This window comes from Galleria mellonella, unplaced genomic scaffold (genome assembly GCF_026898425.1).
Source record: "Galleria mellonella isolate WM207_F2 unplaced genomic scaffold, CSIRO_AGI_GalMel_v1 utg213, whole genome shotgun sequence".
Classification (NCBI taxonomy): domain Eukaryota; kingdom Metazoa; phylum Arthropoda; class Insecta; order Lepidoptera; family Pyralidae; genus Galleria; species Galleria mellonella.
Window position 1 is genome coordinate 1,849,257 of NW_026442039.1, and position 288,358 is coordinate 2,137,614.

A 288,358-nucleotide genomic window follows, 5' to 3' on the forward strand; every position below is an offset into this window, starting at 1 on the left:
AGCAGCCACCGCTGCCGTTATGATACCAGAAACGTCACTCGCTCTCATGAGTTATAGTGTATGAACTCGTATTATGAATACAATATATATAAAGGTCCTCGTAAAATACGTCAATATTCGTAAAAGATAGATAGATAGATAATTTATTTGCATTACTTACAGCACACAAATTACAACATATATAGATATACATAAAAAGCGAGATAAAATAAATGATTAAAAAAATACATAAAGCTAAATACAATTTTTCTTTTGTGCGTGTGCCATAACAATACAAAATGGTCACAACTCTGTTTATTGCTTTGCCCTCAAAAGAGCAATCCTCATCATCATCGTCTCCACCATTATCTGTCCACTGTTAAGCAAAGGCAACCCCCAAAGGCTGCCATAAATTTATATTTATATTTAATTTTTTAACCAAGTAAAGATAGTGAGTTATTCATAAGAAAAAAGTACCTACTACGAATAAACTACTTATGCTACGATGAATTTAAATATTGTCTATTGCTGAATATAGCCTCCTCTTTATGGGATAAAGAGGTTTTGCCAGTAGTTCCTATGATTATTAAGCGAGTTGGAACACACACACGACACACACGACACCCACAGGAAAGCATAATAATTGCCAATTTTTCGAAGTACTCCAAGTGGGATCAAAAATAATTTGTTCACAATTGTCCTGTTAACAGTTCCAGATATTCATATAAACTCACAACAATCCATATAACTTAATATATAATATTTTTCGTATACCCTACGTTATATAACACGCGTGCTGATCAGTCGTACTTCATACTGTGACAGTATCGTGGGATAATCTTGTTTCTATTGTTTGAAGTCCTTCACCCATCAGAAAAGAAGTCAATGTACCTAATTAAGTTTTTTAAGTAATTTTTTTAAGTATCTAACCAGTATGTATACTGTGGATAGTTGCAATTCGTAATGTTTAAGTGCTTTGTCCTTTCACAAGTAAACATTGACTCAAAGTCATAACAGTACCAACAAGAACAAGCGTAACTAATAGTGATTATTGTAATTAAACAGCATCTATTCTCTTTGGCCCTTAAAGTTTTGTTTATTACACATATACTAGCTGTGTCCTACAGCTTTGCCCGCGTGAATTAGTACATAAAATATCCTATGTACTAAGTTAGGACCTATCCGTATATTAAATATCACTCAATTCCGTTAAATAGTTTTTTGCGTAAATTTGCATCCATGCATCCATCCATCCTTACAAATTTTCGCATTTATGTATGTAGAATATGTATATATATATATATATATATATATATATATATATATATATATATATATATATATATATATATATATATATATATATATAGGTACCTACTATAAAGGACTTATTCGCATTGTGAACATACATATATTCGTTGTCTTATAACGATGTGGATAAATCCTTCACAAAATTAGTACTTTTTCCTTTCACATTGTAAACATTGACTTGAAATCCTGAAAATACAAACAGACACAAGCCAAGCGTAACTAACAGCGATCATTGTAATCAAACAGCATCAGTTCCGTCAAATACTGTACATTGTATGAGAGTGTCTGCATCCTGAGACATAAGAACAATAGTCAGGTCCGCTTACCAAATACTTACTTCCACTGACGATACGGATGATTATTCGGAAATTTAGACAATTAGATACGTAACAAAATTAGGGATATTTGTACGGATAATTTGCGTAAAATTGTAATAATGCGTAATAATACCAGAAGTTTCTAGATCTACCAAAGGTAGTAGACTTTGTACAAAAGTCGTTTGCTTGGGCACCTCTGTCCCATTCGTGTTTCTACCGTGAAGCAATTGTGTTTGCATGGCTGTGTTTCGGTTTGAAGGGTGGGATATGGCAATGAATTTACAGAGGACAGAGAGTGAGAGTACAGACGAATAGCATCTGAGTCTTCAGGAATAGCAACGCATGGGGGTATCATGGGCGAAACAGTATACTCTGTTATGTCCATTGTACTACTTATGTCTATAGGCGACGGTTACCACTTTCCATCAGGTGAGCCGTCAGCTTATTTGCCATTCTAAGTAGCAAAAAGAAATAAAATAAAAAGATTTCGATACACAAAAAATTCGGCGAATTTGATCATGATAAATTTATGACTGATTGTCATTATTCTTATTTTAAAATACTCACTGTTCTTATTTTAAAACAAAATGCACAAATAACATGTCAGGCATATCATATTAAAAAAAAAAGATTTTGCTTTGCATAGAAAAACTGCATGTTTGTGTATTCTACCGAAATTGTCGTAAGATTAACCGTCTTGAGATTTTTTCAGGATCGACACGCGCGCGATTGTGAGACATCTCTAGTATCATAGACTCAATAGACTACAGTGACCGTTTACCATCAAAATACGACTGTATAATGTAAAGAAAATCTAGAAACTTGACAAAAATTAATTACAACATAAGAGTAATCCTATTTATTTCAAAATAACTAATAAAATTAGTTTCAGTATCGTGTTATATGTATACCGCACAAAAAATAAAAGCGAATTGGTTACATCCAACTCTTAAAGTTAAATGTCTAAAAAAATTGTTCTACAAACTGTTGTGTTTAGATGTAATAGTATGTACGAGTATGTATATAATCAAACATTTTAAATTATTTAGTGCAGCAACATTTGATTGATAATAATCATGAAATGAAACAATAAAGTATGTGAACCAATTTTGGACATTTACAGTAAAACTTAATTACATCCTTTACGGTATCAGTGTAGGAAGGAGCATTGTATGCAGATTTAAATCTACAAAAACTTGTTTTGTACAATACATTTCGATTCAAACAAAACGCCGTTTAAGAATACCGCTGATTTAATCTTGAAGTGTCTTAATGACCTTTGAATATAATGTACTATAACGTTTAATTGCACATTGCACATGGAATTAACAATAAAGTACTTTTGCCCTTCCCAACTAGACTTCAATATAAAAATATATTGAAGTCTAGTTGGGAATTAATTAGGCCCTCAAATTTTTATTGATCTAAGTGTATTCTATTCATATTAATATACACGTTATTATTAACTATGACTTTACTTAGTGTACGCAAAATAAAATTGCATTAAATGTCCATCAGTTGTCTAGTCCGCATATCGCAAGTTCTGCTTAGTTTCGGACTAGATGGCGTTATGTAATTTGCAAACAATTTTGTCGTTGTTATTACATTAACAATAATTTTCATTTTCAAGCAAAATCAAAATATAAAATTTCCCATTTTAATTATATTTTTTGTATATAACATATTTCTATATTACGCGATATGTGACATCTTTCTATACTGATTATGATGATTACCTTTTGTATCTATACTAATATCACACGAGTCAAGTTGGTTTATTTTATGAAACAAACCCTTCTTTCTAATAGATACGCCATCTGATGCCACACAAAGAAACCAATAAACCATATGCTTTATTTTAGTAATTTAGCAAGTCTTGTGTTTACTAATAAAATAAATTCATTATAGATGGCGAATTTAAAATTAATATTTTTTTTATATCTTCTTAATAGATTTGAGAATTCAATTTCAAATTACAAGAAAATAAACAATTTGAGTTAAATAGTTACTAATATAATAATAGATTATATATTTAATTTAAAAGTAATTTTTTGTTTAATCTTAATTTATTGCAGTTTTTTTAATAATATAAAACACGAATTTTTTACAAAATATTGGAGACATTCGAATTAAGATAAAATAGGTATGAAATAAAATTACTTTTTATATCAGTCAATTTTATTGACAATGCTTAGATTTAAATAAAAAAACATTAAGTGCAAAATATTACAACAACATTATTGTTAAGTAAATTATCAACAAACAATACAGTTATAATCAGGTACAACTTTTAACATAAATAAATATAAGAATAACAGAAATAATAAACAACGAGAACCGTGAACGATCAACTCTTGTTCAACGGGCTCATAACAACGTTTACTAATCTAATATTAAATAGACTATAACTAGATAACGAAAGAATGGCCAAATTTTTAATTTAAAACCCCATAAAGGATGGTCGATTTAATAGAATCGCCATCTCATAGTACAATTATCATGTTGCGAGCATTAAGTATGTAAATAAAGACAAATCGTCTTTATAACTCTTCTAATACTCAGTCATTGGTGAACTGGTGCTAGGTTCCTGTGTGTTTTAATGGTTTAAGAGGGCGGCCTCGTGGGGCGAAATTGGGGCGGTCTTATGGACGACAGCATTAAAACCATTGTGCTTGTCGGCGGTGTAGTCCACAGTACGAATAGAACCATCAGGCTCCACAACTGTGTACTGACCTGAAATTGCATATAAATATATGAATAAATGCCACTAAATATTTGACAGTAAATATAAAATTATTTAAAGTAATATAAAAATTTATATCAAATCATAGAACATAATTATTAAAATGGAATTGTAAATAAAGTTAATTGAAGTGTCATATTATTTAATGAAAAAGTTTTTTATTTTTCTATTCGACTAAAGTAGATAAACAATTTTGCCTCATCGGTATTCGATCCTTTGACAATCTAGGTCAATTAATACTTGTTATACAACTATAAAACTAAAAATTGCATAATTTAGTGAAAGAGGTCAATTACTCACTGGACGTCTAGATATCAAATAGAGCCGCTATTTGAATCAGAACTTTTATAGAATCTAGATCATATAATTATTTAGTTAATTTTGTAGTATTGAAAGCCAGAAACAATAAATTATTTTAACTGCAACTACTGTCTCATGTTAGCACTCTGTAATTTAAAAAATTACCTTAGTTGCTATATTTTAGCAAGAAATAAAATTTAGTAAAACATAATTAGACACCAAAGAATGTATCAACAAATCAGCCAGCCGATAGATCAAAAAGGTAAGACCAATAAAGATGAGATAAACCTCAAATAATGTAGCCTAAATAAACCAATCGAAATTGGCATCTACAAATTAATATGTACTCGTATTTAGACTGAGATATTAGACAAAGATAGAGATGCTAATTAATAATCAACGGAAGACAAAATTCCTTCTTTTTCAATCGACTTCAAAAAAGAAGTAGGTTCTTAATTCGGTGGTATTTTTTTTTTTTGTTTGTTACCTCACAATTCCGTCATTTATAACCCAATTTGGAAAATTCTTTTCTATTTGAAAGGATAAACTTTCAAATTGATTTTATAGAAGTTTTATACAAATCGGTTTAATAATTTATTAGTTAAGTTTTTAAATCAAAATATTTTAATATGCTACGATTGAAGTAAATTTTTTTAGATACAATATTTAATGATTTCTAAGTTTACTTGTCTACTTTCGTAGACAAGTAAACTTAGAAATCATTAAATTTACTTATGGCCTAATCATGAAGAGATTATTTTACAACCAATATACTATTTTCTGAATTCACATAAAATTATTATTTTATAGCTAGTAATATTATTTTTCCACTATTTAGGTATCTACGTTTATCTATACTATATAACTATTGTGATTACAGCAAGAGAGTAATAAATATTCGACAGTAAATCAAAAATCTAATTCCCCACGTTGTCTAGAGACAAAAGCATGCTTTGTAAACAAAGGTTGTCTTGAATACGAAAGGAGGAAATGCGTAGAGGAAATATAGTGAGACTAATATTGAATTACCTTTTACGACATCACCGTCTCGGCTCTCGTGATGGGTTTTAATGTCTCCCGTGTGGAAGTCGTTCACGCCATACTTGAATACGTACTTGGGATACGCCTAGAACGTAACATTGTTAATGAATATCTTAAAATAAAAAATATGATATATCAATAAAATAAATAATCGCCTGCATAATAACTTACATATTTTTATTTATTATATATTGTATGTAAAAAAAATTATATATTAAATACGTAAGTGGCATGCAGGCGATATCACCCATTTCTGTGAATTGCATTTTTGGAAAATACTAACATATATAACATAGTTACAGTTTTAGTATATAAAAAAATTCTGTGTAAAATTTCGTGCTTTTAGTATTATCATGTATTGTCTACCTGTCAGCAAATATTAATATTTAAAAACTTTAATACTAGCCTACAAATAATAATAATATTAAATTGAAATAATATAAAATAAAATTACCTAAAATACCTATAAAAAGACAATATAATTTTAATTGATTTCTTTAATTTTAAGTCCAAATACCTATTGATAATTGTAGAGACATAATTTATCATGAATAACTAACATGAAATTAACTACACATTAAATCGTTAAGTAATTCCAATAATTGCTACTAAATTAAATACAAGGCAATTCGATTATTGTCAAATTCACATTTTTATAGCATAATATAATAACTTTTTTGTTCCGCTCTATATCGTAATAAAAATTGAGAATGCAACTTAGTTTTTGGTTTTCAATGAATGAACGATAACAATGTGTACGACATAACAACAGGTAATCAAATATTAAAGTTCACATCATAACAATCCAATTTGCTTTGCCAATTTGAAACGTAATGTGTACACATAAAAACTAAAGTTACATCCTCATAATTCCACTGTTGCGTATAGTGAAACTATTTATCTTCACAACATGCACTACGCTTGCGTAATAGTTTTTGTTACGAAAAATACTGTGTATGTTACGAACGAAGAGCGATTTTTTTTTTTAGTTTTACAGGAAGGAAATTTTGCTGCTTTGTTTGCATAGTACCAGTTGCTTCTTGTTCTTTTATATCCAAAAAAGCTTATCTTTTATTACATATAGAAATTAAATGTATTAAATGTATACATTCTAGAACCATAACTTTTTGTTGTACCTTAATAAAAGAGTCAATATAATTACAATAAAATAAAAAATTATAAAACGAACAAAAATAACAAGGTCAGAAATAGTAAAATTCAAAATGTAATTAGTATTTTTTTTTTTAATAAATACAGATAAGATTTCTTTACCGCGGAGTGGTTTTAGTAATAATTCGAGGTTTCTAACCCATACTCTAGCGTTATGCTATGGCACATGGCATCTATATGAGAAGAAACGGTTTAAAAAAAATTCATATTACAGAGAGTAATCATTATTACGATTTGTAATTTTTTTCTAGTGAAATAATTTAATAACTCCAATAATATATTATATTATCATTACTCAAATTTATTGTATTGTAAAGTTTTAATAAATATGCTAATTTATGTGTAAGTCTACATGTTTTGTATTTATTATACGTTACATATAAAAACACAACAATATTACCTAATTGTTGTAAGAATCTGTTTGTTTTTATTCTGTGTATATTTAAATTTCTATAATAATAAATGTATTGCAATATCTAATACAAGATATATCATAATATTTAAGTCATTGCTATGTTTTATGTTTAATCGCTCCCGATTATGTTTTGTGCCATACATAAAAGTATCACAAGCCGCTCATTGAATATGTCAACAAGCGGAATCTTGCACAGGAAGTAGTTTCTGCAAATTGTCACTTCACATCTACAAAATAATTAGAAAATTAACTTTTTAATTGGTACTTTTAAAACAATGTTACATTATAATAGTTTTGTTATATAACCTCTTAAATGTCGTTAATTTGAATAAAGTACGATTAAATGAAATCAGCTAATTTAATTAAATGCTGAGATTTATTTACTCTTATAATGATTTTATTGCAATTGTTATCAAAAGCTTTGAATTAAAATGTAATTTAAATAATACTTAAGTAACTTTGTTCATAGTGAACAAAATCAAACAATAAAATTGTCTTGTCACTTTAGCCAGAGAATCACATGAAATTTATGGTTCTGATATTAATAGTTACTTAACTATATGCTTTAATATAGAGATACTTACGAGTAATATTTAGTCAAGAAGTCAAAAGTTACTGTAAAATTATGAACCTGAAAACTGCAATTAAAAAATAAAAGACCTAAATTTTACAAAACACAAATTTTAAAACTTTTAAATCGAAACATACGTATGTAAGATATGTATATATCTATACTAATATTATGAAGTGTAAAGATTTATTTGTTTGTTTATAATGGATAAAATCAGAAACTACTCAAATAATTTTAAAATTTCTTTCACCTATAGAAAGCTTGCATATTGTGGTTTGCTATAAGTACGGAACCTTTGATTATATTTAATTTTAATGTATTTAACACTTCTAAATGTGAATGAACCACGCTCTAATAATATGGTTTGACGCAATTATGTAAAAACAATATAATATGTAGATACTGTTCTAGGTGAAATAGTCGAGACTGAAGAGGAAAGTGGGAATGAAAGTGCAACGTACAAGTAATAGTTACCAATGCTCTGTGGAATGGAACATAGTACACATAAGTTGAATATCACTTGTATCATTGAAGCGGCATATCATCTATCTGGTAATATAGACTTTATTTAAGTCACAAAATTATGTATAAAAAAATGGCCGTATGGTCCCAGAATAAACCACCTTTCCTATGAGTGTCGTAAGTGGCGACTACGGGAATTTAATGGTAGAGAGATGAACAGCAGTTTCCTTCTTAAACCTTTGCTAAAAGCCTAACTGCGGTTCCTAATCTGCCTGCCAAGCGTAGCAACTACTGGCAAAACTCCCCTTATGGTTTCCCATGGCTTATTTCAGCATTGGATAGTTAACGGCTAAAATGATGATGATGACATAAAAATAAAATTATAATGTTTAATTGTATATTTGATTTCTAAAGGAAATCTAATCGAAAAATCTAATATATAACGTGCAAATATATCTAATTATACTACAAGATTTACAATTAAACATTGAGCCTATATGATGATAAATTGTTACAACCTACTAAACTTACAAAGCCTTATAAGTTTGTTACGATAATGGTGTAATGCAACCTTTAGAAATTAGAACCGATCTGTCTCCTAGAGAAGTAACAAATGAATCTATCAATAAATATAACAAGATAGCAACATCCAGCGACTATTTTTTCTTTTTTTCTCATACATGCACTAACGAAAAATATATATCGCTCGTTCGATCGTCATTTGTCTAAGAGAAGCTGAACATTTTGCATGTAATTAAATATGAATTTGAATACTAACATAATAATCAATATGTTGGTCATCAGGTATGTGGTGGTGTTCATATCCCAGTCTCGGCTGTGAACGCACGATAGCGGCGGCTGGAGCCGGCTGCGAGTCTGCCGTTTTGGCGGGTCTCAGGAACGCATACAGTCTACCGTGCGCACACGCCACCAACATTAACGCAAGTATTACCGTCTGAAAAAAACAACAATTTTTACTATAGACTATTATCACAACGTAAACGCAAGAGTCTTCTAAAGACATTTAAAATCATTGTCTTTCTTCAAATAAAACATCGAGAAAATTATCGACAAATCATCGTTTGTGAGTTTCTTCTCTGCCAATATTGAAATTCACCTATAACAAATTTTATTAACATTTTTTTTTATACAACTTAGAATGGCAACAAGCTGACGGCCCACCTGATGGAAAGTGGTAACCGTCGCCTATAGACATGAGCAGTACCATGGACATAACAGAGTATACTCTTTCGGTTTGTGTGTGTGTGTGTTTGTTATGATATATACATATCTATTGTATTTCTTTTGTCTGTCTTATCTTTTTTTTTTGGTACAATACAATCTAAGTCTAATTTCATTACAAATTAATTGAATAATCTACAATTCCTTATCATTATTTTAAGGCTCCAGGTTTCAACTACCTATATAATATTTATAAAACTGAATATACGCATATTATGTTTAGAATGCATCATTTAATTTCAAACAAGATGTACTTTGTTTGTATATGAGGAACTACCTATATAATAGAAGTTACTGATGCATCTAAATAAATTTGTTGATAAATATATAATTATTAGTCATTACTGTTTAATTTAATTTATTTAGTAATTAATTATGATAAAATGGAAAGTGATATTATCGCACCACTTAACCGTGTCAGTCACGTCATAATTTCATTATTCTGATAATGAATATACCATAATAGATTATCTTTGTAATAACTGTGTTGTAAGAAACTGCTTACTATATTAAATTATTAAAGAAGCTTACTATATTATATTTATTCTACTATGTAGTATTACATTTCCTATTTCGTGTTTTATTAGTGTAAATAGTTTTAAAAAAATCCTATGTCTAAGCTTTATTCTCAAAATTTGACGCTTTATAGGATTTGAATATTTGTTAAAATTATTGGTCCTTTCTTATTCCTTGCTTCGTCCACCATTATAATTCGTAATATATTTACTCGGTTCTGGTGATACTTAAAGGAGAAGCCTCAGATAGAACGATCAGTTTATCGATCTATTTTCAAACGACTCCAAAAAGAAGGAGGTTGTTGGATGTATTTTTATGTTTGTTACCTTATAACTTCGTAAGTTACAAATCGATTTGGAAAACTCTTTTTATCCAAAAAAATATACCTACAAATTAGTCCCGTAGAAATTTTATCAGTAGTTTAGTTTTGTAATCAAAATAACTGATTTTAAAACAATTGAAGTCAGGTTTTTTGTGGAACACGATCTTATAGTAGTTTCTACTTAATTCAATTATTTCAATTAAAGTTTAGAGAATAACTTACATATAATGTTGTTCTTATCAATAATATCAGTCCAAAACATCACATGTGAATGTTCAACTGCAGTTCAAGTGAAAACAAAAGTGAGTTCAAATAATAGTCAACAAAAAAACATTTCACGTAACTATTATAACTAGCTTAATGAAAGTTACTGTGACTATGTAAAAACACCGCTTTGTTCAACCGCTGACGGTTCGATCTCATTGTCTAATTGTAACATTGTTCAAATCAACAATTCCAATGTGTTTTAATTCCATAATAACAATTGTTACTAGTTATGATTCCCAAGTGATTTGTATAGAATTGATGAGTATTTATCTCGTAATTTGAACAAATGAGTATAAAATATTAATTTTTAATCTGATCACGATAGATTTTTTATTGTATACTTTCTCGTTGTTTTACACATATTTTAAATACACTATCGGGACTGAAGGCGATGAAAACTTTTTTGCAAGTAAATAGTAGATACATACCTTTATCTTTATTACCGGCGTTTTCACGTAGATTGTCCTGGTCACGACAGGATTAAGTCCCGTTAGTGTATATAAAATATTTTTTGTCATTATAGAACTCTAAACATATTTGCTTACTTTACATCTTTATATTTTTTAAAATATAAACTGTTCTTTTGATATTTTTGGTAAACAGTTCTAAACATCAAAAAAATGGCATCATAAGTAATAATGTATTAATATTTGTATATGTGATTCGTTAATAATTATTTATTTCACTTATTCAAATGAATCCAAGTCATTTTTACGACATGTCAAATCGTATTTTTCTTTTTTAAGTTCAGAGTAAAAATAAATTGTGTACTTTTCCTTCGCCTTTTGAAGAGACAACATATTCCATTGAAAAATCGTTAAAAACAATACAATATTACAGTAAATGATACAGTTCTATTGCTAATAGTGATACCAAAACCTCTGTGGCCACTATTAGTCAAACGTCCCTTATGATGCCTATGTTCAATAGTGGACAGTCAACAATTGCCGACTGGTATATATTTTATCAACTAAACTTCAAAGCAGAAAAATATATTATGTTCTAAATAAATTTAATTCAGATAGTGGCATAAGCAAAAAAGCCACAGTTTTGCACGATGGAAACTAAAATACGCAGTCCTTTATTCTTGAGGGTCAGGAACACTTTCCACACCTAGTATTAGCAATAGGCGACCGCAGGTAACTGTACCATTAAACGAGCCGTATACTTATCTCTTATCCTTTAATTGCCTTCTTATTACTAGTTAATCGTCAGTTTCACAAATTATTCTTCTAAATTTTTTATTTGCCAGTCGAAATAGTCAACAGAAACAATTCCGCTCCAATCCCATATGTTCTTCACCCATAAGTTTTTACATCCACTGATGTAACTCTTGTTTTTCATACTGTCTGTTATTATAAATTGAAACAGCTAATCTATCATGTCATAATACTATTGTTTTGCAAAAAAAAAAAAAAAAAACTAAAAAGGCGACAAAATTTATAAAAGAAACTTTTTTGTGTGAACGTTAAGCGACATTATGGCCGGTACCGAAACAATTAAAATTATTAATTTTTGTAGTCCATAAGGCTTAGTCCTATGTTGGTTGCGTTAAGTTTTATATAATTGAAAATGCTATTTTATAATAGTAATAAATTTGACTTTTATGTATGTCAATTACTATCATATCAATTTATTATTTTGTATTTGCATCTCTATCTTAATTGAATAATTGTATTTATTTTATTTTTTCTCAGATTGCTTAACTATAACCATAAATTGATTTATAAATGTTTTCTAATTTAAATTACTTTATAAATTAGTCCAATTTATGTCAGAATTATATATCCGTGTTAATTGATTAAGTCATTTTCTTTAAGTTGCTTATACACTTAATAATCTTACCTTGAACGCCATTTCCTTGATTTTTATAAAAACAAACACTGCTTCTATGTAATCACTACACAAACGGTGCTGGGTTGTTCGAGAATACAAATGCAACCGTATCAACAGTATTGCGTCGAATGTGGTAGGTGAAACTTCACGGTGAATTTATACTAAGATGGGTTTAGGGTGGTGGGTGCAGCGCGATGCACTGTTAGGACGACAGCATCCAATACCCTAAAATTAGGTTTGCTATACCCCATATTCACATTTATTTTGTTAAAATATTATGATTAAATACTTAGCAATTTACTAACTTTTCATTATTATAGTATATAAGAACTATTAATTAATATTGCGTGAAAATTTTTAAGGCAGATGAGATATGAATCCGGACCTTCTACCGGACTACGTAATGCCGAAACCAATGCTGTTACCAGTTGAACGACTTCTTCTTAATTAAATAATATATGTAAATATGAAATTAAATGCCTTTTTATGAGCCTTATTTTGCTATTAAGATACTAAATATGGCCATGTCTTAGATCTAATAACTAGATATTATTCTTATTCTGTCATACCAGCTGTCAAAAAACGTAAAAAATCTGTGAGCCAACTATTAAATGACGCGTGTTTTACATACTGTATCAAAGGCTGTAAATGTAACATTATCTTATTAACAAATAATTTAATAAATAAAATTACTGTTTACGTGATAAACGGTACGAACTATAATATAATATCGATAGAATATTACGAAAATCGCCATTTTTTTGATGAATTATTTCCAGAACTAAATTCAGTGCAGATGAAAATAATTTAAGAGTCACATTTAGATTAATACTTTAATTTAAAGTAAGGCATTAATTTCTAATATCAGTGAATATTTACCATATCCTATTTAACTTATATATACTATAAAAAACTTGATTTTCGTTACAAATCTATATTTATGCCTATTTATGTAGATAGAATTGTATTTCCACCAATATTAATGATGTTAAGCAGCCCCCTGCCATTGAACGTCATAGGAAGATGAAGTGATGAAGATGAAGTAAGGTCAATTGGTCCAGCGTGACTAATACGATGTTTGTAACATCCTTATTGCTATTATTACTATTATATTCTCTATTATTAATAATTCCCTTCCGTTCTTCTTCCCACACACCTACGCACACACACACGCGCACAAATATGCATCTATTAGCTTAAGTAGATAATAAATCGGGAAATCAAGTAATCTTGATAAAATTTTGACTAAAAATATCCTAAATTTACAAAAAATATATCACAAATATAAGAAGACATTGCACAAACACACATTACGTACTATGGATAACTCACTTTTTTACATCTTAATTGTAACAAAGTCAGTAACACTCAGGTATTATATTAATAAACTAACAACTTTGTACCTTTTTTATATAAATCTCTACATTAGGATCAGCTGTCATTGATATTAATAAAATCACAGATTATACTTATAATATTATATATTTATTTATTTAAACTTTAATTCACAGTGAAATAAAATCGCTTATATATATAATTATTACTAATATTATTCATGTAAAAGTAACTATGTTATTTTACTTTAAAATTTTGTATATCCATTAGTATGTATATGTGCATACATCTTATATAGTTATAGTATCTATGTAGTATCATAGCATTATAGTAGTTATATAGTATGTGTATATCTTAAAGCTAAGTTTAAGCTTAAGTTTATAATTATACAATACGCTAGATTACAGTCATAAAATGGCGTAAAATATTTATTAAGTGAAATATATAAAGGATTCTTACACTTATATGGATGCAAATTATATCAGTGACTTTATTCTGATAATTGAGATATAATGAATAACCGTTCATCATAAAACACGTATGTCTTTATTCATAGATATTTAGGTAATTTATACGTTAAAATAGCAAAATATAACAAATAACCTGATTATTAGTTATATTAATTGGTTATTTTCTTTCTTAAACAGAACAGTTTTAAAAATATTTTAGTATTCGTCGACCTTTAATTATAATTTATGTAAATATTATTATAAACGTATCTATCACATGTTTTTAAAATAATTTATAAACAAATAGTACGACGAAGTAAATCGGATTCCTAACTGAATAAATACTTTGATATAAAATATGATCATCAGTAATATATTATACTTTTTTAATAAATTTGTATAGTTCTAAAAAATATTGAGTATAGTGATATATTATAGGTATTGTTTTAGTATCGCTGTGTGTGCCCCGGCATAGAATGGGCCACCCCCTCCTTTCCCGTGAGTGTCGTAGAATCGATTAAGGAGGGCGAGGGATTAGCAGCAGCGACCCTCTTACAACATCTCTGAAAGCCTAACTGCGGCTGCCAATCCGTCTGCCAAGCGTGCCAACTACTGACAAAACTCCCCTTATGGGGAGGCTTATGTTCAGTAATAGACAGTTAACGACTGGAAGAATAAATAGGAAAATTGTATAGGTATGTTATTGCTTTTTATAACACATGGTAATTTGCTTTTAAAACTAAATACTAATTAGTGTATGTGACATTTATTAAATTTATTGATTCTGTGATACAATTTTATTAAGCTACTTCCAAAAGGAAAAGTTTAAAGCCGTCTTTATTAGTATCTTAATTTATTTTTTTATTTTTTAAGCGACGATGTTTAAATACTGTTACTTTTGATATATATAACTTAATTTCCAACATGGATATAGCACAAGAGATGAGATAAACTATATAATAGCTTTAGATACAACAAGCTCACTGGTCATATTCATAATTATTGTCGACAGCTATTTTTTTTCTAAGAGACCAATAAGAGTGGATAGACCAATGGGTTTTTAGGCTTATGCATTGACCATATAAAATTGATGACAGATTTGTGTCTGGCTCTTTTTTTTATGCAACTTAGAATAGCAAACAAGCTGACGGCCCACCTGATGGAAAGTAGTAATCGTGGCCTATTGACATGAGTAGTCCCATGAACATAACAAAATATACTGTTTCACCCATGATACCCCCCATGGGTTTCCATTCCTGAGGACTAAGGTGTTGTTTCTCTGTACTATGTAAATTCACTGCCATATCCCACCTTTCAAACTGAAACATAGCCATACAAACACAACTGCGTTACGGTTGAAACACGAATAGGACAAAGGACTTTGTACAAAAGCAAACGACTTTTGTACAAAGTATTCCTCTGGTTCCTTCGTTTTCTGTTATTCTTTATAATGCAAAGAATCTATTTACTACTCCCGTCAGTACAAAAAAGGTATAGTAACTCAAAAGATCTCATTATACGAATAACAATGCTACTGTTATGGTTTAGTTTACAATTGTTACACTTGTCAATCATGATGGCTTATTCAACGATGTTGGGTAACGTTATTTCGGGAGATAATATGTAATATGTCACAATTGTTGATTACCCGATTCTATTGCTGTTAAAGCATAGAATAATTTTACAACAGAAAAAAAAAGTATAAATAAGTACTAAATTAAAAACAGATGTAGAATTAGAGATTAAAAAAACTGGTACTAAAATTAAACCGCACTAAATCTATTCATCGGCCTGCACTGGTTTAGAACCAGCTGCTATTAAATGAACTCAAATATTTTAAAAAATCGTAGAAATATAACAAAGTATTATATACTGGAAATAATAAACTCCTGGTTTCTAGATAGCATATATATTTTATACGAAAATTGAATATATATATATATATATGTTTAAAGTTGAATATATATACTTTTAATTGGGGACTGTATATGTTCAGATTTGTCGTATATCAATGACGTGTAGTTAAACAACATTAGTAATTTGATCTAATTTCTCCATTATTAGCATTATACCCTATCAGGTCGACCTCCACACAGTTTCCCCTGACTACTATCATGGTTAATTCTATTGGAATTCGTTACGATGGGCTAACGGACCTGCTTCCATCGTCACCTATCATTCCTCATTGCTGCCCCGCCAGGGTGTGACATTTTTTTTTAATTTTAATTAAAAAAAAATTTCACAGATCTGGTATGAAGAATGTATAAAAAGAAAACCAAAAAAAAATAATGTCAAAAATAGTTTAATAAAATAATAATTTGAAATCAGCTAAAGAGAAAAGTATGACTATTCGTTTTTTTAACTGAAATCCAACTTTGTATAACCACATAGAACAAATAACGAGGGAATACCTCAAATCTTGTATAACACTACGTAATAGATAAAGCGATGAAAACGAAATGTGTTACAATTCAGTTGTTACTTTATCATTTCCTAAACGCAAGTTCATAACATTAATAAACGTACCCGTTTTATAATTGGTTTAGGTAATCGTTTATGTATAAAGACTGGATTTTTTTAATGAATAAAAATAGGGGGAAGATCTGGATAGAACTGACTGTACTTCATACTTTTTTGTAAGCATCTATTGTGCTATATTTTTTAAAAATTTTCAATTAATTATTACGACTTTTTCAACTGTAACGTCCATTTTACCGAAGTAAACATCGTTATTTTTAATAAAAAATTTTACTAGGCCACTTCTAGGTTTTCGTTTTCAGGTATCTGCTTGGAATAATAATATTTAGTTATATAACTCCTTAAATATACGATTTAACTAAACCATGTGTGTTAAGTGAATAAGCAAATAATTAAAAGTTTAATAATAAGAGCAATTTAAAAAGAAAGAGTAGGATAAAAATATACAACAGTTAGTACCTGAAATATGGAATCATAAGTGTAAATAACAAAAATAATAAAATAAAATATTTTGTAAACAATCTTTCTCTTCAAATAGATTTTGTAAACAATTGCAAAAAATCATTATAATCCTGAATTCTGTGATAGTTTCATACCACCTTTAACTTCTACGTTATATACTATAGACATAGATTAAGGATAATAATTACTAGAGGTAATTCTTAATCTATGTTACGTGCAAATTAAGTTCTTAGTTTAAAGTTGCAATCGTAATACTAAAAATATAGAACTTTATACTAAATCTATGCTAAATATAAAAAGAAGATTTATTTCATTTTTTTCTTTTTTTTTTAATTCCTTTTTAAATTAAATTAAAGAAAAAAAAAACATGGAACTAGTTGAGTTTTATAATAATTTCTTTATTTCATAGATTTAAGGATAGCACTGCGATCTAAATAATCTGCGACACTTCAGTGTATTTAACAATCAAAAATTTTGATATAACAATTTTACCTTTATTTAAAAAATCAATCAATTGACTGATAAAATCAATAAATGATAACATACTTTAACAATTGTCAAAGAATCCCATTTTAGAAACGAATTACTTATATTCTATTATTATGTCTACAAAAGTAACAAATATATCGATTTGTTATTTATAGAAAAAATAATAATTTAAATAAGAAGTATTTAACTTCTAGAAAGTTGCATTAAGTGGTAAAGTATGCTATCAGTTTAGTATTACACCAGCGTATGTGCAAGCTTACAAACCATATTATAATTGGTTTGTGTGTAAAATTTTTTTTATTATTTATTACTGTGCCCACTACTTCGTAAACATGAATTTCAGAAGTAAGAATAGGTCAATAAAATATGAAAGTCTTTTAGATATGGTCTTAAAATGAACATGTAAATCGAATTTTAAGTTTGACCTTCAGGAACACAACTATGAAAACGCTTCAATTTTGTAGAGTAAGTTTTACTTGATACTGGAATAAACACACCGACAAAATTAAATATTGCCTAAATATTATCTAGTTAAAATTTTATTATATAGTAAAATAAAACTTACATTTTGCTCTACAAATTAAATAATTAAAGGCATGTTAATTTGGTCTTAAAAATAAAGTACAGAACACATTTATTAATTATATGTATTTTTTCGGATAAAAAAAGAATTATCTGAATCGGTTTAGAACTGACAGCCGAATTGAGAACCTTTCTTTCTCTTTTGAAGTCAGTTGAAAACTCGATAGCATTGCCAAAAAAAAATTAAAAACAAATTGCATCCTGTTGCCCTGGATGATGTAAGATCTCATACATTTAAATCGATTCAGACATTTAAATCTTATAAGAAACGCATGAGGACCCTGAAAATTACATCATCATTTGGGCAATTGTTTAAAAACTATTACATTATTTCTGAAATACCTAAACAATTTATTGAAACTGTGTCATTTTGTTTCGACTGATCATTATTCGTAGTGAATTATAAAAGCTCCAATATATTTATTGCCTGATTATGTCTCATTTAAATGCAAATCAGGTGCCACTTGAGCGCACTAATAATTGGAGAATCAAATACATATTTATATCGGTAGAGAGCTTCGTAACCTATCGCATTATAAACTCTACTCACAAGACTAATTTTTGTCCTAACCTGTACATAAAATTAACAGTGACCCTTTATTTCAGATTGATACAGTAGTTACATCTTTGATTTCTATTTATATGGCAATTAAATACCACATTTGGCCTCATTTTTCTTTTATATATCTTTGACACAATTCTTCATTTATACACCTTTCAGAGAGTTTATCTATCTTCACTTAGATGTTTATAAAATTCTTATGTAGTTGCAATTTTTTCATACAAACCTTTTTCTTATTTTTACATATATTTTTATATATATTTATTTAAATAAGTAGCTTGCCTCTATTGTCCAGAGATGGAGAGATTGTTATCAGTCATACTGCTTACATTTATTTCCAAACAGGTCATGGTCCCTCCTGGAAAATCATCGTGCTGAATTCCAGATGTATTCATCACGATAGGCTAACTGACCTACCTTATTATCCTTACCTATCATTCCTCACTGGCGCCCCACCAGCATATACCATTAGCGCTGACGGGGCCACCATTCCATTATCATCCATCAAAATAACCTCTAATGTCCGCGAATCAGTTCAACCTTCTAGACACGAAGCGTATACATAATACTTCTACGAAATCCGCTTCTTTTTCTGCGTAATATTTTCTTTCAATATTTTATTCATTCATCACAATTTTAGCCATTTTAATGTCCCCTGCTAAACACTTACTGCTTATTTATTTTTTAATCAAATCACAAAACTATCCGGTATCCATCTGTATTATGTAATGTTTCTATTTTACCTCATCCAGTGTAATCCGCGTTACATCTATTAGTATTCCCATTACGACGATTTCGTCAGACCCGAGTCCGGATATATAGTGGTCACACTGTGACTATAAAGGAGATACACACTTTCGCTATCTTTATAACCCTTGCGTACAATATAAAACAGAGCAGTTGACACGTGAACGCAATTAGCATATGTTAACATGTTGAATATCAATCGAACAGCACAAAATCAATTAGATAATCTTCATAATATGTAGTGTGCTCTCACACATAGACAAATTCCGTAATATAATTATCAATAGTTTGTTTCTTACTAGTTCTAACTGACAGGTGATCAGGTTAAGATGTAATCTGTGTCCTTCCTACATTTTATAACGATCAACTGAGGCACTATGGCACTAATAGATAAAAAATAAACAAATTCATATTTTCATATATAAGAGTAATCATTAGGTCTATAAATTAATGACTTTAAATTATTGAAGTTTTACGAATTTTTTGTATGTATATTTATGAACGAATTTTTTCTTATGATATTCAATAATTTATTTCCCAAACTCTTTTTATATTTATTAAAATATATGTATTTATTATATGAAATTATGAATATTATTTGAGATTGATATTTGTAGTATATTTTTCTCTTCCACTAATCCCTGTCAGCTTTACTTATTTATTTATTTATTCATTAGTACATATATGTGTACATGGCGGATTTAATGCTAAAAGCAGAATTAAGAACCCTTTAATAAGAAGAAAGATAGTAAAATTTACGAGTATCGACATGATAACAATAATTACAGGTATCATCATAAAAGAACTAATACAATAATATTTCTGTCTCTACACTCTGTATCTGTTGTATATGTGTAATACATAAACTGTATATTTATGTTTAAAACTTGCCTTTTCCCACAAGAACGAAAGGAATAAAAATTAACAATCCTTCTTCATTCCAAATACTACATCATTATCATCATATCAGCCTTTAACTGTCCACTGCTAACCATAAGCCTCCCCTGGGAGGTTTTATTGAAGTAGTTGCCACGATTGGCAACCGCAGTTCGGCTTTAGACATGTTTTAAGAAGAACGCTGCTGCCCGTCTCTCGCCCTTCCTTAATCGCCTCTTACGACACCCACGGGAAAAGAAGGCGTGGCCTATTCTGCCGGTAGAACACGGCAGACCCAAATATTACGCATATGCTAAATTTCAAGACAATTGGTTAAATCATTAAAGTGCCAAGAGATAACGAGGAAACCAAACTTTCACATTTATAACATTAGCAAGGATATATAATAAAATAATTCTAAATACTATTCTCCGATACATAATCTATCGCTTGTGTTTACAATACGAGTAGGTACAATAGTTACCTCATCACAAACATGCATATTATCTGGATCGAATGAACACTACTGCCGAACGATTGCATACAAATTAGTTTATATAATTTTTATTCAACCCGCAAATTAACAAGTAATAACAAATTTTTACATCAGTGGTTATTATGGAAAGGGATTATTTCATAGCTTTTTACATGGATTATTTTTCGTAATGTTAAGTAAGATTTAACAATTTTTTTTTATACAACTTAGAATGGCAAACAAGCTGACGGTCCACCTGATGGAAAGTGGTAACCGTCGCCTATGACATGAGCAGTACCATGGATATAACAGAGTATACTGTTTCGCCCATGATACCCCCTATGCGTTGCCATTCTTGAGGACTCAAGTGTTATTCCTCCGTACCCAGTAAATTTACGCCATATCCCACCCTTTAAACCGAAACACAGCCATGCAAACACAACTGCTTTACGGTTGAAACACGAATGGGACAGAGGTACCCAAGTTAACGACTTTTGTACAAAGTTTCCCTCTGGTAAAATAATTTAACAATTCTTATCTACGAGTCACAATTAATATCTAAGAAATGTTTATCTTTATAAAGAGACGTCAGTACATAGATTTATAATGTCAATTATGTTACTGAAATTTCCCGTGGGTGTTGCAAGAGGTGACTAAGGAAACTTAATGGTTGAGAGATGGACAGCAGGGTCTGTGTTAAAACATCACCGAAGTCTTACTACAGTTGCTAACCCACCTGCCAAACGTGACAACTACTAGTAAAACCCCCACAAGGGGGACACTTATGTTCAACAGTGAACAATTAAAGGTTAATATTATCGTCTTCACATTACTTATCTAAATACTTTGTGATTTTTTTTTTTATTAAAATTTATTCCAATCTTGAACACTGCATTTCAGCTAATTAACTAATTAAAGCATATACAGATGCTAATATAGATTTAATTTTAAGTAAATAAATTAGCAGACATATTTTATTTATTACCTGGCATTAAAAGGTAACACGCTCAAAAGTTATCTGTATGGGTACCTATGTCCAATCATATTTCTGCTATACTCGTAACGTTTGATAAACCGGTTGGCAACCACAGTTAGGCTTTGGTGATGTCTTCAGAAAGACGCTGCTGCCTATCTCTTGACCATTAAGTTTCCTTATAACCTCTTACGATACTCATGAGAAATGAAGAAGTGACCCATTCTATGCCGGGACCACACGGCATAACAACATACTCTTTAGGAATTGCAACGCATCAGACATCACAGTGCATTCTGTAGTGTCCATGGTGCTATCATACTATTCATATCTAGACAACAATTACCATTTTCCATCAGATGGACCGTCAGCCCGTTTTCCATTCTAATTATCAATGAAAACTCTAGTTTGCTAATAACTTAGACATACATCATCATATTCATATCAGCCGTTAACTGAAATTAAACCTTCATAAGGGAAGTTTTGCCAGTAGTTGCCACGCTTGGTAGGCGGGTTGGCAACCGCAGTTAGGATTTTAGTATCGTTTTAAGAAGGACGCTGCTACCCATCCCTCTACTATGAAATTCCCATGAAGTACATATGATATACAAATTGAGATCATAAATGTCTAAATCAAATTAATAATGATTAATTTTAAATTTCGTATAGATATCAACGTCTAAGTCTTTAAACAACGTTTGTACAAGAAAACAATCTCATCGATGCTTGCTGTGTCAAGATACTACATCTAGCAAACAAATTTGGGACATACAGTATGTTGAAAATACGAGGCCAGTAGTAAGGAAAAAACATGTTTATACTTTTATAAAGGTAGGTCTTTTCATTATTATTATTTTTTATTTTTATATAGAATGTAAAAAAAGATCTTGTTCGGTTTTTTTTGTACTAAACATAGGTCTATAAAGTAAGTTTGTATTTATTTTGTTACCTCTTAACGTTTTAACGGCTTAACCTATCACTATAAAATTTGTTATATTTTATACCACAAAGGTGGCAAACAAGCATATAGCCCGTCTGATAATGGACGGTCACTGTAGCCTATGACTGCCAGCAACACTAGGGATGTCACGTGTGCCGTTGCCGACCCTGAAGAAACCTTAATATACTTTTTTGAAGAATATTTTTCTTTTTATACCGGTTAGTGAACATATCTCGGTTACGCGAATAAAGTCACGGGTAAAAGCTTATAAAATTATATAAATAAACCTGTCAAACGTTTTTTGCTCGCGACCGCCATCTACTGCATAAATTTTTCTTATTAAGCTAAGAATTATCCTATCTCTTAGTTTAATTACACATTTACATTTTTTCTTTAATACCACTGAGGTAGCAAGCAAGCATACAGCCCACCTGATGATATGAAGTTACCATAACTTATAAACGCCTGCAATACCAGGAGCATTACGCGCGTGTTTCTGTCACTAAAGAAAACTCGTTACCCTTTTTTTGAAGAACCCCCTGCTGTAGGCTCTTGGAAAAACATCGATAAGGAGCTTATTCCATAACCTGAGCATTCGTGGGAGGAAACATCTTTGAAATCGCGGTGTACGCGATCATCTAGGTTCTAAGGTATGAAAATGAACTCTCTGTCGATGGCGAGGTGTTCGATGGTTGAAAGTGGCAATGGGTTTTATATTGAATAATTTATTTTTCAAAAACAGTCCATTTTATAAACGGTAGAACAAATTTCATTAAAATCGTTTGAGCGGTTTCGAAGATTAGCATGAAATAACATCGTGTCACGTGATTTTTAAAATTAGTTTACTTTTACCATGGTAGCGAAATAAAGCCCTATAATATCAGGTTTTTTAAATCTTTTCTATCTTGCCAGTGTAAGGAAAATCCGATTACATTACAGTGTAGTACTTTACTACCTTTTATAGCCTTATACGATAGTCATGAAATGAAAAAGAGACACATTGCATGTACTGCAATGCTAGGCGTTTTTAACAGACAATTATGACATACCTAATCATAGACATATTGTAAATTATTTATGTCAACTTTACTGGCATTTTTTCGGTTCGTTACGAAGGATCCCTTCTGAATTCGAAACTAGATGGACATCCCCAAATTTAAAACGTAAGTCTACATATATAATTACAATACTGAATGCCTCACAATAGTTATTATTAAACAGTAATATTTAATAATAACTATTGTGAGAGATTTAAATTAAGATTTAAATTAATATAATATAGAGGTATACTATATTATATTAATTTAAATTTTTCTAATCCTAAACCAATAAAACGGCCGGACTACAAGGAATTTGATTGAAGAAGAGAAACGTATAATATAATGAAAAAAAATAAAATATTGTAAAAAATGCAAGAAAAACTTATCGGAACTAAATATACCAAAAAAAATATTATAACTAGTGGTAGTTTAAATATTTTGAGTCAATTATTTAGATTCATTTATTCTCAGAATGCATGCTCTGTATATTTCAGATATTATAGAAACACGAGGCATATTAGAGTGTGATACTAAAACGATTGTTCGATATAAAAATATGCGTTACTCTGATAGTAAGTCTAGTGCAAAAATCAATTTACAATGCTATTTCAAGAATAATGGAACCTTCAACAATGCTCCAATACTTAGGTATATATGTATTGTTTTAATAATTTTATTACAATATCTAATGAAAAAAATAGTCATTTAACAAAGTAGGGCAACAATGTCTGTATGATATTTACATATGCAGTAGCAGATATATGCAGCGGATTCTACCATTGCATATACCTAGGGCCTTTTTAATATCTGTCACCTTCAGCGATTGTTATCGCCCTATCATGCTTATGGGTGTCAAGATAAATCTTATGAGTATTTTCAAAACAACAGCAAGAAATTGTGAAAAATCAGATATTACTTGCACTATACCCACTCAGACGAGTAACACACCTTACCAAAAACCTATTGAAAATAAATATATATAAAACGTGAATCAAAATCATCTGACAAAAATAAATTTTAACTAAACACACACAATGATGATATAAAATATAATATCAGCAATGATGAAGTTCTTCTATTGTAACTTTGTAAGTTTAATAAAGATAATAATATTTACAACGTAACCTATAGCTATCTATCAAGAGTCAGAATGGCTTGTTATAAACGGAAACATTATAAATAAACTCGTGAATGACCAAAAACAATAAAAAATATATGTCACTGTGTTTTTCCATTAAATAAATAAATATTTAAACAACATTTTCTTTTTTTTAATATCAATAACTAATAAATCACAATTTATATAATGTATATTTCAAAATAGCTCACAGTATTTTGCAATTTTTTCATTGTTCCTTGCTTCGCGTATTTTTCTTTTATTTTTGTCAAAATAGATTCTAACTTTGTCTTTGCCACACTTTTTTGGAGCTTTTAAATCGTTTTCTACAAATATTTCATAGTCAGAGATTGTGCTGTGTTCCTTGAAACGATTTGTTTTAATTTCTTTATTAAGAATTTCTAATGGATCTTTGGTTTTATATTTTAGATTAAAGAAAGAATCCTTTGATTCATCTATCGGTGAAGCAGTATTTTGCAAGAAATATTCAAGATTTGCCTCTTTAGCTGTTTGAGGTATGTCTTCAATAGGCTCTACTATTTTAATACTTTTTAATTCAATACTAAAAAATTAAATTCTGTGATTAATAAAATGAATATGGACAAAAAAAATGTTGATAAATGTATTAAAATGTCTTTTCTGTTTCATAATAATTCGATAGTTGAAATTAGAAATGCTTCTTTAGAACATAGACCTATCATATTTATAATAGTAATAAATAAACCATAGCTTTTATTATTGATGATTAAAAAAAAGAAAAAGTAAGTGCATGTTACGCGACAACTTCGCTAATTTTTAAACTAATTTTTATTTTATTGTTTTTAACTGAGGATTTCTAACACAATCCCATATTAGTTTCATTAAGATGGAGGTTTATTCAACCAAACTTAAGGAAAAGGTTCTCGAATCGGTTTCTTGTATTTATTGTCTCATAACTCCGTTACTTTTAAACCGATTTAGAATATTTTTTATCTGAAAGGATATACTTTCAAATTGGTACTTTATATCAAAATCGGTTCAAGTTTTTTTTTTTTTTAAATCAAAATTATTTGTTTAGCCATGAATTAAAGTTTGTGTTTTCTGTGGAGCAAAATCTTGAAATATATATTAATATCATACCCGTAGCTTGAATCATCTGCATAATATTTGACTTGAATAGGATTTCCTTCACGATCAGTATATGAATACTTCCCTACCACAGTTCCATTAGGATACCGTTTCTCATCTTTAAAATCAGAATTACTCTGTAGACCCTTATTCTCAACAGGATAACCTGTCAATAATGAGAGTAAACTAATAAAGTATTATCACAATTGCATTCATTAAAATAATTTTACTTACATTTTATTATTCCGGGCAATGAAAACATAATTATTATGAAAATATAAGTAAATTTCATTAATATTAAATTCATGTTTCTATTGTATAAATCTTTCATATAAATGTGTCACAAATTGGTAACCTTTATAGTAAATGCAAAAAGGACACCGTAGGTATCATAATAAATAATACTCTTAATCTAAGGTAATGAGATGACGTTCGGTGATACTCGTATTAAAACCTAAGAACAATTTGGTTAAAACCTAAGAACAAGGAATTACGTAGAAGGAATGATAACATAAAAATTTTTAATCATATGGTTGCCTCCTTTTTTCTTAAGCAAATATAACTAGTAAAAAGAGGACGAAATATACACCATCAATTGTTATTTTTCTCAATTCATAGCAGGGTAGTGTATAGAAAGTGTTATACGGCCGTATAACCCTACCAAATTCAAATACAACCTGCTTGCACAATTTCTACATAAACTGTGTCGAATATATAATCTAGTAATGTAAAATTTGGTATTAATAAATAATTGACATATCAAACATTTTAAAAGAGGCATATGGTTGCCTCCTTTACACTTTTTATTTTATCATTCCTCCTATGTAATTCCTTGTTCTTAAGTTAAAACTTTATCAAAATGCTTTGTAGTTACTCTGTTAAAAGCTGATGGTCCACCTGATAGAAAGTAGTGCTTTAATCATAATTATATAAAGGAAAAATTTATAATTATTAATTATTAGCATGTACTATCCTTAATCTATATACTTCATGTTCTTTCTCCAATCCCTGACATTAGCAACTTGAAATAATTTTACTATGATAATACCTACTACTACGTCCATAAACATATGATAATGTCTTTTTTAAATAAATAATTATGAAATGATAAATAACGATTGTTTATTCAAACTATAGTAAAGCTATTGATGATACATTGGTTTTAAAATACTTAAATAAATAATTAAAACTAAGATTTTCATCGTAACTTTTAATTGTCCCATGATACATATTTTTCTTCTATTTCCACACGTGATGAACCAAAATAATATAAATAAAACTATTTAGTATATTATTTATACTCATTCGAAATGAGTTATTCTGTACTACTTATTTTATATACATATTATTGAGGCAAGTTGTAATCATTTGTTTTTATAGGTAATTTAACTAAATAACTGCCGACTACTTTGTTTTTATTTTTCTTCGGTCTCGTCCACGTTATAGAAGGTTCCGTTGGTACATCGACCAGGTTGCCTTTAGCAGATTGAGTTGTGGTCGACTTGGGAACTTTGCTTATTAATCTGGAAATTAAATTTTTTATTATTAATAAAAAATTTTAAATTTCGTAACATTTTTTAATGAAATTAAATATTGTAACCACTGCTAGGTATCATGTATTCTTTAATTAAGTTTTGAATAAATATTACAGGCAAATTAAAATTATCGCTAAAAATATAACTCATGACGTGACATGACATGATTTCTATATTGATATATAAAAATCACGTCACTATCTTCGTTCACGCTTATCTCCGTAACCACTCAACCAACATCAATGATATTTTTTGATATGTGTTATTTGCTCCAACTTGAGAAATAGATCTAGTGTCTATCCCAAAAAGTAGACTTGGTAGGTGGCAAAACTTCAATTGCCCTCTCAGTTCGTTAATACAAGAGTATAAAAAAATTATATTAATATTATAAATCATGCATTCATATACTGTTGATGAGCTTCGTACTAGGACCAAAATGTTTGACGACTCCTACTTCTGTCAAACTATCAAAGTCGAACTCCCTCCTGGTATGTACGTTTCCTGTCAAATATAACTAAAATCCCATCAACAGAGATATGTTTATATAAGCCGGCACGGGCCATAGGCTAGATGCAATTTTGAACCTGCGACCCATACAGATAGATTTCATAATGACTTAACATCAGATAGCTACGACTCAATGTGTCACAACATTATAGAAAAATATATATATATATAACTACAATACGTGTACAATTACAAACCTGTATCCTTTCTCATCAGCTATGTATGTGAAACTTTGCGCTCTTCCACGTGGGTCCACATATCCATAGCTACCGACTACTGTACCATTGGGGTACCTTTCTTCTGTACGAAACTGCGTGTTGCCTGTCGCTGCATCGTACGTATCATAGCCGAATGAATATGTCCCGGGATATCCTATAAATGGCAATAGCGTTATTATATCTTAAAAAAATCAAACAACAGCATTGTTATTTAAAGAAAATGAAACTACTATTAATAACTTTGACACTATGTGTAAAAGTGTCGCTCTCTAGTATCGAGAGGTTTAGGTCTCCTTCATTATACACGATAGTCTTAATTTCATATACGAAAAATATATTTTCCCACACAGACATAGTCCCAGTCAAATATTATATCACCAAATGGCAATCTTCTATACTTATAATAAATCTGTAGAGAGGTCAATTCTGTACATGAAATATATTTCCAAAATAACTATCAGGGGGTGATTAGTGATCGATACTGATGCCAAAAATGCAATCAGTAAAATTTTTGTCTGTCTGTCTATATGTTCGTTATAGAAACAAAAACTAATCGACGGATTTTAACGAAACTTGGTACAATTATTCTTCATACTCCTGAGCAGGTTATGGTATACTTTTCATCACGCTACGATCAATAGGAGCAGAGCAGTAAAGGGAAATGTTGGGAAAACGAGAGAAATTACTCCATTTTTAAGCTTCCATTGCGTGTGCAGCCTTAATAGCCATTTTTTAAATTGTAAAAATGTCCACCCGTGGAACACCGGGACAGGCCGCTAGTATTCAATAAATGTCTGCCGTTGTCTACCCATTTAGAATTACGTTCGTAGCTTTATTAAAATAATCTAAGTTTAAATAATTGTATCGTTTTTCGGAATGTTGAAACTGAGAAAATCCCGCAAGAAACTCAGCAATGACTCTTATGAAATTAAATATTCAAAATAAATTTTATCATATTTATATGGGTACAACATTTATAATTAAAATTATTAGTATAAATATGTTTTATTTAATAAGATAAAATTTCATAAACAGTCATATTTATTTTCTTTTTTTAAATTCTTACCATCTATATTTGTGTAGTAATAACTAGGTATAGAGGCAGCTGAACTCAATCTAGCCTGTCTTGGTGCCCATAATACTCGACATTCGCTCAGCCATGGCATTACAAAAAATAAAATCTAAAATGAAAATAAAAAAAAATTTATAAATTAAGTACGAACAAAATATTCCAATTAATGTATGAATTACATATCTACAATATATCCTACAATTTTTCCACAAAAATTATGAAAAAGTTAAAAAACTGTAGGTGCACAACTTTGTTTTCATTCACAAATTTTACCCGCCTATATTTTAAACATGTTTTATGCAACTTAAAATGGTAAACAAGCCAGTAGCTCACTTAACGGAAAGTAGTAACAGTCACCTATAATTGTGAGCAACACTATAGATATCACAGAAAATACTGTGACGCCCACGATACCTCTAAAGCCCCTTATATGCTGCCATTCTTGAAGACTAATGTGTTATAACTCCATACCCAATAATTTTACTATCATATTATCGACATGCTTATTTATCACCCAAAATACATACAGTTTTGCGTTACCTTACACGTACAAGTCTATGATTCTCTCATATGTATAGGTAATGATTAATGAAATATAATTTAAATTTAAGAATTTACATACAAAAATATATTAATGTATAACAGTACATATTTGAATAATGTAACTCATTAGTTATATTTACACTGCCACCAGCAATTCATATGAAAATATTACAGCATCAAAAAATATGATTTAGATACTTGTACCTATTTTTTTTTTGATGGGTGAAAATAGTATGGTAACCCTGCCTGCGCTAACGGAATACCCTGGCGGAGCACCAGTGAAAAGTGATAGATGAGAATGAAAACAGGCCAGTTAGCCCATCATGATGAATTCATCAGGAATTAACCATGATAGTTTCCAGGGAAAATCGCGAGGAGGTCGACCTGGTGGGGTATATTGCTAGCAATAGGATTCTCAGTCTCCATTACTAATAATCCCTTTCCCCCCACTTGTACCTATTAAGCATGCTAATAAAATCTAATTAATTTATAATGGATAAAAATAATGGTCACTAATATGCAAATAGATTCAATCACTATAATTTATTATTATTCCATAACTAGATATGTAAATTTAAATTGAAATTATTAGCATCCTTTTTAGAGAGTGCTCTTGTAATGAAACTAGATTTATTTGAAAGAAACACAAGTCACAAGAAAATATTCCTATGAAAGTTTAAAGTATCTAAAAGCATTTAGCAGTTTCTATATTTTATCTAGATAATCTTACAATATTTTTTCAACAAGGGTTCTATGTTTGATTATCTACTTAAACCTACTAAAGATCGCACCACAGAAACCACTATTCTTATAAACGAGGCGCTTTTGTAATTTATCGTTGCACGACACGTCACGATTTTTTTGTTACGATATAGGATGCAACTTGTAAATGTACTTAATAGGGTGCAAAATGTATGCAATTATATAAAAACACTAACTTTATGTATATATCTACAATATGTCTATGACGTTATTTTTGACTAAAAATTACTAAAGTGTCTACATACAATTACATACATTTTGCTGTCCTTGATTTCTTTAAAGTGAGTTGATCTATAGTCTCAAGTTTAAGCAAAGTTAATAACAAAGGTAGGTACTTATAGCAAGAAAACTGGCAAAAGTAATACCAGAGACGCTTATGTTTAAGAGTTGAAATAATCATAATGCCATGCCGTACCATGCCACCGTAAATATAGAAGCACCCATACATGTTGATAATTTTGGTTTTATATTTACTGTTTTCTCTACATTGTAAAATTGAGTTTTACGTACGTAGAAAATATATCTACATAACTGTTCTGCGACTTTTCATTATTTTATTATTGTTATTATGTGTGATTAAGTAATAAAAAAAAACTATGTATATTTAATACATAAAATACTATTATTTTTAGTACATTACATTACTTTAATAGATATTTTATAACTAAATATTATAATCTTTTAAAAAAGAGCCTGAACAATAAAGTAATGCAATGATTTTTATCTGAAATTGACTGCTTAAATGCAAATCATAAACCTACTAAACTATGTTCCTACAACAGTATTATATTATCTATGTTTACCAACTTTAATAAGTACAAAATTTACTTTTAAAATTCATTATAATATTTTATTGAATAATAATTTTATTAAAAATATATTCATTCATTCATATCCACCGCTAAATGTCTACTACTGAACGTAGCCCTCCTCTATAAGGGGAGGGATTTGCCAGTAGTTGCCATGCTTGGCAGGCATGTTGGCAACCCCGATTAGATATATCACACAAATAACAACAGATATAGATACATATGCAGAGAAAAAAAAATAATGAATTAGAATTATGGTGATGTTTTAAGAGGGCCGCTCCTGCCCGTTCCTCAACCATTAAGTTCCTTAGTCACTTTACGACACCCACCATTATATGCTGGGGCCAATAACAAATGTACTTATCTATTATTCTGAAGTACTATTGTACTATTTTACGTACCACTAAAATACATTATTTTGCAATTATTGGCCGGTTTCTGGACAGATACTTTCACAAACTTAATTACTTTTTGTTAAACTAGTTAAAAAAATAAGGTATTATTATTATTATTATTTTTAAGTTTTTCTAGAAAATTTACATCTCCTCTCTTAAGGAGAGGAGATGGCAAACTAATCCCTGGCATATTGTTTTGTATTGATTTATGTTCAATAATTATTTATTGTCTGCATTTTATCTTTATTACAGTAATTACTCTTATATTGATGCTTTCCTAGGTAAGCATATTGGAAAACTGTAAATCTCATCTAGTCAATTAAATAAATATAATTAAGGTATAATTCTAAATATTTCTAGCAGGTAAAAAATAAAGTATCTATATATTAACAAATGATATTGTAATGAATATACTACTATGTCTACTGAAATATTAAAATTTATTGTTTATTACATAAAATCTCATAAACACTCAATCACAATGAATTATTTATGGGATGGTCAATTTGAAATTAATAGAAATAACATAACTTAAATTAGTAAGTACTAATATAACTTCTTTCACTTTTTCTAATCACAGATAGTTTAAGCCAAAGAACAGACAAATAACTTAGAATATAAAAAATATCTTGATTGTAAGTTAATATTTATATACTTCCTTAAATTTATAACGATAACACTACTTTACATATCATATAATATTACTGAAATATGCTAATTCTATCTACAGATAAACCAATTTAAATAGAAAGCGTTAAGTAAGTAAATATTAAAATCCTACCTTGAACAGTTCCATTTCTATGTGATAAAATAAACTCCTTGTCGTCCGTGTTGCTGGTCCAACACACGAGTTCTCATATAAGTTAATGGGCGACTCCTTTAGTGGTTAAGTCGCAAAAACAACAGCTATACTAAATACGATCGTAAACTTTGTGGGTGAGGGCAATTTCGCCCATATCCGCTCAACACTGATGTCACTCCATGAGGTATGGCAGGATAAAGCTGTTTGCGACGATAGCAAGTTGTACCTTTTAGACGATACTAGATATGGTCGTGGGTACTGTTATAAAGCTATGAAAGTGCCGTTGTCCTCAGTATTTAATTTGTTGTATTGTTTTAACTTTTTCTTCATGAAAAGGATATAATTGTACTTTTAAGATGAATATAACATATTTTAAATACGAAGAATACAACAATCATTTTATATCTAGCTTGTCCATTAAGACTTATGAATGGCTAGAGATTACATAATAAAATAAAACATGTTCTTAAACATGAAGTAAATTATAATGAAAGTAATAGAATCAAATAGTAAAATATATTAAGTACATTCGTTATCGCAGCTTACCAAAGAGTAAGATAGTAGATTAATTATTTAAAAGTGATCTTATAGCGAAAACATTTTCTACATAATAATATACGTACTTATTAGTAACTAAATACCTTTGTTATTTCTCATTGTTCTTATAAAATAGTATAATGGTACTAAATAATATACAAGTAGATATACTGTCCTACAATATCATGTAAGTTGCAAATGTATCGTAAACAGGTAGAACTTGCTAGGGCCAGTTTAGAATAGATTCTATCGTATATTATGCTACTTTCGATAATAGTGTACGATTACGTAATAAGAACAGATATATAAACATTACTGATAAATACGAGGAACACGAATTTTATTTACATAAAACATATCAAATGCAAATATTACAGTATAGAACTCAGTAATGCTTCTATCATTATTTTTAAAGCTATACATAGGCAATAACAAACAAGAGTAAATACTTACCATTATCTTAAGTAAGAATCGTGTGCATATTTTTTATCATAATCCAGTGATCACTAGCTTTAGACAGTGCTTGAATTCTAATATTATATTGACATTCTTTGAATTTAGTTTTCTTGCAATATAATATTAGAAAATCTAATGCAATATAATCTTATGTAGAAGACTAGGTGCGATTTTACAATTAAATTTTACAATAGCTTAGCCTTACTATTATAATTATAAAATTTCGCATTATACTAGTAAATATGTACTGTTGCAATTCGCAAATAAAAAGAAATAGAATGTCGAAACAAGACTAAATTTGAAGTATCTCCTAAAAATACTGTAAAGTTATTTTTAATTATACAATAATTTAATCAACATATACAATATTCCTATTGATCGAATATAATATTAGTATGATTTTGTACCCAAAGAATATTTGCTTGTAATTTGCTCGAAACTAGCACTCGTACGGTACTTACTCATATATTTAATATCATTACAGGTTGAAGGCACTGAATGCCTAAATCTGTGATCAAATAAAAAACAATAATGTCTTTATCAAATCACTAAATGAGCGGACGCAGAGAATAAAATGTGCAGTTTGAAATAAAACATGACAATCGTAAAATAACCGATTTGGCATTTTAAAGACTTAAATTTTTACACCCACAATAATATTTACTTAATAAAATATAAATATATAAAGCATTATATGTATGTATCTACTAAAAAATATTATATATCTATATAAAATATAAAGTTTTAAGTAATATATCTAATAAATATCATGTAAAAGAATTTAATCCTAATTTATACCAAAAGATATTTATATAGACAAATTAATGTCGTTAAAACACGATATTTGTAGAACAAATAGCTAGTTCATGACAACAATCTATTACGATATTTTGGATGGAGGCATATACATATAGATAGTAGTACAACATAATGAATATTCATTTACTTTATTGTATTATTGTTTCAAAAAAGTAATATGCATTTTATTTTTCATGAATATAACACCACTACCAAATCTTATAACGTAGTAATTACTTGATCTGTAAATATCAATTCATGGGCATCATAGTATATTTATATAATAACGGTTTCCATTTTCCATCAGATATCCAGACAAATGGCAAACAAATCTATCTATGAAATCGTTATAGCTAACGAGTCCATGAGAGAAAGAATCAGATATCGGATGTCGCTATCACATTCTATCATATCTCAAGGGCTTGCTAGCAATTCAATTCAATTCAAAGATTCGTTTGCTACTTGTATACGGGGCTAGGTGGATAATTGTTGGCCAGTCCAAGTTGTATAAATAAGACGGTTATCGCATCCTTATTATCGCATTTGAGAATAGACTACAACTTAACACAAATTGATCATTTGGCATCTTTTCTACTGCCTTACTTTTTCTTGTAGATTTTATGCATTAGTCTTTTAATGTCCCGTAATTTAGAATAGTCTTCTGAGTTTAGGCTCTTGTCACGCATCTTGACTGCTATCTTCCTCCACTGTAAATAACTTTGTAACTACTACTACATTTTATATTCAACTATCTGACCCGGTGAACTTTCTACCGCCTAACAGTCTAAAATATTTTTTTCTGTATTTTTTGTACGTTAATATATCCAATTTTTTAATAGTTATTCTACTATACGATGCGATTCTGAAATTATAAATAATGTAACTAACCCGACTTTGTTATATATATTTTTAGATTATGTCAAAACTAAATATTGTACAAAATTCAAACTCACTTATCGGCGATAAATAATATCGTAAGAAAATACATCGTAAGAAAGTAAAATTACTCCAAAGGCCGGTGGTGGCAAGGGGGAAAGGGACTGTTAGTAATAGGGTCCAAAAGCCTGATTACTAGCATTTTTTGTATTTATCTATAAACACATACCAATGAGTTAATAGATTAATACATTATCATTAAGATGATAATCATTAAGGAACTTGACATTGATTCACGACGTTCTGGAAGCTACAAACTGCTAAACTCTAAATATGACGCATCGCTTCCTAATGAAGTATAATAAACTGAAACATGTTTTAACCTATTAAGGATTTATAGCAAGTCTATGCAAATATGAATACAGCATATAAATTAAGCCATAATCGGACATTAAGGTCATTGAACCTCTGCTGGGTATACGTAATTAATACCATTATATAATAAATTTCTAAAGAGAAGGTTATGTTTTAATTAGATTTATATTAAAAAATTAGGCTAATAACATTTTTCTATTGTAATCTATTAAACTGCTTAATCTATTAAAAATATGTGGTTTATTTTTTTAATACGAGTACTAATGAAACTTATTTTTCTGTACAGGATACTATCTAAAATTACTTATTGATCAGAGTCCACCCTTTTGCTAATACAATTTCGTAAACTGTCATACGGAAATTATTACGAATCGAGAAACAACAGGTTTGCAAGCGGAACCATGGGAGCCAGTTTGTCATATTATATTTTTATAAAATATCAAGAATATAAATATAATATATATAATAATATAATAGATATCCCTCTTCTCTACGCTTAATACCATAATAACCCACTACGGATAATAAAAAGAGAAAAAAAAATGGTATAATACTACTAGTATCACGCTGATTATTTTTTTTATATCAACATTATCTTTTCTTGCGCTATTACGATGAATCGTGTAAGAGTAGTTACCCTCTTGAGTTGAGGGGAAGGGATTGTTAGTAATGCGGACTATCAGCCCCATTGCTAGCAATATACCTTATCGGGTCGACCCTCACGTGGTCCCCCCTGAAAACTATCGTACTGAATTCCAGGTGAATTCATCACGATGAGCTAACTGACCTGCCCTTTCATCGTCACTTATCACTTATCCTTTTATCCTCACTGGTGCCCCGCCAGCGTAAACCGTTAGCACAGGCGGGGCTACCATTCCATCATCATGCATTGAAAAAAATCCTCTTGAGTTAATAGTTTCTCGGCCGCCTTCATTATTAGCGAAGGCCACTGACGTGGTTTACCGAACAGCATTATGTACCCTCCGAAGCCCGAGCATGGAGCAAGTGATAATAATACTTTATATAAGCTAAGATATCCTGTGTTATGAGGAATTAACCTTGAGTTATATTTTTCTAGGTTATATTTCTAGGGGCACAATCCAGACCGGAGACAATTTGCAAAATTTGTTTTACTAAATTGGCCAACCCAAGAATTGAACTCTTAACCTAATAATGTAAATCAAAGTGCCTACCGCTGCATCACGGAGGTCTACAGTAATACATGAATACATTAATGCTCTAATCGCCTCTTATTATAATATCTTAGGGATGAAGGGGTGGTAGCATATGGAACAATGAAAAAATAGATGCTTAATCAAAACGAAATTTTTTCATCATGATTGAAACACAAAAAAGTGATAAAATACTTTACTAATACTTCTTAAATATAAAACATATAGGTAATATTCTTAAAATAATGTAAGTATAAATATAAATACAATCTAATAGTAATTATAACATTCATAAACCAAATACTTGTACCTACTTCAGATGCTTCTCTCAAATGGCAATTGAACATACGTCAAATTAAAGTGAGACTGTGAACAAATATCCACAGAGCACTAATTACGCGCATTACCTACATACACGTATTAAGAAAAAAGTAATACCATCGAGCGGTAACTTTGCATTATATCCTAACCCTGTCCATACCATCTTTGCTTTTAGCATATTATTAAATTGTACTTAAATTAACGACAATGTAATTTTAAATCACATTGTCATTGCTCAAAACGCTGCGAATGTTCGTTAGTGTAATCCATAGGGAGAGACTGCAATAGCTGGCGCAGCGGCATAATGTGCTACCGGCGCCGCCACAGCCACCTGCGGTAAAATAATATTACAATATATATAAAATCAAAGTTAGAGTGAATAGGCATTATTTAAATTTATTAATTTAAATTTGCGTGTAACACCTTACACTTTATCGTCACTTAAGATCTGTAGGCCTACCATGAAATGATTTCCAAAATTTCGGGGACGAACGAAATAGAAATTTGATGTTAAAATTACATAATACATGCCGTTTAAAATTATTAAAAATGTTAAAATATCGTTCCTCTGGACTATTAGGATAGTATTTATGATGAACCAAATGTTAAGCTCCATTTATTGGTTCGATTTTGGTATAAACAAAAACACGAAATTGAGCCCGAAATTTCGGAATTTCATTTCATGGTAGACCACCAGGTATCATTGTAGTCAAACGCGCTCAAATGTAATATAAAAAAGAATGTTACGAGTTTCGATTAAAAAGCAAATGTAAAAAAAAAACAATACTATAAATAAACATTAACAACTCGATACCATAGAGTTATACATTCTTTACATCACAGAATATTACTTTTTAATGTAAAAACAAAAAAAGCACAAAACTGTCTCTATCGCTAAATGGAGCGTTATATAAAATTAACAGTATGACATGTATTTAAAAAAAAATATTTCAGAGTTAATATCAACCATAAAACGAAATTAACAAATATATATCTACTTGTGTATATAAAAAATTGTGTCAAAATCCGTATAACTCGCACTTGAATTAATAGTTCCTCTTTACAATTTCGGCACTCCATCTGATAAAGAAACTAAAAATACATATATATACATACATATCTGTCACGCCTATCTCCCATTAGGGTAGGAAGAAACAATGGAACGAAACTAAAAATATGTTTTGTATTTTTTTTTTTGCAATTAAATTAGATTAACAATATTTAAAAGTCATTCAAATCAACATTAATAGTCAGTAATTAGTGAATTATAGCGCTGCAACAAACGGTTCTTACGTTTTCTAAACGGAACCCTAAAGACTACGTCTGTCGTCACTTAAATTTATAATTTGGTAAAGTGATCTGAATTGTCTACAGCCTAAATATTTTGTAATCATTTGTTTTGTCACGAAAATCATTGAAGCGGAGAAATTTCTCTAAATAATGCGTGTCGGTGCATTTGAAGGTTATAACTACTCGAGCATAACATTTTACTTGAAGTCCAGAATTGCGTATATCTCTATAACTTTTATCCACAAAAGGGTCAAAGTAAAATTACATCATTATCATCAATATTAATTAAGAAGTTGTTGATATTTATTTATTTTATAGACACTATTTAATATTTTAATACTCTGATACAGTATAACTAAAAATTTTATCAATAAAAAACTTGTAAGTAACCTAGTTGTCATATAAATTATACTATTTTAGTTAATTGTACTTTATAATAATTAATTTTTTTTTAATTAAAATGACATCCTGTCGAGATTTTTTCAAGAGACTTCAGCATAGAGTTCTTCAAAAAAGGGGTAAAGGGGTTTCAAGGTCGGTAACGCGCGTGTGCTGCCCCTGGTATTACAGGCGTTCATAATAGGCTATAGTAACCGCTTACCATACCATTATCAGGTGGACTGTACGCTTGTTAGCCTCCTCAGTGATATTAAAAAAATTGCAAGAACATATCCGAACTTCGGTAAGAACGCTCTTAATCAAACGTTTAATGAATTGTTTTCGTAATAAAAACTTTGTTACATTTGTCAAATATTTCTTTGCCTACACTCGTAGAAAAATGTTCCGGTAGGAAAAAGATATATAAAAATTTATAAGCAATTTACAAATATAAAAACTTGTAAAAATTTAAATAATTTACATAGAGGCTTATCAAGTCCGTTACCTAAAAAGGTTTCGCTCTCTATATCTATCCAGATATTCGGTTAAATATGTTAGCCAAGATTCACGGACTAACTTGTTTCCTTATAAGCTTACGCACCATTAGTAATCTTGCGTAAGCGCACGCCGCCGTGCAATTCCAGAGAAATCGAGTTTGTGTAATGTTAGTCACTTTAGTAAGTTATCCGGTGAGTAAAAAGTCATAAATTATTTAATTTCTATATAACTACTAACACTTACACATTAGAAATAAACGTACCCGTATAACATAATTGCAAAGGTGTAATTTAATTTATTGTAATGTAATGTAATTAGTGTCTGCATAACGAGCCTACCATCAACGTTCGGGTTAATTTGATTTGTTAACGATGTTTTCTACCACCGAAGAATTAGTCGGTAATATAATATGACTAATAAAATTTTTGATGTCAGCTAGTTTCGAATTCACGAATATGTTGTTATTTGTATGGTGTCTATAGTAGTTGGAGTAGGCTACTAGGCCATGACCATGGCCTATGATATCTCTTGTTTTTTATTTTTTAAAACTTTTATTTATCTATAGTATTTTTTCACTAAATATTTACATCTGCACAAATATTTACTTATCAATATCGGTACATCGATATATTATAGAAATATACTTTACATGTACCTATAGAATCCTTTTTCCTATAGGTATTTGGCACAATTACTAAATAATAAAAATTAAATAGTATTATTATTTTATTTATAAATATTAGTATATTTAGTGATATTATTAAAATAATATTATTAAATATACTAATGCTAATTATAAGAAACTATTTAATTAATAAATAGGAAATAACTTTCTAATTTAATGACTTTATTTACGCAAGTTTTATGTTTCAAATATAGAAAAACAGTATTATTGCTATGTTGTTGCTTTAATAAAGTTAAGAAAAAGTAGGGCATATTATCGCATGTAAACATACGTAAGTATATTTGCTTACCGGATGCACTGCGTGTCCAGTTTTGTGGACAACGGCATTGAACCCATTGTGGTCGTCTGCTGAGTAATCTACAGTTCGGGTTGAGCCATCCGGTTCCACCAGCGAGTAGCTTCCTGGACAAGAAATTGACAGTCGGTCGTTAAAGTTTACAATAATACGAGCATTATCAAACACGTCGATATTTACATGTATATTATTTAAAAAATGCGCAAATCTTGAACCGATTTAGATGATTACTTTTTTGTAAAATTATAGATCTATAACAATTTTATCTAATTTAAATTCGATGATAATGATAAATTATTGTGATACAATTTTAATTATTTATTTTTTTCTTCAAAATTGAAATATAATACCCCCCAAATACTTCTGCAGTATAAATAAATGTTTCATTCTTGTCTGTAACTCATTTGTAAACCTATGTTCTAACTACATTAAATAAAAGCACAACTTATATACCACTTAACTCAATTGAATAAAACAAACAAACAAACGCGCGACAGTTTTATGATTAATTGTGTAAGATTCAACAATATTCACTGTTTATTATTGACGGAAATATCATACAAATACATACAAAAATAAAGCCAAATTAAGAATTTCCTATCTACAATGGAATAAGTAATATAACATATCTTAAGAACATTCATATTTTAACTTCCCAAAGTGTAGCATTTGAAAAAATTTGAACAATTTTAAATTTTTCTGATTGATATTTTAAAGAGTGTCCTTTATTCACACGTTGATACATTTCTATAAGCTAAAGTACAAACGCTCTTAAAGACTTTAGTAGTTTTTTTTTTATGATAAAAAATGAATTGTCTTTTTAAAGTGTCATTTATAATAAATGTAATAAAAGCTGTCCGCTTTAAATGTAATGGTTACTCTGCCTGTACTATTTTGGTTTACATTGACGAATTATCAGTGTAGTACTACCGATGAGAATAATCAAGCCAGGTACTCGTAATTACTGGTGACTAATTCACCAGTAATTAAGAAACCACCACCAGTAGTAACTACGATGTTTGACGGGGTAAACCGCATGGAGGTCGAATTGACACAGGCATCGTTAGCAATTTGCAGACTTACCTTTCACAACATCCCCGTCTCTTTCCTCTTGCTGTGATTTGATGTCTCCTGTATGGGGATCTTTCACGCCGTAATTAAACGCATACCTTGGATATGCCTGCAAAAATAAATATTATTTGTAAAAATAAAAACACAAATCTACAATATTCACTATAAACACATATTAATCTTGTCGTAATTAAAGTAAAATTTATAAGTTATGTAGAAATATTACAAATTTAAAAATCTTCCAACCACTTCTAATGAGACAATAGATTTTACATATATTAATGTTTAATGACATATATATGTTATAATTTAAACAATAAAATATATCAAAATACATATATGTATACTCACAACAGGCTCGACAGCTAGCGGTGCATGTACCACGGGCGCGTGGACTGCCACCGGCGCATGCGTCAACAATCCACCGTGCGAAACGTATTGCAAAGGCTCCGTTACCGCCGCACTTGTATATGCCAACAATAGTAGTAATTTCTAAAATAATAACGTTAAATATTTAACAGTAGCGTTTGATAAACAACTATATTTATAACACATAACGTGTAATTTCTGACAAATTACAAGAAAGACACTTGCTTTGGTATGGCCATATCACGCTAAAACAGGCAGATTATCTTAGCTACGTATATCTAAATCTACAATTAAGTGGCACTACATCTCATAGCTGGCTTAAAAATACTGGGTAGACATCGTGACCGAATACAAGCGAATCAATGCTTTGTCCGAGATAGATACACAAGCTGAGAAAAGTGGAACAGAAACACCAGAAAAATTGGCCCTGGCTATAGCCATAATTAAAACTAGGACGATAAAGAAATCATTACAACTTAACCCTTCTTTGCATACTGGTGGAAATTTCCATCATAACATTGAATGTCCAGAAATTATATAAAAGAACAATTTCACTTTAAGTTGATCGTGTCTGGATACCTTTTTAATGTCCATTGCAGAAAACAAACCATAGCTGTCAAATTTATTTTTTAACCATTTTTCCTTTATTTTTGAATATGAATTATATCACCTTGATATCACCAATAAAAAAAACATGCAAAGAAGGGTTAAACTCTGCTTAACAAGTAATGGATAGAGTTTGTGTATAACAAACCTTACTATTCAAAAATGAATATTATGTACATAGCGTGTTTACAATTAAGATTAATTAACGTAAAATGATTATATTTAATATTGTATTTAAAAAATAAGATGTAATTAATATATTTTTTTTTGTTGGTAATATAATGTTTTATTCGTATGTACAAGCGCACACTGCTAATTATGTATATATATATATATATATATATATATATATGTTAGTGTAGTTAGTTGCATTTGAGTACACCCCTCTGTTCGAAAACTTATTGTACACATTTTATTAGTGATTGTACTATTACAGATTTTTTAAAATAAGTGCCACACTATCACACTTATTCCCAATCTAGTCGATAAACAACAACCTAATAAGAAACATTTGTTAACATTTCCAAGAATACAGTACTGAACCGAAGCCAATTTATTAAAATATAAAAAGATTATTTCGTAAATATAATGGACAGCTAATTTAAGGAAAAATCAAAAATAACAAAGTCATTTTTGAACTGCATACAGATTATATTTAAACTTACTAAAGTTATTAAAAAATAAGACTAGAAAAGAAAAAAATATTATATTAATATTTATAGGTAGATAGATACTCTAATAGATAATGTAATTAAAATTAAAATTTTCCATTAGTTTCTTTCTTCGTGATAATTTTTGTATATTTTTATATTTCCGACATGAAAACTTTAACAAATCGTTTAAGTTTATTTCAATCTAATGTTTTAAATTATATACTTTAATGCTGTATTAATTATGTTTTTTTTTTTTTAAGAAAATGATTATTGTATTCTAAACGCATGACTTCCAAACAATACTTTTTTTTTTTATTTTCAGTATAATTTCCTTCTTGCGAAACATAAATTCTAGTCAAAACAATAAATTGCGTAATCGCACTTACCCGCATGTTTGTGTGTGTATAGACGACGCAGGAGGCTCGGGGCAAAAGCGTGCACTCGCAACGCTTATAAATATAGGACCCCACCAGTATGCACCTGATGTTAGTGCATTATGCACCACTGTGAACCTAGAGTATAGTCCCTAAATTAGACATTAATTTATTAGTAAGCACTATTATTTAATATTAATGTAAAAATAGAGATAAGAAAATATTTTTAGGGCACAAAATAACATCAACAAAATTTCAAGAAAATAAATCTAAAATTTTTAATAATAAATTTGAGATTACATCACCTTTTACGGAATGAAACTACGTTGTAACATTTTCTGCTATACTTTTATAGTTTACTCGTCAACTTTAAATATATATAAAATTTTTATGCGCAAACCAAGTCCTTATATAGGATAGGCAAAAAATCTCATTTTTAAATATCTTACATGTATCTCCTTTTTATTGACTTTCATCGTCTCAGACGTCCATGTACGCCATCACCAAACATTCTTGAGACACTTGAATATAAAATTTTCTTAGAAGTATCTAACACCTATAAAAAGTTGTTCGTAATTCTTAGAATATTTATAAAACTGTATAATGTTCTGGCAAAATATATAAAAGACTAATAATTGATTTTATCTATAACTTTTCATCGCAATTTAGGTGTGAAACGGAACATTCCCATATACGTACTATGAAGTTGTAGTAGTAGAATATGACTATTCTTTAAAGCAATTTATAAACAAACTCTATGTTCAAAAAACGACGATAATATAATAAGACTAATGATAACACAATACGACAAATAATTCTAAGAATGCATTTTATTTTATTTAATATTCGGATTCATTCAATAATAAATAAATATAAAATATTTTCTACTTATATTTGTTGTAGTCTCGAAAATTTATATAGCCTGGAAGTTAGTTATTTAATAATTTGTTAAGCCTTTTTAATAAAAATATACTTAGTTAATTTTAAACTTTCACGATTTTTACACATATTTTAAATACACAATCGGGGCTTAACCCGATAAAAAACCTTTTCAGGTAAATAGTACCTACGTACCTGCTTTTTTATTGTCGACGTAAATAATGAAAAAAATATATTTATGTATACTTTCATACACACCTGCTTCTTAATTGCCAACGTTAATAATGTAAAAATGTTTTTATTTTCAAGAAGCAAGATTACAGATTTTAAAAGACGTTTGCAGGCGATATAAGCTCCTTTTCCTATATATATTTATTAATACATACTACATGTATATTGTACAAAATGATATTGAAAAATATAATTTAATTCACATTTTTTATATAACAATAAAGCTACTTTTATACTATTCCGATTAAAATAAATAAATGCAAATGATATTATGTTATTATTGCATAATGAGATCTTGTACTACAAAGACTGTACTGAACAAACAAAGAATACTTAGAAAAACATCTTTTTTAAATTTAATTAGTAAGAGAAATACATTTAATTATGGAATGCAGTTGGAATTATTCTGTAATGAGTTCAAATACTTGTACTGTATTAATTAGGTGTCCTATGCTATAAGAGACACAATTTTAATCGATATTTTAAACCTACTTATTGCAGAATGCAGCCAATAAATGATCTACATCTCGACAGGTAGGTATTCATTTCGAAACTATTCGAAACTAGACCATTTCAATCAAGTCAGTGAATGCAGGTGGTTCGGGACCGTTCCTTACGACAGTCTATAGGGGAGGACTATATTTGGCAGTGAATACATAACGGAGGATATTATGATCTATGTACTAAAAAGCTCATCATATCATCGTAAAAATATACATTATTATCAAAGTTCACAATATTATAAAACCGTTTTTAAAAATAACTAGTTGTGTCCCGCGACTTTGTCCGCATGAATCACTACAAAATCTATCCTATATGCTAAATTAGAGTATAGTCTTAGGATATAACACACCAAATTTTATTCAAATCCGTTCAGTTGTTTTTGTGAATCAAAAAAATCGACTTCCATCTTGATCAAATTATTATAATAAGATTGAAAGATCTGAATCTGAATATCGGTAATACCCAGACCAAAGCTGGACTAAGTCGAGGTTTAAACTAAACCTAACGATAATGTATAGGATAAATCTGATTTTATTAAAAAAGCAAAATTTAATACTAGAGATAGTGATTCAAATATCTCCGTAGATTATATTCAATCATCATTCATTTTAGTCGTCAATCAATTGTGCATTTCATTTCACCAAAAAGCTGTTTTTTTTTAAAGATTTATTATTTTGATATAATGTTTATGAAATTGAAATATTATTGAACTTTCCATCATTACTATTTAAAGTTCTTACATATTTTTAACAATATGCTTTGCGGTAGAAATCGAATGGGACAGAGGTGTTCAAGCAAACGATTTTTGTACAAAGTCTCCCTTTGATATTATATTTAGTCTGCGTTATATAACAAAATAGTTGATACCTATAAATTGCAGATTCACCATCGGATTTACGAAGATGTTTAATACACAAACAAATACTGTGGATATGAAAACCTCATCTTTTAACTAACTTTAAAAGGTTGTTTCTATACTATGTAAATATATATATATCGTTATTCTAATTAATCATATCGCCGCCGCAGGAATCTATAAATCTTTTCAATATTATACAACAATAATGACATTCAAGTAAGAAGCAACAATTTATTAGATAATAACTTTATAACATTAAACATAACTAGACTACATAATCGACTACTAAAAGCAAGGCAACTTATGAAATTTACTTATATTGCTTGAGATAATTTTTCCGTAAATAAATACAAACAATAATGTCAATAAAAACAAACAGAAAATCGACCTAATAGTTTCTGATGATGTTAACAGCAATTTTGCTGAAAGAAATGTCAATTGATTTCATTAAATCCGAATTTTGAGGAAATTTCTCAAAATTATCATTAATAACTTTGATTAAACGAAATTAATGAATTATTCGAAAATAATTATTAATCGAAAGAGAGAGCAATATTGAAAGTGTCGATACAATACGTTTCTATATATTTTTTTTTTTTGTTTTCTTTCTCTAGCACTTATACAATCATGCATTTTATTTATACGTGATATTAGAATAGACATTTTACAAGTTTGACATTTTAATTTGGAAAATAATTTACGATTAACGAAACTTGCACAATACATGGAGGCTTGGATTGTGACTCTATTTTGCCGAACTTGACGAAATAGTGTAAGTAAAAAGTGGTTACATACATAGTTTTTAGAAAATAAATTCAACTATATACAAGTAGAGTATGTGATTTCTTAGAACAAACTAAACAAATTCCATAGACTCATAACTCAGCAATAACGCTCATAAAATCTAAGCTATTCACCATTTTGGTAAAAAAAAACTATATATTTTCCAATAGAATTAACTTTAGTTTGTCTTATTGCCCTTATATATATTTTTATGGGAACCAACAGCCTTTTCTGGCTAAATAAGAATTAGTTTTAATAAATCTTGTTTCATAGAATACTAGGTATTAATAATTCGCTATTCATTTTATAATATTGATAATTGGTATTATATTTTTTTATCAATATAGTATTGATGTTTCAAGAATGATTCAAGAAATTTTCATACAAAAATTTTCTTCTAAAGTTTCTACACTAAATGAAAAATTATGGTTACTATTAAAGTTATTAGTGAAATGTCCTTCCACTATTATTATTAATTTACGTATTCATCTGTTAAATTTCGAAGTTACTTCAAAGGGCTTAATTTACCGGGGACATCTGTAAAGGTCAAAATAGTGACTTAGAGCGGTAAAACGAGTGAGAGGCTGCACACCGGTTTAAAAGATCAGGTCGCATCCTGTCAACCATCGTAAGTTCAAATATACATCCCACCACTCGACCGGTTTTCTGATAATGATGTAGTGTACCTCATTACCAGCTCATTGCCATATGCTATAAGCATAGAAGCATGGATAAAGTAACAATACTGTATATAAACTTCGATACGACTACAGTGGGACTGTTGATGTAATTCGAATATGTAATTCAAGTATTCTAATTCCATTATGCAAATAATATATTTCTCTTACCGAGAGTTAATCTGTACGGGATCTTCCTGGAAAACTCCAATGTGAGTGAGGTGAGTTCATCACGATTGATGGGAGTATCCTCTTCGTCTACATGTTTCACTGGTTGCCCGCCAGCGTTAACTAATAATCTTAAAAAATATATTTAGTACTATTACTTATACTGTGTTAATATCATAGGTAGGGCTAGCATTTAATTTTCATCTATTAATAAACACCTACCTAATATGTTGAGGATAGAAAATTCAGCGTTAGTTAGTCAACTTAACTATATGTAAAATTTTATACCTAATGTTTTAATATCAAAATTAAGTATATAAATTACTGTAGCATAATAATATAGTAATCTAACCACAAATTTACCAACATAGTCTAATGATTCACAGACTTTGTGACAGGATCTATTTAAACATTTAATATTTAATTTAGAAAGCCTTAAAATAAATTTAAAATATCTGTTTGTTGTGTTTATTTTTTTCTGTTATTTTTTTGTTATATATATTTATTTGGTATTTAAAAATAAGCCTAGTACATATTTTCAATTTTCATGTTCTAATACAGCGTTAATTTACAAGTAGGTTGATAGATACATTCTATTGTAATTGTCAAAGATATAGTCAAACACGACCATTATCCTCATCTTCCGACATATAAAACCGTGTGATCAAAAATATATTTGCACGTTCACAATGGATGTGAAAAGAATACAATGCTTTTGTCATACCACTTCCATGGGTCCCATATATCCTGCCTCGTGTTACGACATATCAGATACAGGTACTTGTTTTGTACTTATTTGCATACAGAGTCGCTTACATTTCCTAAAATGCATTGTTTACAGCAAATAATTGTCTGGCTGAATTTTTCGTTTCACACTAAACATGCCATAAGCAAGATTTTAGGAACACAGTTTTGTTGTTCTCAATATGTTATTATAAAATCTAATTTGATAAAATTTATATTTCTTCCATTTCCAATAAATAAGATAGATTACTTAGAAATTTTACGAAACCATTCAGAGTAAGAGTAGATTTTTTTCGTTTATATTTTTGTAATTTAAATAAATTAACTCACTTAAAAATTTTACGAAACCATTCAGAATAAAAGTTTTTTTTTTTATTTATACACTTTATTTTGCATTTTAAACGCTTTAGATACATCGCTTAAAAATTAAAAGAAATCATATATACATACAACATACATAAAAGTGGATTTTTATGATATATAAATCGGTGTCCGTTTTGATGTCTATATTTTCCAACTCAAAAGGCGTTTCGAATTAAACCATCTGACAATCCACCTTATGATTCAATCTGATGTAGCTGAATCTGCTGCAATTTTTAATTAGATGCTCTATTATTTCAGGAGTGTCATTGTCACATGGACATTTGTCATACCCGATTATATTAAATCGACACAGATATGCCTTATTAAGGCATGTCCGTTAAAAGATTATGTAGAATAGAAGTCAGGAAAGAATGATTCTAACGCCCAAATCAGCTTATCGTAGTCTGTAGATAATTTGGCTTTGCACTCCTCTTGAAAATGATATAGAACCCACCTGAAGGTAAATCCAGCGAAGGCTAGTGACATACGTGAGACTACCGCAGCACGAGCTACGCGATCCCCACGTATGCTCGCAACCAGATAAATGATATAAGTATCCCCCTTAAGTGACCCGCATGGATGGTTTTATATAGTTTGACAGCAAAGGCATTTCAGCTGTTCAGAACATAACTCTATTAAAACCGATTGACTATCTAGTATGACATACTCGTACGCTGACGAAAGATATTTAACCGTGATGATCTGACAGGTCTAACTAACAATCCAACCCAATCCAACAAGCCAATATCTTTACTTGGAAGACGTGAATGAAAGTGAATAAAGCAAAAAAGTTTTTTTTTATTTAACTTAGAATGACAGACAAGCTGACAGCCCATCTGATGGAAAGTAGTGACCGTCGCCTATAGACATGAGCAGTACCATGGACATAACAGAATATACTGTTTCGTCCATGAAATCCCCATGCGTTGCCAATCCTGAGGACTCAGGTGTTATTCCTCTGTACACTGTAAATTCACTGCCATATCCTGCCCTTCATATTGAAACACAGCCATGCAAACACAACTGCTTCATGGTTGAAACACGAATGGGACAGAGCTGCCCAAGTAAACGACTTTTGTACAAAGTCTCCCTCTGGTAAATTGCTCGTATAAGTTAAAATAATTATACCCTATGCCTAAATGTTTATGCCCTAACTGTTTATTAAATATTATTTAATAGTTTTGTACATACATATATATCTACCAGGCCTGCTTCACAGTAGAAACACGACTGAGACAGAGGTACCCAAGCAAACGACTTTCTCTGCCTATCCTGTAAATAACATGAAATGAAGATAAATATTAACAATATAAACATATTTAATACCAATAAAAGTCTAAAATGAAAATTATGAAATCTTTTTCAAGTTTTCAATCTCGCATGGATATAGACAAAATCTGGAAAGTCTGTTGATTGAAGGAAAAAAGACGTATGCGAACGAAATAACTGGAATTTGGTCACACTATTTTTATCACTGCACACTATTTTTAACACCAGCATCAGCTTTGATCATTTTTCAATAAATTGGTAAAAGCCGCATGGGAATATCGCGTTATAAACAACATAGACGTTGTACTAATATTAAAACAAATTACGTGTGTTGGATATCGAACATCGACCCAAATTGGAAATTGGAACCAAATTCTATTAATAATTTCATTTTTTATTCCTTTATTAAAAACTAGCGATCCAGGTGCCTGCCTGCCTCGCTGATAATGTTACTATGTAAACTATGTAACTAATGTAATTTTTGAGTTTATCCATTACAAAGAAACAATCCTCCTTTTCTCTTTATAATCCTATTAATAATATAAATGCGAAAGTTTGTAATTATTTATGGATAGATAGATATTTCTCTTTCATGAAAAAACTACTGAACGAACTAGATTATATCCTAACTTAGTACATAGAATACTTTATATATAAATTGATGCTGGCGAAGCCGCGGGATAGAGCTAGTATTAATAATATATTATAGTTAATATATTTTTGTCAAAATCATAGTTTTCTCATTCCTTAATTCCTTTACAATTTTTAATATCCATTCTAGGTTTTTAGAGCTTACTGACTAAAAATTAATTCGACTAAAAACTATCTCTTAATAATATGAACTACTATATAAATTATATTCGTATTTTTTATTAACTAGTATGTTGTAAATATATCCGAAACACTCATTCCCGGCTGATGTCTCATTTATTATTTCTATTTATCATTCACAAATAAAATAGAGCGTCTGTATAAAACGATTCATTGTAGCTTTTTATTTATTAAACAGTTGTTATATTTCAAGATCAGACATGCGTTCTCATTAAAGAGTTATAAGAGATTCAAAGAAAACAGTAAATCCTAACATTTATTTCGTGCTTCTTATTTTATGACTGCTATAAAAATATATCATTTAGACGTCAAAACATCTCAACCTAATAACGAATTATATGTTCATTCATAATTTGCTTTTGGACATAAACTATAGTCTATTTGTCTATTAACTTTACACATAAATTACGCCTAGTAGTAGCTTTTTAATGTATGAAATTGAAATAGTAATTCCGTACTATATTGTTTTACGCTCCCGGGTAGTGATATCAAGTTAATTGGAATTTACCAGAAATTGACCAGAATGACTTCTGACAGGGTATTTATCCCTTTTTATATTTACCAATAGTTAAGTTTTCTCAAGCATGTATGTATGTAGAAAAAAGAAAAGAAGTATGTATTCTTCATTTATTTATACCACAGATCTATCCTCATTAAAGAAGGATAATAATGAATTATTAAATTATTTTAGCTATGGAATTGTATGTCATAATATGTTATATAATGAATATATGTTAATGAAATTGGAAATATATGATGACTCTTTTCATAACTGATAAATTATGAAAAACTTCTAATATAAATATGATTAGAGGTTATCTTATGAGTTAGTGTAATAACCTCATTAGATCTAAATCAGATAATGGCTCAAAAAATAAGTTACGAAGCGCTTATTGTCTAAACATCCTGTAAAAGAACACACGATGATGGATTATAGCCGCATCTGAAATACCTAAAAGCCACAATTTGGAGCACCGCGGCCCAGTGTGCGCCCGCGTTCACCCGCCGGTATGGTTGAAAGTGCGTTATTTATTTATTTTTACCAACAACCTGACTCCACAGCATCTCACCTTAGTACCGATATAGACATCGAGAAGACATCACATTAATGTTGAATGACATTAAGTCCACGTGTTACACATTAGGAGGGTTAATACCCATGGAGTTCGGTTGCTACGACAAGGATTCAGGCGAAGTGGAGTGCTACCTAGAAATACGTAAATACTTTTTGCTAAAGGCTATTAAAACGGTGATCTGTAACGCATTGTTGTGGAACGCATTGTAATTTAATTGGAATCGGTGTTGTTTTTGGGTCGTGTAAACAGTTGGGCTCTTCTGACAGCTAGGTGGACCGTACGTTCTTCAGTCTGTGATTGTTCGTCGCGTTAATCGACGTTATGAACATTGACCATTGCATTATTCAAAATAACAAGAACGTGCATTACGATACATAGTAAAAATGCGTACAGAAGTAAGACGGATAAATACTAGACGTGACAACGTACCTAGTTGTGAGTAGATGAGAAACTCGATCCGTTAAGATCATATAAATAAGCCATATTTAGTAGAAGTTCCTAATTTGTGTTCTTTAAACATTTTAGATTGCGATACGGGTACGTCTTGCGCTATCACAATACAAATGCGTAAGTACATAGCATAAAATAAAGTGCAATCCATATATTATGCTTTATTTTATGCACGTAATTTACGGACAAAAAAAAATCTGGCTGAATCCTGTGTTCGACTCTAACTTCTTTTATTTAGATCTGCAAAACGTTACTCTAATAAATCCATATTTACCTCGTAGAGTAGGTAACGTGCGATTTTACAATAACTAAAATGTAATCAAATAGGATAATTAATACATTTCACATTACTGGAATATCTTAAAAAAAAATGAAAATATTTTTTTGTTCACCAGCAAATCCAGAGGCAGTGGGTTGCGTAGAGAGATTTGCTACTTTTTTGTCATTTCTCCTGGTTATCATCACATTCCCATTCTCTCTCTTCGAATGTTTCAAGGTAAAGTTATCCCAATTCCGATTTTGACAAACCATATTTTAAATATATTCAGAGCTAGTTAAATTTATTTAAAGTTAAATTCATTCATACATTTATATCAACCGTTAAACTCTCCACTGCTGAACATAGACCTCCCCTGTAAGTAGGGAGGGCGCAATAGTAGCCACGTTTGGTAGGCAGGTTGGCAAAGTATAAAATTTAATATCTACCTTAAATTATTGCTTTTAAATATAGAAATCGCAAACATTAACATCTTTTTAAGATAAAGTTCTATTAATGAAATTGAGTATTTATCTGTATGTATTTATTTAGATATATGAAAAAAACGACAAAAAAAATATGACTTTTTATACTAACTTGCTCAAATACATAGCAGGAAATCAACTCTCTCTCGGCTCAGAACCGTTCTTTATGACAGTCTATGGAGAGGTCTACGTCCAGCAGTAGACGGATAATGGCTGAAAAGATAATGATGATGACACTAACTTGCTAAGATTGAAGTTTTTTTTTGCAAAACAAATATGTTTATTACCTACCCACGCTTGAACGTCTATACAAAACATACATACTATTTCATTGTTTCTGCCTACCCTAATGGAAGACAGGCGTGCCCGATATGTACATATGTATAAAATAATTGAATAATGTTTAATAAATAGATAGACCATAAACATTTAGACATAGTATATAATTATTTTAACTTATACGAGCAAATTAACACCTACAATTAGTCTTAAATAATGTTATTAAACTTTAAGGTACATAGATTTTTTTATCTCTCAGGTAGTGCAAGAATTCGAACGAGCTGTGATTTTTCGACTTGGAAGACTAAGAAAAGGCGGCGCAAGAGGGCCTGGATTGTTCTTTGTTCTACCTTGTATTGACACTTACAGAAAAGTTGATCTCAGAACAGTATCATTCGATGTCCCTCCACAAGAGGTAATTTGTTAATGTTCTGTTTAACATGAATTAACATAATATATTATACAACAAATTTCTAAAAAGTTAACGTAAGACTACTACTTGGGCATTTTTTCTCAATATAACAAAAATTTCACTGTCTTTAAACTCAGGGTGAAATATTTGTATTTTCAAGGTAAGGAAAATCTTTATCTTATAGTGAACATTACTGATTTATTACATTTATACTACTTACACCTACCTATCCAACATTCATACCCGAAACCTTCTGACAGAATAATAATGAAGAGGTACTCTGTGAATCATATTCGTCATCATATCAGCCGTTAATTGTCCACTGAACATAAGTCTTCCACAGAAGGAGAGTTTTGCTAGTAGTTACCACGCTAACAACGCGAGTTGGCGGCCGCTGTTAGTCTTTCAGTGATATTTTAAAAGAAACGCTGGTGCTCATCCCATTACCAATAAATTCTGTTAGTCGTCTCTTACGACACCCACGGAAAAGGAAGGGGTGGCCTATTCTATGCCCAGAGCTACACAGCGACTCTGTGAATACCATCGTTGAACTTCAAATGAAAATAATACTGTGACAATTAAATTATCACATAAGTAATAACATAAATCAATAACACAAAAATAAATTAATATAAAATTTTTAGAATAGTTATTTACCCTCGCCATAAGTCTAATAGTACTATATTAACAAATATACGTAAACAACGGAATCGTCTGTATACCACGTGTCTTGCACAAACACCGCGATGGCTCCGTAATGGCATTGCTATTGAAAACAGTTAACCCAATTGCTGATCGCTAGGATTGCCAACTGAACATTTCTACCAATATTCATTTTAATTTTAAATTACAAAAAATATTTCTATTTTATATCACGGTCGTCAACTATACCAAAATCAATATTTTTTTTACTTTTGTCTCTCCTAAATACCTTCTGTATTATGGGTTAGAATAATCAGTTCCCATAAAAATATGGTGTAGATTTGATTAGAAAAAAAATATAAAATGTTTAGATTATGTAAAGATTTTCTTATACATATATTAGATATCTACTCCACCTTATGTTACTATACTTATTTGATGTGATTATTTTATTTTAATTGTAACTAACTGTAATTGTAGCTAACTACCTGACGGATCAGGGACATATCGATCTATCTTATTTAAGACCTGCGCTCTTATCGGTGAAGCTCTTGGGACTCACTACGATTTTCTGCGAATCTCTTCACCTCTTGATTACGATACGACACCAACTTTTTCCTTGATCTGCCTGATGTAACTATGCCTTAGTCTCCCTCTTCCCCTCCTTCCTTCTATTTTATTTTATATTATAATGTTCATAAGTTCGTCGTATCGTATCAAGTGTCCTAACATTTTTCACCTTCTAACCTTAATAGTTCTTATAATTTGTCTTTTTTCCTCGACCGTAAGCAGGACCTCCGCAGGGGCGTATAAAAAATGTATATATACATTGAACTTTTGGATGTGTTTAACATGCGTAGCAAACATGACACTAAATGCTTATTAAATTAATTGTTTTCTATTTGAAATATAATAATATTTAAGTTTGACGGCGTAACTAGGTAAAGAGTCGAAACCAAAAGGAGAGACGAGAAAAACTAATAATTAGGTATAATGTTTTCAAAGGGTAAGTAATATTAATCAACGAGATTTATTTCTACATTCATGAATTATATAATAATATCATAATCCTATTACTTATAGAATGGACACCGAGTACCTAACCATTTAAATTTTTTTTTATACCACTGTGGTGGCAAACAAGCATACGGCCCACCTGATGGTAAGTGGTTACCGTAACCTATGAACACCTGCAACACCAGAGGTATTACGCGTTCGTTGCCGACTCTGAAGAAACCTCTTTACTCCCCTTTTGAAGAACCTCATGCTGTAGTCTCTTGGGAAAACATCGGCAGGGAGCTCATTCCACAACCTGAGTGTTTGTGGGAGGAAACATCCCTGAAACTTAAATTTTTAAAAATTAAGAAGAGAGCAAGTATCCTCCAATACCTTTATTTTTTAATCCTTTTACTTAATATAAAAATTACTCATATTATTAATTTTCTTGTTACTACATTTATCAAGATAAAAATATTATAAGTATAATAATATCAATTATCTTGCAAGGGATTTTATAATTATATTTTTAAATTGGTAACCCTGTTCACACCATTCAGACCGTCTGGTATTAATTGATGTGGCTATAAACCTATCAATCAAAGTTTAACGACATGTTCTACAATCGTAAACTATAGGTGCGCAATTTGTCTGGAAGCTTACTGACCAAGCAACATGTCTATAAATATTTCTGTATCTAGAATTGTAACATTTCTCGTTGATGATTGTCTACACAAATATCTAGGTCTCATCAGAATCCAGAACTCGTATTTCTATTGTGCACTATACTAGTTATTCCCTGTATCTTCGCCTGCTCAAACTTGTTCATCGAAAATTTTGTAAAAACCTTTGTAGTGGTCACTTTTGTTTATAACAAAATTTGTTATAAAGACACTCTTGTTAAAATGTTTGTAGATTTATTAACATGTTACACCTACAGATTAAAACTTATAATACTTAATACTAATAACATGAATATTAATAATATCATTATATCATATCAGCTGTCTACTGTCCCCTGCTGAACACAGGCCTCCCCAAAAAGTTAGGCTTTAGAGGTGTTTTAGGAAGGACGCTGTTACCCGTTTCTCAACCATTAAGATCCCTTAATCGCCTCTTACAACACCCACAGGGAAGGAAGAACACAAACAAACAAATTTCCTAATTAAACTTAGGAATCTTGTAATGAGAAACCGAATAACGAACAACTGAAACTATAACCCAGAATGCACAGACTATAACCAATTTAAAAACATACGTTTTCTGTATTGGTAGGCTCGAATATTGAACATGGGACCTCAAGTACTCAAAGGAATCAATCAAACAACAAGGTTATTTTGCAATGCTGGCGATAGTAATATAAAATAAAGTTTTAAGGATACATTACTATTACACCAAATCCTTCTCCGTTCAGGTTGTGCGCCTATGGAAGTTGCTATCGTCCTCTATACGGAACGCCCAGTCCTTAGCTTCGTTTAAAGGACGAGTCAAATCCTATTTTCTTTCATTGTAATTATTCTTTTTCTTTCTTATTTTATTTCGTTTTTCATTTTACTAGACTCGTCATATTTCCTAGTGTGTACTATATGTATATATTTATATGTGTATGTATATGTAGTATGTATTAATTGTTATAATAAATAGTCTAATAAATTATATGTATTTCATGTTTATATTTTTTACGTATAATACATAATATGTAAAAAATATTAATTCACTCTTGTGCCACCTACGCACTTCTATATGCTTTTCCTCAACCAAAGGTTGTCTGTAAGATATTGCCCTAGCGAAAAGACCGCCTTTTGTACCTTTATATGTATATTTTAGTCTGTACTTCATGCTACTGTATTTCAGCCGAATTGTTTATATATCATTGTTATTTTTTATGTTTTTTTATACAACTTAGAATGGCAAACAAGCTGACGGCCCACCTGATGGAAAGTGGTAACCGTCGCCTATAGACATGAGCAGTACCATGGACATAACAGAATATACTGTTTCGCCCATGATACCCCCATGCGTTGCCATTCCTGAGGACTTAGGTGTTATTCCTCTATTATATTTTTGGTGCAATAAAGAGTTAAATAAATAAATAAAGTACTATCCTCATAAATGACTTGGTCTTAAATCTTTTATAATCATAAAGCCAAAATAACACATAACATTAAATGAAAAGTACTGAAAGAATTTCTAAATAAAAAGGAAAGTATCTATTTATTACAAAATAACATAACTCACAGTGGTAACAAAATTAACTGGGCTTAATTACCACATTACTTCCTGATAACTGATAACTAATGATTATATCATAACTCATCCATAATACCTGTAAAATTACCGATGTTAACTATGAAAGTGTTGTAAAGGTTGCAAGAAAAAAATAGAATACTGCCTAGTTAGAAAATAACTTCATGGTTATCTGTAGTAGTGCAGATTATAAATTACTTTGTAACTCATAGGCATAAAGATTAATAGTCTATGTAAAAACACAACAGAAATTCACATTAACATTTTGTTAACAAATGTTGAATTAAAACAAAACAGTGACGTTAATTAATTACGTTTGAGAATTGATTAATATTAAAATAATAAAATTGAACGTATTTGTGTAAATCAAATACTATGATGAATAACATAATCATTGGCGAAAGCTTGTTTATTTTGACTAGTCGAATGTTCCCGGCACGGTGCGACCGAGAAACTCAACAGAACTGACCTGATTGTAGAAACGTGGTTTGCGCCAACTCGCCTGACGCCCTAATCCGTAAACAACTGTAGAAATGAAGTTCCTTTATTTAGCTCCATGTCTAAATTGTTAGATGATTTCTTTATTAGCTAACTACTAATCATAAGGTCTGTCCGGAAAGTTCGTATATGGAATGCGAGAAAGAATATAAGCGCAGGACCCCTTCCTTATGTCCCTAACAATGCTTCAGTTCTGGTCTGACCGCCGTGCGGTGCGAACTGGCTTGTCACGCCATCTGTGAAGTTACCTCTTAACGAAACCCCGTCGGCATGGAGCCCGCTTCCGTTATAATAGTTTCTCTCGAAACTATGGCCGTGAAATTTTTGCCGATCTCAGAACAGTTTATGGGGATGATTACCGTCCACAATGGCTAAAAAGATTCAGAGAGGGCCGAGACAATGATTGTTTTTTTCGATGTTCGGGGGATTGTCCATCAAGAATTCGTCCCTCCAGGCCAGACAGTTGATGGAAAAACGTCGATGTGCTCAGACGCCTCAAAGCTCGTGTGGCACGAGTTCGTCCAGAATTGGCGCGAGAGGGGCGTTGGATTCTTCACCACGACAATGCCCCTGCCCACACCTCTCTTGTTGTCCGTGAGTTTTTGAGTAAAAATTCCATCGCCGGATTTGGCCCCGTGTGACTTCTTCTTGTTCCCAAAAACCAAATTGGTACTTCGGGGGCGGCATTTGGGGGACATAACTGAGATAAAAAAAGCTACGACGGGGCAGCTGAGAAATACAACCAGAGGACTTTCAAGGAGCCTTCTCACAGTGGAAACGGCGTTGGCACAAGTGCATTATGTCACAGGGGGAGTACTTTAGGGGATAAAATATTTACCTGAATAATTGTAAAATAAAATTTTTAAAAAACTTTTATACGTACTTTCGGACAAACCTCGTATATTAAATATACACGGACACCCTGGCCTAATCGTATACAACAATTATATAGAAACTATTACACAATATTTATCATTATATTATGTTAGATATTCAAAGAGTCAAAATCGGTCCAACAAATATTTAGGGAGGCATCACTTGGTAAGTGGATTTTTTTATTTAATAATATAGTCAAATGATGGTTATATTTGAGTTTCATTGTCATTCGTGAGGTATTAGTATTAATAATCAAAGTATACAGTAGTAGGTACCTCGATATACGAATGCCCTAATGTACGAATGTTTTGAGATACGAGCCGCCGAGCGAGCGATATTTTGCTTTGAGATGAGAGCAAGATTTGAGATACGTGGAATCGCACACTACACTGCTGCTCATGACCCTAACATGCAGGGGGGAAAGGGATTGTTAGTAATGGAGACTGAGAATCCCATTGCTAGCAATATACCCAACCAGGTCGACTTCCTCGCGGTTCTCCCTGGAAACTATCATGGTTAATTCCTGATGAATTCATCATGATGGGCTAACTGGCCTGTTTTCATTCTCATCTATCACCCTTCATTGGTGCTCCGCCAGCGTATCCCGTTAGCGCAGGACCATCAAGGATCATTACCCATCAAGACCCCAACATGCAGTTTCTTACACCTTAGACTAACATTTAACAAAAACAACCGAGGTAGTTTTATGGGAACACGAATTAATGGCATTATAATTAATATCAATGGGGAAAATTGCTTTGAGATCCGAGCAATTTGACATACGAGCAAGGTTACGGAACGAATTCAACTCGTATGTCGAGGTACTACTGTATATTATATAAGTAATAATACAAAATGTCATCACTCATTTTTATCCGAAACATGTCATAAGATCCGACTAGAAAAATAAAATAAAGTGGAACAAAGTATGAGAAAAAACTATTAAAGCTATGCGCATGCAAATTTCTCATATCATAAAGTAATCCCATGCACTAATGTTGTAACAGTAGGATATTAATGGATTATAATGAAGAAGATCGCTGTGTAGTCCCGGTATAGAACGAACCATCCCTTTCTTTTCCGTGGGTGTCGTAAAAGGCAACTAAGGGAACTTAATGGCCGAGGGATAGGCAACAGCTTCCGTCTTTAAACATCACTAATAAAGGTAATAAAGGTTAACTGCGGTTGCCAACACGTTTGCCTAGCGTGGCAACTACTGGCAAAACCCCCCAATAGGGGAAAGCCTATGTTCAACAGTGAACAATTAATGCCTGATATGATGATGATGATGATGATAATAAATAAAAAAACTTCACAATATACCAATTTATTACAGGTACTAACAAGAGACTCGGTAACAGTAGCGGTGGATGCTGTGGTCTACTACAGGATCAAAGAACCGTTGAACGCTGTTGTTAGAGTTGCCGATTACAGGCAAGTATATCTGATTAGTATCTATTTTATTCATCCGTTCCATCCATCTATTCTTACAAACTTTCACAATTATAATACGAGTATTAATAGGATTCCCGATAATAATCGGAAAAAGAATTTAAAAAAAAGCAGCATTTTACCGTAGGGATTTTGCGTACTTACGTATGTTTGAAAGAAAGGCTAAATTTCAAAATAGAATTTGCAACAGTAACTCAGTAATTACTAAACTTATTTAGAAAACAACAAGTGATACATGATAATAATTTTTTTCATATCATTGAGTTTATTTAAGATACTGCATTTTTACACAAGCCGCATTTCATGTATATAAAGATATCAGTTATGATGAAATTTGCCATCAGAGCGTAATTTAAAACTAGCATTATATTATCATCGGTGACAAAAGATAAAAATAGATATTCTTTAAAGAATGATTACCAACTGGATAATGTTTTTATTCGAACCAGTGCATCTACTCGTCTACTGGCAGCAACTACTCTCCGAAATGTTTTGGGTATGAGGGACCTCGCCCAACTTCTATCAGACCGCGAAGCCATCAGTCACATGATGCAAGCCAATTTGGACGAAGCTACTGATCCTTGGGGCGTAGAAGTGGAAAGAGTAGAAATGTAAGATTTTACTTAAAGTAAAAAAAATATACATACATATACACTCGAGAGCAATGAATCCGAGTCACTTAAAAAAAACCTATAAATCTCGGAAAATAAGTATGCTAGCTTAATGAAATAAATTGTGTTTAGGAGACAATTAAATATCCATAGATACACAAAGTTTTATTCTACTTTGAACTCGATATCGTGTCATAACAACATTAGTGTTATTTGATAAATATTAGAAAATATTTCAAAATGAATAATAACATCTTATCTACACACAACGAAAAATTTGTCTAATAGGCCGAATGTAGAGAGTAGGTATTCTGTACTACCATAACACTTAATCGTAATTATGAAGTAATTATTTTCAGTAAAGATGTTCGTTTACCAGTACAACTACAACGAGCTATGGCTGCCGAAGCCGAAGCCGATCGAGAGGCGCGAGCTAAAGTAATTGCTGCTGAAGGAGAAATCAAAGCATCCAAAGCTTTAAAAGAAGCTTCTCTTGTCATGATTGATAATCCTATGGCGTTACAGGTAAGCAATCAATTGATAAAAAAAATACCTACATGGCTTAGCGGACGATGACTTTACGTGCATTTCGAATAATAAAATAAATGGCAATTACTATGAATTTGAAAATTCAAAGTTCTAGGCCGTAAACAAACCTTATCTAACTATCATTACCATTTTATAAGTGAATAATTTTATTATTTACAAAATATTTTGTGTCCCTCCGTTTGCTCGTGAATTTCGAGAAAACGGATTAAATTCAAGTTTATTACTTACGTAATCTTACAGTTTATTATTACGGAAATAATGATGTAAAGTAAAACTTTTATTTAACTAATATTATTAGAAGAAAGTGTCTGGAGTCACAACCCTGTACAAGCTTACTCTCACTAAATGAAGCAACGATTTCAAATTATGTGGCAAAAAGTTAATGGATAAAATGTGACTCAGAATGATTTCCTGTGGTCTGCATATATGACTAACGAATTACTTAATTGGTAATGATGGTAAATTTATTAATGTTATATATTTAAACTTTATATTTTCAGTTACGATACCTACAGTCTCTCAATACTATATCAGCAGAGAAGAATTCCACAATAATATTTCCATTTCCCATGGATTTCCTCAAGACTTTCTTGCCTGGTCCGAGCATGTCGCATTTGCCTGTATAAGATCAATATAATTTTTGTGAATGATGCCATTATAATAATAATAAGTTAATAAGAATTTTACTATACTGTAATACATTTTACATAGTAGCTGTACTTAATATAATATAGTATCTAATAACATGATTAAAAATAAAACAATTAAAATAACCATTTCTGGACAGCGCCATCTAGTATCAAATAATAGATGCTGAATTAGAAAGAAAGCAAACTAGTTATGTAGGCACTACCTTTCATCACTTTATCTATGATACTGAATTAAACAAGTGGCGAAAACTCTTCGATTATGGACTAACCTTACAGGTACTGTCCTTCATCTATTGTTAACTTAATTTATACCTTTAATCTAACTCCAAATAGAATGCCGTAGATTATACTACATCTATGAAAGGACGAAAGTGTTCTTGAGACCATATCTATAAGTCTGCCAAATATTGTTATAAATAGACAATCATTCCATTACTTGATCGATTACTTCCGTCAATTTAAAATGAGACAAACTGTTATAAAATTCAAATACTGAATCTTAGAGTAATAATAACAGTAGTACATAAGTTCTTATAATAATTAAAATTTGTAGAAGACAACCTGAGCGTTATAAGTTATAAAACGTTAAAAGGAAAGAACATATGAATCTATGGTAGAAATATCTGTATAAAAGCAGTAACTACTTCAAAATACTATTAGGCTGTACGATTAAACGACCATTGCCTTGCATTTAAAGAAAATGGGACAGATATGATAAAAATTAATTATCAGTCGTGAAGTCATTGAATAAATTACCAAGAATTTATTTATACTACAATATAAATATAAATTTATACTATTTATTTTGTGTTTTCTTTGTTTTTAAAAGTCAAATTTTTTACAATGCAACAGGCCTCAACATTAATTCTTACAGGTAAAAAATTTAAGGATATTCGAAAATATATGTGTAATCTCCAGAGAAATCTTGTACACTTAATACAAATTACTTCTTTGTAGAAGAAACAGTTTAAGGAAACTTTAATATTTACAGATATAAAGAAAGAATCTTTAAAAGAGAAATTTTTTCGATTTATTGCTATATTGTTGATAATTATTTTCCCTGTTATGCTGGTGCTGTGCTTTCGAGTAAGTAACTGTACAACTTCATATTAATGTACCAAGTAACTACATATTTATTAACTTTAAAGTAATGATAAAAAATTAAAAGTTACGTTTTCACTCTTATTACAAATTTGTCACTTATTCAAATTCGTCTTGTTAAAATATCATACAACTTTAATGTATATAAAATATTTAAATATAATATACCTATTATCATCGACAGAATTGCGAAAACCTCAATCCCTACACATAATTAAATCATGCTTCTATATGTATGTATATATATATATATATATATATATATATATATATATATATATATATATATATAAGTAGACAAGTATTGTGATTTAAGAAAATTATATTCGTTCATTACAATTTAAATTGAAATCTCAAGGTTGTGAAGCAATACAAAAGAGCAGTTGTTTTAAGATTTGGAAGAGTGAGAGCTGATTCTCCAGCTGGACCTGGTATCATTTGGGTTATACCATGCACTGATACTGTAATACTGATAGATCTCAGAACACAATCTTTCAGTTTACCACCACAAGAGGTAACGTTATATTTTTAATACATGATCATTTTTATACATATAACTGGCAGGGTTTTTAACTTCTTCAGAAAGTCTTCCTCAGAGCGATAAGGATGAATACATTGCAGTGATGTAAATACCCGTTTTTTTTTTTATTTTATACAAATGTACCATTATTTTATAAAATTTTTAAAGATATTTAAAGTTCAAAACATTATGTGCATGACTATTATATTCATTTTACTACAGGTCCTTACAAAAGACTCCGTAACAGTTTCAGTCGATGCAGTTGTTTATTTCCATATTGTAAAGCCTCTTAATTGTTTTCTAAATGTTCAGTCACATGGGTAAGTTCATTTAAACAATAATCATTTAGTATTTCTAGTCAATTTTAATAAGCTATATGAATAAACAGTATAATGAACGGTATCATAGTTTTTTTAGTAAGAGCTAGTGCCTATTTGAAGAATTTATTGATTACCTAATACGTACTGCATTCAACTATTTTAAAATATGGTTTGTACAAGAAAAACGAAAATTTTACACCCATTTTCTTTGTTTATGTAAAACTTAATCTGAGAAAATTAATTTTGTTTTATCTTTAACATAAAAATTACAAATACTTTTAATACTGACCTTAATAATTACAGACGTGCCACGGAATTAATAGCTGTTGCTATACTGAGAAACATATTAGGTCAATATACACTGTCTGACTTGTTAACAAACAGGGGAGCTATTAGTTGCACAGCTAAGAAAGAAATAGAAAAAGTGACTATTGAATGGGGCATTGAAATAGAAAGAGTTGAAATGTAATTCTTAAATATTATTTGTTATTACTATTACAAATATATATTCTGAGTTAATTCATAATTTATTGTACAGAAAAAATATTCTACTACCATACGAATTGCAAAAAGCGATGGCATCAGAAGCTGAAGGCACGCGATTAGCAAAAGCAAAAATTATTGAAGCTGAAGGGGAAATAAAAACAGCAGAAAACCTTAGAGAGGCGTCAAGAATAATGATGGAAAATCCTCAAACTATACTGGTTATAATTTAGTCATAATAATTTATTAAGATACATTTTGTTATTCATATCATTATCAAAATATTTTATTATCGTTTTTTAGTTATCGTTATTTTAAGTTTTTTTTTTTTACTATTTTAATCTTTTTTTTCAGTTACGTTATTTACAAACTCTGAATTTCATTGCATCTCAACAGCCAACGTCTATAATTTTTCCATTTCCTATTGAGATTCCTAAACCATAAATCTTCTATAACATTTAGAAACTACTTTATACTTACCTTTATTGTTGTTTCAAAGAAAATGTCAATGTGTATAGGTTCCATTCTGACATCTATACTTCTTTCATACCGCTAATAATTTACATATTTTTTTGGATTAATGGTTTTCTTTTAATATAACTATGACTAACAATCTAAATTTTGGTGTTAATACGTCACAAGATAATATATCCTATAATAAAATAAATAAAGATGCAGAAAAAAGCAAAGATGAAGATCCGACAAAAGAACGTAGTGTCTCAATAGATTATTCAGATAGAAGAGTGTTACGTATGCAACACAAAGGTACCTATGTTGTATTCTTACTAGTACCTACACTTAAAGGCACATATATAAACATTTATAATAATACATTAATAATTATTATATCTTGCAGAAGATGATAAATTAATAGAAAAAGTTCTAGTATTCATGTCAATTATATTGGTAATTATTACATTTCCGCTCTCTCTTCTTTGTGTGTTCGTGGTAAGTGTAGTTTCTGTTATCTATCTGCTAAAACTGCTCCCTTCTAACAGAATAAATTAGAAAAATCTCAACCATTCTTTACATACATCTCTTCCTGCACTTTTATAATCTTATATGCTTCCTAGTCTTGTAGAGTCCTTTTTATTAAAACAGTAAACTATATTATATTGCTTAACTTTGTCGTAACTACGGTTGTCTTATAATTTCCAAATTGATATTTTTCAGACGGTCCGTCAATTCGAACGAGCAATAATACTTCGTAATGGAAAGGTACACAAAAATCGAGCATTTGGTCCCGGGCTTATTTGTTACCTGCCCTGTGTTGATACCATTAAATTTACGGATCTCAGAATTATCTGTTACGCTGTACCTCCTCAAGAAGTATGTACTTATTCAAACTGAAAATGAAATATTTCGGATTCATTCTAAGCTATATTATTACCTTTACACATCATTATAATTACACCATTAAAATTCACAGGCTTTGACGAAAGATTCTCTAACCGTAGCAGTAGATGCAGTTATTTATTATAAAATTTATAATCCAGTGCGGGCAGTAATAAATGTCGCTGATTATAAGTAAGTTTTACTGTGCTTCGATGATAATTTGATCATGTACTTATTTTAATAAAAACTCAAACTTCTTTACATTAAGGATGGCAACACAATATTTAGCCGCAACTACTCTCAGAAATGCTTTAGGAACAACAAAACTCTCAGAATTGCTCTTAAATCGACCGACAGTAAGCTTTCAAATATTCCAGCAAATGAAGAATATAACCAGAGAATGGGGTATTCAGGTTGTCAGAGTAGAAATGTAAGTCACATGATAATCATAAGCATTTAGAAGTACTTCCTTCACATATAATATTTTTTTAGATCCATTAACCTTATTTTCTATTATTAGTAAAGACATAAGCTTACCTTTGCAATTACAAAAAGCAATGGCAGCAGAAGCCGAGTCCTCTCGACTAGCGAACGCAAAAATAATTGTAGCAAAAGCAGAAATTGAGTCTACTAAAAATCTCCAAATAGCTACAAAATTACTAATGGACAACCCGCTGTGTATGCAGGTAATTTCTATCAAGTAATACATATATAACATTTAGGTCCAAGGATGAAATTATTTTGTAATATTGTGCGAATAAGAAAACTGAGATAAAAAATAAAGTATGAATTTAGAAGACCACACCTCTTAGTTAATCAATCATTACTTAGTTGAGAACCTAATATTAAATCTGTACAGAATTTTATCAGTGAAGTGAGTGTATGTAATAATATTATTCAACAGAATTTTTTTAACACGTACCTAAATTATTTTCAGTTACGTTATTTACAATCTCTTCATATGATTGCTGGAGACCAAACTCATACTATTGTGTTACCGTTCTCTGCAGAAACTTTAAAGAATATATTCAAATAATGTCGACGCCATAACGTTAGTTCATTTGCTTTTTAAATTCCTTGGATATTATAAATAAAGTCAATAGTTTTTTAAAATATTTTTTATTATTAAGACTTGTAAAAATATACGAGTACTTAACCTTATAATAAATAATCAACAACACAGTACAGCATATAAACCTAATATAACAACATAAAAACAAACATCATGGTGGAAGTGACACTCCCATGAATCCAATAACAATACGAATATAACTACGTTAAAACACTAACGACTCGTTTCCAATTCGCGTCCTAACATTAAGGACTTGCACCCAGCAGACATCCCAATGAGACTATGCGTCTCTCACTTGCACATATGTCGCGTTATATCGTAAAATTGTAATTTAATTTAGAAAGAACATTAGTATACGTTGGTTGTAATTAACACATTTCCAAAGGAAAGGAAGCTATCTCAGTGTCACTTCCATCCAGTCTTTTTATTCTTATGATAACAATTTGTGTCTGTTAGACTAGGATTCTCTCGACTCATCGTCATCTTCTTTCGCATGACCATAATGTACAGGTCTCTGCGCTTGACCATTAGTTTTTTTGTGCACTACAGCCTGTAAAAATAAGGAATAATTGTATACTTATTAATCTTTTTAATTTATCCATTACATAAAAGACTAGACTCTATGGAGCCGTACTCATAATCATAAAAAAAAAAAGAATCCTATTAATATTTCAATAAATTATTCAATTGAGAGATCGAAATTTATTATGTACCAAACAATTACTAGATATCAACTATTTCATTCAGATTTTATTACTACATATTGAAACTAAAAGACATTAAGCTACATACTGACATGTCAATATTGATATTATTTATTAACGAAAGAAATACTCAAGACTGTTACTAATAAGTAACAGATTATTGCATGTAATAAATGAAACGTTGTTTAATAAATGACCCGGACTCAATTATCTATGATCATATTTGTTGCTTTAAAAACTTATAAACCTTTAGAATAAGCAATAATTTAATTACAAATTAAAAGTGGATTTCAGAAAAAAAAATAATAGCTTTTTATATCCGTACTTGTAAATTTTAAACAAATAAGATTACGAAGAGATTTTCATTTTTAATATTATATTTGTTTATGATTTTTATCGTGCAGATGTGACAATGCCATTATTTTAAACTATCTTCTCGCCAAATCTTTTGCGATGTAGGTAGAGGGAACTGAGTACCAAAGACTTCCTTACATACATCCCTCGTTTCATCAAATTCCTTAATTCGTTTCACGCATATACATCTGTTTCGGAGAATCTTATCTATCAGATAACACACCGTCTATCTGATTCCTATATATTACTCTAGGATGGTTTAAAGTCACTCCCAGTCAAAAACATCTTTCCAATACTAATTCAGTAACAAAAATATGATACATTTAAAATGGCAGTTATTAACTTAATTGAAACAGCAGTTATAAAATTATATAATTTTAAGGCAGTTATAATTATATTATACATTGCGTACCTGAAAACCATTCTTTGGATCAGCAGTATACCGCACCAAGCGAATGGAACCGTCTGGTTCAACAAGGGAATATTCGCCACGCACCACGTCACCATCACGGTGCTCCTTATGGTTCTGCAGATTACCTGTGTGAGGGTCTTCTACGCCATAAGCGTACTGGTAGTCAGGCTTGGCCTGTTAAAAAATATTATATCCCATGGTAATTATATTATTTATTCTTGATGATTCCTTTGGTTACACAAAGTAACAAAGTTCTTTAAACAGAACTCTATTTTTATACAAAGATGATTTTTTATATCTAATGTCAAACTAAGTAGAACTTGTACTATGGAACTAAAAAACTGATAAAGAAATATTACAAAAAACTTTATTGTATGTGGATCGATCCCATTACTACATAAAGTGAACGCCATCGAAGACATTGTTGTTTTTGTATGACGACTTTCCATAGTTGTTTAATATTTTTTTATTTTAATTATATTTATTATAATATATATTAATAATATTCTTCAGAAAATATTTTAAGGAAATTATATTAAATGTTAGAATATAAAAAGACTTGGAATCAATATCAATCCAAAAAAAAATCAATCAATACAAAAAAAAATTATAAGTACCGAATAAAATTATGACCATGAGTGTTAATGACTGTTTTAAAATCTCCAACGAAATGTACTATTCTCATTAAAAGGGAGCCGACACAGAAAAAAGTGTCTCTAAATTCAGCATCCACCGACAAGAGCGCAGCTCTTAAATGGATAGATAGATAGATGTGTGTGTGTGTGTGTGTGTGTGTGCGTTTGTTTGGGCTAAAGCACCTGTCTCTGTGTCCACTAATAATTAGCAATAGCAATAAGCAACAGGTTGCTTGAAATAAATAATATATTATTATTATTAATATTATTTAATCTGTATATATTATGTGTTACGCTATATATTCGTCTCTTTGGAAACACTTTTGATTCTCTTCTCATATAGATAGTCCTGAAGTTACGGTTTACTCCCATTTATATTTGGTTTAATTTTGTCAAGATTAAGTCGTATTTTTGTGAAGCAAAATTTTAAATTATCTTAATGCTATCAGCAAGACAATCATTCTCTGTTACTGTAGCAAAAAAATCTGAAATACTATTGAATAATGTAATAAATATACAATAAAATTATACATACCACATAGTCTACAGTCTTTAAATGAGCATATTTGGCGGTATCAGGGTGTATCTTGCCAGTGTTGTGGTCATACCCATAGTCAGCATGTTGTTGAGCGGGTATACCTTCAGCTGCCGGAACTTGGACTTCCACTATCTGACCACTAACTGGTCCGCTGAATCGATTGTACGAATATCCACCTGGCCTTCCTGATAATACCACTGTAGCAAGAGCCAAGGGAGTTAATACCTGAAATAAAAATTACACTGAAAAGTTTGTTAATCTATTTTTATTTTCAACAGGCTTAGAAAAAAGATAGTTCTCAATTTGACTGATTTTATATGTATATAAGCTGCTTAATAACTCTAAAAAAACTAAGCCTTTAGGTTTAGTTTTGACGGAGATATTAAATCAATTATAAACAATCGCAAAGATTTACTGTAATATTGTCTTGTTTCCATACATAAAAAGAGATTTTTTAAGACATAATATTATATTACGATGATGTTTTAATTGAAAGAATTTATTCCTGTATTCGTTTTATACAAATTTAATAAAAAAATAAAAATGTTGCCTGTCTTTGTATCTAAATGAATCCACAAGAAAATATAAACGGTTTTTCTTCAATAATAAATCAAATTAGAAATAGATCACTGTTATATCTCAGAAGGAGAAAGCGCACCAAGATATAGGTAGTTTTATTAACATTTAACAATTACATAAAATCATATGTCAAATAAATTCCATTTCCTGATTGAAGAAATTGACATTATCCATGATTATGTCTCTTATAACATGCAACTGCACGATTCAATGTTTAAATCGTTACCGAAGATCATGATCTCACTAGTACTGCGCAGGCGCCGCTGTAACAATGCAACGGCCTTCACGGTCAGATAATATTAAGATGTTACTCAACCTGGCAATGAAAAGTCGAAGAAAGTTTGAAGTTTCACAGTAGTACCTAGTTAATCGAGGATAACTAATTTGATTTAAGTGATATTTTTTGCGAAGTGACCTTTGCTTTCATTAATCTGATTATCTGCAATAATATTTACCTATAATTAAAAAATGGAAATATAATAAATGTTTCTTACATCCAAAAATTGTTTAGAATTTACCCGGAGATCGTTAGGGTGTGTGCGATGCTTACATCGCAGCGTAATAGTTTCCGTGTTTCAATTATGCAAGGTTATTATTATGCAAGGGTATTATTGTTTATATACAATATATATATATATATATATATATATATATATATATATATATATCGACAATTAACAAAAAATTTTTAGCATTCGTACTAGCTTAACTGCTGGAAAGTTCAAAACTCTTTATAGTTATTGACTAGGGTTCTCAATTTATCTGTATATTTTTTGTAATTATGTTACGCGATTACGTCTCCAGTACTGAACCAATTTGATGTTTGTTATTTCTTAAACATTATTACAAGTTGATATTATTAACCTTAAATTATGCTGAGTAATTAATAATATATATCCTTTAAACATTAAATACGTAGTAAAATATGTGAACTACTTAAACTTTATTAAAATTCTCAATTTATTACCTACTAGCTTTTACCCGCAACATCGTCCGCCTAATGATGATGATGATCGTCGCCTTGATCAGGGTCTGTTCATTGATCAATATAAAAAGCAGCCTATATCGTTCTCCGCCCCATGTAATACGTGTATTCTAAATTTCATAGTGATTGGTTAAGCCAGTAACGCGCTATAAGGTTAACAAACAATTAAACTCACTTTCACATTTATAATATCAGTAATGATTAAAAATTGCAAATGTATTAACTTCACAAATCACATAATTTGTTCACTATAGATATTGATCTGTTAACAGTAATGTAAAACGATATAAAACGTTAAGTTCATTAAATTTCTGTTATTCATTTATACCCGTATATAAAAACGGAAAAGTTTGTAGGTAGTCAATAACAGTTACCTTAAACAAGAATGCCATTTTGTGTCAGCGTAGTTTACAGTAAGGACTCTGCAGCACTGATGTCAGTGAAATAAATGTTGTGGTTTTATACCGTCGGACAACTATGAAAGAATAGGTGCAATAGTGAACTTGGCTAGTTGGTTGCGGCAAGCTATGAATCAATAATTTTCAATATTTGGCAGCTACGCAGTCATTAAATAGGTACAATGTTAGATTGCGTACTTACTTTAACTTTCGGACATTGTTTAGCGGGAATTAGGTTAATGATAAATAATATGTACCTATTTATGCAAGTCGGGCAAGACAGGCAGAGAGAACCGTATGCATAAAAGTATATACCTTCCTCGATACTTTGATTATAGGATAGTAAATCTGCTTACAGTGTAGAATGTAGAAGATAGACACCAGTGAATGATAAAATAAATAGAATAAATTTGATCAATTAACTCATCGCGGCTAATTCTATAGTGGTATTTTATACACTATAGTATCTCGAAAAAAAAAAGAAATAATACTCGTTTTCTTTTTGTCTTTGGCCGTAACTACATAATCTACCAGTAGAAAAATCACACTTATAAATGCCATCTACTAGATACTTCTCCCCCACTCGTGTTTTTTCGATGGAATGAGATGCTATAGTATACTCACTTATGCGTACGTTATACAATAGCAGGGCACCAGTGGAAGACGACACGATGAAAACAAGATCAGGTTAGTGGGCTGAATGTAGCGATTTCACTAGAAATGGACCACGATAGTTTCCAGGGAAACAACAGCGAGGTTAAACTGACCTTAGATATGCAATATGTTGTATTAAGTTTATGGACCTAACAGTGTATTGGTAATAACGGGGACTAACATCTCCTTGCCATAAAGTAACTGTGCTTGAATGTAGATATTTTGGTTTGAAAAAAAAGTGGATTAAATTACAAATATGGAATACGTAGGCATAATTAACCATAGTCCTCAGGATTGCCATCATATGAGGAGTACCATGAGTATCACGGAGTATCCTATAATTTCTATGATGCTAATTCATGGTTATAGGCGACAGTTACCGTACACTTTTCAATCATGTATACTGTCAGCTTGTTTATCATTCTAAGATTCATAAAAATAAAAAGGTACATATATCCTTACCTTACTTATAATTAAATAAGTAAATAAATTAAAAGTAGCGAGTAGCTGCATACCGTAGCCGCATCTACGTAAATCAATACATAAATTATTATGCTACGATACTATCTACACGTGTACCAAATTTCAATTAAATCCTTTCAATACTTTTTGCATGAAAGATTAACAAACATCCATCCGTCATTACAAACTTTCGCCATTCAACCATTCATACCATTTACTTATATCAGCCATTCAAAAAAAGTACGTTATACTTTGTACGTTGTCTATGTATCAAAATAAGATAGATAACTTTTTTATCTTATTGACTGATGACTGACTGTCATTAGAACCAATTCTAAGGCACCATTCTCAAAACTTATCACTAGAATTTAAATTGAAAAAAAGCGCGGGAAACGTTTAAAAAAGCGGGAGTGTTTTTTGATCTTCTTTAAATTAATTTTATTTTTAATTATATAAGGATTAGTTTTATTTATATATTGTGTATTAGATTGTATATATAATTGTATATTTTGTAGTAATAGTGTTTGTTGCTGTAAATATTGGTAAGTAAATTACCTATATTAATTAGACATTATGGATCCACCTATAGACCCTGGGGGGACAACCCCCAGGTGTCTGCAAATATAACTATCCCATTTAATAATAGTTTTGATATATTGGGTGAATCTAGTATGGACACAGATGGTTCTAGCGTTGCAAGTTCTAAACGTAAGCGAGTACGTGGCGAACGTCGCATTTGCAAACATTGCAATAAAAAACGAAGGAGGCACACCAAAGGTCTCGAATCTAAAATTAAAGATAGTGATTGTCAATGTATTGAGGATGAGAATCAAACTCTAGTATCAATACCAGTTGTAAATAATACCGAGTCTGTTAAACCTGCTTCTCCACCCAGTACTTTAAGCAGAACTTTGTACAATGCCGAGGATGTAGCTCCTTATGTCGTTCATGTACAAAAAAATGAAACACATCCTAATGATAACACTACATTACATCCTATTGCATTTGGTCGCTTTTTACACACTAATAAGATAAATAATATAGTGAATGGTAGCCTCAAAAGAATAGGAAGAAACCGTTTATCGCTTTCTTTCTCAAATTTTGAAAATGCAAATGCATTTTTAAATAATAGTCACTTAGAAACACATAATTTTAAGGCATTTATACCTTCTTTCCATGTAACCCGTATGGGAATTGTGAGGGGTATTCCTAAAGATTGGACAGAAGAGGAAGTAATCCAAAATATATCAGTACCTATAGGATGTGGGAGAATTCTAAAAACCAGAAGAATTAAGAAAAAGACCATTAATGAAGGACAACCAAGTTTTATTAATACTGAAACCATTGTTATTACTTTTGATGGACAAATATTACCAAAAAGAGTATTTATGTTTTACACATCATTAACTGTAGATTTGTACATTTACCCCACTATCCAATGCTATAACTGCTGTAGGTTCGGACATGTCAAGATGCAGTGTCGTTCAAATCCTCGGTGTTATAAATGCAGGCAAAATCATACAGGTGATAAATGTGAAGTAGATGAGGAAAATGTTTCTTGTATCTTGTGTAATGGTTCTCATTCAGCAATTAGTAAGAAATGTCCTGAATATGCACGTCAGAAAGCCATTAAAGAAACAATGGCCCACAGTTGTGTTTCTTATGCTGAAGCATCAAAATTTCATCCTCCCACTTCTAAACTATATTCAGATGTATTAACATCATCATCTCCGTCCAATAAATCTCATTTTCAATCTTCTTTCCTCAAAGAGAAATCATCATTACCACATATTCAATCATCACATAAAAAAACAGTTACACTTAAACCACGCTCTCCTCAAAAAGCACAACAAGGATATGATCGTTCTGCCCATGAAGCCATAGTTAAGGAATATAATATTCCTGCTCCCTCTAATGGTTGTGCATTATCATCAAATAATATTGACAATAATCAATCCATCTTTGATATTATTCTCATGCTTATTAAAGTGTTATCGCAATCGAAAATGATACAAACAACTTTACCACCGTCCAACGATGCCATTTACAATGTATTTTCTCAATTATTAACTTCTCACAATGGATTACAAAGTCCTAATAATTCAGTGGAACTGCCGTAGCATAACAAACAAGAAATCAGACTTATTTTATTTGATTAATAAATATAATCCTTTTATAATAGCTCTCCAAGAGACTTGGTTAAAGCCAGGATATCCTTTTAGGATTTCAGGCTTTACAAGTCTCCGTGATGATAGAGCTGACGGATATGGCGGTGTTGCCATATTGGTCAAAAACTCCCTTCCTTTTTCTTCTTTTTCGCTTCCTGTATATAGCGGCATTAATGCAGCTGCTATAATTATAAATGGTATCTGTTTTGTTACTTTATATATTCCTGATCCTACATGCCAAATATATTCACAACTAGAACAATTATTTTCAATTTTACCTAAACCTTTTCTCGTAATGGGCGATTTTAATGCTCAACACCAATCGTGGGGCAGTTCTACTTCTAATTTTTATGGTGGAAAACTCCTGACGATAATTGACACTTACAACTTATGTATTATTAACTCAGATGTACCAACACGTAGAACTGCACCGAATGAAGGGTTTAGTGCTCCTGACATTTCAATATGTTCTTCTGATTTAGCTTCTTCACTGTCGTGGTATCCTCATTCCTCTACTTTCGGAAGCGATCACTTTCCCCTCATTCTTTCTTTTCCAATTTCCATTCCCTCAAGTCGAAAGAGTGGTCCTCGGCTTAAATATAATTTATCAAATGTAGACTGGAATATTTACAAACAATATTTAGATAATAAAATATCGGAGTTACCTATTGTTTACCATGGAAATGAACATCAATGTTGTAATGACTTGATGATAAATATGAAGGAGGTTGCTGATTTATTATTTCCTGTTAAAAATAGTGCTTCAGGGAAAATTCCCTCGCCACCTTGGTGGGACAAAGATTGTACGGAAGCAATTAAAAATCGTAAAGAAGCTGAAAAAAATTATAATAATTACATGACACCAGAAAATTTTGAAATTTACACCGCAGTTTCACGTTCTACTCGAAAACTACTGAAAAAAAAGAAATTAGAAGGCTGGAGAAGATTTTGTTCTTCTATCTGTCCAGAAGTTAATTCATCAGTCGTTTGGAATAATATTAAAAGATTCAGATCTGCCTTTAGTGATCATACATCACGTTCTGCACTCGATTTAACTTTAGCGAATAAATTTTTAGATCGTCTTGCTCCTAGTTATGTGCCGGAATGCCTTTACAATATTTCTCTATCCGTCTCTGACGAATTATTCGAACTTGACTCTCCTTTTACTCTAGTAGAACTTAAAGGTGTTCTAGCTTCTATTAAAGACTCTGCACCGGGAGAAGACGGTATACCGTATTCCTTTTTTAAAAATGCTAGCGATGCGACATTAATTTACTTTTTAAATATAATTAATTCCATAATTATTTCGGGAAATATACCTACTTCATGGAAGTCTCAGATTATTATACCATTTCTAAAGCCTCATAAACCACCTTCTGAACCATCTTCATACCGTCCTGTTGCACTTTCCTCTGTCTTACTAAAGTTAGCTGAACATTTAGTGAAAAACCGTCTAGAATGGTTTTTAGAAAGTAATAACTTACTATCCCCGAACCAGTTTGGTTTTAGGAAAGGTAAGAGCACCTTAGATAATGTGAGCATTCTTATTTCAGATATTCATATAGCTTTCTCACAAAATTTGTCAATCCTCTCAGCCTTTTTAGATATAAATTCTGCCTATGATAATGTAATAATTTCTATTTTAAAAACTAAATTACAAGCTCTAAATGTACCGGTAATGCTTTCTAATTTCATTATTAATATTTTATCAGAAAGAACAATATATATGAATTTAGATGAAGATACCAAATTATCTAGAACAGTATGGAAAGGCCTTCCACAAGGATCTGTTCTCAGTCCAATCTTATTTAACATATACACATACGATCTAGAATTATTCCTTGATAAATCCGTCAAAATTTTACAATATGCTGATGATCTTTTATTATATTTTATTGCGAAGTCCATAGAATCTGCTTCTGCCAAATTATCTGATTCATTAGATTTGTTAAAAACGTGGTTAGATGCAAATGGTCTTAATCTTTCTGTATCCAAGAGTAGTGTAGTTTTGTTTTCAAGAATGAGATCACCGCAACAAATTAAGGTGCTTTATGATAACTCATACATTCCTATAAAGATTGAAATTAAATTTTTAGGTATCGTGCTAGATAATAAATTAACAGGTCTGTCCCACTGTAATTATATTTCTACGAAATGTGAGCGTAACCTCAACATTCTTAGGTGCCTTGCTGGAGTTTGGTGGGGAGCACATCCCGTTTCACTAAAACTTGCTTATAATGGTCTTATAAGGAGTGTCATTGATTATGGAACTTTTTTGTTAGCTCCAGGAAGTTCATTTGCTTTTAAGAAATTGGATTTAATTCAATCAAAGGCCTTGAGGATTATCTCTGGAGCAATGAAATCAAGTCCAATCAATGCTTTACAGCTCGAAGTCGGTGATCCACCTTTGGTTTTAAGAAGACAATATCTATCTGATCGCTTCTTTTTTCGTTGTTTACAATTATCTGATCATCCGCTTATTCAAAAGTTATCTCAACTACATATCTTTATTTCGTCTTCATCTTATTGGAAACATAAAAAACCTCCATGTTTAATACAAAGTTATGAAAAATATAAATCCATAGAATCTCCCACTTTTACATCGTCCTGTTTTCCCATTTATAAATGCTCATATCAATCTTTAGTTTTATCTCCTAATATTAAATATGATTTTGGGTTATTAAAAAATGATTCAGAATTGAATGCCAAATTTATGTTTATAACTGACATTGAATGGAATGAATGGCACTACATCTTTACTGATGCATCAAAACCAGATAATAGCGGTTGTGTAGGTGTGGGTGTGTTTCATTCACAATTTAATATCGTTCAAAAAATTAAACTTCCACCGGAGTCTTCAGTTTTTACCGGGGAATGTTATGGTATTTTAAAAGCTGTAGAATATATACTTTTAATGAAATTACATAAGGCAATAGTTTTCACTGACTCTATGAGCTCTTTGCAAGCTCTAGCCAAATATCCGTTTAAATCAAAACCAGTTTATCCCATTATTTGTGACATAAGACAAAGTCTTTATCTTTGCATGTTGAGAGGTTATTCCGTTTCTTTTGCCTGGTTACCAGGACACAGTGGTATTAGCGGCAATGACAAAGCTGACCTTATTGCAAGAGAGGCTGTAACTTGTGGTGATATGTATCCGTATCATAATTACTGTAGTGACCTAGCTTGTCTCCCAAAAATATATTTAAGGTATGCCTGGAAGGAATATTGGGAAAAAACAAGTACAATAAAAGGAAGATTTTATCGCCTTATACAACCCGATATTCCTTTCAAACCATGGTTTTGTAAATTAAAGCTTGGAAAGACCGCAACAACTATTATAACTCGTATGCGTCTAGGTCACGTATGCACACCTTCTCATTTATACAAGCTTGGTATTGTACAAAGTTCGTCGTGTAATTGCGGTGCTGAAGTGGCGGACTTGAATCATATATTCTTCTCATGTTCTAAATTTGACCACACCTCCCTTTTTAATCATCTCCGATCCATCCGTGTTCCATTCCCAACTTCTATTCTTACTCTACTTTCTTCCAATGATCCTATTATCTATAAAATACTATCTTCATATATATATGATAACAATATTAAGATTTAGTTATATTACATGAATACATTTATAGTTGCATCAATTGCTTTTCCTATATATTTATAAGTATATTCTCATATGTACAAGTATATGTTTCATATCCTATAAATATCCTAGACCTAATCCTTATCCTTTCTAAATTCGTTTGTGTTAGGTATTTTTATTACTATTATCGTTTCCCCGTTTTGTTCTTGGCAAAATACCCTAATATCGGGGTGAACGCCACAAAAAAAAAAAAAAAAAAAAAAAAAAAAAAAATTTAAATTTCATATCACAGCGAAATCTTGATTCAATGAACCAATGCGCACTAAATTTTTAATGGTTTAAGTTAAAATTATTATAAATTTTGTTCATGATGATTTATAAAACAGTAATAACGTAAAGTTATCAAATAAAAATAAATTAATTTAAGATATAAATTTAGAAAATGGCGCCTCAGAATCGATCCTATGGATGTCAATCGCCATTTCTGTCACTGTCAGTGTGACCACTATTGGAGTTTTTTATTTTTTTTATTTTCTATTTACTTTTTTAAGTTGTAGAAAATACTTTATTCTAAAAAAATATTTCTTTTAAGCTTTTTATACAATATGACCGCATTAATAAACTAATACTAATAAATACAATGTGTTCCGAAAAAAAGAAAATGAAGTTAACAGAGTCGACATCAGTTGCAAATACATGTAAGCGACAAGGTGAATCAGTAGAACCGTCGTTTAAACGAGTAAAGACAGAGAAACCCCCGAAAGATGATCTTCAGGCCAAAAAAAGAAAGAATTTTATTACAGCTTGCGAAAGAGTTTCCTATGAGGCATATTTTGATCAGTGTTCTCGATTCCAGTTATTCTATTTACCTACATGCGCTAAAGGCAATTGTTTACATCAAGAATACAAACATGGAGTAAGTGAAGCTCTCATATTAAATTTCTTTGAACAGAACAATATTGTGTATAATGACAACATTTTATTCAATGTGAAATTGCTAACAAGCTAATGAGCACTTAGTGGAAAGTAGTAACAATTTTATTTATTCTGACATTATTCCCCAATAAAATGTAGTACAAAAAAAAACTTAATACTCTGACTATCCTCTACCAGTCAACTTACAAAACAAGTGCCTACAAACATTAACAATATCCATGTACATCAATGCATTGAGAATCATGACACCCCTCATACAGTGCCATTCCTAGGATTAAGTAGTTTTGCCTACTTACCCTGTAATTCCACTGCCTCATCTTACTTTTGTATAAATCTAAATATGTGCTGTATAAATACAACTGCTTAACAATAGAAACTAAATATGAAAGAAATACTCATGTAAACTAATTGTCTATAATCTACAATACAAAGAGTTTCCAGCATAAAAAAGCATACTATTTTTTTTTTTATTTAACTAACCAGTCTCTACATAATAGTGTTTTGATTTGATGTATTAAAAATTATTATTGTTATTTAATAATTATTTATACATTCTTCAGGGTAACATAAAGGAGATTCCATCATATGCTGAAGAATCATTTAAAATTGAAATGAAAACTAACATGTGGTGTGAAGCTTTAGAAGTATGTCAACTGTGTATCACTCCAGAGCAATATTTATCTGCTAATGTTTTAAAAGACATAGTAGAAATAATGCTGGTAAATAAATTAACTATTTTTAAATATCAATATTAAACTAGCCATGGCTTTAATGAAAATGTAAAGTTATCCTATGTTAATCCAAAAAATAACAGCATAAATCTGTTCAGCTATTAAAGTTTAATCAAGTAACAAATGAACAAGTATCTCATTAAATCTTCAGATATATGATGGTAGCTGAATCCCATAGCTCTGCATTAATTAAAACAAAATCCTATCTTAAACACAGAATTGGACCTACCTATTTGTCTAAATTTCATCTAGATCTGTTTAACTGATTAAATGTGAATAATTAAATTATTATGCTACTTCTGTTAATTTTTCATCTTGTACCATTTCAGAATGCACATGATGATAACTATGTTGGCTACACTATACAATATTTAATAGATAAATGCCAAACAATTCTGTCACAAAACTTCAGCATACATCCACCATGCATGGTTAAAAGTCTTAGAAAATGTTACAATGACTTTTTAATGTCTCCTATGGAGCCAAAAGAGAAAACATTTACTAACAGATCACAATTTGAATGTGAAAAAGGCATTGTAAAATATTGTATGAACAGACTACAATATGAAATCAGTATAGAGAGTAAAGATGGACCTCTCATAAACAAAGATGAGAACATTCCAGAAGAAATGAGGCAAAGTGTTAAAGGCTTACACTGGATAAAAGAAAAACTAGAAATTTATGAACTGTTAGAAAGAAATGAGAGAATTGAAAGACTCATGTCTGTTCTAGAATGTATTATAGAACTACTGCAATATGATTTAGCTATATGGCATTCAAGGTACTATTAGCATTTATTAGCTGTATCCCATATCAAGAAGATCCCATATAAAAAGTATCCTATGTGATAATTTAACAAATGGGTCATTTTATTCATATCCCTTCAGCAATCTAAACATAATTGAATAACAAATATCTAAACTTTCCATGTTTTGTTATTCATATAAATGAGATCCTAAAATTTTAATGTATTACATTAAAATTATAAATACAACTACCTATCACGCTTGCGCTCGCATCACAACCACTCATGAATAAGGATCATTAATTTATCTTGAAACTAGCTTTTTCAATCTAATTACATGTAAGTTAAAGTGGTAGTTATTACATTAAAATATAATGTGTGCTTATGAAACTTTTAATAATAAGATCCTAAAATTGTTATGTAACAATATTTTAATTCAAATACCCAAAATTAGTAAACAAAGTAAGTTAAAAGTAGATAAATTAAAAAAAATCAACCAAGTGAGGCAGTGATCCCTGTAATTACTACCTACAGCAATTGCTATCCTTACATATATTGTATTTACATATATTGTATTACATCTGTATACATAATATCTCATGTATGTATATCAATTTATTATATATTTACTATTCTTTCAGATATACTAATAATTTAGGCTCACACATCATGCGGTCTCACAAACCGCTAATGGCATATATTTTGTGGGGAAACAATGTGCTTTATACTGGTACAGTTAATAATAACTGCAGGCAAATTTTAAAACTGTTTGTCTATATGGTGCACCTACAGTATCCACAAGATTACATAATAATTATGACGGTGAGTTATACTAGAAATTGTTTTTTTAGTTATACTGGAAAATGTTATTTTTCTAAAATGAAAAATTGAAAAAGTTAAGGTTTGTAGATTACTCTACAAACCTCAACCTTTTTCAATTTTTCTCTACCCTATAACATTCAAATAAACAAACATGAAGTGATTACCTTTATATCAACAAACTGTCTCATGCATAATTGACTTGTTATTTTTCCATTTCTATTTTTTACTGCTCTTTTAATTTTTGTTTCATTTACAAATACATTTTTTAATACTGATTTTAATAATAATCTATTATTATTATTATTTCAGACTTGGCTTAACATAATTATTCAAACATTTTATATTTGTGAAAAAAACTCAAACTGTGACTATCCAAATACAGGCAAATATTGCAATATTTTCGCAAACGAATTTTATAAAATCATCTCAGGTATGTAAATTTTTTATTTATACTATTACACTAATTTAATGATACATAATTATAAAGCGAACTGTGGTACCTATTAGGCAATGCCACTTCAGAGAAATAAAGATGATAATAAAAAGAACTAATTTATAGAGAGAAAGAAAATAATATCATGGAATACTATTTTCGTTACCAAACATAAATAGAAATTCATTATTGCTTCCCTATTGAAATGAGTAACTATATGGGTGCGCAATTTCTACTACCAACATAAAGATAAATATAATTATAATCACTTATATTGTAGTCAGAGGTTTTTGTGTTTGAAAAATACTAAATCTAAGGGTGTAGCAAATAAGAAAAGTACATTATACTCTGTGGTAATAACATTAGGCCATAGATTTAGTATAAACCTACTACATACACTAAGTAACTAAGTACTAGATTCATATTCCTTTATATTAGCCTAGCAAGGGATCCTACAATGGAAATACAATCATAGATTATAATAAAATGGTTCCATTTTTTTTCTCACATTAAACTTTTTATTTTCAGTGATGCCACCACAATCTATTATTAGAATACTAGAAAGGATACAACCACATTACATGCAATACCTTGTAGGTTCTTTGCATGTACAAAAGTTATTATCATCACAATTTGATGACATTATTGTTAATTTAACAAATTTTATTGAAAAATCACAATGGAATCAATATCCAATGAGTGAAAATGAAATCAATATATCAAAAAAATATGACACAAAACCCAAAAGAGTTAAAAATATTTTGCACTTTCTTTCAAAAATGTGTAGAAGTTGGAGATCATCATCAAAATCTAGCTCCCTAAATTATAGAGTATATCCTAAATTTGACCAAGATTCTTTAAATGATGATTACAAAATTAATATTAATTATGTTGTTCACACTATGTATATAACACTGGAGGCATATTTTGATGCATTTAATGTGGAACGTATTCAAGAAACATTGGATAGTTTGAATGAACAGATACTTACACATAATGATACTGTTGACCAGGTTACAAACTACAGCTCATATAGTGTTACAGAACACTTCATAAAAAAGTACAGGTCTATATTCCAGAAACTACAAGAACTTGTGTTGATATTACATAATTTGAAAACCACTGGAGAACTGCCTGAGGTTCTAAAAGTATTTGAGAAAATTGGCTTATTAGGTTTATGAAATATCAGATTTTATATAGTAATAAACCTATGTAAGAAATGTAATTTACTTATGCTTGAAATTTTATATTATCTTCCTGTTTGTATTTTATCTTCACAATTTGCTCTAATATTTTGTTGACATATTCTATCTATACTTTAAATAACTATTCTGTCATTAGTAATTTGTACTAGTCACTAGTAAGAGCCAAAAACTTCATGAACAAAATAGAGTAAAATAGTATTAATTAGTAACTTACATACATTTATTACAAAATAACTTGTAAGGAATATTGTGATATTGATTAGTTTTTACTGTACTGTTCTAGGATAAAAAAGGACCAAGTTGAGTAACTCAATTTTTTTATGTACTTAATATTTTTTTTTATAATTGATGCCATATGTTGATCACATTTAAAATAAATTTTAAAAAGATATAAAATTAATGTCTTTGATCTACATATGTGCCTTTACTATTTCCCTCATGTAAATAATTCTTAGTTTCATATTATTATGGTCAAAAATGTACAATGATTTGTTACACAAAAAATAGCATAGCATATATGGCGACAACTACATATAACATGTTAACTACTTATATGAGAAATATGATCTGTGTCAATAAAACTAGAAAATGTAAAGAAATAAAAACCATAAAATAATCTGTTGATTTTCAATAAATAGAGATTAGTGTTTTTGTAATAATTTCAACATAAATTGGTCACCTTTTAATTAAATTCAATTGAATCAGTCTATAGTAATTATTAAATGGTAATTATGCAATACTATCTGTTCCCCTCGTCTTTTTCCATGTAAATACTGATTCATATGAGCAAAACAATATATTGATATAGTGTCCTAAATAAGGATAAGACCTACCATACACCAAATTTCATTCAAATCCATTCTGCAATTTAAGCATAATTGAGTAACAAATATCCAAACATCTTCACAATCTTTCACATTTATATGAATTATTTATATTACAAGGATATGAAACTTTGATTCAGATACCTGTTAATATAGACAATATGACCTGAATATAACTATATATGATAATGTTGAAGGCAAAATAATCTTATTACACTCTCCAAGTATGTCTTCTCAGTACCAGGCTTACAATGTAAAGCAGGGTGCTGTGAATTAATATAACTGCCATATCAGATTACCTACCATATAGATAGTGCCACCTAAAAAAGTAACTAAAATAAATATAAAGAATAAGTAACTTCAAGGAGGGACTTCTTTATTTTATTTGTAACTATCCTAATGGGAGACAGGTATGTATTCTATGTATATATCATAGATAAAAAAATATGTATTTGTCAAAGATCATTATCATTTGTTTAGACTAGAAAAATTTACTTGGTCAAACCAAGTCAATTTCTCATGTGTAATTATTCTAGAAAACTATTTTAATACATAGTCTTAAAATTTGTTTATAATGAAATCAATTTTCCTACCTGTATGAGAAGAGATTGAGCCATAAAATATTTAATAAATATTACTGCCACTGGTTTTTTAAGTGCTTATGTATTTTTTTCTTTATAAAATTTTGCTGTTCCTGCCAAGTACATGGTGTAATTATAAATTTATACTGGATAAAAATAAAACAAATTGAAGTTACTAACTTTGTTTACTTTAACAATATGGAGTGTGAATCTTTTATATACCTTTAGTAATAATACTCAATGCACTTCAAGACAAAAATCAACAGTATTAATGTAGAAAGAAATCTTTACTTTTTTTGTTTTTTACATAATGAAGGTAATTTTTGTTTAATTGTAAGATGCATTAGTTATTAATATTTTGGAAAATAGTGCCCTCGAGCCTTCTTTGTTCTCATAGCTTTTTCTATATCTACATTAGGATATTGTTCTCTTAACTTTTCCAAATCCATATCAGGAAATCTCTTAAGAAGCTGTTGTACATGATTATAATCTCTGTTCCGAGCCTTCCTACTCTCATTATGCAATTTCTCTTTATATAATCTGTAGAATTTCTTCACTGCTATACTATTTATTAAACCATGTTCAAGATATGGTTTCACCCATTTGGTATTCATGAACTTTGGTACCATATATTCTGATTTTTCATATTTCTCTGGTAAACCAAACAGATTCACAACCTCTTCCACAGGCCGTTCACCAGTTTCACCAGTTTCTAATTGATAATATGCAATATTGCGTTCTCGTACAACAGTTTCAATATTCTTCATAGATTCTTGAACTTTATCAATTCTTTCTGGATTTGGAAATAACCTAACTTTTTCTTTGCATTCATGCTCCATAGTATAAAGCATATTCCGTTCTTTTAACAACACATACCACAATTTATGTAAGTCTGTGTTTGACTTTATACGCAATTCATCCAGCTTCCATGCTCTTCCTACCTTTATATTGGTCTCATTCCAATTCTTTTTATCATCAAAAAATTCCATAAGATCGTATGATGTACTGCTAGTATGCACAATTCTGTTGGAAGGAGCATTTAATTTTGTAGCAGTACATTGTGATCGGAAATAATTTGCCGCAACATATTTTAATACACCATTTCGAAAAACAAAATTCATTTCTGTAATTATTTCACAAAATTAATAAGAAACATATAACCATAAAATATAAATATGTATACCTTTACTCTTGGCCTATGTTCATTACGAACTGCGAAACTGTCATAATTAATTATTGCTTTACAGAGTAGACACTACCTTAATTTTATAAAATTGAGAAAAAATCTGTACAACCACTTTGAAACAAATATATTAATACAATAAATAATAGAAAATATTATATAATATCCAATGGACAAAAAATAGTATAGCAATACATTGTGCATTATCAGTAGGTATCGACTTCTTATAATCATATTTTTTTACATGTTATATTGTTATTATAACAGATCCATCTAGTTCATAATTGTACGGTGCAGCTTGACCGCTCGGTGAGCGTGGACTGTAGGGGCGCTGGTTCAGGCTGGAGTGAAACACAATAATTCCTTTTCTGAAGCCCCCGGTTCCGTTCTGAAGAGTTTCTGTCCTATTTCTTATCGGTTGGGAGTGCAGTGCTTCAGTGCGTGCCGCTCGACGGTAGGCGGCCTATCTTTATGCCCGGTCGCACGACAACATGTACCAACTCGCATTAGCGAGTCTGTGCGAGCGGGACGGGGCGAGTGTGAAAGGGACGCGTTACTCTTCAGAGTGGCACCGTTTCGGCGTCTATTTATTTGTACAATTATCCTTATTTCTATTATTTTTACAATTTCTTTCTTATTCTATTTACGGGTAATAATGATAAGACACAATAAAAATGATTTATTCAACTTACGAGCTATAGATACATAATAAAAAATCTATGTAAAATTAACAATTTAAAACGATTAAAAAACTAATGATTTATGCTAACAAATAACTATAAAATATCGCTATAACTATACAAATGATTACAATGTCGCGAACAATAATGTAGAATTTTCAAATTATACATTTTAATTTCAAAATAGTTACATAGATTCCATACAAATTGTTTTTGATCATATCTAATGCTGCTTACGTCCTCAGATTAAGGATAGTACCTGCGATTTTTTTTTTCCACATACATAACATATTTAATCAAGTAGCCAATTCAATTTAGATTTCAATTTAATTTTTGTTTATGATATTTAGAATAGGTAGCAAAAAACTGATGTTTACATTACTAAATAATAAGATTAGTTAATATTTTATATTACCCGTTCAAAATAAATAGGTATCTTACTAATCCTCCTCGCAGTTAAAACAGTAATTTATTTTATTAACTTTTTTGCTCAGTGATGTCATTTTATTCTTATTTCATAATATACGCTCGTCAGCAATTCTATATCACCTCTTTCAACGACATAAACAGTAATATGAACATAACAAAGTATATTGTGTCGTCTATGATATATTTCACGCGTTGCCGTTCCTGAGAACTAATGCCTAAAGTGTCAAGCCTATGTACCCTGTAATTTCATTACCACATCCCACCTTTCAAACCGAAACAAAGACATACAAACAATTACTTTATGGTAGGAATTCGAATAGGGTAAAGTAACGAAGCAGACGACTTTTGTATAATTTTCCTCTTGTAAAAAAATAAATAAAAGAAACACATTAACAATTATGTTGTAGCTATATTAGACCATACGAAAAATATAAATTGGACTAAATGCACACATGTAAACAAATAATCTTCATTATTAAATGTTTATGTCTAATTCTATAGATGATAGTTAACATTTTCCATATGGTGGACTATCAGATTGTTTGCCAATTTAAATTCCATAAAAAAAGCTACTATTTTTTATTTCTTGCGTCTTTTCTTTAGAGTAGTCTCTAGTACTTTGTCTTCAAAGGATAAGATTATTTTTTAAATATTTTGATGTGCCATATTACCATATCTAAAGATTGTTTTACAAAAAAAATGCAATGTATTGTAATTATAAAATTAAACACTTGTATTTTCATTTAAATGTTAATTAAATTAAAAACAATGAAGTGGCATTTGACACCATAGTTATACCAAAGATTTCGGAATAGAGTTATACTGACACTATTGACAGTAGATTATCTCTATGATCTGTGGTGTCAAACTGAACTTATACATAGTCTTTCTAATCTGTGACTATAGGTTGAAGTTTGCTTGGTTTCTTTGGACTTTTGGAGTTGAATTTTTGGTTTATTCAATTATTTATGACGGGATTGCATTAATATATGTGGCCAGTGTTAAACTGTGAAGTTGTGATGTTTCCTAAATAAAGTTAAATATATACTTATCAGGCCATTTATATAATTAATATTGCAATCTGTGTTTGTGCTTTGTAACCTTTGCGGCGCCTCTGTCGTCCAGTGTCCTGGTATGAAAATAGATTTACTATGCTTTACTTTTAAAAACTTTTTGTATTCTTCTATATTAATACCTAACAATGTTGTAAATTAACTTTCCAATTGAATAAGTTTACTTCGGTAAAAATAATCATGGTTTTAACGTAGAAACTGATACATATGTCTAGTTGTTTTTGTTTGTGAAAAGTACGTATAGTGTTTACATCTCTGTAAACAGTATAAATAAAAGAATATAAATTAGTTATGTATATTTATTTTTATATCACAGGCTTTTTGTTGTATAATTGCCATTAGATGCTATTCAACTCTTGAAAAGAATTATTACAAATTTCTATTAACACTTTTTATCAAGTAATAAATATTATATCTATTAAAGTTTTGCGGTGTTTACAGTATATTTTAGATAATGCATAATAGATAGAAGCAAATATATAAATTCTTACTCTAAGAAAATGGAAACTTGTTAATTATGTCACAGAATGCAGATTGCTTGTAAGACAAAGTATCTAAAAAAATTGCCACTAGCTTCGATTACCTAGGCTGTATACCAGATTGTACTCATGACTTTTCAGTATGACCAGGATATTTTGATTGTGGAATTAATAGTAGCTCATGTATTATTACTTAGTAAGGATTTGGTCAGTGAAAAAACCCTTAGGGTTCTAAGTGACATAATAATGACATTATTATGTTTATTATATTATTTGATTATGACTGTATTTTTTTGTTATTCAATATCTTTAATTAATATAGTAAAAAACAACGTAATCACCTATTAATTAATAATTGGATATTTATGAAACCTTTATTATATTAAATTTATTCTCATATCTATTAATTTATGTCTGGCTCAAAGGATATCTCTGGCAATCCACCGCGGAAATGCCGCAAGTATCATGAGGACCTTTGGGTCAGGTACGGATCATCATGGGATTGTTGAATTTTTTTTTGTGATTCTGTGAAATGTATTAGTTTTATGAGTATTGTAATTTGTGAAAGAGTATTAATTAAATATATAAACGAAATCAAATTATGAAGATTAAATATATATCTATTAATAATTATGTCGTTTTAAACTAACAATCGACACTTAACACACAACAAAAGTACAGGTAAATAGTACCTATATACCTGAAATTTATGTTTTAAGATATTTATAAACAATGGGAAAGTTTAATATTAATTATGCTATTGTTGAATAATAACTAGCAACACAGCTTTGAACCATGCTCATTAATAGAGACTTCTATTGAGTTTGAAACTAGTCGGAAATCCCTAATTTTTTTAACATGAGTATAGCTGACATAAATAATTATATTACATTTATTTTTGTTAAATTCAATAGTAAGTTATCAGTATATATACAGAATAAATTCTGTATTCTACTGAATATAAAATTTATTCTGTATCGTCCAGCCATCCATAACAATCTATGGATATTTCAATACTTATCATGGGTTTTTTCCTTTATGGGTGAAGATTTTGATGTTTTATTACCATACTAGTCAGACAGCTTGTTGTAGTTTATTTCCTTTTCATGTACCTTTCAATATATATTGTGCAAAGATTTCCTAATGTTCTTAGATTGAGATTATATTACATTATATTTATCATTAAATAATTGTACTAAGAATCACTTAACCTTATTAATGTTTACTAAACCTGAAAGTTGAAATGTAACAAACTAGAAAGAGATTGAAAAGGAGCAGTGATTTATTATATTTATATTCTGTTTTCATACAGATGAAAAATATTCTAATAATATATTAGACCTATATTGAATTATGGCCCTTGTGAGGCATGATAGTTTAATTCTTTAAGGTTAGTTGGCTGATTTAGAAAAATTCTCCAGGGATCAACCGCACTTTACACCAAGGAAGGTGTTTTAAGCAATGGGATCACTGGATTCTGTTGTAAAAAATCTCCAACCACTTAAAAGTTTTCTTAAATAATTTATTTCATACTTTTTTTTATTAAATAATAATGAAGTAGTGGCTAAAGAATATTGCTTAATATATCTTTAACTAATGAAATACTAAATAGTGCTCATTAAATGTTTACAATACTTTTACTGCAATTTTTTTTATTTCAAGCCTCTTATACTGGCAAATGAATAACTACAGCATGGTCATACAATATTCAAATATGACCAATTTTGGCTTTTTATACTTTGCTATTTATTGTTAATAATATATTGATGTCTTTTACAATAAAATTATCATGTAAAAAAACCGCTTAGTGCAATATTTATATGGTTTTTATAAAAAAAAAAAATTTATTCAATTCTGAAATAAATATTATAATTAAATATTATAACAAAAAACACTAAGAACATACAATTATCCTGATGTGAACGATAGTCATTCTTACATTATGTAGAATTTTCAGAGGAATTTTGTACATACAAAAGTCATCTGCTTGTGTACCTCTGTCACACTCGTATTTTTGTTGTGAAGCACTTATCTTTGCATGGGCTGTATTTCAGTTTGAAGATCCCCCATAGGTAGTGAAATTACATGACCATAAATGTAATGTATGTGATATGTGTGATATTATGTAATAGTGCTGTTCATGTCTATAGGCGACAGTTATCACTTTCTTTCAATTACAGTACCATACCATAGCGTCTTTGTCACTCTAAACTGCAAAAAAAAAACCATTCACAAAAATGGAAACTAGATTTTTGATTCTACTCATTTGTGGTATTTTTTTTAAATTGAATAATTTGTATATATAATTTCGAGTATATGGACTTGTGGATCAATACTCTAGATAAATAAAATATACATAGATCCATTAAAATGAAAAATTACGTATGACTTATTGTTATAATTCCGTGCACCATTACCTGATGTAATTAGTTTAGATTACCTTCCAAATAACTTCACCATTATTACTACTTTCGTTAAAATATTATGTTCGATATATATAAGTGATGTGATATTTACGGCGTCATTTCATTGCACTCGTTGCTCCCACCTCTCAGGCTTTATTTCCTTTCGCCCACCGCTCCATAAACTATAAAGCCTCCGTACAAGTATAATAAAGTGATGAAATAAGGTAATTTCGGTAAAGGGGAGCGTCACCCATAGTGTTGATACTCATAATTGTTGCTTGCATTAAGCAAGTTGCGCGCTCGTTACTTCCCGCGCCCGCCAAACAATACGATGTCTCAATTGCTAGCTCTTCTCGCAATGACGCCCTAAACATTTTACTTTATGGCTCGCTTATGACACCAACTACCAACTGGACGTTTTTGAATATTTACCTTGCTATTTTATAAGATCAGTTTTAAATGTTAATTTAAATTTCACAGATTGTGTAACATAATGGAAATTTTTATCGTAAGCTCTTTTAAGTTTTTTATTTTGTTTTATTTTTATTTTTAGTTATAATCTTGCCAAATTTCAATTTAGTTTTATTAAAAAAGGAGGGTTTATAAATTTATCTGCATATTTTTGTATGTTACGTTATTTCTTATTGTAAATAGATATTAATAATTCTTTTCAACCGACTTCAAAAAGAATGGAGTTCTCAAACCGGTTCTATTTTTTTTTATCTCCGTCAGTTGTAAACCTTACTTACAAATTGGTTTTATAGAAATTGTATCAAAATCCGTAGTTTTTAAATCACAATAATTGATTTTGCCACGATTGAAGTCGATTTTTATTTTGTGGAACACAACCTTAATTTATTGAAATCAATGGCGTTTAATTCCGTCTTCTTCCATATTTTTTTTAGTATTGAAGAAGTTTAATAAACAACTGCTGAGCAAATTCTACTTGTTAGTAGTTAGTTTTAGGAATGAATTTAATCTTTTTCTATTTATATTTTCTAGCCTGTATTTAATTTAATAGTTTCCACCACAATCTTCTTGTCAATTTTCATTCCGCCAGTAACTGTACAGCTATTGTTCATCTAAACTAACATTCTGGGGGGATTGTTAGCAATGGAGTTTGACAGCTATGCTAGCAATATTAGGTCGACACAGTTCTTGTTGAATTCGTCACGATGAGCTAACTGACCTACTTCATCCTCACCTATCATCCTTCACTGGAGCCCCGCCGGTGTATACCGATAGCGCGGATGGGATGCCATTCTATTGACACCCATTAAAAAAAAACTAATATTCTAGGGGGAGGGATTGTTAGTTTTTTTTTTTTTTTTTTTTACAACACAGGGGGCAAACGAGCATGCGGCTCACCTGATGGTAAGTGACTACCGCCGCCCATGATCACCCACAACACCAGCGGCATTGCAGGTGTGCTGCCGGCCTTTTAAAAAGGAATATACTCTTTTCTTGAAGGTTATGTTGTCGTATCGGTTCGGAAATACTGCTGCTGGAAGTTGATTCCAAAGAATGGTTGTGCGTGGAAGAAAGTGCCTTGAAAAACGCACGGTGGAAGACCGCCACTCGTCCAGATGATTGGGATGAAACTTTAGTTTGTGGCGGGTTGTACGGTGGTGAAAATCAGCAGCAGGTATCAATCCGAACAATTCCTCAGAACACTCCCCATGATAAATTCGGTAGAAGATGCACAGAGATGCAATATCTCTGCGCAGCTTCAGTGGATCAAGTCGGACAGTAAGGCGTTGACTATCGATAATTCGAGCCGCCCGACTTTGAATGCGGTCTAACGGAAGGAGTTGGTACTGTGGCGCTCCTGCCCACAGGTGAGAACAGTATTCCATATGCGGCCTGACTTGGGCTTTATATAATTTCAGGCGGTGTTCTGGCATGAAATATCGTCTCACCCTATTGAGCACTCCTAACTTCTTGGAAGCTATCTTAGCCTTCTCCTCCAGATGACCGCAAAACTGGACGTCGCAAGATATATCAACGCCCAGAATTCCTAGACTCGACTTTTTATCAAGGGAAGTGCCCTGAAAGTGAGGAGATACGACAAACGGCGTCTTTTTTGCGGTAAACGCGCAGACTTGTGTCTTTTTGGGGTTAAATTGGACAAGATTTTGTTCACCCCAGATCGAAACTTGATGGAGTGAAGTTTCGATTTCAGACACAAGTCTATTCCGGCACTCATCGGTATGTGCCCGCGAGATCTTTGCATGACCGGTATATAATGTATCTCCTGTACTGTCGTCTGCATAGCAATGAATATTACTTATCTGTAACATATCATTGATATGCAGAAGAAACAGAGTCGGAGATAGTACACAGCCTTGCGGGACACCAGCATTCAAAGGTTTTAAATCAGAGCATGCTCCGTCGACTACGACCTTAATGCTACGTTCCTTGAGAAAACTGGCAACCCAAATGCACAGTCTCGCAGGCAACCCAAATGAAGGTAGCTTTGAAAGCAGCGCTCTATGCCACACCCGATCAAAGGCCTTCGCGATATCCAGACTAACTGCTAAGGCCTCTCCCTTACTCTCGATAGCCACTGCCCATCGGTGTGTTAAGTAAGCTAAAAGATCACCGGCCGAACGTCCCTGTCGAAAGCCGTACTGGCGATCACAGATCAGCTGGTGTTCTTCTAGGTACCGGAGCAGTTGACGGTTAATGATGGATTCCATAACCTTCGAGAATAAGGAAGTGATAGCTATGGGCCTATAGTTAGCTGGATCTGAGCGATCTCCCTTTTTAGGGATCGGATGCACCAGAGCAGTCTTCCAAAACTTTGGGACTATGCCCGATGAGTAGCTAAGCCGAAAAAGACGCGTAAGAACCGGAGCTAACTCTGGAGCGCACGTCCTAAGCACAATTGGAGGAATACCATCGGGCCCACTCGACTTATGGATTTCGAGGGAGAAAAGTGCTCTACGCACTGAGCTATGCGTGAATTTAATGTCAGGCATAGAGCTCCTACAACACGTGATGGTCGGTGGTGATTTCTCCCCGTCATCCAATGTCGAGTTTAACGCAAAGATGGATCCAAGAAGATCGGCCTTTTCCTTAGCGTTCTGGGCCAACGAGTCATCCTCCCTGCGCAATGGTGGAAAAGATGACTTACAGAAATTCCCTTGTGCAGCTTTGGCAAGAGACCAGAAAGCTCGAGTTCCAGAGGGCAAACTAGCCAATCTCTTGCCAATTCTACTAATATGCTCTGACTTCGCTGTGGCTATAACTCTTTTGAAAGACCTAGAGGCAGAGTTATACTTCTTTTTAAGAGCACTGGTGTTAGGATCTCGCGACGCCACACCTTTAGCCCAGGTTAGGAAGCACTCCTGTTTCAGACGAGATGCTGTTCTACAAGAGGCTCCATACCAGGGCTGGGATTTCCCGCCGACGGGCACCACAGAGTTAGGAATAAATAATTCCATTCCCTGAAGCACCACATCAGCAATGGAATTGGCAATGGCGTCGGGATCATCCAGTGTGAAGCAAACCTGCCTCCATGGGTAAGATGCGAAAAAAATCCGCATCTCATCCCAGTCTGCTGACCTGTAGTGCCAAACACGATGTCTACCCGTGGAACGTGGTGGAATCGGACTCATGAGAGGCACCTCGCTCCGCACCAGACTGTGATCCGACGATCCAAGCGGAGCTTCGACGGAAATCACATAGTTGTCTGGGTGGGTGGTCAGCAGAAGGTCCAACAGTGAAGGTGAATGGTCCAACACATCAGGTATTCGCGTAGGCGAGGAAACAAGCTGCGTCAGACCATAAGCCAAAGCAAAGTCATGAACAGATCTTCCCGCATAGTCGGTTGTACGTGAACCAAGCCATTCGGTATGGTGGGCATTAAAATCGCCAAGAATCACGACTTCAGCGGAAGGAATCTGTTCGAGCAGGGAATCTGTAGCCATTTGGACGTGCTCAATGAGTTGGTCGGTTTCGATGTTACCGCTGTGGGACCTGTATAGGCATGCATAGACGCGAGGATGGTCATTGCAGTCTACGCGTAGCCATAAAATAGACAGGTCCGTACCTTCAAGAGTTCCAAGGCGGCGACAGCAGATATCCTCTCTGACATACGCGCATACACCGGCACGCGAAACAAAACAATGTTCAAGTTTATAGAAAGAGGTTAGTTGTTAGTAATGAGGTGATTAGTCCCCATTGCTAGCAATATACTCAACCAAGTCGACTTCTACGTGGTCCTCCCTGAAAAGCATCGTGCTGAATTCCAAGTGTATTCATCACGATAGGCTAACTGACCTGTCTTTTCATCCTCAACTATCATCACTCACTGGTGCCCCGTCAGTGTATACCGATAGTGCAGGCGGGGTTACTATTCCATCATCATCCATTAAAAGAAAACTAATATTCAAAAGACGAAAGATTTGATTTTTTGTTTGTAATAGATAAACTTAAGAAATAATTAACTGATTTTAAAAATTCTTTCTTCTATAAAAAGCTACATTATCAGGGAGCGGCATAGGATATACTTTGTTTTCAAATAGTCATTAGAAGCCGAGGTGACTCGTTAGTGTTATAAAAGATAATCGCATACTTACTAAATATTAATTTCAAGTCTTATTGCAACAAAATTAATAAATTTGAGTAAATGCTCGACAATGTAATTACATCAACTGGTTCGCGACCTGCTTCTCTTTAGAACACTTGATACTATGCAAAACCAGATAACGCAACATTTATTAGCGTAGCGCAGAAAATCCTGGCCCATGTCGGTTATGAATTTCTTTAATTGACCTCATTCGTAAAATTAAACCTATTTTTCTGAAACATTCTACTTAATAATCAAGATGACTTATTCTAATTGTGAAAATAGTTTATACTTTATTTGTATACTAGCTTTTACACGTTATTTTGTCCGCATAACCGGGATATGTTCATTAAACGAGATAAAAAGTAGCCTATATCCTTTTCCATTCTATATAATACACATATCATAGTAATTAGTTAAGCCGTTAAGGTGCTAAAAAGTAACAAACAAACTAATTTTCGTCATCATCATCGAATCAGCCGTTAACTGTCCACTGCTGAATATAGGTACAATTTACAATTTTTACAATTTATATTCAACGAGGAAATATCTGCATTACCATCAGTCTCCAAACAGGAAATCGTTCCTTATGTCATGGGGGACATGACATAAGGAACGATTCCGATACACCTACTATCACATTTATAATATTATTAAGAATTTATATATGATGCCATATTGGAAAATTTGTTTTAAAAAACCTAATGTGATACCATCGGATACGTCATTTAAATTACAAATTCGATCCGTGTTCTGTTCGTTTTATTAGTACTCATATACGAGTACATGATTTATTATTCGGGTGTACAAGCTTCAAATTAACGTCACGTTTCTTGAGTGAGTTGTCTGAGTGCTTACTCTGGATCCCTGTATAGCATCGTTGATTAAATCAGGCACCGTCGCATTGTTTCGGCAGGGAGCACATTATCTCCCGTGCTTGTCAGTCACACTCGACCCTGTTGTTGTTATATTGGACATTTTGGCAGGCCTCGCTAGTAAACCCGGAGCGGTCAAAGGATTATTCCATATCTTTATATCAATAAATGTTTAATATGATACCAATTATGATGCCAGATTACTTGATTTTTACTTGTAAGCTAGAAGTGATATACATTTTCAAAGATTTTATTATTCCAAAATCATACTGGAACATTATTGTTTTAGAAATTAATGAGAGTTGATATTAATAATAAAAAATGTAATTATGCAACTAACATTATAGTATAATTTATGGCTGTAATTGTTTTATTACGTTTCTAGTGATATCTAAATAGGTCACCTAGATATCCGATATATTGACGAGTTGATTATATCGGACAGCGCTTTGTTCCTGAGGGCGCGTTTTATCTTGCACGGCTGTCGCCCACGGTCGACTATCCCGTATAAAGTTATGCTTGCCGCTTCGATCAAGCCTGTCGTTATTTTAAAATGCTTTGTATAGTTCAATAGCTGATACAGAAACTGTTAATAAAATAGTATAATAAGCAAGAGGTCTTGTTAATAGTCGTTTTATAACTTTTCACAAAATGAAAAAAAATAAAACTGGCGTATATATTAAATAAAACTAAATTAATTTATGTCATATTATTGTAAGACATATCATATGTAAGTATAATAATGTATGTATATATCATAGAAAGAAAAGGTAATACGAGATAATTTTGTAATACCTCGTAATACGTTATAAATGAAGTAACAGATATTCAAGATCTTTCAAATTCCGTTTGCTTTATTGGGACAAATTATAGCATGACATTTGTGTTGAAAAACATAGGTAAAATACTCAGTTTCGGTAGAGATAAATAGAGTCAAATATCAATTTTATTGATTGTTGAAAAAATATAAATATATACAAATTAAAAGTTCATACTGATTAACAATCAATTCTGTCGACGTGTGCACCTATATGAAAGAGATGTTAATTAGAGGGAACTTGTCTGTAATTTTAAATAAAGGGTTGTATACGTGTACGTAAAAATGTTTATAAATTAAGTATTCTTTACTTACTATACTACTCGATACTTTTAAAGTACTGATTTGTCTTAAATGATTTTAATTAAGGATTCGTCATAAATTTATTTACGTTTTAGTTTTGTGGCTAAACTAATGTATTACGAAATAATAATTATTGAGATTTATTCCAAAAAATATCCCGCGAAAAGGTTTAAATAGAAGAAAAGCATTTACTTACGTATTCTGTGAATCTTGAGTGGCGTTTTCCAAAGGGCCAAAGATCAAAGCTATTGAAGGGAATAAATAAAAAGGAGATACCTATTTCTGTGTTTGTTAAGGAACTGCTTTCCATTTGGCAATTTCAATTTTCGAAATCCAATTTCTTCTGCAAATATATTCTTATTAACTTTGGATAGATTAATAGTTAATATTTATATTCAGACTAAAAGAAAATTTGATATTACGCAAGATACATTAATTTTATCTTCTATTATACATTTGTAATTTGTGCCTTTAAATTTGCATATATATATATATATATATATATATATATATATATATATATATATTTCTTACTTATTCAATATATTTAACTGAATTATATTTGGATAAAATAAATAATATATAAGATAAATTATCTGTAGTTTGATTTATCAACTCCATTCCACTTTACCATTTCACGCCTTTTGAGGTTTAGTGTCGAGCTGATTTCTTAGTGTTTATGATATGATATTATCAACTATTTTTTGTAATATGTGAATTTTAAATCTGTGCAGATATGTGGCATGTGTTTATGATCTCATTGTTGATGTAATTGTTCATGGAGCGTTTTATTCTAGGGAGGTCGCACGTTATCTAAAACAGCTGTCGAGTGCACACGGTCTACAATGGACTCGTTTGTATCCATGCCGTGTAATATTGTTTGTAATTTTAAATATTGAGTGTGTTGGCGTGGGCGGCGGTGGACGGTTTATTTTCCAGCTCAATTGCGGAGTTATCCGGGGTGTATTGTTGCGTTGATTAGATCAGGAGAGCTTTGTTCCGGGGAGAATGGCCGGCTTCACGCCCGCTATCGTCTGTCTACCGCACGCGAGCTGTTCATGAGTTTGCGGCTGCACACCTACATGCTTGTTTAGTCTTCACGACCGCAATGTACGTGAACGTCTAGAAATAACATTTGGTAGATAATCTTTGTACATTCAACGAGTGTTTACTAACTTTGTATTCGATAAATCTATTATATCTAGTGATAGTCTATCTACATTTTGATATACAGTTTACATACATAGAATTGTGTAAATTTTGTATTTCACTATTTGAACCTTAACAAACTGACTGATATCTGGAACTTGTATTAAATTGCTTTTAATTTGATACAATATTTGGAACGTATTTGTAGTAGGTAGTTGTACTATGTTATATTAAAATACTACGTGATTTACTTCTTGGCACTCGGAAGGTATTTCACGGAAAAAACTCCAAAAAATGGAGAACATAACTGAAAAGGCGCTAACAATACGCTAATGGCTTATGTTTGCGATGACTGTCCCTCCCAGCAGGCTCTATTATCACGGGTCGGCCCCTGTGCGCTGAATTGGCTAAATGTTTTGTGCCTCTGAAAAGATTCAAGATGACGGTGAAATTGTTGAGAAAATTGATCACTTCCACTCGAACAACTTGGGCTTGTTATTGCAGAAGGCGTTCTGGATTTGTTTATCTTGCTAAACTGAAATACCTAACACATTCAGTCTGGAAATTGGGACTTGATATAAATTGGATGAGATTTATAAATTAAATCCACTTCTGTGTTCGCTGAGATCTTTCTAGTACTTTTAAATGATTGAATTCCCCATAATAAGCATCTACTTAAGAATACAAATTACGTTTCAACCGACTTCAAAAAGAAGGAGGTTCTCAATTCGTTCAGTATAATTTTTTTTTGTGATTTTTTTTACCTCATAATTTTGTCAGTTGTAAACTGATTTGGAAAAATCATTTTCGTCGTCGTTCGATCAATCGTTTTTTAATATGAATCGAATGATAAGTCATTTGATAAAATTGCAACTATTTATGCAACAACATACTCGTACTAATAAGTAGTATACCTATGCAGAACATTATCGTCTGACAGTCGGAAAAAGTAAATGAATAATAAAATATCACAGAATTTTTTATGTTCGAAGTTCAAAGTGGCCCGTTTCCTTTATCGTTATAAGTAATATCCTAAAGTATATTTACGTAATTTTTTTGGGAAATTCTTAAAAGTTTGTTAATAAAAACCGGATTCAGTAGTATTGCATACCAAGAAAATAATGAGATTTTGTTTATTATTTACATAAACGTTCTTTTTAGCTGAGACGAAGTACTCTTTCAGTCGGTTCAATTGACTTCAATATTTTAAAGGGCTTTCATTGATTTCATCCACTTATTAAATGTTATTACATTCGCACGGTTTTTTTCGGCATCACGTATAGTTTTATACGATTTCCCTTATGTTAAAATAGTGTGGAAAAAGCACAGCTTGAAAATTTGTAATATGTATATTTTAAAATTCGAATGCATATGTAGGTATCTATAGTTCGAGTACATTATCAATGTGAACATTGAAGAAATGCCACAAATTTTGGAATTTCTGATAGATTACGCGCGATATCGTGGAGGCAATGTAAGTGATGTGTGTGCACACGTCATGGGGGTGTGTCGATCAATCACTGCCGCGGATGGACGTGCGACAGGCCATTAGGCGTCGGACTCAGGTGCCGGCTGGTGCGCCAGTCACGCAGCCATACCTCGCCGCCTTCCGTCTGCGGCTGCGGCCCAACTCCTGTCGCAATTACACAACCAGCTGACCGCAAAATTCGTATACGTCAACTTGCGACGTCGTCATATGTTACTAGAACACCACATTACACAGTATTCTATTATTTTCAATTTAAAATCTTTAGTAAGATTGTAGTTGTTTTTGTGGGATGAAAATACTCGTAAAATGCTATGTAAATAGAAAAAATGCAACTTAGATGTTTAATTAACATTAGTAAAACAACAAATAAATTTTATTGACATAATAATAGTTGAAATTATAAACGTAATTCTGTTATTTACAAAAAAAGAACTTAAAATATAACTACAAAGATCATATTACGTATTCTTATGGCATCATATTGGAAGTTTAGTTGCAATATTAGATAAAGCTGTGCAATCCCGGCCTAGAATGGGCCACCCCTTTCTTTTCTGTGGGTGTCTTAGAGGCGATTAAGAGTAATGGTGGAGGGGGCAGCGTCGCTCTTTAAACATCACCAAAGCCCAGTTGTAGTTGCCAGTCTGCCTACCAAGCGTAGTAACTACTGTCAATAGCTTCCAATAGGATGAAGCCTATGTTTAACAGTGGACAGTTAACGGCTAATATGATGACGAATAAATAAGTTATTATTTTTAAAAATGAAATTTACACTAGTTTCTTTTTTTGCAAATTACATATCAATCTAATGCAATGTTTTTGTTGCCTGAATGTTATTTCTTTAGAAGGAGAGTTCCTCCAAAATATCATTCGTAAGACAAAGCATACTTGGGCATAGTAAGTCATTAAAATAGTTTCGAAGTTTGTTACTTAGTTAATCAATATAGGGCGTGAGACTGCTGCCTTCGTTTTTTACATTATATGGTAAATGTGTTCCATTTGTTATTTCTGTATAATCCGGTAATTAATAAGGTACTGTCATCAACAAATAATATTTAATATAAATAAACAACACAAATTTAATAAACTTGTTAATTTATGCAAAATTATATAAAAATATATGGCGTTGTATAGAACAGTACCTATTTATTTATTTATTCATTACTACATATATGTGTACATGGCGGACTCAATGCTAAAAGCATTCTATCCATTCAACCATAGGAAAGTGTCAGAATACTCACATGCGATAGTAGTAATTATTGATATATATCCTAAAATTACATATAATAACGAATAAATACGACTATATATAAATAACAAGTATATTCACACATATAAAATATACTATATTATACACGAAAATGTATACATAAGTAGTGGGATTAAAAAACAAACGTTCTTAAAATTTATTATAATAAAATTGTTAAAAAAAACAGCAATAAATATTGATAATATAAAAAAATATAACCATAAAAAATGTTTTATTAGTCGATAATATTATATAAAAAGTTAAAACATTACAAGTATTTTATTAGCTACTAATACATGGGATAGTTTAAAATGAAAACTAGTTAATAAGGAAATAATAAGGTGCCTAAAATCCTGGCTTGTAGTATTGTAGAGCGAAAATAGTTTGAATTTGGTAATTATTTTGTCCTCATATCAATTTTCTTAGATTTTAGTCGTACTGAATACTGACCCACATTTTTCGTATTAAAATAATTTGGTCTAAGTGATCAAGTTCCCATTATTTTTTATTTATCAACGATATTCTCATTTCATCTGTAGGTATTTTTTTATTTTTTGTAGTTACGCGATATCTTTGCCATTTATTACTTTTGATGACACATCTTTAAATCGAATTAATTTTTCCCTGTTGTTTTTACACAGTAATTCTTCTTCTTTTCATTTAAGAGTTTCCTCTTGTCGGTGCAATTAATTCATGCATCTTCCTCCAGCCAGCTTTATCCCAGGCCATATAATTGTCAAAGTTAAATTCGGTTGTAAATGTATAACCGAATAAATATAATGATAATACTGTTACTGTGCCTAAATAAATAAATAAATAAAAAAAAATATTATCACTTTTATAACATAATCTGATATTAACGTATTTATTTGTATCTGTTTATCTATTTTCATTTTAGTTAAATATACACATCAATATAAACTGTCAGGTCGCCCTTCACACGGTTCCCCCTAGAAACTATTGTGACTAATTTATTGTCGAATTTGTCATGATGGGCTAACTGACCTGCCTTTTTGTATCACCTCTCATTTGTACCCCACCAGTATATACTGATAATGCAGGCGGATACACCATGTCATTTTTACCGATTAAAAAAAATAGTATCTGAAATATAGTATATACTTACGACAAATCGCGATTGTATGCGACAGGTGCTATCTTTTAACTGTGACCGTGTCCTAGGCAGCCAGACAGCATATGGAATGAATTGCGCTTCTTGTCGCTTATAACGCGGGTAATAACTACGTTGCACGTCTTTTTTGCCAAGACTAAAGAAAAATGGTATAGCGAGAGTATGAAATTTTAAAATTGCTTTTGAAATTTAGCCCTTACATACTCGTATGAAGTAACATGGATTATTAAATAGAAATGTAACTGAAGCAGTATTAGAGTTTCATAATACGAGTATATTCGTATATCAGAATCATATTAGACAGAAATCTGATTAGAATGTGATGTGTTTTTTTGCGTTTGCGTAGAATAAAATAAAAAAAAAATACAATTTTGCAAATGTATTTTTGATTATCCGTTACATAGATCCAATATAGTCTATTTATATGCTTTCTGGTTTTTTAAATCTGCAACATGAAATTTTACAATGCCCTCACAGTTGATACAATTTTGTGATTTGTTGTTATAGATTTTGGTAGAATCTATTATAATATTATGTTAATTATGTATATTAGAATTCGCAAGCAAGTATTTTTCAAGCGTATTTACGAACGATCAAACAACCTACCTTATATGCTTATACCAAATCGGGTTGTACTAGGAATATAGGAAAATCTAAACTCCGTCCGGCTCGTTTAACGACATATTTCATAATTATGTGATTTTTATATTGTTTTTTTTTTTGTTTATGCCAAAGGATATTTGAATTTAGAACACAATGTCTCATTTACAATTTCTTTTTGTTTGCAAATAAAAACTACTAAAACAAGAATAAACCCTATCGTTTGTGAAAAAAAGCGTATCATTTTAAAATCTGTTCAGAGTTGGTCATCTTATCGCATAACGTACCTATAAAATTTACAGATGATGAGGAGAACCTCCTTTCGAAAAAAATACAGTCATAAATCATCCCTGCTTTGTACATTATATTTCATTGCAACATTGGCAAACGCATTGACGGAAGATCTGAGCACAGCCGACACGTATCCAGAGCACGTGGCTTCCGGACGATAATAGACTGTGTCCATTAATTAGACCAACATGTTTCATTGTAATGGGCATTGGTGACATACTCGACATGCAGGGTGGCCACGTATAGGTATATACTGTAAAAGGAAGCTCAATACGTTACTGTATTGTATAATGTGAGGCGGTCTATAATATTTCAGTAGAATTTAATGAAAAGGTAGGTATGTAATGTTGAATTTATCGCAGAAATACTATCTAAATTAGTAATAAATCGAAACAATCAATCGATTGGTTTTTTATTAGTTAATCAATTGAATAATTAAGCTCATTAAAACACTAAAAGACTGTGACATGTATATTTGCTAAGTTGCTTATTTAGACATGAGGTGTTAATTTTGGTAACAACAAAATTATTTTTTTGTTAAAATAACTTCATTGATTAAAAGAAAATATGGTACAAAAGACGAACTTAATGCTAGTAGCATTCTCTATCAACCTTTAGGGTCAATCATGAACGAATCTAGTTATTAAAAAATAATGGATTTTAAATTGTTTTCGTCTTTATCAAATAGGATTAAAAGTTCCAATGAGTGGCCAGGACTGTAATCCCGGGTTTGGTATACAAAAAAAGTTAGTTTTCATTGTGGTGTAAAATTTGACTAGCTCAAATTTCATGTAACATACGTGTCGTCTTTAGGAATTGTTATGGTATGCAAATGCGATTCGAATTCATAACCACTCAATTTGGGTGTAGATAACTAGACTCCGACTTCTAAGGGTAATTATTATAATAAAATATATAGGATCATATCTATATAAATTTATTAGTTTTTGAAGCTCCTTGATGGATTTTTAATATAATAGTAAGTTCAAATTGGATATAAATAGTAGACTATCAGCTCAATGTAAAAACGAATTTGTACCGAGCCGAAGCCCAACCGGGTCGCTGGCTAATAACATATAATTGATGACCGCAGCACGATACCCGTACCACTTTTTGCTCAGCCTAAATATTACGAGCCTGTTTTAAGTAACTTTTTGTCATATATCCAATCCACCGAAGCGCATAGTACGTATTTTATACTGTTTTATGACGACGAAATATCCCGACCCACCAATTTAGAGACATAACCCAATACTTTTCGGATTGCGGAAGTAATTCGAAATAGGCAATAGACCTACATTTCATCCTGACGTTGTCAATTGCTATTGGGGTCCCCTTATACGCAATAACATTTAAATATTTTTGAAGAGAGAGTTATCTCAAATAACAATGGTGTCGTCTCTTCCGTGCCCCATTATGGGGCTCAGTTAATTTATTTTCAGTGACTTTCAAAGTTATCAATTCTTTTGTGTTGTTTTTTGTTTATATGTTTTCTTTTATGTGTGTGTGTTTCCTTTTATGTGTATATTAGTCGTTATCCGCGGCTTTTGTGCGCATGAATATAAAGTGTCTTATGTGTTAAGATACAACTTCCCGTCCAACAAATTTCATTTAAATCCATTTAGCGATTTAAAAGTTGATTTTCCGATTGATTTTTTTTTATACAACTTAGAATGGCAAACAAGCTAACGGCCCACCTGATAGAAAGTGGTAAAGTCATGAGCAGTTGAGTTGCAAACATCCTTACAAATTTTTCACATTTATAATATCAGCGGGATTTAGCCCTCAGATTTAGAGATATTTTTAATTGACAAAATTTACTATCTTTGTTGATAGTGAGAGTTTCATAGAAAAAAAATAAGCAAGAGCAGAAATCGGGATTTTGTAAATGTCAAAGTCTGAAACATATCAAGATCTTTTTGGCTATAAAGGAAGTCGGGATCACAAATGATGGTATTAAAAGTTTATGTTTTTACAATTTAACTTTACTATTCTTTAATAATTTTGTTATAGATTTTAAAAGCTATAACTTTGCTTTTTTTGTTGGATTTATGACGTGCGGAAGAGTAGAGAGCTTATCATATTAACGAAATAAGCGTCATCTATCCCCGTCCGCGAGTGGCTTACTTGCTTTGCTGTGTTCGGATGGAGCTATTCACCTTTCACATATAGGCCATTAGTAGAAAGATAAGCTCGATATTGTACCAGGTACCGCCCCCCCCCCCCTCCTTCCTCGTTTCAGATAAGCCCGAGCATTAAATATGTGCCTCCCGTGGTTTGTGGTTGGTTGCAGAATTGTAATAAACATCTATATAATATGCCTGCCTGCTTATTCTTGTTGGATACTATTATTGGTAAAATTTATTGAAATTTTACCAAGAAATTCAACGAAATTGAGAATAAATCATAACAAGTATCTTAAAACGTACAAGGTCTTACAAATTATTTTTCTAAAATTTATCTAATTTTTAAGTGGTATTGAGTATTTTTTATACCAATTTGTATTTCAAATAAATTGATAATTCACAAGAAAAAAAAAATTATGACCGACGTCTGTGAACACCATGAACATTATAGATTATGCTGTAATGTCTATGATGTCTTTCATGTGTTTTTATTTCCGAAGACTATGATCGTGCCCCGCTGTAACTATTTTTGTATTAAAATATTAATTTACTCATGATGTTTATCATCTAGATCTAGAGCCTATATATTATGTTTACACAGAGATAATTATAATGTAACGTCAGAGTAAACATTTCTATTAATATAGTAGATAACTTGATTTATATAAATGTCTAGTTTCAAGGAATTTACCTTGGTTTATTACATACCTACTAGTATGAAGTTGTTTAACGAGATGCAATTTCTACTTAAATTGAAATTAAATAACTCTATTACCTACGGTTTAAAGTTAAAGTTTAGAATTCTTATTTTTAAAAGAAATTTCTATATATTCTTAAATTGTAAAAGTTTTTTGAAAATCAATTTCAAATTGATGACGATGTCGCGTAACTTTGCCACAAAATAAATCAAACAAATTAAGAATATTTTTGGAAGTCGTTTAAAAAATTATTATTAATAAATATTAGCAACTGAGAAAGGATCTACTATGTAAAAACGGCTTGTGGAACAAAACAATTTAGTAATCACTGCTCAGTGATTTGCTTTTATAGTTTTCTTTAATAACGTATGTCCAACTTTAAAATTTGGTTTATACGTAATATTTAGTGTAAGAAAGGACACAATACTTTTTAGCTTTAATAATTAACATTATCCTGATCACGCGGAAAAAAAAAATTGCAGCTAAAAACTATATGTAAAAGGAAGTTGATGGTGTGATCAATTAATTCACTGGCCAAAGTATAAAGGTTCCTAATATGACGTATATGACCTACATAGTGTCAATCATTCACAATGTTAATGTTCGAAATCTGTCGAAATTCACTTCTAAAAGGACAAAATATGCAGTAAAAAGTCTGTGTATTATAAAATAAAGAATTACTCCTATCCATCCAAAGAGAGAGATCGCTTTTAACGATAAGGTCGCCCATTGTTTTCACACTGTGATTATTTCTTGTAACTATTTGAAGAATAAATCATCTATTTATGTATATATTTTACAATAGATAGAGGTTGAAATAGGCGAGTACAGTGTTGGGGACATGTAAGTATTGTTCGCAGCCTAGACGTCGGAAGAGCTTTGTTCTAGCAGGGCACGGCGGCGGGTGTTACTTTATCTTATTACACGTGTCGCTGCCGGTCTAACGAAGCTGCCCGCCGCAATTGTTCCACCTTCTGAATTAATGTGTCGCGTTATAATGGTTCACGTCCCTAAACCCGGCCCTGGCTTGTGTATAAATATTACCATTTGGCGGGAATTATTATCTTGGATCAAATTTGTGCCCGATATGATCGTGTTAATTTCTCTCGTATACCAAACCAATTTAATTAACTAAAATTTACACAACCGATCAATATTTGACAATCGCTATCACACCTATATTTTATTTAGATCACAAAAATTAGATCTAAGAACGAGTTAAGAAACTAATATATAAATATGTACAAGTAAATTACTAAGGAACATACAAAACAGCGTTACAGTATTCAGTACCCAGTATCCAGGCATTGTGAAAAAGTTAGAACAATAATTTTCCCTGCCGTAATATGTTCACTGTTCAGGTAACGAACTACTAAGTTATTAATGTTACAAACTTGCACTTAATAAAAAATAAGAAACTACATGTAATCTTACGTTTCTTAAACTAATCTTTACATAGTTTTACGCCTACGCTTGATTTATTGCAAAAGTTTTTATTTAACCGTTGTTATTTTCAAAAGTTTGATCCCTCACGGCAATAACTACATCTAAGTTTTATTTGAGTTGTGTGACGTGCGCCAGCGGGGATACAAACGGAGATTGCGATATCACATAAACGTTAAAATCAAAGCATGATATTATTACCGACACTCAATGTAATAACACGAGTATATTATAGATATTTCCTTATAATATTATAAATGCGAAGTGTTTGTTTCTTACCTTATAGTGCTTTAACGGTTTAACCAATCACTATGAATTTTCGTATATACATACTATATTGGACCATATGCTACTTTTTATTCCAGTCAGTGAACATATCTCAAACATGCTATCGAAGTCATGGGTAAGAGCAAGTTTAATATGTATATACTATAGAAATATTGTATTAATTAATTTTTTATCGATGAATTTATTTCAATTGTTGATAATTAGTTTCATCTCCTTTATATTTCATATTCTTTGGAATAAAAAGTAGCTTAAGCCATCGTGAATAATAATAATAATAACTTTATTGCATAACCACGATTGTAACAAACTCAGCACTGGAAATTACAGTAAAAGTAGATACGAATTCATTTGTACATTTGGATCAGTTTAAACATCTTTGTCTGAACTAGGTTATAAAACCTGTATATGTGAATACTATGTGTATATCAAATATGACAATTGGTTTAGCGTTTAATATATCAACAAACACGAATAATCATTTTTACATTTATAATAGACAATTAAGTAGACAGAAGGAGCTAGCAGTCAAATAACTCAAAAAGGAAATAAAAGTAAAATTAGAAACATTTTCCTTTTCAAGGTCCGTCAGGTCAATACAGATGAACCTATCATCTGCGTTTGCTCAAAAAATGCTCAGCGAAATGCGAACAACCTGACAAAATGCTATTGTCTATTCCCTTTGGGATTTTTTTAATCATTAACAGCCGTTGCACGTCTCGAGGTGTCCGCGCAATGAACGTCGGTGATACTCGGCGCCAAGCCACATATTGCACTGAATTTTTATTCTAACAATGGATGCATTGCACATGCGGATAGTGTCCATACTAGGTATCGGATTTATTGTATAGGACATAGGTCCTATACTGAGCTAACCACTAAATATGGGAAACAAATTACAACAGACCATTTTTAGGGCTCCGTATCTGAGAAGAAAAAACCTTGTTGTTCAAAAATTTGAGTGTTTGTTTATTATGGAAAAACTCGAAAAGTATTTAAAAATTACTTCATCTATAGAGATTTATTTATCAGTGAGTAATTTTCGAAAATTCAATCTACCCCTGTGAAACCGGGTCTGGTCGCTAGTATTGTATAAAATTTATTATAGTTTTTCATACATGAACAACCATATTGTTCATACATATAATTTGCGTAGGTATATCTTGTTATCAATGTAATCTATTGAGACTATGCAAGAAGCAAACGAATCTAGTCAACCGATAATACATTTTATTTATTACTTGCATCAGATATGGAGCAGGAACTTCCGGCGTCTTTTTATTTCTTATGTGTGCACAAAAAAACGTATCTTATGATAGAGTCATTTACTACATATCTTTATTCTTTATTGATTATATTGATAATCAATAAAGAATATTCTTATTCTACGTACTATTAAATTAGTAGTATTTAACTTTGAACATACTTTGTGAGCTGTTGAATGAATTATGTATTTTACAATTATTGGAAAATATTGATTATTCTGAACAGGATTAATAAATACAATAGGTACTTACAGTGTTTTGAACTGATCTCTCATTACACAGGAGCGACTAGTACTTGAATAGAATAGATAATCTTTATTTAGATAGACATAAGTATTTTTGAATACTAATGTTTTTTGATTCTACCGTAGGTTCAGAATGTAGTTATTTACCGCGAAATGTTGAAGATACTCGACAGAAACTCTTTGAAAATTGTAAATTAACCATGTTGGCTTTGACACACAATGTGCCACCCATTCCATTCCCGTGGGTGTCGTAAGAGGCGACTAAGGAAGCCTCTGGTAAAGGGAAGGGCACCAGTGTCCCTCCTAAAATATCACCAGAAGCTAAACTGCGGTTGCCGACACGTTGGCCAAGCGTGGCAACTACTAGCAAAAACCCCCTTATGGGGGAGGCTATGTTCAGCAATGGATAATAAACAGCTGATACAACAATTGCAACGCTCTATATACAAGTACGTATAGATATACCAGTATAAGTAATTATACGCGCATATTTACATCTCTTATATTATTACCTTTCATTGAGACCTAAATTGTGGCTGCAATCAGCTTGTAGGGTGCAGTTTTAAATCGTATTAAAAACCTAAAAAGATATTCAACGGAACCCCCTTTGCACTTGACGTATCATACTCCACGCTCCGTGTATGTTGCTAATAATCGGCCATATGCGTTTGCAGCTGTTAAATTACCTTTCGTTAAGACCTGGATTGTGGCAGCAGTCGGCGTACAGGGATGCACCGTTGCATTGCAACGGCGTTAATGAGTCCTTGCCATATGTGCTCATAGAGCCGTTACCTCACATTGTTTTGCAAATAATATTCGAATTTTGTTATTGTTGCATTGTATTCTACTTCAAATTACACTTTTATTCGACTGCTAATAAAAGTAGGGTAATATTTGTTGGTTACATGGTATATACATGTACGATATTTGGTATAAATTGTAAAAAATAGAGGTTCAAAAATAAATTTCAAACATATACAAACATTTGCAGTTATGAGGATGTCTGTTGTAGTCTCAGTATTTTCTATGTAAAATAGGCATGTACCTATGTAACAACAATTAAATAATTTTAAATTTGCGTGGCAACTACTAGTAAAATCCTTCTTTTTGAAGGAAGTTTATGTTCAGGAGTGAGCAATTAACGGTTTATATGATGCTGTATTTACAACTAGCGAACCTCACCGGTTCCTTATGGTTTTTTTTTTGGAAGAAAAATTCACCCCATGTTACTCGCTGTAATGTAGCTTTCTATACGTGAAGGAATTTTAAAATTGGTTAAGTATTTTTTTTAGTTTATTCGTTACAAATATAAAGTCAATAATAAAAAGTTATTGAAAATTTGATCAGTTCAACTTTGCTGGGTTTGGTACTTGATATTCCTGTGTAATATGCCCAAGGGTATTTTTTATTCTTATATTTTTATATATTACTACATATTTATATAGTTCTTAACTTTTATATATAATTCGTTCTCATGTTACTTTTATTTTCGTTTTTGTACGTATTGTGTTGCTCTTTATGTTTCCTTTTTTCCACGTTCATTTTATTAATTGAAGTTCCGGTGCCCAAATAAATTTCATTAGGTGTAAGACCTCTGTGACAGAATAATGTCTTCTTTGGTTTACGTCGCATTGAATCTTTATAAAGCCTACTCATTGTTCTTGAAATAATAAATTAATTACATAATGATTTTTATACGTAACTATCAACCTCTGTAATTTACATCCAAAATAATTCGAACATCAAATATATTAGGTACACAAGATTATACTTGAATAATATAGTAGAATGATAGATTATAACAGGTATTTAAATTTAATACGGTTACCTACTGTTTTGATACATCTAAAAAACAAGTTTCGTGGTTAAAACCATAACTAGTAATAAAATGTAGGTACTACTGCTTGTAAAGATTTATCCATTAATATCTCTAATTTGCATCCACCCATATTTAGCTATTTATCTGTGTACTTAGCAGACGTTTCTACTGCACCTGCTTACTTAATTAATTGTTGACTTTATTTATTAACTTTTGAGGGAAAATTTATTAATACAATTTTGTTATGTAATGTTAATATTATTTTACAGTAATATCGTAATAATATAAAAATATAGTTGATTTTTTAAATACCATCTGTTTTCTATTAGTTATGGTACTAAATACTATAAATAATATATAATAATAATTCTAAACGTGTGGTTGTTTATGTTCAATATTTTAATAATGTCATCTCAATGAACCATCAATATATTCGCACTGTTGATGTAATATTTTTTATATTTTACAGTAACAGCAAAACTTACAGCAAGTTTGAATACACTTAGTACACCAAAGTAATTGAGGACCTATTACAAACTTTCACAAATAGGTACAGAAATTTAGCAAAGCATTTTTCAGAAGTTAGTATGATATACTTACTATACATTGGTAACATTTCCAAATAAAATTGTATTAATTTTTTTCTCGAACATCAAGAAAATTCTACCTTAGTAATAAAAAGATATATCTTTAAATTATAATTGCTCTTTATTTAAATAAACTGCTTTCACATATCCTAACCTTTGCTTTCAGCATCTCACTGAGTTTTCATGCCTCAGCTGAGGAATATCGCGCTACCTGACACGTCGACAGGAATAAACCATACAGACGTGGTGGTTCGCACGTTTCCATTTACTTACATTATATTAAATTATTCCCACCTCAACATCGTATGCAAATTAGGTTATGTTCATGTTTTCACGTTGCTTTGTATCACAGTGTCAAGTTAGTACGGTAATGCCTTTATTGTACTTGACGTTTCTTACTCTGATAACTTTCCATTATATTCCTGAAAGCATTATTATTCTTGCTTACTAGGATTACAATGGCCGACACTTGTAATTCATTATGGATCTTATATCACATCTACTGAACTCCGCGATATTAAATACTTATAATAAATATATCTTTTCTACGAGAACGTGAATCGTTAATTTTTTTTAAATAATATATAAGCAAACTGTGTACGCCTATTTCTGTATACATACGTTAAGATTTCATGTTACCTGGGTATAGTTCCATAGTCTGATAATGTCTGGTACTCGTTTCGTTTAATAATTCAACACGGCAGCGCCACTAGTTGTAATAGAACAATCCTACCTCCCACGGGAACAAGAGCTTAATTGTAGAGGTAGATAGTAGTAAATTTTCCGAGATCAACGAAAGCCATAATATATTTAACTGTATCATCAACTTATGCAGTTCAGTAGATGTATAGATTAAAGACCGACGAACGTCGTAGACGGAGATATTTCTTATATCTAAGGTATTATGGTATCATAACATATTGCAGGTATGTAACTTCCACTTTTTATCGCACGATTTTATGACACTGATGATATAATGCCAGTTACCGTTCGATTATAAAATATCGCATGAGCAGTGTTATGCGTGCGGTCCTTGATATTTCTATAAAAAACGTCTTAGAACCTTCAAATACGGAATGTCAGGTCGACTATTAGGCCATTTTTGTGTAATTTCATTATGCCGTGTAGAAATCAGCCATATAGAAAATAGATTTTACTTATTTCTAATAATATTTATTACCTTATGGTTATTTTATCTTAACGTATATTTATAGAGGCGCTACAAATAGGAGCGTAATTCATTATTAAATACATTGAGGCTTTTATAGTAAATAAACTTTGCCGAATGAATAGCTTAGAGAAAAACGCCGGAGGAAAAATTAATCTAGTGTCCCGGCCCAACAAATATTGTTGTTTGGTAGCTGCCTCTGGAGGCTATAAGTAATCTCGGCACGTTATGCACTCCGCCGGTTGGTTTATTGGAAAAGTGGATGCCACGGTGGCAAGCCATAGATTTTATTATGTTTACTTTCTTTATTTTTCTGTTCATTTATACCTCTTCAGAGTTAATAAAAGCATGACCTTTTAGTTATAAGATTTACTTTTTACAATAAAAGTAATATATTTTTATTTAAAAAAGGTTGACTTTGGTTTCATAAATTCGGTAATTAAATCACCTCTGAAAAATAGAGAAACAGTTAATAGGATTTCTTGTAGGAATAGTAGAGCACAGTAAAATTTCTCATTCAAAAATCGAAAGTATGTACTGACGAAACTAAGTTTTAATAGAATCGTAATCACAAAAAAATCATATTTGTAAAACCCATCAACGACTTTAATATGTGGCAACGATTATTTCGCCTTTTTGTTAATTGGTTTCTGATATACTCAGAGAAAATATGCAAGTCGAATGGTATGCCCATCATAACGGTAGTCGATCTTTTATTGAAAATATAATAAATATATAAGACACTAGTTTTTACCCGTGACTTTGAGTAACCGTTCGTTATGTTGAATGACTGACATAAAAATTTATATTTTTAAACGTTTTAAATAGCACAATTAAAGTTAAAATTGCATATGAATTGTTTCACTTATTGAGCCGCCAAGAGGTAATAAATAAATTAAATTTCACATTTATAATTTTAGTAAGGATATCATGTTCTAAGGAGATTAAATGTCAAAGTCCATTCTAATTGGTTGCTTGCTAATTTCGAAGCTTCTCTCCAGTGACATTGCTAGTCTCACTACTTGAACTTGTTCAATATTCAAGCCGTTCGTCCGTTTTGGTTCAATTAATTTATTTAATAAATTCGTTGAGGCACACAGGCACCGCTTATCCCCGCTCCACGGTTATAAATTTATATCGCTGGACGTGTCCAGAATTTACACTTAGATGTATTTTCTTGCCGTGCGCCCTTGCAAGTCGTAAAGAATTCGCCGGTGACCTTGACAGGTAGACTTCTTTCGATCTCTCCCATTTTCTATTTACTCTCTCCCGTTCGTTTGATCTTATAAATAATTTCAGACAGTTAACGTTGCTCTTGGGGACGGTTTCTTCTTCCTTTTGCGAGTATTGACATTGCATTTACCTACATAATATAGAAACGGGACCCACATTTTTATTATCGAATATATTTGAACATTGAAAATACTTTTCATATATCTGAAATCATGTCAATACATCGCTTTTGAGATGTATCCTTTTTTATATGTATCAAGAAGGAAAATATAAAATATTAAATGCAATCACATGTGTATTGATATGTAAAGGCTTTCACCGTGCCTAATGTTAACAACGTTGCAAATATCGGTTGAATTACAATCGATTTTAAATAGATATTTCTGAGTAACCATTCAACAATTGAATAGACGGTGAAGTGTTAAACTGTTAATTAATGGTTAGAAAAGTGCATAACGAAGGTAAATTTCATTTATAGAATGGTCTCACAGAAATTACAAATTCAAAGACCTCATGACAAAATCGTGAGCTTTTCGTATCAAATAAAAAAATGGTCATAATGTCATAGTGTTATCCTAGGTCGTAGTTAGAGGTTGCGGTTGACACCAGTTATGACAATTTCTATCACTTTATAGTCTCGCACAGCCATTGTCCTTTTTAGATGATTCCGTTTAGTTTTAATTAAGTCCTCTTTAACTGTACATTTCCTATAGTGATATCTACTTCTCTACTAGGTCACTAGTAGAGAAGTATTTCAATATCTTTTTAACAGCATTTATGCCTCCAATAGGAAGTCGAGTTTAGGTAAGTTGATTAAACGCTAGCAATTTAAGTCTATTTCCCGTAGGAGAAGCGTTGGCGATATTCCACCGTTAAATAGATTTTTAATAACCATTGGGGGTAATACTTAGATCTTTCTTAAATTATCACGTTTCCGTATTACCTAAATTGAAAACCATTCCAAATATACGTGTATTAAAAATATAGTAGAAATTTTTTATATATTCTTTACTGTTATAAAATGTCAAGAATAAAATTTTGACAAAGTTTGTTTTTCGATGAATGTTGCCTAATTGTATTTTTCTGTCTTATTTTCAAATAATAAATTAAGAAGATATATGCATAATTATAAAAAAAAAATCATCAAAACAATAGATCAAACTAGAATTATCCATCTGATTATAATGAATTCATCAGTCAGTCGGTTTTAGAGTTTAGAGTTTTAAGTACCTAATTCTAATTTATGTTCGAAATTTAATTTTCTTTATGAAATTGATAAGTAAGTATGCTAAATTAATGCGAATTACGGAAGTAGAAGGTGGCACAGACATTTAACTTGGGCTTTAGAGGAGCCGAGATGTAATTAAAATAAATATTTGGCACGAAATCCGGGTCGCGGCGGTTAAGCAGAGACATTCCCACCCTTTGAACAAGTTCTTGTTTATGTTTGCTCATTAAACAAATAAAAGTGGAAATTTCGTCTTAATCTGCGAAAAGTTTTACGTTCGTAAGTGTCGAATTAAAATTTATAGTCGAATAATTAATATTACAGTGCGGCATTTGGATTAAATTTGTTTTAATATGATAAACAATATATAAAGTGCATTATAATATAATAAACTGTATATTATGTACTAAAACAAATTTAAGAAGAAATTTAGGTTGCATTAGTAATAAAAAAAAATAGTAAATATTTAATGTAATACTTTTAGGTAGGCCTAAACATTAAAAATCTATTCCCTAGTGTTCTTAAATTTGTTCTATTGTAGAACAGGTATAAAACAAGTGTATATCGTTCCGTAAAATAAAATTTCGACTAAGTTTGTAATACGGAATCATGTGCTTACAAATAGATTTTACTTTTCTACAAGCTGGATTACTCTACAATGAATCGACAATTCAGTTGACATAAAATTAAGCTAGGACCCAGAGGGAAATAACCTTATCAATTACAACAAGAATTATTAAAATTGGTTCAAAATTGACAAATTGAACTGAGACTCTTCTTCTTTATGAAGTCACTTAAAAATTAGCAAACAAAAGTCTGTTTTTGCAATTGAAGTAATTAAAGGGTCAGTTAGCATTCACAGAGCGTACGCGCATAATTACGACAGTCACCGGCTCTATTTGATTGCACATTAGCAAGCTGACTGGATGCCAAGTCACGGCTAATAGCATAACACACTCTTGTCTGATAGATTCGCTGCCTTCATGCATTATGTAATATTAGTACATAGCTAAGATAATAGTCGAGTGCTTTGAGTACCAGATGGAGACCTTGACGTCTTTAGACTGATATCCACATCAGATACATGATACAAGTAGATATATATGTCAAATGTTATGCAACAATTTGAACAACTATCATATCTGTGGTAGTAGAACACGGAGATCACATAACTGTTAATCTATTGCATTGATTTGACAATTAATATAGTTTAGTTTTGAATGCCTCCCGGGTATCTCGAGGAATATAATCATAATAGTCAGCACTAAAGATCGCAAGAGGCAACCAAACAATCATTCTACATTAAAGGATCCTTAATGCTTTAATTATTAGACCTAAGCTATGTTTAACTTATGCTGTTGCATTCCTGGACAGCCAATCTTAGGGATAAAAATTATTACATATTTTTTAATACAGTCTGCTATTCTATTTGATAAAAGCATAAATATTAAATGTAAATATTTCACAAAATCATGATTTCGTACATCTGCTTGTATTACGACAGCGCTTTTCCTTGAAATATGTTTATAAGCCAGGAAATGTATTTTCCGGACTGACATGTCTGTTTAGTAAAGTTGATAGGTCGCAGTAAGGGAAAAGAAGCAAAACAGACAACGTGCGTTGCATTTTATAGTTATTTTCTCTTACGTAAAGTTCTTTAGATAATATAAACTCGTGTAGGTAGTTATGAGTCGTAGAAAAAAAGTCGTCAACTTATCGTAGAATAAAATTTTATATTGAAGCTCAGTGAAAACAGTTTATAAGGAAGTTGAAGCAGTGATTGGATTTCATTTCTTTTCCAACGTTCGTCAGTCTCAAAGGTCGTGCAGTGTCATTAATCGCTTTATAAGAGAGGAAGTGCAAAGTGGACCGTACGAGCACGTTCAAGCACCACCCCCTCCGCGACCCTCTAGCCTGAATTCATTATTGTACCCGGGCTAAGAATGCGCTTCAAAGAAACTGCTGACATTGCTTTCTATTGGCTTTTGGAGTAGTTTTAACAGTTTTCCAAATTTACATTGTCATCTAATGAGTAAATTATCTATTACACTTTTTACATCTGTCATTGTACTAATTTTATTAAATAATATTTAAACACAGTCATCAGTTTAAACTTGTTCTTAAAAAAATAATAAATAAACTTCTTAGCTAATGTTAAAACATTTTAGTAATTTAATGGATTCTTAGGTGATATTTATCAATTGTTATTTATATAGGTTATATGTGACTACCACGAGATAACCTCTTTTAATATTACAAAACTCTTTAAATTCGCAATACACACCTGAAAATACAGTCGAATGGAGAACATACTTAAAGATCATTGATGTCGGCTGAGAAGATAATCTTAATATATTTAATATATACAGTCGGCCATACAATTGCTATACATTTTGGATTCGGACTATAACTGACACAGAAGAGGAAAATCGCCGATAGTCGATACGTGAGTGATCGCAGCACGTGCGTGGTCCATTGCTCTTATACTGTTATTTATCAGAGTGGTTTGATCTGTACATGTATACGTGTATCTATATATCTACTACTGCTTAGTAGATATTTTATATGGAGTATGACTAAACAAAGTTACTTTTTAATTTACTAGTACTATAGAATATTGTTTTTAACTAAAGAGTTACATTTGACGATTCGCATTGCGAACGGATACGCGGGGTAAGATTATTAGGGTCAAGTGGATCCGAGACCTTTTTAGTATTTTTTAACTTGCAATGAACTTTAAGGGTTCCTTACACTTCACCTATAATATGAGTTTTAATCTCACTACTGTTTTTTTTTATTAGACTAATTGGTTTGGTTTAATGGCACTCATAAATTACAAATGTCTTTTTTGTTATAGGCGAACCAAAATATTTATGGTAATTCCATTCTTTTCATTACATTAGATGAACTTTATCCAAATTAATAAATAAATGGTACTCAGTGGATACCAATTTTTAACTTTTAGCCTTATATTTTATTAATAAGACGAGGCCTGAGTGTCGAGATTTTAATTAAAATTCGTCCATCCTCTGTTACGGTCTTATGGAATTTACGAGAGAGAGAGAGTAACACTTGACGGAGCTCGAGATGATTTAGTAAAATTATGCTGAGAGCCAGATGTCTCGACATCTTTACTTTAGTGGAAGTATGGCAATACATACCAGTCGCTATTTTGACGCTGGTGGCCATTACGTAAATACGAGTGCATATTGTTAATTTATTAGTTTAATTCAAATGAGGCAAAGTGGTTATGTTATATTTAGATACAATGGATCGAGTTATTAATCTAGTGCCGCTGTTTTATAGTGTTTGGTAAATAGGTAGTGTAGTAGGTGGAATAATTATGGATACATTTCTTAATTCCATCATTCATCTGTGACGGCTATACAGTATAAACTTATACGATATTGTAATCAATCTAAAATAATAAGATAAACGCTTTATCTAAAGACACTTTTGTATAAATTGGGGGGAAACGGATTGTTAGTAATAGGGTCGAACTGACTCATTGCCAGCAATACGCCTTTTCAGGGCGACCTCCACGTGGTTCTCCTTGGGAACCATTATGATTAATTATAGTGAAATTTGTTACGATGAGCTAACTAACCTGCTTTCATCCTCACCCATCATTCCTCATTGGTGCCCCGCCAGTGTATACTGATAGCGCAGGCGGGCTTACCATTCCATTATCGCCCATTAAAAAAATATGTATAAACTATGAAATTATATTATGATAGTTTACAAATGTCAAAGATACTTGTTTTTACTTCTTATCATATAATGCACGAAATTTAATTATTTTTCAATGCATAACTTTTTTATATTTATCTTTTTAACTTTTTATACGAATGGAAAGACAAATAGGCAGAAAGTCTATTCAAATTGTCAATAGAAATTGACAGGCCTCTCAACGGATATGGACAACGTATAAGAAACTGAAACGCCCGTGATATCCCTCTTGCTTTACCGTCTCTGAAGACTAAGATGCCTGCGTACCCTGTGAATCAGTGAATTAGTAAAAGCTACTTCCCATCCTTTAAATCAGATCACATCCGGTTAGCATAAATGTTTGGCAATCGAAACACGAATGGAACAAAGTAACCAGCATTGAAACCATTTTTTCTTCTTCTGACAATTAATTAATTCTTGTAATAAGATATTTTTCCACATTCATGATTCATGATTCACGCTAAAATGAGAGAATAGGTATCTAAAGATCTTAAACTATAAAGTAACTTTTATTGGCCTTGCCATTATATGCATAATGCATCTTCTCAATTTTAATATGATAATATATAGTTGATTTTAATATGTATGTTAATGCTAGCACTTGGCTGGAACTTTGAATTCATACTGTATATTTTACAGTTTTATTTTTCTATAGATTAAGTAAATATTTATTTCCTGTGATCAGTTTCGCTAGTTTAAAGCATTATCAAATGTTTGTTTACAGTATTGTGAAATATGTTACTTTAAAAACTGTTTCGATATCGGTCACGGAAAAGTGACTAATAAATTATGAAACGATAAATATAAGTGTCTTTTATTCACTACTTTTATATGTAACTTTATATTTTTTTAATATTATTTCTTTGTCATACGACAACTTGCTTACTATTTTCATAGAATAAACCTCAGTAGTCGTGAGGTCAATTTTTGTTGTCACCAAAATTTTGTCTTTTGTCTTTACATTTTAACTGTCTTTCTGGTAATGACAATTAATTCTAGAGGTGATTTTTGGTACTAGTCTATTAATTTATTAACAGACCAGTACATTGTTTTGCAAAAAACAGCGAGTTCAGTCATGTCAAAACACATTAACGAACTATGCGATATTTTGTATTCACATTTATTTTGAAAACATTTGAATTTAGAACGCGGAATCTTCACAATGAAAAATTACAGCTTCAATCCATACAAAATTAATATAGAAATAACAAGATAGTAAACCCTGTCGAATGCAGAAGAATTAAATCGATTCAGCCAATTAGGATTGAGAGTCTACTCTTTTTAAAAGTTGCTTAATAGTACCAAATTATAACGGTAAATGAAAGACAAACAAGCAGTATACATTATTAATTATTATATGCAAGTGACATAAATTACGGTCATTAATTGATATGGTGTGGGCGGAAGGGCACGTGGCGGCATGCCGACCGGAACCACCGACGATGCCGGCGCTTGGCACTGGCTGGACACTTGAGACGCTGGCGAGCGCCCAATGCTCTTTATCTTAATGCACTCGCCCGTTCTCTGTCCTCACTGCAGCAATAACTCGTTTTCTACTTCACAATTGTCTCAGCTATACAACACGCCGTAAACTCGAAATTTGATACAACACTTTGCTTCTCTGTCTTCGGCCACCGAGGTTTTATACTTTTTCAGTTTGCTTCAGTATCCACTTACCTAATTTAAGTAAATTCTCCAGTTCGAAATTTCGTATCAGAGATTGGAACGTGGACGCATCGGCGAAAAGCTGAGGAATTTAATTCTAGCGTTCTCTCCACGGAGAGTGACGGCTTGTGACACGCTGTAACATTCACGGGACAGTTTTTCGCCACATTTTATATAGTATTGTATTTTATTCAAGTGGTTTAGTTAACATACTTTGTAAAATAAATGTTTAATCCAATTTGTACCTGCTATAATTACTTACTGTAGGCCGATAAATACTCGTACTTGGTTATGGTGGCCATATTTATTTTCGATAGACTTTAAAAAAGGAGGTTCTCAATTCGGTTGTATTTTTGTTTCGTTTAGTTTGTTCTTTTTTTTTTTTGTGAAACACTATCTTAAATTATATAGATCTCTCATATGCAGTCCGAATTACTTTTTTTTATTTACATTTTTTTTTTAATGTTTTTTATCTTCTTTAGAGCACAATAGCGTTGAAATACCTAAAATCATTTCTCAAACTTTATTTATATATATTATTAAGTTCAAAATCGGGTCTAACGATGGGACCCACAGAAAATGTTTCATCAATCCTATTTTTGTGAATCCTATCGAATTATGCAAATTTCTAATTAGAGTAGATAGAAAATTCGTATGACAGCTGTCTGCTAAAAATTTCTGTTAACGAGTTAAAAGATACCCGCGTCTTCGCATGACCGGGACATATTGATTGACTGGGATACAAAGTATCTTTTATCATTCTACTTTGGTTGATTGTTGAGTCGCTAAAGGCTAATAAACAAACAAATTCACTTTAACATTTACAATAGTAATATAGAGACAATCTCTTTATGATGTTGTGTTTTAAATATGTAAGCAACATGTAAGTAGGCAATTTATTATTAAAAATTTGTGCACTTATGAAAATTTTATTTTAATGTATTAATTACCAGTTTAACTTATATGTAATTTGGTCGAGAAAACTCGACTGGTTTCGGCTTCATTCGGGGTCCTTAGCAGCCGATAGATATTACATTAGAAGTAGGTGTTATTTTAATACACAAATAAATAGCAGAGAATTTCAAAACTTAACCCTTACTGAAAGAAGTAAGTTCTATCGTATCGTAAATTTAACTAGTAGCTACACAAGCTACTATACTTGTACCAATTTAGGCACATTTGACTAGGAACTTTACACATTAGATAAGCATTGTATACTTTGATAAGAGCATAAACAGTACTGCTATAGTTAGAAAGTGGATGTTCTCGATTACCTATGTGGGAATGTAAATAGGTAAACAATCTCAGAATTGACAATTGTTCTTCATTAATAAATATTTTTTTGGTATATTTAATATATCCCAACATATAAATAACTAAATAGTAATGGTTTTTCTTGGGGAACACAATCTTAAGTAACTGGTATTCAATTAACTCTTGTCAAGTATAATACGTGAATAAGAGAACAAATACATACAAACGAATACACATCCTTAATTATAAACTATAAGAACTCTGATTTGATAATAAATCACAAAAATATTAAAAACTACTATACAGGTTATTTTCAAAAATAACTTATACAAATTTCTTTTTTTTTTTTTAAAGATAAAATATTGTATATAAACCTTTATTCCGTTCTTAAATCTTTATGGATTTTCGAAAATCCTTAACTCTTATAAAATTTTTGCGGTTGCTTTTATTGACGACGGGCTCAAATAAATAAATAATCGTGGTGATAATCCTTAACGCCTGTTTTTTATATAGGGTTAGTCATAGTCGATAAGTATACCAGGCCAAAATCCAGCGATGCATGACACTGGACAACTAGAGATATGTAAACAATTTTTAAACCTTTTTCTTTTAATAAATTGATCGCCGTGTCCTTCGGGAAATTAGTCCAGTTTCATAAATTTGGTCATTGGGATTCGGATTGATATACCCATTTTCAATAACGTTCGATACATATAATCAACTGTGTAAATTTGGCTTTCATAATTTCAGTAATAAGTAGTAGTCAATTCAGCAATTCAGCGATAATTAATTCAAAGTTTTCCGTTTATAATATTAGTATTGGAGTAGATAAAGTTCTGTCGCTACCAGTTTCTTACAGTTAACTAATTAAATTTGTGAACGAACTACCTGCAATAGCAATTTCCATATTATATATCACCTGGAAATAAGAGGAAACAGTTACAGTCCATACGCTTACAAAGCCAATGAAACACGGACGTCGTCCACAAATGACGGAAGAGATTTCAGGTTCCACAAATGAGGTTAGGCGTCACGTGTTCACGCAAATGTAAGGCATGTTCATGTTAATCGAATAAATTTAGTCAGATATATCTATTTCAACAATATTACAAGAATAATCAGAAATCTATGCGTCAGAAACAAAAGAAATAATATAATTAGTAGGTCAATCATGAGTTCTTTTTTGGGGTAAATTGAATAAAAACTTTTTTTTTTTTAAATGTAATTATGCATTCGGAAATCCTTAATATTATGTTATATTTAATCTTCAACGGGTCAGTCCGACATGATTCGAATCTTCTGTCATATCACATCATTTTGTTATTTCTCTGGTAATTATGTGTGTGCTTACCATTTATTTCATAATAATGTAAATAACTTGTGCTTTGTGGCCAATTCACTATCACACACTAACCAGTAAAGACCGATCGCCAGTTTGATACTGTTATCTTTATTCTTTTTGTACCACAGTTTAATTTGCCCAGTGATTTTATACGTATATTTATCATATACTTAAATATTTTTTTCAAAAGGAACGTTTATCACGTATTCTTTTATATTTCTCTAAATCTACTCAATATCACTTCTTCAACGAAACGAATATTTCATATCCTTCATTAAGCCTTTTTATTGCAATAAACATGCCGCCTTTTATTTTTATGTAGTTACTTACTATGCATGTTCTATCGTAGCAGTATGATTATACTGCTGTCACTTATTTGTATTTAATCATAATGATCGTCATCATATCAACCGTTAATTGTTCATTGCTGAACATAGGCCTCTTCCATAACTAGGGTTTTGCCAGTAGTTGCTATGCTTGGCAGGCAGGTTGACAACCGCAATTAGACTTCGGTGGTATTTTAAAAAGGACGCAGGGAAGTATTTATAATTAGTATTTTTTTATTTTGTAAATTACTTTAAAATAGGACCGATATTGATGGTGTATAGCACAAACTTAATCATAGACCTATAAATTGTAGATTTATTTATTATCGACCTTTGTGAGATAAGTAGACACTTTGTTGTTTGCCAAAACCACCCAAGGTAAGTTCCATAAATCATGAACTTTGTTCGCTCTTATATCTTGATATCGATTTATTTAAGACGGTACATAGCAGGTATGTGCCATATATAGATAGCTATATAGTACGTACATACATACATACATATCTGTCACGCCTGTCTCCCATTAGGGTAGGCAGAAACAATGGAATGCCAAATGCTTCGATTCAAACAAACCTCTTTCGCTTCTTTCACATTTATCAATCTTTTCATACACGCTCGCCGGTTACAGGTACTTAGCTATATAGCTTGAATATAATAATTTTTGCTCGCATTAAGTGATTACGAAACAAGAATCCTTTTCGAAGAACACAAATCTCGCGAAAGCTATATGTATGCCCCGCAATATTGAAAGTGGAATCACGTTCCATTTCGTGGCGGATATAGGGCCCCGAGTTACGGGCCAATCCGCCGACACGATGATGGTTCGTCGACGGCTACGATTTCCGGCACAAGCTTATATGCCCATTTATTCCATGTTCATACTACGTAAACGCCATTTAGCCTCAGCGAAGGCGTCAAAACAACCACTCGACGTTTTCCCATCTTCTCCGCCTATCACAATCTCTTTCCCCGAATTATTGAAGGCAGGCACGTCTATCCGTGGCATGTTGTTAGGGTCGAATCAAGCTAAATGACAGCTAGCGGAGAATTCGATTTCCGTCTTACAAACTTCATGAGAAGCGAACCCCTTGGGCATCGCTGTGGTTTATTAAATTAGGCAAAACATTTGCTCTTTAATTTCAGTGTCTATTGCTGTCAAAACATAATTTGTTACAAAGTTAGAGGTTCGTAGAATAAATGGCTTAAATCAAGTGAAAATAACTTTTATGCAGCCGGAAGGGTTTAAATAAAGAGCACGTGAGTTGCAGTTAAATAAAAAAAACATAAGAGTCCAACAGGTTAGGGAAGCGGTGGGACCGACAAAGCCTGTTGGACAAACACAAAGTAACGTTGAGTAAACAGTAGGCTTCAACGCGCTAATGCATGTGGATCTCTCAACCCGTAGCAAGGTCGTAACTCGTATCTCGTTAAATTTGTTCAAATCATGTTGAATTACTACATACAATACAATGTATGCACAACATGTTAACAAAATGTTCTACCAGTATCATTGAGTAAACTCAAAAAATATGAATCATTTTAGTGAAAATTCAATGCAACGAGATAGAAGTTTAAAACTCCATTACTGGAATAGGTATTATAAACGTATAGGTATTATAATAAATTATATCAATATGAGGTATTTCAATAACATGACTGAAAAAGAACTAAAATTTTTAAATAATACACATAATTTCACTTTTGTTCAATTCCAATTGTTAATAATAGTAAAAATAAAGTTGCATGTAATCGACATTATTACTTCTAAATATATTTTCACATTCACAGTAAAATATAGTACATTAGAGGTTAGAATAGAACAGAAATAATCTTTATTGAAATAGACTTGTTTACATGCTCTTTGCCGTGTAGGCTCCAGCATAGGATGTACCACCCCTTTCTCTTCCTCAGGTGTCATAAAAGGCGATTAAGGGAGCTTATGGTAGAGGGATGGGCAGCAGCGGCTTTCTTAATACGTCATTATTATTTAAGTAATTTTTATTAATTAAGTAATTTGTATTATTATATGTCTATAATTAGTGAGATTTCAAATCTAAATATATAGGTAAATGAAAGTTATTATGACCGCGAAATGTTTACGGTTGACAAAACAATTTGCGGCGCCTTACCTACTCTGTGTACCTAACCGCTTCTTTGTAACGACATTCCTTTGCATGTTCATGCTACGATATCAGAAAACTAATTTTAAATTTTAATGATCTGTATAATTTAATATTTTTTTATTTATTTAGAATATATATGTAAATATTAATTTGTTTTCTAATATGTCATTTAAATAATTTTTTTTGAAGTGTGTTAAATACAAACAATCTTACTTCTTAAATAATTTTTCTCCGATTAATGTAATGTAATGTAAATTGAACTCTTTTTCGCACTAAGCCTCTTATTTGGGCCGTTGTACGTATTCCTTTTTCCGATTATTATACCCATGTATTTTATTATAAAACTATCTGACCAAATGGACCATACCCCTATTTATAAAATTATTTTTTTTCTTACCCTTACAACTTTACTCGTACTATGACGTAATAAACAAAATATTAATATTATATTATAAATACAAATTAGTAACTTTCTCATATATATCGGTAGATACAACAAATTTTAAAATAAACGAAAATTTGTTACTAAACAATTTTGGATATAGGAAAATATTAAGAAATTACTACTAATCGTGGGATCAGTTTCATAACCTTATCTGTATGCAAATTTTATACATGAAAATGCGGTTGGTAACTGAATATTCAGCCGTTCACAACAATGATCTGATTTTACTACTTTGTGATTCAGCCTGCGTCCGCGCTGTTCGGTCGAGTCGCTCTTCCGCCCCGTGGATAGATGATCTTATCCATACCAAAGTCTGCGTAAAATGCGGAAAACGTAAAATTTTCCCTTTTATTATCGTTGGCTTATCATTACACATGATGGACCTCTTCAATTTTACCTAAACGGCTCATGAAATGTTAAGTATGCGGGAAGATACGGCCTAAAACGGGGATCGTTTTACTAACTCTACGTACGATATGAGTTAGGTTGTAAATTAAAAATAAGGATTTATAAACAAAAAGAGTTAGTCCAGGATAGGAGCCGTGAAATTTGCATGCAGAATAAGTTTTGTCGTGGCATTTTTAAGGGCAGACGGTTTACTCGAACGTATTTTATTTACTCGGCGCACGTGACGGCCTCAAGACGCTGGCAGTGCTCAACCGCTCGTTTGTCACACAAAATTGCCTACAGTCTGAGACAGTTCACTCGTTTGAAATATTTAATCATCGAGAAGTCTACGAGGTTATTTTAAATAATTACTTTGACAATTATTCACAGAAATTACCTCATCTGCAGAAATTATTTTAGGTAATATCATCATTATAACAACACATTAATGTCCCATTGCTTAGTATGGGTCTATAACCATAACAAAAGCATATAAACTTATTTAATAGAAGGTAATTAGTGTTAACCTTGCGGTTTTTTTTTATGGGTCTAGATGACATGGTATCCCCGCCTGCGCTATCGGTATACAACGGCGGGGCACTAGTGAAAGATGATAGGGGAGGATGAAAGCAGATCATGTTAGCCCATAGTGATGAATTTAGCAATATTTTGGTTTACAATGGTTTCCAAGGGGAACCGCGTGGAGGTCGGTCTAATAGAGTTGCTAACAATACATTGCTAACAATGAGTTAAGTGCACCCCATTACTAACAATTTTCTTCCCAACATTGCTGTGTGGCATTGGATTAATTTCGAGTTTTTCCTCAAGTGTATTGTGTTTTATTTCATAGTCACATGTCGCCTCTTATAACCTGGGGTTAAATAAAAAGAGTGACACATTGTATTCTTACCCTAACGCGTCACAGAAAAGTAGGTAATAAGTATATTCATATGGGATAAAGGATAAAAGTATGTAATATAACATCTACAAATTGAAAGGTACAGACATTCTCGTATATGGTGATCTTATTTTATTACTGCAAAGAAGAATCCCTCTTTTATTGCCTGTTGTGGGATAAACAACTTTCCGGACATTGTTACATTATAATCTTCGTGACGAATTTCTTTAATATATATTTATATTGCATTTTTGTGTAAAATAAGTACCAACTATTTGTTCCAAACTTCAATTTTATTCTAACCCCAATTAAGTGATTTTAATGAATGAAATTGAGATAATAATCCCGTCAGAAATAAATACAGTCAGAAATGTTTTAAATTTACTTCTTGATGGTTTACCTGTAACTTATTACTATGCAAAATTATTAATTTAAAATTTTCATTTTATAAGTAACTTTAGGTGATTGTTCTTCTTTCTATCGCTAACTCGTATCTTTTGCTTTATACCTAGCTATCACTATAGACATTCCTTATAGCCATGGGGAATCGGTTATAATTGAAAGATGACAAAGGGGTCGATTCTGAAGTGCCATTTGAAATGACACTTGAGATTCGACCCCATTGTCATCAAAGAAATTGAGATGTTATTGTCTCGTTTATTGTATACCAGCTGACCTGACAGGCATTGTCCAGTTCAAATTCCTTTTTTTTTTCTAAAAATAAATAATAGAAAATAATACATAATTAAAAAAAATAGCTAATATAGTCCAACCGTTCTCAGTCGAAGTGCTTAATATTAAATAAACGTTAACAATTGTAACTGATAGCTCTATTAGTACCTATATGTTTCTTTTAAATTACAGTCATCCTATTTCATTAGTCCTCATTCTTTTCCCACTTCATAATTTTAGTTCTAGAATGTTCTTACTTTGACTGAATTTGAATTTGCAATTTCCTATATTCTTGCATGGTCTTTTTTTACTACTACTAGGTCTTCCCATGAAGACCTAGAAGTAGACCTGTAGTGGCATGTGTATCAATAAATACGTTGAGCTATTGGTTTCTATATGTTTTAAAAAATAAAATTTTTGGAGATTGCCACTACAATTTAAAATCTACATCTTTAATCTATATTTGCTTTGTCTTTATCTGTTCTGTATCAGTCGTTGTTACTTTGATTTATTTCAAGCCTAATAATGTATATGAACGCACTAAAGCATAGGATTTGTTTGTGAATTAAAACATAATTACCTGTATAGTAAGCAATTTTAGAAAATTTTACACCTAATTATTAAATCTTCTTTCTCCAATAAAAAAGATGTCCTTAAGAGCTACTCTCTTTAGAGAAAAATAAACACTTTTAGGTGCTCGTTATATGTTTGTTCAAAATGTCATACTAGAAAATGTATAGATGGGCAAAACACCTATAAATGAAAAAGTATCCAAGCTTATGAATAATAATAATAATTAGAATAATCAATAATAATATAATCAGAACAACACTGTTCATGTTTGAAAGCAATGATTTATTATTGGGCATTAAATACGTAAATTTCGATTATTTTTCGAGTCTAATACAACTTGATACATAAATATCTACATGTTATAACGTATCTTCTAATGCCCATACATGTTACAACTATAACAAAGTGGATAAGACGTGTAAATGGCCTTTTTAAAGAGAGCCTAAAATCCTATTACGGAGACGTCGTACCGGGCCGCAAATTGGATTCACGAGGGATGGACGGGCCGAAATAATGTGGCTTCGACGCTGGGACCTTTTTAATTTGTGTGAAAATTTACAATGTAGGTGTGTTAGAGTATTGTCCTTGTCTCCTCCATTTTGCTTAGGGACAAATTTTCCCTTTATAGACAGTTCACATTAATAATATCTTTCTAATAAATAAACTAATTTCATTATTTCTACTAGTGTTACTACTCCAATGGGAGATAGGCGTGACTGATATATATGTATCTGTGTAAATAAAGTTAATGATAGAGAGATGAATAGCAGCGTCCCTCTTAAAACATCACAAAAACCTAACTGCGTCTGCCAAGCGTGGCAACTCTTCTTGGCAATACTCTCCTTATAAGGAAGGCTAAACAGTGGGAAGTTAACGGTTGATATAATGAAGATGTAAATAAACTAATTATGAGTTTTTTTTTATGCAACTTAGAATGACAAACAAGCTGACGGCCCACCTGATGGAAAATGGTAACCGTCGCCTATAGACATGAGCAGTACCATTGACATAGCAGAGTATACTGTTTCACCCATGATACCCCCCATGCGTTGCCATTCCTGAGGACTCAGGTGTTATTCCTCTGTATCCAGTAAATTCACGCCATATCCCACCCTTCAAACCGAAACACAGTCATGCAAACACAACTGCTTCACGGTTGTAACACAAATGGGACAGAGGTACCCAAGCAATCGACTTTTGTACAAAGTCTCACTCTGGTTGGAGTTACACAAAAACATTTAAGAATAAAAATAATTTGTGACAAAAATATGTACCTAATTATCAATGTATTGACAAAATCTTCTTTGTATTCAAAAAGACGTGTTGTTCAAATATCGCTCGATTAATGATTTTTTCTTCAATTCAGTTTAGGAAATTAATTTGTTTTCTTCTATTAAATTTTTTTAGAAACAGAAAATGAGGAATGGACCGTATAAATTACTTAGCTTACTATAGAAGAGGAGTATGCACAGACTCGCTATTGACGACTTTCGCTACGTGATAGAATGCGAAATGAGGATATCTATAGAAGAACCAGAATAATCACTACAGTATACAATATTAACAAATTGCTTTGGTTATGAGAGATTCTTTAGTAACGAACTAATACAAGCAAATGCAGAGTAAGAAATATCCTGGTATTAGTTATGAATCTAAAAATTTTGCAAGAAGTAAATAGTTTGTAATTCGAAATGTACAACAAAGAAAACCAATGAAACAATTGACATAAAATATAAATCATGTACTAAATTTCTTAATAATATGACTAATTGTTGATTATAATCAACATATTGAAAAAGTATATAATTAAATAGCTAGCAGAAATTATGTATTACTAGAAATAAAGCCATCAATCAATCACCAGAGACTACTTACAGTCCATTATGCATATATTCATTCAATCAATTAAGAAATAAAAGGATAATTAATTAAATGATGATGTGGATTAAAAATAATAAAAAATAAGAATTGTTCTTTTTTTATACGCTCTTTTTAATACGTTCTTCTTTAATATATTCTTATATAGTATTAGTATAATGTAGAATTATTATGTAAAATACGTATTCTGTTTATTAATGTTAGGTATACAAGTGCTACGAAGTTTACGTAACAGTACCACGTATATGTAGTAGCCGTAGAGAATAAAATGTACAGTTCGAAACAATTCCACCCCGTTAATTTTTCCTTTCGTGTCTCTATTTAAATTTTTTAAACAGAAATACATGATATGTATTTACACACTTATTACATACTTTCATTGCAATTAAGTTGACTAACTGACTGCACATGTAGCAAGCAAAAGTGAAATATTTAATTATATTAATTTAAGAATTGGTAAAGGAGTCAATATCCTATTTTTATACTACGTGATATTCCAGAACCTTTATTATAATTCTTTTACTAATCGATAGGGTCTTTGCCCATTTTGTTACGATTTAAGTCAGTATTGTTTTAAATTATAGCATAACCTAACCACCAAAGTATAGAAGTGGTTTGGATAATATAAAATCAATTAATTGATCGCAACAACTACTTAAACTTATTTTAAAATATGTTTGACTTTCAGACAAAGAGAAAACTGACGAATAATAATCCATAAAAATGTATATGGGCCAAACTATATAAACTGTATACAGTAATCAAGGATATGACTAAAACTACTAAACACATTAACTAACAGTTGTAATACCGTGATAACAATATATAGGGAACGACAAACGTCACGCGACACTGCAAACTATTGTTCTAACATTTAGGTAGAATTATAATAGAGATTGATATCGTCGTAAACGTCGAAAGATGAATTAATTTCATCCGTGCCATGAATAGAATTAGAAGGGGATGCTAATTAATTTACTGAATATAATTAAGTGGCGTTATTGTATGAAATTGCCAACATAATTTGTATTTTGAGAATATATTCTTTCGTTGACATTTTCAACGTAATTTAATGTAATGAAGCAAATAAATCTTTCAAAGTGATAAATATTATTTTGTGTATATTTCTTAAAATTGTACTGATAGGAAGATATTTTCAAATGGAATTCTTAACTGTTGCAAATGTTTTGAAATGTTTAAAATGAATATTTGATTCAAGAACTCGAAGTGAAGCATTAGTAGCTTGAGTCAATTTCAATAGTCAGATAAAGGTGGAATAGCAAATGTATTTATTACAGTAAAGAACATTGCTTTCTTCCCAAAGGAATTGTATATATCTCATTTTTAAATATGTTCAATATTGTGTTTTTGTTTCTCGTTTCTATTTATATCGATGATAGCATCGAGTTAAAATATTTATAAGTAAAAATAAAAAAAAATCATTAATCAATGTAACCGCAGTCACGAAAATCAAAATAGTGAAGCCATATTTAAATTATTAATTTTAGTAATCTGAGAAAGAAAAAATTAAAAAGACAATCAATTATTTAATATTCCGAAATTGTTTCCAGAATAACGGTAATTTATGTTATTAATAATAAGTTCATACAATAACGTTTCACTGATTAAAGCATTATATTTTGATACAAGTGTCTTTAATGTGTTTATCGAGCGTCGAAATTAGCATTCAAACAGGCGCAACAGTTTCAATAAAGACGAAGCTCTACCCACTGACTCGTAGATGGTGCTCCATCGAGATGAAAGTACTAATAATGCGAACTATATTCATGGCAAATTTAGTTTAAAATAAAAAAAATTGGTCCAAATTAAAGTGTATTTCAATTCCTGCATAGAAAGTGACTACTTACTTCTTCAAAAACAGTGATGAAAGTACTCAATTTTGCATAAAAATCTGTTTTTAACCCCTTGTAGTATAGGCAATGTTGTATGAAAATCTATTATTATTGGCCGTAATTTAAATCAGTAAAAAAAAAAATACAGTCTAGTCATCATTGTCAGTAATAATTACGTTAAAAGGATTCCATGCTTATTTACAGGTCAAAACCTTCTCATGTTGTACACTATTGAATGTTTCAATTGAATTTAAATACCTACTCAAACGTTTAAATCGGATGAGTGTGAAAATACGATGTAAAGATTAATAATATAAATCAATTTCCAATAAATTATTACTAAGATTTTTCGACAGTTTTGATATAAACATTAAAAATGAGTAAATGTGTTGTTATAATTTTGCTATGGGTGAGAAAAAGTAGTATACCTAACGCATATGATTTGAATCTTATCCGGGTTCACACAACATACATCATATGTGTTGGGACTCTCCGGGGACTGTGTACTGTAGTAATTATTTCAACGTCAGAGAATTTTACATCATGATAATATTTACCAGAATGATGAGTCTTACTAACAGTTATTATTACTTCGCCTTTTATTAGGAACTTATAATTATGGTACTTCATGCACAAAGGGTTGGATATAGGGTACGATAATCCGTTTGCAAACGTGTCAGTCGAATGGGCAGCTCAATTTCAACCCTGTAATTAAGGAGTCACCTGCGTGAACAACTCACTCCACGTAATTAAAGCTTTCAACTTGGGTCGAGTTATGTCGACCCACCAGGGATACTGCGGTTTGTGAGTCAAATTTCATGGAGATAATAGGACCTCTATAACAGCGCAACTTGTGAGTTAAGCCACGATTTAATTGAAACCAGGATCTGGGCAAATTCACAACATAAATAGGCATTTCTGTACTTATTAAATTTAATAACAGGTAACTTTTTTCTATTTTCACTTACGTGGTTTCAAATATTTTTCATATTTGTGTTATTTTGGGTATATTATTAAGTTTCGTTCTTAAAAGAAGGGTTTCGTTCCGAAAAGACTCTATTGATATTACTTTTCGTCTGCTTGTCACCATTTCTATATTTCAGCATGTTTAATTTTAAATAGTGTTGATACATTTATATATTATATATAATATATATATAATATATTATTTATATATTATATATTTCCTTCATAGTAGTTATAATACTAGGAGATATGCGATTAAATGACCATGTGGTCTCGGCTTAAAATGGACCACCCTTTCCATTCTCATGGGTATTGTACGAGTAAGAGGCAATTAAGGGAGCTTAATGAATGATCAAGGGATGGACAGCAGCGCCCCTCTTTAAACATCATCAAAGCCTAACTGCAGTTGCTGACCCGCCTGCTCAGCGTGGCAACTACTGTGAAACCCCCTATACCAGCAGTGGGCAATTGACGCTTGATATGATGATAATGCGATTGAAATTTAAAATTCATGGAAAAAATAAACATGTAACTGTATTTAAAAATGATTTAGTCCAAATGTTTAAAAATTTATTTCATATCACCGTATTATTTCTTGAAGAAAGTTGTTCAATATAATTAAAATCGTCTTATATATCTTGTAACTATAGGAATCGAAGATCGACTGTTGCAGATAGAGCAATATCCGCAATTCAAATGGCAGAGAGCGTTGGTAGCGCCGGCGCCCAACCCAGTTGGAGGGCAGCCAAGGTTTACTGTTTGTTTATAACATTAAACGTTTAATGTCGTCGCAGACATACTCTGAGCACTGATTTTTATGACTTGTACAATTTACACGCTAATGTAAAAATTAGCCTAATTATGCTCAAATTTCACTTAGCACTTAAGAAAACAATTTCTTGTCTAATATTTTCGATAGGCAGATTGGTTCGCAAATAGTCAACAATATTACCCCAAATTAATATTTTCCCAACGAGGTAAAAGTAATCTAACATTGGAAAGATTATAGGTACATCATAGCGTGTACACGAAGAAGTCAGTAGTTAATATTATATATAAATAATCATAATGTGGAAATATTATATAATTTACTCAATACTTATGTCAAGTCGGGTACATATAAACGTACATAAAAGCAAATAACCAGAAGTGACTTTCCAAGAATTTTTACTAGCAGAGACATGCAATACATCGTGTTAAATAATGTCAATAAAAGGCAACATTGGAAAACAAGTTTAAAGTTATATTTTATTCCGCATAAACGGATAAGCTTGTTGTTGTGGAATAGTGTAAACGAGCATAACAATTGGGAAATGTAATCATAAGTTCCACCGAATCGTCCAAGTTCGCTTAGGGCTCGGAAACATCTGGTTTTGATGAACTGAATACTTGGCATTCAGGTTGGCGCCGCTTCAAATCGTGCCAGCTTATTTTAAATAGCGACAATATCTAATTTTCTACGTTATTATTTTTTAGATCTCACACCAATATGCTATGTTAAAACATATGTCAATGATTTTAAATTAATAATGCGTGCTATACGCAACGTTCAAAATAAACTTTTTCATTCTTTATTATTACACGTGAAACTCAATAGCTCAGTTGTATTTTCACTCTCACTAGTTTCACTCATGTGCGTGCAAACGTGTATATAACGATACGCATCAATAACATCAAAAGTAAAATGAATAGTTGATGTACGTATAGTTATATACTATACATCAACTAAGTACGTGTAGTAGTACAAGCTATAATCCCTCAGGAATAGCAACGCATAAGGGGTATCATGGGCAAAACAGTATACTCTGTTATAGCCATGGTTATTACTCATGTCTATAGGTGACATCAGGTGGGCCGTCATCTTGTTTGCCATTTTAAATTGCATAAAAAAATATGGATTCGCACTGATGAACCAGCATATATTACAATGTTATTACATATATACCTAGTTGTTTTAAATCGTTACATTATATATTGTCATATATAAACAATCATAAACTTTTATATTTTTTGCCCTTTTCATTTCTTTTTTTTTCAAAGGGTTACGTCTATCTCCATAATCCTTGTACATTTTTGCAACAAATTATTGTCTCTATTGTATTGTGGAAATCATTAATTATAATTAACCCTCCTAACGAATTAATGTGTCAACACACTTATGTTTTATGAGCGCATTAAAAACTTTCAACAACAATAAATTATTATTCATATATGTTGCTCTCTGTTGCACTATTTGCAAAGCCCTTCCGCGGTTTCCGTGTTTGTATGATAATGAGCAGAAGTGGGTTTATAGTTTGTTCCAATATCCCCCATAACGACGACAACTCGCGGGAAACTCCCGGCGGAAATAAAGTTTGATTTAGTTTAGACACGACAATCCGTTTGTTGTAACAGTAACGAATCCAATTATAGGTATTAGGTAGGTTCCACGCTCTTTGTTCGACTCGAGCTTTGCGACCGAAACTTCTATTGTTTGACGACTCTAATTTGTGCTGTTCTTTGCATTTCACTTTTCCCTTTCGATGTCTACCTGTATACTTACCTATATAACATATTTATTTTGGTTTTCTTTAAAAAAATATAAAGTAGGTTTTGGAATTCTTTATAATGAAATTGTAAATTTTTGTTCGGTTTTTTAAGACAAACTTCACTCAAGACAGAACTAAAATGTGATGAATACGGTTATAAACTCTATTGATCTAAAAAATAATTATGAAGATCTGTTCAGAATTGCATAATCCTGTAACATAGTACAGAAAAATTTAGGCGAATTAAGAATCTCTCTTAGAAGTCACTTAATAATAAATAGTAATAATCTTCGTTTTTTTAAATGCCTCCCGTACGCACTTGCTATATCAGAAGATTATACATTAATATTTGTATCATATAAACCTACCGTACATAAAACGATCCATAATTAATCACTTTCAAAGTAGACTTCTCTGTTCATTGTTAATTTCAACAGTTTGAGTTAATTGGTCATTTGATAGGTTAACATAGAAATTAAATTAGTACTTTCGAAATCGTCTCCCTTGTTCATTAGGAATAAATAAATCTTAAATTAACCGTGCCACATGTTAGTCTTTTTTTATAATATTTAAGAGTATTCGTGTCTTTTATTCGCATCCCCGGGCCAAGTGATAAAATCGCACAAGATATCCCATTTGCCTTTTAACACATCTGGCAGAAAGTGTCGCTACAACAGCCCAGCGCCTGAGGGCAGTCGTCAGCTGTTCACTCACTCGCTCCTTTCCTTGCACATTTATGAAAAAACTTCTTTCTACATTCTTGGCATTGTCTTCTCGACTCTGGTCAAATTTATTCTGTCTTTTACATTACATACCTACTTTGCGATGTCGCGCCGTGCAGCTGTCCGAATAAAATGTCTCTGACCTGGAATAATGTCATCTTACATATTTTATTGGGCTATTTCTATTATTGTTGTTCTTAAAGGAATTTGTTTTATTCCTTTCCACCTTATATGTGTCTGTGTATGAACATTTTAAAGATATTTAACTAAAAAAAGAGTATGGATTGTGTGAGGAAAATTATTATTTTTGTTTTATAAATTTATCGCGACATAAATAATCTGAACAGTGTTAATGAAATGTTCTTTAAAGTATAAAATTTTCTTTTATAAATTTACACTTGAAAATATTCAATTATTCGATTCAAAAGGAAAACTCAATAAATAGAGAAACTAACATTCAATTTAAAAGAACCAAACATGAGATTATCTGATTGGATTGTAAAGACCCAATAGAAGTCGACTTGAATTCAAATCATTTTTTTTCAAATTACACCCTCGAAAGACTTTTACAAGCTGTCACGCTATTTATAATTATTATAATTAGTATAAAATTTAATATAAATAACATAAAATTTTAGAATGTCAAGAAAAATGCCAAAGAAGCTCAATATTTTTTCTACCGGGTAAAGTAGTATTATAGGCATTAGCATGGCACTTCTATTTTATTGTACTAGTATAGTCATAATTTTATAAATGTGGGAATAATAAACGAAATATTAAGAGCCTATTTTATAATATTTATATGGGCCCAACGCAGACGTAAATAAGGTTTATAATATTGCATAAAGATTTGTTAGAATAGGTTAGAATAATAATATATACAGTTTTTAATACGTAGACAGAGGGGTTTGGACGTAGTAGGTTCTAATGGCCCCTTTGCTAGCAATATACCCTGTTAGATTGACCTCGTGATCTCGTCTGGATCCCACCAAGATATTGTTAACATTTATTGTTGATCTTAAGCCACGACAACGCTCACGATGTGTTAAGTTTACTCATGTAATACTATTAATGAATGCAATAAACTTATACTCGAACATAACAAAAGTTATAAAAGTTAATAAGTAACCTCGACAACTGTTCACTTGCTTGCTCTTTCTTCGCAACCGACGGCTTCGGTGCACTTTTATGAAAAAAGTTTCACTCGTTGCACTCTACTACGGATTTCGCCTTTGGATATTCCGGCTCTTGCTCAAGTATAATTTTACATATTCATACGAATGTTTTTAAAGTAATAAGTTTACATATTTTTTGTTATTCTGACTTTGTGTATTCTTTTTTATTATTGTTAATTATTTCTATTATTAGAGATTAATTTGAATTAGGAGCAACTAATCCTTTACAATCTTGAACATCATATTGTTTTATTCTTTAAAGGAAAATAGCTATTCGTACTACTTCAAATATTAATATTTTTAAAATATTACATAAAGCCTTGGTTGTCTAATATATATACCTGTAACAGGAATGTAATGAAATGCACTATATTTGTCATTACCGACAATTGATTCCGGTTCATAAAGTAATGATATGATATATACATATATATTGTTAACATAATAAAATTAACATAAGTTTCAGAATATTAAGTATATTGTTAAGTTTGACTGTATACCTTTTTAAAATCTTATAGTTCTTAATTACACATCGTCTATTTTAAATTCAAAAACATACATAACTTATACGATTTACTTGCGGTTTTATTCAAACTAAACAGTAACAAATAATATATAATTATATGTATTCTATTATTATTAAACAAGTTAAAATATTTGTGGACGATAAATATTAATTAATATTTATCAATCACATTGCCAATAACAATAGTTCTCAGAAAATTGTCTCAAGGCTTGTGCTACGTCAATAACAGCGTACAATTCGTATTTAATGTTATTTATATGGCCAAAAAGGTTATCATATAAAGCAATAAATTGATAACTCATTAACAATTTTGTTAGTGACATAATATATGTGTATATTTTATAATAGTAGCCTATTAAGTGTACATTGTACTGCAAAATACTGGTTATATTCATCTATTGATTATTTTAACAACCTAGAAAGAAGAATATAGTTACCCCTTAGATTAGTATTATTCCTTTTTTGAAATATAGGTAGCGCGTCTTCTTATAACGATTCAAATGTTCATAAATTCAAATATATTTACAGTCTTACCAGAATGTAAGTACTGAGTAATGATTACAATCGATATAGTAAATCTAGACTTTGATTAGTGAAAATTTTGATTAAAGGCGTTACGCTGCACGTGAATATTAACTATTATTGAAAGTCGCTAGCTAATAGATAGACTAGGATTATATACGAATGTAAATCGCCAGAGAGTCGCCCTGAGTCGAAGTCGCTGTCGTGTATGAGGGTAGGCGCCCGGATTCTGCCACGTTGGGTCTAAATACGAGTATGCTCAGCGAAATGTGAGCAAGTCGACTACATTTCGCTTTATATGAAAGCTACGTGTCAAGCGGTATCCTACTGCACTCTCTCGAATTAATTAATTTTCAACCTACTTCGAAAAGAAGGTTCTAATTGCGTTTGTATTTTTTTTTGTGTTTTTTTACCTTATAACTCCGTCAATTCTAAACTGATTTGGACTTTTTTTATCTGAAAGGATATACAAATTGGAACCATAGAAATTTTATCAAAATCGTTTCAGTTATTTTGTTTTTAAATTAAAGTACCAGTTACTACAGTTACGCCACATTTAAAGTATTTTTTGTGGAACAGTCTTAATTAACTTTTAATAGTTAATAGGTATTTTATGGGAATAGGCATTAAATGTATGTAATGTCTTATACATTACATTATTTATTATATTTAATACCCATATATACCGAATATATACCGAAGGATAATTTGGATCTACCTTTTAATAAATTTAAAACTGTTATTAAAAAACACTTATTGAACAAAGTCTATTACACATTAAGCGATTACTTGAATGATTAATGTGCGAGGTGTTAGTCGATGATGCATGGGCTTTTTAATGATCATGCAATTTTAGATATGTATAATTAAATAAATACATTTAAGAGGGCCCGATGGTCTAGAAGCTCAGAATTGCATAAAATTTCACATTTTTTTTTATATCTAAATAACAACCAAAACTTATGAAACATTTGAAGGACTATTCAATTACTATTTAAGTATACAAAAATCATTATTACAAAGAAAAAAATATTTTTACTATTTTAAAGATGGCGTTGAAGTCAGTCCTCTTAAAAAAAAGAACCTGGGTGGCGCACGATGATTTAGCTCTTCTATGGGCCTGAAATAAAAAAAAAACAAATTTTTAATCATTATAAATAAATCTATCGCAGGATCTAAAATGAAAAAAAAATATACTAACTTATTGTAGCTCTTGAAACTAAAATATTTATCTATACTACAACTCTGGTATAGAAACAAGCAGATGCGTTCCGCCGAACAATAGAATTACTCACCGGGCCGACCGGCTAGACTACCTACTTTGGCGCTGACCTTTTAAATGGGTTTTACAATATAAAATACTGAGATTATTGTCACCAAATTTTAACTGTATATTTTTTAAATATGTACTATACTTTCGAAATATAAAAAAAAATCAATTTTTTGTAATTTCTATACCACTGGATTCCCATAATGTTAACAAAGATTTAAAAGAGTATCTATTGACTGTCTTACGGATTTTTCTTAACAGATAATAACTTTCCGAACCATGCATTCTTAAAAATATATATAAATACTAGCTGACTCGGCAAATGTTGTATTACCATATACGTTATTTCGAGAATTATATATGAAAATTTATCCTACTACAATTATTATATTCGATTGCTATCTTGCAAGCCTATTGCTATATAAAAATCGCAATTAAAAAACAGGGGTTGATCGTAAAAGCGTGAAAATTTGAATTTGTTTTTTTCAATGCTAAATCATAATAAAATAAAAGTAAAAAAAAATTGTCAAAAAAATAAAAATAAAATATTTAGGGGTAGGTCACCCTTATCATTGAGGGGTATGAAAAATAGATATTGGCCGATTCTCAGACCTACCGAATATGCATACAAAATTTCATAAATATCGGTAAAGCCGTTTCGGAGGAGTTTGGTAACAAACACCATGACACGAGAATTTTATATATTAGATATATCATCATTTGAGCCGTTAACTGTCAACTGCTGTACATAACCCTTCCCCGTAACGGGAGTTTTACCATTAGTTGCCACGCTTGGCAAGCGGGTTGGCAACCGCAGTTATATATATATATATATATATATATATATATATATATATATATATATATATATATATATATATATATATATATATATATATATATATATATATATATATATTATTAAGATTAAAAATTGACAAACATATTTTGCTGTTATAAGAAAGTATGTTATATACGAACCAATCAAGTCTAGTAGTCGAGGCAAATTACTAAGCTACACGCCACGATGCCTTATACTTGAGCTTTATATATTCATCTTGCTGTCAAGATATAAACGGGTAGCAACAAAAGTTCCTTACTACGAAAGCAGAGCCCCGTGAGCCGCTTATTGCCCCTACGCTTCGCAGCTTATGGACGCCGCGACCAGAATGTTCTATTTACCCAGACCAGTCCCTATACAATATTTTCTTTACAAAATATATCTAAATTTATATTATCATGTTTCTAATTCTCTTTGCTGTTATATAAAGTATATAGTTTCAATTTTGCTTTACATAACTTTATTGATTTATCCACCACTCTAATATTTGTGAATTTAATCTTTTTTTTTTTTGGCATCCTTTATCAATGTGTAATTATATTTAAAAAAAATATTATTTATAAATAAAATAAATAATAATATATTTAAAAAAATGTGTGAAATTAACACAAAACACTATGAGTATATTTTTTTATGTTAAAATATAAAATGTTTTCCATTCATATCGATATTTATATAATACATTCGCATTCTTCCCACACGTAGCAATGATGAGATGTCGTTACACGTCTAAGCTTTAAAGACGGATGAAAAACATGTAGGTTTTCCAAGAGAATTTGTTATCTAACCATTCTTCCACACGAAGAGAAAGCGGCTTATTCAATACTTGATTTATGTAAACGCTCGTGTACAGGAAAGACGATTTGAATAGAGCTTCCCGTTAACTGTGTCGAACCTGAAAGCTTTTCATAAATGAACCTACAGCAACGCTTCACCTCAGTGCAAGGTGGCTAAAAGCCGCTCCTTGTTGTAGAAGAAACTTTACACTTTGTGCGACGATGGAGCTGCCTCCAGCTCACCCATTGTGTCAGAAACACATTAGCGCCTTGATATTACTTACTCTTACTAGTCATATTTAGAGGATTTGTACCGTGTCGAAACTTGCTACTCGTTAATCGATATCCGTGTGACCTTAATTTACCTTTTTCAGTTGGAATTTTAGATATTTGTGTAAAATACGAAACAGAACTGTAAGTAACCGTGCATGCTTTGTAATCGAGTGTCCCAAATACATTATAGGTTGAAAATTGAAACTCCCAATAGCTTCAATCGTATACAGTTTTATTTGAAATGTGTATATTATGTATATATTAACTGAAAAAGAAAACCACAAATATTTTACGGTTGTATGAATATTTTCCAAGTTATTTCAATTTCTATTTATTGGTATTGTCCTGTTTCAACTTTACCTGTTATTTGGCCCATGTTATCCTATTACGCTCAAACGTAATCGAACTGTTATAAGAAAATATTGAAGCAATTGGTTGTAATGTGATTGTTAACGAAAAATCATCCAGTAAAATATCAAGAGAACGTTAATGGTACATTACGATGGCACTGTGATTTATACCTCCCTAATTTACAGTGACATAATGTAGAGGAACGTAACAGCGGAACTATTAAATTTATAGATACATTAGATTCGTAGGTACTTTTATTTGAGAAAAATAATAGGGATATGACAGTGAAATTTTAGAATATGGAGGTGTAACACCATCATCATCATCATATCAGCTTTTAACTGTCCGCTGTTGGACGTAAGCCTCGCCCTTGGAGGATTTTTCCAGTAGTTGCCACGCTTGGCAGGTGGATTGGCAATCGCAGTTAGGCTTTAGAGATGTTTTGAGAAGGATGCTGCTTCGCTTTCCTTAGTCGCCTCTTACGACACATGCCGGAACCACACAGCCACACCATAACAACATAGTCCTCAATAACAGTAACGTATGACGGATACCATGATGTCCATAGTGTGTATCCATGTCTATAGGCGACAGTTATCATTTTCTATCGAGTAAAACAGAGACTTTTTAAAAGAGAGAATTCAAATATTTTTAATTTAATATATCTACGAAACATCTCATCTTCTAATTCGTTGTTTTGTCGCAATTGAAATGGTTGTTTCTGTAGCAAATAAACTTATTGTAATTACTGCTGAAACATGACCAGAAATAAAATCAGTTTTAACACTGATGGGCGCGGAAGTCATTTATGAACGCAACTCCCAAGAGCATATAATTGATTAAAAAAAAATGCTGCAATCGTAATTTACGGAACATGTGATTGCGGCAAAAAAATTTATGTTCTCGAAATGACGTACCTAACTCCATCACTCTGTTACATCGCATCATATAGTCTGTCCATCATTCACAGATGAGTTTCCTGTTCAATCAGATTGAACACGTTTACACATTATTTTCTGTCTGTTTTTATCTCGTACAGTTCATGTCACAATGTTATTTTGTGTAAGCGACGATTGTTCTTGGAAATATAAATTTTATTTATGTAGATACAAAATATCGCAATATTTGTCTAGATATACGAGTCTAAAAAAAGAGGGTTCTCGATTCAAATTTATTTTTGTGTGGAACTTTGCCAAATCAGTTGAGAAGAAATTTGTATTTATTTTTAATCAATAATTTTAACCTGGTCATCGTGTACCTACTTAATAATTTAGATTGATGCATTGTACAGTTTTTTCTCTAATCTTAAATCGTAAAAATATTTAGAAAATTTCTTGTCATCATTAATTTTTCAAAATACTGGTTGAAAAATATACTGACGAATGTAATATCCGTTATTCGGAAATTAAACTCACACGTCGAGGATTATGAACATAGAATAATTGGTAAATAGGTTTTGTCTTAGTTTGGTTAAAATTTACCATTCATGTGGCTTACGTTTATAAAGAAGTCCCCCCTAATAAATTCTTTTTTTTTTATTATTTAAAAAATTCAGAATTAAAGAAAACATATTCTATTAACTTTCATTAAGCACGTAGGTTTATATTAATGCTAAATACATAGAGACTATTCAACTTGTATTAACATCATGCAAAAAGTATTTTAAAAGGTTTTTTAAAAAAAATGTGCCAGTTAGAAATATCTTTATATTTTTCCTGTAATATTTACATATAACATTGTTATTTCAGATTTATCGCTTCACAAACTACAGAGATAAGGGGGAATGGTAAGTAGTTTTTTTTTTTTTCATTTGCCGTTATAAAATTTCTAGCTAAAATTTTATCCACTTTTAAAAAATGCAAATGAACTTTTTTCATATATCAAGCCATACCAACATAGAAGTGGGACAGACAAACGGACGGATGAAGGCGAACATATTGCAATCACATTATATAGCCCATATTAATACATAGTTAAAGACTGTGTTCCATAAAAAAAGACGTTAATTGTGACAAAACCATTTTTTTTTTTTCTAAAAATTAACCATTGTGGTCAAAAAATCATTTTTGTCTAAAAGTTAAATTACTAAACCGATTTTAATAAATTATTCTATGGGACCAATCTGTAAGTCCTTATATCCTTTCAGGTAAAAATAAAATCCCAAACGGTTTATGACTGACGGAGTAATGAGGTCACAAACGGTAACGGTGATAAACATAAAAAAAATACAACCGAAATAAAAACCTTCCTCTATTTGAGTCGGTTGAAAACCGGAATGTGTGAATAAACATCGTGACCACTATATATCATGAACTCATATAATCACCACTAGTTACCGTCGCACCTGCGAAATATACATTACTAAAACCATTTATACTTTCACGATCACGACATATTCATATTTCTAGAACGTTATTTACTAACCAGAGCTCCCAAATCAGAGTTATTATAAATAATTCAAAGCTGTCGACACATCGTTTCTCTACCACATAAAATTGTTATGCTACAAATTTTACGTGGTCGGAAATAAATAGGTATTACATCACCATTAACTTTACGTTTGTTTCAATAAAAACTATGCATAACACTGGTAAATCAGCGTAAACAAACGCTAGTCTGTTAGACTACTTAAGTATTTTATGGCGACTGTCAGTAGATGAAATTTTTTATGTTCTTATATTTGTGAAAGAAGTATAAACATTCACGTATATTTTATCAAATATATGAGTATGATTTAAATAGAATAATGGTCTATAAAAGTAAAGATAAGGCTCCCTTCAGCAGTTTTCATTAATACTCTGTATTTATATAATATATAGCACAAAAATATTTTATATAATATTATTAAAGGGTTAATGGTTATATTGATTGGTGCCTTTTGTAAAATTTATATCTTCATTTTATCTCAAACAAGAGAAGTAGCAAGTAACTATGTCTCCTGTCATGATTTTACCTAATATCCATTAGCAGACAAGAACATTATTAAAAGTTACTCTGAGTATTTGAATTTGATATTAGAAAAATGGAAATCTATTATTAGTAGTACTTATTTGATGGTATATTTAGACTGTTAAATTTGAAATTATTAAGTCTTCTATTTATAAATTAGTAGACGTAATAAAATGACTAAAATCTGACTGGTTAGACAGTTTGTTTTGTTGTTGATGCTATAATTAAAACTAGATACCTAATCATTGAAATCTAACTTTCAACTGTTACTCATGTGCATTATTTATACAAATAACCTTCCCCCCCCCCTTAGAAAAATGGTGATAGTGCTGGTATTTTGTTCTATAATATTGATTTATATTATATATACAACGAATAAATTGATAAATGAAAACTCTTTATTGTTCCTTTCAAACAATGATACAGACCATAAAAATTTACTATATGCATACAAACAAAATTAATAATTACTTATATATACTTAATTAAATCAAGATAAGGCAAAAATGCCTTATCGTTTGATAGCGATGTCTTCCAGGCAACCTTAGGATGGAAAGAAATAATTAAAATGTACTATATATTTCAGTAACAACAGTAAATGCACCATATTAATTAAATAGACCTATAAGAATTTTCTCTATCTCTACTTTCTATCACCTTTATAAAAAGAAATTAGCTAATGATGATAAATTTTTTCCGTCGTTTATTTTCATTTCTTATGTTGTGTGATAAATTTGTGACATTCCCTATTTTATTGTCAATTTTATTGAGAAAAAGAAGTCGTTCTACGCAAATAATTAAATAATGTATTGTTTTTGAAGAGGTTGTTCGATTTAATACGATAATAAAATGTCTATTGGTCTGCTGCTTTCATGCAATTAGAATACTTGAAAGAAAGTAGCAAAACAAATGAAAAATTTGTTTAAGGATTTATATACATTTGTGATTAAATAGCTTTTACCCGCGACTTAGTTCACGTGATCGTAATATGTTTACTGCCCGAGATAAAAAGTAGCCTATGTCCTTCTCCATCCCATATAGTATGCAAATTTCGTAGTACTTGGTTAAGCTATTAAGGCGATATGAGGTAGCAAACTAACAAACAAACTCACTTTCATATTTGTAATATTAGCAAGGATTCTATTAGTTTTTTTCCTCACCGTATGTGCCCCGGCATAGAATGGGCCACCCCTTTCTTCCTCGTGGGTGTCGTAAGAAGCGACTAAGGGAGGGCCAGGGATGGACAGCAGCGTCCCTGTTAAAACATTTCTAAAAGCCTAACTGCAGTTACCAACCCGCCTGCCAAGTATGGTAACTACTTGCAAAACTCCCCTTATGGCGAAAGCTTATGTCCAGCAGTTGACAGTTAACGGCCGAAATAATAATATAATAACTATTAGTTTTTAAGTGACTAACAAAAAGAGAACGATATCGATTCATCTGTATTTTTAGTGGCTATGTTATACAATTCCGTCGCCCATTATCAACCGATTTTGTTAATTCTTTTTAAAAGCCCTATTACTCTTGTATTGATAACTTTAATTTTGTGATTATTAAAACTACAATTGTTCTTTTCAGAGCAAAAAAGTTTATTTCCAAGCAAACTTTCCTAATATATACGATTCCACGTTCTAAATTCAAATATTGTCAATGTAACATGTTCATGAAAGATTGTATTGTTTCTTGCTATTTTTTATTTGCGGAACATAATGTACTTGTTGCATATAGAAACGGTGTTCTAAGATTTGTAACTGATCTAAAACTACGACACAAAAAGTAGCCTTAGAAAGACTGACCCAGTAAATGGTGATCGATCTTTCTTGCTACAATAATATCACGTCCGCACAGTTCGTCAGATCCATACATTAATTAGGTGCGGATTACCGTCCGTCACACAGTCATTTGGGGTGATCTGTCTGCTCAGTAGCTTGTCTTTTTATTCATAGTCAATAGTTATTTTTATGTATATTTCATATGTCCCAAGCTGCATGAAAATATAAATTTACCTACTTATTTCAGTTTCCATTATAAACTAAAAAAAAATTGTTGTTTGTTGTATAATTGTTAGATGCAAACGGTTGTCGTGTCATTTACAGAAGCAGATATCATTGTTTTATACATCATAACATAACATGAACCTATTATTGTTACGTATAAAATTATGTGTTATAAAAAATATACATAGATAATATATATGTATGGTTGAAACATAGTTTATATATATATATATATATATATATATATAGCGATTGATTGGTTGTTTTGTGGTATACTCGTAAACTTTACGGTCGTCATCTTTCATCGTCAATCAATGTGTTCTAATTTTACTATCTTCCACAAATCTTTGTTTTCAAGATAATTTCGTTTCCAATATTTAATAGTAGAGTCAGGACCAGGCTTCGAGATAGGTAGTAATTCTCTAATTGTTAAAAAGTACCAACCCATGTTACTTACCGATAATACCTAATGTAATAATAAGTGAAAATATTACCTAATATAATTATAAATAACTGAAATAATTTTGTACCTATGATTGCTAAAGCAGCTTATTTCATCATCAGAATACATTAACCTTATCCTAAATTGATACATAGATTACTTTTATCCTAATCAGGCGAGCAAAGTAGCAAAACTGCAACTTTATACGTTAACCGCCTAATAGCGATGACCAAATCCGGATTGACATAATACGATTATATAAAGTCAGTACTTAATAACATATTTTCTTACATTTGCACTACGAACTGCAAATAATAGGACGACATGAAGTAACGTAACAAAATACTGACATACCTACACAATTTGTCAAACAAACGTGAGTATACCATTAATAAAGGGAAACGAATCTGCCGTGCAAGACAAAGAAGCCGGTATCAGTATTTATTGGCGTGCTTAGTATTAATCGGGTCGGATCGTGCTCTGTATCGCTGGGTGCCGGGAGAACGTTGGCAGCGGCGAATGGATGGACTGTCGTGGTTGGAACGCGCCTAATTTTTCCTTAACATACAATTTTTCTTTCGTAGCGCGTAGCGTTTTCGTAGCTACGCCCGCCCCTGTAGGTGCTTCTCACGCTGCGCTGCTATCACTTTTACCGTCGCTATCAGTACTTCTGTCGCTTCAGTCAGTATGCCCCCAGGCTCGGCGGAGGTCAGACGTATTGCGTGCTGCGTCCCCGCCTGCTCGCGTACGAAATGTGTGACAATAAGTGTTGCTTCCTCTTTGTTATCTAATATTTTGATGTGTTTATAAACAGATGTCTGCTATACCATAGTTACACCTAAGACTAAATAAATCGAATTCTAGCTATTGTGTCATAATTATACAGTAAATTTTCGCGAACATAATATACATGTGATAACCTCGTAACTATCAATAAAAGGGTAAGAAATTTACTATTGCATTTTGATAATGAACGTTATGTATCTTTAAATAACGTTTTTTGTTGTCATTATTTTTAAGTTTAATTAATGTAATAATATAAATTAATTAAAAAAAATAGAATATACACCAAATTAGATTTCTTTCCCTTATGTTTTTAATACAGCACATTTGACTTTCTTTCTAATATGGTTTTACATTTGCTTGTGGTTTCCCATAGTATTTGATGAGTCACTCCGTCAGCGACCCTAATATAAACATTTATAACCGTTTCCCCTCTTTATCTTCGTTTATTAGCTTATAATAAAATTATTTACTTTTAAATGACTTCAAAGAGAAGGTTCTTAACTCTCCTGTACGTGTATGTATACTCGTATTTCTTATTATTATATATATTATGCGATGCTTTCAGCAATTTTGAGCCGATTTAAATTTTTTTTTTTTTTTTTTGTAATCGATAGAGTTTACTTCAGTGTTAATTCCGTATAAATTTTGTCACTATTAAAGTTGCCGTTTATATTTATGACGATGAGCATCTAGGACAATAACCTACACCCGGATTCCCAACTCTAGCCAATTTCTATGTTTCATTCATAAATTGGTTCGACCGAGTATCGAACTCGGAATGTCATTGTATGGCACACAAAACAAAAATATAACATTTATGTAGGTATCTATATAAAAGATTTCTGCAATCGAAGTTGAGAAATGGCTGAAAATGTTACAAATAGACGGTGTTCATGACATTGTCATAACTGAACAAAGTACTACTACTAATATTGTTATACATAGGTCGGAATATAATTCTCTTAATATTTCCTAGTTGAGTGTCACTATAATAAATCATATGTTAGTGAACTTAGTCATCCCAAATGAATGATAATGAATTATGACACAATTTGGTTACATAAACAATGTGGACTTATTAAAATAAGTTTAAATAACTTGTTAAAAAAAGAATAAATAAATTCGATAGAAGCTGTGCTCATATGTGAGTATTTTCCTTTGTGATCGCGGTAATGCTACCAAAATGTACCCTTCATACCCCGTATAGGTTGGGAGGGTTGTCACAAATTTATTCGCAATTAACAAATAATTTTACGATATGACGCCAACACGCGCTACACTTACGAGCGAGCGAGACGCACACCCTCATCGAGGTGTTTATTGCTTGCATAACTTGGCTGATTTAGCTCTTAAAAAGAAGCACAACTACGTAGTTATTATTATGAATTTCAAAGCAGTGTCGATTCAAAACGTTTATTATAGTTGTAATCACCGGAGCATTGGTTCTTATAATTTAAGTTTAGCAGTAATAGTAGTCGTAACTACAGGCTACGAAATACTACGATAACTCAAAATTAAACGGTATCCAAGTCTAAATAATTAAACCTATTATATTAACAGACAATTTGGTCCCATATAAAACGGACGAATTTAAACTGATCCAAACCTATAATTACAAGGACCAACGCTCACCTACGCATTAAAAAGTAAACAGCAATAATTGTAGTCACAGCTACTGGCTAGGAAGTATTAAGAATAGTTAAATTTAAAAATTTTGGGTTGAAGGTAAACTCTATTATATAATCAATTTGATTTCTCAAAATAACTTGGATTAATTTAAACTGATCTAGACCTGTCCTCGTAAAAGCCAATGCTCACGTACGCTTAGAAATGGCACAGCAGTTATATTGGTCATAGCTATACGCTACGAAGTACTATGTTCTGTCAAAATTAAATTCTGGGCTTAAAAATAAATTAAATTTAAACTGATACAACGATTTTGTAATGTAAATGAGCAGTAATATCGATATAGCTATGAATTATACAAAATTTGGAAGATACTTTAATCGGGGGAGGAGATTTTTAGTAATGGGTTTTTAGTAAAGCCGCCCCATTGCTAGCAATATACTTTGTCTAATCGATCTTTACGTCCCCCCCCCCCCCCCCCCGAAAACCGTCGTTGATATTTTCTAATAAGTTCGTCTCAATGAGCCAACTAAATTGTCTTCGTATTCAATCGCCATTCCATTTTCATTCAATAAAAATAATAGTATTTTTAATACATCTTTCACAAATCACCCGTCACCCACATTAATTCTGTCATATTAACTCTAATAAAATTTAAGGATTATGACTGTAGTCCTTTATCTAGTTTTAACACGCTAAAGTATAATTTAATTGAAGTCATATTTTTTCACTGCACTAATAAGAAATTAATTTTTAATCAATTAGTCTATATTCTGGTATTCTCTCTTTAGAGAAAATTTTATTAATGAAGCGGCTATCAAAAGAAAAATATAACGAATTTTTTACTAATTCTACTAACTAATATTATAAATGTCAAGAGTTTGTAAAGATATTTGGCTTTGTATTACTCAATCATATATAAATGAGGTTATCAGAAAGATAACACATATGAACCGTATTCTAGATGAACACTGCATATAGAACACTTTTTTATTTTAATTCATACGGGCGATGCTGTGGGACCAGTTATTATTACAGAAATATAAAAATAAGGTTGTTTATCACTTCTTGGAGCCTTAATGGCACTTTGTCATAAAATTTCTAATGTACAAAGTATTTAAGAACAACTTCTCCCCATAGAGTAACTAACTGGATCTCGCAACATCTAGCGTCGCCAGTATCAGTATATAAAGTATATTACGTTTTAAGTTAGAATACAACCTATCCGTGTACCAAATTTCAGTCAAATCCGTTTAGTAGTTTTTACATGAAAGAGTAACAAATATTCATCCATATAAAAATTCTCACAAATTTCTGTATTTACTTATTATTACATAAATATAAAATTGAGTTTTACTTTGCTTTTTTTTTGTATATGGTCTTTGTCAAATAATTTCTGATGTACAAAGTATTTGAGTAGGACTTTTCTCCATAGACTAATTAACTATATCGCGCGTCGCTGAATCAGTTTATAAGGTATCTTGTGTTTTCAGTTAGGACATAACCCACCCATGCAATAAGTTTCGTTCAAATCCGTTCAGTAGTTTTACATGAAAGAGTAATAAATGTCATACAAACATTCTCATAAACTTAAGCAATTATAATAGTAATGGGATGACCTACTATTACCATTCCGGCCTGCCCCCTGATCGCGTATCTTGAAAACAGTTTACGATAGACGAAACTTGCTCGATATTTGTTGTCAATCTTCGTTTTTGACATGTATTACCTAAAAACGCGTAGTAAATCAACATTTCTGATGTCTATTAAAGCGATATAAGAGCTAAGATTAGTATTCTGAATTAATTCTATTATTACTTGTTAATACTGGTGTTTGTCAGAGAAAAGTGTATTTAACTCGTGCACAGTTTGAAAATTAATTTTACTGTGTAACTAAATATTAAAAACAATGATATTCCAGTCTGTTTTACATTTAGCTATCGTTGACGAAACGATCATGTCGTGTTTGTTATGTAGGTGATTAGCCTACTGGCATAAGGTCTCACGATTTAAAAATGATAATCAGCTATTAAAATTTCTAAAACTATCGGAACAAGCCCTAAAGGCCTTATTATATGTAATTCAACTATTTGCATCGATTATCTCGTATATTGTGTGGACTCGTGAAGGCGAGCTCTTTGCTTTTGCCATTTAAGATGAGAAATGGGCAGCAGTGCGGTTGCGACAGCGTCGGCGAGCGCTAAGATTGCCGCCGCATTATACTTATGCACTGAATATTCATTGTCGCGGCGCGTACTAAGCTAGAGCTCTTTAATCAACTCCTTTTGCCGACTATTACTTTGCCGGTATCATTATAACTGTTATGCAAGAATCACAAGTGAAACTACAAAAGACTATTCCGCTAAAATATGAGATTGAAACTACATCCGAAATGTTTGACATGAATATAAACAATGTCATGTGCGTACTCTTAGAGAGACGAATTTATGCAGGCTAAGAACAGTTTTAACGCGTATTCATATTTTTAGGCGGTATATTTTAAGTATATGGAACGCGGGAGCATTCCTTATAGCAGTTTACTATTAAGGGGATTTTGTCAGTATTTGCCGCGCTTGATAGGTGGATTGGCAACCGCAGTTTGTCTTATGGTGATGTTTCAGGAGGGGCGCTGCTGTCCATCCTTTTACAATTAAGTTCCCTTAGTCGCCTCTTACAACACTCACGGGAAACGAAGGGGTGACACATTCTACACTGGGACCACATGCCATTTGTGGAGTATTATTATTGAATAATCCTCTCAATTTATTTATAAAATTGACCGTTGTTAAATTGACAAAGCCAATTTAAGTTTAATTATCTTTATATTATTATTTCAGCCGTTAACTGTCCACTGCTAAATATAGGCCTTCCCCATAAGGGGTGTTTTGCCAGTAGTTGCCACGCTTGGCAGGCGGGTTGGCAACAGCAGTTAGGCTTTTACAGATGTTTTAAAAGGGACTTGCTGCCAATCCTTCCACCATAAGCTCCCTTAGTCTTATAACACCTACGGGAATGGAAGGGGTAGCCAATTCTGTGCCGGGACCGACACGGTAAATTATCTTTATAGTCCCTAATAAAAAAATATTTATAATTATGAAAAAAGCGGAAGTTCTCAATTCAGTTTTTTTTTTATGTTTGTTTCGTCAGAACTTCGTCACTTCTAAATCTATTTGGTAAATTCTTTTTTATTTAAAAGGATATACTTACAGGTTAAATCCAATAGCAATTTTATCAAAATTCAAAAATTCAAAATTCAAAAATCATTTATTCATGTAGGACATTTTAGCCGCTTATGAACGTCAAATTTTTACATTTTAAAATCATTTCAGTAGTTTAATTTTTAGATCAAAATAACTGGTTTTATCAGAATCGAGCTAAATTTTTTTTTTGTACGACACACAGGATCTTTTTTCTCGGTTACAAAGAACAATTGCAAGAACTCGCACTTTTGTAATTAATATTGTTAATTAGGTATATATTTTCATATGTCGACCCTTCTCTACGTATTAACTGGCGTCTATAAAATGTTAATTGTATGAATAATTCAACTACCCTTTCTACTTGTAATTAAAAACTATTTCAAACTGCCCATTAAGTTTTATTTCACGAGCGTCTAATTGATTGTAACTGTCATTCAATTATCCTTTCTTTGAACATTATAATGCTATAACTGCTCAACAGAAGTAATAAACGGCCGAATATAATTGAACTTCCTGGCAGTATGTACAAATTAACTGGTGGAATGAAACCACCTGTGTTGTATTGACTCCTCTGAAGAGCTTGTGTTGATCAATTGTTCGGAATGGCCGGAAACAAACTCAGTCGGTGAAAGCCAATAGACACTCCCGATCTAAGAGCGAAATTACTCGAAAAATTGGTTTCGAAAGGATCCCTGTGGTAGCGTTATTGAAAAAAGGTCGGCTTGATTGATATTCGAACTTTACACGTTGAAACGCTGAAAATGCAGAACGTTTCGGTTTTTCGTCCCTGCAAAAAAAAGATTGACTCAATTTGTTCTTGTCCGTTACGCAATAAACTCAGCGTTGGGTATTTTTAACATCAGATTTATCTTCTGGGGAGTCTGTAATCGCCCTAATTTCGTTGGACGAAATTAGGATTTAGAGTGTTTAAATGGTAAATTAATGAGTTATGTAAATGTTATAATGTTACATGTCCCTTTATTTTCTCACGTAATAGCCCTTATAATAAAATGTTATTTGTTTGCTTCTTATGTGAAAACAGTGGTAATTATTATAACGAACTAACTCACATAGCGACTTCACGTACAGATCCCGTTATATTTCGTTCGCGTGGGAATTTCAAAAAATTATTGTATTCGTCAAATAAAAATATCATATTCAAAATTTCATATTTGAGTTAAAGGTTTCAATCAGGATCATTTTTTTTTATTTAATTTTTTTTTGTTATCACTCGGTTGACTAAATAATGGTCATGAAAGATGTTTAACTTTAGGCTTATAATAACAATATAAAATAACAATATAAAAGAAAAAAACGAAAAAAATCGCCAATAAATAATCATTAAAATAGAACAAAATTGGCCGTAGTTTATTCCTATTCTTCCGATAGAAATTCTAAAAAGCATTACATAAACTGTAAAATAAAAATTTGCCATTAAAAAATAATGGTTTTACCTTGTGGACCTTTAATTACAAGAATAATAATATATTTGGGATGGAGAAGAGCATTTATTTTTATGCCGATCACCAAAATGAAGTCGCGAATCTAATTAGTAAAAAAAGCCATTCGATGTACAATCTATATAACTTTAATTTATTCAAAACAGCTCTTACTTTACTGCTTTACTTTCGTAATAAATGCCCACATTTCTTTACAAATATCATATATTTTTTAAGATATTATTATTGCAAGCAAAAATTTAATTACCTCAACGGCAGCGCTCTTGAGACTCGAGAGCCATTGTGCTTCAAACAAAACGTCATACGCACTGCCGACGACGGTCACGAGAGAGCTCACCGTGATAGATGATATTCGAGAACAATTAATCTTGGGCAAAATATGCGGACGATTTGCGAGCGAGTGGTCGGGCCTAATGGTTGGGAGGATTATCACGCGTCTGCGTCCCGCGCACCCAGGCCCCTCGTCATTAGCGAAAAACCTCCGCTCTGACCTAATAAAACAAAACACTGACCGCTGAAACCATTATAAAAACACGGTGTGTGCATACGAAACACGTTGGAGAAGCAATAACGCGCCGGCACTAGCCCATATATCATAGTAAGGGGTTTCATAAAGGAGGCGGCGCAACCCTGCGCTCGGACACTGAAGGCGTTGTTATGCGACGCCGCTGTCCTCGGATAATGTCTTGCATAAATTTCGCTGTAATCGAGTAAAGCCAGTGCCACTTGCATAATTTAATGCAAACAAGCATTGCAGTTCATAATCGTATATAAAAATATCATAGTAATACCCAGACACTGAAAAATTTTCATTTTAACAGATAAAAAAATAACGAACGAGTAAATTTTGAGATCAACTCGCAATTTTTTTTAGTTATTATGGTGTATGATTATACGCTTAGTGTATGATTGAATACCACTTGAAGGATAATTTCTTAGAACATTCCGATTCTGTAATCAGGGCCGTGCCTGACGGGCGTTCATTGCGTGCACCGCACGCAGGCGGCCGAAATTAAGAGGCGGCCAAATCGTTACAAGTTGTTTACTGGGCAAATTAATATATATCCTGTGTATAATAATAAACATTAAAAATTAAAGTAGTTTTTTTTAATGGGGGGCGGCCATACAGACTGGCACGCAGGCGGCCATAAAATCTGTAATTAATATATATTATATATATATATTTATTTTGGGTTTTGTAATATTTATTTCCGGATCACTAAAAACTGATTTCCAGTTTTTGTTATACATTCATAGATATAAAAAAGATATATATATACACTTGCAAAGGAAAACAATTGATAGTTCCATTCATTAGATATATATATACACTTGAACACTAGGTTGCAACCAGTAAGGTCAGTCAGTGTGCATAATCGATGTTAATTGATCTGACGCTCGATTGCCTTTGATTGATTCAGAATTTCAATAATTTCAATAATCATCGAAAGCAATATAGGTAACGAGAAATTTCGAATAAGAAATTTGGACAGTCTGTGCTTGCATCAACAAATTAAATTCAAATGAAATGTCTAAAAACATTTCATTAGTAAATTGGGTATCCCAATCTAATCATGATTAAACCCTATAAATATTAACAGCTTAATGAATATACCCACAACATAATTATCTTTCGGGATAAAGCAATGTACGAATTAATAATACATTAAATTAATTTACATTGTATTTCCAGTAACAAGAACGCATGATGCCGAGCTGTTCAGTTATGTTGTATTGAAATATCTAGAAGTACAATAAATTATTTAAATATAATGTACCTAGTCCAGCTATAAGTTCTATTACAAATAAAAATGCATTTTTTTATGAAGTAATGTAATATTACTAAAAGTTATACCTACATATTTATTAAAGTATCAGAAAAAAAAAAAAAAAAATCTATTCTAAATGGCCACCTTTAGCTTTTATACAGGCTTTTTATCTGTCTGGACACGAATGTATGGATTTACGCACTGTTTTCAAGGGAAATTTCGCCACTGCTTGCTTTAAAGATTTTTTTAAGAGACTCGATGTCGCCGTGTCGTTTAGAAGAGCAGGTCATGTTTTCTAAAACTGACCATGATTTGAAGTCTAAAGGGTTAAGGTCAAGGCGAGATGAGGGCTTGTCTTCATTTCTTATAAAGTCCGGAACGTTTGTTTTAAGCCAGGCCACTTTGTAGTTTGTACCTTGTGGCCAGGTGCAGAGACCTATTGGAAAGTCCACGGTATATTTTTAAAAAGTGTATCTTCTCTCAAGTCTGTATCTTGATACATTTTTGCTAAAATTTTTAGTCCTTTTTTACAAAAATGTAATTTTGTGACTCCTTAATAAGACACGCCGCACCAAATCATCACTGACGCAGGATGTTGTACCATTCCGACCACTTGAGCAGTTTTTTAAAACCGTGAGTGTACACTTTATCATATTATTTATTGTAGGTAGTGTTCTTCAATCGTGAAAATTTTTTCATCGGTAAAGAGAATATTTCTGTGCCTTTCACCTGCGTATCGCAACAGAAGGCGTTTTGATAGATCCACTCTCTTTAATTGTAAAGATTGATTCAGAGCATGTCCTGTATATCGATGATAAGCACTGGGCTTCAGGTCTTGGTTTATAATAAGCGACAGAGTCCTAGGGGCATCTTCATTTATCGCAATAAGATTTTTTGCTTCCTAATGGGGTTTCGGCGAATTCTGGCTTTAACAGTATAAACAGCCTTTGTAGTTCTAACAGCACGCGGCGGCCCTTTTTTTCTGGTCTTCGACAGAGGAAGTGTTGTTATATCTGTTGATAGTACGATATATGAACATACGGCTGATATCAAGCTTTTGAATTGTCTGGAATATAACCGACGGCTCCATACCCACTTTGTGCAAGGCGATCACTGCAATCCTATTTTCTTTAACAACCCATTCCATATTATAATTTGATAATGAACACGACAAAATATGTGAAATATCGCGAAATTGAAAGAAGTTTTTTAAATAATAAACGTGTTCCAAATTTAAAATAATTAAAAGTTTAATAAAAAAAAGAAAAGAAAGAAAAGTTTTAATGTAACAGTATGGCCAGGCCATGTAATATTTGCCTACAGATTTATTCTGCATGGACTATAGCCACGATAATTCCGTGGAAATGTTCTGCCGAAATATAGTTACTTTACGTATAAGTTCAGAATATGACAGGTATACACAATATGTCGTTTATAAATTCTTATTATTATTAAATTTATAGTACAGAGTAACTAAAACAATAATAGAACTGTTTTCCTCTTTAGAATGCTTACCACAAGGACACTACGCGGCTTTGCCCCAAGCAATCCATTTTCCACATGAGGAATTTAACACAAGGATACCTCATGTAACGTAGATATTAAAGAAAGGAAAGTACCGCCATAATAAAAAATACATGTTTATATCTTTCAGTTGTCGAGTACGCATAGATCGAACTCTGTTTAATTTTAAGACTATTTAGTCTTAAAGACGCTGTGTGTGATATATAAGTCTGATTATTATTAATATATATTTTATGAAAATTAGTATTTCCAAAAATCTATGTCCTCATAGTTCCTATATGACCTGATGCCATCATCACTCTTTTACTATCGTACCTAATGCCATAGAGCTAGAGTTCACTCTCGTTTCTTGGGGGCATAACATAGTACTACTATCCGTGCATCCTGTTCACTTATACCTCGTACATCTAGGTTGTAGAATGAGCTCCCATTTTCACTTTTTCCTTTACAATATAATATGGGGAATTTAAAAAAAGGTGCCTACAAACATTTAAAAGGCCTGCAACGCACAAGCAACTCCTCTCGTGTTGCAGGTGTTCATGGCCGACGGTAGCCGCTTTCCGTCAGGTGGATCATCGGCTCGTTTGCCTCCCTAACAATATATATATATATATATATATATATATATATATATATATATATATATATATATATATATATATATATATATATATATATATATATATATATATGGTATATATATATATATATATATATATATATATATATATATATATATATATATATATATATATATATATATATATATATATATATTCATTCTTAGTATTCGTAAAATCCCAAGGTTTGTCCGGAAAGACGTATAAAAGTTTTTTAAAAATTTTATTTTACAATTATAGTTACATTTGTATGTAAGCTGCCCCGTCGTGTTTCCCCCAAATGCCGCCCCCGAAGTACCAATTTGGAACCTTTTCCGAATAGGGGGGGTGTTCGGTCACCGTAATGGAATTTGTACTTCACGGACAACAAGAGAGGTACATTGTATACACAAGGTGACTGTAATTATTCGAAATATAACAATAGTATTCATGATAATAAATCAACATTGTCTTGACATTTAATGGAGATGTCTTATCGAATTAGATCGGCAAAAATTTCACGGCCATTCTTGCCGAGTTTCGAGAGAAACTTGATTACGACGCGCTGCTCTTCAACGGAAGCGGGCTCCATGCCGAATGTTGAAATAATTCGCACCGCACGGCGGTCAGACCAGAACTGAAGCATTGTTAGGGACAAACACTTTTATTCTTATCAAATCGTATATTTCATCAATGGCGTGATTTCTATGAAGAATGTTTTTGTATTTTGGTGATAGACCGGCCTTGGAAATAATTATTGAATATTCTGAATATTATTATAAAATTCATATACCCTTTCTGGTACAATTTATATACATTTATACACATTAACAATAAATATTAGATTATTTTAGTTTTGATACGATTTCGTTCAGTAAACTAATATCGTATGCTACTAGCGCAGTAGATTCTGGTTAGCACTAGAAGGCAAACTCGGGCGCGGCAGTTCTATCGCGCAGACTAAGTCGCGCGCCAATGCAAATTAGTGGAATCACAATTAGTAGTCGATTGTTATTCGCACTGCAGCCTTGTGTTTAATAAATGGAACAATCCAGGTAAGAGATTCAGCAAATAAATTATGAAGCAGCATACTCAGTTTTCACTCATACCTGAACCTTTTAGACCCCCATCTCAGTTAGTGTCTAACTATAACATATATATAAATAGCATAGTTTTGATAACCCTGCACAAAAAAGCCTTGGCAACCTCAATTCAAGTCTAGTCAATTTAGACACTTTCTCCGTCAATTTTAATTAAAATTGACGTCAAAATGTCGATGTCGTGTAATAATTATTCCCGACCAATTTTCCGGTGACAGTAAATACTTAATAAACTCAAATGATATTTACCACATTGTCTCTAATGTATCTATCTGAAATTACTGTCTTGAACGTATAATAACTCTATTCCAAGAAGAGCCCTATACGAATCTACATTCCTGTTGTTATATGGGTCGAATTTTCATAACTAATAACAATTATCAAATTTTAAGTGTTGTTGTAATTATTGGATCGTGTTGTTTTCAACGTACTTCAATTCGGTTCTTTTTTATGTTTATTACTTTGAACGTCAGATCTAAACAAAACTGGATTTTTTATCTGAAAGGATATGCAGAAACCGTAGAAATTTTATCGAAATTGTAATATATAATGGTTTTACTACAATTGAAATCTGTTATTTTTAACATAATCTTAATTATTGACTAAATAAAAAATGCAATTAACGTCAGGTATATATTATACCTGACGTTAATTGTATTTTTTACTGTGTGGTCCCGGCATAGTATAGGCCACCATTTTCTTTCCCATTGCTCTCGTAAGAGGCGACTAAGGGAAATAGTCAAGGGATGGGCAGCAGCATCTCTCTTAAAACATCACCAAAACCTAACTACGGTTGCTAAACCGACTGCCAACCGTGGTACTACTGACAAAACCCCCTTGTAAACGATCCCGGCTGTTAATAGCTGATATGATGATGATGTATATACCTATTAGTACATATACGTGTTAGTTGTAAAAAACTATCCTCCAGCAGTACCTGTCGTTCGTTTTTTGAAACTATATTATACTATACTATTAACTATTGAAACAATATATTGCCAGTATGTAATACCACTCCATTTTAGCTCTTTCAAAATGTAGCTTCTAAAAAATACATTAGAGCAAAACGTCACAATTAACAACATTGCAAAGACAGATATGTGGCGCTATTTGTTGTACAAATAACAAGCGCGTAATGTCCTCCCGGTTGACAGATGATGTCGGGGCAATTAATCTTGACCAAATATGCGGGCTTTGGACTCCGTGGTCCGTGGTCCGTGCCTTAATGACGACGTCTGTGTTCCGCTTCTTTACGTTCCACTACACTCTGTCCTTTATCTCCGGCATTTAGCCTCTAATTGTTATTACCATCTAACACATACCACCGGAAAAGTATTGCATGAATTCTGTTTATCATTTCAATAAGATGCGGTTTGCGGTTTTAGTATAAGTATCGTATTATATACGAATTTAAACAAATATTTTTATTAAGATGACAATTTTAAATGTACAAGTTCGATTCGTTCAGTGAAACAACCTATTTTACTCGTACTAAAGTATTGCTGTAGTCTTGAATAAAAGTGTCATAATTTTCGTCTTCCTTTTTTCATACACTAACAATATGGACTAAGTTTTCATGTGAACTATTTTTATTCATCTAGTTTCTAAGGAAATTATCGGTTGCCTACGTGTCAGTAAAAATACCTATATTCTCGACATAATTCTTGCTGTCAACCTCTATTGCTATTAGATATTCACACCCTATAGAAGCTGACTCGTATGGAAAACATTCCAACACACAAATGCGATCCCCAATTGTCACATCGCAAAATATATAATACACGATGTCCTCTTTCGTGTAGGTTATTGACATCGACAGACCCCTGTCATTGTCAGTGTCCTGATTCATACGGTGAAATATTTTAGATGAGCGATCCGCACTTTATGGGAGTTTCATGTTAACGTTAGAATTATTATGCGGGTTTCCGAAAACCGTAACGACGAGGTGTGGTGAACGAGCGAAGTTATTATAACTTGGTCCATCCCTTTACCGCCATACACTATTAAAGACCATTGTGTTTTGATTTGAAACTGTTGAACTTTATTGTAATTGTGTATTTATGGTATAGAACCATAAATGCATATACCTTTCATAACTGTACAAGTTTCTTACTTTATATACATCTATAGAATGTTTCTTCTATGAACAATTCTCGTCATCACTTTGAAATTCTCTTCAGTTCTCAATTAGAGTTTTTTCGTTAATTTAATTGAACTTAATAGTACGGTCCGATAATTGAACTGAATTCATCATCCACGCACAATTGTATAATGAAACTGTAATAAAGTCGTATTTGTAATACGCAACCAATAAATATTACATTTTTATTTATGACCGTTGACTAATCGCTCTCACTGCTTTCATGATTGTATTGATTTTATTTACTTATAACCGATATAAAAAAAAGTTTGACATTTACATGAACGTAACCTTTACATATTCTGAGCCAATTTTAATGATTATTAATTGATGTTATATATTGTTGTTAAAATGATTTTTAGAACATAACTTTATATAATGAATTTTCATGTCTTATCCTTTATATTACTTATAATAAATTCACGATGTATGAGTATAAGAATTACTTGTAGAGTCAAGAGTCCAATTCAATTTCGAGGAACAAATTCCGAACTTTTTTCAATTTACATGTTTATTTATTATGTTTGGTTTTTCGCGGTGATGCTTTGGCAGATAAGGTGGGGGAGAGATATTAATTTTAACATTTTATGTTACGTTAAATGTTTACCCTATATTTTCAAGTTAAGCACAAAATAATAATTATTAGTATATTTTTAACATCACATTTTTTTAACCTATACGTACATATGTCTCTCCAAAATCAATTGAATAAGTCTGAAAAAAAAATTTACTCAAATTTCAACACACATTTGTTTTATTAAGAGATAGACGGGACGCACAAGTATAAAATTTTATAATTTGTCATTTTAAATTCTAGGGCATGAAGAGAAGGGACATCAGGATATTAATTTATTAATCTTTATTAGCAAACAAGTGTTATAGTAAGCGGTTGCCATGGTCTATAAACAACCGCTATACCGGAAGCACAGCGCACGTATTGCCAACACTGACAAAACATCATTACACCTTTTTTGAAAAACTCCACATCTATCATAGTCATCATTATAAAAGGTTTTATTCTCTATTACTGAACATAAATAAAGGCGTCCTTTATATTTTGATATGAACAAAGAACTGTGCTACTTACATCAGTGTGTAGATATTCATACGTCTAAATGTCAAAAGATAATGGAGTCATTAAGAAATATTGGTTGAATTTATATATTTATAATATTGCTACAATTGTTTTCGGCTACTGCACGTAAATACCTCTGTAAATACTCACTTAGAGATATACGATCTCATTTTACATGTTAGAATTAACGGTTTGCTATTTTATGTTTGATCGTTAACTAAAGTACGTACGTTGCATACACGTATCAATATTATATTGTGTGGTTTTGTTGAACGCTACACACAATCATCATAACACATATAGGTTATATTGTTTATATTTGTCAATACTGAAGAGCTTTATCCAGGATGTAAGAGATTGTATTGATAAGTATGATATTATCTTTTTTTACTATTGAAGGGTCCCGCGATTAAGGGATAACTACTTATGAAAATATAATTATAAGAATTAGTCTTTTGTTCATTATTACTAGTTTTTATTTAACTATGTTATCATATAATACATATAATGTTTTACATTTGACATTGATAATTTTGCTGATAACATCATGCTACTCAAATAATATAAATTATTTTATAATGGGAAGAAATCACTATTAATCACATTGTATATTTGTAAAGGATGCACCTATCTTAAAAAGCTGCGATATTGGCAGTTAAGTTAACGGACCTATTGTTCACCGGAATCGGCCCGAGGACAATCACAAAGCCTTTCTACGTTTTAAAAATCTTATCTCCACTGCAATGACTACTGTGCTCTAGATGAGCGTACTCTCAGCCGCCTTTTTTATTCTTTTAATTAACAACTTTAGCTTTTCTTCGTTTTGTGCTCATTGCGGTAATCATTCTTTCTGGGAAATAAGTCTTAACATAACTAATTTCCTTGCTGCAGTTAGCTAAGACTATTCTATTATTTTAATAAGTGATTATCTAATCTCATTTCATTTAACAATCCTGATTAGTAGGTGAGAAATAAACCCCTACTCGACATTGGGCAGTTCGCATTAACCTTTCGAGAAGGGAGGTCTACGGATCTACGGCCCGGTTACAAGCGGGTCATCTGCTAGTTAATATTCAAAGGGTCGCACAATCACGGATTCCGTACACGTTTCTCTTCTACCATCGCCTCGGAACGAGCTTTCGAATCTTCCCTTTTAGTTACCACATAGACCACTATGCTTTTGTGTAAAATAACCTACTTACAAACTCAACAGATACATGATGGTACAAGTTAGATGATTATGAAAATGGAATAATGTGCAAGTTGAATTTAAAACTGTTCTAAATTAAATATTAAAATTAAGAACATGTTATAACCAACAAAAATACAAACATTGTGTCTTATAGTTTTCCTTATGCTATTTTTTATATTATTCTATTATATTATTCTTTTATATTATATTAATTTTTTTTTTTTTTTTTTTTTTTTTTTTTACAACACAGGGGGCAAACGAGCATGCGGCTCACCTGATGGTAAGTGACTACCGCCGCCCATGATCACCCACAACACCTACGGCATTGCAGGTGTGCTGCCGGCCTTTTAAAAAGGAATATGCTCTTTTCTATATTAATTCCTTGTTCGTAACCTTCGCTACAGGTGGATTTTCTTTTTATATTTTGTTTCAGACTTTACTATAACCCTGGTTATATATATTTGTAATCTTTTTAGGATAACATCTCTAAATAGTTCCTACAAACCAAATAAATTAAACTAGTTTCAAATTATCCACGACGACACTCAAGACTCAAAGTAAACTGCGGTCGTTAGCATGTCCGAAGTTAAGTCAAATATAAAGTTGTTCTGCATGTGAACAGTTTATTTGGCGTTTGTTCTCCGATAGCACTAATTACTCTGATTTAAAATATACATATTCCCTTTAACTTTTCTTAAAGTTCCTAATATATCACTAAATACTTATAGAATAAAAGTGAACTATAATATAAATGTTTTATGTCTAATTTCTATTAGCATGAAATATAATTTTTATGACGATAAACTTAACATCTTAACATCTTTGCTCAAAATTTATTTTGGAAATAACATTTCATAGAAAAATACTGAAAATCGTTTGTAATAATTTCTTTATCTAATTTTGGACTAGCCTCTGTAAATTCGGAAAATGATGTAGCGCGCAGAAACAACGTTTCATTGTCCCTCCCAAATCGGATTTCACATTCATTACTTAACTTTTTGATCAAATTTAATTCAGAATTTTGAGGATCGCTCTTCCAATTTCACAGTTGAATGGATTTGTTTCGGGGCTGCAAAGAAGTGTTTCAATGTAAGCCTTCATTCAAATAACGCGAAGGTCGGATTTGTAGGAGCGGCCGACCGAAGTATTTACGACTCAACGGACTCAAAGATCTCCAAAGATAAATTTATAGATATATATTTTAATATTATGCTATTTTGTTAAAATTATTTACTAATATAATTATACTAAGCAGTTGAAATTTGTAAATCGTACTGTAAAGATATTACCGACGATAAATGGATATAAATATCTGCTTTTTGATGGTTAAAATTAGTTTCTTATTTCTTTTTAAAATTACTTTATCATTTTATTTGAAATTGATTACTGAATGTATAGTAGCAAAATTAAAATTTTGCTTTTTAATGGTTAAAATTAATTTCTTATTTCTTCTTAAAATTAATCATTTTATTTGGAATTGATTACTGAATGTATAGTAGCAAAATTAAAATTTTAATATAATGTATCCTAAATTTATAGAAAAAAATGCACATAATTTTAATCGATATGACTGCATCAATAGACTTATCTATTTTATAAGGTAACACAGCAAGTCCACCATTGGAAGCTAAACGGTCGGGTAAATAATTCCGCTGGTATTAACCATTATTTGGCATTGGCATTAGCCATCTCAGTATACCGTTTTCATTAAGTGATCTAATAACTGGACGAGATTGGGATAATCCTGTCACACAGAGATAGGATTTACAATGGCACACTGCCATTGACAATGAGCAATGAACCTTAGAGGATAACTACTATGAATCCACAGTGGGAATATATGAATTTAAAATAAGGTCTCATTTCTTTAACAATTTAGAAGTTGATTAAAAATGTAATATAAGTCTGTAAACATAATAAAAAGGTATATGTATTTTTGGAACTTTTTAAAATATTATATCTGTAGTTTAAAAAAGAAAACAGCAACTTGTTCCTAATATTTTTCGGTTCAGAGGAACTCCCTCCCGCGGTTTACACAAAGTTTGTAGAATGATCTACCTGCTAAGACGATTTTCCTTAAGATAGCATGGGCTTCTTCAAAAAGAGCGTATTAAGGTTTCTTAAGGGTCAGCAAGGCACGCACGACATCCCTGATGTTACAGGTGTCCATAGGCTACTGTAATCCCCTTTACCATCAGATGGATCGTATGCTTGTTGGCCATCATAATAGCATGAAAAAATGTATTATATTGTAATTTTTTTTCAATACGCTTCAAAATATTTTATTCATACAAATTGTTTCGAGCCAGCATAACAGGCTTATATTTATAAACACAGTTTAGTTTATGAAAAAAATTCATTGCTATATACTCGTAAATTATTCAACGATTCTATTTACACTCAAGCTAATTTTGGCAAATCACTTTTTTTAATCGGTTTATACTGAATCTATCTATCCATTTAAGAGCTGCGCTCTTGTCGGTGGAGCTCTTGCCACTCACTACGATTTTCAGCGAGTCTCTTCACCTCTTGATACGACACGACACCAACTCCTTCCTTGATCTGCCTGATGTAACTATGTCTCGGTCTCCCTCTCCCCCTTCTTCCTTCTATCTTACCTTCTATTATAATGTTCATAAGTTCGTCGTGTCGTATCAAGTGTCCTAACATTTTTAAATCAGTTGAATTAAAAAGTTTACCTGTATAACGAGTGTTTTTTACAATTCATTGTACGATACGAATTACGTATTTCTTAATAAGTTTGTTTATAAAAAAATCTCTTGTTGCAGAAAATACAGATGAGCGCCATTCCCGGTGCTCTGATACCGTTTATACGGATGCCGTGAGCTCTAGCACCGAGAGCGCACGCCGTCGCCGTGATGAGCACAACCCGCCATAATGCGTCGGCGGCCATTTTAAACCGGAGACGAACGCGTTTGTCGGCTCGAGATGGCCGTCAACCGCGGCGCCCACGCACTAGGCCACCCTGCGCACGCGCGCCCTCATGCCCCCCAGCACTATGAAATGTGGAAACATAGCAAGTGGCGAAAGAAAACGTCACAACCAAGGACAAACGTAGCAGTTAGGGTGCCCAGATAGAGACAGTGCACCGTGATATAATTAGAGGCCTAAGTGTTACTGTTTTGTGTAAATATAGTGGAGTGTAAATGTTAAGGATGACGGGGGAGGTTCGAGGCTTGCGTACACCGCTGCTCGAGTGCGGTGGTGAATACGCCCACGCACACAAGGCGACGGCTCCACGGTGCTGTTTTTGGCTGGCCAGCCACGTCAACTTGAAGAAATGCGTCTTTGGCATCATGTTGTTATCCGTCCTCACCAGTTTATTCTATTCTTATTACGTTACAGTACCATTCACGAGGTAAGTTTACTTTGTATTATTTTTTGTATATTTGTATTAATCCTATTTATATTGTTCATCTATGACAGCTATTCACATTAGACTAGGTCAAGTATCACTAGTAATATATATATATATATATATATAATTTCATGATACTAGGTAACGCCCCAAGAGGTAACAAAAACAATTACAATAATCACATTTATAATATCAGTTAATACAGTATATATAATAAAAAATATATCCATATGTTATAAAGTAATAATGGAATATATTCAAATTTAGCTACACTAATAGAAAATATGCATCATTCGCATATAATTAAATTTACTTGCTATCATAACGATTTGTAACAAATACCTACGTCGCGAATGCAAAAAAATAATGTGAAATAGTTCCTATCGGTTAGAGCATATTCATTTTATTCATTAGTATCAGCACAATGTTAAAATATATCTTGTATTAATATTTTAGATGATCACATAGATTAATACTCACTTAGATATACCAGGGTTACCAGTAGTTGCCACGGTTGGCAACCGTAATTAGGCTTTGGTATTGTTTTAAGGTCGACGATATTGCCTATCCTTCAATTATTAAATTCCCTTATGATTACGCTTCTTACGATACCCACGGAGGAGTGAAGAATGACCTTTCGCCAGACATTTCGCCCCCTATTGCCCATTTATACTCTAAACCAGTATATTTTCTAACACATAGAAAACTTTAAAAATTATTTAAAACATCGCCCACAACCACATATTTTTTTCTTGTAATCTGTAATAAAAGGTGTGTTTTCATACCTATATATATTATTTGCATTATGTTTATTGAATTTATAATCTGACCTTGTTTACAAACAGATAAAATATTCTCTTTGTTATTTATTAATTAACCTCTGATATTTTAGTTCATAACGCTTTAAGTTATTCTTAACTTATATCAATATTCTGTTTTTACTTCTGTGAAGAGAAATAAATCTATAATCCTTATTACTATAATCATACGTATAAATAATTCTAAACATGTACATATTTATACTTTGCTTAATACTCTACACTCTCTACTTCATGAACAACTTCGTTTTAAATTGTGTCTAGAAGAATGACGTAAATCGTTCGCAAAGTAAAAAATAATTACCAAAATACGTGGAATTTCTTAATTGTGTATTGTTTTCAATTAGAAATTCATATTTGTTACAAATAAAAAACAAGAATTTACATATCAAATTACGATCAGAAGCAATTTGTTTTGTTATTGTATTTTATCTTATTCCGTTTTTTGAACGTGTGGCATGTGTGCGTAATTTTTTTTTTAATAATTGTAGTGTTTTTTTTTAATACTATTTGACTAATAACAGCTTATATCCAAATACGTTATTTTAAGTTGTAACGTTGGTAGCATTCCGTCTACAAACAGTTGAAGTTCAAACGTTCGGAAAAGTGAAAATGTCTACTTATTATGTTACGTATACGTAGAAATCTCAATTATCTTATTGAGACGTAACTGGCATTATACAATATTACAGATCTTATGTATGTTATAAGTCCTTAAAAAGTCAAGAATGGAGTCAATTCCGTAGCTTATTGACTTGTTAACCAAACCCGAGATAAAATAAACGACTTCTTTTTATTGCTTTATAATAAAGAGTAAATATGAACTTTAACACTAAATTTACTTCGGGAAATTTATTTGCAATGTTTTCTATTTTCTTTGTTGGCAACTTTTTATGGCGAAAAAGCGAATCTTTCACAGTAATTTATAACGTGATTTACTGTAATTACGGCGGATGTCGTGTAGCTAGAACGATAATATTTTATTTTATCGGCTTAAAATTACGCCACCAAGATGAGCGGCAGGGGCGGCAAGTTTTGCCGACTCAGTTGAATTTATAGCAAAACTTGTGTTCGGGCTAATTAATGGAAGCTGCTTCGTGAACGCGTAGAAAACTCCTTGATTTAATGGTGTATTGTTTTATTATCGTATACCCTTAACTAATAGGTTTATTCGCCTACTAATCCACAGTCTATTATCTGCAGTATCGATTCCGTACTTCTACGAAGACATCGTAAAAAGTAAAAAAAGCAGTTTGTACTGAAGTATAAGTCTGTACTTTTATTAAAATGTTTTCGGATATGTATTTTGAACATTTGCATTTTCTAAGAAAATTATTAATTTAAATGTATTATAATTGTTTTATAATTGGGGACGTTCGAAACATCATCCAAATGCTTATAAATTTTAATAAGTTTCATAAAATGTACTAAACTAATTTAGGCACAAAGATTGTTTCTTAAAATTTATTTTTCTTGACGCTTGTACACACATTAAGTTACAACTACAGGAATAACAACCCGTTATTTCTAATGTATTATGCATTCCTTTATACATGAAGATCTCTGATGTGACTTAACAAGCGACGAGTTTACATACCCTCCGAAGAACGAAGCAGGTCATACTTATTAAATTTTTAAATGATCCAAATTGGAATTTACCGAGTTCATTCCAGCTGGAATAATAATATGCAATCTAATAATATTTTTAATGTAAATATTACTTAGGTTCATATTCCTGCCATTGATGTTTCCAGTCTGTTGGCTCGGGCATCGCTTTCATTAGAGCAGAGAGGCCACAAGTCTCCGCCGTGGCTCACAGGACTTCAGACGCCTACGGATAAATATTTTCACAAATTCCGCCTTTATTTATTTTACGCTATAGAGATAAACCTTAATGGCTCTTTGATGTGGCTCCAACTTGGAACGCAGCCTCAACTTTGGCAGTCTTTGATTGATTTTCTTCTGAATTTTGCTACGGTAAATAACTTAGTAGCCAATACACATTAAATTTTAATTATTTACCTGATTGATTAATGTTGACCTTAAAGTCTTTTATTATTATTAAAATGTATTTTTATATTTAAGTCTATCTATTGTAATAAAGGGAAGATTATTTGGATTGATAATGGTGATAAAATGTTGACTGCTTACATGTTTTATGTTTATCTTGAACTCTGTCTTTCTTGGCTTTTCCATAAACAGATTTCTGAACGTATAAACCATCATTTTCATTATTGAAATTAAGTTATTTATACCCGCCATCTAAAAATATAGTGTTTTCTATTTAAATCACCTTTTTAATATTTTTACTAAGTTTATTTGTGATTACAGCATGAGCTATGAATAAGAAAACTATACATATTGCCATCTAAGATATTATCACACTAAATACTTCATCAACTAGACTATCTGCTATCTGTATTACTAATGCAAAGACACATTATTTTGCACCATTGACAATTCTCTACAATTCCCAATAGCAGGTTTCTTGCACGGTATTTTTCATCACTATAAAGAGAAGACCTATTATTTTGATGACCTCCATAGCGCAGCGTTTGATAGCATAGTCATCATTTTGCTGCGTGTAACGAGGTCCCTGTAATACTTGCGGTCCGGCCAATTTAGAAAACGGATTCTTCTAAATGGGTTCAGGTGCATAATTCTTCTACAATGATTCTATTTACACGCCAATGCTTTACGTGGTAGATTGAGATAACGACTGTGTTCCAAAGACTTTATATAAATTCCTTGCTTTATCTACGTCCATTATTTTATCTATATTAATACGAATAAATATCCCTACACACGTATTTGTGAAGATTTATCAATTACGAATCCTATTAATTCTTACTATTATCGTTAATGCTAGTTAAGATTACTAAAATTATAAATGTGAATGTTACTTTGTTTGTTACCCCTTAGTGTCGTGTTGTCATGTTAACGGCTCAACCGTTCACATGAAATTTTGTATACACGTACCATATAGAATGAATAGGGGCATAGGCTATATATATATATATATATATATATATATATATATATATATATATATATATATATATATATATATATATATATATATATATATATATATATATATATATATATATATATTATTTAGGATATCTATAGAAACTCACGCTACAAACATAAAACAGCGACAGTAAAAAACAAAAACTCGCTTTTTTAGTTTATCTGTCAGTCTCATTATACATTGCTGTCTGTACATATACATTTTCTTGCATACTCGCATATTTGGTTAATACTGTGACTTTGCAATATTAACACTAACAATATTATAGTCTGGTGTGGCGTGATCGTGTGCCGCGGCCTCTGGCACAATGCTCACTGCTGGCCTCGCAACAACAGCAGGCAGCGCGCGACCACCGTTCGGACGCGCGCCTGCGCATCGACGCCAAAGTGCTGGTCATCGTGGAGTCGGCCTACTCAAAACTTGGACGCGACATCGCTGAGCTGCTTGTCGCCAACCGTATACGGTAAGATCGCTGATTTCTGCAATACCTGTTTTTCTTTAGGGAACATAGAATTGCAACCAAGTTGACCATCCACCTGACAGAAAGTGGTGACGATCATATATAAACATGAACAGCACCATGGACATAATAGTCTATGTCATAAAGGAGTTCCTAAACTCTTAAGATAACGGAACATTCATCAAATAACTTTTATGGAAACCCATATCAAATGATTACAATAAAAAACACTTAAATAAGAACAAAAATTTTATAAGAAATATTTGAAAAGTGAGACTTTTTATTCTTTACTTTAACTTTCAATATGAAGAATGAAATAGTTTCACTCTTATAGATTTCGCGGAACCCTCGTGACTTTTCTACGGAACCTCTAATTTCTGCGGAACCAACTTTAGGAATCATATCATAGAGTTTATAATACCCATGGTACGCCTCATGCGATGTCATTTCTAAAAACTAAGGTTATGCCTCCATACCTTGTAATTTTACTTCCATATCTCATCATTTAAACTTAAGTAATCATACAAATGCTTCATGGCAGAAATACGAATAGGATAGGCACCATCGGATGTTTCATTTTGATATTATAATTTGTATAATCAATATTTATATATTCATTATTGGGCCATTATGTAGATATTTTTATACCACTGAGGTGGCAAACAAGCATATGGCCCACTTGATGGTAAGTGGTTACCATAGCCTATGAACACCTGCAATACCAGAGGTACTACGCGTGCGTTGCCGACCCTGAAGACACCTCTTTACCTACCTTTACGCTAGGGTATATAATGAAAATTAATATTATAATAGAATTGAAGCATTTATTAGTTTTTCATTGATATAATTAAAAATATAGAAACAAGTAGACAAATCACTCTAAGCAGAGTTTGTATTAAAAGCAATTGGCAACTGATTCAATTACATGTATTAGGTCATAGTCATTGTACGCATTACTACTCCACTAATATTACATTCGTTGGTCGTTAAATGATATATAATATTATAAAAAAAATCCGTATATCTGTCTGTAGTTAAAGTTGAAGTAATCGAAATCCAAAGACGATGTCGTCTGTTGCCATAGTGATAAATACACTTTACAAGTGGCATATTACATATTCTTCGTATATTAAACTAAATTATAACTGCATATAACTACTTTCAATTTCTACAGACAACACTATCACAATTTAACGGACTAATTTTACCGACATTTTTTTTCTCGATTCAATTAACAGTCAGATTAGTATCACAAAAAGAAAAATCGTCTATTTCGTGATGAATAATTCAGTAGTCATTAATAAGAAGAAAGCGCAAGTGATTTTAACGCTCCGCTGGCAACACTAAAGTCAACCACATTTGAAATTATTATCGAATTAATGAAGTGAAACAACAGAAAAAAAATCTTATTTATCATTTATTATCATATCTGTTAAATTTCTACTTACTAATACATTTATTTCAGTAACAATAATCTCTAATTATTGTGAACAATTCCAAATAAATATCCATTAAATTGGAAGGTCATGTTTCTTGGAAACGTCTATTTCTCTACTTTATGAAACCATATAATAGAATTTTCCAAATGATATAAAGCTATAAAACAAAATCTTTTGTGTTTAGCATTTTATTCGTTGTTATCATTTCTCATATTTTCTATCTGCCTAAGTTAAGAATAAAAAAAATAAGAGCACAATAATATACTATATCTTCACTATACTATTATGTTGTTGCTGAAGTAACTAAAATATTTCGCCTTAAATTGACTTAAATTAAAAGTGACCTATGTAATTTATTTGCCAGGTTCATTTCGTAGATGTTTATTACGAAGCCGTAACCGTCGTATATTCGGTCCCTTTGTTTATTTTTCCTTTTCGGTTGCGAGACGATCGCTCGTGCTCGTTGACAGCTAATATGCGGACGAATTGATGTACTGCCTGTGCAAAAGGATTGGGGAGGATCCTATCTGATACGGAAAACATGGCCCCATATATTATAGTCAGTGAGGTTAATTTAGATAATTTTAGATATTTTGCTCTAAAACACTCCATTAACGTCAGTGACTTTATATACAAATCGATAACGCTGTTGTTTATTCTTTTCTGATTTGTTGTTTTGTATTAACTTTTATTGTTATATCATTGCTGTTATGTAACATAAATAAATAAGATTAACAAGAGGGAGACTTTGTACAAAAGTTGTTTGCTTGGGTACCTCTGTCCTATTTGTGTTTCAACTGTGAAGCAGTTGTGTTTCGGTTTGAAAGATGGGATATGGCAATGAATTCACAGGCTACAGAGGACTCAGGTGTTATTACCTGAGTCCTCAGAAATAGAATAATAAAGCATAGTGGATGCTTTGCCATTCCTCAGATGTTATCATGGGCGAAACAGTATACTCTGTTATGTCCATGGTACTGCACATGTCTATAGGCGATATAAATAACCTTTGGCATTGGAAAAATTTTTGTTCGTTTGTTTTTCGAAAAGTAAGGGTTGTAATCACCGTTAAATTAATGCTTAGTTTTTCAAATCATTGTCAAATATATTTTCGGTCTTTTGTAATTCATATTTTTTTAACATAGTTATTAGTAGTTTTACGTCACGTTAGTTAATCAAAATGTCAATATCTTTTTATTAGTTCTTTATACATATATTATTTACCGTCTACAACTTAAGAAGTTACATAGATTTTTATATCTAATTTTATCAAGACGTTCTTACTCAACGTAATAAACGATAAGAGTGATGGCCGTAGCCGTCTCGAGCCACCGTTCGAAAAGAGTCCAATGTGTTTGTCCCGCAGTTTTCCCCCCGACTGTGTCATGAGACTTTTTGCTCCTGTTCAGTTAAAAATCGGTTTCCTCTTGAGCCCACCCGACGGAGCTACGCTTGTTCATGAAATGTTTGACGACTGCGAGAATTAGTTTTCTTTCGCCATATTTTTTGCTAGAACACTTCGAGGGTTGGCTCTATTTGATATATATCATTATACTGTCACGCTCTATTTATCTGTCTTTTTAACCTACTACTGTACCTAATAACCATCTTGCTGTAACAGGTCTTTTAAATTAGAAACTATAAGCAACTTAGTTATTTAACGTATCTTTACTAATTATTTTTCGATACTAACTTATATAATATTATTCTGAAAGTCAGTCTAATTGTAACGTTCCAGCGATTACGTTAGTAATTCGGATTTGTTGTGAGATTATCAAATTACCTCTCTAAATGTTTTAAATAAATAAACCGTATTTATGATATATATATAGATAAAAAACTTTATATCACTAGACATTTACGTGAACGAATTCTCGGATATCATGTAAGGAAAACATATTTTTTATAATACACGATACCAAAATAAATCCAGCTACTTAAAGAAAGTAAAAAAACTTGTTTGCTTGTTAACAGTTAAAATTTGGATTTGCTTTATATAACTAGCTAGTATATGTATTGTATATACTCGTAAAAAGGCGTACTCTTAAAGATCGTAATTTATACTTCGCTTACAATTATTAGGAGTGGATCTCTCTCCCTACTTATGTTTTTCCATCCAAATATAATCTGCACCAATTTAAGGCACATGTGAATAGGCTATTCTCAGGCCCGCGAGCTGGGGTGCAGAAAGCGCTGTATCAGGTAACATGTGATAAATTGCGGGGTCTTTCAATAGTGAAAAAAAAAGTTTCAGTCATTTAACAACAACGAAGCAGAAAAATGAAAACTTTATATTTTCTTTTAAAATTATTGTTTCATTTAACACGACTTTCAGAAAAATCACATATGAAAAAAAGATACAAATCATATGACCAAGAAGAAATTCAATAGTCGCAAAGCCAAGCAATTCGTAGCTGATAGGGCAGTCCAAATGTTTCCCAATTGTATTACGTACTCCAAGTGCCTAAGTATTCATAAAGTGGAAAGTTAACACAGTAATTGCATTTAATTTGCGAATCAGCGTAGAGGGGCAAGTCAGTCCCATAAGTGGCGAGGGTGGCGCTCAATTTTGTTGATGAGGTACGGCCGACTTTCGGACGAGCCTTACAATGTTAACTAGCTTACGGCCCGCGGTTACTATTCTGTTTATTTTACTTTCCTGTTATCGTTGTTTATAAGATTTTCAAGCCAAACCTACCTAATAATATCTTAATATATAAAAATCCCGAATTACGATGTTCGTTTGCGATAATGATAATTTTAATGAAGTGTATTAGTATATTATTTTTTCCAGCTTCAAAGATAGAATAGTTTTTATCCTGATAAATGGCGTTGTTTCGAGATTTTGCAACAATAAGAAACATGGTTAGGTTGCGAGTGTCTGTATGAACAACTAGTATCTTAAAAAAAATATTCGTTATCACTGGTTTAAATGTTTATTACTCTTACTTTTATACTAATTAATGTTTATTTAAATATTTGTTCAGCAAATGTGATTGCATATCATGTTACATGTAGACAAGTAGATAATTAAGATTATGTAATATGTTTTGAATTGAGTATTGAATTCAATAAATTACAAGCCACTTTAATACATAACTGTAGTGCAATTGTAATAGTGAAGTAAATATTTGTTTATTTATTTTATATTCCATAAATAACATCCTTAAAAATATTCTACAAAGATACGACAGAGAGTTTGTTTGGTTGTTACGGATTTAAATGAAAATTATAGGACTGAGATGTGATTTGAAACCCCTGGGTTTTGCGACGTTATAAATTATGCAACAGCTAAAGCTCAGTACCAGCTAGTAAATAACAAACTATTCTAAGAGGATAAATAATTTGTATATTATAATGTAAAATGCGAATTGTATTATAAAGTAATACATTCTTTATTATATATAATGTACGAAACGAGATTATAACATAATTTCGCTGTATTAAAATATATGTATAATAATGTTTTAAAAAATTCTAAGGTAAATTATATGTTGGTTGAACTAAACTGTATAATTTTGAAAATAAAACAGTTTTATCTTAGAAATATACTGAGACCTATTTATTATAATATCTTTATTTATATTTGTTTGCAACTCTAAGATACGCTTAATGCGCTCATCTACTTTCCATAACTGCTTCTATTTGACTCTAGAGATAAGTAGATAAACAACTTCGTCCCATCAGTTTGCTTTTAGCTGCATAAGCAAATAGACTTCCTTGAAACAAACAGCGTCTGCTGCTTACTCACTAGCAAATCGATTCCAGAATTCGACATTAACAAAACTCAATTTTCATTTTTCAAAACAAGACCCTAATTGTTGTTTAATACGATTTGTTACTGCAGGAAAACGAAGAATATCAAAAATCGTACATAGTAATACTACAAATCAGCTAATAAAACTTTTTTTTGCTTAGAAAGTCAAATAAGCGGATGATGATCCAACTGATGGAAAGTGGTAACCGTTGTTGCCTTCAACATGAACAACGCTAAATGTGTCCATAGTACCCCTCATACATTGCCATTCCTGACTACAGTCTTCGGGAAACTGAAATTACGGGGTACCATAATTTCACTGCTTTAAGCCAACCAATGCTTTCATTACTTTCGTAAGTAAATAGGTATATCCATTCACAAAAAAATATCTCTTTATAGCACCATTTAAAATACAACAAAGTTCACATAATAAAGGAGAGATTATATATTTATAATATTATATAATGTTATTTGTCTGCCAATTAAAAATAATCATTTTATATATTCAGTAATTGAAAATAATGTCCTTACCAAATTAATTGAAATTGAAAATTTATACATATATATATGTATGTATGTATGTATGTATTTATATGTATATATGCATGTATGTATATTTAAGTATTTTTTCAGTAAGCGTCTGAAAATTGCCTCTCTATTTTCAACTTTGGGTTTTTGCCTGTTATATGTCCATATATATGGATATGAGTAAATACCTACATACCAATGTTTGCCTATAAAGGTCATTGTCGTGAAAATGTTTAAAAAACCATTTTAACTACTTTTGCTTCAAAGTTTAATAATTTCAGAACGCTTTCTTATTTTGAATCAATTTACTTTACTCGACATAAAACTGATCTTTTGTAATTAAAGTTACACTGAAATTATTTAATTATAGATCGTTTTTCTTCTCAGTAATAAAATCTCGTGATAGCTCTATTATTTATGTTTTCATTCCAATAAACGAGTACTATTAATAAACATTTTAGCATGTTGAATTTATATTGATTGTTTCATTTATCAATTATTTTAGTTGCCACCGTAATTTACGTTGCTCTTGTAATGTGGTTTAATTAGCGGATAATTCAATAACACCATCACATTTCACATAGTGAGACAGCAATGTAAACTTAATTAAATATAAAGCAAGGAAGGTGTAAGGTGACAGCTGAGCCGCGAGCGAACGGGTGCGACACCGCGCCGCTGCGCGCTCCGCTCATCTACGCCAAGTCGTTGCGGTGACAGTTAGTTAGTTAGTAGTGCCATTAGAGCACCCCGCGGCATCCCGCCCCCTATTTCAACGCCTAGTTCTCCATTAACGGTCGTTTGTGTCAAAACGACTTAATTACTTCACATTAATTCATTTCTACTGACACAGTTTCGTTTAATCTTTACAAAGACACCATTAAATGGCGGGCTTCAGGTTAAAAACGCTTCCTGTGTACTATAAATTAGCCAAGAGTTTTTTCTCTATGTCGTGGTTCGCAGCAATTTATTTTAATTCTACTTTGCACGGCCGTGTCTATATATTTTCTAGAACACAGCTGTGATAATACGTATCTTACTCGTTTATAACTTTGCATTGCAATCTGTTCTTAACGCCCATCACAACAAACGGGTAACATTGCCCCCTGTCCACACACGTGTAAGAACTAGTTTGTTTTAGTTTGATTGTTACGTCCACTTGACCCTTTTGTAATGTAAACGTTGGCGTCGTTTATTGCTCGTCGTAAACTCGGCTTTATAGTAGCACGAGAGAGCAAATCGCTTTTTTAATAGAGCACTAATGGATATTCTGTTGCTCGATACCCCGGAGGCTGCCCTATATAGACCCTTCATCAGTCATCAACCTAGTTCGTTGCGGTTCAATATAAATCTTTTTTTTTTAGAAATACAGGTAAATGTCGTTCTGTCAACCGGATATTTCATTTAAAAACTAAAATGTTCCTCTTACTTTGTGGAATATGCTATTCCTTCTGATATTATAAACGTAAAATTGAAATTATTTGTTTACCTAATAAAATTTAATACACACATTTTTTGGGACGGAAAATGACATAGAAATACTTGTTATTCTGGACAATGAACATTACCCGGTCCCGTGGACAAAATCGCGGGTTAAAACTAGTTAGAATGTAATTTTAATAAAAAAAGACCTGACTACGCTTCAGTAAGAAAGCTTGTGGCGTCCAAGCTAGAATAATTACATTCGTCTTACGACGTTTTTGCCATTAGAACTACCGTACCGTCGCACAGACTAGTTCGCTATTCAAAGTTTTGTGACACTATTTAGAGTATTTAGTAGTCGTAAGTAACTCTTACGACCCACGTCACCTTAACTCAAACATCCACCTACGACCGAAACTTAATTAGCAATGTCATATATCAGGTCATTGTGACCTTACCCAAAGGATAAGTAGTAATACATTCTTAATTGGCCAAACACGAACTTTGGTCCTAAGCTCTACGCATATGCAAAGTCATCGAAGTTTGCTATTTGCCAAGATGAGTTGAACGGAGGGACAGATTAACTAATGGCTTCAACCACAACACAAGGTAGCTTAGCCGAAATATCGCGATAACGGTTGTTATCACAGGGAGCGGTAGGTCATCCGGGTCGCATGTCCTAACATTACCCCACCATACTGAAATTGCTCGCGCTCCCTTATCACAAATTAAGCTTTGCCTTATTCAGTTCACGATTAAAGTAGGACATTTCGCGCGTTCTAATTTAAACCGGGCTTTCAAGTTTAATGGCAGGACACTAATTAAGGTAATTAGAAATATGTTAAGGCAAAATAGTAGACAGAGCTCATTTGACTTTTGAAATAAGCAACTCGGGCCACTAATATTGGTATCGACATTGTTCAACTTCATATATAAATGTTAACAAATATAGCCGATTAACCGTGCCCATCTATAATCCTGTTGTAATGCATAACGTTCACTTTATCTCTCATAAGTTATAATATTTAAAGTAGATTGCGCATCGTTCAGACTTTTAAATTTAACATACATAGAGATCGTTAGGTACAAATAATTTTAGGATTTTTATTGATAAGCGAGCCAATTTTGCGTTCAATATACGAGTGTAACTATACAAAGTTGCAATGAGTGCACTATACATAGGTAGAGAGAAGCGGACTGGTACGGGTATGTAAATGCTATTTGCAAGTTACCGGGCCTCTAGTGCACTCGTGCTGCCAAATTGATACGAACCTTAACTGGAGCAAAGTGAACGACTGTTGCTTGATATATTTTAATATATATTTTACATATATAAAATATCGGGATTAATACACGCAAGTCAATTACACACATTATATTTTAATATAAAGAATACTCGATATTCTTATATTAAAATATAGTATGTACATTCGAAACTTTCAGTCACACCATTTCATTTCACGGTTTATCAGCGAATTTTTTGTTCATTTTAAGTATATTTATAAAGCTCAAAAAGAGTCTAAATAATCTAGAAATGGATATTTTTAATGGAAAATTAGAAAGTATTCTGAAAGCGAATGTTTGGACAGTTTCAATTTTCAATATTGCCAATCAACTCCGGTCGTTTGTTCCGTGTTTGAAAAGGGGAGGCTATGGCTGTTGCTATTTAAATTGTACAATTTTATGACAAGGGTCGACCGTCATTGCTTTGATTAGTATTTGGTTAAGGTTATTGCTTTGAATTTCAAGCGTCAATATTAAGACACCATACTTTATTAAGTTGTGATTATTCAAGAGCTGCCATGTTTTACTTAGCTTGAGTTAATAAAACAGAATTGACTACCTGATAAAAAACTCAACTAATTCTGAAATGTCTGAGATTTATTACTGTTCGCGACATTATTTGTATATATCGTAATTTATAGTTGTTAAGTCCCTAGTTAATCGTTTCTGTATTCTGTTATTTTATATAGATTTACATAGATTTAAGATAGTGTAAGTTAAATAAAGTATTCCTTTGCGTGTTGTCATTATTACCTACGAATAGGAATAGAAATTGTAACAATAAATAGAATTAAGAACTTGTAAATTGCAATAAATAAACGCTATAGAGTACCGATCTGAAGAGACACGCGTCTCGTTCTTTCTCGCCCCGTCCCGCTCGCACAGATCGCTAACGCGAGTTGGAAATGTTATCGTGCGAGCGGGCGGGTATAAAGATAGGCCGCCTCTCGTCGAGCGGCATTCGCTTCCGGGCAGCGACGCACTACACTCGAGAAGAAATAGGACAAGAAGAAAAAATACTCTCTTCAGACGGTACCGGAGGCTTCAGAATAGTAATCGCTGTGTTTCACTCCAGCCTGAACCAACGCCCCTACAGTCCACGCTCACCGAACGGCAGTCCACACCGTTCATCGTGGTCCTTCGAGAAGCCGGATTGCTGGAGGAACACCGTTGGTACATCGAGAAGCCGGATCGCTGGAGGAAGACCATTCTGAAGCCGGATCGCTGAAATGCCGACTACGAGAAACATGAAGTCGTCGCAACAAAAAATCGCCGTCACCGAAGCCACAACGTCCGCCGCCACGTCGACTACGGCCGCCGGAACGCTGTCCGTCGCTGCCACGCCGTCCGTTGCTGCCACCACGTCGTCTGCGGCTGTCAGAACGTCATCTGTCGCTGCCACGTCGTCTACCGCCGCCACCACATCGACTACGAACACGTCCGGCGATACGACGACCACAGGAGCCACGGAGACTACCGAAGCCACAGGAACGACAGAGGAGACAGCAAGGAAGAAGGAACCGAAGCACGGCACGGCACGCACGGTTCGCACCACGGCCTCGCAGAAGAAGAAGGCTCTGGCCAAGGCACGGGAGGAGCTACTTCGAAAGGAGGTGGAATTGGCCGCCGCACGTGTCGCCGCCCTGGAAGCCGAATCAGAGGACGACGAGGAAGTAGAAGACGACGACGCTACCGTCAGAAGAGAACGAACGTCGGATTGGGTTCATCGAAGCACGCTGGCACTCACGATGGAGCCGCATGTACCAGAGATAGAAGAAGTCACCGGCAAGCATCAGGGGTTCGTCCCATCGAGACCCGTTGAAGAGGATTCGAGAGCGCCGCCGCCACAGCCGAGCAGCGACGCACTTCACCGGGACCACGCACGCCACGTTGACCCACATGCCGCCATGCCTACGATAGCAGCAGCGATGCAGTCGATGAAGAAAGAAGAACCGGTGCTGAAGGTGGGCATCGATTGTAATGAGTTTGCGATCGCCATGCAGATGGCCGCTCGCAACATACTGCCCTCCACAGCGTCAAGAGTCACCGAGTTGCCAGTCTTCAATGGATCGTCGAGCGAGTGGTTACCATGGAAGATGGCCTATGAAGAGAGCGCAAGTCAACTCACAGAACAAGAGAACCTAGCAAGACTGCGCAGAAGCTTGAAGGGGGCCGCAAAGGACGCGGCACGCTCCCTATTCGTCGGGTCTACGACCGCAGAAGAAGTAATGAAGATGTTAGCCGCGAGGTTCGGCCGCCCTGGAGCACTCGTCACAGCCGAACTGAACAAACTCCGCGCGCTACCACGACTCTCGGACAACGCAAGAGACGTCTGCCTCTTCGCAAGCAAGGTGCAGAACGTCGTCGCCACGATACGAGCGCTGAACAAGAGTCACTACCTCTACAACGAAGAAATAGTGAGAAACGTCACAGAGAAGATGCCGTCGGTACTACGCTTCAAGTACTACGATTTCGCCAACGACCAACCGGAGGGACAACCGGACCTCATAACACTCTCTCAGTTCCTGCAAAGGACCGCCGCACGATGTGGAAACTTCGCCCCCGCCGAGGAGATACCGTCCGAAGACCGGCGGGAGTCCGCTCCTAGGAAGACGGCGAAGACATACACGACGCAGGAGAAACCCGCTACACCACCGTGCCCGATGTGTCGACGAGAGGGACACGCTCCATCGGACTGCAAGACGATGAAGGAAGCAGACACATCGGCGAGATGGGAGTTAGCGAAGACTCATAGGCTGTGTTTCCGTTGCCTCAAAGTAAGAAGATTTCGCCACGCCTGCAAGAGCAAGAGATGTGGAGTGGATAAGTGCACGCAGACTCATCACCCTCTGCTGCACACCACGCGACAACAGCCGGAGAACGAAGTGACAACACACGTCATCGAGGACAAGTCCGCCGCAGTCGCCGCATCGGCAAGGGAAAACGACAAGATCGCGTTCCTGAAGATCCTGCCGATACGAGTCACCGGTCCCACGGGAACGTGCGACACCTACGCGCTACTGGACGACGGGTCGACTTGCACCATCATCGAGACGGCGGTGGCGGAGCGAATCGGTGCTACGGGTCCCCCCGCACCATTCTACATGGAAGGTGTGGCCGGGGCACGGATCAACGCAGCTCAATCGACGCGTGTTCACTTCAAGATCCACGGGCGGAATTCACAAGAATACACAGTGGGGGCACGGACGACGGACAGACTGCAGTTATCACCGCAGTCGGTACCGCGCAGCGTCATCAAGGGCTGTCCACATCTACAAGACATAGAGAGGGAACTGGTCTATGAAGAGGGCAAACCGACGGTATTGTTGGGGCAAGACAACTGGCACCTACTGCTGGCCCACGAAATCAGAAGAGGATCCGACACGCAGCCGGTCGCATCACTCACCGACCTGGGATGGGTACTGCACGGTACGAGTCGCGGCAGGACAAGACAGCAGGTGCACAGAATCAGCCACATAGTGACGACACATGAAGAGGAACAATCGATGGAAGAAATGATGAAGCAACATTTCGCGCTCGAATCGCTGGGAATCGCACCGAAGAGGTCTTACAATGAAGAAGAACGTCGCGCCCTGCGCATTTTAGAAGAGAAAACTCGTCCGCTACCGGCGGGAGGATACGAGACGGGGTTATTATGGAAGAAGGACGACCCTGTGCCGCCGGATAACTACGAATCGGCAATGCGACGTCTCCAACTGGTCGAAAGGAAATTCGACAAAAACGAAGAACAGTGGCCGCGTGAAGATAGTTCAAGCGACGATAGTCAAGCGAAAACGGGAGAAGAACGCGTACACAAGCTACAGAACGCGACGCAGTTGTCTATAGCATTACCCGATCCGTCACGTTTTTCTAATTGGTTGAAACTTGTTCGCAGTTCAGCACGGGTGTTGCAGTTCATCGACCTCCTGCGACCGACCAGTCAACGCTGCACCGCCATCCGAAAGAGAAACAAGAAGAAAGAGAGCACCGACCCCACTTGGACCCGCACGAAGAAAGTTGATAGAGAGAAGACGAAGATGAAAATCAAGAACAGCAATAGTCCATCTGTGTGTTTCATCCCCATAGACACACACTACCTAGATCGCGCGCGACGGCTATGGATTCGCGCGATACAACAAGAGGCGTTCGGCGACGAAATCGCAGTATTGAAACAAGGGAAACAGCTGCCGTCATCCAGTCGACTCATACAGCTGTCAGTCGTCATAGACAACGACGACATTCTGCGTCTTCGATCGAGAATAGCAGCCGCCGCCGATCTGTCAGCCGAGCAACGAGAGCCCCCCATCGTCGACGGAAACCACGCCTGGGTGCGCCTATACATCGCATGGGTGCATCGGAAACTTCACCACGGCGGCTTCGAGATCACCACGAACGAGGTGCGACAACACTTGTGGGTGTTGCGCCTACGACACGCCGTCCGCAGTGAACTGAAGAGGTGTCAGCTGTGCCGCCTACGAAGAGCAAGACCGGCGCAGCCGTCAACGGGCAACCATCCACAGAGCAGGCTGGCGCATCATCAACGACCGTTCACGTTCACCGGCCTAGACTACTTCGGGCCTATGACCGTGACAGTGGGCCGCACTCACCAGAAGCGATACGGAGTGCTCTTCACCTGCCTAACGACGCGCGCAGTCCACCTAGAAATCGCCGGCAGCCTCAGCACGGACTCCGCCATAATGGCCCTGCGGCGCTTCATAAGCCGCAGAGGGTGTCCCACTGAGCTATGGTCCGACCAAGGCACCAACCTCAAAGGTGCTGACGTCGAACTGAAGAAAGCAGCCGAGGAAGCCATCCAAGAAGAGTCATCAGTCCATTTCATCCGGTGGCGCTACATTCCCCGAGCGCACCCTTCATGGGAGGTGCGTGGGAACGGCTGGTGCGTAGCGTGAAGACCGCACTAGCCGCTACGTTGAACGAGCGGGCCCCCAAGGAAGAGGTCCTCCACACTCTGCTGGTCGAGGTCGAGCACACCCTCAATAGTCGACCGCTAACCCACGTGTCAACATCGGCAGACGACGACAGCGCCCTAACCCCCAATCACTTCATATTGGGCGGTCCATCGCGCGTCCCACTGCCAGGCAGCTTCACCGAGAGCGACGCGGCGGGACACAAGGAGTGGCGTGCCAGCCAGAGGCTAGCTGATTGCTTCTGGAACCGGTGGGTGAAGGAGTACCTACCCGAGTTGCAACACCGGCGGGAGCCCCGAGCTACACACGGAGCCATCAAAATGGACGACCTGGTCCTGATAGCTGATGGGACCTTGCCTCGCAACACGTGGCCGCGAGGCGTGGTGGTGGCGACCTACCCTGGACCAGACGGCGAGATCCGAGCAGTCGACGTGCGGACGAACAAGGGCATCCTACGGCGACCCACTAAGAAGCTGATCATACTGCCCACATCGACATCGAGCGACGCGAACACGAGTTAACTCCAGCTACGAGAGCTGCGGCGGGAGATTATGTTCGCGACATTATTTGTATATATCGTAATTTATAGTTGTTAAGTCCCTAGTTAATCGTTTCTGTATTCTGTTATTTTATATAGATTTACATAGATTTAAGATAGTGTAAGTTAAATAAAGTATTCCTTTGCGTGTTGTCATTATTACCTACGAATAGGAATAGAAATTGTAACAATAAATAGAATTAAGAACTTGTAAATTGCAATAAATAAACGCTATAGAGTACCGATCTGAAGAGACACGCGTCTCGTTCTTTCTCGCCCCGTCCCGCTCGCACAGATCGCTAACGCGAGTTGGAAATGTTATCGTGCGAGCGGGCGGGTATAAAGATAGGCCGCCTCTCGTCGAGCGGCATTCGCTTCCGGGCAGCGACGCACTACACTCGAGAAGAAATAGGACAAGAAGAAAAAATACTCTCTTCAGACGGTACCGGAGGCTTCAGAATAGTAATCGCTGTGTTTCACTCCAGCCTGAACCAACGCCCCTACAGTCCACGCTCACCGAACGGCAGTCCACACCGTTCAATTACAGAACATTAAACCAAAAAATTAATCGATGCTATGTTTATTACGTATCTGTATAAGGTTTGTAAAAGGTTTATTTATGGATAACTTTTTGGTAATTTTTTTATTAATATTTCACTGCGATTTTAAATATGATTTACCCGAAAATAACCAGTCATGTCCCATACTGCTGTATTTATAAAAGGTCAATGTTAGTCTTATTTATATAAAATACATTATATTAAGTATTCGCTTAAATTTAGGACATTTGAGCACCCTGATCTCTAAATATCATTGTCATAAAAAACCATTCCATATTTCGTATATGTCACAGTCGGTTCACACATTTAAATTGGATTACTGCTTTATTTCGTACTAATTATTCCTTTAACATACTGGAGGCACAACCCAGAACATTGAAAATCAAGCCAATGTAGAACAGTTGATTCCTTAATTGGCCCCTAATACGAATTGAATCCGAGATTTATGCAAGCCACCGCTAGGCATCGGTCTCTCCCCTTAAGTGCTGCCTCTTTACTGCGTTATTGTGTTAATAACACGCCCACTCTTTAAATACCATTAAAAATGTACTAAGTAATAGTGATAAATGATACATAATAAATAAATAATAAATCAGCGTCTATTTTATCATAAATATTGGTCCATATTCTATAGTACATACTATAAGTATTCATAATTAAATCTCAAAATTTCCGAATAGTTCAAATAACTCTGGCACATTAGTACCATATTATTAAAAAAAAGCAATGTTAATATTATACACATTATATTATTTTTAAAACTCTATATTAAGTCATCTGATCTACGCGGCAGTAATACGCTAATATGCGAGATTCCTGCTCTACAGTACGTCAATCATGAATTGTTATTGTGATTATCTGTTTGTAGTTAAAAAAGAAATGATGCTATTCGACATTACACAGCGCCATTTGGTCCCAAACTGATACATATATATACATAATTATTTTTTTATATCCATACATTTGTTGAAAACACCCAGACCATTACAAACGACGTACTCATAAATACAAACGTTTATGTGCGGGGATCGAACCTGCGATCTGAATTTGAGGTGGTATGTTAAATTGGTGCATCACCAAACTCAACTATATTATGCATAAATGTAATAGTTTATAATAAATAATTTGTGACACAGGTACAAATTAGAAGTAGCGGGCAAGAGTCTGCCCGTGCTTACTACTTTGGACAAGGGGCGCTACGGTGTGATTGTGTTCGAATCGCTCTCCAAATACGCTAACATGGACAAGTGGAACCGAGAACTGCTCGACAAGTACTGTCGGGAGTATTCCGTCGGCGTCGTGGGGTTCGCGACGCCTGGAGAGGAAACGCTCGTTGGTGCCCAACTAAAAGGGTTTCCTCTCTTCATGCATACCAACCTTAGATTGAAGGTAAACATAGATAGATATTCTTTATTTTTCCCCTCCAAATGGTTACAGTAGTGAATTTGGCAAAAACAAAAAAAAAATAGCACACTGAGAAATTAATATTCATACGATAAATCAAAAATATTGGCATCCTTTTAAGAGTGTACAAAGAATTGTGAGCTAAGGAAGATCAAAATGTTTGTTGTTTTTCGACCCGTTTCTTTTTGGTGAAATATTCAGTATAACGCTCCCTTATCGACTTCATTCTTTTAGTATTTATCAATATCAATATGCTATTATGACTGTAGCCCTCAGAGGGTACTCAGAGGCATTTGTCGACTATTACTATGGCGGAGAACATAGTATCCTATTTGGCTATTTTGTATATTTATATATATGAAATTTTATAATGAAAATAAATACTGTATAATTTTTAATAATAATTATTAATGGTATTTGATGAAATTTTGAGCACTTTGAAAATGCCTTCAATAACGAACCATATGGCGTCGGGTATTAATTATAACAATTTGTGAAATAGTACAAATGGATTTGTAACCGACTTAAAAAAAAGATCAGTTTATATGTTCGCCTGTATATTTTTTTTTAATAATATGAAATACTGTGTTGTGTTTATTTTCTAAAAATGAAATAAATATGTAGGAAGCAACGCTGAACCCTGCGTCGCCGGTGCTGCGGCTGGCGCGCGCCGGGGAGACGGCGTGGGGACCGCTGCCCGGCGACCACTGGACCGTGTTTCGGGCGAACAGCACCACCTACGAGCCGGTAGCCTGGGCGCTACGCCAAAACGAATACGCCTCCACCGGTGAGCTCGATGCATAATGCGCTTTTTCTGACGTTACACAGGATTTCAAAGAAATCACTGCAATCCGTTATTATAGAGAATAAAATGAAAAGAATGTGTAAGTTATAGACTAAATCTGTATTAATCTTATACCACCCCTTCCTTTTCCGTGGGTATCGTAAGAAGCGACCAAGGGAACTTAATAATCGAATGATGGACAGCATCCCTCTAAAAACATCACCAAAGCCTAACTGTGGATGCCAATCCGCCTGCCAAACGTGGTAACTACTGACAAAACGCACTAATAGGGGGAGACATATGTTCACCAGTAGACAGTAAGGGCTGATATCATCATCATAATTCACTATGTAGCGTAATTGACATATTTTTTTAAATGAACACCTGTCCATTATACCTACAGGTTTTGAGAAAAAACACTGCTATTCTAAAAATAATATGTAGTATTATACTAATACAATAAAATTGTAACTAGGCAATGTTTGTACATGGGAAATATTTAAGAAATTTTATGTCTCTATGTTTGTTCCGGCATCACGCAAAAATTACTACACCAAATTGGATGCAATATTCATAGTTGCGTTTCTGTAGATTTAACTTAAAATCTGATCTTTGTTTTATCTTGATATCCCGTCAAGAAGTGCTCTGAAATCATTAATTTATGAAATTTACGCCAACGAAGTAGCATACGAAAAGCAAATATAAAGTAATTCTGAGTTAGTCTAGGATAATTCATAGAATTTATCTGTGTGACACTGTTCAAATTCAAGCAGTTTAAGCATGGCTGAATAATAAACATTCTATTATCTGTACAAACTTAAAGTTTTTAAAATGATTATTATTGACCTCATATAAAATGTGTTCGCAAAGTGAACTATAATATTGTTAACTAAATAATTTCTTCAAATATATGTTTTAAAATATAATATAACACACTTAATTTGATTTTAATTAGAAGTTCATATTATTTTAAAACGGTTTTTTTCCGCAGTGCGTATAGCTTTCTACAGTATCCATCCACATAATTATATTATAGAATTGTGCGGAAATTACCGCGCGGTGGAAATTCGCAGTGCGGGTATACACTTAAATTGTTATATTTAAAGTACCAGGTCAGTTGTAAATAGTGTGTACTTACGTATGTTACTGGTTCTATCACACGGATTTGTCAACGTGAATTGTTATAAAAGGTATCATATAGTACCTACAGAATGAAATCGAAACCATTAGCAACCCTTTTCACAATCTGTTCTGAAAACTAAATCGAAAAGCGGTAATTTTTTTTTTATCTTTTACACTGATTCAGTTTTTACGATCTGGTAGCTATTTTTACGAATATGTATTATTCGATTTAAAATTTCACAGTCAATTATCAATCAATATTTCTATATAGTATAAAACAAAGTCGCTTCCGGTCATTTGTACCCTTAGATCTTTTAAAGTACACAACGGATTTTAATGTGGATTTCAGCAATAGATAGATAAATTTAATAAAATGGTTAAGAATAGTTCAATATTGTTTTGTGTTAATTTGTTGGGATATGACCATAATTGTTCAAGATATCATAAGAAATCAAACAATCTAAGTGCTTTCCTCGAAAATGCTGTCTTATTGTATTGCAAAATCTTTATTATTTATTATTACATTACATTTGACACATTAATTATACAAAATTGGACTTATCTATCTTACAGACAATCTTTGAGCAAACTGAATGTTCGAGGGTATAAACTGTACGAAAAGCTAAAGTTGAATCTTAATAATACCTAATTGTAATTAAACATAATCTTATTCTTTTGAAATATAACAAAATAATGTATAATAGAGTTGTTCTACTTTATTAGGACTACAAAACTTATTGGTATACATAGTTTGATTAAAATCTATATACATACCATCCCAGCCTTAGAATAACAAACTTGATTATGTAATTAGATATGGATAATATCTGTATATTATAGTTACAATATATGTATATTGGCCCAATAAAAGACATATTAAATATCGATTGTCCAATATATATATAATATTGAAATAAAGTACTCGATTGAAACAAATTGAGATATCTGACTGGTATAGGTAGTGAATGCTGGTGTGAATGACCTTTTTTCCGCCATCAATATCCAAGGAATCCAATATATACATATCGGATCGGTACTGATATTACCCATAGTTATAAATAACAAACATCTTTACAAACATTCACATTTATGATAATAAATGTCGCGGTTTTCCCCTTGAGAAGTAGGGTAAAAGTATCGTATACTTCAATCCAGGATATGGGCCATCTGTGCGCCAAAATCTTATTGAAATCCGGCCAACCATATAAAAATTATTGAACGACAAACATACTATAATATTTGCAAACTTTGTAATAATTAAAATTTACAGAATCTTATCGCTAAAAAACTAATAGAATAGATTAAAAAAAATATTCAGCATTTCAAATACGAATACAAAATAGAATAATAATAATAATATCTTCAAATTGAATACGTGGGCTGTTTACGTTTAAAGTATAAATAATAAGTGAATTGTACTCAAATTGGCCCTAGACGTTGAATAGTTTCGGTACCTGGCTAGCCGGTAGTTTGGGCGCCGAGCCAAAATGTATTCGCCTCCGCCGGTGAGCTTGATGTATAATGCGCTTTTCTGACATTACACACGTTATAAATAAAATTTTTTTTTTTACAACACAGAGGGCAAACGAGCATGCGGCTTACCTGATGGTAAGTGACTACCGCCGCCCATGATCACCCACAACACCAGCGCCATTGCAGGTGTGCTGCCAGCCTTTTGATGCAATCCTCTGAAGTACAATGGTTTAGCTCTGATACTATAGGTCGTACCAATATCAACGTTATAGTTATTATAATTTTGTGTTACTATATGTATGGTTTGAGTTATTGCCTAGTATTTCAGTCATGATTTCGGTTTCGATTCTAGTGCAATAGTAACTACTAGTAAGTACTAATATTTGTAATCATCGGTAGGTTTGTATGGATCTGAGCATTTTACGTTTAATTTCGTCATTTAATCAATAGAATACTTAGTAACTTGAGTGGTAATGGGTAAAGCATCGGGGTGACCATATGCTTATTTATTATTGTTGTAGAAGAATATAATTTCTTAATATTGTACATTTATGCTTTTTAAATTACTTTAAAAACTAAATTATTTAGTTTATCTTTAATTGTACGGTTATTACCTTTATACATTCTACAGTTTTCTTTCAGCTCCTCAAGGGTTGATTGTAAGAGATCCCTATGGGATAAGTCCGCCATTGTATAATTAATCATTTATCAGTGTTCAATCTGAATTATGTACAATAAAGATTTTACAATACAATACTAAGTAATATTGTCTTTTAATTTCGAAATTGCACACAAAATATCCATAATACTCGTACTTATATAATAAGAGAGACTTATTTCCATTTTCCTTATAGGTACATTGTATATTTAATGAAGTAAAGAAAGTTTTAGTATCCCGGCACTGAATCGTGCCTTGCTCACTTAATAGTTAAAACTTTCGGGAATGGTGAGAGAAAATTTGACCCATAGACAAGGATTAACACTTATCTTGATTGACACATGGAAATAGGTATATGTATAATCTCCAAAAATCTTTACTCGTTTTAAAAAAGGACCGAATTGCGATTCATCATCGCCATCATCATCTCAGCCATTATCTGTCCACTGCTGAACATAGGCCTTCCCCATAAATCATAAAGAATGGTCCTGATGCAAACCTGTATCCACAGATTCTCTGCAATATATTTGAGGTTACACCAGAGGGAGACTTTGTACATAAGTCGATTGCTTGGATACCTCTGTCCCATTCGTGTTTCAACCGTAAACCAATAGTGTTTGCATGACTGTATTTCGGTTTGAAGGGTGGAATATGGCGTGAATTTACTGGGTACGGAGGAATAACACATGGGTCCTCAGGAATGGCAACGCATGGAGGGTATTATGGGCGAAACAGTATACTCTGTTATGTCCATGGTACTGCTCATGTCTATAGGCGACGGTTACAACTTTACATCTTTACATCAGGTGGGCCGTCAGCTTGTTTGCCATTCTAAGTTGTATAAAAAAAAGGTCGTCACTCCATATAATGGGTAGTCGCCCTACGCTGCGTTTGCCCGTACGGGGTCGCCACTCAACCTTTCTTCCCCATCAGTTATCGATTCTTCAAGCTATGTAAGCAGCCCATTACCCCTTCAGTTTGCTTATCCTTAAATTGCATTTGTATTATATTAATTACTAGCTGCGTCCTACAGCTCCGCCCGTGTAAATCAATACAAAGTATCCTATGCATTAAGTTGTGATATAACTTACTCGTGTACCAAATATCATTTAAATCCTTTCAGTATTTTTGCGTGAATGATTAACAAACATCCATCCATCCATCATTATTGTTGGGAAGAAGGGGATTCTTAGTAAAAAAGTCAAACAGCTATTGCTAGCAATAGCTGTTCGATTTTCCTCTACTAATCCTCTCAGGTCGATCTCTACGTTGTTCCTCCTGGAAACCTTCGTGGGTTTAGTCTTGAGTTCGTCACGATGAGTCAGGTCTATTAGATCTGTTTTCATCCTCAACTATATATATAAATGTTTTTTATTATTTCTCAGATTTAAACATATTTTGATAATTAGTTTCCCTATCGGTACTCTCGTGTTAGTTTTGTCTGATTTGCTCACGATAGATTGTTTTTGTAAAACAAGAACTGAAATTGATTCCAACGGTGTTAACCTAGCTGCATAAGCTTAGATTATGTCCAAGTTACTTTAGTACTTTATAATGTAATTAAACCGTAATAAAAGTATTTAATTTTAAAACTTAATATACACCTTAATATTAAGGCAACATTGCGAATTAACAGCTGAACTCAAGTTATTGGAGACAATTTATTATTTTGTTATTCTAAAATCTTTATTATCATATTAAATTCAATTCCATCAAATGAGAAAACAGTCTTATTCATGATTGCTGTATGTAAAGGTAATTTCAATCAGGTATTTTTCTTATTAACTTTTATATAAGTATTTAATAAAAGACATCAATTGCCTCCTACACATTTAATTTTAAACACATAAATAGATACAAAATACAAATGTCTATCAACAACATCAGGCATGTTTTAATTCTTTTTATCGTCATTTGTTTTTTAAGCGAGCGTATGTACCAACATATAGCCTAGTATTTGGGTTTCCATTAAATAAGGGACCCTTTTAGTCGAGTGTGCCCACTCGTCGCGCACCGAAATTAGTGGACATCAGCTGAAATTCCTCCCGTTTTACGTTCAAGTGGTAACAAGCTCGTGGTGAAAGCGTGTATTATGTAAAATGGCCGTACAGGAGCCGAGATACAGGAAAATGTGTAACGCAATAACATAATACTGCCAAAGTAAATAATACTTCGTATGTTTTACATTTTTTTTTCTGTTTTTATCAAATACTGGTAATTTATTATTTTAATGTTTGTTTATCAGCACAAAATAAATAGCATATCACAGCGTAAAAAGTATTGCCTTTTTTCAGTTAGTAATAATAAATGTGAGTTACTTCATTATAGATACTCGAACGTAACCAGTTTTCTCAATTATTTTAATTAATTTTCTTTTCTCAATACCTACTAGTTCATGACCTTTTCTATACAACTTATACTTTGCATTTTCCCTCCTATCTCCACATTTCAAATGCCTCGAGCATATCTCTTTGCATCATTAATAAATAAGACATACGAAATATACTCGTAAGAAATTCACAAAAACCTTTTTTATTCTATTTGTTCATTTTGCACTGTTATTTCGATAAAAAGATGCCAAGATTGTTTTTTTATACAACTTAGAATGGCAAATAAGCTGATGGCACACCTGATGTAAAGTATTAACCGTCGCCTATAGACATGAGCAGTACCATGGACATAACAGAGTATACTGTTTTGCCCATGATACCCCTTATGCGTTGCCATTCCTGAGGACTCAGGTGTTATTCCTATGTACTCTGTAAATTTGCTGCTATAAATTGTATACTAAATGTGTTAACTATAACAGATTTTAAAACATGTTCTATTAATCACAAACCTTAAGAAAAACAAGTAAAATATTCTTATCTAAAATAAATGCACGTAGTCTTCAGTAGATTTAGTAACTAAAAGTCATTCTCAACTGCGTTGTTACACAAAGTTATACAGACGGTACGGACTGCAGTTGGATCACAAAGGATTCTTCCTCAGAAGTGATATCAAACTTTGCATTTCAATTAATTAAGCTCTATTTATTTAATTAAAACAAAAATAAATAATCAAATTATTTTACATTTGTTGTTATATATATTTTATATTATACTAATAAATAATAACATCACTTACGAGTGCCCCTACTGGGGCAGTCAGAGGCTTTTGTCGACTGTTAACATAACACCCAGCATAGCTACATTTCGCAGAACATATTAAAATCCAACGTGGCAAAAGGCAAACGGTAGCTGTCACTCCAATTAATTTGGTTTGTTTACGGTGTTTTCCGTCACCGAAGAATAATTCAGAAGTTTAAAGGAACACAATATCGTTCAATATATATACCATATCACCCTTCAAACCGAAACACAGCCATGCAAACACAACTGCTTCACGGTTGAAACACGAATGGGACAGAGGTACCCAAGCAATCGAATTTTGTACAAAGTCTCCCTCTGGATCTACACAGTATTACTATATTACATTGAGATACTATACTATATTATTTTAGACTGTCCATGGAAAATAATTTTTATCCTATTTTTATTTTACTTTCGTCCTAAGGTTTCAAAATGTTCATTATTTATTTATACTTATTGAACACACAGAAGAGCGCGTGCCACTAGCAACCGTGATCCAAGACCACGGTCGGCTGGATGGTGTACAGCGGGTACTGTTCGGCTCCGGGCTTCAATTCTGGTTGCACCGGCTGCTGTTCCTCGACGCCTTGAGCTACCTCAGCCACGGCCAGCTCAGCCTCAGTCTCGACAGGTGGATCCTCGTGGATATTGATGATATCTTTGTAGGCGAAAGAGGTATGTATTTTAGTACTTTGTTGCAGTTATGTTACTGGTAAATCAAAAATGATTTTATCTAGTTAAACTGAAAAATCACTTTTTTATACAACTGGAAGTTGAAAACAAAATAACAGCTCAGCTAATGAAAAGCGAGCAGCAGCGCCTAATGGCCTAAATAACAGCACGTTAAACGCATTCTGCGTTTAATGGCACTCGTCAATGGCACCCTTCTTCCGTTTCCACTCCTGAGGACTTAAGTATTGCGATTACACTAGTTACCATGCTTTAAATCAGAATTAATGATAAGGCGGTTGTATCTATTCAGGCGAGTCACTCAGAGCTCTGTCAGTATCTCGATTCCCATAATAGCACTCGCAAAGATATCGCAGCGACTCAGCCGTTGAAGCCGTTCGTATTCTCATCAATTTTCAATTCCAACCATATTTAAACGGTTTGTTTTTACGAGAATCAAGCCTGTATCACTACGTACCAGGTGGCCGACAAAATACAAAGCGAAATTAATTCTACGTGACTGTGATATTGAATTTATTTATTCACTAAATGCACATGATAATTTTACTACAAAAGTATAATTTGAATTATATGTGCCTCCACTGACGACTAAGCTACGTGCTCTACGTGTGAGTCTGCAGTGCCTAAGTAATAGTTATATACATTTTATGTATATTTATTTTTCTCGTACTTATCGTTAGTTTTACACATCTTACTTAACTGACTAGAAGTGTAGAAAAGCCAGGTCCTTAGCGTTTGTTGTTTCTTATATTACATCCGACATTATCAAAATGATAAAACTTTAAAATTTTGTTTCAAATTGTCTTCATCAAATAACTTAAAGTTGGTAATACAATCTAGACGCAATTTTAATTCTTATGACTTTTGGTCAGATTTTGTAATAATATCATATCTAAAATAACATTATAATAACATCATAATGTTTTGCGTTATTGTTATTCACAAAGTTTGACAGGCGACGCGGGACTTGGGGGTTTGTGAGGAGGGATTCTTAAGTTTGTTTCATACCAAATTTTATTGGTTAATAACGTTTAAAGAATGGACCATAATGAGATGCCACTCGCAGCGTTACAGGAATAAGGGGAGGTAACACTGTTGCAATGAAACGGCCCTTGCCTCTACCCACTTAATTCTTTTCCACTGTACCGCTTGGAACATTCATCACGCCCCCTCGGATGTCTATAATTCTTACGCATTCTTATGTTGTTTAACCACATAATAAATAGTTTTTTTTTTCTGTTTACGTTTACTATTTGTCCAGAGAACACAATTTACTATATATATAGTACAGTAGTAAATTTATGTGTTGTTTATGGCAAGTTGAATGATTAATGATAGTTTACAATAATTACTATTTAATTATTAATAAGTACTTACTTCACAACAAGAATCAATATCAGAAGTGTCTAATTCTTGTATAACGTATTATTAAATCGATTTTTACGCGGTTGTTGTGGTAGTGGCATTAACATAATTAAACCTATTTTAATCTATTAGTGTGTTCTCACTTCAATTTCATAATTTGATAGAACCACTTAAATATTACCTAATATATATATATATATATATATATATATATATATATATATATATATATATATATATATATATATATATATATATATATATATATATATATATATATATATATATATATATATATATATAACCATCCTAAACTGTCATCTATTTTCCAATCTGTTAAGAGACTACCATCCACTATGTCACTACTCGAAAATCCTTTTTCGCTATCGATTGTCCGTTCTTGAAACTGTGTGGCCAACCTTAGTTGGCCACACATTCTCACACACACATCCTCATTTCAGATTCTTTCGTGCAGTGAAACTTCGAGTCTAATGCTCTAAGCAGCTACGTTGAGTGACTAGTTTATACAGCTAATAGGTATCGTGAGCAGTGTATTAAAAATATCTCTAAAAAATGAGATGAATATTATATTGAATAGCTCAAATAGGTTACGCAAAGTATAAAATTAACTAAAAATTGTATAAATTCACCATCAAACTTGTATTAATCAGGTACACGTCTTCACGAAGAGGATGTAGCAGCATTGTTGGCATCGCAAGCAGCGCTGCAGAGGCTGGTGCCAGGATTTCGCTTCAACTTGGGATTCAGTGCTAAATATTTCCACCATGGTACCGCGCTTGAAAACCGTGGAGACGACGCGTTGCTGAAGAACAGAGAACATTTTACATGGTATGTTGAATTTTAAGAGATTACAACAACAATAAAAGAGTAATAGTACAAGCTCTGGTTGGCTTGGTTTAGAACTAGATGGCGCTGTGTGACATGTTCTGTGGTGCTTATTTTTTATTATTTAAATCAATATATTTTGAATCTGAAAATTTTATATCTACTCATACAGGTAACATAAAGATGTAAATATAAGAACAGCTGGTTGTAATAGGATTTACAGGAATATGTTTTTATATTAGGGATAAAACAAAAACTTTATATATATTTGTAGCAGACGTATCAAAAAGGATTGAATGAACGCAACTAATTTATTCCAAAAATAACCTGCCCGAAAACAAAACAACAGTTAATTATAACAATTATCTATATGATCTACAAACTACAGAAAGCTATCATCTGTCACCATTTATTTTTAGCTTTAAATATCAAAATATTCTGTAAAATATTTTGTATTTGTAAATTATGTCATTTATGTATTTAATTATACTATTAAATTATAACAAATTAACTATGATAACTCATAACAAGTTATTAATAATTTTATTTGTAATCTGAAATAGTAGGTTTTGTTTATAATATTATGACTAAGTAATTATTTTAACATTTGCGTTTCAAGTTCAAAGATTCCAAATGTCTTCATAATGATTGCAGTCTGACAAGTCTTTCTAAATAATTACATAACTATTCTAATATTTAATAATAAATATTGCTAAATAATTCTATGTTTAAATTCACGAATATATCTTTTACTTAATTCAATTTTATGTGTAATTACCAACATTTTGTAAATAAATCAATATTCATTCCATTTATTTTTGGTGTGACATGAAACACTAATAAATAAATAGGTAAGAAATCACACCTGCGAGCTAACTAAAAAAAATGAGGTTTAGATATATTTCAATCGTAAATAACTGAAATTTACCCAAATCACGAGTCCGCCTGAATGGAAAATGTAGGAACTATTTATCCACAAAAAACGTACTACGAATGCTTTCATAATAACGACTCAACTCTGACCTTTGTCCTTGTCCATTTTTTATTAACTTCACCTACCGAACGAAATAATGCAAAAAACATGACGACACGTCCCAACGCGCCACTGAACTTTGGTTATTTATTTTTGAACTTGTCCAACGTTAACAACCCCTCTTGTTAGTTTGCTAAACTATGTCCTACTGTTACACGAATGACCTTTTAGTACTGGGATTTTGGCACATGCATTAGTTTGTATCAAGTTATCAGTATGTTGTTTGACGAAAACAAAGTATTAAGTACCTACCTATATTTTAGGATACCACAAACTAAGTACAGGTAAGTTAGATCAGAAACAGGATTTTGTAGACACAATTGCTTTGTATTATAACGTTACAAGGGTCTCTGAACATTATCTATTACAAAGCTTTGTTGGGATAATTTCCCTTTAAGTACCTATTTATAGGTTACCTACACTTATTATAATAATATTATATTTTAATATTTGTCAGCACTAAATTGCTTTTTACATTTCTCCCGCAGGCCTTCAATTAAAAATGTATTAAAGATTATAATTATAACATTTCATTTCAATAATAAAAACAGTTGTGTTGATTAAATTTTCGTGAGCGCATTGGAAAACTGTAAATTTTATTTAAAATATATTACTGAAGCATAAATAAATAATGCCCACAACTGAAACTTTATTTGGGATAGTCACCATATTGACAATACTAGACTAATATAATGTCTATATTCGACACAACATTCTTGCCATTATGGTGAACGCAGCGCTTAACATGATTATATTGCGCTGATATATTATATATCTCTGTTTAAATATAAAATATTAAAGCTAAAAGCGGAATCCATCTACCGCCCACGTTGTAAACAATTTAATGCCACTAGTGCTGTCTCATTCTGTCTCATGCATACAGTAGCGCACCTTATCTATGTCCCCACAAGTAAAAATAGATCATCATATTTAATGTCATATTTAAATAAAAGTAAATCGCTAAATTTAACCATTTGGAGCAAATCAGTTTTTTTTTTTAAGAATATTCATTGAAGTCCGAGGAAGAGTTTTAAAATTGGTAAATCCGACCACAATAAACCCCCTTTTCTTTTTCTATACAAATTATTTGAACTTCGTGGATGCTAGTACGGGGCAAAACAATGTTTACCGGGTCAGCTGATTTAATTTTAAAGCACTGCTATAATGCACAAAGTATTAATTTTTTTTATTTTTAAATCAAAATCTGATATCGTCTTTTATGTTTTAAATAATAATATTTATCTTCTACCAGGTTTTGCCACATGTGGAATCACCAACAACCGCATCTATACAACAATGTATCCCAATTGGAAGCAGAGATGATGTTAAACAAACAATTCGCAATCGAGCACGGCATCCCTACTAACTCTTGTTACTCGGTTTCACCTCATCATTCTGGAGTTTATCCAGTACATGAACCACTGTATGAAGCCTGGAGAAAAGTATGGGATGTTAAGGTGACAAGCACAGAAGAATATCCCCACTTAAGGCCCGCAAGGTTAGTCACAAATATTTTACTATTCTAAATTTCTTTAACAAATGAACAATAGCTGAATAATCTAAATATACACATACTTGACAAAAGCTGTCTTTTTAAAATGACATACACCCAAAATTGTATAAATTTTGTAATTGATGTTGACTTATCATTAATCAATTAATGCACTACCAATATTATACTCTCAGACTTTCGTACCTTCACAAAAGGTTAACATTTGAAAACTCAATATAATTATTTTTTGGAACGAAACTACTGTCCATCTAGACGTTATAATTCTAATCTAAGCTTCATCATAGCTCTTGCAAGAAATATAAATATAAAAAAATATAAAGTCATCGTAAAAGTATACCCTGATGATTTATTCCAAAAAATTATTGATATATTTCTTTGGTATTATTATGTATGTATAGTAAATAGCATATTATTATTTGCTTGACATATCATACAAATATAAAATATAGCCATATACAGCGTAAAAAGAAAGGCACATAACAAATCGAAATTCAGCTATAATGTCCATGAAAGAGTAATAAGTTTAAGACTTTTCTTATCTTTAATAAAGAATAATAAAAAAAAAATACTATAACTAAAACATGCGAGGAAGTTAGTTTGCCCAAATTATGCTCATTGTGACCACTAAAAAGTGCCAATTAAGTACTAAAACAGAAACTCAATATCGACCAATAATACACATAACAGTATCATAGTACTAATGATCGCAATAAGTGTCCTTGTTGGCAACACTGTTTGCGGCAGCAGCGTTGCGGCCAAAACTCCTATTGACCGCGAATGTTGCGTTGTGGCGCTACGTCCGACCGCGCCTCTCGATACCGAGCCGATAATGAAATTCCAATAATTGTACGTACAGTATGCACATGCAGATATCGCTTTAAATGGAATTCAGCTATTTGTTCCAATGTTTAGTCGCTTACACTACAACGAACTATTCTCATTTACTGTGTTCCGAACTTGTATTGTGAGAATTTGTTTGTTCAGTTTTTGAACGAAAACGTATGTATATCGATTAGTAAGTAAATAATCGCGTTTCCTGTAGATAATGGTTTGTTTAGATATACGCATAGATGTTTAGTTATTTTTTTTTGTTAAATATTTAAAAGTCACATACGTCAATTACATAGATCTTTATATTACTGGAAGTAGAAGCTCTGAATTGAATGCATAAATAGCAAATTATGAAACTGAACATACTAAGAGAGAATTTAAAATTAAAACCAACAAGGAGCGAGGCAGGAAAATAATTGGATGTTTTGATGATGATTTATCTTATTATATAAAACTAGCTATTTCCCGCGACTTTGTCCGTATGAATAAATATGTAAAGTATCCTATATATTAAGTTAGATATAACCTACCCACATACCATATTTCATTCAAATCCATTTAGCGTAACAAACATCCAAATATCTTTACGAACTTTCACCTTTATAATATGTGAAGTATTACGTTTATCCCCGCGGCAACTTAAATCTTAATATCTGTGTTTTACATCGTCTCAAATGTGACTCATATTTCAAGGTTAACAGAGTATGAATATCGTCATGTATACCTCTTCCGCTCGTGATTATCAGTATGCATTCAAGACCTATGTTTTAATTTTATGTCGTCTGAACATATATAGGCATGATATGGGCGAAACAGTATACTCTGTTATGTCCATGGTACTGCTCATGTCTATCGATCCATCTGGGCCGATGCATTCTAAGTTGTAAAAAAAAAAAAAAAAAAAAATATAAATGTTTTAATTTTATGTCGTCTGAACATATATAGGTATGATACGGAAATCCAACTCGATACTCGATGCATAGTAAAAATATAAAAGACTGAGAACTAATCTTTACCCGCGACTTCGTTAGGGTGACTGGAGTGCATTAATTGATAGAGATAAAAGATAACCCACGCCCTTCTCTATCCCAAAATTCTGAAAATAAAAAATTCTAAACTTAAAATCTGTCTTCAGTTATTACGAAAGCAGTTATTTCATTTGATAACTATGACTCATATGCATTTTTTTATACAACTTAGAATGGCAAATAAGCCGACGGCCCACCTGATGGAAAGTGGTAACCGTCGCCTATAGACATGAGCAATACCATGGACATAACAGAGTATACTGTTTCGCCCATGATACTCTCCATGCGTTGCAATTCCTGAGGACTCGGGTGTTATTCCTCTGTACCCTGTAAATTCACGCTGTAATAAGTATAGACAAACACTTCATAGTTTTTTTTATGGATGATAATGAAATGATAACACCGCCTGCGCTAACGAAATATGATGATGAAACCACCACTGAGGGATGATTGGTGAAAATGAAAAAATAACCACGTGAGGGGTACCTGACATGTATATTGCTAACAAGTGAACTGGTAGCCCGCATTACTAACAGTTATTTCCTTTACACCCCATAGTTATATCATAAGTTATATATAAATAAATAAAGGTATCCGTAATTCTAATACTAAAATTGTTCCCATCAGATTGCGTCGCGGGTTCCGTCATAGAGGTGTAATGGTACTGCCACGTCAGACATGCGGCCTGTTCACACACACCTTACTGCTGGAGCGGTACCCCGGCGGCAGGCAACGGCTCGACCGTTCCATACAAGGCGGCGAACTATTTCAGACGGTCATCAATAATCCAGTGAGTAACCTTTGAGTTTTAATAGATACGTAAATATGTTGGGATTTGTATACAAATTGAACGTAATTCACGTACGATATTACGTAAATGTAATATTAATTTACATATCTATATATGGCAGTATATAATATATATACGTTACGCATATTTTTAGACTTTAATTTTGACCTTTTGTAAAAGTATCCTCCATATCGATTCATAATCAGTAATTTATAATAAGCTAAGAAGTAGATTAATATATAGGGTACCTTCTTTTTCCATGCTAGACTTACTGTTGACTATTTTTAGATAAATATATATATATATAAGGATAGCAATCAATGGAAACAGTCACGTACAACAGTGCATTAACAATACTATCCACTCTACCTCTCTGTCGCCAAACTGTTATGCTTACATGACTGCGTTTCGGTTTGAAGGGTGAAATATGAAATGACGGGTTCTGGAGGTTCAACGCTTTTGTCACATGACGTCACTATGTATTTCGTGTAGCCCATTGTTCTGTTCGTACATCTATATGTGTGGGCCGGCAACTTGCTTTTTCCAAATTGTATAAAAATACTAGCAAATAGTATTCACGGAGGCGGCGTATTATGATCTGAGCGCGAGTTTTTACACTAATGAAAATTAAAAAATATATATTTTATCTGTAGTGAAGTATACTGTGACCTAAATGTTCAATTCGTTGAAATTTTCCATTACCGTGACATGGTACAAAAATGTTTACTTATAATTATAATGCGTAGGTTTAAAAATGTAAATATAAACAATTTCTATTATAATTTTGTTCAATCAATTTTGTTTATGAATTACAGTCTTAGATGTAGATCTATAAATACTTTGAGTCGTTAACACTCACCAGTTACATAATTATATTAGTTGTTTTTCTTATTCCGTTAATAGTATTCGTAACTACTTAATAATCGCCATATGAATAATTTACATTGTAATTTATGAGCCAGCTATTCGGCGGTCGATTACACTCAATTTCACCCACACTTCACACGGTTCGATGGCTACATGCATAAACCATGAATTTATTAAAGAAATTCCAATATTAGTTTTTTTTTATACAACTTAGAATGGCAAACAAGCTGACGGCCCACCTGATGGAAAGTAGTAACCGTCGCCTATAGACATGAGCAGTACCATGGACATAACAGAGTATACTGTTTCACCCATGGTACCCCCATGCGTTGCCATTCCTGAGGACTCAGGTGTTATTCCTCTGTACCCTGTAAATTCACGCCATATCCCTTCAAACCGAAACACAGCCATGCAAACACAACTGCTTCACGGTAGAAACACGAATGGGACAGAGGTACCCAAGCAATCGACTCTTGTACAGTCCCCCTCTTTCTTGTTATTTTATAACTAGGGATCAGTACACCTCTTAAATCTAATATCAATATCAATCCAATCTAATGTAAATGATAATTTTTCACTGTACTCATGAAATAACAATTAGGAATTAAATTAAAACTGGGATCGATTTGCAATAGTTTGCAATGGCAAGTTGCACTCATATGCATCTATCAGAACAATATGGAACCATTACGTCGCTAGTATTGCAATACGAGAGTGTGAAAAGTTTTCAATTCCAATATCAATCTATTGGAATTTATTTCAAGGGTAATCACATAGGTCCAGCTTCATACGGGATAAAATTTTCAAAAATAATATATGACCTATATTACTCGCTAGTAATTTAACTTTCTATAAGTGACAGAATTTTTAAAATCAGTTGAATAATTTTAGTTTATCAATTGCAAACAAATAAAAAAATAATTAGTAGTATATATATATATATATTAGGAGTACAAATAAGTTTCCGCCGTTTTATTGTGGATGGCGCGGCACGGAGTTTCGGTTAGCTTTCGCAGATGATAACCGGCTTAAAAAATAGTTTCGACATTCAAGACCAACATAACCTATATATATATATATATATATATATATATATATATATATATATATATATATATATATATATATATATATATATATATAGGGTGCTTTGAGTGAGAGAACGTGTCGATATATCAAAAGTTTAAAAACGGTGATTTCGACGTATATGGAAGGCCAAAAATTTACGAGGATGCAGAATTGGAGGAATTATAACATTAGAATATATCAGCAAGCAGTCTCACATCGTTTATATATATATATATATAAAGCCGAGAGATATATATATATACATTATGACAATCCAAAAAGAAAAAATCATGGGGATTATGGCCACGGCCATATATATATGATATATATATATATCACGGAAAAAAACTTATATATATATATATATATATATATATAGCCCTCTATCGAACACAATTGATGAGATTGAGCCGAGCTCTGAAAGAAAAACGCCCTCAATACTATTCTAGACACGAAAAAATTATGCATGACAATGCTCGTCCACATGTTGCGGCTCCCGTAAAAAATACTTGGAAACACTTGATTGGGAAGTGTTACCCCACCCGCCGTATTCACCAGACATTGCACCGTCCGATTATCACCTGTTTCGGTCCATGGCACATGCTTGACGACGCAGCGGTTTACATCTTATGAGGATACCAAAAATTGGGTTGATTCGTGGATAGCCTCAAAAGACAAGGAGTTCTTCAGACGTGGAATTCGAATGCTGCCTGAGAGATGGGAAAAAGTGGTTGCAAGTGATGGGCAATATTTTATATAAATCTATATTACCGTTCTTCTATAATAAATATTTAATTTGTGTTAAAAAACGGCGGAAACTTATTTGTACTCCTAATATATATATATATAAACACAATACCTACCTTCAGCGTTAAGTCAGAAAATCGAAACATTATTCATACACGCGTCATAACCACAACCGAAACCGTAACCGCAAGGACTTCATTTTAACATGTATTTTGTACGAGCAGAGAAAATTGCAGTGATGTATCAATATTCACCTATTGCTTCATCCACTTTTATAACCCGTCTCCTGCATACACGAGAGTTCCGAAGTTTTTCTTGATTCATATCAGATATGTTCGTTCAGCACTTCGTATTTGACTTTTATAATATATATTATATAGATGTAATTAATATAAATTATATTGAGGAAAATATAAATCATGAACACCTTTTAAGTGAGTTTTCTATAGGGAAATCTTAACTTCTTTTTTTAAATATGCATTGAAAGCGACAATAATGTTCAGCCTTATATTACTTTCTACAGCGCATCCAGCTGTCAAATTAGTGCCTACAAGAGAGTTTAATATTGCGTTAATTACAAATTCAGTTTTAATAGTAAGAATGCTAAATAATTTCGATTTTATTTAGTAAATGATGATTATAGTCTGTTTCAGTAGAGCTCAATGAAAACCAATTTGGTAAAAATTATCACAGGATAATTTTTTCACACTCGCTAAAGTAACAAATCATAAGATACAGTGAATTAATCGATTTTTTATTTGTACTGCTATTGGAAATCGGTAGACTGTCTTAAAATCGGATCATTTATTCGCCTGTTTATATTTTCATTAAACAATATTGAAACAAACTATCCAAGGAAAGAAACCATAATATTAAAAAGACTCTCCTTCACCAGATCAACGTGTTCATGACCCATATGTCGAATTATGGCAACGATCGACTGGCGCTATACACTTTCGAGTCGGTGGTCAAGTTCCTGCGGTGTTGGACGAATGTTCGACTAGCCTCTGCCCCACCTCTAGCGCTCGCCGACAAGTACTTCCAGTTGAGGCCCGACGAACTTAATCCATTGTGGGGGGTAAGTGACTACGTGGCTTTGAAATTCGCTTCGACATTGGTGCTTACGTCATGAATTTCCGACGTTGGTGCGGTGACCTCCGTGTTTGCTTCTCGTAAATTAGAGTATCGATTTTCGATCGAGTTCAAGAAATTTTATAATATACTAGCGGCCCAGTACGTGCTTCGCTACGTATAAAGTGAAATAATAATAAAAAAAATTAAATGACCGTATGAATGACATAACATGCTTGTACTGTCAACACTGAAAAAAGTTTCAATTTGACAGCACAATCCCCATCTTAAAAAAGGTTTGAATTTGTCACAAAAATCTCAATTAACAAAATGATCCGCCATTTATTGAGTTCATTTGTTTAAAAAAAATGTGACAAATGAAGAACTGCTCGACCGATTTTGTGCAAACTTCACATAAACCATCTACTAAATAGTCCGAACAAAGCCTAAACATTTGGTTTGGATAGGTGAGCCCGTTCTTGAGTTATAAAATGACAACGAAAAGTGGCATTAATTTTTATATATATAGATTACTAGAATTATGAAAAGTGAAGTCGGCTTTTTTTTTGTAATCTTTCTTTTTTTTTTATTCGCAATCTTTAGTTATTTAAACTTGTTATTCTTCATAGAACAAGATATTTTGTATATGCTTTTACTCATGGCTTCGTCCGTGTGATCGGGATATGTTCATTGACCATGATAGATAACCTGTGTTCTACTTTATCCCAAATAGCATCAAGATAAAACACATCAGTTTTTAAGTTAGACTTTCAGAAACACAATTACGATAACCGAATGCAATTTGGTTCGGTAGTTTTTACGTGATGCCCGAACAAACGTACAGACAGACAGAGGATATTTATAAAAAAATATTGCTTTGACTTCTATTGGCATTATTAAGATCCTTCATATTATTTTTTTCTTAAATACGAGTACTATTCTATGTACAGATATCATTTAGTTACAATTGTATCATATTTAGTAAGATTAGAGACCTATAAAGGCCTAATGGCGGACTCTTAACTCTGTCATAATTGGGCAAGTGAAAAGGTAAACCTCAAAAACAAAAATACCTCCATATTGTTTTGTCACGATTGTATTCTTTTTGTCCAACAAAACCTTAATTTATGTTTTATACATATATATTTGTTCGTTAAAACATTAAAGACCACAAGAGAAACATAACAGATGAAAAAGGAAACTCTCTTAATAATTACCGTTGGATAAATTATGCATCTTGAAAATACAATGGAAAGAATCCCTGAATATTACAACGCACTCGCTGAATACATTTGCTCGCAGGAAATTATTATCTAGTTAATTATTTACGCGTTCTTGCTATAATTAAGTCGTCATAAAAAGGAAATACTGGATGCGGAATCCGCCTAGAAAAGATAAACTATTTTATGTTTCAAGTTATTACATACGGTTCTTTATGGCCTATTATGCGGTAATAAAATCGTAAGGGCCGAAGTCTATATAGAAAAATTGAGGTTTTTTCGCGATAAGATAGGGGAAAAGTACATTTTCAGAATTTATTTGTCTGTCTATTTGTTATAATCCTATACCATATCAGCCGTTAACTATCCACTGCTGAACATAGACCTTCCTCTATTTGGGGGGTTTGCCAGTAGTTGCTATGCTTTGCGGGCGGATTGGCAACCGCAGTTATGCATTAGAGATGTTTTAAGAGGGACACTGCTGCCTATTCCTTTAATTAAATTATTAAATCCAATTATTAAAACCATTCGTTTTTAACAAACTTTTAAAATGGAGTTGTTAGACGCCCACTTACAATTGATAGATATATGGGTAATTTATCATAAAAATACAAAATTAATTAAAATAAAATTTACACAAAAGAGAAGTCAAGCTAGCTTAGTTGTTTTGTGTAAATTTGTGTATATTATAGAGGTCTTTGTTAATTGAATGGTTACATTTATGAAAAAAATATGTAAATAGAGTATCAAATTATATCAAGATATAATAAAAAGTAATTTGTTATAGTCTGTCTACGATTGAATTATAAGATTTATTGACAAATATACACGTAAGTAAATCCGTTTATTATTTATTCAATAAAATATATTGTGTACTTACGAAACATTTACCAATTAAATTATTATTATTATTAAATTTCAATTACCACGCAAACGAAATCGCAGGCACAACTAGTGGAAAATATTGCGGTCCAATTTATCGTGATAATAAATAAAAGACTTGTGAGTTATTAAACGAAATATTGCTATAAACTGAATTTAGTGTCGAAACATTGTTATATTTTTAGTGAATATTGAATAGCCATCTACCACAGCGCTATTAAAAGTTAACGACTTGAACATTATCAAATAGTTATTGTCGAGGGTAAATCGCTCATTAATCGTTTCATAAATATTTATGTTTCTATCATGATATCACGTCGTTGTCACAAATATACGGGTAGATTTTAAACAGAAAGAACAAATGATTAAATATATATATATATATTTAAATAAAAAAAGTAGATTAAATTATAGCTACAAATGTTTCGAAATATCAATGTATTGCAACGTGGAAAGTCGTGCATGTGCACGAATAGATACGTAAAATTTATAACGCATCCACCGGTATGCGCCGGTGGCCTCATATTTTGAGCCGCACAATACGGATGGCATGAGTTTTAATATTTTATTGCCCGCTATGGATATCCCATATCTGAAATATGAACCAGAAATAGGGAATGAAGTTTATTTATAAGTTTAACGTAAATGCAATCGTTGTCAAAATGAAAATCGTATTGTATAATATTTTAGTATTTTTTGCACTTTAGATTTTTCACTTGAAAGAGATAACAAACAAACTTGAAAGAGATAAATATTGTAAGTTTAGAATTATAGCGGAGTATATTGTATTGCTAAAAATTTCGTAAGAACACATTATATTACACATAATATCAGGCTCGCGCTCGCGTAACAGCCGCTCATGAATAAGGATCACGAATTGATCCCGAAACCAGTCAAGATTTCTAGATTTAATAACACGTAAGTTAATGCAGTAGTAATTACATTAAAGTATATTGTATGCTTACGGCTCTATTCCTAGGTGGGATAGTCAGGGACTCAGGACATTTTGAATTTTTTTTAATAGTTAAAAGTGAAACTGTAACAACAAAACAATTACAATTGAGAATACTTAACACTGTACAATTCTAGATGATGATAAAGTCAGCTCAGTTGATCCTTCGTGACGAGTATACAAGGAATTAATTGCGATGGTTTTTGGAGGAGACAGGGGTATATTGCTATCAGTGTGTTCACTATTAGCCCCTGTTACTAATAAATAAACAAAAAAATTAATAATTATTTATATAAATATTAATATTAACATATTTACCCTCTAGAATCCATGTGACGACATCCGTCACCGGCGCATATGGTCGAAGAGCAAGTGGTGCGGCACGTTGCCCAAGGTGCTGGTGATCGGTCCGCAGAAGACGGGCAGCACGGCCCTCTACACGTTCCTCGCTATGCACCCAGCGCTATCACCCAACCTGCCCAGCCCCACCACATACGAGGAATTGCAATTCTTCAACAACAACAACTATTTGAAAGGATTAGATTGGTAAGTGATTTATTTTTTAATACTGTTTGCCCATAAAATGTGTACTTTATGACAAATGTAAATAAGGGAATGGCTTATCTGCTAAATATTATTCTAATTCGTTCAAGCAACTTATCATAGTTACCTAAATAACATATATACAAACATCTTTACAAACTTTCACTTTTGTAACGTTAATAATTAATTTTGTAAATAATTTACAATTAAAACTTATTGCCTGCGCAGTAGTAAGCTTTGATTTATATTAGCAGGTTTATTTTTTAAAACTCTTTTTATTGATAGACACCTAATCATTAATTTTTATATACTTAATCATTCCTACGAAACTCGTTATATTGTATATAAGAAGTGCATATACCATATCAAAAACATTTAATTGAATAGTATAAAACCTTTTTTGTAAAACGACGGAATTACTTTGATGAAAAATCTATTTGAGTAGCATTGCCATTTCACTGTAGTCCCACCTAAATTCTGCCTGCACTGATTTATTCAGCCCCGTAAATTCGAAACGTTCATTTATATGTATGTTGACTGAAAGTATTAATTTCCTACGCCACAAAAATCAATGCCGTGCCATATTGTCGTATTTTATTAACCCGTTTACGGGTTACGTCGAGTTGGGAACTAAAAATAACTTTGTTGCGGTGCAATTTGTAAGGTTAAGTTTATACCTGCCGCGATTGGATTCGGCACCGATAGACAGTAGTAAAACATCGGCGCTATTCAAAGGTACAATCTGCCTCCAATCAGATGTCTTGTGCACGGTCCAATTTCACGGTTTTTGATCCCTTTGATACACAGTTCCTATATTCTATTTACGATGGCACGACAAGGGGAAATCACTTGATCCTGTATACATGGAAATATTGTTCGCACTTTTGAATAAATATTCATACATATGTATATATACTCAATTTCGTATTATTAAGAACATATTGATAACATGAAAATCAAACGATTGTGAAACGACCAATTTCGGACATAGTAATTGTCCTCAGTCACTATGTACTATTTGGGCGTGGGGTGTCTGCATCCCCTAAAATCTCCATGTCCTAAAACACGACTAAGGGAGGGCGAAAAATGGGCAGCAGTGTCCTTCTTAAAACAGTTCTCTAAAGCCTAACTGCGGTCGCCAATACGCCTGCCAAGGGTGGCAACTACTAGCAAAACCCACCAAGGATAGGCTTATATTCAATAGTGGGGAGTTAACAGGTGATATGATGTTGATAACTATGTACCAACTCGATCGTTCGATGGGTATAGTAACAGTCATATTTTTAAAATTCAATATTTTACTATAATATTGAATGTTATGATCTGTAAATATTATTTAGTAAATACTAGTAACACTAGAATGACTACAAACATTGTATGGTATATTAAGTCGCTTCAAACCTGAATAAATGAATGTACTTTTTAAAACCTACTATTATATGTAATAAGATGTTAAAGTACATAGATACAATCATTAGATAGCTAGATACTCTTTATTGTTTCCTCCTAAAGATTACAATAGTAAACTTATTATAAATATAAACAATTACAAGAAATAATCACATTGAGAAAACAATGGGCGACCTTATCGCTAAAAGCGATCTCTTCCAGGCAATCTTTGGATCCCTTTATTATATACCAATATATTATTAAGTACACTTAGTTTCAATGTATGAAACCCCATTGTATGCATAGTGAAAGTCGTTTATATAAATATACCTACATCATAGTCGCGTGGCGTGTTCCGCGGCCCAATCATAACTTATGCAATACGTATACGCACACCCCATGTCACACATCAATCAACCGGTACATTTTCGATTCGATTTTTTGCTACAGATGTTTTTTCAGAACATAGAATTGCGTCCGTTGTATATTGTGTCATGCTACTGTTAATCCTGGCTACTGGTACAGAAGATAATAAAAATGTTTTTTCGGACTGTCCATTATGTATTACTGAACTAGGTACAACACCTAGTTCGGAAATCTATGTCACCGGTTATTTCATTAAAGTTATTTTGTTTAATTCGATTACTATTATTATGTGTGTAATTGGCAACACTCGAAGATTGACCACTTTTTGACTGATTGTAAAATTTCCGATACCGGCGGGTATGCTTGAAACGAGCTATCACAGTGAATGACGCTAGAGATGTGTAAGCAATAATATAGACCTTTCTGCCTATCCCTTAAGTTTGACGCGAAAAATATAAAAAATAATTAAAACAACAAAATAATGTATGATGGAATTATTCTGCTTTATCTGGGCCACAAAAAAGTCAACGATGACATATGTGTATATAATATTACACGAATAGCTGTCTACAATCATTTTAATGTTTTAAAAAATCTAATACGGATTATATGGAGTTCGGAAAGCTATTTAGATGGATGCAATAGTAATATTATCAATCACTCCACATTGACGCCACATTAGTTTCAACATTGCACCCACGCAAAGCCGTGGCAGGTCGCTAATAAGAAGTAGAATCCGATTTACTTCTGAACTCTCTATCTGTTAAAACGATCTGTAATTTATTAGACTAAATAGTGAGCACCATACACATATGTATGTAATTTAAATTCAATTTTTTCTATTCTACATGAAATATAATAAAATTTCAGCCGACTTTGAAAAATAAGGAGGTTTTCAATACGGTTGTATGTTTTTTTTTAATGTTTGTTAGCTCATAACTCCGTCAGTTCTAAACCCATTTGGAAAATTCTTTTTTATTTAAAACGATATATTATACTTACAGATTGATCCCATAGAAATTTTATCAAAATTCGTTCAGTGGTTTAGTTTATATATCATAATAACTGGTTTTGTCACAGTTAAAGTCGGTTATTTGTGTGGGAAAATCTTTAATTATTAAAAATGACACAGTCAAGATTTAAATATCAGTAAATGCAAATACATAAAATCATTATAATTTTTTTCATCCCGTAACATGTTTCTTTAAATATTATATTTACATTTACATAAGCACATGATCTAATTACATAATTTGTTACGTCAGGTACTTGAATTTTTTTCCACCGAGTTTGGGAAACAACACACAAATGACATTCGAGAAATCAGCTACATACTTCGACGGTGAGCTGGTCCCACGGCGAGCGCACGCACTGCTGCCCAACGCTAAAGTCATTGTCATCCTGATATCGCCTTCTAAAAGGTAAATAAATTCAATTTTTTCCTACTATTTTACAATATTTTTTTTTAACATACACAACGTTGGTTCTGTAACAGTTTAACGAAGACTTAACAACCAATGGTCCTGGGTTCTATTCCCGCTAATACAAACATTTGTATTCATCAGTGTCTGTTTAGATTGATCTAAGTGTTTTTTGTATATAATATGTATAAAAAAATTTATGTAGTTACAAAAAACAATAAGGATAGCAGTCTTGTTTCCTGCTTACCGTTAGATGAAAATAAATATGCCCCACATTTAGTCGAGTTGATTATAATTTGAATTTAACGTGACAGAAGTGGAACCGACTACCATCTCTCTATAATATTTGGTACTTGTCAAAGAAAACGATAAATAATTACCATACACGTGTGTTATCTATAGATACGTATATGAAGAGTTGTTTAAATCCATATATCTCGTAAGATACTACGCCCAGCCAGCTTTTCATTGTTGATTTTCAAACAATAATGAGATACGCCTCGAATGTACTATATTGCGTACAGAAATTACAACTTTATACAGTTGTTGAACAAAGGAACGAGTCAACAAAGACATTTCACTCGTTTTATGTCAATAATTGAACAGTGAGGCGTTATACAGGTTCGCGCGTGTGGCAAAGAGCTTCTTAAAGCCCCCTGGCCACTGATGTGTAAATTTGTATATTCTAGTACATACATCTGTGTATACATAGGGACGTATCGACAAGTTGCTTGTCATTAAAGCGTATAACGCCCGAGTTTGCTCTGCAGGAAGTTGGATCTACGGTGCTACTGTAATATTTGTTCGTTGTAGTTTATTTTCATTTTATGTTGTATAATATGTGACTTGTTACTTAATGAAAGCTGAAATCCTATGGCAGTGTTCATGAAACTAAATATACCAGAGAGAGACTTTGTACAAAAGTCGTTTGCTTGGGCACCTCTGTCCCATTCGTGTTTCTACCGTAAAGCAGTTATGGCATATGGCAATGAATTTACAGGGTACAGAGGAATAACACCTAAGTTCTCAAGGATGGCAACGCATGGGGGGTATCATGAGTGAAACAGTATACTCTGTTATGCAGTATGCTCCTCATGTCTATAGACAACGATTCCCACATTTCATCAGGTGGACCGTCAACTTGTTCGCCATTCTAAGTAGCATAAAAAATCATTTTTCAGGTAGTATTAATCACACTAGATAGTAAGCATGGACCAATCCGATATTGGCTTCCTCCAGGCATTAATCGCAGAGAAGAGGTCATATATCATATCGGTCGGATATCTATTTCTAAATATGTTAAAAGTCTGTTATCTAATATTATTTTTTAACTCATTGACTGCCTTGTCAGTCACGGGTGACTAACACTGGAAAACTCCAATGGGGCTACGCGACGCGTAATTTTTTTTTTGTTGTCACTTTGTCAGTCACATGTGACTGGCACATAAAAATCCTCAAAATTGCCACAAAAATGCATCAAAGTAAATTAAATAATCATATCTCTACATAATTTTGGGTTTGCTGGAAGAAAACTCTATCAGAGTTAAGCTCGCCTTTGTACTTTTGATTACCTCTGTCTCATTCTTATAACTAGTGTGTACAATAAAGAATTAAATAAATTAAATAATTTATTAAATATAACTTAAAAACAAAGATTTTTTATGAAAAAACTTGTTGGCGGAGAATGTGTTAAATAACAGACTTTTACTATATTCGTATTCGTTATTGGACCAGTATATAGATAATATAACTAAAATATATAGATATTGCTGTATATTAACCATTCCTTATAGGTAGGGGTAATATCAAAATAATTTCTAAACTTTGCATACAAAGAATTTTGAGTACTACTTGTCTATATAATAAATAATTTAGAATTGAACTTATGACTTCATTTACTCGAAACGATATAATTATTTGCTCACTGTCACACAATATCTTCCAATGTTTTACATCCTTATTTTTTTTTTTTATACTTTCGTATAAATTACTTTGGTGATTAATTTAAGCTTCAATCGCGTACCTACTACCTATCGTTTTTGTTATAATAAAATACAAAGACCTTTTAGCTCAATAAATCACTATCCGAAATAAATTTCCGTTGAAGGGACTATTCCTGAAATAGTGTTAGGACAAGTGGCGGAAAATTACAACCCTATATAGGGTTTATTAAGTTGTGTAAAATTCCATTTAAGTGCTAAAATTTTTCTTTATCTATCTTTTATCACTTATATTTATGTTTTATAAAATTATTAGTTGTACTTTTCAGTATATAGTAAATATTTAATTAGAAATTGAGTCACCCATCGATATAAAAATGATAAGGTGAACCAAGTTAATGCAGTTTCTATCCCAATACTAAATTCACAGTCGATAAATGTCAAACAAAACTATTCTGGAGGAAAAAGTATTGTTACAAATGAGGTCTAACAGCCCCTTTACTAGAAATATGCTTTTTCAGGTCGACCTCCACGCGGTTTACCCTAGAAATCATTATGGTTAATTGTGGTTTTGATTCGTCCTCACCCATCATCTGTGGTGTGTGTGTGTGTGGTGCAAATGGAATGGTATCAGCAGGTTGATACCATTCTATTTTCACCCTTTAAAAAAATCATTTGTTGCAAGTATATATAATAAAGCGCATATATTGTGTAGTCTTTCATATACGAGAAATATCGTATTTAGTTGTTTCACATTCCTCAGTGATATTAAAAAGCTTAGAATTAATTTATCTAAACCCAATATCGAGTTCAAAAAACGTGTAACGCATCTTTTGCTTAATTTGACCATTAACTAAATTTAGGACGTAAAAGTTCGTAACATATTCGAAACACTAAGCATTTAATGAGATTTTAAATACTATTAAAAAAAAAACTTAAAAAAATACTTGCAGTTAAACACAGTGTAACGTTTTTAAGCTTTTAGTTTTTATTTGGCTCTATAGTACCTAGACATGGCCTCACAAATGAGCTTTATAGTTCCTAATTGCACCAGTAACGGCTTTTTAACAGTTGAATTATTTTAATGATTTAACGAATAAAATTAGATTATTGCAGAACATTTTTATCCTGACTTTTGTAGACTATTTATTCTCGCTATTTTTATTTCCTGGAAAAGTGACCAGTCAAAATCGTATCATAATTATCGGTGTAAAAATGCAATCCTTTTCATCCCCGGGATGTATTAAGTGGCGAGTACGAACGTGCACAATACAACAGAGCAATTGAAGGGAAATTCAAAATAAAACGCAAAACGTAGTCGCCTGACCACCCTGTGGTAGTGAAATGCTTATCTTCTTATTGGAAAAAACGAGTGCCCAGTAGTGGCATACTCGTATGTTGTGTTGATGATGATTTGTAGATTACGTGGCTGGATTTCTGATTGATTGATGATGAAAGTGAGTTTATTTGTTACCTTATAGCACCTTAATGACTTAACTAATCATTATGAAATTTGGTATACACGCTCTATATGGGATGGAGAATGATGTAGGCTTCATTTTATCATAATATAATCTATTTTATTATAATATAATCTTTATTGTTGTAAAATATTTTATAATTTTAACTTTATTTATATAATTTATATATTAAATTATGTATATATATATATATATATATATATATATATATATATATATATATATATATGTTATATATATATATATATATATATATAATTATTTATAATATATAATAGTTAAGAATATATTATGAATTGTGGATACCATACCCAAGATATTTATTTCCTTTTTTAATTTGCACAATTCCTTTTTATACCTAATCAACCTCTACCGGTTATATAAAAAATATATATGAACGCTTTATTATTGTATCTAGGCTACATTCTATATAATAAAACAAAATGAGTGCCACTATACACACCACTGCCATAAAGCCTAAAGAGAATTTATTTTTATTGTCGTCAGGGCATACTCGTGGTACCAACACATCCGCTCGCATGGCGACCCGGTGGCCAATAACTATACCTTCCACACTGTCATCACTGCCAACGACTCCGCACCTAAACCGCTCAAGGACTTAAGGTAAGTAACTCTAATTGCATTTAGTTTTTTTTTTTTAATTGCATACAATTTTGACAGAAGAATCTCTTATGAAAATTATTATAAATATTCACTTTTTAATATATAATCTTCATAGAAATCTGCATATTTTGCTCTTAATTGCTTACCATCAGAAAGATTGTATGCTTGCTTATGATCTTTCTTAAATTGTAAAGATATTACCGACTCGCCCCAGCTTCAGATAGATCTAAATTATATATACATACTTCCGAAAAAAATATTTAAATAACAATGAAATTCGTATCAAAATCCGTTGTATGATTTAAAAATAATAAAGCGGAGAAACAGACAGGCGGGGACAGCGGTTTTGTTTTGTAGGTACTATTAGAGATATCAAGTTACAAAAAAGTCCAAATTGCCGATCGCAATTTCTGTGTTTATAAACTTAACGCTGCGCCTCGACCGAGTATAAATAATAATGTCATTTAAAAAGAGTAGTTTCATTTTCTGTGGTTAATTAAGTAAGACGTGGTTGGCTGTTGCGGTAGGTAATATCTTAATGTCGCTATGACATCCAAGAATTACACAATATGAAAAAATACGGAAAGCTGACTTGAAGGAAAAAGCAATTTAAAAAATATCCCCCGTAGTAACCAACGAGCGCGTTTACGAGTACCTAAAAAGAAATTGATTCTGTTCTTGAAGGGGCACCATAAATTTGTAATAAGGTAAGTATACAGCGCCCCGTCTGGACTCACTCGTTGAATTATTACAATTATATATATGTACTTACTGTATATAATCACAGTTAAAATAATGTTTAAATAATATATGTATTTCTGCGAAGAAGCCATGATTATTGCAGGACTTCTGTTTCAATATTAGTCACTATATACAGTAATATATAAACTAGATATTTATGCTCTTTATATATAGGTTTTCATAGCATATTTTAACTATCTGAAAATTTTGAAACCGGTACCTACTACAATTTCTTGGTAAGACGTCATAAATTAGATAAGCTTATGTCGTACTGACTTTTTCTTGTATTTGTTCGCAGAATCCGTTTGGTATTCATTCTTAGTGCTTATTTTCGTTATTTAAGGTGTAAGGTGCAAATTTTCATATTTCTCTTACGTGTTCACATACGTAAATCAAACACGATTGTTTTTTACGTTATTTCTTTAATCTCATTATGTTCACAATTGAGATAATAAAATATCATATGACATTTTCCCTAATTATAGAAACAAAAAAAAAATATCGCTGGAAGTATTTATTAATAAAGGGAGTCTGTGAAGATTGTTCTCTAATAAACATCGTTGTCTTTTATATTATATTACTATTAATTGATAGCACGAAATAATAATTAGATTTTTACAAATAAATAATACACACTGTCAAGAAACATGCCTATCGAAGTCTCATAAGTTAGATAAGTAAGGCTCTTCTATTTTCTGTTAATTTTTTCCAACATTTTCTTAATATAAATATTTTGTTAAAAAAAGTCTTTAAGAAAAGCGATTTATTTTTACAAGTACTATTATAGAAAATTAACTAGAAGCATTTTTTCTTTAAATCTGTATGTTTTTAAGTGATTTCAAAAAGAGTACCTTTTTTTTCATGTGTTATGCGATGTTTTCACAAATGCTGAATCGATTTTGATAATAATGTTTACCGTCGATATGGTCATATTAATTTTATCACGATTGAAATCATTTAAAGTGAAGTCTACTGCTTGAGACGAATTATTAGTCAAATGTTTAAAATAATTAGTGAATGATTATAAATCAGAATAAAAAGTAATGTCACTTATTGTTTCTTGCTATCCTCATCTCACATCGCGACGTATCTACATATATTAGAGTGGTAATACTTCTTTGCCATTTAACAAAATCGCCGACTTTGCCTTATTCCAAAGGTGAAGTCGGCGATTTATTCCAATCTCACTATATCAATGTGTTACCTAGAAATCGCTGCCTGAACCCCGGCAAGTACAGTCACTACTTGGAGCGATGGTTGGCGGAGTTCAGCAGCCACCAGCTGCATATCATCGACGGCTCCCTCCTCCGGTCGGAGCCCGCCGCGGTCATGAACACACTGCAGAAATTCCTTAAAATACCACACATAGACTACAATAAATTGCTCAAGTGAGTATTTTTGTTTTTAATGATATTTTTTTGTACATGGAGTAATAACGTCCTCTACCACTTCATTACCTATTCCCTTTCGCACCACTAAGAAGGATAAATAATAAAGATAATAAAGGGTAAGTATGAAGTCACAGCATGACGTATTCACCGGGAATTAAACCACGATGTCATTTAAAATTGCGTGGAGATACATAACTTAATTTTGTATTATCGACCCATGAAAGTCTACTAGTACGTAATATTACACGTTCAATCAACTAAATTCGGTAGTTTTCCCCCAATTTTAGGTACAAATTTGTATAAGGGTAAAAATTAGGAAATAGTATTATTTTTAGAGAAAAATATTAAATTTGGGGAGAATTAAAAAATCACATTTGACAACGCTGTCCTCTGTAAAACTCGATTGGATATCCTAATCCAATTTTATTATAATTTTTTTTAATCCTCTTGAGTCAACTTTGTTTGCCTCTAAATTAGCCCAACCGAGGATCGAATTCTGAACCTCATTTAAATAAAGCCTCGTACAGTGAGTGACTGTGTCACGGAAGTCGTTTTGTTGGATAATAAGCACTTGGCACGATTTAACTAATTCAGGAGATTACTTCGACTTTGTTCGCAAACCACGGGTGACTCAATTGACATTGTAAAAATAAAAGTTGAGTCATATCAGAACCAATTCATACAATTTCATACAATTAGTATGAAATTTGCTTGTTGACACAAGTCCGCAAAGTGCAGGTTAATTTTAAAGTCTGATGGATCGCTCAGCTTGCCTTGTAAACGCCGATAATCTAAAATCAATAATTTGAATTATGGGGAACCATTGCAGCTTAACTCTAGCATTATTTATACTAAAGCTTTATCGATGATTTGTAGTATTTAATGCATTAGATCCCGCTAATACCCTGAGGTAACCATAACCTGTGACTTTACCTGCGTGTAATAAACTAAAAATTATCCCATATTTTAAACTAGGAAATTTTCCATATGTACTATAAAAAATGTAAATCCGTTCAACCGATAATTCTCGATTGAATAACATCAAAAAAAATTTACAACCTTTTTTCATTTTAAATTAAGTACGATTTTAAAGTGTGTAAATAAAATTTGTTTGGTACTCAAAGTTTATTTGTAGTAAGTTCACGTGTATATCTATTGTATATTTCTTTTATGTATCGTATTTCTCTCTATGTGATTGTAACTAAAGGTAGAGCCACGGGTTATAGCCATAATCATATAAGGTATATTTTTTATGCAATTTATAATGGCAAATAAACTGACGGCCCATTTAATGGAAAGTGGTAATCGTCTATAGACATGAACCATAGACAATCCTAAGATAAAAAATATTTTATATGTTTGAATTGACATTAGAATATAGAACTGCATTATCAAAAATTACTTTCAATTGAAACACGGGCAATGTAGCGTCACATTGTGGGCATACTTTATTTCAATGTATTCTGACAATTTTGATTATTGTTGTTGCCACTGATAAATTGTTGGAATTCGCTTCGCAATGCATGAATGAATGTTATAAATGTGAATGTGAATTTATATATTACTTTTTGGTTTTCAATAACCGTTATTCGTCAGTTAGTTACTAAGTTATTGACATAGAAAAAGTTCTTTTATCGTGGTTGATTAAAACTAAAACTTTATAATTGAAGTAAGAAAATGCTCAGTATCTAAGTAATTTTATTCTACTGTGCTGTATTGTAAATCTATTGTAAAGGTGTTTAGGTATTTGAATGTTACTTAACAAGACTTTTACGATTAAATGAATTTTAATGAAATAGATTATTTATATTAGTATATAGACAGACAATATTGTAATATTATGGACTAGCGATCAACCCCGACTCTGCACGGGTAGATAATTAAAAAAAAAAATTAGTTCTCATATTAGCTTTGTCAAGTATAAATAATGCACTAATGTAACCCAAGATATCAAACCTTGGATTACATTATTGCTACTTTCGTATGGATCAATTTTTTTAAATAATATATAGCCTATGTTACTTGCTGATAATATAGCTTTCTATCAGTGAAATAATTTTAAAATCGGTTGAATTTTTTTTATTCTTATCCAGTATAAACAAACAAACAAAATCAAATCTATCTTGTTTATAATATTAGTATAGATTAACACGTGATTTTTATTCTAATTTATTCAGGTAAAACCCTAGGTTATAGAGTTGAGAATAAAGCAAATCTCATTAACATTGGCATGACTCATTACCACTGACATATTGAGCGTTAATTTCACGTCTATTCTGTTGGAATAATTGAAATCACGTTACAATGATGATGATCGTTGTACTATATATTTATTACTATGTAATATGTAAACACTTTTGTACCTTGCCGTGTTAACTATTTATTCTTATAATTGATTTTAAATATCGTAAAATCAACTGCGACCGTGTACTGTTACACAATGTACTTACTTGTATTTTTTACCAGACGGAGACTTTGTACAAAAATCGTTTGCTTGGATACCTCTGTCCCATTCTTGTTTCTACTGTGAAGCAGTTATGTTTACATGGCTATGTTTCGGTTTGAAGGATGGGATATGGCAGTGAATTTACATTTGGATACAGAGAAATAACACCTTAGCCCTCTGGAATGGCAACGCATAGGAGTATCATGAGCGAAACAGTATACTCTGTTGTATCCATGGTATTATTGCTCATGTCTATAGGCGACGGTTATCACTCAGCCTTCAACCGTCAGCTTGTTTGTCATAAATTGCATAAAAAAATGTTACATAATGTAATAAATATTACAATACTTTCAAGTAGTTATGAGTGTAAAAGCGGGTTTAGACTAAACGAACGTTCTTTTGTTCGTTGTATTCACAGATGATTTTATATATTATTCTCTTCATTTAAACTTCCTTTTGTGTTCTTGATCCTATTTTTTTTTTTGTTTCTTTTAACCTAAATATTTCTTTACTTTTCACGCGATTACGATAAATATAATATTATAAGAAATTTTACAAAGTATTAAGTGTTTACATGTTTTTTCTATTAACTGTACATACAAATATACAAACGAGAGATATCCTCCACAGGTTCGACCCGAAGAAAGGTTTCTTCTGCCAAGCAGTGAGTAACGAGAAAACCAAATGCCTTGGCAAGTCTAAGGGACGCGTATACCCACCAATGAGCGAACTGTCTGCCAAGTTCTTGAAGAAGTACTATACTCCCCACAACACAGCTCTATCAAAAATATTAGTGAGACTAGGTCGACCCGTGCCACAGTGGCTTAAAGACGAGCTCTCATCTAATGGATAGCATATCTTACAACCTTACAGGTTGGAACAAATCAAGAAAACGCACAGACTTATCAAAGTCTGTATTGTCACCATTCCTTGACAGGGTCGTCGAATGGTGGCAAAATGTAAGTTAAACTCTGGGCGTAGATCGTGTTACGCATTGTTGTTTTTCAAAGTGTTTCGATGTGAGAGTATCTTTGTTGAAAAATGTCTTTGTCTATCGATTCTTGTAATATAATGTTTAAAGAGTGATATTATAAATGACTTAATGTTCTTGCTCTGTTTGTTCGAGACGATGAAAGATAATTATCATTATAGTTTTAAATATTACTGTCGTATATATGTAGAGAATGGCTCTGCGTTCCCTGCGAAGCGGTTAGTTAAACTTTGCTTGCCTGAACCATGTTGTTTCTTAGCCATATTACGGAGGAAGTGTCCGGCAGCTTTTGTTATTTATCTGTCGGATTAGGTGCTATTTGTTAGTAGTATTGCAACTTTGATCACGTCTCTTAATATTATGAATATGTTTTATAATTTACTTTATATAGAATATTTTGTTAATATAATTAGCAATTATTTAAACATACGTGACTATTTATTTCAATGCCATATCATTATTTGTTTACATAATCAATGGACGATGGTATTCCCATTCAATGCTATTACCGGCTAGGTTCGAGCTTATTCTAGTTCATTTTAATTACAATGTACGTACCTGGTGCAATTTTTAAATATATAGTCAATTTATTTGGTTTATGTCGAATATTTAGTATTAAATATTGTTTTATAAACGTCTATGTCTGTCTGTGCCATACATGCAGTTCAAGCTAACGGCACTAACGCAATAATGATTTGTGTGTACTTACATCACTGGAAATGCAAACTTGACAATAGAACAAGGAGCTAGTCTACTTAGTTTAGTTTCGTCATTACATTATTATTTGTCGACCACGACACGACAGTCATCAAATCAATATTCTGTTGTAATGTTTACATTTATACGAAAACATCTGTCATCACTAATAATCAATAACAGTTTTGTTACCGTTTTAGTAGTAAGAATGTCTAATATACATATTGAAAATGTGGCGTTATATTTTAAATAAAAATAATATCAATTGTGACATAATAATGAATGAATCATAAAATGTATTTGGTATATATTTTGATATGAATGAATTTATTGGCGAGGTCACTCGGTAGGAGATGCGATTTGTAAATCAAATCGTAATACACATTATTTTCTGTTGTAATAGATGTCGGTACTTAAAACTTGTACAGCATTATTTTCTCCTGAATATAGTACAGTACAGAAAAATATATGAAATTTATATTTTAATTATATAGATTAATGTTTTAATGGTACGTATTTAATATCAAACATTCAGTTGTAAATGTATTATCTATTAAATATATATATTATAATATTTTTTTTTTGTAAATTTCACCTTCGTGTTACAACTTGTTTACGGAGACGCGCAGCTAGGCGTAGAATTCGGATAGGACAATTGAACAATTTGGATCTTTGTGCGTAGGTATTTAAGCTGATTTTTCGTTTGTAAGATACTCTTTAATGTGGAGAGGTCTGTAGACGGTCATACTGCTTGACCGAATCACATATATTTTGGTGCTTATTTGGAGAGACGGAACTGAAGTAAACGCTTCATCTTACAAGTGGCAAGAAATGCGTGCTTAATTAATCCGCTTAACTGTCTACATAGCCCATAGCGTGTGTGGATCATCCTACATAAACAATTGATCAGACATAATCTGAGAACCTACTCAGAAATAACAAATCCGAAGATTCAACTGCATTACTAAGTAAAACTCAATGTTTCGGTCCAATCAAACCTGTTTGTGAATAGAAGATATGTACCTTATTTACAATAAATTAAGCTTAAAATATAATTGCACGTTTGCACGTAATTGAAAATTTGTACTGACCGATAGAATCCAATATACTTCCTAGTAGAAAACCAAGTACGATATTTAAAAAAAATATTCGGAGGTTTTTTAATTAGAGAGGATGTGTCCACAATACAGATTTCCACGCTACACGCAGCAGAAAGCTACGCTTCTCTGTAAACGAGGTCTTAGAATTTTCGATGTTCCAATTATTGTCAAGATGTTATGTATCACGTAGAGAAAGGCCTTACAAAGCGAAGAATGAACGTAATTTGGTATTTCATTTCACGAAATTTTATGGTGTGTAATTTGTTTAGCTACCTGAAGGTCATTATTCTGTCGTTGATAGATTATGTTCCTGTGGAACGGTTGTGTTTACTTGGCAATAATAGTTGCTTCCCACTGAAGTTTAACCAAGGGGTAAAGTCCACCAACTCATTAATTTCTATTGGAAACTTGTTGATATTTTATTAATATGTAAAAACATTATTTAACGATACAGCCAATGACTGCTCTTGAAATGTGTTCTTTATAAGAAATTAATACATTACTTATTTTATTAAATGATTTAAAACTAAATTTTCTATTTATTGGTTTTTAAACTATCCTTATCCACGTTATCCCTATAGTTATTGTAGTTGACACACGCACTTTAAGAAGATAAATGTGCTTTACAATATTTGATACAAAGAAATGTGTTGAGAAAAATATTGTTTGCTGCTAGAATTATAAATTATTCCAAATTACCTGCGTTTACGAGGAACATTTTGGAGGTTTGAAGGGTGGGATATGGCAGTGCATTTACAGAATACAGAGGCATAACACCTTAGTCCTCAGGAATAGCAACGCATGAGAGGTATCTTGGGTGAAACATTGTACTCTGTTATGTCAATGGTGTTCATGTCTATAGGTAGCAGAATGTATTTTCTATTACATAGGCCGAATGATAAGCAACCTGAAGCGGCAATGAGCAGGTGATCATGAACAACTGGTAACCGATAGGGATGGAAGGTTCTTGAGTAGCGAACGCAGTGTAGGATGACCTCCCCACTAGATGGAATGACGATCTCAAATGCATTGCAGGAAGTCAGTGGATGCATTTTGCTCAGGACCGTTCCTTATGGCAATCTATGGAAGAGGTCTGTGTTCAGCAGTGGACAGATAATGACTGATAAGAAGATAATGCTGAATTATTTTCTATAACATGAGTAGATTCTTAGTTTTACGTATCACTAATAACTTCTATTTCAACCTGTATAGTCCACTTCGGTGCGCATCGAGTGTGAAACTGTTTACAATTATTGCGCGAATAAACAGTAAGTACTATAAGCTGATTTATTCAGTTATTTGTTGCTTTAAATACAACTGTTTTAAATCTGAATACCGTAAATTATGACAAGATTATGTTTATGATGAGAGCTATCCCAGTTATTGTTAACAAATTTAATAAGCTGACGACGTACCTAATGGAAAGTGATAACCATCAGTTATAGATAAAAATCTCGAAGAACTTAAAATACCGCAATTCAGGCGTATTGTGTAACAACTTTGTCAGACATAAAATGACTATACAAGCAAAGCGATGTGGACTTATTAACACTATATGAAAGTTTGCAAATATCGATTTACTGAACGCATTTTGATTGAAATTTGATACGCTAGGAAAGGAATACTATCGAAGGAAGTCTTTATAAAATTAGTCTACATGCATGTATATCTGTAACCACCTCATGTTTCTACCACCATGAAGCTGTGCATTTAAGTCTAGGAGTCTCCACCATAAGAGGTCCGCACCACATATAGATTCTTGTCACAATTGTTAGATTTGGTTAGAAAAGATAAATGGAAAAATGAAACTTCACGTGTAATTAAATAAACAGTATTGTATATCTCAATAAGTCTATTTTCATCTGATCAATTCTATTTAATTTTAAATACTTGGAAAAATTATTAAAAATTTTATAATAGAAAATTAATTTATAATTTTAAGTTAAATTTTAAAATATAATAATCTATTTATATATAAAATGGGGCTCCTACCATAGATGTAACCTAAGGGCCCACTGGTCTTAAATACGACGTTGTACATCGTAATACTACTTCATTGGCTGTTTTAGTTTGAAGGGTGGTATGATAAAGATACTCGGAGAACTATAGGCGTCTCAATATATTCTATGGCATCCGTGGTGCTATTAACTTTTTTTTTAAGGTGACGGTTAGCACCTTAGATTATAAACTATATAAATTAGCAAAGTAAAAAAGAAAAAAACATAATACCATATACGGTAGAGCGAGATTGAAATGTAGGACATTCACCTTGACAATATAAGCTCGAAGCTGATTTGATGGGGGAATGAAAAATGTTAATTTTGAAGTGTAATCAGGTGGGTAATTAGTTACAGTTAAGTGTATTGTTCCTAGATATAATATAAATTAGAAAAAATATCACAAAATGTACATTTTTCACGTAAAAATGCTATAATCATATATCTTTTTAAATACAATATTATAGAACCATTAGATGTGTGTTAAACAAGTATTGATAGAAAAAAAATATCTAATTTAATCCAAATAAAGTTCTGAATGTCCACGGTTTAAAGTAAAAATTAAAACAAATACGTGAAGTTTTGCTACTTTTAAAACTTCAGTTCCATATGAATCCAAACCTCTCATATACACACATTTACAAAACACGCACGCTAATGTAACTATATTCTTGTCTCGTTTTTGTAATTGCATAGCAGTCTGTCTGTGTAGTATATTACTTATATAGTATTCCAAAAAAAAAAAACAGACGAACCATATTCTAGATTAACATGTAAGAACTTGTAAGTCTTGTAACATGCAGGCAAAGTCGCCAATTACAGCTAGTTTAGTAATAAGCCTCATTTTACCAGGAAAATTGAAACTGTGATATTAAAAAAATTATAATATGGCTTTTACATTTCGGGTCATATTTTCAGTGAGCTCAATGTTCCGGCCGAGTGCAGCTGGAGAGAAATACAATCTAGCCGGGCAGGCTCCGGGCGTCTTGAAAAATGTATTACCTCGCGGCGTATTGTTCGATCCGCCCGCTCCGGGAAATACTTTGCATGCAGCTATAATTTTCGATTTGAATGGGTGCATCCGTAAACAAAGTACGTTGAAAGCCGTAAACAAAATGGGTCGGTACGGAAGTCTCGTGCTCGGTACAGCCAGCTATTTTCTTTTGTTCCTTGTTTTGCACTTTTAGGCTCCCGATAACTTCATAAGAAGAAAATTATTTAGGCAAGTATTGGCTAGCACTAAACCAGTTAAAAACTAAAAAATATATTAGGTAAATTTCAAAGGCCGTAATAAGGACCAATCGATCCTTAATTCGGTTCAGGCTGTTCGCTGCTATAGTATATACCTACTTACTCGTTTTCTATCAGGCCTCTATGTAAAGCGTTACTTCAATTACATCTACCAATTGCTATTATTATTTAGACTACTTACCTAAACAACATCATTGGATTTGCTTTGTCACTTAACGTAGATATTTCAATGCAAAACTAAAAACAATTTATACAGATGAGATTTTTATGACTCGCCTACTGGATGGATACCATCGTCTTACGAAACTTCTGCCTTGAAAATAAAGTGGCTACCATACCTACCTGCCGTTCCAATTTATATAAAGTATCCAAAGGAAACCTATCCTACGTCTGTGAAAAAGCCTCTACAATTAAAATTGAATTCGTATTTACATTTGGAGATAAAGGCAATATGAGAAAACAATAGAAACACTGTCCGTATTGAAAATTCCTCAGCGTATCGCTTGCATACTTAATGGTACTTTTGATAGATAACTAGAATAAAACTTGATAAAACCTACACATAATTTGAATTGCCTAGATCTCTTAGATAATAAAGTATGCCTTGTACCCACCCAAAATCCCAGTGAGCCTTTGAAAGAACAACCTGCGCGCATTAGGTATAGCTTTTATCTTAAAATTACTGACAGTGATGGATGACGGCTGGTGACGTAATTCATTTATCTGCGATTAAGGGTCGGCTGGCTGGTGCTGCTTCGTTCCATAGCGAACTAAAATTGACATGTTAAAATGTTACGCTAATATTTAGAAGAATCCGTAACAATCTTTTTGATTTCTTACATCATACATTTTGTCAATGTCTTACGTTAGCAAAATGTATGATGTTAAGAAAGTTTAACAAAAAAACAATAAAGTTAATTCAGTAATCGATATAACCTGAAACTACCTTTCAGCTTATGCTGAAAGCTGATGTGGCAATTCTGGTTGTGGAACTAACAACAGTGGTAACCTAGAATAGGATTGCAGTATTCCTATAATACACTTGCTATATGCTCTTATTGTGAATGCAAGCGAATAGGCAGTGAGGCGAGGTGAATGATGAGGAGTATGGGTATGATATGTTTTTTATGGCACAAGGAGCAAACTTATCTGATGGCATGTACTAGCGTCGCCCATAAGAACCCAAAACACCAGAAAAATGACAAATATGCTCTTTTCTTGAAAGTTTCGATACATAACTGTACTTACTCGTAAAACAAATATATAATGTATATGCGAAATAACGAAAGTAAGTTTGTTAGTTCCCTTTTATTATTTATGTGTTTATAACATTTTCTGAAGTCGTAACGACTCAATATTAATTGATCGTGTGGTATAAGAAGAACGTAAACTATTGTTGTGTTTCGATCCATCAAAAATATATCCAGGTCGCACTAACGGAGTCATGGGTACAGGTATAGTATGATGAACATAATATAAAGAGTATCTTATATCTTTATAACATATTATTATCTTTTAAAGATATTGTATTTATATATGTGTAAATAAAAATAAAATAAAATATGTATATATAAAATTAAATATAATCCGCTATATATATACACAAATTTTGTATAATACTTTTTTGTTTGCAAATTGTCACAGTATTGTACACCGCTTCACTATTGATGCTCCTTTCCATTTTGAGTTTTCTGGTAGTTATACATTTCCTTTCCAATATCATATATCTGCATGTTTATTAGCGTGTACAATAAAGTATAAATAAATAAATGAAATGTAAATTTTCTGTGTAGGTGTATAAATTAATTTTTACTTATAAATTATTATTAATGTGAAAGTAAGTTTGTCTTGGCACCTTAACAGCTCAACCAAACATCATGAAAATTAGATAATTAAGGGACTACTCACATTTATTCAGCTCTATATAGCTTTTGTCCATAGAAAACAACGATTTTGTATGGAGATGTATACGCATCCATTCAGCTTCCCGCGTCTATTCTGATAAGAGACTATAAATCTGATAATGCTATAGAGAGCGTTCAGCGCTGTTCCGCCGCGTTCAGCGCTGTTCCACCGCATTCACCGTCGAACGCGGCGAAACAGCTCTTTACAGGGTTGTTTTGCGACTCCTTGTCGACAAGTTGCGACCTGTATAGTTTCTGCATTGATTTGATTTATTATTGCGTAATCATTATGTACGCAACGATTAAAGAGTGCAGACGTATTTTATAGTAATTATAATTATTTTATTTTTACAAAATGCAGCATATTCAACGCCGTACGCAGTAGACAAGCGTTTCAGCGGAGATAGCACGCTATAACGGGTTTTCTCATTCTTACGACGCCGTACGCGGCTGATAAAAGCAGAGCTGTATAAGTGTGACTAAAATCGTTCAGTGTAATGCGAATGGAGCTAAATAATTATGAGTAGTCCCTAATATGTGATGTAGAAAGACGTACATATCATTTTATTCCAATCAATCAATATGTCTTGGTCATTCGGAAAAAGTATTCAATAAAAAGTCATGTTTTACATAAACCACAAAAAACGAAGTGAGTTTATTTTATGCTACTTATAATGGCAAATAAGCTTTCGGCCCACCTGATGGAAAGTGTTAACTCTCATCTATAGACATGACATGTATCATGTATCTTAATACATAACTAAGTACCTATAAACATTTCCTTGTATAAATACATGGGTTCATTATATACTTGCATAGGTAATTTAATTTTTATATCTACCTAATTATTTAAGCACACTATAACTGCACCAAGTACATACCTCAAACGGTTGGTATGTAATTACGATGCTCCTTGTATAGTTTGTAGCAATCGACAGAAGGACATCCGACAAACAATATCTAAGTTTGAGTCGCTTTGTCGTAATATATATTTGCCAACTCCCGAAAGCCTTGGTGGAGTTTAAGCGACTTTTCAGGCTTATTACTATTTGTGTTGCCAAGACTTGTGTCTACTCACCGACGAACGCTACGCAAACTATTTCGTTGTTGAGAAATTAGTTTTTTTCATAGGTAAAAAAATTGGTAAATGTTGAAACTCAAAAGAACTCTCTTATTAAGCTCCCTTGTGTACATATAATGAAATTGTAACTAGGCGATATACTTATTATACGTCTATACTTAGGAGCTATTTGAGAAAAATTAAAATGAAGGTTCTTAACGAGAATAATAGATGCCAAAACCATTATTTTTGGAATTTTTTCAGTCTGTCTGTCCAGCTTTTTTATTTGTTTGTTTCTTCATAATACAAAAACTATAATACCAAATTTGATGCAGTTTTCTCAATCATGTTCAAGAATATGAATACCACGCATATGAAGTTGCAGACAAAAGCTAGTTAGATATATTTAAAGTTTGAAGAGTGGGATATGGCGTGAATTTACTGGGTACAGAGGAATAACACCTGAGTCCTCAGGAATGGCAGCGCATGGGGGGTATTGGGCGAAACAGTATACTCTGTTATATATTTCCAAAATAAAAATAAATGTTATTTACTGGTACCTAAATATATATCTAACTGGCCTATACATATGTCTAACTCGACCGATGAGGGGCTTTATTATTAATTAGAATGTTAGTTCCTATTGATAGCAATATAGGGTATATTGTCTGCGTATCTTAGAAACCAAGTAGTTAATTTGAAGCTAATTCAGGCAATTGGTCTGACTTCATCCTCATCATTTCATACTCCACTGGTACGTTTTTCTATTTATTTAAGTAATCAATACTTTTTCATAGTATAATTCTGAGTTATTAAGATATTACATATTTTGCAACACTAATAATAAATAAATTACCCTGTGAGTACATTTATTTTGTAACTAACGGGCGTTCCATTTTGCTACCACTGGCTATATTATACATTTTCTGGTTCCTCTGGATCGTCCACGTCCGCCGGGACAAAATTCGAATCAATTAGAACCGATGGAACTGAAATGGACGAATATGAATTCTAAATTCTCATAGGTAAATGTACTGTTACTTTGGTTTAAATTGGCCTCGTTTTCCTGTACTTCTCTTGAATCAATCTCGATTGGTTTTTATTAATCGTAAATTTTATTATCTTCCTATACTTAAGCTCTTTTTTTTTAGTCTAAGTATTTTGTTTAAGAATTTGGATGTCAACAAATTTGGATACTGATTCCGTAAAACTTCATCAAAGTTCCAATCCAACCATCTGGATGAGTGACCGTTCTCTACCGTGCGTTTTTCAAGGCACTTTTACACATAATTACGCTTTCAAATTAACTTGCAGCAGCAATATTTGCAAACCGACACAACATCAAGAATAGAGCACATTCCTTTTTAAAAGGTCGGCAGCGCACCTGCAATGCCTCTGGTATTACGTACAGCATGCTCGTTTGCCCCTTGTGTTTAAAAACAATGCGTTTTATAATTAAACAATGTGATTACAACAATATAATTATTATTCCCGTGTGATCCCGGCATAGAATAAACCACCCATTCCTTTCCAGTGGGTGTTGTAAGAGGCGAGGAATGGGCAGCAGCGTCCCTGTTAAAACATCTCCAAAGCCTAACTGCTGTTGCCAATCCGCCTGCCAAGCGTGGCAACTACTGATAACACCCCCCCTAGGGGAGGCTAATGTTCAGCAGTGTACAGTTAAAAACTGATATGATGATGATGATGATGAATGTTATTATTGTATATTATTTATATGTTTATTACTTTAAAAATATTGTTCTATCAATTTAAATTAAATAAACACGACTCATCAAGTTTACGTTCACAGATAATGAAAACGTAACATGTATGCTTTATTTGGTTGCATGGTATAAGTGAGCGGCATGTGTTTACGTCTTGGTAAGTGTGAATAATGGCGTCTATAAATCAGTGGCATCTTCTCAGCGTTTTGAATACTCACAAAAGATGTCAGCTCCTCACAAAGTGGGACTCAATTCAGTGGAGACACGTTCCGAGTCGAGAAATCCATTTATAACCTTATTTATAGATATGGTAGGTAGTGCCTAAAGATTATTTAGCAGTTTACAGAATATTTGAAAGAAAAAATACATAAACTCGGTGATAGATTATGCTTAATGTTTTTATGACTACAAGCTTAGGGTTCCTATGTGGTAAAAATAAATGAGAACTGAGTATTAAGTATTAGATATTAATAACTTTAGAGAAATCTCTTATTTCTTCTCATAGATAAAGGATACTACCAGCGGTCCCTTTCGTCTGCTTTCATAATCCGTAACATTCCAGTTTCACAGATAGGCATTCTTCAAAACTAATTCATCAAATTTTACCCAATGATTTCGAAATTTGTTCTTAGCTTTTACCCCAGCCAGTACAGTTACCTACTTGCATAGATTAAGGGCAGTACCTAACGTCTAAAGCTTAAAGTAAAGTCCATTTGACGTCTGTTCTATGCTATTTTGATTTGATCCCAATTTAATTCGTCCAAATTTCACCCCGCAATTTACGTCCTCAATACCTGCATTACATATTCCACTTCCGATTGGGAATTGTATTAATATGTATCTCTTAATGTACGTCATACATGCGTAATTATATTAAACAAGACATCGTCAGATCTAAATCCCTACGTAAGAGTAACAAATAGACGCCACTAATAATTCTATATTCGTAGCTAAATTCACAACTGGGCTACAAAACTATATACAAAAACTATGAAACTAAAGAATATGCTTATAGGTACCCATAATATTTCTGAAACTTCGCTTATCCTTCCGCTCGCATATCTAGTTCGCTAACGAGGATTTTTATGTCCGCATTAAAATCGATCGAACTAAATATGAGAATTTCTGACTTTTTAATATTATTACTCATACTAGATTCCGTAGTATAAATTCAAGACTATAAATTTTCCACTTATATACATAAACCTGAATTATTCGAACTATCTAAAGATATCTTACAAAAAGTATTACACTACTTAAATAGAGATATGAAACGATCTAATAGTGAGTGGGTTTATTTGCCATCCTTAGTTTTCCGAATGCCTAACTAAGTGTAAATAATCGGATAGGAATTTTGTCGTTGTAATAATGTTATTGCTAAACGTTTCCGACCTTATATGTACGTCTCAAAGAGTCAAGGGGCCGTAACGCCTTGTCAAGCAAGGATTTTACTGTGCCACAATGCCTTTATTATTATCTCCCATATTTCCCGCGAACAAAGTTTTGGGTATCCCACGGAGTATATACAGGGTGAAATAGAAAATTATCACCCTTTGTAGAGATTGATATTTTAAAGAAAGAAAAAAGAAATAAAACGTGCTTAATTTCACACTTCATTACAAAAATATTTAACATTAGACAAAATTAAAGAAATAGAAAAAGAAAAGCACTAAAATAATCTCACTCCGCTTTATACCATGCTCTTTTTAACTTTGTTGTACCAGCTCTTGTTTCAGCCATTATCCTTCCACTACTGAACATAAGCAAATCATCCCCATAGACTGCCATAAGGAACGGTCCTGAGCCACCTGAATCCACTGACTCTCTGGAATGCATTTCAGATTGTCACTCCATCTGGTAGGGGGTCGTCCTACACTGCGTTTGCTCGAGTGTCACTCAACAACGTTTTTTCCCCATGAGTTCGGTTTGGTTCTTCAAGCATGTGATGTAATATGACCAGCTCATTACCACCACTTGCTTATCCATCGGGCTATGTTGGTTACTTTGGTTGTTTTGCGGATATCCTCGTTTCGGATTCTATCATGCAAAGAGACTCCGAGCATAGCCCTCTCCATAGCCCGCTGAGTAATTTAAAGCTTTGCATACGGACAATTGTGTAGGATCATGTTTCGGTTACATGTCATCACTGGCGACACGCGCTGGTTAAAGACCTTCGTCTTCAAACTAAAGTATTTTGGATAAAAAGGTGTGGTGTAGTTTTCCGAACGCTGCTCAGCCGAGTTGGATTCGTCGGTTGACCTCTTGGTCGAAGTTAGACTTACCCATTCGGACAATTTGTCCCAGGTATACATACTCGTCGACAACTTCGAGCGTAGTGTTCTCAATCGTAACCGGTATAGATGTAATAAAGACATTAGACATGATTTTAGTCTTATCCATGTACATCTTAAGACTTACCTATCGAAATACACCATTGAGTTCATTGAGCATAGTATTCAGTAAAGAAATACGAGTTAAAAACGACGAAAAATTTTAAGCCTCCAACTAACACAGCATGTTCAGTTGAGTTATTATAAGAGACTCAAAGTTTCTGTCGTTTTAAAATTTTTCATGATGATTTTTTTTTCTTTTTTTTTTATACAACTTAGTATGGCAAACAAGCTGACGGCCCACCTGATGGAAAGTGGTAACCGTCGCATATAGACATGAATAGTACCATGGACATAACAGAGTGTACTGTTTCGCCCATGATACCCCCCCATGCATTGCCATTCCTGAGGACTCAGATGTTATTCCTCTGTATCCTGTAAATTCACGCCATATCCCACCCTTCAAACCGAATCACAGCCATGCAAACACAACTGCTTCACGGTAGAAACACGAATGGGACAGAGGTACCCAAGCAATCGACTTTTGTACAAAGTCTCCCTCTGGTAAATTTCTTCTATTAAATAATTAGTTAAAATATATAGATATAAAATAAAATAAAGATATATATATAAATAATTAAACAAATAGTTCTATAAAATGGGTATATTTTTGTTGGTTGGTTATATATACCGCTAAAGATTTAATTATAAAAGTAGGTAAATTTAAATACCAACTATCACATTGACGAGACACCACGCGCAATCCCCATCCAAAACCCACAGCGAATTATTGCCAATAGGTCATTTCCTTTTTTAAAAAACAAATTGTACGCAATCAATTTGTAGATTAATCACCGGTTCAACTCCAGTGAACGTAGCAGTGTATGAGGGGACATGTAGTCGACTTGTGCTTCCTGTCGAAAAGTTGGGATGAAAGTTGTTATTGTACGTAGAACGGAGTGTGGCCGAGCCAGGCGGAACTTGTGCGAATAGCGAGCATTTATTGAGCGGAAAGCGAGCGCGCTGAGCGACCGCCCACCCTCGGTCGCCGCTCAAACTGTCCAACTTTATTTTGCTTGAAGTTTACAAAAAGCGACGACAGGTAGGGAACTGGTTGACGGAAAGCCGAAGTCTTAATTATGTGGATAAAACGAATAGACTCCCAAAACTACATACCGTAAAAAATTGTGTATATATATGTAACTATGAGAATATTAGACACGCTATTAACTTACATTTATCCATGTATTTTTAAATAATCCGTTGTTTATTAAGCGTCTATTCCCAATAAAGAAAAATTATCATCTTCAACATCAACGTCCTCTGTAACGCAGAGGAAGGCCAAGTATTATGCGTAAATAAAGTTTCGTTCTCGGCCAGATTAATTAAAGGAATATTTTTTTTAATTATATCAGATTTGGGTACTCTCGAATTTTTATCATCTGTTTTTCATAACATATTTAAAGTTGAAAACAATGGTTGTAACACGCACCTTTAAAAAAATTTTAATTCAATCTTGTCATAAGAATCATTTATTTGTTTATTTCTTATTCCTCTTTCGTGATGACAACGTCGTAGTTTTACACTGATTATGATTTTTAAACTAACCAATCATCATTTATCTATACATATACACATGGGAGGTATCATGGGTGAAACAGTATACTTACTCTGTTATGATTATGGTACTGCTCATGTCTATAGGCGATAGTTACCACTATCCATCAAGTGGGCCGTCAGCTTGTTTGCCATTCTAAGTTGCATAATAAAAAACATATATGATAATGTTAATAAACCTAATTAATTTAGTTAAACCAATATATCTCTTCTATCACGTTCTAATGATTATATTGTATTTTTTTTTACCAATGGTATGTATAATAAAATTTATAACAGTATCGAGTGTTGTTCACTATGACGAAATCAATCAACATAAAGTCTCTGCTCACCCGCATGAGATAACAATCGTAAATATATTTTTTCTTATAAGTCCCTGTTTCCAATTCGACAACTGATACAACAGGACTTTTGTTCATTATTTGTTTTGTTTCTCATTCATAACGTAAAAAATGAAAGAGATATAATTTTTTGACGCCGTACCGAAGGTAAAAACCATACAATAAGTAAATTGATTTTTGTGGAATAATTTTACGAATCAAATATTGTTTAAGAAAAGGCGCAATTTCGCGCGTCCCTTCCGAAATCTGAAGACTCTTATAAACATCGGGGTTCCGGCAAACTGCTGCTGGTGCCGTAATCTCCCAAAAACATAAAAGCGTATGAAAACTTTAGTGTCCAATAAATTTTGCCAATACAGAAGAGGACGGCGAAAGATACTTTAGTAAATGGCGTGTTAGCCTCTGCTCGCCACGACGCAAATTGTTAGCGAAACCTTTGTATAGGCTCTACCAAAATAATAATATAGCAGTTGACTTAACAAAAACATATCATCCATTTCCTTTCTTTTAACCAACTTCAAAAATAAAGCAGTTAAGTTTCGTTTCTGTATGTTTCACAAAAGTAGTTCGTTTTCATTAGTTTTTGAATAGATTTTGGTAATTTTTCTATAAAATGAAATATTTCACTCTCGTGTTCGTTACTGCAAGTCAAATTGAAACCAGTTTTTAACGAAATAAAATTTTAAATTATTTAGAAATTAAACAACATTACTAAAATCTATAATTATGTATACATGCTTGATGACGCGAAATACCAAGTGGCGCATAGTTAGTTATCTTCTAGTATTTATCAAAAACAGAATAATTAATGTATTTACATGTAAAATATTTTATACTAAGAACTTAGATCTGTATTTAATACTCGGACAACAAAGTGCTTAGTTATGTACTAAGTACTTATAATCGTATTAGACACCATGCATAAATACAGAACGGTTTTCATTTCGTGGCCCCATCGCAACAACACTGAACAGGATATTTTATAGACTGTGTACATACATAAATCTAAATAGACTGTGTATTACGTAAATCTACAGAATTTCTACATATAATAATGCTAGCCATGCCCGAAACTCTTTGATTGCGTGACTGGGATAAGAAAAGCCTATATAGGTAATACCTACCTAATATTTTTTATTGTTTACTGTCAGACGAGCCGTATGCTTGTTTAGTCAGTGGCGTAAAAATAGGGTGGCAGTGTGGACAAAATGCCACGTGCCCCTGATGAGGCTCCTGGTTCGAGTAGCCGTGAGCACAAAAAGAATCTAACATTTGTTGTATAATTTTGTTAAAAAAAATTGTATTTGATCAAATTAAATAAGTAACTATTCAAGAACATTCAAGAATTATACAAATAAATTATCAAGATTTCAAGTGAAACAGAAAATAGACACATTAATTGTAGTAGTATTAGTAAGTATTCATACCTAATTAGTGATATATCTTATAATAAAATGAAACTTCAACATCAAGCTTTTTTTAGCTATAGAGATGGCCCATTCGATGAATTTATAAACGAAGGTATAGTTATGCCACTGACACTATTAGTATAAAAAAATCTAATGTATTTTTAATATCTATTTCCTAGGCTATTGTAGGAACCTATTTCAAAGATACATACATGAAAATAATAAAATCTTACCCTGCTATCCATTGATCAATCAAAGTCAATTGCCGTCGATTGCTACACACCCAATACATTATGTTATGAGGAAACTATAATAGGCAATTCAAATTTACTTTACAATTCGCGACACAGCCGTGAACTGCACTGATGAATAAAGACTCCTATCAAATTCGTAACTTGGACATTATCTATATATATAATTACAATTCAAATGTAGTTCATAATGGGGTTTAAATATAATAAAACCTTTCCGAATTGAGTTTAATGTACTATCCAATGTGAACCTTTCTTGGGTTGAGGAATAGACAAAGTTGCGACTAGACGAAATGGATTTTCAGAGATTCGTTGATCTTTTTGATATTTATACTCAATACTATAAAGTAATACCTAAGTAATCGAACGCCAATAATCCTAACACGACCAAGCGATAGCTTATACGACAATATAAAATATTGTCATAATATGATATAGATTTATACGATAATATAAATAATGAAGACATCCATATTCAAAATCTATCTATACACGACAATTGTGTTAAGAACTAAACATATTTTTTTTCCTAGTTATTACAAATCGATAGCTTAAATTATATAGATAGTCTCCATAGAAATACTTCGAGAAAAATGAGTCAACTTTTTTATACAATTTTGCGTCATAAATAGTTATGAGTAGTTCCATTATAACTTCTATATTTATTTTATATTATAAATTCTGCAACTTTTTAATGCGTAAACACTCATTTTATTTATTAATTAATACATCAGGATAGATTTTAGATATAGAACACTGAAAAAAAACAAACCTGCTAATTGTCAAATTAGCTGACTCGTTTTTTGTCCCGTTTTTTAGGCTCGATGCTCTATCTGGTACCTAACAATCTTAGAGAATCCTAGGTTTTCGAGGAATACGTTTCTACGTATTAATGATGGAAAATTTCTAACTAAAGCAACTAAATATTGTTTGTATCTTCAATGACGTATATACGTCTAAAGAAGAGTTTCTTAAAGTGAAGTCCATGGACCCCTTTGAGGTCCGTAGTATGTATATAAGGGGTCCGCAGAAGGTCAATTCACTGTAAAAATATTTATTAGGAAATTGTGTAGTAAACTCGACGAGAGGCATCGTCGTCGTCAGGCGGCGTATTCAATAGAATCTATTGAAACTACCAATAACAGTTTTTTTTTTTTTATAATATGAAAAAGGCTTTTTTTCTTTTTTAAAATTTTAGGATCTAACTAAAATATTTATTGATAGGTGTTCTTGGCATTATTTAATTTGTGAAAGTGGTCCATGACTGCAAAAAGGTTAAGAAACCCTAGTCTAGAGAAAGGGTTGATAGCCAAAAACAACTCAAAAAAATAATTCTACCATAAGCGTCGTTGTTGTTGTGCTAAATGTGTGATTTTTCAATCGTGATGGACCCACCTCCACCTTACCCCCTGATGATGTGATGGGTCATATTAGTAGTTGAATATCATTAATCAAAACCTTCTAATTCTAAGTAAGACAATTAAAACGCAAAAATCAATTATTATTGTATTTTTTAAATAAGTTTTTTTTTTTTATATCACTGCCATTGGGGACCGGTAAACAGCAGAAGTCGCCAGTTCGGGGGCCGACCACATACTCATTTGTTGCAGTATCCGGCCGTTCATTTACCTTCCTAATACTTCTCAAATATTGCGTCTAAATTGCGCCCATCATATACCCTCTTTTATAGGCATTCCGTCACCCGTACCCAATAGCGAGGACGGGATGCCTTAAAAACTGTACCGCAAACCATAAAAAAATGACATGGCAAACAAGGCGGTTACCGTAACCTATGAACGCTTGCAATACCCCCTGGTATCACGTACGCGTTGCCGACCTTAAAGAAAACCTCTTTATTCCTTTAATGAAGAGTCTGAAAATAATTAAAATTAAGTACCTAGGTACATATTACCTAACCTAATGCATTTGAATTGAAATTATTTCGCCCGCGAACGTATTTCGGTTGGCGGCCCGGATGCTCGTCAAAGGCATCATTAAGCAAATATTTCCCGACGAGGACGAGGGCCGACTCCATTAATTATGGCTCGATCTAATTAGCCTGCACGATCAGACTTCCGTTCATTTGCATGCTGGGAGCGGCTGAATGGAGGCTAGCACGGATAAAGAGCGAATGAAAAGGTTCGACTAATAATTGTGTAAAATGTAATCACAAATCGAATAACGTTTAATATTAGAGGATAGAAGAGATCAGATAATAATTTGAACGTTAACATCTCTGTATGATTAGCTAACAAAATGTTTTGGCTGTTATTATGTGAAACATTCAAAATCACTGTTTACACTCATTTGCATGGGAAACACGTTAGTGCTGTTATGAGGTTGACGCGTTTGTAAATGTGCAATTCCAGTCGTATTAATAATCCAAATCAAAATATTTAAACATCTATATACACATATCATCGTCATCAATTCAGCTGTTATCTGTCCACTGCTGGACATAAGCCTCCCCCATAGAATGCCATAAACAACGGTCCAGAGCCACCTACATCTATTGACTCTCTACAATGTATTTCAGGTCGTCACTCCATCTAGTGGGGAGTCATCCTACACTGTGTTTGTCCGTACGCGATCGCCACTCAAGAACCTTTTTTCCCCATCAGTATAGACATATATTTAATACAAATATACACATATTCAATATTCAATGTAAAATTGCTATCTTAGAAATTAATATTTATATAAGCTTTACCTGTGTAAAATTTTTCTCCATTAATCCAAGTTCTCTCTAATATATTTCATCCAAATCGGTCTGATATCAAAGAGATTTAACAAAACCGCTCGACTGTAAACCACACAGCCAAAGGGGACAAGATCAGTAATGAGAACTATTACTATTATTAGTATGTATCCTGTCAGGTTGACCTCCGCATGATCTCCCCTGGAAACTATCGCATTAAATTTCTAATGTATTTATCATGGTGAGTCAACTGACCTGACTTCATCCTCATCTACCGTTGTTCAGTGATATTCCATCGACTTATACCTATATCACAGGCAGGGTCACCATTCCATTATTACAATAAGCCACGATATTTCTATTCGCAATGTAAGAAGCCCTTATTTTACGTAATATTAATTTTTTCATTGATTACTGAATAACGTAATTTTCATAAATAGGGATGTGTTATTGTCCTTGTTGCTACGTCTACTTTAGATATTTTGTTTTTATACAACTTAGAATGGCAAACAAGCTGACGGTCCACCTGATGGAAAATGGTAACCGTCGCCTATAGATATGAGCAGTACCATGGACATAACAGAGTATACTGTTTCGCCCATGATACCCCACATGCGTTGCCATTCCTGAGGACTCAGGTGTTATTCCTCTGTACCCAGTAAATTCACGCCATATCCCACCCTTCAAACCGAAACACTTCTGGTAATATCAGGGAATCCTATACTATCGAACTAATATACTGCATATATTTGTATTTGTGTTACGTGTTTAAGTATTTATTACTTAAGCAAACTAAAGGATGTAAAGATTTCAATAAAATTTAATACACAGATTAACCATGTACTTGGGATGTACTTAATATTATATTAACTCAAGCGCCGTGGGGGGAAAGGGATTGTTAGTAATGGAGACTGAGAATCCCATTACTAACAATATACCCAACCAGGTCGATCTCCTCGCGGTTCCCCCTGGAAACTGTCATGGTTAATTTCTGATGAATTCATCATGATGGGCTAACTGGGCTATTTTCATTCTCATCTATCATCCTTCACTGGTGCTCCGCCAGCGTATCCCGTTAGCGCGGGCGGGGTTACCATACCATTTTCATCCATAAAAAAAAACTCAAGCGCCGTAAATCGCAAGATAAAATTAGTAATATATAAATTGTCATCATATCAGCCTTTAACTGTCCACTGCTGAACATAAGCCTTTCTTTTAGGAAGTTTTTCCAGTAGTTGCCACGCTTAACAGCCAGATTAGCAATGCAGTTAGGCTTTGGAAATGTTATAAGAGGGACGCTGCTGCCCATCCCTCGCCCTCCCTTAGTCGGCTCTTACGACACTAAAAGGAAAGGAAGGGGGATGACCGGGGCCACACGGTAACATATAAATAGAGATATACTAAGAGAAAGGGATTGTTAGTAATAGGGAGGTTAGTCCCCATTGCTATCAATATACCCTAACAGATCGACCTCCACGCGGTTTCCCCTGGAAACCATCGTGACTAATTTGTCGCTGATTTCGTCACGATGAGCTATCTGACTTTATTATCCTCACTTATCATCCCTCACTGGTGCCCTTCCAGTGTATTATACCGTTAGCGTAAGCGGGGTTATTATTCCATTAAAAAAAAATATAGATATATACTATGTAACTTATTATATATTGCACATCATATAATAAATACGAGATCTCTTTGACGTTATATAGACTGTCGTTACTATTAGAAAATCATATATACGTCGATACCATGTACAACACTGTGTAATTCGGATTGAATTATGTTGATCCGTTCACCGTGATTGAGTTACAACCAAGTGTATCAGCTGTATTTGCTATTAACAGTTAGTGTATTTGACACATGTATACATATAGATAGCTATTATGGTAACATTTCGGCTAATGACCTCGGCATACGAATAATATTTTATCTTATGTACACAAAAATTCTCTTTATATTTGCCTCGCCTTTTCACGCCTTTAAGAGAGACAATTTTCGGTGTGTATGGTAAAAAATGGCTAACTTTACATTTGCTTCTCTTAAAAATATTAGAGGAAAACTGAAAATTATCAGTTTACATTTTTTCTATAAAGTATAAAGAGACAGTCGTAATGCTCCGATATTATGTATATATCATAGACGTAGCATGTATGTACATGATGTACGTAGTATGTACAAATAGTAAGATTTTTGTGATATTTAGAAATCTGAAGAATCAAAGAAGTCCCACCTGATGGAAAATGTTAAGCGACATCTAAATATATATATATTTTTTAATCTTTTTTATTTAGAGGCTTTTATCCTATAGGGATATGTCAGCATTATCATACCCTAATTTTATAAAATACGTCACATATTTAAAACATTGATACATAAATAAACAATACATAATATCTTAGTAGTTTATTTTTATAAAGGGAATTATTGATACAAAAATATAGTAATTAAAGATTTTGCCATTCCGGAATGTGGTTCTGCAAGTATATTTGAAAATAATCCAATCTCCTGTCTATTGAGACTATATTTCTGTATCAATACTTCCCTTTGTGTTTTGTATTTCGTACATTCAGATATCATATGATGAACATCATCCAATGTGTTACAAACATATAAATCTAAATATATAAACTTTCAAAATTTTTTTTTTGTATACCTATATTTTTTTCATTTATGCAAGTGGTATTTACCAATAATTATTAGTGCAATGTTGGTAATATACCTGTATTGCAATGCCTATATGTAACAACCTATGATATATATATAGTCTATAAGCGACGGCAATAGTATTATATTATCTGTGGCGACGGTTACCACTTTCCATCAGGTGAGCTGTCAGCTTGTTTGCCATTCTGTTACATAAAAAAAATCATTGTAACTTGTTAGTAATCCTAAACAAATAAATAAAGAGCACTACGGACGTCATGTTTCGCTATGAGATCCCGGCATAGAATAAACCACCCCTTCCTTTCCTGTAGGCGTCGTAAGAGTCGATAAACGGAGGGCGAGGAATGGGCAGCAGCGTCCCTCTTAAAACAACTCTAAAGTCTGAGATTTCAAATCCGCCTGCCAAGCATGACAACTATTGGCCAAACCCCCAAGGCGGAGGCTTGTGTTCAACAGTGAACAGTAAAAGGCAGATATGATGATGATGATGGTGATGGACGTTACAGAATACCCCTTATGCGTTCTTAGGGAACAAACTGTTATGCCGGAGGCATATTGTAATTTCACTATCACATGGTAAAAGTGTATTTCGTGATAAATACGGATCGTCATCTTTTATATACTCTACTAGCGACCCGCCCCGGCATCGCACGGGTGCACACTACATCTCATCACATTAAAAATCTTTAATATTATCAGTATTTCTCTACTATATTATACATATAAACCTTCCTCTTGAATCGCTCTATCTATTAAAAAAAAACCGCTTCAAAGTCCGTTGCGTAGTTTTAAAGATTTAGGCATGCATAGGAACGGACAGACAACGACAGCGACTTTATTTTAATATATATATTTATTTACTATATAGTGTTTTTTAAATGTATACCAAGCTAGTAATCCTAAAAACTTATTCATAAGCATAATGTCAAAGTCAAACATAATATACAACAAATATTGATTCATATCTCTTAACTTGTCATTTTACTTAAATCGACCTTTATTTTCTTTTTTAGATAATATGAGTAATTAATGTAAGATGACTATATATAAATTTAAGGACCATTTTTGTAGTGCAGTGATTTAATACACTGCCTCACATTTCGATGACTACAGGTTTGATTTCCATTCAAAAATAACTTGTCTCGTATTTATATGAGTATATTATAAGTATTTATATAAAAATATACGACTATCAACTGTCTAGTACTTACACATTGTACACGCTAGTTTTGCGTAATTTGAAACCACGATATCGATATAGAGTTTTGTTTACTTTTTTAATAAATGCCTCAATCCCAATACCTCAATACCCAACGTACCCACAGATATTTATATAAAAATCTATTCGCTCGATATAGTTTATAGCAACATATACTTAAGTCGACACTGGAAGCACGTTCACAATTTGCGGTTACGAATTGGCACGAATGGACCGTGCAATATCACTGCCGATATAGGATCGAATATTGGACAGGCAAGTGACGAGCGACACTAGGCGACGACCGCACTGCCACGCTGCACCACACCGCGATAGAAACCCAGTGCGGTTAGCAGTTTAACTGCATGGCGAATATGTTATTTGTTTATGTTGCTATTGTTTTTTATGCAACTTAAAATGACAAACAAGTTGACAGTCCACTAGTTGAAACGTGGTAACCGTCTCTTATAGACATGAGCAGTACCATGGACATAACAGAGTATACTGTTCCGCCCATGATACCCCCATGCGTTGCCATTCCTGAGTACTCAGGTACCTCTGTACCATGTAAAGTCACTATCACATTCCATCCTTAAAACTGAAACACAGCCATACAAACACAACTGCTTCACGGTAGAAAGACGAATGGGGCAGAGGTGCCCATGCAAACAATTTTTGTACAAAATCTCCCTCTAGTAACGTAGCTGTAACTGGTAATAAGTACCGTATACAAAATCGGTCGCAACGCTCACCACAGATTAGAAATTTACCACCAACCTGGATAGTCACGTACAGCGGGATTTCAGAGGAGCTTCCTCCTGCGAACACTCAGATGTGAAACTCTAGAATGAGCCAAGATACTACCAACGTATTTAGTACATACAAACTGTGTATCCACAGCATTTTATGCTTTATCCCTTTTGAAAACTAAAATAAATCACTGTCTTGAGAGACTCTCCTCGACCCAAGTTATAATTATTGGCTATATTGTATTACCTTTGAAGCAATACCTTGATATCTGTTAGACATAAACTTCTAAAAGAAACATAAAACACCTGGCCTAGTTTATAGATAGAAGTTGACGCATTTACAACTGTTGATTATTAATTTGCTTTAGGTCTATTAGAACAAATAGTTCTAAACTCATACACAAAATACAAGGAGGGAAAGAGATTGTTGGTAATGGGATCTAATAGTCCTATTGCTAGCAATATACCCTCTCAGGTCGACCTCCACGCGGTTCTCTCTGGAAACCATCTTATTTAATTCTTGTAAAATTCATCATGGTGGGCCAACTGACCTGCATTAATTCTCGCCTATCATCTTCCACTGGTGCCTCGTCAGTGTATACCGATAGCGGGCGGGGTTACCATTCCATTTTCACCCACTAAAAAAAACACAAATTACAAATTAATCGACTACCGATTACGTGTGTTTGTCTATGATTCTTTTCTCATGTCTAAAACTTCGAATCAGAGTATTTGTAATTCAATTATGAGTAGTGGAGAGCACAATTCTTGCTACAATAGTCCGCTTGCGACCGCACGCCGTAATAAAATTCATGAGACTGTTGTTACATTCATGAGAGGAATTGGGAAAAAATACTGTGTAAATACGTGGGCAATATAGGCGAGATATGTAGATTTTACGACTACCTCCTGTCAAGATAGATAATGTTTTTTTGTAATTTTTTTTCGTATTATAATTAAAACTCGTTCCTTTATTCTTTACTAGTTGTACTCCGTGGATTTGTCTGCGTAAATTTGAATAATAAGTAACATATTTGTGAAGCAAATATTATAATATTGAAATTTATTCAAGTCAAATTCATAAAGTCTACACCATATAATATTATCTTAAATTTATTCTGAAATTTATTCTTTTGTTTATTTATTTCTTAAATTATTACATTGATACATTTTAGTGAAAGAAATCCAAACAATGTAACGAAATGCTATCTCATATTTTCTTAGTTCCGCATCACGCTTTGTAACCGAAGCCTTCAAGCAACGGTACCGACACAATTATTACTAGATCCTCCTAGTGCGAAAGAATGAAAAATTTCATTATATGCGTATCTAAATCTTTGTATATTATTTTTCCCGTTTTCTTTTATACTTTAGTAAGGTAGTACAGAAAAAATATTGTAACTATGGTAATAAAAAGTAAACTATAGAAACTCACTTTAAAACATTGACTTATAAAACACTTTATATGTACTTTATATGTATGTATCTACTTACTAAGAAGATATAACTATAACTTGCTTCCATCTAATTGTATAAATAGATAAAAAATATTCAATATTTTCCATGGCAAACTTCTCATAAATAGAATCCTGGTTCTTCTCCCACTTTACAAAAACATTTGTCTGTATAAACTCGCATCTGCAAAATCAAATGTTCTGGATGAATTGAAATTTATTGACTTATCTTCTAGATCTCCATTCTCTTACCTTAGTAGATACACACTTATTAAGTTTTATCAAGATTAATTTAACCGTTAACCTCAACCATAACGTTTCACTGTTAATCAGCGTTCCCACCATAAAAGGAGGATATAGCCAAATTTTGTCAGGCGTCAAAAGGTTTAGGCGGTTTGATAGAGAGTTTCATATCGAGTTTTGCTTCTTTTATACTTATTCAATTCCCACTATGCTGAGACTGTTTTAATATCGGAGAAATGGCTGTTCACATAATCCTGGAATATGTAGGTGTAGCTTCCCAACGTTCTCAAATCTGCCTGCCTGTGAAAATACCAGAAAACTTCTGTGCTTCTGAGTGGAGCTCGGCTGACTTTATTAGTTGCCACTCACACGTACAAGGGCCCTAATGGGAAGCTAAATCCAGAAATAGGAGTCTAATTTACATTTATTTCTCCTGTTCCTTTAGTTTCCTGTTGCGACATTCTGGAGATGAAAAAGGTGTAATGACATATTGTATTTTTATTCCATCATCGAGGATTGATAGGTTTAAACTAACACAAAGTTTTGATGTAAGATTTAGTAATCTGCTCATACTGTAGGATAAACCGTGATACACTACTTTTAAATACTATAATAGTTTTCTTTTTCTACTTTATAATTGTTACAATAAAAGGACGAAGTTGAACAAAATTAATTACTATCTACATGTTTTTACTATATATGTATATCAACTTCGACGCGCAATATCGTAGTCACTTTTATTACTTTACGTTCATAAATTTGATTATAGAGAAAGGTGAACGTCGTCTTTGATATTCATATATTAATAAATTATATTTCTTTTATGGATGATAATGGAATGGTAACTCTGTCTGCGCTATCGGTGTATGCTGGCGAGACACTAGTAAGGTCTGACTGGTGAAGATGAAGCAGATCAGTTAGCCCCTCGTGATCAATCATAATCGTCAAAAACTAACCACGATAGTTTTTAAGAGGAACCGCATGGAGGGTATATTTCTAGTAACAAGTCTACTAACAAGAGCTAACAGGTATGCTCTTGTTAGTAACAATTATTTTTCCCCCAATAAATTCGATTGTTCCATCATAGATAAATATAATAAGCAGCAACAGCACTAATTAAAAAAACAAAAAAACAAGTATTAAACAGACAAAGAAAAATGTTATCAATAGGTAAAATGAAAGTAAATATTTCACTACTAATGAAATATAATCTTTAGATATAAAGTAACAATATGAACACGTAATTGTACACCAACGATGTTATCATTAAGAACATAATACGATAGATAGGTACCTACACTCTAGCTTCCGAGCTTCCGCCAGTGAGGAAGTTGCTCTAATTAACCAGATAACCCCTTTATTGCTTATTTCAATTTCCTGTCACTGATCTCAATCTCTACAAATATGTCTTAATAATATTAGCTTATAACTTGTAGTCCTAGCATATAATGTGCCACTACTTTCTTGTGGGGGTCGTAAGAAGCGACAAAGGAATTTAACGGTCGAGAGATGGACAGTAGCATCCCTCTTAAAACATCACCAAAGCCTAACTGCGGTTGCTAATCCACCTGCCAAGCGTGGTAACTACTGGCAACACCCCCCAAAGGGAAACCAAAGAGAGAAAGCTATATTTAGCAGTGAACAATTAACGACAGACAGATTGTGTGACTGACAAATAGTGATGATGATGAACATTAGCTTTTACAACCACAGATGACACCATTACCTACGAGTACACCTAATTACGTATTTAATACTTATAAGTACGAATATCTATATAAATAATAATCAATTGCCGACTGTATAAAAGTGAATTACTTCAGAACGGCTGTTCTTATAATTATCAGAACAAGATTTGTATAAAAAAAAAATGTTTGAAAAATCATACAGAAAATTGAAATTAGTATGTAGTTTATAATAATTTTACCTGTATTTTTGGTACGTTGTAATACAGTGCAGTTAGGAATAAACATTTTAATTTTTTTTTTTTACCATGTACCTATGAACTGCATTAAATAATTTTTAAATTAATCTTTTTACTTTCTCATGATTAAATAGTTTGTTGGATCCGTAATTACAGTTTAGTTGTCATTGTATATGATTTTAAATCAAAAACTGATTACACGATTCGGTTTTTATCATAAACATATAGTAAACCCGAAAAAATTTTAATAATTATTTTTTGAGGTATGTATTGTATGTATACAAAAAAGATAATAACTACATAATATACAATAAATATATAAATGTTGATAAATTCAAATAAATTGTTCTCTAAAAGAAATAAATATGTTATTAAGATATTGATATATATATATATTATCATCACTGTGCATTAAAGTTTAAATAAGTAAATAAATATTTTAAATGCGGAACACTCGCCGTGTGTCTCCACGTCTCCCTTAACGGGTTCTTATTCATTTTATTCTGCTTTTAAAATAGTTGAAGAACCTTTGAAGATCACTGTTTTGCTCTCAGGACAATGCTATTAACTGAACTAACGATGTTTTTATATTGCTGTGCCTGCAGTTCACAGAATCGCTAATTGGTCAATTTTCGTTTTTGTAAATTTTTCAATTGTATAATTATGTATTTAGCAAACAGTTTGTTCTCTCTTTTATTGTCTCCTCTGCTATGATTATTAAAAAGCTCACTAAATAATATAATTTTATATATAAAAAATCGTTTATTTTTATTACCACATGAAATAAGAAAATTTTATTTATCGACTGTAATGGCAAAACTTAATTGGAAGTTATTAAAATTTTTATATTAGAGAAAATATTGTGTAATGAATGATCATATTCAATAAAGTTTCGCCTAAAGAATTTATAGATTTATTTTGACTAGACTATTATATATATTTTCAACCAATTCATCATCATATTCTATTTTTACTTACAGGCACATACCTACACGCCCAAATGTTTCAACAGCAATATAAGTAGGCGTATAACTGGTTAGACTTTAGTTACCTGTATTATAAATTATTTATTTTAATAAAACTAATTTACTCTTGATATAATTAGTATGGAAACAATTAAGGAGAAAAACCTTTCGAATTAAAATTAATCTTAATAACATATTCTCAAGAAAATAATGAACAAGTCAAGTACCTTATTTTTACATCAAATCCCTTGTATAATTAACAGAGAAAAATACACAAAAACATATAATCGACTTGATTTTATAATTCAGTTAAACAAAAAAAGTTATAAGAATTAATTCTATTTAAAAAAAAAACTAGACATATTCATGCTTTTAATATCATTCCTTCTTTAATATACTGTAAGTGGACTTCCTTCCTTATTTCTTAAAGCAACTGGGAAATGGTATATTACATTTTACTATATTATGTTAATCTTAACTATATATTAAGAGGTATATTAATGGAAAATGTGAAGTAAATGGGAACATCAGTTTCAAAGCTGATTACTATAGCCTCCGTTTTCTCTCGTAGCCAGGTGTCTGGTTTTTTACGTAAATCGTCGCAAAACGCCCATTCAAATTCAATTTTAGGTGATTATGCAAAATCTTATAACGTCCATGAAAGTTCCTCTGTCTACATTTTTATTTTTCATTCGAATTTTTTTTTTTTATTACTACAACTAAGAAAAACAAAAAATAATTCCAATAAAAAATGAGTTTTAACTACATTTTTTAATAACAAAGAATCATTGAATAATTTTCACAAATGTTTTGAATCTATTTAATAATGATTCTATTAATAACATTCCAAGTGACGCCGTCGCACCAACCAACAGGCGCTAAGTTGGCGATCCCTAATTTCAGAACGATCCTAGCAAATTACAAGCAGCAGGCCTCCCGCATAAATCCAACCTTTTCAAGTTAATAAAAATGATTTAAGTACGCATTAAAAGGATCTTTCGCCCACTGAGAACATGGAATTTATAATGGTCATAATTCCGCCGATTGTCCCGTAATTGCGTACCAGAAATACGTACCGCAACGATGTCGCTACCAAATGTGATATTTCCTGAATCCCATCGCATAAAATTGTGGGTAATGCGTTTTTAAAACCACTATATTTCTCTTTAGAAATATTTGAGGTTGAGGATATTAATTTCGTGAAACTACTTTATGGCAAACAATAGTTCGATGTAGCGGACGAGCACAAACCGTGAGAGTAATTTGGAGAATTGCGACCGCCTCCGTTCAGATACGAGTACATTCACTGCGTTTCGTACGACGCCGAGAGAAAATAATAACACCGATATTATTACAGCTCGGAAACATTTTAGATATCGGAAATTCTTTAAATGTATTTCAGGTTTGTCTATTTAATTTCAACTTACATAGTATTTCGATTGTAACTATAAATTATAAAGTAACTAAAAATTATTAGATACAAACTTTTACCCGCAGCTTCGTCCGCGTGTTCGAGAAATGTTTACTGATTAGGATAAAATGTAACGTGTATTCTTGTGTAACCCATATAGTACGTATATACTAAATGTTATAGTTGTTGATTAAGTCGTTAAGGTGCTATAAATTAATAAACAAAAAACAATCGCACTTTCACATTTATCAACCAAATTGAAAAAGAAGAAGGTTCGTAATTCGATTGTATTTTTTTTTGTTATCCCATAACTAAGTTTCAAACGGATTTACAAAATTATTTTTTACCTAAAGATATCTCATCATATACAGACTTTCTTACAGATTAGTCGTATAGTTCAGTTCTTAAATCAAAATAACTTATTGTGTCATAATTGAAGTCGATTTTCTTTTATGGAACATAATATTAAATATAATATTAGTATGTATGTTGCTACTGAACATAGCCTTCCCCATAAGGGGGAGTTTGCCACGAGTTGCCATGCTTGGCAGGCGGATTGGCAACTGCAGTTAAGCTTTGGAGATATTTTAAAAGGGACGCTGCTGCCCATCCCTCATCCTCCTTTAGTCGCCTCTTACGACACCCACGGGAAAGGAAGGGGTGGCCCATTCTATGTACCTACATGGCTAATGATATATAAACTAATAATATTAGTAAGAATTATTTATTTCTATGATTTCGTTATATTACTTATTTATTTTCAATTACATATCTCCTAAACAAATTTTATTTTACTAGTTGTTAGTTTCAAGCAAATTGAGGTATTTATATCACTGCCAATGACGAGACATTGCTATAAAATACTAAACTTGCCTTAACAATTAATATGACGTCACTTTGTATTTCAAAGAAATATGTAGTACATAGATACTTCCTTTTCTACAGCAAACAATTTTCCAAGTGATCCAAATTTATTGAGAACAAATGTGCCTACTGTAGGATACTTTCTCAGGTCCCGAAATGCCACAGAGTAAACACTTAATCAAATTTATTATAGAAACAAAAATGATAAAGTTAAGACCCACTCGTCATTATCGATCATATTTAACCTTAACGTGACCTTATTATCTGCATATAGGTGTTTATAAGGTTAAATATTTATTCATGAGTTCAATTTTTATCTCAGAATTGCGAAAAAGTACCCAATTTGGCAACTTTGTTTATTATATTAAGTATAGTACCTACCTAACCTATTATTCTATACTGTGTACCAGTTATGAAACAAAGAGAATAACTTGAAAACAACAAACTGAATCTCATTAAAGGAGGCAAAGAAAAGTCGTTGCCGTCAACGACGGAGGCGTCCGCTTTTACATTTTTCTAAATCAAATCTCTCAATCCTCCAGTTATACAAACTTTATCGACTTTATGAATAGGCAAATGATAATAGAAAGCGGCAACCACAAAGGGTACACCTTTTCGGAGACTTAATAATCTACGTTTAAATTCCCTGTAGTCAGCTCTTGACCGACTCGCTCGCAGTAATACCAATCGGGACTTTCTCCTTCCAAAGTTTCTTATGTACTCACCTAATTGCCTGTAATATTTTAATAAGCTCTTGGGTAACATTTTCGCTAACTCCAATTACTTAAGCTAAGAGTGTTCAACATACTTGCCAAGGCCTACTCGAATTCTTAAGAAAGTATATCTACGTAAAATATAAGTTTTATTCTTCGAATTGGATACTAAGATTTGGTAGAGTCAGTTCTCAAAAATATAAAGATAGCCATCCTATCTAAACAAATTCCTATCTTCACAGAAACGTAAAGGATCAGATTTTCCTTACAATTTAACCAAAAACATCAAAGGAGAAAAATTCTGTGTTCAATTGAGTTTTATTCTGAGTTGAACAAACGTTCATAGAAACTCGTTTAAAACGTTATTTAAAATTTGGAACCGTTGGTTTCCTCCCCTCATCAGCTGTCTGATAGAAAGCTAATTTACTGCCTTGTTTCGTATTTTAATTAAAAGGGTTTGTAGCTCAGATTTCTCTTCAATATTTATTTTAAAACATTATACACTACTTAAACTTAACGTAAAGTACTCAAAACATTGGAACATATTTATACTGTCTGCCAAGTAATATTATAATTTGTCAATTGCATTTTATTACTATAAATAATTTTGAATATTGCATAGATGGTCAATATAAATTTATTTAACATTATTTATTTATTATAGTTATTTTGTACTATTCAACTGAAACGAGCGAAATAGATAATATTTTAAGATAATAGACAATAATTTTAAAAACTTATTTCCTACATAAGGCTACTACGATTTATTTAACATTCTGCCCTCTTTTATTGTTTATTTTCAAACTAAAAAGTTCTACTATAGCTAAGTCTATTACTGCTAAGTAGGTATTTAATATTCAAGCTAATAAAGTTATCATTCATTCATTCAATATTTGTATTATTTAGTCGAAAAGGACAATTACGATAAGAATAAATAAATCTTCATAAGCGAACTTTCTTGTTATTATAACAAGTAATAGGTAATCTGCCCTACAATAAAGATAACTCTATAACGGTTATTTCATTCAAATCTGCTTCTGCTGCAATTCCATCTGCAGTAACTTTTCATCGCGCCTGGTTTTATGGCATAAAGGCGGCTATTATATTCAAAAGGCATGATTGTACGACTTAAGAACTTTAATTTTGATTATATTTGTCAAAAGTTCCAGACACTTTAGAATTAAATCTGTCATTTCAATTAATGAATAATCAAGGAACATAAATACATTTGTTAAAAATAAAGAAATCTATAATTCCACATATGAATATGTAATCTCAATATTTGAAGAATTTTAAAATACCGAAACAGAATTAAAAAAGAAAAAAAATTACCAGATATAAACTGAAGACAAGGACTGTAGGCTTTTACCTTCTCTATGTATAAAGGGAAAGGGAACCAAAAATAACAAAAAATTGCATATAAAATGTAAGTAATTAACTGTAATCAAGTACTAAAAACACGTAATTACATAGGAGGAATGATAAATTAAAAACTGTAAATCATACAGTTGTCTCCTTTCTTCTTATACGAATATAATTAGTAAAAAGAGGACGAACGTTACATCATCAGTTGCTATTTTTCTCAATTCATAGCATGCTAGTTATAGCTAAATAAAGTAAAAAAAACCTAACTAAAATATATTTTTGATAGTTTAAAATCGTTAAATGAATCTACGAAAATATAACTTAAAAATTTTAATACCAGAAATTCACTGAACGCAACGGCTGTATAGGTTCTATTCTTTTGCCTTCTCCAGTGAGGGGAACCTAAAAAAAATAAATTTTTTAAGAAGTAAGAATAGAATTCCAGACAAATTATCATATTGAAGACTAGGCAGCATGGTCTCCGACCTTAGCCTGTTCCACAACGGAACAAACGTACTAAAAAAAAAAGTAAGAATAGAAAGGGAGCCTTCTATATTGGTTTATGTTTTCGAAGTATGAACAAAAAGGGATGATAAATAAGGATAAAAACTATCCAGTTTACAATCTTAGTGAATTCCATGATTAGGAGAAGTGAGCTAAAAAGGTTCTAGAACTTGTCAGCTCACTCCTTAGTTCTAACCTATTACCAACTTTCTTTGTTCATTCATGTACAATTAAAACAAATCTAACTTATAATCTTTAATCTTATTTGTAAAAATCTAGTTATAAGTTGAGCTACTTTTGGAACAACATTTCCCTCTTTTTTAGCAGGCAGTTAATGGACAAATGAAAGTGAAACAATATAATTATAATACATGTGTATGTATGTGTATTTTCCATATAGTTATGGCTAAATGTACTTTTATCTGTGACTTACACTGTAAATAGAAAGTATAAACGATCGATACAATATAATATTTTTCCATACATTAAGGATATTACCTTTCCATAGACGTCGGTTGTCACTGTCCATTAGGTCGCCTGTGGTTTCTTCTTTTCTTTTCTAAAGTTGCATAAAAAGATTAAAATACCCAAACTCAATATAATTAATCTCATTTGGATAATACCTAATCAAATTTGTACATGCTGTTATGGTTTATCAAGTTTGTTCTTGATGACTATAAACGGAAATTACTGTGTAGAAGAAATCTGTAAATCAAATTGAGACCAAACAATTCCTTTATTTATATTCAGATCGTACAAAAGGCTTCGTATAGGTACGTCGTCTAAATATCAGACACAATTAATCATAATAATAATTATCAGAATATTGTGATTACATTTTTACATATGTTTATATTTCCTTATTTGGTCAAGACCAAAAAATACACGCTGAAAGTACAAACTCAGATCCTAATCTTACTATTACTTTGTAGAACTTTATTACAGATAATCATATATCTACTTGTTCTGTATAAGAGTATATATAATATATAGGTATTTAAGCCAGCGAGATGAGGGAGGAATAGCGACGTGTTAAATGCAATCAAGAGGTCCAAAGAGGTACGCTAATTACGTTACGCAAGCCTCCTCTCACAGTACGAGTACGAGTAGGAAAGCGAAGCATCGTTGACTTGATTACCTATTTTCTTATAGATACATTTTTAGAGTATCTAAACTTTCAAGAATATTTACATATGTACCTACTGTAATAAGTAATTAGTAATTATTAATATTACATAGTAAGTATTAATGGAATAAATATAATTACTGTATGTAAACAAAATTGATCTTGTCGTCGTTATTATCTCAGCCATTATCTGTCCACTGCTGAACATAAGCCCTCCCTATAGATTGCCATAAGAAATGGTCCCGAAGTACTTGCATCCACTGACTCCATGCAGTCCATTTGAGGTCGTCACTCCATCTAGTGGGGGTCGTCCTACACTGCGTTTGCTCGTACGAAGTCGCTATTCAATAAACTTTCATCGGCATCGGTTGTCAGTTCTTCGAACTATATGACCAGCTCTTTGCCACTTCAGCTTGCTTATTTTTCTCTCCCCCTTTTTTATAATAATTGCTAAATGATTTTTATATGCGTACAACTTCTAAAAGAAAATTCTCCCTTTATTTTTTGTATGTTAAGTATGCGATATCTTCACCTATTCTGAAATATTTTTAATATTAGTATTACTACATATTTGTCAAATATTAACATAGTTACGAATGAATTCATAATGTTTTTGGTCTGTGAATTAAAAAACAACGTAAAATCTATTTGTTGAAATAAAATTGTGACATCCTATCAAATTAGCTATTTTTAATCGCTGTTTTTTATTACTTGCAAACAGTAACAGGGTTCTAGAATACACGATTCTATGATCGATTTTTCCTAAAGGTCATAAAACAAAGTTCAATATAAAATATAATATTGTCTTAAATCTTGACAACATTCACATTATTGCATTACCGTCTAGATAATTTAGTTTTCAGCGCTTTTATCTTGACAATAACCTAATTAACTTTGCCGGCTAATATGTAAGTACCTACCTAATCTAATACCCTGATTTCTTTACGTTGGACTTGATTCGAGCTGAGTGCTCCATATTTCAAAATTATAAGCCAATTACGCTTTTACGTCTACCTATTATATAAGATTATTTTATAATGGGAAACGCTATGGCTCACTGACTTACATCATTTATACATCTATAGATAGACCGTCTTTTTATAAACGCTTCACTAAAACGGCGCAACTTTTTCAATACTGTTTTAATGAATTTCTATCATTGATCTTAGTTAGATTTACACGATTTGTTAGTATATATAACAACTTATTGCAAATAATTGCAATAAGAATAATCTCTTTTGGGTCTAATTAGTTCAAAATATATCCAGATAGAATAGATATTTAGTTTAAAACTACATAAATTATAATATCTGTAAAGGCATTTCCTGTAACATAATCCTCGTGCGTCAGTATATAAAGTACTTACCCTCTGAACTAAGTTAGGATATACCCTACTTGTGTACCAAATATCATTCAAATCCGTTCAGTAGTTTAAACATGATTGAGTATCAAACACACATATATACAAACAACTTTACAAAGTTTCACATTGATATAGGTAATATTTTTGATATACAGCACTTCATTTAGGCCTACTAGTTTATCACTTTGGATTAGAATCAATATTTGTGCCAATCTGCTAGCGTGTGCCTATACAACTTTCTAGAAATTACTAAATTAATTTAGTTTCTATATTTTCTATAGAATTTGTTATTATGTTAGTAATTATATTATTTTGTCTATAAAATTTGTTTTGAATTATTGTTAAATTATTGATTCGCCCTGGCTTCGTATGTGCGAATTAGTATGTATTTTGCATACAAGTCTTAGATATAAAAAATATCTAAATGACAGTAAAACATGTATCAAAATTCATTGTACAGTTTAGAAGCAGTAAGTGGAGAAACAGATGTACGCGACTTTGTTTTATACTAACAATAAATAAATTTTGCAGTTTGTAAACTTGAATGTTGTAAAGAAAACTAGAACTATAGAGCAATTAACGAGTCTCAGTGTTCTAGATTGAGTCTCAAGAAGCTATAATGAATAATGTAGATCCTCCATCTACAGCTCCTTGTTTTAACTCAATTAGCGTTTGAGACATGATCTGCCTGTTTTTACTGTACCTGGATAAATACAGTCTTAATACAAAAAAGTTTAACTTGTGATAAACAGGTGTCCAATATATATTGAGACGTCTTGTTACAATAAGCGTATCTATGTCATCTTTTTATGTCTAAACAAAAAAGTATGTTATTAAAAATAAAAGATTAATCACCAGAGGGAGACTTTGTACAAAAGTCGATTGCTTGGGCACCTCTGTCCCATTCGTGTTTCTACCATGAAGCAGTTGTGTTTGCATGGCTCTGTTTCGGTTTGAAGGGTGGGATATGGCGTGAATTTACAGGGTACAGAGGAATAACAGCTGAGTCCTCAGGAATGGCAACGCATGGGGAGTATCATGGGCGAAACAGTATACTCTGTTATGTCCATGGTACTGCTCATGTCTATAGGCGACGGTTACAACTTTCCATCAGGTGGGCCGTCAGCTTGTTTGCCATTCTAAGTTGTATAAAAAAAAACAAAGTTTTCTTAAACACTATTTAGATGGACGGTGTTTTAAATATGTGTAGTTAGACCGATAACTTTAAGCTAAGAGGATAAAACCTTATCATGCTCTTAGCACGAACACGTTCTACTATCATACAGAATCCTCACTTCAAAGCCATTAAAAATTTCTCTGACCTCCTTCAATTGTGTATCACTCCACTTCAACGAATTAATACTTTCTATGAGTGTGAACTTCATTAGAACTTTCACAAGAGTTTGCCTTCCAGTAAATCGTATCGACACTCAAGAGGAATCTCTAAATTAGCAAAACGGAATGGCCCTTACCAATGAAATAAATTTGCTACGCGTGGATTTGTATAGTACCTTTGAACTTTTGAATCAATAGCTGAAACTGACTTCCGTTTCCAACATTATTAAAAAAATTAAAGCCATTGTCTATACCTATCTGCCGATGTTAAAATAAAAATTAAAACAAATTGATTAGTACCTAAGTATGATTAATATGATGATTTGTCATTCCATTATACAAAATTGCTGGAACTTCGTCTCCTTAATATAAAGAAATTGGAGAATTAGAAACAAACGACAGCGGTGCTCAATGTTGCCAGTAATCCGGGTTAAGCTCCTAATTTTCTGGCGGTCGCGATTTACGCTCACCCTGGCAATAAAAATAACTCTTTATAAATCGAATAAGGTAGAAATCATTACACACGTTTTATTGGCATAAGCCAATAAAACTGATAACAAATATAATAACAAAATTTGTGTTTCCAAATAAAATCAAGACATCAAGAACATAATTTATCCCACTCTCTTTCGATGCTAATCTCGAATATTAAAAAAAGAATTCAATATGATAAAGTACTGTCATAAAATTATTCCCACTTATTTATTGTCTTACATGGCTTTTTTGATATCCAGTAATGCCTATTGGAAAGTCAGCGGATGCGAGTGGCTCAGAATCGTTCCCTATGACAGTCTATTGAGAAGGCCTATGTTCAGCAGAAGGCAAATAATAGCTGATTTGAAGATGCATGCCTTTTGATAATTATCAATTGAAGCTGCGACATTCATGAAGTAAAATAAAGTTTAGTAATAAGTTTGTCTGGCATCAAACCGGAATGAAACAACAGGTCATGAACGAAATTGCTATTTGTCACATAATTATTTGAAGAGATACAATAGAAATTACCTCATCATGGTACTTTCTGTAAATAGATCTCTTCAGACAAATTGACAGTTTTAAACAGCATAAAACAAAGTTTAATCACGTTGCGAATAGTAGATCTATTCACAAAATGTATTCACAAAAGCCTTTATAAAGTATAAGAGCGGACGAAACTCACTCGAAACGCTTTCATCGACTGAAAATGAGCGGATAGTCGAGTCGCTAACTATTCCGATAGAATTTCTATATTTCGCAATAGCAACCCCCCAACCTGTTAAAAAATAGTTCAAACTTTATTTAAAATTTTATAGTAAATCATTTATATTCACATTCCACTGTAACCAACTCTATAAAGTTCGTGTCAATAAGTTGGACAGATAGAGGCAGCAATGCGTGTATTAATATATGTTGGTTTTATTGATACCCGGGACGTTATAACATTACTGATGAACGCCTTTATTTCACTTGAGAATGGTTATTGGTATCAAGGTATATTTTGGGGTATCTAGGGTGCTGTTTATGTCTATAGTCGACGATAAGTACATACTTCAAGTGAGCTATCGCTTTGTACGTCATGTCGTACAAAAAAATTTGATGTAACAAATTGTGAGCCTATAGTCACCTATAATAAGTCATCTGTTCGTGGGCCTCGAACTCCATATTAGACCACATCATCGCTTCTCATCAGCTGAGATCGTGAACGAACGCGGAATCCTTCAATAGTAAAAAAAATATAATAAAAAAGCACTACCACGGTTATAGATAATATAATGACACCAATTTATTAAAAACCATTATGCTTATTTATATCTGCTACATACGAGTATGTATTATTATATTTACATACCTACCTACATACTGTCTAAAAAATTTTACCTACCCTTTTTAGGCAATCGAATAAAAAATTGGGAGTAAACACATAAAAGTGACAAGTTCGTAGTTAGTACATATTCTCGTTCCAACTGCACCTAGGTTACCGGGCCAATAAATGCCTATTTTTTCCATGCACGAATGCTCACGTTGGGTGCGAGATTGTGTCGGAATGATCTGTAGCCTGGACGAAGGCCAAGTGTAAGTCCACGGGCAAAATACAGATGCCAAAATCTTGCAGATCGATATTCGAGGAATTTGCAAGCAAGATTTACTATAAATAGCCTGATTTATGCAGATTTATCATCAAAATTCGAATCTTTAATCGTAAGCACGTAGCGAGAATTCTTAATTAGATGCTGGAATCGTGCTTTGAAACTTTGGCGCCAATATTAAAAACAACATTACGGAATATTAATCCTACTTAATATTATAAATACGAAAGCTTTTAAAGATGTTTGTATGTTTACAAGTCTTATGTATATTTAAATTCACATAATTTAAAATTACATATTGGCAAAATTTTTGCAAACTATATCTCAACTATGTATTTTCGAACAAACGTGTGTATATTATAAAAGGATTTAGGATATGAAAAAAAATAATAAAAAATCATGAGCAATATCTAATACATTCTTAAAAGAGATAACTGTTAATCTAATATTTCAATGTCTATCAAATCCCAATAAAACTGCTGGATCCAAGCATTTTAAATTTTACAAAAAAGGTGTATTAATTAATCGCTAAGAAAATCACCAAAATATATCAACTACGGTTGCAAACCCGTCTACCAAGCATGGCAATTCAATAGTTGCCATGTTTGGTAGACGAGTTTTGCCAATGCAATATCCCCCTTATGAGAAAGGCCTATATCCAGCAGTTGACTGTTAACGACTCATATAAAAATAATAAATAAGAAAACTTACTGAAATACTATTTTTTATACATCAGTATATAATACAAATAGATGATCTGTACAGATAACTTAATACCGTTCTCTATAATTACCATTTATTATATTTCAGTAACCTGTTCGCCATTCTAAATTGCATAAAATATATCCAGTACGGAAACAGATTAAATTAGTTCCGCGCTGCTGCGAAATTCGCTTCTATTATGGGTGTATATCTCAAACCAAATAGTTTAGAGATAGTTATAAATGTCAAATATAGTCACATTAAACTAAACAAAATTCATTTCATGGTCTTACAGAAAATCGTGTCCATAGTCTTATTTGTCCTAAGAAACGAACAATTCGGTACGAAAATTACTAAAAGAAATGTTTTAAGAAATTACATGAACATTTCAGAATATAACAATGCGTAGGCGTAGTATAATTAGAATAATTTGAATTGTCATTTCATCGTCTCTTGCAACCATGAATAAAGAGGAAGGACGCAAATAGATAAGAATCCACAAATTTTAATGACACCAAGCAATCATTAATTATCGGATAACTTTTAAATTTGTGCCCATCCATATTTTAATGCAATGGATAGGACACCAGATTCTTGAGACGACTGTTTCCTTTGTTCGTGATTAATCACTGTTACTCGAGTTATGTAACCATTTGGCTTTTTATAATTTAAAATATATCCGAATATATTTTTATTTTAAACTAATGAGCCGCCGTGGCTTCGCAAGGGTAGATATGTAGAAGATCAATATTTATTTATATAAATATAGACTATATTACTCGCTAATAATAGGTAAAAGATTTTTCATTTCGATTTAATGCTTTTGAGTTTATCAATTATAAACAAAAAAATAGATATTTTTTATACTATTAGTTTAGAAGTATAAAAATGATAATATCTTTAAAGGCTTATGATTTCTTTTCTTCTTTATAACAAAGTCTTACAAACAACTCAACGAGTAGTTCCATCAGGTAGGTGTAAAATTGGCCTTTATGAAATTTCTTTGTCTGTAGAAGTATCAATATTCATAGACATAAGTTTATTATCCTAAGTACAGTATAGTAGGCAGACACTATACTATCTATTTCAAGACAAAAATTCTCTAACGATAACAAATTATGAAATATTTATTAAATTCTTTAAACCACGATTTTAATTACTATCGATACCTACTACTAATGTGTAGAACCGAGAATAACTTCACAAAGGTAAGCCAAGTACTATGAAGACTTTAAAATATTCAGGGAGGCACTGGAATTATAGCCTCATTAACTAAAGCTGGGCGGAAGGCGGCACTTGGCTCTTGGCTGCCGCCACGCCAAAAGTAGTGATCGAGTACTTTCCATTTTTTTTCACTCATAGACTAGTCGCTGCATACAGGGTTCGTCTGCGTAAATTCAATTGCTCGCTTCTTCTTGTGACTACCGCCGCTCATGATCACCTGCAACACCAGAGGCATTGCAAATGTGCTGACGATCTTTTAAAATGGAATATGTTCTTTTCTTGAAGGTTACGTTGTCGTATCGATTCGAAAATACTGCTGCTGGAAGTTGATTCCAAAGAGTGGTTGTGCGTGGAAGAAAGTGCCTTGAAAAATGCACGGTGGAGGACCACCTCTCGTCCAGATGGTTGGGATGAAATTTTAGTTTATGGCGGGTTGTACGATGGTGAAAATCAGCAGCAGGTATCAATCCGAACAATTCCTCAGGGCACTCCACATGATACATTTGGTAGAAGATGCACAGACATGCAACATCTTTACGCAGTTTCAGTGGATTCAAATGGATGGATATTTCAGTAAAACGCTTCTTAATTCTTACATTTGGTATATATGTAATATACCAAATGGAACTCCGGTGCTAAATTTCATGGAAAATATGACTTTCTGAATTGATTTTTTTTTAATTTTCATTGCTCCTGACATACCTGCGCGTATTGTCGATCAATCAATCAATATTGATTAATGAACTTGTCATTAAAACCGAACGGAGTAAAATTTTTTTTGGGCTCTAAATCCTAATTATCTGATCATGTCTATGACATCTAGAAGTTTTCTTAAGGATTTTCTTTTGGAAAATTTATTTTCCTTACCGACTTACTATTTATTAAATCTTTTGTGTCTTCTAAAAAATATTTACATAATAAAGAGCAGGAAAAAGAAAAATGTAAGTAATACTTACGACATCCGCATACAATAATTTGCGACATTTTATGGGATTAACACGTGGCAAATAAAATGGGAAAATATAGCGAACTGTATTGTGCTGTATACGCCGCAATATGCTCTAAATGAAAATACGCCAACTGGTTGCAATAATAATATGAAATATTTAAACCGGCCACACGTATATACGAAATTTAAATCATTAGTATCCCGTTTAAGAAATGTATTATAACTGAAAATGATCATTTTTTTTCAACGTATCATATATCGAAAAACGACTGTAAATTTTTAATCTTACAAACCATGCCAGTGACAGATAAATGGCCCATTGTTATAATTTTCGATCCATATTTCTTTGGGAAAAATATTCAGTTATACTGTTAGATTCCTTTTTTTACAACAAAGGGGGCAAACGAGCATGCGGCTCACCTTATGGCAAGTGACCACCGCCGCCCATGATCACCCACTTTAAGTGATACCCATAATTTCAATTTAAATCAATTCCCAGTTGTGAAGTGAAAACATATAACTTGCGCTAATATCCCTTTTTATAAACACAATATCTCAGGAAGTAACTAACAGAACAAAACACTAGAATAAGAGATTGAAAACTGTATATTTTTATACGCACGGTTAAATCCCACTTTCCTACGTGAATGGATTGAAGTTGTAACATTATAGTGTATATCGGTCGGCAAGCTGCACCTGAATCTTCTAGAATTAGTATACACATACACACACACACACACACACACACACACACACACACACACACACACACACACACACACACACACACACACACACACACACACACACACACACACACACATATATATATATATATATATATATATATATATATATATATATATATATATATGAAGCAGTTGTTTGCATGGTTGTGTTTCGGTTTGAAAAGTGGGATGTGGCAGTGAATTTACTGGGTACACAGGAATAACACCTGAGTCCTCAGGAATGGCAACGCATGGAGGGTATCATGGGTGAAACAGTATAATCTGTTATGTTCATGGTACTGCTCATGTCTATAGGCGACGGTTACCATTTTCCATCAGGTAGGCCGTCAACTTGCTTACCATTCTAAGTTGAATAAAAAAATGTTAGGTTTTAATTTATTAATTTAAAGACAGAAAGAAAAACGGATTTTAATCACAATAATAGGACAATAAAATTAATAATTATGTTTCTATTTAAATAATAAAAAAAAAACAAATTTGAGATAGAAATAAAACTAGAAGTTATATTCTATTAAATAAAATAATTTATTTAAAAAAATTATACATACTCTTACAAATAATAATGATAAAATAGGTGGAACCAACAATTGAATCATTTTGCAAGAGCGGGATTTCCGGGATTTACATCGAAAATGTAGTTGTCTACGAAACAAATAGAAAGCATTCGAGTAGAAGCCACCGATATTACTATGACAAAGAAAACCAAATAGTATTTCTTGTAACTTTATATTTTTAATTCTAAACTAACTTAGAAGGAGCTATCTCAATTTCATCCAAAGTTTTAAATTAAATTTCTGTTTATTATAAAGTAAATAATCGACCCTATATACACTAACAGAGTAGACAGAGATGGTCTGTTTATCTTTTTATGAAGATCCTCTTTGTAAATGAAGACAAATATTATTTCACAGGTTTTATTGTATTTTTGCACATAAAAATACCACTATCTATCTTCATGGGTCCAAAACATATCCTGGATAAGTCTAGATCAATTAATGGCTTAATTATTATTTAAAAAAAAATACAATGCAACATGAACAATACATGCAGACGACGTCACATACACTATACTAGAGCTATTACATATATAGTTTACTAAATTAGCTGTTTTGTGAAAGTCCATATGACTAGTTAGTTGATTACCAGTACCGCTACCAGTAGTAAACGTGCAACTACCAAAATAACTAACACTACTTTTCGGAATCTAGGCGCCAAACAATCAACACTAGACTCTATTAATTGCCTGACGATTCCTCGTTTAGAGATGAAACATGCGTTGACTGAATAAAGGTCAGAGATAGATGACTACTAGGAAAGGTCTTAGAACTTCTACTAATAATAATAATAGTCACTCCACAAGTGTTGACGGTCGTGCACATAATAATAATAGTGGAATTAAACAAAATAATTCTAATCAACAAACCTATTACATATACGAGTATAAAGTCAATTTATATATTGCTAACAATGCAATGCAATTATATAAATGCCATGACATTTAACGATACTGCACAAAGATATCAAAGTAATACATTGGATGATGAATGAATTGGATCCAGTTCGCCATAACCCCGAGGAGATCAGTCCGCTGTATCACTCCTCCAGTGAGTTCGCATTTGTATGCCGCAGGATTTGCACAGTTTATCTCTCCCTCCCTTTGTATCTTGTTTGGCTTCTATGATCTTCAAATGGATATATACAAGCTATTTGAACTGTACTGATGCACTTTGAGAACTCTCATACAGAAGCTTACCGTGAAGCGAATGAAGCTTAAAGTTGACAATTGTAGCATCGATCTTATATGTCCTTCGCTTAACAATTTATACATAAGAAAACGGCCGGAAATGGATGGATGCGAAAAACAGAGGATCGACCACGGTGTAAATCATTGGGGAAGGCCTATCCAGCAGTAATGATGATGATGATTAATTTAAACGTGGCCGCACTTCGATATAATTCGGTAAACACTCTTTATAGATATATGTGTTACATCGTCTTCGAAGACTATTTATATACTTAATCTATTTTAATAGCACAAAATGAAAAGATAATCCAGTTTTATTAAAATTATCTGGCTAAACCTCCTTTACGGGAGAGGCCTATGTGCAGTAGTAGACAGTTTACAGCTACCGAGATGATGATTATTGAAATTATTACAGAAGTACACTCTAGAGGGGGGAAAAGGATTGTTAGCAATGGAGTTTGACAGCCCCATTGCTAGCAATATGCCTTATTAGGTCGACCTTCACGTGCTTCTCCCTGGAAACCATCGTGAACAATTCTTGTTGAATTCGTCACGGTGGGCTAACTGACTTGCTTCATACTTACCTATCATCTCTCACTGGTGCCCCGCCGGTGTATACCGATAGCGCGGGTGGGGTTACCATTCCATTATCATCCATTTAAAAAAAATACACTCTAGATAAAATTACTAACAAATCAAATCGAATCATTCAATCAATTAATCGATTATTTATTTCTACTACTATTGGACATCAGCAGACTATCTTTTGATTGGTTTAATTATTCGTTATATTTTCATTATGTTTAATTGTGACAAACTGTACTTAGCTTTTTTATACTTTATTCATAAATAGTGAATCGAAATAGGATCATTCATTTCAGGTCATGCACAGAGATGAGTAAAATCAATATGTAATAAATCCTAAAAGGGGTGGTATATATTAACTATCTTTTGGAACTCTCCAAGGAATATTAGTGTAACGTGTGTGGGTTTCTACCATACTTTATGGGGGGGGAGGTGGTTCATTCGCATATGCCTGGAAGAAATATTCTTTACAGTTATGTAAATTATTATCTATAAACAGGTATTACTTGTTATCCATTTTAGTATATTTTTTATACAGACATTTAGTAATTTATACATTAGACATTTAATAATTAGTAGTACCGCATTCGAGTATTCTGACACTTCCCTATGGTTGACTGGGAGAGAATGCTTTTAGCATTAAGTCCGCCATGTACACATATTTGTACTAATGAATAAATAAATAAATAAATTAGTACTTAATATAAAAATGATCTTAGTCTATCAATATTATTAGAACAGCAATTTCAGATTTAATGTCCACTGTAACGCAATACATCAAAACTCATATATTTATTAAAAATTTATAATTTTTGTTCTCCCGTTATAAAAGTATTATATATTATATATAGTATACTTTCTTAGAAATTGAAAATTATCGATATGTTATAAGTTACTGTGTTGACAATTTCATTGTATTTTAATGCATTATTTTAATTATCACAGGGATATAACGACCGCAAATAATGTGATACCTATGACAGATAAAGAAAAATACCTGAAAATAAAACGTCAATGAATATTAGGTAAATAAAATCATAGTACAATTTACGATTACGATTTACAAGGAAATGGATACAAGCAAGAAAAAATACACGTTATTCTAGAAAAATTGGTTGTATAACAATAATGCCATGTCTGGTCTGTAGGCGTTTAAAAAGATATGAGGTTTCGAAGAATACACATACATAAATAATAACACAGACTAAATACGAATGTCATGGTCAGTTATGGATAAAAGGACTGTATTCTAGGAAATAATAGAACAACATTTAAAATTGACATTTTAAGCTTAAAGGTAACACACACAGTATATAAGTGATCATATGGATACTACGTAATACCTTCGTACTATAAATAATCATAGAAAAGATGAGTCCTTTATTTATGCTATCTATTTGCAAGATATTGCATTTTTTTTTTTTCAAGTTTAATAACAGAAACGGTTTACCATTGACTTTGTTTTAATGTGGAAACAATTAAAAAAGAAATGCTATAACATTGTTAGTATAAGTCGACATAAGACTCTATTTTCGTTAACTCCATCTTGGCATTAATTGTAAGCGCTGTTACGCAGTAAATTAAATAGGTACATGATATATAATATAATGATCCTTATTTTTCAGCAGCTCGCAGGAAATTTGATGAAAAAATTTCTTTGTGAGAAATATCTTATTTTCCTTTCTTGTACTCTACTACTAACTTAATAAGCGCTATAAAGAATTACTTTGATTAATTATAAATCTAAACGCAATCTAGTTATTAATCTAAAAGAGGCTGGGTGGATGAAAGTCGGACGAATGCCCACAGCAGCAAAATTAAGGGCGGGTAGCCATTAAAAAAGGCGGCAAATATTGTTTTTATCTGGAGAAGCAAAATTAGGCACTAACAAGTATAGACATTTTATCTAATCGCTAATGCCCAATAAATTAGCTTTTTATATCATAAAAAGTCATGTGTTTCTCAATCTCGGTGTATATAAATACTCTTAGACTGACTTAGATAAAAAGTAGGAATTTATAGTTTCAAATAAATAGGGGCCGTTCGCATTTATAAAGTGCAATATAAAGTAAAAGGCATTATAAAAGTTCAATTCCCTTTATCCTATCAGACTTACATTACGTAAACAATAAACAGTAAACAATAGCTCTTAGACAATATAATACGCACAATTTAACAATGATGTTCCTTCAGTCATTAGTCTATTTATCGACAAGTGTCTATCCCTTGTTCTATAAGTTACAACAATTAGTCAAGAGGGCCTCGTTCCACTATTGCATTATGTGATCATAATTACTCATTTGTTCTCCTTTTTGTTTTCATCTACTATATTCGTTATACACTTACACGCGATCTGTATTGAGAAAAAATAATAAATATCTATCTCAAAAACTGACTACGATAATATTTGCATGACAAACTGGCTTATAATAAACTGGCTTGCTACCTACTTTATATATATTATATATATATATATATATATATATATATATATATATATATATATATATATATATATATATATATATATATATATATTCAACAACGTCACCATATTAGAAATTCTTACAATTTAATACAAATTATAAGCATTAATATGCTTTTAATTATGATCCTTTTATGAGTACGTATACGGACAAATACAAACATTATTGTAAAGTTTTATTACATGTTTATTTATATTTTAAAATGACTGATATTTTTATACGTTTGCAAAACACACAAGAACAAAGATAATATCCGTACAAACAAGCGTAATTTAAATTTCGAACAAACATTTAGGTAATTCCAAATTTAGCCACATTTTCACGACTTTTTCAAATAAATATATAAAATTCTCCATGTCTTCTTTGAGTCGAGGAATATTAAAAGGAATGTTTTTAATTAAACTTGCGTGATGTTTTACATTGGTGAAGAAATGAGGAGCTTTGGAAAGTTGGAAACTTAGTTCATCCGCCGCCGTCAATAGTAAACTCCGTGACTACTTTTCATAACAAAATGCGTTGGCTTTATATACCTAGGTAGATAAATGTTTCTGTAGTGTTTACGATGGACATAATGAATTAAAAACGTTATTATATTGCTATTTTCTTTTCAATACTTATTTATTTATGAAGTTACACGGCCTCTTATACTCAGAAAAATGGATTATGCTAACATTTTCCGTTATTTTCATTTATGATTGACAGCTATAACTATACTATTTATGGGTGCTATTAGGTATATTTTACATGATGTTAAGTCTACATCTTCATATCAATCATTAAATGTCCACTGCTGAACATAAGCCTCCCCCTTGGGGGGTTTGCCAGTAGTTGCCACGCTTGACAGGCGGATTGGCAACCGCAGATAGGCTTTGGAGATATTTTAAGAGGGACGCTGCTGCCTATCCCTCGCCCTCCCTTAATCACCTACTACGACTATACGAAACTACATATTTCATTGTAACTATCCTTGTATATAAAATTATAAAAAATTTACTAAATAAAAAAAATTAATATAGTATATATTAATATAATATATTAATTTTCCCGTTATTCATAAAAACCTCAAATCTCTCATAAACCTATTTTAGCTATTGAACTGTTTTGTCTCTTTCTTTTGTGCTAAATTCTCAGTTTGAATAAATGTGACAAAACAGTGTAATAGTTAAAATAGGTTTGTAGGAGGTTTTAGTTTTTATGTTAGACTCTGAAATCCTTCTATTTTTTGTCTTTAAAAAAAAGGAATAAGTATTCCTTTTTTAATTGATAATAATGGAATGGTAACCCCGCTCGCGCTAACAGTATACGCCGGCTGGGCACCAGTGAAGGATGAGATGAGAATGAAAAAAGCGGGTCAGTTAACCCATCGTGATGAATACACTTGGAATTCAGCACGATGGTTTCCAAGAGGGACCACGGGGAGGTCGACCTGGTTGGGTATATTGTTAGCAATAGGACCCTTAGTCTCCATTACTAACAATCCCTTCCCCCCGGAATAATTAAATTATAATAACATCTGATTTTGTGGGTGCTTTAATAAACAGAAAAGTACATCTTATCAATTCTGTTTCATGTCGATACCAAGCGGAACGAGAAAGTTCATGTAATGCTCTACAAAATATCGATCGCATCGAAACATGAAAAAATTATGGCCACTTACTTGGTTTGTAGAAATGGGTTTACTTGTATATTTTTTACAACATGCGAATACTAAAACGTAGTATACAGGAGCGAGAAGATACTAAGGGAAGGCGAGGGATGGGCAGCAGCGTCCCTCTTAAAACATCTCTAAAGCCTTACTGCGGTTACCAATCCCAAGCACAGCAGCTACTGCCAAACCCCGCCACGGGGAGGTTTCTGTTTAGCAGTGGACAGTTAAAGGCTGATATGATGATGATGGCGATGTTGACAGATTATCGAACACTAATAATTAAATAAATAAAAATTGTATAAATCTAAAAAATAGATCCTAAAATCATCCACGACAAACATAAAGGTTTTTTGATAAAAACAAAAGTAAAAAACATCCATATGAGTTTCAAAAAACATCCATTTGGGTATTGTTTTGGTGAGGACATGTTTTGGACTTGATATTGAACTGATTGAAGCTATAGACGTAATAAAAAGCTAAATATATAACCAAATAAAATAATAATCAGAAAAAAATGAGGTAAACAACATAGTAGGTAAATATTTTAGGATACGGTATTAGTATAATAACCTATACAAGGAAAATTTTATCTCATATTTTTCTCCACATTCTACGTCAGCCACAATAGCTGTAGGTACTTACATTTCCTAATCTATGTACTTTAATTTCGATTTATTTAAGATATTTTTATAGAGTATCTTAAAACTATAACTTTAATATTGCATCACTTGCTTAACTAAATACAAAAATGTCTAGAAGTACAATGGTAATATTTAACAAATTCTTACACACCGTTAGTTATTAATAGTTCAATTATTAATAGTTAATCGAACTGGACATGTAATGGGTAGTGTTAACCGAAGATACTAGAAATATCCTAGTTCTGTGTGTGAGCATTCACCTTATTTTACCATACCTCTTTATTCATTTAATTTATTCAGTAATAGTTAATAGTAGTTCTCATAGATTAAGGGTATAGTATTTTTACCAATAATCTGAAAAGATTTTATACAAAGCGTCAAATTAATCATTGATTATTATTATTATTGAATAGTTGGCATAATTTTTATAAATTAAATTTAATTTGCGATTCGTTAGAAGATCACTAAAATAAATTACTTACGTCATCATTATCATCTCTTTGTCCTTACCCTAATTATTGGGGGATCGACGTAAAATAAGTTTTTTTACGAATACATTAAAATAAACCGTCTCATTTTTTTTACAATTATAGTAAAAAGAATAAAATGAGACTACACAATAGAAAAAAAACGGTTATCCTCTAATTGATAATTCAGTGATAATGTTACTCATATCTCCGTCAGATAACCAAAACTTTTGATGCTGAAACGTAAAATATTATAGTAAAGTTGGTCTTATACGTATACTTATTACAGTTGGTGCTCTTGTGTACGCTGACAAATATCTGCGAAGTTCCAGCAGCCACCGCGTGTTGGAAGTTGACTGTACGTGCGCAGAATGTCCAACCGTCCAGCTTTACAGTGCTGCAGCGCTTCCAAGTACATAAGTACTTACTGGGATCGCTGGAGGACCAGGGTCATCAAAATCTACATTTTAATTCTGAGTCACTGAAAGTAGTATTTATACCAAACCAACATTTTATACGCTTTTGATATAATAGTTTAACAACAATCCCTGCACTCAACTCTGGGCTTTTACCGCGGGATGCACAAATATTTAAATAAAGAAACTTTAAACATCACTTCTAAAAAATAATAAAATTAATACCAAACAAACAATTACGCGTCGTTCTTATATAGATTATAAATTTATAAGTAATTCCAAGTTTCCCATATGACTATAATTTAAGAATCCCAATTTTAAGAACAGTATATGGTTGATAATTCTAAAATGAATCACAACCTTGTTGTGCCATTTACATATGTTTAAATAAAAAACTCGTATCTTTCAATAAAAATAAAAGCACCATTAAAATCAGTTTGATAAATTAAATTTTAACATACTCGTGTAAAGAAGAAAAAATAATAATAAAGATACATCATGAAACTAACAATATTCATGTATGAAAATATTTTGATATTAAAGACAGACATTTGACTTTAAATAGCCGTTTATCACATATTGTCTGCGTAAAATAATATACATACAATATCAGTATACATTCCTGTATGTTGTGATTTAATCTACTAGTATACCAAATTTCATTCAAATCCATTCAGCTGTTAGTAACTAACATGATTTAGTAACTAACATTTAATCCTCCAAACATAAACTTAATAAATATAAACATAAACTTTTACATTTGTTTGTAAAATACGCTGGTTCTTGTATGTATATATTATTTATTAATTATATTAAATGTAAATAAAATAGCCGTCTGTTGACTTGCTGTATTATATATTTTTTGTTCTATTTCAATTGTTTATAAATTTTCTTTTTTGTAAAAAACTACAATTGTCATTGTATGTAAAAAGGTTAACTTTGAACAACATTTATAATATTAGTAGGATAATTATGAATACAAAATAAAACTACAGTTTTACGTATTCAGTTACTAAATTCCATGTGGAGAGAGTACAGTGAAATATCACATTCCAAATTGATGTTATACTTTTATTTCTTTCTCCCTTCGGACAGACAATACAGCGTCGCCGTGTCTGCGCCCAGTTCCACGGAAATTCCGGCGGGTGACAAATTATACAAGAAATGGGACATATGACATACGGGGATATGTGGGACAAAGAAACAGTGCAGTGTAAGACTGATGGCATTTCGGTTAACTTCAGCAAGCAGGCGACCCATTCCCGCGGAAAGTTCTCTACGTGCCGTGCATCCGCGCCGCGTATAGCCCAACCTCTCGATTTAGACTGCGGGTTATTGTCGGATTATTGAAATCCTTTTGTTAGCCTAACAATAGATTTGCCTGCCTTCAGATTATGTAAATCGCGAACGGGGTGAATGATCATTGTTTTATTCCTTATAAGGCGTAATGGTATTGCATTGTAGAGGGAGACATTTAGAACAGGCATCTCTATCTACTAATGTATACTTAGTAATATTAAAAAGGGGCATCATCCATAAAACACAGCCCTCCGGTACTTAAGTCGTACATATAATATACGATTCGTTTTTTTCTTTAATAATCATAGGTAGACAAATAATTCTCAGCTCTTATATCTACTCAAACGTTATTAACTTTTGAAGTAAACCTTACTATAAACAATTGAGACTTAATAATTATCATAATTAATTTATCATTTTATATTTAATACTATAATGATAATAGGCAGATTATATATATATATATATATATATATATATTTAATTTCACAACATTTAATTTATTTGACACCATAGTAGATACTGTACGTGGTAAACAAAGAGAAACCAGTACCAACCGTCTTTATTCTTATATGCAATCTTTATTTCGTCCATTTAAAAAATTTAAGTCTTATATATATATATATGCATAAGACAATTATTAAAAGACCTTTATCACTCCATTATCTCCATTTACCCCATGAAGAACATAGCTTAAAGGTAGAAATGTATAAGCACCTATACAAAATAGCACTAAACAACCAAAACGAACAAGTCGCAGTATACCCATAAGATTGGTTTGAGCAGCTGTACATCTGCAAACTTATCTAATTACCGCAAACAGAAGGCTTTGGAGTTAGCTGTCCCTACGACCAACTTCCTAACATGACTCCGACCATGTTATTACTCCCGATAGTTACCTTATTATTATATCCGCGATTATTGTTACGAGGATATGAAATCCACTTAACGATACGAGATTCTATTACAACCACAGAAATATGAACTTGCTTATAATATAAAAATACTCAAGTGAATATCGAACTCTACGTGAGATAGTTGATAACTATTTCATTGACAAGAAAGGTTTTATTATGTTTTTTACATAGGTGTGTTATATGCCATCGAATATAAATTAAAAAGGAAATATAGCTTTCATAGGGAAGGTCAAATATAAAACTTTGTATTTAGAGTTTCGTTAATTTTATAAATGCACATATAATATATTACATAAATTTGTAATAATAATTCAGCAGTCAAACTAAAAACATTAATAGATAGTTTGAAATTAGTGTAAATATAATAATAATAAATTATTTATTCAGGATAATAAAACCCATATTATTTTATAGACCAGGACCCACACTATTTTTATACAGATTATCACAATTACCTACATAACCTTATTTTTTTTGTGTATTAGCCAGCATGTAAATCATACAACAATGATTCAAATACTGACAGTCTGGACAGTCAGCAAATACTCTTAGAATAATGTAAGAGCTGGCCCGGACCCTACGCATCAAAGATGTGCACCGTTTTCGCATAGTAACGTAGAAACAATCAACACGTGCTTCGGCGAACATTCCTAATGCACTACAAAACCTGGGCATCTCCAACAGCACGCTAAACGAATTATATAATGTAAAATTAAATTAAATTATGCTCTATTTTCAGAACAATTTTTAGTCTATAAATTTCTTATTTATACAGCTGAGAATGGCAAACAAGCTGATGGCCTACCTGATGGAAAGTGGTAACCGTCGCCTATAGACATGAGCAGTACCATGGAAATAACAGAGTATACTGTTTCGCCCATTATACCCCCCCCCCCCCCCATGCGTTGCCATTCCTGAGGACTCAGGTATTATTCCTCTGTACCTTGTAAATTAACGCTATATCCCACCCTTCAAACCGAAACACAGCCATGCAAACACAACTGCTTTGCGGTTGAAACACGAATGAAACAGAAGTACCCAAGCAAACGACATTTGTACAAAGTCTCCCTCTGGTAATTGATTGTATATTTTTCAATACTAATGATTTGAAAAAAGTATTTACATGTATATTCGTATGCCAAGCATATTATTTTACCATTAGCAATATTGTTAATGATTAGTTGAATAAACGACAGTACATAGCTATATATGAAAAACAGAGGTCTCCCCACTCTCTTATTGTTACCGATTGAATACGGAATCCAAAAAACATTAACCACAAATTGTTCATTACTTGCGACGAAAACAATAGACGAACAAGAGCTCGGTGAACATAGAAATAAGAACAAAGCGACAGTTCGCATTTCGTATAGTAGTATCATATTGGTTGTTTACACTTAACTAGACATACAAGTATTTCACTATATGTCTTTAAAAATGCAACGTTATTTTGTTAATAATATTTTTTTAAGTATTTCTGTCACAATAATGACTTATTTGAGACGGGCGTCTAGTGAAGCGCCAAGCGATAGGTCAACGGCGTTAGAGCGGCTAAGAGTGCCTTGTTTTTCAATTGTACAAATGATTAAAACATGATATTTATATTTTAATATGTTTTCTAATGTCATGAATAAAAAAATAGTATAAAAAACAAGGTATCAGAGCCGAAAAAAAAAATGGCGATCATGTGGCAAACAAAATTCTGCTCTAGATCTATATTCTTGTAATATAAACGCTAAGTAGAAGGAATTATATGAGGCAGGAAATAAACAATAAAAATAGATCGTCTTTCATCGGTAATTTATTTCACTGACTACTATTTTAAAAAAAATTTATGCAATTACTGTGTTGTAACAATCCGCATAAACTAATTTACGTTACGTTGTTTATAATTATAAATAATATTTAAATATAATTCTTTATAAACTATATATATGTAAAAAATACTTAACACGTTATATTATAATAGTTTACCTCTTGATCTTAAACAAAGAGCCAGTTACAGTAGAGTTAGTTAGAGTACCAGGCCCGCTAAAATTTTGGTGTTCCGTAAATATAGATTAAATAAAAACTAGTTATTTTTTTATTTACATACAAGTGAAAGTAAAACATATACGCTTCGTATGTTAATTACATATATATTATAAATAGGTGTATATGTTAGCTAATTTTGTCATATCCTGCTGTATTATTTCTATTTCTATGCCGTTATGAAATACTACGCAATTTCGTTGGTACCTACCAATGCTCGGCAACAATAATGACGTCGCGACTTTATTAAATGTTCACGAAATATTTCGTGTAGTCGGAAAACACGGAAATATTAAAATACGCAGGTACTGCTGCGGTGAGTTGTAGTTAGTGAATAAGTTGTGTTTGCTTTTCAATCTGCTGAAAGCTCCGTTTGACCTAATTTTAAATATATGAACTCTAGTTATGAGCTCTAAAAAAATATTATTTTTTCCTCTTCGAGTTCTTATGGTACAGTGGTCTCGAAATCAATTCCCACTTGAATTATTTTAGGAAATTTTATTCTTTTATTCACCCTAGTCTTAGTATTCTGGTATTGCTTTAAAATACAACTGATTCGCAGTGAGATTCGATTGAATTATTGATTATCGAATACTAAATATATTTGCATATTATCATATGTCTAGACTAAGTCCATTGCGGGATAAGTAGAGATAATTAAGTTAAATAAAACTGTATTTACATACGTACATTATTATGCGTATGTACATTATTTACTACATAGCAATAATATAATGATCTAATTTCTACATATCATAATTCAATTCAACAGATTGCAAAGAAAATTAATAATCATCAAAGTATTAATCATTTTAGGCATATTCATATATCCTAACCTACGAAAGAACTGCTGATAAATGTGGTGAATCAGCGTGTTTCAGAATCGCTATAGCATTTTACGTATATACGAGTATGGCGGATCATATCCATAGCTCTACTATTTCTCTCATAAATCACTTGAGGCCACACGTGAGCAAATCGAAAATATGCTCAATTCAGATATCGCTCTCTCTCTGTTAGAATACCAGCGGTATGTATGTATTCTATCGTCTCCTTTACCAACCTTATTGAATTTACAAATATCTTTTGTGTGATGAAATAGAAAGCAAATGTTTACACACTATAAATGAAAGTAGATAAATTTATAAACTACACACCTTTGAAAGGTAGACTTTTATTTTGTGATTCATGGAATGAATAAACAATTATATTACATTTTAATAAATACATAGAACTAAGTACGAGTATTTTGAATAATATTATATAATAATTTAAATAATTTATAGGTATAGGGTGAAATCGAAATTATTAGCAACCTTTTACTAGAAAGTTCCGTTTTGAAACTTATCCATGTTCCTAAAAAAATATGTGCCGCAAAACAATAAACAATTTTGTGTGTTTCGTAGCGATACAGATTAATTGTCAAGTTAGTATGGGGAGATCTAAATTTTTTACGATTTTTAATCTATATTTCTTTTATAAACACAGTTTAGTTTTACTAATAGAATACCGTATTGAAAGAATGTTTTATAGTTGTTTATTTTACTGAATTCATGTGCCAATTGAAACTGTTAATTTTATTGAATAGGTAATTATATCAATTTTAAGTAAAGTGACAAAAAACGGACAAATGTTATTATAATTTTTTGTACAACTAATTAACTTATATTGTTTTCTTTTATACTTTAAAGATTTCAACTTTACTGAAAGCTCAAAATTGAAAATATTTCTCGTAATTAAATAAAAATCGCCCTTGTTGAAAATCCTCTTTCTAACTAGCTTCAATAAATTTACAATACAAATAAAAAACACACGGTCATAAATCGCACCTATAAATTCGGCCTGCAATGAGTAACTGAAATCTCAAAAACGCTCTAGCCTCATCTGCGAGCGGCGACGGACATGTCGCCATGACAGAAAAAGCCCTCCATCAATCTACCGTAAACCTATTCCCTAACACATTTCCGACCTCATCCTTTCAAATCATGCCATGGCTTTGCATTTCAGATATATCGAACATACAACTCTATATTCAATATTTTTTTGTTACGAGCGGCCAAGACAAATGTGTCCATATGACCAAAAATACTTTTTGTTCAATTTCGTTTGGGTTCTGATCGACCTTCACCCCGTAATGTATGTGTAATATATTTTTCAGCCGATATGATACTCGTAATTGACCTTTGCGCACTTCACATCAGAACAGTCACCGATATTTGTTTTGTGTGTAGGTATACAAAGAATAAAAACAGTTTATAAGAATAATAAAATTATGAGGAGTACGCAGTACGCGAGTAATAACTATATTAAATATACTTATGTACATATATCTTTTTTAATGTAACAAAATAGATAATATTCAAATAATATTCATTAATTAATGCATATGTATAATTACAGAAAAGTAATATGAATTCTTATATGGTTCAGAGAGAGAGAATTATTTACATAGACATAAAATAAAAAAAAAATATCAACAAGTTATAAAAAAAAACTAAAAAAAAAAAACTAGAACAGTAGCAGTGAAATCAAATCATTGAATACATGGCTAAAAAGTTCATAAAAGCATTACTACAGATAAAAACTGCGTCATCGCCAGTAGCTACCAAAGCGACATGTTGTCACTCGCTGTACTAGAAAGCAAACAAAAAATTCGCTTGTCGAATACGAACTTTTTCCAAACAGGAAAATAGACAAATACCTATGACACGTTTTCACCTACAGTTGTTGGAGAAATTTACAGACGAATTAATACTTTAATTTATAGAAGTTTATATGTGATTTTGCATAAGAAAATCTTCATAAAAACCTGATTGTTTTAAGTAATGTGCAGCGTGTGTGTTCTAGCAGCGATGGCATTCGTAAGTAAACGACTCCTACTTGCATTAAAGGAAATGTTCAATCTCTACCACCTTCACACTATTCACTGTTAAACACTAATGAACCGCCCTTGAGCTATTTTGTTGGGCGATAGATGCCTCTGGATTTACCACTCAGACGCCGTACCCGCTCGTCATATTATCCAAAATTTGACTTACTTTGATTAGATTTGTAAGAGCTTGACAAATATCTGGTTATCCCTAATTTTATCACAGACGCCGTATCCGTTCACATTTCATCCAAGATTTAATTTAATTTGCAAAAGCCTGACTTTTATATGTATAAAACCCGCTCGTCATATTATCCAAAATTTGACTTACTTTGATTAGATTTGTAAGAGCTTGACAAATATCTGGTTATCCCTAATTTTATCACAGACGCCGTATCCGTTCACATTTCATCCAAGATTTAATTTAATTTGCAAAAGCCTGACTTTTATATGTATAAAACTATGTAAATAATTTCACACAAAATATACACACACAAGCAATTTATTCCCTGTGCGAACTATGTGAATGACGCTTTATACGGTACAGTGCACTCTGCCATACGTTATAAATATTGAGCACTGAATATATTCATATTTATTTTAAATAATAAATTCTCAATAACATTAACGATATATTAAAGCATAAAATTACTTATTTAAGCTCAGATAATTAAGCGTTATTAATCACCAAAAGTAGTATTATTTTGTATTTCAAAATAGACCTCTACTGAGAACAGTAACGAAAGTAAATAATAAGGAATTCAATATTTTAAAATTTAGAAAAACTAAAAGAATTAACATTTTCAATTGATTTGAAGACTTAGAATAGAAATCTTCTTTACTATCTTTTTACTTATTATTCTATATAAAAATAATTGATATACAATTGTATTTTTGTAAGTAACAATTAAAATTCCAGTATCATATTTATATTTAAGAACATGTAAAATAATAATACACAGCATTATTGTCCTTCTACGAAGTGCTAAATCCGCAGGGAATGTTAGCGAGAACGGCCAGCACTTTCCTACTCACGATTCTGTAAACATTATATAAATCTAGGCTGTAATAATTTATACCATTCTGCACCAATGACAGCAGCATTTGTCCTAACAAGAAAACCGCATCAGATGTATTTTCGTTTGCTTTATATAAATAAATGTTAAACGTATTTTGAGAGAAGAATGATTATAATATTTTTAAGTTTATCTTTTTACTTCGCGATAACCATCTATTACTTAAACACAAAAATACATTATAAAATCATGGATTTTTAACAGATTTTCCCAGAGGGAGACTTTGTACAAAAGTCGATTGCTTGGGTACCTCTGTCCCATTCGTGTTTCTACCGTGAGGCAGTTGTGTTTGCATGCCTGTGTTTCGGTTTGAAGGATGGGATATGGCGTGAATTTACAGGGTACAGAGGAATAACACCTAAGTCCTCAGGAATGGCAACGCATGAGATCATGGGTGAAACAGTATACTCTGTTATGTCCATGGTACTGCTCATGTTTATAGGCGACGGTTACCACTTTCTATCAGGTGGGCCGTCAACTTGTTTGCCATTCTAAATTGTATAAAAAAAAATTTTACCCGTGACTTTGTTCGCTTTATACTGTATCCTTCTCCATCCCATGTTAGTACATGAATACGAAATTTCGTAGTGATTGGTTAAGTCCTTAAGGAACTATAATGTAACAAACAAACTCACTTTCATATTTATAATATTAGTAAGGATATATAGATCAGCAAGATAGATTTTCATAATAATTTATTGCTTAGAAATACGAACTATAAATGATATTATAAGGTTAATAACTACTTCCTACTTAATATTATAAATGTGCAATAAAGACATTTGGATATTTATTACTCAATGATCCTTTAACGACTGACTGAATTTGGATGGAATTTGGTACACGGATAAGTAAGTACAGAAAACAGTTAGTAATCTGTAAGCATAGTATATAATTGTATATTATATATGTTGTGGGTGTACAGGTTGTACACCCACAACATAAGACTGGAGTACGAGTAGGTACATGCGATAAATAAAATATATAAGGGCATCACATTCGAACACACTCTGGCTCTTCTACTATTTAATAAAGATAAAATTTCATAAACATATACCACCTACACAGTCGTAACAACTCCCAGATAGTAAATACAATATATTATCCTTTTATGAGGTATCCGACGTGGTACACAGATATCTGTCACAAATTGAATTCGTTGCCCGATGCATGCGGGAGTGCAGCGCGTGAGTGACTTGTGATATGTCTCATGTTACGGATGCACGAGTTTTATCGACGTAGCGATGCGTTAGGTTAAAGCAATAGTGCATGCATAAGTTATTGTATTACCGTGTTATGCCAACATAGAATGGGCCACACCTTCATAGGTGGCATAAGAGGTGACTAAGGGAACTTAATGATCGAAGGATGATCACCAAAAGCCTAACTGCGGTTACCAATTCGCATGCCAATCGTGGCAACTATTGGCAAAACCCCCTTTATGGGGATGACCAATATTCAGCAATGGACAGTTACGGCTGATATGATGATACGAGATACATTAATAAAATTAAATATTGTTATTAAACTTCAGGCGGTGTTCGTTACTGATTGGCCGAGAATTAAGTTCGAAAAAAGTACACATATTGTATACTTTCATATACATCTTTCTATAAAACAGCTCTATAAATACAATAATATTAACATAAAATTATATTTAGTTTTAATATTTTAACATTTAGTACCACCGTATGATATTATTTTTAGTCTATGACCTGTATATAATATATACTTGCTTGTTTGCTGTAAATTTTTTAGTTCTTTAATTATTTTATAATACAATCTATCTTATATTTGTAGGTATTTATTAATTAAAAAGTTGTAAAACTTACCTACCTTATATGAGACTTGTACATACATATATTACAAACAAACAATCCACCTAGTAGATGAAACTTTCGAACATGATACATATGTATTGTGTTACTCGTTAATAATAGTTGAAAATAAATAAATAAATTTTTAAATTGGTTAAGTAGTTTTTGAGTTTATCCATTATAAACAATATGTGTATACTTATTCAATATGTGTATGTATATGTATATTTTTTTTAGTATGTTCCAACAATTATATCACGTATTTTTCACTTCTTCTCATACACTTTTTGTTCTTATTTAATGGTTAGCTAGTTGAGAATGCCATATGGCATTAAACTCGCCACTTGTACTAAGTTTTATTATGAAATAAAGATTTAAAAACACAAAAAAGAAACAATATTCTTTATAATATTAGTGTAAACAAAACCAACGGTATTCTCTTTCTACGCGCGGCTGTTCTAAATATATAGACAAGACTACTTTTATTATGTTCTTGTCTTAGACAAATAAAAAAAAAGCAATGTCTATTTATTGATTGATTTAATGACAATCGTAATCTACTCAATGTATAATCTGAGGTAATTTAGCAATATAAGATTATAAGGATATTATGTAATACATCATTCGTAGTATATACCTACGTCGTAGCTGCTACGAAACAACGCAGCGTCAGCGTAGCAATTGCGTAGCGCTGATGCAACATGGCTACCGAATATTATAATGTTACCGATTTAATAACAATAATTTGTTTATATAGATCTCTTTACTACACAGTGGATAAAAGATAACATTACCAGAGGGAGACTTTGTACAAAAGTCGTTTGCTTTGTAACCTCTGTCCCATTCGTGTTTCAACCGTGAAGCAGTTGTGTTTACATGGCTGTGTTTCTTTTTGAAGGGTAAAATATGAGAGTGAATTTATAGGGTACAGAGGAATAACACCTGAGTCCTTAAAAATGGCAACATATGCGGGGTATCAGTGGCGAAACTGTACACTTTGTTATGTCCATATTACTGCTCATGTCTATAGGCGATGGTTACCACTTTCCATCAGGTGAGCCGTCAGCTTGTTTGCCTTTCTAAGTGTATATAAAAAAAAAACATTATCTCATCAGAACATATTTGATCAAAGATAATGAAGTGCGTCGGTCATAGAAAAAATTAAAAAGCTATTTGTTGTGCACATTTCATTTGTAATTTAATCTATTATCCAATTTTGGAAATAAAATTCAGCCAAACGATCTAAATTATATATAATAATAATAACTAGAACACATCTGATCTTGGCATTGCATATTTATGTGTATTTTTCCTTGTTTCCTAGGTTCAGTCACAAATTGCAATGGAACCTAGGAAACAAGAAATGCGTCAATTGAACAATTAGAACGTCATATCTAATTATTCAATTAATATATTTTAATACACAAAATATTGTTAATTGTTGTTTTTAGACTAGTATATTAATGCCAGATTACTTCATCGTTGTGGGTTATGAAACAACAACAAACACCCGGCTCTCCGTTTCTGTGGCGGCATCAAGAGACAGCTAATTACAAGCGCCCTGTTTGCTCTCGCGCAGATTACCTACCTGCCCCATATGCTTCTAGTACAATAACACACGTCACAATGGCTCCCCCTTGAAAATCTCTTTGAAACTACCGTTGCGTGCACTCACCGAAATAACGGCCTGTACTTACTATCTAGATACATAGATATCAACCATAGACATGGATACCAATAGATAACGCAAACGCATGTTATTTTCGTACCATTTTAGTTTCTACTATAAAACCAAAGCTTATTTATTTCAGGTTACGAATGGAGTTCTCACATTAAAAATATTACTAGATAACTTTTGTAACATCACGACAAGTATCTGAGTAGTATTATACTGAGTTTTTTATACACAGTGACTTCAAAATCATTATATCCTTTAAATGAATGTTCTACCAATGAAACTATATATTTTTATAAATGAAAAAAAAAGTATGTTCAACTGATGCACAAAAAAAAAGAATGAGAGATTCTAAAGTTTTTTGTAATTTTTTGACATTGATATCTATGATTCTTTACTTAAAATGTTCAATTTCAATAGTAGAACACTTTATTAAAAGAACACTAATGATTTTTGTAATCATCATCATCATTTCAGCCATTATCCATCCACTGCTGGATGTAAGCCTCCCCCATAGACTGCCATAAAGAACGGTCCTAAGCCACCTACATCCACTGACTTCCTGCAATGCATTTCAGGTCATCACTCCATCTAGTGGAGGGTTGTCCTACACTACGTTTGCCCGTACACGGTCGCCACTCAAAAACCTTTCTTCTCCATCGTCGATTGCCGGTTCTTCGAGCTATGTGTCCAGCCCATTGCGACTTCTTTTTGTAATACCTAGCGGCAAATCTTTAGAAGAGAGAATTAAACTACCCAAATTTGCACAACAACTAGAATTTTACCCTGTACAAGTATATTGAGATACTTACTTGCGAAGTCTATTGCAATGTATATCTATGGTACCAACCTACCTATACCACGTTACTAATTAATGAACGCTCGAATATTCTAACTTTGCGAAACTCGGCGCATATTATAAAAAGCTTTGTTTCGTTAACAAGAATCCTAAAGAAACAATGGAACTATATGAATAATTCAACGGAATTTCTTTTTATGCTTGCCATCGTGCTTATTATCCAAATACTTTGGTTGTCAAATATTGAGGTAAATATTTTGATCTCTGTATCTGTATCATATTGTAAGTTATAATAACACAAGACTAACTGAATTAATTTTGTATGGATAATTATTGTCCCGACTATGTAAATTTAAAATTATCTCAATTATATGACAAAATTAGTATAAAATTGTAAAAACAAAATTTTAATAGGTTGAAAATCTGTATGATGAAATTAACTAAATTAGTTATATTAATAAGAAATAATAATTTGTATTCAATTAACTCACCTAAACATTCAATATATTTTATAACTAGTATAATATTTAAAACAGGCATTTTTTATTATATACTCTTTAAAATTATATTTAGTAAATCCACAAACACTATAATTAATTTCTTCAACTATCAATTTAAAATTACCAGTTTATGTAGACCAAATGAAAATATATTGCAATTTACATTTTTCAGTATCTTCAACTTATATAATAATCCATACCACTCTAAACACAACTCTCGCTCGCCAAGGCTTATAAAAGCCTACCAACAGGAAACACGGTATTTACGACAATATAGAAATCTGACAACTCTGAGTTGGGTAGAGAATATCTTATAATGTTTACTATTATTCGAAAATGAGAGAAAGTCTGCTCTTCGTAAATTCCTTAAGAATTCGAAATACCAGTGTCGTGACTGAGAAGAGGGCAACAATTTAATTGAATATTTTTCGAATAATAGCACAGAATAACTGCCTATGCCTACAGTAACACGCAATGAACAAAAGATCACAAGCGAGTAAGCGGACGCTCGCTTAAAGACGGGCGCTCGATGCAACTTCATGGACGACTATTAACATAGATCCTTTAAGTTTTGTACATTCTTAATCCATTGGAATAAGGTAGAAATTTGTAAAACATTATATTTTATAACTTATAATCTATGTGGTCGTGTGTTCACGCCATTCACGCGCACGCATCTCACATTGTTCGGAGCGACATGCGAGGCAAGGAGAATGATTTTTCTGCCCGAAGCACTCCTCCACAATAATGAGTCACTTGACGTATTGTCCCATGAGCGCCATCTCGTCCAAATTACGAAGCCATTGTTAGTGAGATATTGTTCGTCGCCTCGTGAATATGTGTGGAAGGAAATGAAACTGTTCCCCAGTGCCCGTCACTGTTTGTTGGTTTCTATGAACTGACACTGTATGAGTATCAGCTCCTGGCTGTATTGCCATTCCAGTCTCACGAGAAAAACGAAAAATCCAGATACACTGTGTAGTGTTCAATGTTTAGAAAATAATAACATACGTTATATTTAATGATAACGTCCTGTTATTAAATTCACTAGATGAACCTTGGCTCTCTTACTTTTGGCTTCGTCTAATTCGTGTAAATTTGGTTTATGTTTTTGGTAGTTAATTTGCATAATTTACAAACGTTAAAATCTGTTTACAATATACTTAATTATTACAATGTAATACGCCGAAGGCATGTTGTACCTACCCATCTTCGGCGTCGCAACCGTATTTGTATGTCTAAATATAGCTAATTATATTATGTTTTGTAAACAAATATATACAAAAACATACCGACATTATTAATATATATATATATATATATATATATATATATATATATATATATATATATATATATATATATATATATACATATCTTCATACGCCTGCCCCCCATTAGGGTAGGCAGAAACAATATATTGTAAATATATTGTTTATAATAAATATTTATATTAAAAACGTAACTTTGAATGCTTATTATTAACAAATTTTAAAGGAATTAAAATTAATGCTATATTGTAATATTTAAACTTCAACCTGTACTAAACCCAAAAAATTGTACATTATATTTCATCATATATATGTACCTTATATTCATTATATAATTTACATTTCACAAAAAATAACATCTAAATTAGGATTCAAAAGATTTTTCTTTTTATCGATGTCTGTAATAGCAGTTTTATCTGTCTGTAATTGAATTGTCTTTAGAAACACACTACACCGTCAATGCCTGTACAGAAGGTTAACTTCTCTGCTATTATGTTCCTGATCAATATCCGTTCACTCGTGTACTCTCCGTTGCTAAAGTAAG

General features: G+C 32.2%; 11 protein-coding genes across 16 annotated transcripts; 5 read left to right on the top strand and 6 right to left on the bottom strand.

Moving 5' to 3' along the window:
• Positions 1 to 3,774: 3,774 nt before the first annotated feature.
• On the bottom strand, positions 3,775 to 12,630 carry LOC113511883 (cuticle protein 19-like). Its single transcript, XM_052894559.1, has 4 exons — positions 12,502 to 12,630; positions 9,088 to 9,264; positions 5,680 to 5,776; positions 3,775 to 4,340 (listed from the first exon to the last, which is right to left on the bottom strand). The coding sequence occupies exons 1-4, from the start codon at positions 12,511 to 12,513 to the stop codon at positions 4,204 to 4,206; spliced, it is 423 nt and encodes a 140-aa protein (XP_052750519.1). The 5' UTR covers positions 12,514 to 12,630; the 3' UTR covers positions 3,775 to 4,203.
• A 12,585-nt stretch (positions 12,631 to 25,215) lies between these two features.
• On the bottom strand, positions 25,216 to 26,386 carry LOC113511884 (uncharacterized). The gene is made up of 3 exons (XM_026895609.1): positions 26,359 to 26,386; positions 26,137 to 26,290; positions 25,216 to 25,579 (listed from the first exon to the last, which is right to left on the bottom strand). Exons 1-3 carry the CDS (start codon positions 26,384 to 26,386, stop codon positions 25,216 to 25,218), a joined length of 546 nt encoding a protein of 181 aa, XP_026751410.1.
• Positions 26,387 to 27,348: 962 nt separating this feature from the next.
• LOC113511886 (uncharacterized) lies at positions 27,349 to 32,945 on the bottom strand. Its single transcript, XM_026895610.3, has 4 exons — positions 32,747 to 32,945; positions 29,451 to 29,565; positions 28,364 to 28,538; positions 27,349 to 27,647 (listed from the first exon to the last, which is right to left on the bottom strand). The coding sequence occupies exons 1-4, from the start codon at positions 32,759 to 32,761 to the stop codon at positions 27,470 to 27,472; spliced, it is 483 nt and encodes a 160-aa protein (XP_026751411.2). The 5' UTR covers positions 32,762 to 32,945; the 3' UTR covers positions 27,349 to 27,469.
• A 4,296-nt stretch (positions 32,946 to 37,241) lies between these two features.
• On the bottom strand, positions 37,242 to 47,747 carry LOC113511887 (cuticle protein 8-like). The gene is made up of 6 exons (XM_026895611.3): positions 47,626 to 47,747; positions 43,534 to 43,659; positions 41,871 to 42,011; positions 41,532 to 41,628; positions 40,443 to 40,555; positions 37,242 to 37,633 (listed from the first exon to the last, which is right to left on the bottom strand). The coding sequence occupies exons 2-6, from the start codon at positions 43,537 to 43,539 to the stop codon at positions 37,559 to 37,561; spliced, it is 432 nt and encodes a 143-aa protein (XP_026751412.1). The 5' UTR covers positions 43,540 to 43,659; positions 47,626 to 47,747; the 3' UTR covers positions 37,242 to 37,558.
• A 4,456-nt stretch (positions 47,748 to 52,203) lies between these two features.
• Positions 52,204 to 64,733, top strand: LOC113511976 (band 7 protein AGAP004871-like). Its single transcript, XM_026895725.3, has 11 exons — positions 52,204 to 52,340; positions 52,431 to 52,472; positions 52,751 to 52,851; positions 53,635 to 53,790; positions 60,383 to 60,480; positions 60,948 to 61,109; positions 61,469 to 61,634; positions 62,159 to 63,394; positions 63,768 to 63,923; positions 64,152 to 64,249; positions 64,553 to 64,733. The coding sequence occupies exons 1-8, from the start codon at positions 52,289 to 52,291 to the stop codon at positions 62,282 to 62,284; spliced, it is 903 nt and encodes a 300-aa protein (XP_026751526.1). The 5' UTR covers positions 52,204 to 52,288; the 3' UTR covers positions 62,285 to 63,394; positions 63,768 to 63,923; positions 64,152 to 64,249; positions 64,553 to 64,733.
• Positions 63,152 to 64,965, top strand: LOC113511888 (stomatin-like). The gene is made up of 6 exons (XM_031913673.2): positions 63,152 to 63,182; positions 63,300 to 63,394; positions 63,768 to 63,923; positions 64,152 to 64,249; positions 64,553 to 64,714; positions 64,788 to 64,965. Exons 1-6 carry the CDS (start codon positions 63,152 to 63,154, stop codon positions 64,963 to 64,965), a joined length of 720 nt encoding a protein of 239 aa, XP_031769533.2.
• On the top strand, positions 64,864 to 67,139 carry LOC113511889 (band 7 protein AGAP004871-like). Its single transcript, XM_031913672.2, has 7 exons — positions 64,864 to 65,497; positions 65,589 to 65,680; positions 65,906 to 66,061; positions 66,162 to 66,259; positions 66,336 to 66,497; positions 66,588 to 66,753; positions 67,005 to 67,139. Exons 1-7 carry the CDS (start codon positions 65,335 to 65,337, stop codon positions 67,101 to 67,103), a joined length of 936 nt encoding a protein of 311 aa, XP_031769532.1. The 5' UTR covers positions 64,864 to 65,334; the 3' UTR covers positions 67,104 to 67,139.
• Positions 67,140 to 67,242: 103 nt separating this feature from the next.
• LOC113511924 (cuticle protein 8-like) lies at positions 67,243 to 85,003 on the bottom strand. Of its 4 annotated transcripts, none has more exons than XM_031913466.2 (4): positions 84,910 to 85,003; positions 69,780 to 70,007; positions 68,610 to 68,783; positions 67,243 to 67,689 (listed from the first exon to the last, which is right to left on the bottom strand). In XM_031913466.2, the coding sequence occupies exons 1-4, from the start codon at positions 84,931 to 84,933 to the stop codon at positions 67,597 to 67,599; spliced, it is 519 nt and encodes a 172-aa protein (XP_031769326.1). In that variant the 5' UTR covers positions 84,934 to 85,003; the 3' UTR covers positions 67,243 to 67,596. The 4 variants fall into 4 exon arrangements, with proteins under 4 accessions (XP_031769326.1, XP_052750469.1, XP_052750470.1 ...); XM_052894509.1 differs by lacking the exon at positions 84,910 to 85,003 and adding an exon at positions 74,288 to 75,273; XM_052894510.1 differs by lacking the exon at positions 84,910 to 85,003 and adding an exon at positions 74,878 to 75,680 and having other exon boundaries at positions 67,244 to 67,689.
• LOC113511658 (uncharacterized) lies at positions 79,119 to 85,072 on the top strand. The gene is made up of 6 exons (XM_026895335.3): positions 79,119 to 79,536; positions 80,117 to 80,275; positions 80,617 to 81,068; positions 81,674 to 81,854; positions 82,164 to 82,284; positions 82,816 to 85,072. Exons 1-6 carry the CDS (start codon positions 79,261 to 79,263, stop codon positions 83,466 to 83,468), a joined length of 1,842 nt encoding a protein of 613 aa, XP_026751136.1. The 5' UTR covers positions 79,119 to 79,260; the 3' UTR covers positions 83,469 to 85,072.
• LOC113511639 (39S ribosomal protein L47, mitochondrial) lies at positions 85,064 to 86,127 on the bottom strand. Its single transcript, XM_026895314.3, has one exon. It carries the CDS (start codon positions 86,016 to 86,018, stop codon positions 85,248 to 85,250), a length of 771 nt encoding a protein of 256 aa, XP_026751115.1. The 5' UTR covers positions 86,019 to 86,127; the 3' UTR covers positions 85,064 to 85,247.
• Positions 86,128 to 88,066: 1,939 nt separating this feature from the next.
• Positions 88,067 to 225,954, top strand: LOC113511971 (bifunctional heparan sulfate N-deacetylase/N-sulfotransferase). Of its 3 annotated transcripts, XM_026895716.3 has the most exons (16): positions 88,067 to 88,321; positions 144,565 to 144,602; positions 167,465 to 168,054; positions 172,175 to 172,369; positions 187,956 to 188,208; positions 188,848 to 189,010; positions 195,860 to 196,066; positions 198,118 to 198,295; positions 200,578 to 200,823; positions 203,325 to 203,487; positions 207,065 to 207,247; positions 210,620 to 210,840; positions 213,858 to 214,013; positions 217,942 to 218,058; positions 220,008 to 220,187; positions 223,267 to 225,954. In XM_026895716.3, the coding sequence occupies exons 3-16, from the start codon at positions 167,843 to 167,845 to the stop codon at positions 223,487 to 223,489; spliced, it is 2,697 nt and encodes an 898-aa protein (XP_026751517.2). In that variant the 5' UTR covers positions 88,067 to 88,321; positions 144,565 to 144,602; positions 167,465 to 167,842; the 3' UTR covers positions 223,490 to 225,954. The 3 variants fall into 3 exon arrangements, with proteins under 3 accessions (XP_026751517.2, XP_026751518.2, XP_052750537.1); XM_026895717.3 differs by lacking the exons at positions 88,067 to 88,321; positions 144,565 to 144,602 and adding an exon at positions 148,885 to 149,145; XM_052894577.1 differs by lacking the exons at positions 88,067 to 88,321; positions 144,565 to 144,602 and adding an exon at positions 148,940 to 148,958.
• Positions 225,955 to 288,358: the final 62,404 nt, after the last annotated feature.

What these genes read in the sequence shown, in the direction of transcription:
- LOC113511639 (XM_026895314.3), bottom strand. Translation starts at nt 86,018, where the DNA reads ATGAATTTTGTTTTTCGAAATGGTGTATTAAAATATGTTGCGGCAAAT.
- LOC113511886 (XM_026895610.3), bottom strand. An exon ending in TTACTACACAAATATAGATG is followed by an intron (nt 28,539 to 29,450) that starts GTAAGAATTTAA and finishes TGCCATTTATAG; the next exon opens with GATATCCCGGGACATATTCA. An exon ending in GCTGATGAGAAAGGATACAG is followed by an intron (nt 27,648 to 28,363) that starts GTTTGTAATTGT and finishes TTTAATTTCCAG; the next exon opens with ATTAATAAGCAAAGTTCCCA.
- LOC113511889 (XM_031913672.2), top strand. Translation starts at nt 65,335, where the DNA reads ATGACTAACAATCTAAATTTTGGTGTTAATACGTCACAAGATAATATA. An exon ending in ATAAATGTCGCTGATTATAA is followed by an intron (nt 66,260 to 66,335) that starts GTAAGTTTTACT and finishes CTTTACATTAAG; the next exon opens with GATGGCAACACAATATTTAG. An exon ending in CAGGTTGTCAGAGTAGAAAT is followed by an intron (nt 66,498 to 66,587) that starts GTAAGTCACATG and finishes TTCTATTATTAG; the next exon opens with TAAAGACATAAGCTTACCTT.
- LOC113511888 (XM_031913673.2), top strand. Translation starts at nt 63,152, where the DNA reads ATGCAACAGGCCTCAACATTAATTCTTACAG. An exon ending in TGCTGGTGCTGTGCTTTCGA is followed by an intron (nt 63,395 to 63,767) that starts GTAAGTAACTGT and finishes TGAAATCTCAAG; the next exon opens with GTTGTGAAGCAATACAAAAG. An exon ending in TCAGTTTACCACCACAAGAG is followed by an intron (nt 63,924 to 64,151) that starts GTAACGTTATAT and finishes ATTTTACTACAG; the next exon opens with GTCCTTACAAAAGACTCCGT.
- LOC113511887 (XM_026895611.3), bottom strand. An exon ending in AGACGGGGATGTTGTGAAAG is followed by an intron (nt 40,556 to 41,531) that starts GTAAGTCTGCAA and finishes TTTCTTGTCCAG; the next exon opens with GAAGCTACTCGCTGGTGGAA. An exon ending in CTGGACACGCAGTGCATCCG is followed by an intron (nt 37,634 to 40,442) that starts GTAAGCAAATAT and finishes ATTTTACCGCAG; the next exon opens with GTGGCTGTGGCGGCGCCGGT.
- LOC113511883 (XM_052894559.1), bottom strand. An exon ending in ACCAACATATTGATTATTAT is followed by an intron (nt 5,777 to 9,087) that starts GTTAGTATTCAA and finishes GTTACGTTCTAG; the next exon opens with GCGTATCCCAAGTACGTATT. An exon ending in AGACGGTGATGTCGTAAAAG is followed by an intron (nt 4,341 to 5,679) that starts GTAATTCAATAT and finishes ATGCAATTTCAG; the next exon opens with GTCAGTACACAGTTGTGGAG.
- LOC113511971 (XM_026895716.3), top strand. Translation starts at nt 167,843, where the DNA reads ATGTTAAGGATGACGGGGGAGGTTCGAGGCTTGCGTACACCGCTGCTC. An exon ending in AACAGAGAACATTTTACATG is followed by an intron (nt 198,296 to 200,577) that starts GTATGTTGAATT and finishes ATCTTCTACCAG; the next exon opens with GTTTTGCCACATGTGGAATC. An exon ending in TATTTGAAAGGATTAGATTG is followed by an intron (nt 210,841 to 213,857) that starts GTAAGTGATTTA and finishes TTGTTACGTCAG; the next exon opens with GTACTTGAATTTTTTTCCAC.
- LOC113511658 (XM_026895335.3), top strand. Translation starts at nt 79,261, where the DNA reads ATGTGTTCCGAAAAAAAGAAAATGAAGTTAACAGAGTCGACATCAGTT. An exon ending in ACATAGTAGAAATAATGCTG is followed by an intron (nt 80,276 to 80,616) that starts GTAAATAAATTA and finishes GTACCATTTCAG; the next exon opens with AATGCACATGATGATAACTA. An exon ending in ATTTTATAAAATCATCTCAG is followed by an intron (nt 82,285 to 82,815) that starts GTATGTAAATTT and finishes TTTTATTTTCAG; the next exon opens with TGATGCCACCACAATCTATT.
- LOC113511884 (XM_026895609.1), bottom strand. Translation starts at nt 26,386, where the DNA reads ATGTTTTCATTGCCCGGAATAATAAAAT. An exon ending in ATTGCCCGGAATAATAAAAT is followed by an intron (nt 26,291 to 26,358) that starts GTAAGTAAAATT and finishes CATTATTGACAG; the next exon opens with GTTATCCTGTTGAGAATAAG. An exon ending in GCAGATGATTCAAGCTACGG is followed by an intron (nt 25,580 to 26,136) that starts GTATGATATTAA and finishes TTAATTTTTTAG; the next exon opens with TATTGAATTAAAAAGTATTA.
- LOC113511976 (XM_026895725.3), top strand. Translation starts at nt 52,289, where the DNA reads ATGCGTACAGAAGTAAGACGGATAAATACTAGACGTGACAACGTACCT. An exon ending in GTTAGAGTTGCCGATTACAG is followed by an intron (nt 60,481 to 60,947) that starts GCAAGTATATCT and finishes TATTCGAACCAG; the next exon opens with TGCATCTACTCGTCTACTGG. An exon ending in ATAATCCTATGGCGTTACAG is followed by an intron (nt 61,635 to 62,158) that starts GTAAGCAATCAA and finishes TTATATTTTCAG; the next exon opens with TTACGATACCTACAGTCTCT.
- LOC113511924 (XM_052894509.1), bottom strand. Translation starts at nt 74,326, where the DNA reads ATGTCCGAACCTACAGCAGTTATAGCATTGGATAGTGGG. An exon ending in TTATAGCATTGGATAGTGGG is followed by an intron (nt 70,008 to 74,287) that starts GTAAATGTACAA and finishes TTTTTATTTCAG; the next exon opens with GTATTAACTCCCTTGGCTCT. An exon ending in ATCCAAAGAATGGTTTTCAG is followed by an intron (nt 67,690 to 68,609) that starts GTACGCAATGTA and finishes TTATTTTTACAG; the next exon opens with GCTGTAGTGCACAAAAAAAC.